We start from the raw sequence: 232206 nt of genomic DNA, 5'->3' as shown, positions 1-232206 counted from the left end.
AATCAGTTATGATATCCCTGGACCTAGTATTCAGCATGCCTTTTCCTGTCCCGCTGCTGTGCTCGAATAGAGTGTGTCCCCAGTTGTGATCATCGTTGAGCACAAAAAGTGACAAATGCTCCCCAACCCACCAAAAAGAAAACAACCATTTGTGCAGGGTTGCAGGGGGGAGGTGTATGTGTGTGTGTGTGTGTGTGTGTGTGTGTGTGTGTGAGACCCAAACCAGGTTTGGCCACTCTTGGCTCATCATCCCCTCTTGGCTACGAGAAACAGAAAGTGTGGGATGATCACGAAAAGGTCTAGTGAGTATTTAGAGGAGGGGAGGGGTGAGTGCCTCTTTAAGCCAAGTGTTCAGGGAGCTGAAAGTGTCTCCTGGAATTTGGAAACCAACTTTTGATTAACTCTTGCCTGGGAGACTCTAATCCATTGGTTTTCAACTAGGGGCAGTTCTGTCCCCAAGGGGACATTACATTATGGTTAAGAATTCTCAACATTTGTCCAGAACAGGCCCAGGGCAAAGAATGCCCACTCAATGCTGACAGCACCAAGGTTGAGAGAGCTGGGACCCTATCTACAGGACAGATAGATGCGGGTTAGGGGGGGTCCCTGAAGCGGAGCAGAGAGAAGTAGCTGCAGAGGGTGTGCTGGGTGGGTGCCTGGGGTCAGCTGCAGTGCGATGGGCTGGGAGCCAGGCTTGAGTATTTTGAGACTCTGCTCAAAAGCTCTGCCCAGTGAGGGTGTGTGGTCTCCAAAGAGCCCACCAGAGCATCCTGTGAGAAAGAGGCAGCATTTGGTGCCTCTTGTGCTAGATTCCAACTGTACCAGTGAGGCAAGGTCCCCCCCTTCCTCCCCTTGCCCCCCAACTGGGGCATTGTAAGGAGGAGCAGAAGAGCAGGGTGAGTAAATGTCAGGGGCGCCCACCTCCACTTCCTTCTCCTGTGGGTTGGTGAGCCCGAACCAGACCCCAGCAGTGGTAGATGGAGAAGCTTTCAATCAAAAGAGGGTCTGAAGCTCTGATTGAGAAGAATTCAGGGCTTTTTCATTTCTGAAAATGTCTTTATGGATGCATGAAAGTGACGGGAGAGGTGTTTGTCTAGGGCATGTGGTTTAGAGGCTTAGGTCCAAGGCAGGGGACGGTGTGGCAGCGTGGACTTGAGTGGACAGTGCCATTTCCCCAGCACCTGCCCAGCCTAGTTCGCCAATAAACCAGTTACTCACTTAATCATCACAATAACCATATGAGGAGGAAATCGCAACCCTGTTTTATAAATGAGGATGGATGCGTAGTCAGGGCAGGGGCACAGAGCTGGTGGCAGCTGATGGCCAGATTTGAACCCCTGCAGATGGAGTCGAGAGCTCGAGCTCTGACCTCGATGCCACCATCTCCTCCCGGCACTTAGCTGGTGACAGATGCCCCCCTCACGTGCCTGAAGACTTCCTCTCTCCTCTGTATCGTCTCTATTTTGGAGTTCCCAGATGTTTGTCTTATCCTAGGGGTCCTTTTCTTGTCAACCCAACCTAGATGCAACGGGCTCAGTTTGGTACACTTATAGAGCATCTTTTATGGGCCAGGTGGTGTAGGCCAAGGGGCTTTGTGGATGTTACTACATTTACTTCTTCTCACAGTAACCCTGGAGTTAGGGGCCATGACCATGTATTTTAGGAGGAAATATGGGCTCAGAAGAATTGCGTAAAGCCTCCAAACTGGTGGTCAACAGAGTATGTTCGTAGCTCTGTCTGACCCCAAAGACTACACTCCTTCTCCTGTGACTTATGGCCCTTGGACCCCAGGCAGGCTCCCCTGGATGGCTTTGCATCAACTCGTGCATCACATGGGACCTCAGGCCACTCAGTGTTGCCAAAGCAAAGTCTGTCTCTGTCCTCCAGGAACACGGGGCAAGACAAAACTGCTCGGCTGGTCCCTGCGCTGGTCCCCACCAGGACACCGGGAGCAGCAAGGCCTCTCTCCTGCCCTGTGGAGCTGCAGAGGCAAACAGAGGCATTTGTTGGCAGGGTAGCATCTCTCTGCTGTGATGGATGGGTCTGGAACACAGTGACAAGGAAGAGGGATTTCAGAAAGGCCTGGAGCTTTAGTCCAGATGGGGAAAGACAGAGAGAAGGCAGGGAGCCCACAAGGGAGAAGCACAGACTCATTGTGTATGTAAGAAAAACGAGGTGCTGTATGCGAGGCTCAGTGTGGTGGACCTGGAAGGAAAGAGCAGGAGCCCAGATTCCATGGCTGCACAGCAGGCCCAGCACCAGGAGGCCTGATGACGTCTGTGTCCAGGGCTGTGGGGCCCATGCCAGAGCTACCTTGCCATGGCCAGGTACAAGGTGGGCACATAAAAATAGTGCTAGATTCCAACTGTACCAGTGAGGCAAGGTAGCTTTGATGTATTTAGACACACACAGACTTGGGAAATGGGATTATTGAGCCATATGCAAATATTTAGCCAGTTTTCCAAAGTGGTTCTCCCCCGTTCCTATCCTTTATTGGTATTAGTATTACTATTATTATAATTATTACGGTAATTATGGTAGTAGTACATTATAATATAAAACAATGCTGGTAGGGTGTTACTAGTATTCTTATTATTAAATAATTATTATTAATGATTATTTTTTCAATTATGACTTTTATCAACCCCACTGCCATTTATGAACTGGGCACCAGGCTAACCATGGCATGTATTGTAATTCAGCTTCCACAACAATCCTGAGGACCAGCTTGAGGGGAAAGGAATTGAGGTTTCCAAGACGTGAACAAGCTTGCTGAACACGTGTGGCTGGTAAACTGTGTTGCGAGGATGGAAATCCCTGCTCTGGGGACTCCAGAGCCCCTATTTTGAATCACAATGCATTTGATTCCATTACAAATTTTTACTTGATGAATTCAATCATTTACCCTGAAGGGCAGATTTTATTCTCTTTCTGTTAAAGATGAAATATTGTATTAAATATAAGGCAAATGAATGTAGGTAAAGATAAACCTTAGCTGAGGATTTACATAGGGAGCAAAGCTTCTAGCAACGTTTACTTTTCAAACATTTGTTTCCATGTAATATATTTTTTAAAAATTCGGAGCTCTTTCCTCGGGGGTCATATCGGTCACGTGTATGGCCTTTGCTTGCTCTTCACACCAGATTTGAAAGGCTTCTCTGTTGTAGTTTTAGCTCTTACCTGAAACTGCTTCTGCAGCATTCTTGCCCTCAGCCCCACCCCACCTGCAGAGGATTTAGTTGATGGGCGTATCCTTGTTCCAAGGCGTCTATCTCCGTTCCCATCCTCTGCCCCACAAAGTGCCTCCAGTATGTGAGAGCTTTCAAGGAGGGGATCAAAGTGTGCTACTAAGAGTAAATGACTGCTCCTCACCCAGGTCCTGGAACAGAATGAGTAGATGGTGCTGTTCTCCATTAGAGATGAGATAGGTACAGATGTGTCACTAGAACTCACCACCTTTGAGGAGCCTTGTCAGACCCGCGTAGCTTGGACTGAGCCCTGCCTGTCTCTACCGTTCCTTTGGGCCTCCTACCAATAGTAAATATTAATATATACTTTTGGGGGACACGTGGGTGGCTCAGTGGTTGAGCATCTGCCATTGTCTCAGGTCCTGATCCTGGAGTCCTGGGATCAATTCCCACATCGGGCTCCCTGCAGGGAGTCTGCTTCTCCCTCTGCCTATGTCTCTGCCTCTCTGTGTCTCTCATGAATAAATAAATAAAATCTTAAAAAAATAATAATACATACTTTTGATTGATGGGAAAAGAGCATCTGATTGGGCAGGTAATTCAGGTGCTTGGGTTGTTTTGCCGTCTCTTAGAACTAACAAAGCCATCTTTGCTGACTTAAATTAATATTTCTGAAATGAGTCTGGAGGTCAATAGCTCTGTGGGGGTGAGAAGCTGCTATGAAAATAGGAATCTGTGCTTAAAAAGTCATGCATATGTTGTGTTGAACAAAGTTAAACAGGTTCTGCAGTACTTTCTAAGCGTTTGAGAAGTCGGTATGGCAACTCTCTGGGGGAGCCTTGCCCCTTAAATTTGTGTGACCCTAAGCCTGCTAGTTACACTCTATTTTGGAGGACTATTGTTTCATGGTGCAAGTTTTGGGAAAAGTAAACTTACCCAGGACATCCAATTGAGGATAAAAATCCAGACTCCAGTTAAGGAGAAAAATCAGGTTCCAGGTGGATGCTGAGAAAAGAGCACTGGCACGGGAAGCAGGAAGCCTGGGTTCCAATATCAGAGCCAATCACCCCTTCAAGGGCTCAGGTGCTACTTGAATACAAGAGAGAGGCTTTATCTCAATGATCACTGAGATTCCTACTGATGGCAGTAAATCCCCTAGAGCCAAGACAGAGCTTCTCTACCTGAGCCAGTCCTCACTCATCCATCTATGTAGACCCAACCACCACCTCCAGCCTCAAGAGCATGGTCAAGGGTCCACCTGAGCTGACTCTTCTCTTTGACATTGGGAACCAAGGTTGGCCTTCCCAAGGTGAAGGGCTATTATTGCTCTTGGCCCCCCACTTAGGCAGGGGACAGAAACACCTGAGGCGAAGACTTCATGCCAATTCTAGGACCTCACATTAGTGGTCAAATGATTCTTCTCCAGTAGTCCCAGAAAGGAAGTTACTGAGGCAGGAAAAAAGTGTTAAGGCAATGAAACCAGCTGCTTCTCCCCAACATTACATAGTTTTGTTTTTCTTACTTATAACAAAGACTTGGCTCTTTTCCTACAGACTACTCTGTCTCTTCCCCTTCATTTGCATGCCCCCTACATGAGTGCCACTGCATGTGGTTGTATAGGTTGATAGCTGCACAAGGGCACCCTAGTGAGAGGGTAGGGGGCTGACAGCAAGCTGGGCTTCCATTCACATAGCAATGCACCAGGGTGTGGGGCTGCATCAGTCTGAGGAAGGGTCACCTCTTCTGAATTCACACAGAGGTGCTGTCCAGGCCAACAGTGGCCCTGTTCAGTACTTGGTGAAATGTGCAAAAGAAATGAAAGCATCATCACGTCATCATTATTTCCCTTATAATTACCATTGCTGATAACATCATCACCACTTCAATATTTTACTTTGTTAAGATGACGATCCTTATGTAAAATTAGGCCAATTAGAAGTAGATGGATTTTCCCTTGTACACTGTTGGTGGGAATGTAAAACGGTGCAGCAGTGTGGAGGCTCCTCAAAACATTAAGAATAGAACTACCATATGATCCAGCAATCCCAGTTCTGGGGATTTATGCACAAGAAGTGAAATCAGGATCTCAAAGAGGTATTTGCACTCCTAAGTTCACTGGAGCACTATTTAAAACAGCTAAGAGACAGAAACAGCCTAAATGTATGTATGTCAAGCACTAGTTGCAATGAGCATCCTGCTTGCTGTGCCTACCAGTTGAGACCTGACTCAGCTTTTTGGTTTCACCCTGGCCCCATCCTCGGTTAGCCTTTGTCCAAAAGGGGTTCTTACCATCACCATCTTCAGTTCTATCACTTTTTAGGGAAAAATTCATGGATAAAGGGAGTTTTATGCCAAAGGACCAAGCTCGGACACTGCAGGAGCTCAGCACTTCATGCCCTGCATGCTAGTAAATGGGTCCTCTTTCCTTTCCCAAGAGCCTGGTTTTGATTACTAAGTTTGACCAAACGCTGAAGGTAGGTCATGGGGAACTGAGATGAGCTGTGTTCCCCTGTCCTTAATTCTTATTCTTTGCTGACTGAGGAGAAAGCAAAAACTAAATGGGTAGGGTAATTAGGTCAATGGCTTTCCAGGTAGAGAACAGGTTTTCCCATTCCTGGCAAGGCATCATCGCCAAGTTGCTGGCCCAAGAGTCAGCCTGCCTGAGCTGGGGAATGTGGGGCCATCCTGAGCGTCATTCTCTTTGCCATAAAATTAATCCCAGTGGGAACACAAGCACTAATGATGGAATTACAATAGGCAGTGAAAAGGCTTGACACTTCCATTTTCAATAATTTTAAGTGTATCAGGCTCAATAATGAATTTCTTTCTTCTTTTTAAAAATTGTATTGAGTATCCAATAGGCAAGACTGCTGCTCACCTGACTATGAAACCACTGAAGTGGGCTACCATTTCCTGCCACCATCTTGTCCACAAAGTCATCAAGAAAATCTTCATTAACTCAATCGTTCATTTACTCATTTGATAAACAATTGTGTTAAACACTGGTCAAAACGTGGGGAATGAAAAGTATGAATAAGACGCAGAGGCCACAGTCATGTTGGAAATGAGCAACTGGCTAGGATAGGGTAGAGAGTCTTAGCACAGATGGAGGACTTCCAGCCCAGGTGCTGGAAGGGATCCTCCAGCATCTGAACGAGTTTTACTTTTATTTTTTTAAATTTATTTTTTAAAGATTTTTAAAAATTTATTTTTGTGAGAGAGAGAGAGAGAGAGAGAACATGGGGAGGGGCAGGAGGAGAAGCAGGCTCCCCGCTGAGCACGGAGCCCAATGTGGGGCTTGACCCCAGGACTCTGGGATCATGACCTGAGCAGAAGGCACTTAATCAACTGAGCCACCCAGGTGCCTTGAACTGAGTTTTAAGGATCAGCAGGCATTACTCACGTGAGGAAAACAAGGGAGGGAATAGTATATGCAAAGCAGAGAGGTAGGGGGTTGGGTGGAAGGTGTATGAGAAACTCCAGAGAATGTTAGCTGCTAAGCTCACTTAGCATAATGGCCTCAAAGGCTGTTCCATGTGGTCTCGAAAGGCAGGGTCTTCTTTTTATGGCTGAGTAATATTCCATTGAATATATATGGACCACATTGAGAAGGGACTTTTTATGCAGCACTTTCAGAAGTGTCATTTTTCATTCATATTCATGTGACTATTTTTCTAAATTAATGAACAAGTTTTCAGTTCCAAGTTTTTTGTGCGCAGAGGCCAAGTGAAGCAACAGCTAGAGATATGTTGGTTCCAAAAGCAGAAGAATGCCCCAATTACATGATGTGAGCTTTGTATCAGTGTCACAAAGAGTTTCAAATAGAAAATAATTTGTGTCAATTTCAACCATGGGTCTTTTTTCTTTCATAGCTTTGAGAATTTCCATTTATCAAATGAAAAACATCTGACATGAACTCAATTGTAAATTTAGTTAAATCATTCAACATTGAAGATAAAATCATTTTTGTAGTGATTACAGAAAGAAATTTTGGTGGACCTCAATATTGTAATGGAAACAATTTTCTTTCCTAAATTAAAAAAAAAAAAACACCCCATGAGAAAGCAACAGACTTGAATTGTGTGTGGTGTTCATAAAATTCATAATGGTCTCCAAAAATATGCTGTGCTGCTCTATCAAAACAGAAGTGGCAGTTGTAAAAATTTATAAATTTGTAAACATACACACAGTAACTACAGAATTTTTGTGATGCCATCATCGGATGGAATTTGGAAATGCTTGTTGTAATTGAGGTGCAGGCGCAGAAGCGCATCTGGGTCCGGGGGTTCCAAACAGACCAAATTCAGCCACTTGCTGCTGACAAAGTCCAGAGGTAAAGAGACGAGGGTTGGTGAAACAAGAAAGGAATTTATTTCAGTGATGCCAACACAGGGAAGACAGTGGGCTAGGATCTCAAAGACTGTCTCCACAGTGCTAAAAATTCTTCTAGGTTTATAAAGGAAAATGTGGGACAAAGGTCGGTGGGTAGATGCAGGGGGCAGTGAAGGTCAGGTTGATCATTGTCTTGGGGTCAATCACAGTGGGTCTTGGCAGCTCAGGGCAGCCCTTATGGCTTGATGGGTTAGTTTCAGTTCCCATCCGGGGATGCTTTGCCTGCTGGGTCCTCTGTCTCAGTGAAGAGATATACTGGAAAGAACTTAATCAGTTAGAAAGTACAGACCGAGGTGAACATGGAGGTGGTCAATGTCTTCTTTCGCTGAGTCTGTGAAGAACTATGCTGTAAACCAAGTCATGGTCTCCTCATGCCCATGTCTTAAGGTTTTCTTCTTGTTTTTTTTTACAAATGAATTCTTTACCTTTTGGTTGCATTTTGTTTACCATCAGCTGGAAGTCCTTAATCAAAACATCCCCAAACCTCAGCTTTTGATGCCTTTAGCTAATTGCAAGTATTGAAAACAAAACCTGCAGACAGGAGGACATTTTATTTATTTATTTATTTATTTATTTGTTTGTTTATTTGTTTATTTATTTATTTACTTACTTATCTTTTTTATTGGAGTTCAATTTGCCAACATATAGCATAACACCCAGTGCTCATTCCATCAAGTGCCCCCCTCAGTGCCCGTCACCCAGTCACCCCCACCCCCCCACCCACCTCCCCTTCCACCACCCCTTGTTCGTTTCTCAGAGTTAGGAGTTTCTCATGTTCTGTCTCCCTTTCTGATATTTCCCACTCATTTTTCTCCTTTCCCCTTTACTCCCTTTCACTATTTTTTATATTCCCCAAACGAATGAGACCATATAATGTTTGTCCTTCTCTGATTGACTTATTTCACTCAGCATAATACCCCAGGAGGACATTTAAATTAATTTTGGAAGAAGAAAGGAGGAACTGAATGTATTTAAGAACAAGAGTCACTCAAATGTGTGTAAGATTTAGTTTTGACTGTGCTTTAGAATATCTCAGCTTGTGGAAAGAATCTTTGGATAGAACTTGGATTTTCATTCTCTATACATTTCTATTTTCTTACCGGAATAGAACACAAATGAGGGCCTCCATTTTGCACAATCTGAATTTAGTGGTGTGTTCAAAAAGATCATAGACATAACTTACTTGACAAGTTTTGGGTTGCAGGATAAATGTTCTCTGAGGCAAAGACACCACAGCTATGGCACTCCTGGAGCTGGGTGCTTTAGTATGGAACTACAGAAAGTTCGAATTGAAAATATCACTCCTGCTGCAGAATTAGCTCTGAGCTTACGTTGCCACCTGTAGAAAGACTATCTTTTCAACAATTTCCATTTTATTCATCATAAAATGCAACTTTGAAGATTTCTGCCAGTTTTATGAAAGAATTAAAAATGAGTCCTATTGAGAAACGACATTCGTCAGAAAATAACCTGTGACACAGGTTTGGAGAGCAGTACCTCTCCCACACTGTTTAAATGATGCAATAATTATTCTGCTTACATTTATGCTATTTCTTTTAATACTCAGATAATCATTTCGTGGAGGTTTTTTTCATTTTTCACATTTTGCTTAGTGTGCACAGATGTCATGCTATTTGAAAAGATAATTTTAGTTTTGAAAATGGATTTCGTATAGAACTATTTTCAAGATCCACCCATAAAATAAAACCAGTTTGGCAGCCAAGTCAAGACCTCACATAGCTACATCTCTGCCTGTGTCTGTCTGTCCATCTTTCACCATTTCTGGTGTCTTTTTTTACTCTCAGATTAATTGCAGGGTCACACTGTTTATCAAAGACAATGTGGAAAAAAAAATTGCTTTCTCCTGAAAGTGTCAGGGAAGAAGACAAAGAGAAGGAAACCTGGGATATGCGGTGGGATCGTCAAAATACTGTCAAGACAAGGGCTCCTCGTCCTTGTGGTGCTTTGTCTCTGTGTTGGCCTCGGGTGGGGTGTATCGGTCGGTGGTAGTGCGAGGCTGGTTTTGGTGGTTATCTCAACCCCGGCACCATAGGCTGAGTTTGTGTCCATGTCAAGGTTGATGCAAAGGCTGAGTTCACGTTGAGGATGGGCATTCGGGAGAAGAAGATTCCGGACCTCGGGGTATCTGAGAATTTACACAGGCCTTGGGAAAGCAGTGGACATGCTGCAGGGGAGGAACGCAGATTTGATCCAAACCTTGTCCTAAGGAGCAGGGAGACGGCAGGGACCCCTGGGTCCCAGTCTGGGTGGGACAGTGTTCGGCTTGCACAGTCCCTGGGAGGCAGCGCCGCGTAATGAGGCCGCTGGCCTGGGAGCCCCGAAGCCAGCGACTGGTCCCCGCTCTCACTGGGGAAGTCATGGGGAAGTCTCACTTGTGGCCTATGCTTCCTCTGTAAAATATACCTTGAAGGTTCGTCCGAATCCCAATCCAACGTGATTGATTATCAGTTAGGAAAATCGGTCTTGGGCAGCCCTGGGGAGTTCAGTGGTTTAGCGCCGTCTGCAGCCCAGGGTGCGATCCTGGAGACCCGGGATCGAGTCCCGCGTCGGGCTCCCTGCGTGGAACCTGCTTCTCCCTCTGCCTGTGTCTCTGCCTCTCTCTCTGTGTTTCTCATAAATAAATAAATAAATAAATAAATAAATAAATAAATAAATAGATAGATAGATAGATAGATAGATAGAAAAAGAAGGAAAAAAAAAAAAAAAAAGGAAAGCGGCCCCCTCCCGGCTGCTCAGCGCACCGTCCACGAGGTGGCGCTGCTCGTCACGCTGCCGCCCGGGACTCCGGCAGCTGCCGCAACCGCTCGAAGGCTCCGTCGCCAGGCCCTGCACCTGCTTCTCCAGGACGTGCCCCAAGTGCTCTCTTCTCTTTGCCGCCCAGACGCAACACCCTTCCACTGTCCCCCTGCCTGCCCCCCAAGTGTTAACGTTCCTTAGCGTCTCAGTCCGGGGCGCCTTTGGTTACCGATGACAATTACCTGGCCTCGGTCCTGAGCTCTGCGCTGACCGCGCCCCAATCCGTCTCTGCGGGGCCTCCTTGCGGAGCTCCGGCCACCAATATCCACGCGCCCCGAGCACACCTACATGTCACACGGACACCCCAAGCTGAATTCACCTGCCCCTCTTTCCCTGCTCTCTTTCTTTTTTTTTTTTATTAAAATTTTTTATTTATTTATGATAGTCACAGAGAGAGAGAGAGAGGGGCGGAGACACAGGCAGAGGGAGAAGCAGGCTCCATGCACCGGGAGCCCGACGTGGGATTCGATCCCGGGTCTCCAGGATCGCGCCCTGGGCCAAAGGCAGGCGCCAAACCGCTGCGCCACCCAGGGATCCCCCCTGTTCTCTTTCTTTGTGATATGGCTGTACCATCACCCAGAGGTCCTAACCGGACTGCACAATTTCCACAACGATTCTCCTCCTTTCCCCACACAGCCAATCACTACATCCTGATATCTTTCAAATTCACCCACTATCCTGATCCAAACTCCTTGGGTAATAGAAACACAACTCTATCTGGAGTGTCTCTTGTCTTTCTTTTCCCTCATCCATTCCCCAGTGTGGCCACATGCACATGTTTGCACGTACACGCACATATGGAAGTGTACGACACACATGCATGTATGTATACATGGGTATATGCTTGCATGAAGAAAGATTTATAAAGACATGTATACAGGGGCACCCGGGTGGCTCAGTCGGTTGAGTGTCCTACTCTTGATCTCAGCTCAGATCTTGATCTTAGGGTCTTGAGTTGAAGCTCCCCATTGGGCTCCATGCTGGGCATGGAGCCTACTTAAAAAAAAAAAAAAGAAATGTATATAAATATATATATGTTTATTTACATATTGCCTCCTCCTCACCCTGGTGTAAGGTGAATGAAGGCAGAGATCTCGTCCACTTTGTTGTATGTTCCATCTCCAATGTCTACACCAGTGCCTGGTACATAGTAAGTGCTCAGTATTTGTTGAACAGATATTCCCCATTGAACAGATAATTGTGGCTGGAGGAATGCTGTATGTTGGTTGTCTTAGATATTGTCTTAGATTTTTTTTTTGTTTTTATAGTGGGAAGAAAGAAATACTCAGATCAGAAGAGTCTCATATTTCAGAGCCTCCTAGGGAGGAAACCAGGTTGAACCAGTTTCCTGGCCACAAACTCCAGGTCATTAAAAAATTTCATTTCACAGCCGTCCTCCCAGCTGCTGTCCACGGGGAGGCGCTGCTCTAAAGCGTTTGCCTAGGGCTAAGAGGAACCAGGCCACACTCAGGAGCTCTGTTTTTGGCCCAAGAGGTCATGTGTCCATGACACATGGGCTGGGGGTTCTCTGAGAGACATGACGCAGGTTTCCATCCTCCTGATTTTGATAAAAAATATGAGATCAGTTCTTTTAATGTGTGGGTGAGTTAGACACTCATCCACCTTAGGAGGGATCCAGCTGGGCAGGCCCTCAAACTGAGGTGTATCGAGGACACTTAGAGTCTTTTTCTCTTTCTAATCTCTTTCTGGCACTGCCTTGAATTCCCAAGATTGTGTCACTCCTCAAGGGGCACCTGTAAAATAGTTTATTTTTTTTAAGATTTTATTTATTTATTCATGAGAGACACACAGAGGCAGAGACACAGGCAGAAGGAGAAGCAGGCTCCCTGCGGGGAGCCTGATGCGGGACTCAATTCCAGGATCCGGGGATCATGACCTGAGCTGAAGGCAGACGCTCAACTACTGAGCTACCCTGGTGCCCCCAGTCAAGTTATTTTAAAGCATTATCTAATGGGAGAGGCAACTCATTAGCAAGGACATATATAAGCACAGGCTGGTTTATGTGATTATTTCATTATCATTCTCTGCTATCTTGAAAGGTGCTGGTTTGGTTGAGGGTGTGTGGATAATAAACTTGAATAGACTGGGGGCAATGTGGGGGAAGCTGGGCATTTGGAAGCGTGGCAGAGGATCCTTGAAAATGAGAAAATCGTTTCCAGGAATGGGAGGGGCAGAAGAGAAAACCTTCTATTTTGTAATTTTGTTTGGGTCTGGTTCTGCTCCATAAGACTGCTTTCAAAATCTATGGATTTTCGTATTTCACATTTCATTGCTTCTGGGAATTTCTCAGCCATGTCTCTTCAAATTTGCCCCTCATCCATCTTCTGTATTTTCTGCTTGTGAGACTTAAAATAGATGCATAATTTCTTTTTTTTTAAATTTTTATTTATTTATGATAGTCACACACACAGAGAGAGAGAGAGAGAGAGGCAGAGACACAGGCAGAAGGAGAAGCAGGCTCCATGCACCGGGAGCCTGACGTGGGATTCGATCCCGGGTCTCCAGGATCACGCCCTGGGCCACAGGCAGGCGCCAAACCGCTGCGCCACCCAGGGATCCCAGATGCATAATTTCTTATTCTATGTTATGTATCTATTAATTTTCCTTTTACACTTTCCATCTTCTTCTTTACACTCCATTCTCAGTTACTTCTTCATATCTTTTATTTCATTAATTCCTTCTTCAGTGGTGTCTAATATGTTCAACCCTCTATTCAATAATTTCAACAATTTTTAAATTTCAATACTTGTATATCTCATTTCTAAGATTTCTGTTTGGTTCCCTTTCAGATATGCCCGATCATATATGATGGTCTTACCACTTGTTCGTTTTGGGGACTCTAACTTTTTATTTTTTTTAAAACATTTCATACATGGCTATTTTACATTCTGCATATGATAGTTCCAGTAGCTGAAAATCTTGGGCTCTAAATCTGTTTTGTTTATTTATTTCTGCTGACCTTATCTCATGGTGGCTTATTTCATTGTATGTTTGGTGATATTTTATTGTAAAATCAGAGTTGGTTGATATTCGTCTGCAGGAATACTGGAGGCATTTATTCTCAAATGATTTGCGTCTTTCTTTTCTGAGAGCCAGGGAGCGCTACTGATCCGTAATTGATCTAGCATCCTTTCAGCATCCAGGGCTTAGGATGGAAGTCAAGGAATCAGATATCCCACTTTTTGAATTTTCTTATCCTTTGAAGCTCAGATTTTAGCTCACAGGTTTTTGTTGTTGCTGTTTTTAGATTCTGGAACCGCGCCGTCCACTATGCTAGCCATTAGCTCTCTGTGGTTAGTAACCTTAAGTAAAATTAAACATACAGTTTCTCAGTCACACTAGCCACATTTCCAGAGATCAACAGCTACATGTAGCCTGTGGCAACCACACTGGACAACAGAGATATAGAATGTTATCATCACCGGGGACATTTCTGTTGGATAGTGATATTCTTGAACATCACTTTCACATCAATGCATAAAAGAGGATGCTTTCTAAGAGTAAGCTGTTGTGTAGAGGAAGGAACCTTCAGAGTTCCTAGTATTTTCAGATTACCCAGTATTTCATACTGCCCAAGGCATAATACAAAGATCATCTTATGCATCTTCCTCCGGAGAGCAGTGCAATAAACAAGGCAGAAAATAGCAGAGATTTTTACTAGGAGGTAGGGTACAGCGATCTCATTTATTAAGAAGAAGCACTAAGACAGCCCCGTGGCAAGTGTATCAGAGGGAAGAAAGATGAGAAGCAGGAAGTGCAGCCTGGAGGCTCTTGCAGTGTTCCAGGGGAGAAACGTCAAGGCCTCAGCTAAGTCAGCGACAGTGCAGGTAGGGAGGAAAAAAGAGCCATGACATTTAAGTGAGAGTTAATACTGACAGGGTGTTTTGGATACAAGAGAAAAGAGGAGGAGAGCAGACTATGATTCAGGTTTTCGGTTGAACCAGGAGCCAGATGGTGATGCTGTTAACCAGAATGGGCAGTGTTAGAGAAGGGACAGTTTAGGGGAGGTGATGAGTTCACTCTGGGCCATGCGGTGTTGGAGGTGCTGAGCCTAGCGCAATGGTGTTTGGAGGTACTTTGGCACCACCTACAAAGGCCTACAGGTCACACTGTAGGGGCTAAAGGGAGCCCCCAGCCAATATGTACTGAACACTAGGAGTGAACAAGAAACCTACTCTGATCCCCCTTCTCTGATACTTGAGCCGTTTGGCACAGAGGAGAGCCGAGGACAGCTCCAGGACCTGTTCTGTGACAAATGCCATCAGCTTTAGCCTTGTGTGCATGTTAATCATAAATATCAGAGCTTCTCCTCTTTCAGCCCTTCTGGGCCTCATCCCATGCCCCATGTTCTTCAGATCTGCCCCCACAATCCTGGATGGGGAGACCAGAATATTTGGGAGAGGGGCCTGCAGAGTCCGCCAGCCTCGGGCCTTAATGAGAGGGCCTCAATGCTCTCCCTGAGAGCACCCCCATCTCTCTGTAGGTGAGAGCCCAGCCCCACTCACCTGATGTAGCTTGGGGGCACCAGGTGTGTGGCTTGGAGATGGTGCCCATCCTGGCTGAAGTCCTTAGAACCTTCTCCAGCCTCGGCAAAATGCATGCAAAAGGAAAACTCAGTGGAAACAATCCTGGGATGGTTGTTGTCTGTTGAGAATCTTTTGTGTACCGGGTATGTGCCAGATGCCTCTAGACACTACTGCATTTATCTGTAGCACCAAAGCCCTGTGGTGTAAGGACTGGTATCTTCATCCTCGCTTAGCTTCTCGAACTTTTGATAATCGCCTTTTGCCTCCTCCTCAATCCCACCCCTGCTCTCTCTCAAGGCTTGACATACCAGTTGATTGCCTTGCTAGCTTTGTTCCCTAGATTCCAGCAGCACGTGGTGCATTATTGCAATTCAGTGATAAAAATAAGACTCTCTTTGATGTCAGGGACATGGGTTTGCTGGGTGGAACCCAGTGCAGAAGGCTGGGTGTTGGTGGGCTCATTTCATTTGCTGTCATGAGATGCTTTATCTCTCTTCCTGGGAATACTAGAAGTTTTATGTACATCAGAATCTCCCCAGAGCCTTGCTAAAAGGCAGATTCGGAGGTCCCATCCTTATGAGTTCTGATTTATTATTTAAGGTGAGGCTCACAAATGAGGATTTTGAAACAAGCACCAAAAGTAATTCTGAGGCAATTTTTAAGGATTCCACATTGAGAAGCTGTGTTAGCGCCATGGGGCTGTGCATCTTTGTAGACACTTTGCTTCTCCGCTCGCTGCCGGTCCAACCAAGTGGGTCACTGGAGGGCTGTCTTCTAGCCCTGGGGGCCTTCTGTCCTCCAGACCAACATCTTCTCCCTCAGCTCAATGCTTATATCAAGCTGTATCAGTCAATATAATCAGTCAGCAAGTACTTATCGGGTTGCCACAGATTATGTAACACTTCATGCTCATAGACTCAGGCCCTCCCTCAAGGCTTTAGAGAGGCAAGTATATAATTAAGTGAAGTGTGTTCAGAGAAGGGCAATAATTAGAACAGTATTTTTCAATGGGAGGGGTAGATCAGAGAAGGGAGGAATGAGTCGATAAAGTCTTATGGAGGTGTAGACTCTGAGCAGTTTAGAGACTCAGATTATATTGATTAAACATTTACTGGGTAGCTACTAAGTGCCAGGCACTTCCATATACACTGCTTTTGTTATAAGAAATAGAATTCATACTTAAGTACTTATGAATAGAATTCATACTTAAGAGCTCATATTCTTCTCATTGGCAGAAAGAACCAATAATTCTTTATAATCATTAGGGTTCCCTATAGGAGCCTTATAGACTCAAGCCTTTCATCACCAAATTGTAGCCTGAAGGGTATAGTGTGCTTGTCCAAATGTGTAGTGGTAGGCCAGGGGTGGCAGCTGGGGTTTGCCAAACTCCAAATACTTGAGAGAGTTGGGCATTTGTCGAAATAAACACAAACACATAAATAGATTAAGAGCATTTCCTTGGGTCCTTTCATTTTCTCTCACTTTGCAGATCTTGGGATCTTTAAGCCTCAACACTGAAGCTTTTCTTAGATTCTGGTCCACAGATGAGTCAGTAATTTGTGCCAACCTCACAAGGAAGAAGGAAAAACTGCCAAAGATGCAGGCCGAGTCTGTGGTTTTCAAGCTTGTTCAGGAGTGAATCATCATTATAATTTGCACTACTGTTTTTTTCAGATGAAAAACACGGGCATAGAGTTTTTGAGGCAGCCTTGATTTCAGAGTAAGAAAGACCTGGGTTTGAATCACATTATTTAAAATTTACTGTTTAGAGACCTTCAGCAGTTCACTGCACCTCTCTGAGCTTCCATTTCCGGCCTGTGACATATAGAGAACATTCCCTGCCTCTTACTGAGGGTTACATGAGATAAACGATTAAAACACCTTGTTTAGTGCCTGGTGATGGGAAACATTCAACAAATACGTGACTTCTTCTTTCATTGTCCAAAGTTCAATGCCATCTGATACCTATTTCTGTTAACTTTCAATTATTGCCAAAGGTTGAATAAATTATTTAAGTCACATCTATTAATATTTTATTTCTGTGGACGGGGGACGTGTCATTTAATGGTAGTCGAGGAACATTTTGACCCAACTTGTGGCACCCGGGACACTGCGGGAGCACAGCTTGAGAACCTCCAGCCAGTGTGATTTTAGGAATGGTTTTGTTTCATGTGATATGGACTTTTGCCTGCCCTGCAAACCTGTCCTCACCCCTCCCTGCCCTCATCCTCAAGATTAGGGTTGTTTGAGATAGAAGAGATTATCTCCATGGTAGATGCAAATATTCTTGACGTCCTAGCACGAAAGAGTTTGCGGATGGGCAGCTACTACAAACAACACTGTGCTACCTCTAAGGGTGGCACAGATTCTGGCTCCTGGGCTCTGTTGGAAAATGAGCATGATTGCAAAATAAGAACAATGGCAATGACAGCAGCAAGAGCAAACCCAACACCATTCTTGCTTTTCAGGGACCAGCATGTTTGCAGTGTGCCCCTAAGCCTTCCTGAGCCTGAGAAAATTTACCTTTGGTGTAATAGAAGCTCCTTATTACATGACTTCTTGGTATATCATGAGTTCTCATCTCTATTTATTAAATGAGTGCCTCTGAAGTTAAGTTCTTATGGTTGGGGGTGTGTAAGAAGGTTGAATCATGAATATGGCCTTTAATGAGATCTTTCAACCTTGGCATCTGGGTATGATCACTGGCCAATCTGGTTGTTGTCCTCCCCTTGAATTTTCATGTAAACAAATATGGCACCCTATTATACCTCACACCAATTTCAATTTCAAGTCTGAAATTCCAGAATGTCAAGGCTGAGAGTTCCTATTGCACAAACCCTTAATTTTACTGATAATTAAATGGAGGCACAGTTTTTAATCCCTTTGAAAACATGTTAATACAGATACCTCATAACATTAATGAATAGGTGCTGATCTTCACTGCTGACCCAGACCTGGGGTTGTAGAGGTTAGTTTGCCTAACTCCATCCATAATGGGGTATTTATAAACTTTGGCAGCCTCCTTCCTTCTCTTTGTAAAACTGGTGGTTTTTTGCATTTAAGGCATTTGTGCACCTTGTGACATACTTTTTTTTTTTTTTTTTTTTTTTTTACTAAAGAAGCACCAAGGTTTGGATTTATTTGCATCTATATAATAAAAATTTATTTGAAAAGAAAGGCGTGTAAGTTCAGTTTCTGATTTACTGCCCCGCTTTCCTCTCAATTGCTTGAGAATTGTAGGGAAACTTTTCATTGTAGGGAACTCCAGAAATTGCAATATATCAACCACAGCTATTAATGGTTTTTAGATTCTTTCTTGTGTCCTAATTTTTTTCAAAGCCATAGTTTAGGCCAAGCTTTTGTTTTATATTTCCATTTTCAAACCAGTCATCTAAATTGTAACTTGAAATTTTAAATTTCAAAGCATTTTGCTTCCAAAAGCTATTGGAAAAACTATGGTGAAGTTGCAAAAATATGTTTTTTAAAAAAGATTTTGATATGACTGAGAAACTTACTATGGAATTAGAACTAGTAATCTGAAGATCCATTTGATTTGATCCTTTCGGTAGTCAGATAAACCAATTTGTAGGAGCTCACGGTTCTTTGTATCATCCAAAGCAGCTGTAAAATCCATAGTAATTCATACTCTATTTTGGAAGGAGACAAGTCATTAAAAAAAAAAAACCCATTTGTGGAGACCTGTAGAAACTTACCAAGTGAGAAGCCTCTGAATTTTTCATACTATATCTTCCTGCTTTATTGTGCTATTAATTATACACAGGTCACTTACTACTCAAAAACAAAAATTGCTTTGTTCTGTGAGATTTCATGAACAAGCATGCTGTTGGCCCTCACAGAAGAGCTAGACTGTAGATTTTTGATTGTACTCCTGTGTTCTGACGATTAACTCTGTTGGAATTCACAAGCTTTCTCCACCCCCACCTCTTTTTTCCAACACAAAGTATAGATATTGAGGAGACACACAGCTGAGTAAAATCTCCAGTAGTTTGTACTCATTCGTATTCTTTTTTTTTCTTTTTTAAGAGAGTGGGCACACACATGCATGTGTGGGGTTTAGGGGAAGGGCAGAGAGAGAGGGAGAGAGAGAATCTTAAGTGGCCTCCCCACCCAGCCCTGGGCCCACCTGACACAGGGCTGGATCTCACAACCCTGAAATCAGGACTTGAGCCAAAATCAAGAGTCTAAGGCTTAATCAACTGAGCCACCCAGGTGCCCCTATACTCATTCATATTCTAATATAGTATCTCTATACTTAGTCATCAGTACTTGTCTTTTGAGTTTCTTTTCTAGACTGGTAAGACTTTGTAACAGCACTTTTGTCTTACTGGGTTTCTCCTGCTGTAATGACTGGGTGGCTCAGGAAGGTGAGTACCTGTGATCAAGCTTATTTGGAAATTGAAACCGAACTAGCGAACATAGGCTCATTCATATCACGTTTTGACCAACAAACTAGAACAGGCCAGAGTCATATAATCATGTGCAACACCTTAGATTTTCTAGGAACAGAGGCAAAGTCTCAAAAAAGTGACAACCTTTTCCTTAAAAAATTTCAGATGAGAGTTTGAAAGCAAAATATACATAAGCTATGCTTATGTTAGTTTTTTTTTTCCTAATGGTTTACTGATTTTAAGAACAGCTTTTTAGAGTGCCTGGGTGGCTCAGTTGGTTAAGCATCTGCCTTCAGCTGAGGTCATGATCCCAGGGTCCTGGGATCAAGCCCCACGTTGAGCTCCTTGCTCTTCTGGGATCCTGCTTTTTCCTCTCCCTCTGCTTGTCACTCCCCCTCCTGGTGCTCTCTCCCTCTCTGTCAAATAAATAAATACATACATACATACATACATACATAGATAAATTTTGAAAAAATGGCCTCTTAGACTATGAAGTTATAAATATAGATGAAATGCTGATTAGAAAAATCACTATTTTGAAATAGTTGTTGTAATAATTGATCCAAGGAAGAATTATTAATGGGTGCTAAAATTTGAAAATGTTTGATAAAGACAAGGATATTTACATTTTTAAAACATCTCCTTCCTTTTTGTTTTTATAATAATTATGGCTATGTAAAAGAGTGTCATTTTTCTTAATAATTATGTACCAAAATATTTAGGGGTAAAGAAGCATGATGTATGCAACTTATTCACCAACACTTCAGAATATGTTAGTGTGGATATATGTATATGTAGGAGAGGAGAGAATTACAAAGTGAATGAGACAAAAAGTTACTGATTGGTAAGTTTGGGTAAAGCATATATAGTTATTCTCTGTAACATTCCTGCAATTTTCTCCAAGTTTGAAATTAATTCTAAATAAAAGTTTAAAAAAACTATCTTTTTAGAAAATTCATAAAGAGAAGGCCGATTTGATTTAATAAAAATAAAAATATCTATACTTTGAAAATATAATCAAATTTAAATTTTTCCATTGACAGCAATGGAAAAATATAATGGCATTAGTGTATGTTTATACATCAAATGAACATCTATAAATCAAGAAAATATAAATAACTCAAATTTTAAGTGTAAGACATGCAATAATGCATTTAACAGAAAAAATAAATGCCAACGAATATGAATAGATGCTTAATTTATAGCCAAAGAATTAAATCAAAATGAGGGTAACCCCACTTTTACCATTTTAAGCAAATTTATAAAAATCGATAATGTTAGGAAAAATTGGTGGCTTCCTTTTTCTACTCCCATGAAAGAAGTGTGGATGGACTAACACTTTCATATTTTTCTACTTGCAACTCGTTCTGCCCAATGAGGATTGGTTAGATTGGGGAGAACCTGATCTGCATGGGGCTAAGCTAATCAATATATTATGTTGAGAGCTCCCATGTACTAGACACTATGTGGAACACGTTATGTACATATATCATTAAACCCTTAAAACAGATCTATAAAGCTGGAACTATTAGTATTTCTCTTTCATCAATATTTTAGCTTTATGATCTATTAAAATTAATTGGCCAATGTTAAAACTAATTGGCCGAGTAAAGGAGAAGGAGTTGGTAATTCACCAAATAATACTGGGAACATTGGCTAGATAGTTAGGGATATTTGAGTATTTGTTTATATCCCTACTCCCCCCCCCCCCCCCATCATAGACCAAAATAAATTCTTGATGGAACTAAAAAGAAAGAGGTAAAAAGAAAACCTACAAGAAACTGTAGATGAGTAATTACCTGTTCTCCGGAAGGGGAAAGACTGTAAACAAAAAACACAAAATTATCAAGGAAAAGATACACTTATCAGATAAAAAGACATCTTTTTTCAGGATCAACCAGTACATATCATGGATTGATTACCAGTGAGGACTTATTTGGAGAAAATGGCTAGGGCCCGGTTAGAAAACTAGTGTGCCAACATTCGCAGGGGTGATACTGAAGGTACCCTGAGGCTCTCTCACTAAATTTTATATTCCTCCAAGGAGGGACTGTGTTCTTCTCACCTTTATGTCCCTACTGTCTTGTGATCACCTGGTCCATCCTGTGCATTCTGTTCTGTGTTTTGATAGACTGAGTAAATAGAACAGTGGTATTCAGGTGTGGCCAAAGTAGCATGCTAGAAAGATCGGTGACATACACGGGTAATGAGAACTGGAACAGTTTGGTGCTTTGAAGCAACTTGATTGAGTTCTACACCCATGTTTCTAAAGTCACTAAATCAATAAAACTCTAATTTTCTAGACAGTCAGCTACAAACAAGTTATCAAATAAATTATCTGAATTACATATCATCATACGAAACTCCCTTGTGTATAGTTAAAAAAAAAAATCCATGAAGGGACACCTGGGTGGCTCAGTAGTTGAGGGTCTGCCTTTGGCTCAGGGCGTGATCCCGGAGTCCAGGATTGAATCCCACATCAGGCTCCCTGTGGGGAGCCTGCTTCTCCCTCTGCCTGTGTCTCTGCCTCTCTCTCTTTGTGTCTTTCATGAATAAATAAATAAAATCTTAAGAAAAATCCCATGAAGATAGATTACATTTATGAAATTCCATATAATGACTAATCTTTTGAAATATTTTATTACTATTATTTAAAAGTAGTATTATATTTGTGCACTTAAGGATGAGGTTTAGAGCATGAGGAAGCCCATTTGGCTGAAGAAAGGGAAAAAGAACAGCAATGAGAGATGGAGTGGTATGTCATTGTGGTTTGGATTGACACTTCCCTAATGACGAATGATGCTGAGTATCTTTTCACGTGCTTATTGACCATTTTGCATATCTCCTCTGGAGGGATTTCTGTTGAAATCATTTGCCCATTTAAAAATTGTGTTATTTATTTTGTTGAGATGTAAAGGATTGTTTATACAAATTCCTTTCCAGATACATGATTTGCAAACATCTTCTCCCATTTTGTGGGCTGTCTTTTCCATTTCTTGATGGCATCTTTTGCAGCACAGAAATTTTTAATTTTGGTGAATTTCAGTGTAGCTCTTGCTTCTTTTGGTGCTATTTTTTTGGTGTCACATGTAAGGAACCATTGCCTAACCTAAGGTCATAAAGATTTACTTCTATGTTTTCTTGTAAGAGGTTTTTCGTTTTAGCTCTTACGCTTACATCTGATCAATTTTGAGTTAATTTTTGTGTATGGTGTCAGGATGAGTCCAATCTCATTCTTTTGTTTGTGTGGTGCTCTGGATTTAATTTTGAGTAATAGGAAAAGATCTCATTGGTATGTTGGAAGCTCTAGGAATGTGAGGGCAAAAGTTAGCGGTCCAAGGTAAGGATGCAAGGACTCCTGGAGTATGGAGCCTAGGCTTTGTAAATACAGATTTAAAAACTCAACAAAACTGTATCCTTTGCTCTGAGGCATTAAAAGGGAGTATGGCTCAAAAGCACTAAAAACGAGGATTGTAGTGGCTGTTTCACAAGTGTATACTTATCTTGAAGCTCATCATTTTATATACTTTATGTATGTGCAGCTTTTTTTGTATGTCAGCTATAGCTCAATAAAGTGGTTTAAAAATAAATAAATTTGGAATTACAAAATAAAAGGACAAGTCAGGTCAAAAAGAATATGATTTCCTATTGTGATCAGATCTCTTGAATTATTGAGCAGAGGACAAATACATGTTGGGCTCAGCAAAGTGACTGGTGATGCCCCTTGTTATATCATGGATGAAACAGAGATGTGATCTTCCCTGATCCCTTTGCCACCAACTTTGATTTGTGGCTCTCTTCTTTGCACCCTAACTTCTACTGTTAGTCCCCTTTCTTTGTGGCACCAAAATTTGGAATTGACATGTATTTTGAGTCTATTTGGACCTTTCTTTTATCATCTGGTGTTGGAGAAACCAGAAGGCTCAGTAAGTTTTGCTGACCACACCAATGTTACACAGTGAGGAAGTCTGACAAGAAGAATTTCTGCAAATATCCTGGTGCTTCCTTTAAGTTCGAGCATGATTATTAGATTGAACTGATGCATTTATTTTCTGTTGTTGGGGATTTATTGATTGATTGAATGATTTTAAAGATTTTATTTATTCATGAGAGACACAAAGAGAGGCAGAGACATAGGCAGAGGGAGAAACAGGCTCCCTGCAGGGAGCCTGATGCAAGACTTGATCCTAGGACCCCAGGATCATGACATGAGCCAAAGGCAGACGCTCAACCACTGAGCCACCAGGTGCCCCTGTTGTTGGGGTTTATACATAACCAAGTGCCCTTAGACTTATTAGTTGTCTAAGGACCTCACAGTATCTGAAAGGAGAAAGTTCACTTGAGACAAATAAAATGAGGCAAACCCCTGACTTAACATACAGTTATTTACTCTTTCCTCAAAGTCCAAGGTAACTGAATTAAATTTTATAGGAATAAATTCTCCTTGAAAAATTTTCCTTCATTTCTGGCCACTATTTAAACTAAATTATTCTACACTCTTGGAAAGGCTGGGACTACAAGCCATTCTCTCTGTAGGAAAAAGAAGATCAAGTTTCTACATATACCAGGGTCATTTCTTTTCCCTTTGCATTGTTTCCTTTTGGTGACCATGCTCTTCTCAGGGGCTCCCATAATTGCTCACAGCAGCCATGGCCAAGACCATTCCAAAGACTCAGTCAGAGCCGGTAAAAAGGTGTGAAACCAGAAAGCATATGTTCTCCCTTCCTGTGCAGTTTTTCCGTACACCTAAAAAGGCTCTAAAAAAATCTATTAAAAAGTGTGTGTGTGGGGGGGGGGAATGAAAGGATGCACAAAATGGTTACAACTTCTTCAACAAAACTGAGTAAGCAAAATGAAACAAAACAAAACAAAACAAAACAAAACAAAAACAAACTGAGTAAGCACCAGTAGGTGCTGCATGTCACAGTGTTTTTACCACCATCATCTCCAGAAACAGGGAGACGGCTCTAGGATGTGGAGGAATGGAGGGCACCAGGAAGGGATGTGTGGGGACACCAAGGATTTTGGTTTCTTGTCTGGCTATGTCAGGAACTAATATTTATCCTCTCCATCTTCTCCCTCTCCTCATTTCCACCCACTCCCTCTGCTTTCAAATAAAATGCCAGTAAAATCCTGTCACTCTATTTGGACACTCACATCGATGTCTAGTGTGTGGTTTTTCTAAGTGATTTCTATTCCTGGAGTTCCCTGGGAGACAGATGGCGGTGGAGTGGTTGTTCTCCCAGAGACCCCCATGGTAGAAGGGAGAACCAGTTGGGTAACTTCATGGATAACCCCCCACGTATACTGTGTATTTTCAGTCTAATTTTGTTTTTTTTTTTTCAGTCTAATTTTGTACACTAAAGTAACCAGATTAAATTTGTGTGGCTCATCTTCTAAATTTTGAAATGGCATATCCTATGTACATTGTTGCTGGCCATCAGGGGTGCAGAGAGTTGCTGCAAGGTGGAAAATGCAAGAAAACTAGGCTCCAGCCATCTTCAGTGTTTCCTTAGGAATACTCTGAAATTAGGTGGTCAAACCCCATCCTCATCCCCAGGGGAGAGACTAGTCAAAAGATGCTCAAAACCTGACTTGAAGGAAGGGCATCTGGGTAGTTCAGTGGCTGAGCATCTGCCTTGGGTCATGATCTCAGGGTCCTGGGATGCTTCTCCCTCTGCCTATGTCTCTGCCTCTCTCTGCGTGTCTCTTGTGAATAAATAAATAAAATATTTTTAAAAAATCTGACTTGAAGGAATTGTAGATGGTCGAAATAGTCACTCATCTAGTTGTGCAGAGTAATGATTTGTGTGGAAGGAGTGGTAAAGAATGCTGACCTTTTTCATTGTTCTCTCAGGGACCTTTTTTAGCAGGGAGAAGGTTTGTCAGGATTCAGGAGAGGAAAAATGGTTAGTAAAGAACAGTGGAATGGCAGGTCCTTCTATGGTGGAATTTCTCTGTAATACATTTGACATGGCATAGTGAGGCATACAAATGTTCATAAATTCTATCCATTAATTTAATATCTAGATATCTGTGCTAAAAAGACCATCTGAGATTTAGATAACAGGCTAAAACCAAAACTTCTTTTTAGTAGCAGTATTTATATAAATTGGAAACCACCTAAATGTTGAATTAAAAAGAATGGATGAGTAATTTGTGGCGCACTCACATAGTCATTAAAAGTAATTCTTATGAACAGAATTTTAAAATATGGAGAAATAATTAGGGTGAAATATTAAATAAAAAAGCAAGACTTAAAACTACAATGTAGTGTGAATTCAACTATGTAAAAATGGAATGTATAGAAAAAAAGAAAATTGTAATTTAATGGGCTTGTAATTACCTTTATTTTTTATTCACATACTAAATGTCTTTAATTTTCTCAAATAACATGCATTATTTAAAATTCATTTATAGTCTACTCTCCCAAATTTCTTTTTTTAATGTTTTCATTTATTTATTTGACAGAGAGAGAAAACACTAGCAGGGGGAGTGGCAGAGGGAGAAGGAGAAGCAGGCTCCCCAATGAGCAGGGAGCCTCATGTGGGGCTGAATCCCAGGATCCCGGGATCATGACCAGAGCCGAAGGCAGATGCTTAACTGACTGAGCCACCCAGGTGCCACCCAATTTATTTTTTTTAAAAATTTTATTTATTATTTGAGAGAGCAGGGGGAGGGACAGAGAGAGAGGGAGAGAATGTCAAGCCCTAATGCAAGGCTTGTTCCCAGAACCCTGAGATCATGAACTGAGCCAAAATCAAGAGTCGGATGCCAAACTGACTGAGCCAGCCAGGCGCCCTCACTATCTCAAATTTCTGACCATCTTTCTAAGTCAAAACTTTTATTGCATTTATAGTTGTGTTCTCAGTTATGCTATTATTCTGTGGGATAAATATGACTTATGTAAGGAACCCAATTTTGTATTTGTAATTTATATGCTACTTTAAGTTCCTTTTGATTCTCTGATTCTCTGGTTTGTAGGTTAGGAGTTCACAACTTTAATATTCCATGAACTGCAGGGTTTTCTTCAGTAGTGGGATTAGGTCTTCATTTTCGATGTAATTACAGATAATATTTTCTCCTCAAATTATGATTCTCACTCAGTCATGGCTCAAGGATGGGTTTTCATAGAACATCATGTATACTGTTCTGTTGCCACTCAGTCAATCCATTTTCTGGGAGTGGGCTGGGGACACACTAAAAAAAAAAACATTCCTCTTGGGTTTTGCGTATTCCATTTACAAACCATGATCTCATGGAGTTTTACAGTGCTGTAAGTTCTCTGTAAGTTGTTTGGGGAGAATAAGGAACAGAGATAGGAGTCCAGGCCTTTCTAGCCTCCCTTTTTAAAGGTTTCTTCTGTAACGTATGGTTTCCTGAAAATAGCTGGCTGTGGGACAGCTTATAAAGAGAAGCTGTGCCAGTGGAATGCTCTATTCTCAAGGAGGGATAACAGATTTAGAGATAATCACTTCAATCTAAAATTTGTTGAGCTAATAACAATAAATGTGTCTCCCCTCCCACCCCCTGTCTTATAGGTTAATCACTGTGATTCATGGTCATAATTAGAAAGTCATAGAATTACTCAACATCTATCCTTACCAGTTTTCATAGGCTGTAGGACTTGGCTGCTCCCTCTTCTGTGTGATAATTGAATTGACTTCATCAGAGCACAAACCTAAGCTGGGGACAGTCCTCACTGGCTTCCAGGTATGTATCGGGAGAGGGCAAGCATTTGGTGGTACAGGAGCCTTTGGGATAGTTGTTCCAGTGTTGAAGCTAGATGTTTGAGGATCTTTATCCTTGTGCAAGAGTGCAAGGCAGGTGCTACTTTATCATCATATCATCCTGCTACTTTCTAGCATCGTGACTGCGAGCAACTGAATGTGTCTGAGTCCCAACTCCCTCATTTGTCTGTTGGGAAAACAATGTCTTCCTCTTTGGCTTATTGGAGAACTGAATGAGGTAATGATGTGGAAGGGTCTGTGACATATAGGGTCCTCTGTAAATGCTTATTACATCTAGATGCAGGTAAGACAGTCTGGGTTGTAAGCTCCTACCGCATTAGGCACCATGAGTCAGGAGCAATCATCCTCTTGTTCACTGGATATGCCTGACACATCGTAGGCACTCAATAAATTTACCAAATGAATGCCTGGGCTATTATTTTACTGGGATACTAGAGAGGTCTAGAGTTTTGCCTGGGATTAAGGTCAAATGCAAATAAGTATTTTTAATTTAAGAAACTGTATTTCTTATCTGTATTATAACATTTGTTTTGTGTAAGGAGAGGTTATATATCCAAGGATATAAAAATTTCATAGGTGTTAAAAATGATGATGTTTTGTCATTTAAAGCAAGGATCAACAAAGTTTTCAGTAAAGAACCAGATCGTAAATATTTTAGATTTTACAGGCCATATGGTCTCCTCACAACTACTCAGTTCTGCCATTGTAGCTGGAAAGCAGCTGCAGACAGTAGTAAATGAATGGGCATGGCTGTATGTCAATAAAAATTTATTATAAAAACAGGCAGTGGACTGGATTTGACCTGAAGGCTCTAGTCTCTGAAACTTGATCAGAAGGTGGAAGCCCTGATTTACAATTGCAGAAGAAATAGATGTCATATAGATTTGGCTAAGAAATGAAAAAAACATTTATGCTGTACTAATTCTATATAATTATACTAATAATAGGAACATTTGTATAACAGGAGCAGGGAAAGACATATTATTCTTTTTTTTTTATAGATGAGAAAATTGAAGTGCTAGAGGTATTTGCTCTAGATGTCAGGCTAGTAGGATTCAGAGTAGGGTCTGGAGCCTCTGATTGCCACTGTGCTGCTCTTTCTGTGTTGTATTCTTTGTCATCTTATAGCTTTGGTCATCTTTGTTCTCTGTGTCTGTCTCACTGGGGCAGGCAGTTGGTGTTGTTTGAAGCCTGGAGGCTTCAGTTTGGGATCGAGGAGAATGGAGGGCTTTGATGGAAAGGGTGATTGCAAGTTTTAAAGCAAACTTTTGTGTATTTTAGTCTTTATTATTATTGTTTTTTTTGTTGTTTTAATGGTATATATATGTATTTTTTAAAAAAGATTTTATTTATTTATTCATGAGAGAGAGAGAGAGAGAGAGAGAGAAAGAAGCAGGCTCCACGCAGGGAACCTGACACGGAACTCCATCCCGGGACTCCAGGATCACGCCCTGGGCCGAAGGCAGGAACCAAATCACTGAGCCACCCAGGGATCCCCTGTATTTTTGATTTTATATCTTGTGGCCCAGGCTTTTAAATATGAAGGATAAAATAATGAATGTATGCTCAACTGTCTACTTTGGGTAAAAGATTTATTTTTCATTAGTTCAAAGGCCTACTATGCTGATATTTTCCCAATGTACGTTTTGTTTCCTCAGCAACGTGAGGTAAAATTAGATGGAAAAAGAGCCTCTTTAGGATATTTCAAAAAGACTACTTTTATCATAACAGAAGATGTTAATCATATTGTTTTGTGTCACAAGCTGGCAAAGACTTTGGTGAATCATTCTGGCATTCCTGAATTTTAAATCCAGGAAGAAAAGACCAGTTACTAAAGAGTTAAAAGATTGGTTCATAACTCGTGATGAGTTGTAACATACCTAGGAGGAGCCATCTAACTCTACACTTGATGAAATCATATTCTTACAGCCTGTTGACACAGAAAACCTTTCTAGCTTGCCTTGAATAGCAGCGCTGTCAGGGGAGTGACCTCTCCAAAACTCCTTTAAACTCTAGTATAATTCTCTGATGCTTTAAGTCACTGATACTAGAGAGACTGACTTTCTTCACTCAGGTGAGATTGTGTATGCAAAATCACAAATGATGTTGGCATGTAGTAGACACTCAACGAATTCTCACACCCTCCTTAGTGATTCATTACATTACCTTAATATTTAGCTACAAATAGTGGTAGATTTCATCATTAATGATTGAACAATCATACCACACCAAATTTTTAGGCTTGTAGGGCACAGTCATCAGTAGTCAGATTTTGTTGGATTATTTGAGAGGATAAACAGATTCAGTCCTGGATTAAAAACAGTCTAACAAGCTTTGAATCTGCTCGGGCACCCAGATGCCCAATGCGGTATGAATATCAGCAGCCAACAACAACATATGTGACAACCCCAAATCCAGAAAACCAGACCAAAAAAATTACCTTACTGTGCGTGTGAATAGTATCCTTTCTGAAAGGTAATGCTGGACAGCAGCCATGTGAAATAGTTATTGATCAACTAACATGAATTAACTGATTACATATTAAAATTTTCCAACCCCTCATAAGTCCTAACCAATGATGATATTCAACTGAAAAATTATGGTTTTTAGAATCTTGTGGAAGAATTTAGAGAAAAACCCCACGAGCATTTTTCAAATGAAATAGTGAGGAGAATTAACAGCATATTTGTTTTCTATGTTCACTATTGATAATCGAGAGACCTTCTTGATGCTCAGCTATGAATTTTCATTGGTCAACATCTTACCTTATAAAATGGGCTTTTACTTGTTTCATTTCACACTAGCTGCGTAAGTAGCTTACATTCTCCTTATACATATAGTGTAGATAAGCAGTTTATGTTCTCCATAATAGCAATATCCCCACTTTAAAAAGTTTTCTTTCAAATTTCTCTAATATAATAATATTTGTGGAATTGAAGCTCAGAAATACTATTGTCTGAAAAGAAGCTAGCAAAGGGAGACAAAGGCTGTCAAAAAGGGAACCTGGCCAGAGAGGAGTCCTCATTCTGTCCCTAAATTATGTCAATTCTGCAAGTTTTCACTCTTTCTCACTTTCCTCTAGTTACAACCTTTCTTCCCGATTCTTGGACCCCAAAACAGCCTCAGATATTATCTGGCTCAGTTTTATTTATTTATTTAAAAAGATTTTATTTATTTATATGACAGAGAGAGAGAGCAAGCACAGGCAGGGGGAGCCGGTTGTAGCAGAGGAGGGAGTAGGCGAAGTAGACTGCCTGCTAAGTAGGGAGCTTGTTGTGGGGTTTGATCCCAGGACCCTGGGACCATGACCTGAGCCGAAGGCAGATGCTTAACTGACTGAGCCACCCAGGTGCCCCTCTGGCTCAGTTTTAAAACTTTTGTTTTTTCAGTTGTGGAATATATTTGTCCCATGAAAACTTTATTAAAAGCCTGATAAGAAAAAGGGGAAGGAAGGAAGGCAGAGAGAAAAGGAGGGAGGGGGGGAAAGGAAAAAAATGAGGTATCTGGAGCTCTAAAATTCCTTGAAGAAATGAATAGGACAAATAGAAGAGCATGTCACATGGTGTGGAGGCAAAATTGGACAGACTTTCTGGAGATATTGGCACACAGTTGATCAGTTCTTTGCTTCCTAGCAAATTAGTTTTCTTCTAGAAAGCACTCCTCATGCCATCTCTGTCAGTAGACCTTGATCATTTCCACCCACTGATTGGTATTCAGCTATTCTAGTTGATAAACTAAATAGTAACCCCCCATCTCCAACCCAGGACTGCTAGAGGGAAAAAAAAAAAACCCTCACAAATAAGCAACAAACAATAATAGCTTAACATGCATTTTGCAGATTCTGTGTAATAAGCGAAGAAAAGTTAGAATAACACAGAAATTGAAGTATAAGTGAATGTCCAAAACAATGGTTATATGAAGTAAAATTGTTTTCTTCTCTAGTGTAGCGATTTGAGTTGAAAGATGCGGGGCAGCCCCGGTGGCTCAGCAGTTTAGCACTGCCGTCAGCCCGGGTTGTGATCCTGGCAGACACAGGATCAAGTCCCACATCGGGCTCCCTGCAACGAGCCTGCTTCTCCTGTGTCTCTGCCTCTTTCTCTCTGTGTCTCTCATGAATAAATAAATTTAAAAAAATCTTAAAAAAAGAAAGATGTGGATCAAATATTATGATGAGTCCTCTGAAAAGAGACCCAATTGGAAAGAGTAAAGAAAACATACACATAGTAAGTTAAATATTTAACTCAGTGGAGAGCATAGAATGTATGAAGTTGTTTAAAAATATATATACCATATGTTTGTCTTCTTCTTTTTTCCTCTTTAATCAATTAATGACAATTTTACCTTGGATTCCAAAATGGCACTTGGAAAAGTGCCATCGTGGGAGGGGCAAAGTTCCTATATTTCCATTCTTGATGGGGTGTGGATTGAAACTTACCTGCCCAGCTGTTAGCAGCAACTCTAAAGGCAAGAAGGTAAATGTAAGCATTGCCTAATATCATTCTTAACAATGAACATCGCATTGGAAAATTATTTTAAATCATAGAAACCCAAAGGGGATTTGATTGAAACCAAAGTATATGCTATTCTGATGAAGTCAATGTCTTTTTAAAAAGAGAAGTTTGTTTTATGATGTGTTGAATTTTTTGTAAATGTGGCAATACTTGCTGGGAGATATTAGAAACATCTGTGATTTCACTTGTCCCCCAAGTACCCGGTCAGATGTCTGATGTAGTTGATTGATTTTCTAAAAATGTGGATGTTTGAATAATTTTAAAAATCTTTACATACTTGACAGATTGAATTTTATCTTTTTATTATTCCTATAATATAAAAATGGTATAATATTTAGAATATCTGTATTTTAAATAATATGAGCTTACATTTCTCTTTTGCAACCTGAGTTGGAAATGCTTTTGATTGTATCTTTCACAACTATTTGTCTTTAAAGATTGCTTATCATTCAGTTAGCTTTAACTAGATCTGAAAATATATACTAGCAGTATAGCATCTATGTGTGTCAAGTTGGAATTTCATTCTTGGGTTATTAATAGCTTTGTGGGAATTATGAAAATCATAAGATATGAAATATTTTGGGGATATATTTTTTCTTCCTATTGTGAAGGAAAGAACCCCAGAATATTTTGAGTTGTTAGAAAATCTATCTCATCGAAAGTTTTACGTTTCATCTTAAAGGAAATCAATTTAACAAGTGAACTATCTCTAATGCAGAAAAGTAATCAAAACTTGATTCCGCTATGTAGCATCTCTATTGATTGAATGTATGCAGATTGCGTATGAAACACTGAATTATCATCTATAATTTCAAACGTTAGAACTATTTACAGGGAAAAATGGCAGATGTTAGCAAATAAATCCTTAAAAGCTTTGAAGCGCTCTTATGTGCCACAATTTGCATTCTTTACTGATGAGATACAAAGATGAATATAAAACTTGGAACCAGCCTGCAAGAGAATTATGCTTTGGCAGCAAAGACAGAAATATAAAAAAATAATTACCTCACAGAGTGATAAGGGAAACTGAAATATGAATGTTGTGTGTTTAATATCTATATACCTAAGCTATGATCACAAGATTAGAAAGCACGTGGAAAATAAAGTCAACTGATTTGTCAATATTGTGGGAGCAAAATTCAAATTTATTGTGCAGATTGTAGAACATCATTAATGATACCTGATATTTTGTCATCTGCACGATAAGTTTGAATACGAGAGCCAAAGTCCTTTTACTTCATGACAGGTTAAATAATGGATCGCTTACTTGGAAAGTGTTATAGACAAAAATATGATAATATTTCTATTGATATCAAAGTGAGTTTTTTCTTTTTTTTCTGAATAAAGATTGCCAATTAGCCACCCCCCCTCTTCAAAGTTGTGGTCAATGGGAGGTGATATTGGGGAGAATAAGAATGAATGACCTAAGTCAGATCTAATTTGGGATAAAGTTGTTTGCAATCATGAAGTTCCAATCTATGTTTATGGTATATTTCCAAAGGTTTCAATGCAATCTGAAAAAAATTTTAGAGTAAATGTTCAGTCTAGAGAAGCAATCTCCCAGTAGATCAGAGGAGTCTTGGAAGGACAACCTGAGGCTGGAGATGCCCCGTAGAGGCGAGGTAGTTCAGAGTAGTCCTGATGGACCCTTGGTGTTGGCCATTGGTCAGAGACACCAGTGAAACCAATAATACATGTTTTATTATTTTATTATCATTATTTTACCTTATTATTTTCTTATTTATTATAAGAACATCTTCCTGTCAGGAAGCTTTATTGTGTGTTACTAGAGCTGTGGTCTTGGAGAACACAAGTGTTACCTTCTCTGGATGGCAGCATGATGTAGGAGGAAAGAGGGTGACTGAAGTGACAGATTTCTTGACCAGTCGTGCAACTTAATGATTGGATGTAAAGAGAGGATAATTTCTAATTTACAGGATTGTTTGAGTATTAGGGACAACATTTGTGAAATACCAGGCACATTGTAGACATATTAAATGGTAGCTATTATTATAAAGTCATTGTAGGTGGAGTAGTGCTAATTCCTTGAGATGAATGGATTTTTGGGGGATCTTGCTATTTTAAAGATTTAAAGATTATTTCAAGTCTGTTCGGAAATAATGATGACTGAAGTAAATTATGTACAAGTTTTAAGTTGTAGCTTATTAAGAAGTAGCTGACATCAGCAGTCAGCTTTCAGACTTAGACTTTGCCAAATAGAAAGTTCTTTGTGTGGTGGATGTTTTCCAGAGTGGATTTACAGTACCTCCTGTTGATGTTTAGGGAGCATCCTAATTGCATCTGGAGGCTGAATTTCATTTTGAGAGATTATTCCTCAATTTTCCATGTAATCTTAGTTCTTGTGTTAAACACAAATAAATTTGCAGTGCCTTAAAATTTGCTGCCATGCTTAATAATACATCTACAGTACATTTTAACATTAAATTTTAGACATACATATAAAATTTATGTATAAATATATATGTACATAAATATATAGAGAGGTTATATGTTACTATATTATCATGGACTCTTCTCCTACAGCTTCTTTCACTCAAGTTTGTACTTGTGAGATACGTGTTATCATGGGGTGACGATAGTTCACGCAGACTCATTGGTGTGTATGTTCCATTGTATGACTGACCCACAAATTGTTATTTACCTTACTGATGATGGACATTTGGTTTGTTTCTGAGTTTGGGCTATTATGAAAGTGTTTCTATGAACTTATTTATTATACACACCACTAAGTTTAAAGTCTGAAAGTTATTTTGCTACATACCTCTAATATCTGATACAGGTAGATTTTCATATAATGATGATTAGATCTCTACTTTCCATTTATTGTTAAGCTGGTCCCATTAGTAAATCCAGTGGATTTGGAGACGGGTTTAGTTCTACTCTTTTTAAATTAGTCCTGATAAGAAGGGATTTTTGATAAGGACAAGAAAACTGACCTTCGAACTTTTTTTTACTTTATTTTTTGTTGTAACAACATAACATGGCTTTTACTGACCACCAAAGTTAATGAAGAAGAACAATGTTAAGTGGCTTTAAAAATGTTGAAAGTATTATATTTTTAAATTGTCTGCTTGAATATTATTAGAGTAATACTAGAATAAGTCTTGATAAGTGCTATTTGAAATTTTTTTCTTATATAATACTCTCATGCTTTTCCATTTCTTTTTTGATGATTGTATTTATTTATTTGAGAGAGGGAGGGCGAGTGTGTGAGCCAGCATGGGAGGAGGGGCAGAGGGGGAGATTCTCCAAGCAGACACCCTGCTGAGCATGGAGCCTGACACAGGGCTGCCTGACACGGGGTTCCATCCCATAACCCGTGAGATCATGACCTGAGCCAAAGCCAAGAGTTGGACACTCAACAAACTGAGCCACCCAGGTGTTCCTATTTTTTCCATTTTATTTTGTAAATTAATACTGGACTCCTCAAAGCTCTTACACCACCACTGGAGCTGCTTCTATTGCTCTATCTGCTCTATGAGATGGTGAATTTCTCAGAGGCAGAGATTGGGTCTCATTCAGCTCATCCTTTTATGGGCAGTGACCACCCTCATGGGAGAACTTTATAAATGGTTATTGGGTAATTCGGTTACTGTCAGATTTAGCCAGTCTCTAATTTAAAAACAAGCAAAACAACAACAGCTTTCAGAAGGTAATTACCGGATGCCATTTCAGTTAAGTTATTAAATGCTCATTTTTCTTTATTTTAGAGTTTTCTATAACACCAGGAAAGGTTTCCTGAAATAAATGTTTACATACAGTCATCCAATATCAACTACACCTTTTTGGATATCCTTCGACAACTACCATTCTTACCCCTCCCTTGGAAGTTTGGGCAGAATTAAAGCTACATAGACTCTGGTGGAAACTTAGAACCAACCACAGGGTAGAACCAGATGGGGCTCAGAAAAGGGATTTTTTTGCTGGGTGAGAACATGAGAGTAGCTGGAGCCAGGTTAAGGAACTCATGAAAAGTTAATAAAATTTAGTGTAGATTCTCTGTTCTTTATGCACCAACAGGAAGAGAGAGTTTAGGGGTGCACTGGAGCTCCTAGAGTGAATAAGGGTAGCAGTAGAATTAGAAAAGGGTGCAAAATACAGTGTATTCTATAGAGCAGGCCTGGGCATGGAGAGGTCTGAGCCTTGCTTTTCTCTTGGCCAGCTTTGTGATTGTGTGGAAGTCACTTTGCTGCTTCTGGCCTCAGGTTTTTTAGTCTCGAGAAGAATGGAAGGAGTTGGCCTGCATGAGCTATCATGTCCTTTCCATAGTAGGTAGGACTCTGGTTGTTCAGCTCTGTGCAAGTCATGCCAGAAAGGAACACCCTTCCCCTCTAGTGCCAGGGGCACATCCTCACAAAGAACCGGGGTAAATAGCTGGAACGTTTAAAGAGCCAGGTTGAGATCCTTCAACTTTCAATCCAAATCCCATCTTTTCCTTTCGTATTGTGCTCCTAGTCTTTTATAGTAGTAAACAAATAGCCAGAATATCCAATGCCTTTTCCTTTGATGGCAAAGATTTTGATCAAATAGCCACCTCCATTATATGACAAAGACTTTAAAAATATTAGAATTAAAAAAATATATTAGTATTTTTTTATCTGAAAATTTGCAACTTCACACAAGCCTGTGCAATTCCCTCAACTCAGACCACCTTGAATTTATCTGATTTCTCTACTTCCTCAGTAAATTTGTTACTAAATGGGTAATTCCAGCCACTGTTGTAAAGTGAACATGTTGGATGTGAATATATTTTTCCAGATAAAGAATGTAGATTCCTGAGGTGTGAAGCATTACTGAATTCCCAGGCACACTCAGGACATACATGTCTTGGAAAATACCTCCCTGAACTCAGCTTTACCACACAAAATGAGAAATACTTATGTCACTTACAAATTCAGCAGGGAAAAACATGTAAGCATAAAAAGGGACTCTAAGCTGAATGGGGGTGGTGGTGGCGGGAAACACCAATATATAGTGGGCATGTGTTTGGCCAGCCTGTCCTATATGGAGTGAGATTTAGTAGAAATGGTAGATACAGCACAGAGAGCACTTAGTTTAGGTCAACATGTGTGATGCGATTCTTTGATTCTTTTCTCATCTGGAAAGAGGGAGTGACAATCTACCCAATAAAAGTAAGCTAATATATATAAAACATATGTCTGGCACTATTTAGAAAAATATCTGCCTCTCTCTGTGTGTGTCTCTTCATGAGAGACACACACAGAGAGAGGCAGAGGGAAAAGCAGGCTCCATGCAGGGAGCCTGATGTGGGATTTGATTCCGGGACTTCAGGATCATGCCCTGGGCCGAAGGCAGGCTCCAAACCGCTGAGCTACCTGGGGATCCCCTAATGTTATTTTTTTGAATGAGGTTTTATAGACTAAAAAAGCCAATGTTAAGCTGAGAAGATGCTAAAACCAGTGTACACTATTCAATTCAATGCAATAATAATTTCTTAATGCTTACTATGTGCCACATGTCTGATGATAAAAAACACAAGTGAGTGGGCTTATATTTCCATCTTGGAAATACAAAGAAAGAAAAAAAAGGCATTTCCTTTGAGAGGGATAGTCCAAGGTGAGATCTACATAATATTTTCTTGATACTTTTGGAACAGATCACTGGAAGGACAAGGAATCTGTTCTCAAGGAGTCACTCTCTTACTTTGGTTCCATATTACCTGTGACTCTACCCTGTCAAAAGAAAGTATTCAACCTAATGACTTCTAAAACCCAACATCTTTCAAGGTCAATGATCTCTTAAACAATATTGATGACTGGCTGAAGCACCTCAGGTCCTACAGATTGCATGTGGAATGGGTCAGAGGAGGTGAGAAGGTGACAAAGGACATGACTTATGACAATTTGTTGGGTATATCCTCAGTCCTAGGACATTGAGGGGAGAGTGCTGGAAAGGGCTTAAACAGAAACAGGTATAGCCTGTGGAGAAGGAGGTGGAATAAAGGTTTCTTGATTGCTAACCTGACCATGAGGACACGGTTACCTGTAACTTTGTTTTACTTGAATAAAGGCAGTCCTACCACAATAGAATTGTGTCCCCCAAAGACATGTCTAAGACCTAATCTCTGGTACCTTGAATGTGTTCTTATTGGGAAGTGTGGTATTTGTAGCTGTAATCAAGTTAAGATGGGGTCCTCCTGGATTCGTGTGGGCCCTATTCCAGTGATTGGTGTCCTTATGAGAAAGGGGAAATTTGGACTTGCACAGAAGACAGTGAAGAACACCACATGAAGATGGGGGCAGAGATTAGTGATGCCTCTACAAACCAAGGAACACCAATGGTTGCTGGCAACCACCAGAAGCTGGGAGAGAGGAAAGAAACAGATTTACCCTGACAGCCTCCAGAATGAACCAATCCTGCCAACACCTTAATTTTGGGCATCTGGTCTCCTGAACTGAAGAAGAATACATTCCTCCTATTTAAACCACCTGGTTTGCGGTGGTTACCACAGCTCTAGGAAAGTAGCTCACATCACTAAATGAAAATAGATCTCTGTCTGTATCAATATCAATATGGAAATCAATATCTATACAGCAGGATGACGATGGCTCTAGTTTTCAAGTTTTTAATAACGTGTTGAATCATTGTATTTGATTATATTTCATGTATGTAAAATGAGTACTATGGATTTATCTCCTCTGATCATCATGTTCTCTCTCTCTCTCTCTGTTTTATTTTGTTTTTGGTTTTAGACTGTTTTCAGTTTCAGGATGGATTCTCTTGTTGCAGCCAACACCAAATTTTGCTTTGATCTTTTCCAAGAGATAAGCAAAGATGATCATCATAAAAACATCTTCTTTTGTCCCCTGAGCCTCTCAGCTGCCCTTGGCATGGTCCGCCTGGGGGCCAGAAGTGACAGTGCAGAGCAGATCGATCAGGTATGGATCTAGTACCTCTGGGTCCACTCTCAGAGTCAGACCCTTGTCCCTCTTTGACAAGCCATGCTGCTCACTGAGCCTGGGGCTTGGAAGGAGGCTGCATCTGCCCTGGAGCATTCATTTATGTCCTGCATGTTCTCTCTTCAAGGCTCTGCCTCCTTTGTAACATTTCTCCACCCTTCTCAGTCTCAGCTTTTCTCAGTCACCTTCTCTGTCTCTGTGTGTCTGCATGTCTGTCCCTCTTCCTCTCTATAATTATCCATGCTGATACTGCTAGCAATATTCTTTTTTTTAAAGATTTATTTAAAATTTTTTTTTATTTATTTATGATAGTCACACACACACACACACACACAGAGGCAGAGACATAGACAGAGGGAGAAGCAGGCTCCATGCACCGGGAGCCCGACGTGGGATTCGATCCCGAGTCTCCAGGATCACGCCCTGGGCCAAAGGCAGGCGCTAAACCACTGTGCCACCCAGGGATCCCTGCTAGCAATATTCTTAATGTGTGTATGTGTCTTCTCTCTTTCATTCCATAAATAAATATTTAGTAAGCACCAATTATGTACCCAGTGGCTAAAGATCTTGGAGTCCTCCCTGACTCCTCTCTTTCTCTCCCACTTTACATCAAACTCTAACTCAACCTCTTTTCTCTTAATATACATCCAGAATGCTGGCACTTCCTTCTATGTCCCTGAGGCCTGACCCAATACCATCCTTTCTAACCTGGATGCAACTTTCTCATGGGCTTCCTTGTTTCTGCTGACAGTTTGTTCTCAATCTATCTGCCAGAAAGATCCTTTAGAAACCTCAGTCAGAGCCTATTTCTCATCTTTTCAAAACCTGGACTTCCAATTTGGCTAATGACAGGAGCCTGAGTCCTTACCGTGGCCATGAAGGTCTTGTATCTGAATTCTAGACAGCTAGGTGACTCCCTCTATCACCCTGTCCCCTCCCCACTCCTCCAGCTACACTGGCTTCCAGATTCCTTGGGTAAGCATGCCCACTCCTGCCTCAGAGCCTTTGCTCCATTCCATTTGCCTCATGGCTTTTCCCCCAGACAAGTGATCTATAACTTACTTTCTCCTTCAGGACCTTGATCAGAATTTACTTCTCAACCAGGCCTACCTTGAACTCTCAATCTGATGTTGCATCTTGACATCCAACCCTGTAAAATTCCCTCTTCGCCCAGCTACTTTCCCCCACATGACATTTGCCATCTTCCAACACAATGCGTACAATAATTCATTACTATGTGCCTCCCCTACTAGAGTATAATCCCCCAGATGGCAAGATACTTTGTCATAGAACAGAGCTTGGCTTATATTAGCCATCCAATACAAATTTGTAGAAAGAATGAATGAAAGTGACAGGAACAACTTGCCGAATAAACTATAGGCTCCTGAGGTTGGCCTTATAACTTCCCTGGATCTCGCACATGTCACAGAGGTTATATGGGAACCCCACTGTTGCCTTTAATATGGAGGAGTTGAATTCTTGGATTAAGGTAGAATGTGTTTGGGGTCATCATTCTACCTTATTCATTTACTTTGATTTAGAATATTATTCCATTAGCAAAACTTAGCTTTAGAGTGTGGTTGGCATCCTCATCCTCCATGAGGTTTCAGATGTTCTTTCTCCAGGCACCTGGCTTTCGCTTGTTCAGGAAAACTGTGCTGAGCAGTGCAAGATGTGCATTTGTATCTTACCTTTCTGCAATGATCTGTGTAACTTGTCTTTTGCTGTTATCACTTGCTTGTTTGATTGGAAGGTCTAGATCACTGCTAACACAGATATAATTCGAATCTCATAAGTAATTAAAAAAATTAGTAGCCATGAGAAAGTAAAAAGAAATGAGTGAGACTAATTTTAATAATATTTAACTCAATACATCCAAAATATCATATCAACATGCAATCAATTAAAAAATGTAAATGAGATATTTTACTCTTTTTTTCATACCAAGTCTTCAAAAGTCCAGTGTTGTGTTTTACACCAACAGTCTGCCTGGCTCAATAACCACATGTGTTTCATGGATACCTTGATATTCTTTTAGTTTGATTACATTCACTCTTAAATGCGGACCTGAGGGTAGCATGCAGTTCACTTTCCTTCCATTCCACTTCACAACCAAGTCAAGAGAAACATCCACTCCCCTTGGAACTGTTGTTGTTTGACTATGTAATCATTGTCCCTCTCACACTATAAAACTGTGTTTGAAACAGACTTCCTGCTATTCATATTTTCTAAGAGACTCCCATAATTGTCATCATGCAGGTCCTCCACTTCAATGAATTTTCCCAGAACGAAAGTAAAGAACCTGATCCCTGTCTGAAAAGCAAAAAACAGGAAGTGCTGGCTGACAGCTCTCTGGAAGCGCAGGAAGAAATAAAGGGGTCTCTGCAGGTGAGCCACTACAAATTCCTGCCCCTCTTCTTATGAACTGCTCCTTCTGGCTGTGCTGTATTTGGCAATGGTTACTTATCCCCAAACGTTAGGTCCTGGCTGTCATCAGCGGCAATGTCAAGAGCAGGAACACCATATGACCTCCAATTCTTTTCTGATTCTGTATCTTATGTGTTGTTGGCTGTAAGCTAGTTTCCTAAAGAGTAGGATTTCGTATCTTCTGCTCTTCATGATAAAGACAGTTGAGCAAAGCCCCATTACTTATCTACTTTTACAGGGTACAGGTCCCCAGGACGGAGCATGGTTGAGGATGAAGGGCAGTTAGGGGTAGGAATCAGCTGTGGGAGTCTTATTTCTTTCTCCAGTTTTCCCCTTTCTAGTTCATGGGGTAATCTACTGATGCACAAAACTTTTATTGGTTGTCTCATACCAGGAGTGGGAAAGATATTCTCCAGGTTATATATTCCTCTACCTTAGAATGTTTAAGAGGAGGGCAGAGAGGTGGTTGTCTTTTTCTTCTATCTTTTTGAATATAGAGAAAAACAAGGTGCGCTGATCTAAAATATAGTATGCACTGCTGAGTCCCCGGGTGTATTGTTCCTGGATGACCTTGACACCAAGTGGGAGCCGTGATCTTCCCCTGGGATCACTTCCAGCCCTCCATCCCTCTCTTCCTCTCAGCTTGCTCCCCCACATGGTAACAAAGTGAAATGACTCATTTCAGGATCAGGTCACATTTTCTTTCTTCTTTTGTCAGGAGGAGTCTTCCAGTGATGAGAGTGGACTGCTCAGTTGCTACTTCGGGCACCTTCTCTCCAAGATAGACAGGATCAGAGTTGATTACACCCTAAGTATTGCCAACAGGCTTTATGGGGAGCAGGGATTCCCCATCTGTTCGGTGAGTTCGGTGTGGCTGATGATGAAAACTATCACACAGCGTACTATTTAAAATCAGTTGAGTAGCTGGATCACTCAGCTGGCACCTCTGGACAGGAGGATGTGCTGTGGACTGGGGAGCTCCCTGGGGTCCCCTGTCTATTGTCCTTCTGGGTTTCAACGTGAGCGGTGTATGAGGCCTGTTGTGGGGGGAAAGAGGGTCATGTCACTAATAGTTTTCAGGGCACGCGTGGGTTTGGTAATGGCCTTGTGTCTTGGGATGGTCTTTCCCAGTAAAGGTGCCTTGCAAATGCACTTGGTAGCTCTCCTTTCCATCTCTCCGTCCGCCCCCAGCACGCCCCTAAAGTCCCCTTTCAGGCCACCAGCGGGCCACATCTCAATAAAACTGTACTCACGTAGCAGCACCGAGATGCGGTGGAAGGAGACTGAGTCTGGAGCCAAAAGGCTCATGGCTTGTCCCTGTGGCTGAGCAGCGTGTGCCTCCAGCGAGGCGCATCTGAGTCCAGGCTCCAGCTTCCTCTGTCACCACCAGAAGGAGCCACATACTTAGCAAAGGACACGAGGGGTGGGACCACGGGCAAATGTGTGATGCAGTTGGTTAGGCTGGTCCGGGGAGGGCACAGGCTTAACCTCCTTTAGCCAAAATAAGTATGTTCTCCCGCAACAGAAATGAGATTGTAGATGCTGCTCTTTTTTTTTTTCTTTTAAACTAGGCTTATCGAGTTATAAATTCACATATTATATGATTCATCTATAAAAAATGTACACCCGAGTGGCTTGGGTATATTACTTATGGCTTTTCAAAAAATTGTGGTAAAACATAATGTAAGAGTTGCATTTTTCACTATTTTTTAAGTATACAATTCGGTAGCATTGAGCACATTCACCATGTTGTATAAACATCACCCAATTTCCAAGACGTTTTCATCGCCCCAGAAACTCCAGAACCATTAAGTAGGGTTTTAATTGCTAAAAATAGAGGCATTATATAGCTAAGTCTCTCAAGTTACTTAATATTCAGGTTGCAGTGTCTCCATAAATGGGTTATATCCAAGGAAAAGGTATCTGAGGGAAAGGCTTGTGCCCTTGTAACTGTGGACTGCTTTATGAATCAGCATTCTTTTTTCTTTTTGTAAGATTTTATTTATTTTTGAGAGAGTGTGAACAGGAGGAAGGAGCAGAGGGAGTGGGAGAAGGAAGGGAAAGAATCTCTTTTGATAAAAAAAATAATTTATGAGAGACATAGAGAGAGAGACATAGAGAGAGAGGCAGAGACATAGGCAGAAGGAGAAGCAGGCTCCCTGCAGGGAGCCTAGTATGGGACTCTATCTCAGTACCCCAGGATCATGATCTGAGCCAAAAGCAGACTCTCAACCAGTGAGCCACCCAGGTGCCCTGAGGAGAAAGAGTCTTGAGCAGACTCCATGCTGATCGCAGAGACTGACACGGGGCTCCATCTCACGACCCTGAGATCATGACCTGAGCTGAAAACAAGAGACGAGCGCTTACCCAACTGAGCCGCCTCGGTGCCCCGTGAATAACCCTTCTATATCCTAAATTGTCACCACAATGAGTGTAAGGCCTCTGGCTAATTGAAAGTGGGCATAGATAGAGACCACATGCATCCTGTTTAAATAACTGGGCACATCTCTCACTTGGCTTCTCTTGACTGCCTCATGCCTAACTATCATCACGGTTATCTGATTTCATTGCATTCTTTCTCTTTATACCAATTTAATAGGAATACTTAGATGGTGTGATTCAATTTTACCACACGACCATTGAAAGTATTGATTTCCGAAAAGAAACCGAAAAGTCCAGACAACAGATTAACTTTTGGGTTGAATCTCAGTCCCAAGGTAAGAAAGCCCAAACGCATTGTAGCTGGTGTTCTTTTCCACTTAGAGGAGAAAATTCAGGCCAGTGTCTGAGATTGCTAGTCTGTCACGACCAGGCGCTCACTTACATGGACCACGTTCAAGGCCATTTGGCAGGTGCGAACAGTCAGACACTTAGATGCTGCGCTGCTTGCTGTTGCTCTTTTGCTCCAAGAGGTGAAATCCTTTCAGCCAAGCACATGCCAGCAGGATGTTAACTATTTCCATTTTGTTAAAAAAAAGATCAGTAGAAAGATTGTGAAGAGTGGGAAATGGGGACATAATAAAAGCCCAATTTTTATCAACCTTTCATTAACTATATAGGTGTTTTCTGAGTTAAGGAGGGTTTAGAGATACCAATGAGAAGTGAAACTAGAAACTTTAAGTTCAATGGAATAGTTTTTTTTTTTAAATATGAAACTCCCCTGTCTGAACTCATCTTGGGAGAAGTGACTAAATCCAAAATTATTTCTCCTTGCTTGGTCCAAATGCCACAGAAATTCCTGTTCCTTCAGGGTTCCACTCAGTTGCCAAAAGGAAAGTGCGTTCGCTGAAAAAATTCATACTAAGCCACAAATATCTCATTTTTCCTAGTTAGTTAACTCTCCTGGAGTATTTAAAGTGTAGGTGATGCCAACATAATCTATTATTATGGGGTTTAAGTGGAAGTGCTACAGTAGGAAGCTTTACTCATCTTTAAGGACTCGGCATGCATTCAAATAGCCGATGGATTGGTACTTTGCGGTGGAAAAGAATGCTGGACTATAAATGGATGACAGCATGGGATTTTCCAGGCTGCTCGGTGGCTGTGTTATGGTGAAAAGAGCCTCAGAGCTGGGCCAAGAGCTAGAATCTGGCCCCAGAAATGATCTCAGCCAGCCTTGCTGAGTTTTGACATGTGGCCTTACCTCTTACTGGCTGTAGTTTATTCCTTATAAGAAAAGATAGCAATACTTACTTCTCATGGTTGACATGAGATGGAATGAGAGAGGACACACGGAAGGCCCTATTCATATATCCTGACTAGGCCGGGATATAAAAACCATATAAAAACTTATATGCATTTTTGTTTGTATTTAAGCATACGCCTTTTGCTGTGATGAGCGCTTGAGGTAGGAATTTTACACAATAGCTCTGTTTCTCGAAGAGGTTATAATATAATCAGGTGGCAGGGGCTACTCTGAAAGTTAAATCATGACACAGGATGTCCGATAGCAAGTTCCCACCACAGTGGTTCAGTGAATCGAAGGAAATTCTCTCTGTTTCAGTGCTTTAGAATGGGTCCCTCTTGGGGTTGAGTGATAGCGTTTCTCCCCCATCAGTTCCACCCTCACCTCCACCACACCCAGAACTGTGAGTCTTGTCATTTTCTTGGGTTAGTTCTCTCTCTCTCTCTCTCTCTTTTTGTAAATATTCTTTTATTTGTTCTTGAGAGACACACACAAAAAGGCAGAGACACAGGCAGAGGGAGAAGCAGGCTCCCCATGGGGAGCCCGATGCGGGACTTGATCCCAGGACCCCGGGATCACGGCCTGAGCCAAAGGCAGATAGATGCTCAACCACTGAGCCACCCAGGCATCCCTCTCGAGTTAGTTCTTGAATCAGACATGCCATAGCCTTGGGGATGGGAAGCAGCATTAAGGAAAATCTGTCTACATGAATACCTCTGATACAACTCATACTCAGGATATTCTCTGAAACCTTTTTAAAGGTAAAATCAAGGAACTTTTTGACAAGGATGCTATTGACAGCACAACCGTGCTCGTGCTGGTGAATGCTGTTTACTTCAAGGCCAAATGGGAAAAATATTTTGACTCTAAAAACACAGTTGATGCACCTTTCTCTCTAAACGAGGTAAGATATTACAGCACATGGTTTTCTAGACATCCCACTGATAATTCCACTAAGAAGTACAATTTGCAGGATGTATAGTCAAATTTAGAACTTAGGTCTCTGGGTTACAGCATACAATATAATAAGAATATTTTGTTATTAGCAAAAATCAGTACCTGAATTTTGTTGACCACCTCATTGCCAGGTACTGCGCTGAGCATTTTCCACTCATTATTTCACTTGTTCCCTAAAATATCATTATGAAAATGGGTGTTATTATTTCAATCTAGGAGTTGAGGGAAAAGAATGCAAAGGTTAGGTTACTTAGCTAAATTCATGCATTGGCATTCACATCTGTATTTGTCTCAAGAAACCCGGGATCTTAGCCCAGACTGTAGAACGGAGGAAAGGAAAGGATTGGATCCCACTCCACCATCTGTTAGCTATGTCACTCTCACAAGCATTGTTCATCCTCATCTGTAGACTGGTGACGTCTCACAAGGTGTCTGGGGTGGTGCCCTGTCATCTGATGGAAGCCTAGGAAAAAATGTTGTTTTTTAATAGTACATGATTATCGTTTAACCAAAGTTTCAACTGGCGCTGGGGAGGTCATTCAGGCCAGTGAGGGCAAGGGGTCAGGTGAGGCTAAGAGACTGGGACTGGGTGGGGCAGGCATGGAGGGGGAGCATGTGGGGCTTGTTTCCCTGGCTAGGGTAGGTTGATGTCTGGATGGACAGTTTACCAAGAAGTGACCTTAGGAGCTGAAGAACCTATTAAAACCATGCGAAAATAAAGTGTTGGCAAAGGAAGGGCTGACTGATCAGTGGGCCCAGAGTTCATAGGTTAGATCACTGGCATGACTTAAAGCTTCTGGTGAAGACCCTTCTCATGAATGGAGCCCTGTTCTCAGAAGAGAAGGAAGCCACGTGAGCTTGTGAACTTACTCGGGCAGTCCTGTGATTTTCTGTCTTGTCCACTGCAGAATGAAAAGAAGACTGTGAAGATGATGCACCAGAAAGGCCTATTTAGAATCGGCTTCATAGAGGAGCTGAAGGCACAGATCCTCGAAATGAGGTACATCAAGGGGGCACTCAGCATGTTCGTCCTGCTGCCTCCTTACTCTGCAGATAACGTGAAGGGCCTGGAAGAGGTAAATCATCACTTGCACATCTCTCCAAAATATGTCATCTGTCGATCTCCAGAGAGGGAGAGGGGCCCTATTTACCATTTACCTTTCTGAGGAAGGATGGCACCTCAGCTAGCAGATGTATCAGAGAGTATATCAGAATCTGAATTCTGTGAGATAGTTCTTCCTCATTGATTTAGAAAAGAACAAATGCCAAAAGCATTGGATAGGACTCACCTCTCCCATTGCGTAGCTCTTGGCAGTTGTCCTCTGGACCAGACCAAGGAATCATCTGGATGCAGAGGGATGTGAGAATTGCTACAAATGAAACTTCTTTTCCTTTTCTCTGAATAGCCTGATTTCAGTCAATCTCTTGATTGAACTATTCTGCTATGGGTCACATCACGACCCTTCAGCTGAAATCTGTTTTTGTGTGCACATGCCTTGAGAGAGTGGAGACACTGACACCGTAATAGATTGCTCGTGAGGTGTGAATCAATGAAGGCTATGGAGGCTTGGCTGTATACTGTTCTGTGCAGCGAAGATTTGGAGACAGAGGGAGAGAGAAATACCTGGATAGTGATCACAGAAATGGCTGTTATTCAAAATGTATTGTGTACTAGTGCTATGTTAAATATTTTACATACCTTGTTTTGTTCAACCCTCGCAATAGCCTAATGATATTCACTTTATTTTTTAGAAGAGGGGATTGAACCTCAGAACGTTAAGGCTTGGCCAAGCTCACCCAACTTGGTTGACTGACCTTTGCTGGGCTTTGACATTCAGATACCAGATGACACTAGAACTAAACCATCCTATGACTTCTAAAGAGGAAAGAGGTTTGCTTTGAGGAATTTAAATGAAATCAGAATATTTTGAGGCTTAGGGAAGGACCCAGAAGATTGTTATACTGGCTGTTGAAATAGGCTCAAGCCCTTTAAAGTAATTGGGACATCCTCTGCAGGATCATAATCTGACCCTACACATTATTTCCTTCCTCTTATAGCTTGAAAAGAACATCACTCATGAAAAAATAGTGGCCTGGAGCAGCTCAGAGAATATGTCAGAAGAAACAGTAGAGGTTTCCTTCCCGCAGTTCACCCTGGAAGACAGCTACGATCTCAATTCTATTCTACAGGACATGGGCATCACGGATGTCTTTGAGGAAGGGAAGGCTGATCTTACTGGAATCTCTCCAAGTCCCAATTTGTACCTGTCAAAAGTTGTCCATAAAACCTTTGTGGAAGTGGATGAAGATGGCACCCAGGCAGTTGCTGCCAGCGGGGCTGTTGGCATGGAAAGGTCCTTATCTTCCGGGGTGACATTTACTGTTGATCATCCCTTCCTCTTTTTCATCAGACACAACAAAACCAAAACCATTCTCTTCTATGGCAGGGTCTGCTCTCCTTGAAAGGAGCACAGTGTCTAGTACTTGGGAGCTGGAAGAAAGTGGTGGTATGGTCCCCCCCTGGCATAACATGGGCATTTGTGTTCTCATTGATATCCAAAGCTGACCAAATTTTATCACAGCTCTATGCCTCCTTCCTCCAGACACTGGCCCGTGCTTGTCCTGATCCTTCTCTCACCCTGTAGCTGACTTTCATCTATGTCCATTAGTATCGAAGACTCTGGTCCCTCCTTAACCTTTCCCTTTCACCGCACTGAGCACTCAAGCATATCATTTCCCCTCTGTGACCTACAGGTCAATGTTATCAAGAATGTGACTGACGTTAAGTTCCCTACCTCCTTATGAAGGAATCCTGAAAGTTCATTAGACCACTTCTAGGAGAGGATAAACTCAGAAGCCACTTTAACATGGGCAGCAGGAGGAAATGTTTAAATGGAATGTGTCTTAGAAACTCAGCTCTGTTTCTACTATAGTTAAAACCATGGCCCATTGCTGGGCAAGATGTCCTGCCTCTTCCTCATAGAAGATGCCCCGTAAGGTGCTTCTCCTCCGGGAGAAAGTAAGAGGATTTATTACTGAAGAGGATTTAAGTGAGAATACAAGGACAGAAGCCTGCCCTGACCAGCACTCATTCTGCACAGAACAGGATGCGTTTTGTGAATCTGACATTGACCCAGGAGAGCGGCAATGGATTTAAAAATTAGTCTCAGCTTTCCTTATTGAGTCTCCTAGGCCATCATCATGAAGCACGATCCTCTGTGTCTCCTTCACCCCCTTCCTCAGAGAATTCTCCTCAGTAGTTACCCCTAGATACCCAGCATGTTAGGTAGGACAGGGGAGTGCTGCCTTCACCTCAGGCTGCTGGTCTCCCTGGCCCTCTCTGTCAGGAGTCTGGCCATGTGGACCTATTTCCTCCTGGAGGCCTCATGCCTGGTCACATTCTGAGAATAGGCCTGGGTCTGGGCATGATGCATGTGGAAACTTCTGTCAGGAAGGCCTTGGCTTCATATCAAGCTCTAGTCTACTGAAAGCCTGATGCCCGAGTGTTCAAGACTCCAGGACCTGGGACCTTCGTTCTCTGATATGTCTGTCTGAATTCTTGATTTCTGCCTTAGCTGAATGCTCTGTAATGCCTACTAACAATGCCTAACTCCAGGACGTTGCCAGTCATTCTGTCAAGGTGAATTCCTGGTCTTGGTCATGGTTCTGTTTTCTTGTCCCACCCTATGAGCATCATCCTCCTAGTTGTCGGTTAAGTGTGGCTGTGGCAGTTTTTGGAGGAGGAGGTACGTTAAGTTCAGCGCTGTCATGCCGCCTCCCCTCCAGCCCCCTTTTCCTCTACATTAATAATTGCTTTGTGCTGTGAGGGACAAGTTCCATATTCCCCATATAGGCTTCTCATCATCAAGGTTGTTTGTGAGTATAGAAAAAATTCTCACTGATAATGTAAGGCAGCTTGAGGTGGCTCTTCCAAGTCCTTGCCACAGAATGCATGTCCCATGGTCAAATATATGTCAGGTAATCAAATATATAGTCTCTTCTGTGTTTCCTTTTTGGGGTTGATGTTTTGAAGATTCTGTGCCTGGCCTGTTATCACTATTGGATACTGAGCTGGAAAACTATGACCTATGTGGCATTGTCTGGCCTTGCTTATGTTCTTATTCTTTTCCTTGATAAGCACATCTTTCATTTGTATTGGTATCTCTCAGAATTTTAATCATAAAAGGAAAAATGTATCTATTTACAAAAATGAGAATGAGATTCTTAAGTCTTTCTGTGAATCAGTGAGCAGACTCTTTACTAATCTTCCATTGATTAAAATGTTTTTTCTTAGTAAATAAAGCACTTTTGTAGTTAGTTATAATGTGTATACTATTTTATGTGCCAACTATTTTAGTTACCTAAGCCTGACTTTAAATACTTTCATCCAAAAATATAGAAATACATAATCTATAAAGCTAACCATTCATCTCAATGATGTCAGAAAGATATCTCTTGTGCCAGAAAATCATTTCCAACTTTCCACCAGAATTACATGTGAAGGCATATACAAAAGATGAAAGCTTGCTATGATTCTAAAACCTAGGAGTGATAGCCAATGGAGCATCACATTTGGAAGACATTTCTGCTGACTACAAGTTAAGAGCTGGACGGCAAGCCTAGTCAAGGGGTTCCCGGTACTGTGTCACTCCGTGTCAGTCTGCTTTGTGCCCTACCATTACTGCCTCCTCCAGGGTTAAGACACACAAGAGCTCTGTCAGTTTAAATTCCAGACATCCACTTCTCTCCTTTGTCCTTGCTGAGGTCTTCTAGCCTCTGTCTTTCTTGTCATTTTCTTTCTTCCTGCAGCCACTTGAAGACTGAATGAAACTCCCTCAATACAATGCACAGGAAAGTGAAGAGAGGTATTGGCACTTTCTACCCTGAGTAGTCTAGCCTTCACAATCGAGTATTTTTGGTGGGACAAAGACAGAAAGAACCCTGGTGGTAATGTTGTTGGATTCATGTATTTCATTTAATCCTTCCATTTGGAGTGTCAGAGAGACTACATGGAGAGGAAAGCATTCTAACTTGGTCCAATGGAACTACAATAGATGGAAGCCTATGAGAAACTGGGGATCATGCTCAAATCTAGGAGTTCTTGACTCTCATTCTTGCGCCAGTGAGATTGACCCTTTAATATAGCAGCCCAAGACACAGAGAGCATGCAAATCCGTGTTCTATAAGTGCTAGAAAACCAACCTGAGTGTGCAAATCTGGGGAGTGAGCTCCTCTGTTTCTAGTTGAAGATTCCTTCTGCTTAGCAACATTGACAGGTGGGACAAATGAGGCAATGTAGATTCCTAAACAACTGATTCATGTACTCTAACTACAAACATTCTGAGAAGAGAACCAGGAATGTGTTATACCCAACAGGCCCTCTAGTACTCTTCAGTTCACAGGCTCTGTACATTCTGTTTTATTTCAACCTGGGCCCTCCTTATGATTTCATACATTATCTAAAGCATCTTCACCCCTCAAGCTCCTCCCCCGTTTTTCTTAATGCAGAAGCAAGCCTGAGCATACATTGCTTCATCCCTGATTGCTATTTACTTCTTTTGCATGTGTGGATTTTTTTTTTTAAACTACAGTGTCATTAACTTTAGGTGGAGGCCCTATGATTGGGATGATGGGTGCCATGTGGTGTGTCAGTGGGTTTCTTTGCTCCATAATTGAAGGCCAATGTCAAATGTGTTCTTCATCCACATTACTTGTGTTGTGTTCTTGTTTTCCCAAATTCATTGTCTTACTTTTTTATTTCTTTACTCAAATATAACACAAGATTTATCCCAACACATGCATACCTCTTACCAATGTGTTCTATATACTTAATATTTAATTTAAAAATTCTCATACACTGTTTCCTTTCTAAATAATGTTATCCATCATGTTCATCAAACAATGTTTTAGCTACAGATGGGTGAAAGGATTTGAGAAGAAATCAAATGCACAACAGTGGAACTGGTGGAAACTCACACACCTTTTGTTGATACACACGGGTTCGAATAGATCATTACAGGACCAGGGTTAAGTAAATGGGAAAAAAACATAGGGCCATAAAAAAAATAGTGCCCAATAAGGAATTAATATATCATGCTATGGACAAAAAAAAAAATGAGGCTTCAGAAAATGATTTGTGGCAAGAACCAGAAAAGAACCTTAGAAAACTTTGATAGGTTTGAAAAAAGGCAGGCATCTGTGGAATTAAACAGAAATCTATGAAGATAAACTGTAGATAAACTGTGACAACGTGCGAAAGATGAGATATAAAAGACTGCCAGGGACCTCAAAATACAATAGCAGAATTTAATAGATTTAAATAGATTTTAGAGGCAGTAAAGAAGCAGAAATGGTGCCTGGAAAATTTATTTAATGAATAGAGTGTATTTCAGTGTTTGTCTTAGAATATTTAGGAAATAATAGAAGAGAAATTCACTGCTATGAAGAACAGAAAGTAAGCCCAAGAATTATGGCATTTCTGAGAAAGCATGCATATTAATTGGCATTAAATTAATAATCAAAGACACAATTACAGAGAACTTTCTTAACTTGGATAGTCACCTGATCACATGGATTGATTTCCCAGAGAAGTAAGCAAAAATGCACTTGCTAAAACACTGTAAAAATAAAAGATTGAGAAAATAATTCTGTTAACATTTGGGCAAAAAAGAACATAGTTCACTTTTAAAGAATAATCAGAGGCTCTTCAGACATTCATGTTGTGTTGAATATCTGAAAACTAGGAAACCTAGACTACAGGTTTGGAAAATATACAACTGAAGAATTTCCTGCCCAGTCAAGTTGTAAATGCAACAGAAAATCCTTTCTAGCTATACTGATGCGTTTAATCCCCAGCACCAGGCACCATGCTATAAACATCATAAGAATTAAAATTCAGCTCATGATGCTTTCAGTAGAATCCAATGCAGTCAAAGGCTCTAAGGATAAGGAATTTCATCAGTAAAAATATGATTTCAACTGACAATCAAAAAAGAAGAGAAATTCTTAATTTTAAATTCTAATTATGTCCCCAAATTGTGGGCAGCTGAGACTCTTCTCTTTTGCATTTTTTTAAAATGTTGGGTCCATGCATGAGGTGAGTTTCAATATCCAGAATAAGACTACAGTCATGAAATTGGAGCAGTAATAGTTCTTGATATTTGTCAAGTCCTTATGTGTACTGGTATTGATCAAAGACCTTAGTATGTGTTAGCCCATTTAATCATCTCAATCATCCTCAGAGATAGGTTATTATTAATACCTATAGTTAGCAGATGAGGAAATTGAGGCACAAAGTCACCCAGGTTGCAGATGATTGAACTAGGAGTTTGAACCTGGCAGTCTGACTGGATGTTTTACAGTAGATTTCTAACCACTACCCTATATATCCTTTCAGGTAGAAATAAGAATACAAGAGGCCATTTATTTACATTTCTTTATTTTGAAGGCATGACTTTTGAGGGCCAAGGCCTCACTCAACATAAAGTTTTGGGTGCCAGTGTGCTTTGAGCTTCGAGGTGGAGATTTTATGGAGTGGAAGGAGTATGAGGTGGGCAACCATCGTGGTGGCAGGTTTGAGTTCTTTAGTAGGAGGTGCCTGGCAGATGTGTATCTTCCTGCCCTGGCCCTTTGCTAGGGAGTGATTGACAGAGGTCTTTGCCCCCTGGCTGTAAGTTGGTCCACTTGAATCACACAGGCATAGCCATGCCCCTAGGTGACCGCTACTATCACAGGGGAGGACAAGTTCCCAGACAAGAAGTATAAGCTGTTAGCATCCTTGCCAGGAAGCCCATGCAGAGCCTCCCACTCTTAAATTGCTAAAGCAGGCAGGGGTAACTGCAAAACAGCATTCATAGTCCAAAGGGGAATCTCAAAGACAGAGATAAGCATATCATAGAGATTACCAAATGTCTGAAGGAAATAATCATATGAAAGAAAGAAATCAATCTCAACAGAGTTAATAGATCAAATAAAATATGGGACAAAATATAAAATAAAAATAGGAAGTTAAGATATTAGTTTAGAATTCCTGGAAATAAGCTTAATTATTACAAAAGGTTAGTAAGTTGCCTGAATAGCAGAATGAACACAGCCAAAGAGTCAGTTGGAAGACTGAACCTCAAAATTCTACAAAACATAGAAGAGACACCTAAAGAGGTGGAAAGTACTTAATGATGGTAAGAGCCATGCCAGGCAGTTAAAGAAGCTTCAATATTCATCTGTGAGCGTTTCAGGAACAAAGAGAGCTGAGTGGAGGAAGTACTCAAAATTACAAGAAAAGAAAAATATTTGGAATTGAAAAAAAATCCTGCAGATTGAAAGAGCCCATTGAGAGCCTACACATCCATACTGTGGCAAAATTCCTGAAGATCAGGGAAAGAGAGGAGTATTTTAAAAGCTTTCTGAGACAAAAGAAATAGAACCCATAAAACGGAATGAGAGATTGAGTTTGGATTTCTCTTTGGCCCTGCAAGAAGACACAGGGGAATATTTTGGAGTTCCAAGAGAAAGGAAATGCAACTAAAGTATGGACCCGTACAAACTGTTAGTTGCATATGGCAGCAAAATACATGAACAAAGGCTCTGAGCTATCTGTAAACTTCAACCTGAAGGAAGTTCTACTGCAAAAGAGCCTTAAAAGATGAATCAGAGAAGGAAATGTGAGCCATGAATAGCCATGATGCCAAAAAAAAAAAAAAAAAAAGAAAGAAAGAAAGAAAGAAAGAAAGAATAACATGTGACTTAAGTTTAAATTAGAATTGATTATTAAAAAAAATGAGGATTCACATGATCTCAACATGAGAAGTGGGAGATGGGGAAGTTGAAGAGCGAAGTGAGATTAACTCTAGACATTAATAGAAAATTACATTTATATTTGTGTTAAACTAAAGGTTAACCAGTGGAAGAATTGAGATAGGATGCACAATTGCTAAAACGTTAGGGGAAAAAGAATGAAAAATGCTTGATCAATTCAAAGAAATATCACCAAGAAGAAAAAAGACATAAGAAAGCACAGTGTATACAAAACGTAAAGCAAGGTGGCAGTGAGTCCAAATATGACTAGGTCCTAGAAATATGCGTGAGTTAAATTGCAGTTAAGCATCCAACACTTGATTTCAGCTCAGGTCATGATCTCAGGGTCGTGAGATTGAGCCCTGAGTTGGGCTCTGTGCTAAATTGCACAGTCACAAGACAGTCTGTACTAAGAAGACAAAGATTTATTTATAGACTATTAATAGGGCACAATAATAACAATACGAGGATTAGAATAATGGTAAAGAAAAAATACCAAAGAAACATTAACAGAAGAAAAGTGACAATAGTAACAATAATATCAGATGAAAAATTTAGTCATAGCCCCAAACAGTAACAGGGACAAAGATAGTCATGACACATATTTCCTTTTGTTGTTGTTCATTCCCATTCTGATTTTTTTTGCATTTACGGTTTGAAGCATTCTTTGTGTTAATAATTTTTTTAAAAAATATTTTATTTATTTATTTATTAGAGAGAGAGAGAGAGAGAGAGAGCAAGAGAGAATGAGTGAGCATGGGGAGGAGCAGAGGGAGAGAGACAAACAGACTCCGTGGTGAGCACAGAGCCCGACTTGGGGCTCCATCTCATAACCATGAAATTATGACCTGAACTGAAATCAAGAGTTGGATGCTTAACTGCCTGAGCCATCCAGGTGCCCCCACAATTGCTTTTTAAGTGGTATTTAACACATAGGGTAAAATGCTACAGTTTTTTGGGGGGGCAGGGGAGCTCCTGGTTGATTTCTTGGGGACCATTTTTATTGACTGAAAAGTTTTGATTTTTCACTATTTTCTTCTTATAGTAGTTTGCACTTTTGTTGGGCAACTTTTTCTGTTCATACTGAAATGTGTAGAGTTTTTGGACTAAAAATGACAGGTTACTTTAGGAATGTTTCTTGGTTCAAGAGTGCCCTCTTCTGTTGGTATAGTGAAGCACAGCTTCTAAAACAAATGGTGTCTTATTGCTATTCTTATTGATCTGAATTCCGTGCACAGATATTTGAAATTAGGTGACTTCCATTAAACTGGTGGAACAGTTCCACCAGAAGAAAAAAAATATTGGTAAAGAGAGATTAACTCATTATGCAGAGATTTTGTGATTATCTTTCTAAAAAATCCAAATGAGTTAGCTGACAGTTTACCAAGTAAGAAAATTCTTCAGATGGTTGGTTAGCTAGTTACCCAAAATTAAAAAAAAAGGCTTCTGATATACCTGTAATAACTATTTTTAAGTTCAGCATTTTATTTAATTCATAGCGTTAATTCTATTTGAGATTTTCTTTTTATTCATTTATTTACAGTATGTATCTCCCCAGTAGAATGTAAATCTGATGAGAGAAGGGATCTTTTACATCTTATTCATTGCTGTTCCTTGGTACTTAAACTAGTATCTGACATAGAGAAAATGCTCAAATGCTTGTTGAATAAATGCATGAATGGAAAAAACAAGGACCCTATTCATGAGAATATCAAAACTATAAAATATGAGTAAGTCTAAAAGACAAGTGTTTCTGTGTGATGACTAACAGAAATACGTAAATAATAAAAATATAAACAGAGTTCAATGATTCATCAAACAGTGGACATCCATGCAACTACCATCGGGCAAAAGATATATGACATTATCATCACCCCAAAGCCCCCTTGCCTCAGTTTCCAAGTATTACTTTCTTCATTCTCTTCAAAATATAACCAGCATGTTGGCTTGCAGCCCTGTAATTTAGTTTTGTCTGCTTTTGCACTTCATATAAATAAAATCATACAGTCTATATTCTTTTGCGTTTGGCTTGTTATCATCAATATCGTTTTTTGATGCTCATCCATTTTGTTGTCTAAGCTTTAGTTCATTCCTTGTCATGGCTGTGTACTATTTTATTGTGAGACCATAATTTATGTCTATGTTCTACCATCATATGTATCTCTTGGTGTCCATGAGTGTGCATTTCTGTTGGGTGTATATCTGAGGTAGAACTACTAGGTCATAAGGTTCGTGTATGTTCAACATCAATAATGCCTTTGATTAATGAAAGATTTACCGTTTGCGGAGTCCAATTTATTAACCTTTACTATTCATGCTCATGTTGTTGTGTTTCATTTAGCTCTGCAGGTCATTTAGAATTGATATTTTGAATATGGTATGAGGCGGTAGTCAAGATTTCTGTTTTCCCAGTGGATGTTCAATTGCCTCAGCATAATTTATTGAAATCACCTCTTTTCCCCAATGTTCTGTAGCATACTTCGAAAAAATCTGGTATGCATAATATGCACAGATATATTTCTGGGCCTTTCTTCTGTTCTATCCTTTGGCCAAACCACATTTAGTTATTTAATGACAAGTCTTGCTACCTTGATAGAATAGGTCTTACCTCCTCCTTTTCCAAGAGCGTTTTGGTTATTCTTGGCTCTCTGAAGTAGGTAATCAATTTTTTGAAAAACAAAACCTCCTGGGATTTCAATTAAGATTGCAGTGATCAACTTTGAAAGAATCGACATCTTTATAGTATGGAGTCTTAAACCATAAATAAAACATATTCTTCCAACTATTTAGATCTTCCTAATTCTTAATATATATATATATATTTGACCTTTTTCTACATGGAGGCTTACCTATCTTTCATTTTTACTAGGAATGTGATAGTTTTTGGTGATTTCTCAAATGATACATTTTAAAAAGATCTTCATTTTCTAACTGTATGTTGCTAGTTTATAAATAATATTTGATTTAAAAAAATTTATTTATTTATTCATGAGAGCCACAGAGAGAGAGGCAGAGACACAGGCAGAGGGAGAAGCAGGCTCCATGCAGGGAGCCTGACATGGGACTCAATTCTGGGTCTCCAGGGTCATGCTCTGGGCTGAAGGCGGCGCTAAATCGCTGAGCCACTTGGGCTGCCCTGTATTTGATATTTTTAAGAGTGACCTTGCATTCAGTAATTTTACCAAACTCACTTTTATTTATTTATTTTCTTTAAAATTTTTATTTATTTATGATAGTCACACAGAGAGAGAGAGAGGCAGAGACACGGGTAGCGGGAGAAGCAGGCTCCATGCACCGGGAGTCAACGTGGGATTCGATCCCAGGTCTCCAGGATCACAAGCTGGGCCAAAGGCAGGCGCCAAACCGCTGCGCCACCCAGGGATCCCTCCAAACTCACTTTTAAACATTTTTTTAAGATTTTTATTTATTTATGATAGTCTCACAGAGAGAGAGAGAGAGAGAAGCAGAGACACAGGCAGAGGGAGAAGCAGGCTCCATGCACCGGGAGCCCGACGTGGGCTTCGATCCCGGGTCTCCAGGATCGCGCCCTGGGCCAAAGGCAGGCGCCAAACCGCTGCGCCACCCAGGGATCCCCAAACTCACTTTTAAATTCTTATAATGTACATGTCAATTCCTCTGTGAATGATAATTTTATTTCGTTTTGGGTCTTGAAACTTAATTAAGTAAGTATTCAATTGCTTTATTACATTTGCTGAATTCTTCTTTTCCCCCTATTCTTTCCCTCCAGGCTTGGTTCAATTTCGAATGGGAGCAGGGATAGTGGTCATACTTGTTTCATTTTTGATCACAAAGACAAAACTGCTCTTCCATCTCTATTTCTCCATTCCTTTCTATCTATAAACTCTACTGAGGGACATGTAAGATGAACATATTTCTGGCTCAGTATGTGAAGACAACAATTTCTCCCACATGGATGTATCAATTATACAGTTCCCAATCTGAATTCCCAGGAGAATTTTCATAGGCCTTGGTACACTGGTGGAAAAGTTCATCTAAAGGGGAGTATGTGCAAGAATTGCCAAGGAATGTTTAGAAAGCAAAAACAATGAGGGAGCTTGGACTAAATATGAAGACATATGGTCTTGGTCAACATCCCTAGACATGGTGCTGCAGACGGGGATTCTTGTGGGAATTTTTTTGGGTAGGGAGGGCAGGAGAGGGTTTCCTTGAAAGAAGCAGGACAGGGAAGGGAAACCTGTTCATCATTCATGAGATCTCAGCTAGAGATTGGATTCACTGTGATCCTATAGCTGAAGCTCTGGAGGACAAGTTACACCACAAAATGAGTCCTATTTTGATGCAATGGAGCTATCCTGCCCTTTGATATCCTTATGCCAGTGGGTTATAGCTGAAGTGTGCCCAGGCTGGGGGTGGTGTGCTGCTGGCTCTCATTTGAATTGTCAACCAAACCAGCACCTGGGTCCCAGGAGCACTGGCTGGCAAAGGGAATCTGGTTGGGACCCAGTAGCAACCATTACATTATAGGCTTGGAGAAGAAAAGGGTCACATGCAGTGTCAGTCACAGATGTGCAAAGGTTGTGCCAAAACTTGGGATGGTGGGGAGTCCACGAGTACTCTGGTTCAGGACTTAATCATTTTCATGTCCTCGCTCAGAAGCAGTGGAACCACTTTTACAGTTTTTTTTTTAGATTTTATTTATTTATTCATGAGAGAGAGAGAGAGAGAGAGAGAGAGGCAGAGACACAGGCAGAGGGAGAAGCAGGCTCCATGCAGGGAGCCCGATGTGGGACTCGATCCCGGGACTCCAGGATCACGCCCTGGGCCAAAGGCAGGTGCTGAACCACTGAGCCACCCAGGAATCCCCCACTTTTACAGTTTCTAATTGTCAATGTATTTTCTACCTTTGGGACAGTTTTGATACTGGGAGGAAGGGACTGAGATAGAAAGTTAGGGAAGGGCCCAATGATTGACAGCTGTGATGACGTTGAAAATTAGGTTTAAGAACAAGGATGAGAATTTGTAACTGGAAGGGGGAATTTCGGAGTTTGGTGATTTCCAGCAGGAGCTGTTCTTGGCAGTGATGACACTCACAGTGGGACCATGTATGTGGATCATAGAGGAGAAGGAAGGAGAGGGTCAGGAAATTGGGAGATGTCCCAGCATGGACTGGGAAAATATATAGAGGGGTGATAGGGTTAGAGCAGACAGGAAGACCTTGAATGTGTGACATGGTAGATGGAGGGAGATATGGTTGGGGCGGGCAAAAAGGGGGTAAATCTCTAAAGGGATCACAAGGTGATTGAAGGAAGAAGAGCTTTTGAAGGAGCAAGAGTAGGAGACTAGGCATAGGGACCTTACTTCCTGATTCCAAGATATGAGTGGGTGTCCCAGGGAAGACTATGGGGTGTGTGGACCTCAGGGGAAAACCAGAATTCCCTGTAAAGGGCCTGGTAGAGGAAATGCCTTAGGAAAAAGTAAAGGGCTTGTGGAGGTAGCTGAGCGACACACCAGAGGGTCTGGGTCACAGAGAAAGCAATCAGAAGACATATACTGATAGGGATGTTCAAACATAGAGCATTATTGCCAACTCAAAGATTTCACATCATTTTAAAAAAATAGCATCATTTCAGTGGCATCCAGGGTTAACTCCATAACCAAGTGCTGATTCTTTCCAAACCTTACTCAATTGGTGTATCTTCCAGTGACAATGAGAAAGAAGAATTAATTAAGTACTGTTTTGAGTTTGCTTAAAGACCTGTAATCACAATATTAAAAAAAAAAACAGAAAGCAAATTGACTGTTGAGATTGGCACAGACATTACCCATGCCCTTAGAAGGTGCATCACTGAATTGCTTCCTTCAGTAGTCATGCAGGTGAGAGGGAAGAGCTCAAGTGTCCTTCTGGGATTTGTTTCTTGGCAACAATGACAAATCTTCACACCCTTTATCCAAGACTAAAGCTGAGAATAATCCAAACACTGTTTCTTTTGAAAAATTTTTAAATTTCAATTCAATTTAATTAACATATAGTATATTATTAGTTTCAGAGTAGAGCTGAGTGATTCATCAGTTGTGTACAATACCCAGTGTTCGTGACATCACATGACCTTCTTAATGTCCATCATCCAGATACCCCATCCCCCTACCCCCTCCCATCCAGCAACCTTCAATTTATTCTCTATAGTTAAGCCCCTTATGCTTTGCCTTCCTCAGTGTTTTCCTCTTATTTTAGTTTTCCTTCCCTTTTCCTAAATTCATCTGTTTTGTTTCTTAAATTCCACATGAGTTAAATCACATGGTATTTGTCTTTCTCTGATTGACTTATTTAGCTTAGCATAACAACCTCTAGAGCCATCCACATTGTTGCAAATGGCAAGATTTCATTCTTTTTGATAGCTCAGTAATATTCCAAATTCCATTTCATTTGATAATATTCCATTGATAGCTGAGTAATATTCCATACATATATATATGCGTATATATATGTATATATGCTACATAGTCTTTATCCATTCATCTGTCAATGGACATCTGGGCTCTTTCCATATTTTTGCAATTGTGGATGTTACTGCTATAAACACTGGGACGCAGGTGCCCCTTCAAATCACTATGTTTGTATCCTTTGGATAAATACCTAGTAGCAAGCAGTGTTTCTTTAATGGACTAGTAGAGACAGTAGGAATGTTTCAAGATTAACAGGAAAAACTGGAATTTGAAGGTGTAATTTTTTATTGAGTTTTTTAAATTTCAGAAATAGTGTTGTTTTCCTGAAATCAGTAAGCTTGTTGGATGTTTATGAATTATTGGTCCTTAGCCCAGTGTTTGGCACAGAGTAGACTCTCAAGAAATGTTTACTGAGTCAACTAAAATGAGAGCTTTCATAATTCATGGAAAGAATGCTTAAGAACAAGAGTGGTGTGTGTGTGTGTGTGTGTGTGTGTGTGTATGTGTGTGTGTGTTTAGCTGCCTGCCCAAATTTTTCTTACTAATTTTTCTGGTTCTTTTCTAGCAAAACAGTTTTCTTTCATTTTCTTCTTTGCATTTGGCATCTCAAAGTAATGCAACTGCTAACTGCTAAATTAGCTTTATTTCAGAGACTGGGTTTGTCAGGACACAACCTTGTACATCCACGGTAAGTATGCATTAATTTTGCTCTCTGTCAGGCTATAAACCAGTGGTTTCCAACCTTGTCAGTACATCATAATCACCTGGGGTGATAAAAATTCTGATGTCTGCTTCTTTACTGATTTAGTTGTCTGTGGTAAGGCTTGGGCAATGTTTTTGTTTTTTTTGTTTCCCAGGAGACCTGAGTGTGTATCCAAGGTGGAGAACCAGTGCTCCAAACAATTCTTTCCAGGGGATCCCCAAGATTACTGGGGATGAAGGCCCTTTTACAATCTCTCCACCTCAGTCATAATTCATTCGACTTGGCCATTTTGGTCCTGGGTTGAGCTCCTGCTTTTAGTTTTATTTTGCTGTTTGGTTGATTTTTATGTCTTTATGCTTCAGCCTCCAAGATCCTTTTTAATGGATTTTGGAGAAGTTAAAATTTAAGCTCTATTTCTCTATGTCATAAGGCACAGCCTTTTTGAGTACACAAAACCATTGCTGACAGCAAATGCATAAATTCATGACCATGAGTGGAAGAAACAGAAAAGCCAATCCTCAGTTTTGTCATAAACCTTGCATGCTAATTTTTATTAGGGAATTCGTCATTGAGAAACCAAAGGTTGTTTCACTGGAACTGCAACGATAATGACTAGGGAGAGGCAGAGAGAATGCTATAAATTCAAGATCTCAACAACTCATGTTACACATGCTTCTTTTGGTTCCTCGCTCAAGCCGCCTCTGCCTCTTCAAAAACCAGGTAAGTTCTTTCTTCAGTTTCAACTGAAGCCTTCTGTGTCTTAAGAACACTGATGTTTGTTGATTTGAAGAAGTACTTTTATTGTGCAATTTTCCTTGGGCTGGTTTTATTTACTGTAGAGCCTGCACAGCCACGACAATGTATCATCATAGTGTTTGACAGTAAGTTAATTTTATTTCTGAATTAACTTGCAAGGAATCCCTGCAAAGAAATTTGGGGTTGAAATGGAAGTTTTAACATCAGATGTGGAATGCCTTAGCAGGGATGGGCACTTGCTCATCAAAGTAACCCCTTCAAAGTATTTAGGCTTTCAAAATATTTTATTCTGCGTTAATCTCATTCTTGTTTTAGGATTTTTCTTCAAGCCTTTATTAATCAGTTATAACACAGCTGGTGGGGAAGAAAATAGGTGTTTTATTTATTTTTGTAAATATTAACTGCTCTTTAAAATTATTTTTGTGTGTGTGAGATAACAAAAGTCGTATGAACTCATGGCACAAGCCTGAAACAATATAGAAAAGTATAGAAAAGAAAACACTCTCTCCCCTGCTTAATAATCCATGGCAAAGATATATATCTTTGCTCTTTAGGGAAAATTCAGCCCAGAGTCAAATTTTTATGCAGTTAGGGATTGGGGTAAGAGAATAAATGCATTCTGCCACGCTCTGCATTAGATTTAGAATCACCTGAGAAATAGAAAGTATCACAGAAGGAGCCACTGTTGGCTTCATTATTTTAAGGCTGGATTGGAGAACATTGCTTGGACCTGAGGCCAGCGGGGATTCCTAGGCCTTTCCCTGGCCTGGTCAAGGGCCAGCAGCTGGACAGTTAGATAGGAGCAGGCCAGAGCTGGGTCTGCCAGGGAGGAGATTAACACTGTAGGAGGCAGCGAGCAGGCAGGTGCAGGCAGGCTCTGGCAGAGAACAAGAGAGAAGAAAACCATTTAGGCGTCAACCCTGCTGCCTGGAGAAATGAGAACAGAAACACCAGCTGATGCCAGATTGATTCATGTCTCCTGTACAGAGAAGGCCAAGAAAAGGCAGAGAAGCAGATAACAGTGACTTTTCCCTGGGAGGATGAAAATATCTATTTTCTGAATCAATGCAGGGAGAGGAAGAGAAGCAGGAAGGGTTCCTGTGACATAAAGCAATTCAAATAAGTGTAATGTTTTTATTTGGTTTTGGTTGTTGTTGTTCTAGATCTTGCCGGAATCTTCATGGATTCACTTGGTGCAGCATACACTCACTTTGGGTTTAATCTCTTCCAAAAGCTGAATAAAATAAATGATGGCAACATCTTCTTTTCCCCTGTGGGCATTTCTGCTGCCATTGGCATGCTCATCCCAGGGGCCCGAGAAGCTACCGCCATGCAGTTGCAGAGGGTAAGGAGGTTCCCATTGCTGTCCAGCATGTCTCTGGGGGTAGCCCTCTAGCATTACCTTGAAATGGGGCCTGGCAACAGAGAATGAATGCATAGGAAGACACAGAACAATTTCAGATCTATTAGGGCAGTGCTCCTCCTTCTCCAAGTACTGTCATGCTATCTGCTCCCTAGTGCTTGAAATTCCTTTGAGCGGGGGCTGAGTGAGTGGCCTTGTCCAAAGTCATTAACCTCATAATTAAAGATGGAGCATGAAGAACAAAGCCTACTGGAAGAAGCTGCAAAATCCCCACTAGGCTATAAATGAGACATCAAAGGTCAATACATGAATGGATAAACCACTGTAGGTGAGATCAATGGGCAGTCAAGACCTTTGCAAGATTTTGAAAGGACAGAGAAATGTTACCTGTTTACCACTGAGGTTTCTTTAACAAACATTTTGCTGTCTTCAGACTGATTCTGTGTGAGGGTTTCTCTATTCTGATCATAAACAATATTTTCTGTACCTTCCAGATGCTTTTCTCTGAAAAAGACACAGGCAGCTCAAGGAACAAAACCGAAGAAAGAGAGGTGAGGAGACATGTGTTGCTACCTTCAGGATTTGGCTGCTTTGTGATGTGGGCTCCCTGGGAAAATGTGTAACAGAGCTAATATTTCACACTTATTTTTAAGGAATTACAATCACTGCATCCAAGTAGAGTTGCTAGTATTATACAATAATAAACCCTTAATATTAAGAGGAGACTAACTTTTTAAAAAACAATATTTACTTATTTACCTGAAAGAGAGAGACAGAGAGAGAGAGAGAGAGAGAGCATGTGTGGTGGTGAGGAGAGGGAAGCAGATGGAAAGGGAGAGAAAGAGCTCCCCATGGGGGCTCATTCTCCGGAACCTGAGATCAGATGTGAGCTGAAACCAAGGGTCAGACCCTTAACTGACTGAGCCTCCCACGTGCCCTGAGACTTTAAAGCACATTGACCACTCTGATGTAAATGCCCATAGACTAAATGTAAATGCCACTTTGGGGCGGAGTGAATGGATTTAGGAGTTGAACAGATTTGAGTTCAAATCCTGACTCAGTCACTTCACAGCCATGCTACTTTGGGCAAGTTATTTTCTTTGAGCCTCTATGAAGTGGTCAGTGGAGTATCTGGAACACACTGGCGACTCACCCAGCAATAATGGTGGTGGTAGTAGGCAATACTGTTCCTACATTCCATTTTTGTTTTAAGCCCCCTTGCTGATATTTTATTTCAAAAATATATTAGCATAGGACCAATGACTTCTTAGGATCTCTTCCAACTCTAGGGTTGTAGTATTCCTTGCCTAAAGGACGATCTGCTCAAACATGGGGAAGTCTGTAGGTCAGGGCTGGCATCTGGAGATTGTTAGAGACCTCAGGAGGAGCACATCTGCCTGACAGTAGTTGCAGCTCAGTCCCAGACGCTCATAAAATCATGGCTCCAATCTCCCAGCAATATGAGCTGTTCATTTCACAATCCCACATGGCCAGGTTGTCTGGCTGGCTCAGTGGCGAGTGGAGAGTCAGGCTTCTTTACAAAGTGTGTGCAACAGAACTGGGTCAGACAGCTGCTCCACTGTCCACTCAATCAAGGAACACGGTTACTCTCAGAGCACTCTCCCTCCCAAGGATGTAGCCCATACAGAATCTGTGTGGGAATTAGAAAAAAGAACCCCCTCTTGGACAGATGCCCACTCCTGGCTTGGTGATAGGGATGAAGGTTGAATTTCAACTTTGTATAGGGCACAATGTGTACAGCTCTGCATAGAAATTATGTCCCCTTCTCAGGACTTTTCTGGGAGCCACAGAGGTACAAAGACTAGAATTACTAACTGAAAGGATATGAGGATTGGGGCCTTCTTGGAGGGTCATCTACTCTAATCTCCTTTTTCAATAGATGAGAAAACAGATGAGTAGAGTGAGCTGCTCAAAAATATGATAGATGTACATTTGATTATCACATGAATTCAGAGTATTCTGAACCTTGCTTTTAAAAATTGAAGTTAGGAGTGCCTGGTGGCTCAGTCAGTTAAGCATCTGCCTTTGGCTCAGGTCATGATCTCGGGGTCCTGGGATCCAGCCCCACATCAGGCTCCCTGCTCAGTGGTGAGCCTGCTACTCTCCCTGCCTCTGCCCCTCTAGGACCCCACTCATGCCCTCTCTCTCTCAAATAAATAAAATCTTTAAAAAAATTTTGAAGATAAAACGTTAAGATATTGTGTACAAAAAGTAGTAGGAATTCTTATATAATTCTGCAATTCTGAATACCCTTTAATTCTCCCCTTCAGTATAAGTTATAAACTATTGACAGATTAGCGGATGCCTCCAAGTACTTTCCTTGAACACATCCCCATCCTCTCCTGAAAGAAGTTCCATTGTCCTGAACTTGGTTTGTTATTTCCATTTAGGAATGATTTCATTGCACGTATTTTTAAAAATTATTATTTGCAACCTGATTATTTTTGGCTCAGGAATGTATTTACAAGATTCATCTATTTTAGGTGTATACTTGTAGATCTCCTTGATTCATTTTCATGGCTGTTGGTCCATTTGCCCTGTTGATGAGTGACTTTTTTCCGTCCTTCCTTTCTATTACAAACAAATGACTCTTCTTCTTTTCTTTGATTATTTACTTATTTGACAGAGAGAGCGGAACAGGAAGAGGGGCAGATGGAGAGGGAGAAGTAGACTCCCTGTTGAGAAAGGAGCCTGATGTGGGGCTCAATCCCAGGATCCTGGGATCATGACCTGAGCCAAAGCTGATGCTTAACTGACAGAGCCACCCAGCTGCCCCACAAATGACCCTTTTTATACAAGCCTTGTAGTTTACCTGAATGAGAGTATCTCCGTCCAGAGCTTCTAAATATGGCAGCCTTTGAATTGGCTATAGAGTACTTGAAATACATCTAGCTCAAACTGAGAAGTGCTCTAAGTGTCAAATATACATCAGATTTATGAGAAAATAGTGTTGAAGGAAAGCTGTTTTACTACTCACAACACTTCCAACAACAAATGTGTGGATTCTTTCCCTCACATTAAACAATTTTGAGATTAACTGCCTGGAGTCAGAGCAGACCCTACACATTAAGGGCTCCATTCTACAAGACTTGCCTTATTTCAGGTTGCAAGGAAGTGGGTTCCCAGAACACTCACACTTCTGTCCAACTTGGCTACAAATCAGAGGATCACATTGCCCACTACTCAAGTTTGATAATTTGCTATAACGGCCCACAGAACTCAGGGAAACACTAGTTTACTATAAAGGATACCAATGAATAGTCAGATGAAGAGGTATATAGGGTGAGGTCTCAAACTGTCCCAAGAACAAGAGCTTCTGTCCCTGTGGAGTTTGGGGTACATCACCCCCTACCAGCGCATGGATGTGTTCCCCAACCCAGAAGCTCTTTAAACCCTGTAGTGTAGGGGTTTATGTGAAAGCTTTATCATAAAGGCATGATAAATTAGGAGCTCCATCTCTAGCCCCTCTTTCCCTGGAGGATGGGAGATGGGGCTGGAAATTCCTAAGCTTCTAATTACAGTTTGGTCTTTTCTGGTGACCAGCCCTCACCTCGAAGCTATTCAGGATCCCACTAAGAGTTGTATCATTAGAACAAAAGATGCTCCTATACCAGGAAATTCCAAGGGATTTAGGAGTTCTGTGTCAGGAACTGGGATCAAAGAACAAATATTAAAACAAAAAATGTTCCTGGTACCCCTATCACTCAGCAAATTACAATTTTAGGATCCAGAGAAAGAGACCAAATATACATTTTTAAAAAATGTCACAGATGTAAAATATCTCATTTTTATATGTCATTTTAATTGAAATGATATTTAATACTTATGTATTAATATATAATTATTATGTTTTTGTTGAAATGATGTTCTAGATAGATTTGGTTTGATAAAGTATAATATTAAATTTGATTTAATCTGTTCCTCTTTATTTTTAAGAATGTAATTGTTTTTTAGATTTAATTTATTTATTTGAAAGAGAGAGAATGAGCAGGGGAGGGACAGAGGGAGAAGCAGATGCCTCACTGAGCAGGAAACCTGATGCAGGGCTCAATTCCAGGACCCTGGGGTCATGACCTGAGCAGAAGGCAGACACTTAACTGTCTGAGCCACCCAGGTGCCCCAAGAATGTAATTACTAGAAAACTTAAAGTTATATTTGTGGCTCACATTTTGAGGCTTGCATTATATTTCTATGGGACAGTACTGGCCTACAGTATATATCTAGGAGGTAGGGTTTATGTATGTTCGACTTTATTAAATATTAACAAATTGTTTGCCAAAGGGATTACACCAATATCTATTCCACTTAGCAGTGTACATTGGCCCATTTCACACAGTCGAACAGAGACAGTGGGACCTGAAACCCCACTGGCCTTGAAATTCCTAGTCATTGACATTCATGTACAGTTGACCCTTGAAAAACATGGGGTTGAATGGCACAGGTCCACTTAGATGAGGATTTTTGTTTTGTTTTGTTTTTTAAAGATTTTGTTTATTCATGAGAGACACAGAGACAGAGGCAGAGACACAGGCAGAGGGAGAAGCAGGCTCCTCACAGGGAGCCCGATGTGGGACTTGATCCCCAGATCAGGGATCATGCCCTGAGCCAAAGGCAGATGCTCAACCATTGAGCCACCCAGGCGTCTCAGGATTTTTTTTTTTTTGGACAGATATAACAGAATACTGTAAATGTATTTTCTCTTCCTCGTGATTTCCTTTTTTCTTTCTTTTTTCTTTTTTAAAGATTTTATTTATTTATTCATGAGAGACACGGAGAGAGAGGCAGAGACACAGGCAGAGGGAGAAGCAGGCTCGTTGCAGGGAGTCCGATGTGGAACTCGATCCCGGGACTCCAGGATCACGCCCTGAGCGGAAGGCAGACAGTCAACCGCTGAGCCACCCAGGCATCCCTCATGATTTTCTTCATAATATTTTCTTTTCTTGAGCTTTCTTTATTGTAAGAATATACCATATAATATATATAACATATATTGTGTTTTGATTTTGCAGATTGACAAGACAGAAGAGATACATCACCAATTCCAAGAGTTTTTGAATGAGATAGGCAAACCCACTAATGATTATGAACTAAAAATAGCCAATAGGCTCTTTGGAGAAAAGACATACCTCTTCCTTCAAGTAAGTTTTGCTCCGGTCACCACATCTGTGAGTAGTATTGGTGAATGGCCAATGGCCCTTTTAGGACTGTATGCCCCAGAGGCTGCCCCAGCTGACTGCCTGGCTCAGCCCACATCCCTGGGTGTGTCCTTTTGCCTGTCCTCCAGACATCCAGGCCCTTTGGGAGTTTTTAATTCTGGCAATCTAAATGAGTTTTGCCTCAATCCTGTTGCATGTGCAAAAAATATGCATGGAAGTACTCAAAGTGATTTGCCCAGGTTCTAAAGTTTCCTGCTAACAATGTCGGTCATCTTAATGTAGAGATTACATTTATTTAGAGATGTTGGAAATGGATAAATGGAATTTTCAATCTTTTTCTATTCCTTCCCTGTTCTTCCTAAAGAAATACTTAGATTATGTGGAAAAATATTACCATGCTTCTCTGGAACCTGTTGATTTTGTAAATGCAGCAGATGAAAGTCGAAAGAAGATTAATTCCTGGGTTGAAAACCAAACAAATGGTAGAGTATGGATCAGTCATTTATCATAATACACTTCTTGAGTACCTGCTATGAGAGAAGACCTGAGCTTGACACCGCATGGGATGCCAGAGTGCACAAACTTTTTTGGGGGTGCAGACTTGAGATAAGTTGTTCAGGGTTAGAAGGGTGGGACACGGCATGAAGAGTAGGAAAAGACACTACAGATGGTGGAGTGGTCTCAGGAAATGGGAGAGCCAAGGGGCACCAGGGAGGGACCACAGTAGCCATCTTGGTAGAACACATAGTGGAGAATGATTTGCACGTGGCTGTGGATCACAATATCTCTGGGGCTCCTGAAATTGGACTCATGTCTGTGTTGGGTTCACATCTTTTCCTTTATATCAGAGCCTTCCTTTCTGAGTCTGGGTCCCTAAGTGGAAATGTCACAGAGTGTTTTCTTTCTCTTTGTCAAATGAGAAACATTCAGCCTCCTTCCATCAAGACCTGCCTTTACTACCTACAGCCAGGGCTGCCCAGGCTTCATCTCTACCTGAGTGTCATGCAGGGGTGATAACACTTTTCATCCCCATCCATAGCAGAGAACTTGACAGAGCCCTCACTTCATTCTCCCTCCTTATTCCCTACTATGAGTCAAGTGCACAGGAAATACTGGAGAGTGCTATTAATATGGAAATATACTTTGGGGAATAATCATTGATACTTTAGTGTTAGAGTTTCAGAATACATTTTAAAAAATTCCAGTTATCATGAAGACATTATTATTTCACAATGCATTTTTTTGTCTTCATATTTAGTCCAAAAAAAATGAAACAAAATTTGAAAAGCAACAAAAAAGAGAGCCTATCAAAGGGTTGATTGAAGGTATTATCAGTGTGAAATGGGCTAAAACCAGAGACAAAAGCATTAACTCCTTTTCCAATAATATAAGAAATCTCTAAGTTTTGGGAGGTAACTCTATCAAATGAGTAAAAATAACAGCTAACACCTACTGAATGCTTCTTATGAGCCAGATAATGTTGTAAGTGCTTTACACATATTAAGTCATCTACTCCTTCCTTGCAAGAATTCTATGAGGCAGGTTTTATTCCTGTTTTACAGATTTGGAAACTGAGGCACAGCTTAAATAACTTGCCCGAGATTCCTCAACCTATAAGAGGCAAAACTGGATGCTAACAGAGGCAATCTGATCCAGAGCTCGAACTCTTAACCATCACACCTCAATTTATCCAGTGGGATAAGTAGGCGATGGGCAGAGTGAGAACCTCCCTACGATTCTGGCAGCAAACATTTTGTCGGCAAGGCCTTCAGGTGCTGACCTGGCTGAGTTTTTAATGATGAGTCAAGTCCGTCTACATCATATTTGCCATGTATAGCACTTGTGATTTTTGAGGATGGGCCAATATTTTTGTTGTTGTTCGTTTGCAGAAAAAATCAAAGACCTGTTTCCAGATGATTCTCTAAACAGCCTCACCAAGCTGGTGCTGGTGAACATAGTTTATTTTAAAGGGCAATGGGACAGGGAGTTTAAGAAAGAAAACACCAAGGAGGAGGAATTTTGGCTGAATAAGGTATGGTCCTTAATTTATTTATGCAATGTGTTTACACCTGGAATGTAAAATCTAATGTCATATTTGAGCAAGTGTACGTGGTGAATAGTAAGGGGGACTCTGAGGCTCTGATCTTTAGCATTGTTTTATGTTGAGCTAATTATTTTGGTGAGCTAACTGTTGTCTTACGCCTCTTTTGACATTGCGTGGTCTGTTACTTTGTTGCAGAGTACAAGCAAATCTGTGCCAATGATGACACAGTGCCATTCCTTTAGCTTCACCTTTCTGGAGGACTTGCAAGCCAAAATCCTGGGGATTCCATATAAAAACAATGATCTAAGCATGTTTGTGCTGCTGCCCAATGACATAGATGGTCTGGAGAAGGTAAAACCTTTCGTCTCCCCAATCTTGCTTTTATTTCCCGAGGCTTGGCATCCCAAATCTTGTTTCTGGATTAGCCTGGAAACAGGGCTTCTGATAGGGATCTGGTGTCTGGCAGTGCCAAGCAGAAGATATTTCTCATTCTGTGCAGCAGCTATAAATGGATGTCTAAAAAGGAGCATAAGATGGTATCAGGTTTATTGAAAACAATCCATACTAAAATATTTGGGGATGACCTAAAATGAATATTTAAGGTCAAATGGGAGTCCTAAAGATCAGTCACCATTCTGAGAAATGGTTAATCTCTATATACCTTTTCCCCAGAAAGTTGCATTTGCACATACAGCAAATTTTGCATCCTGTTCAGCAGTCTATTAGAGCTCCTGAATTTCTTTCTTGGACCTTTAATTTCTTTTTAAGTTTTTTTTTTCTTTTGGAGCTTACAGAAGAATTGAGAGAAAGGTACAGGGATTTCCTATGTATCCCCTGCCCCTACACGTACATATCTCCCTTCATAATCAATATTACTTACCAGAATGGTAATTTTTTCTAACCAGGAATGAACCTAAGCTGACATATAATAATCACTTAAGACCTTTGATCTTGAAGCTCTTGATTAATTCCTTTGACTTAAAACTAGAATAAGATACCACCTAGAATGGGTCCAGTACATGGAAAACACTCAATAAATGATAGATACTATATTATTATAATACTAGATGCTATTCTGTTGCTGTAAAACATCTCTAGCAGCATTATACATTGGAAAAATTGGGGACAGCAAAATGACAGTAGGTATGAAAGCTTCAAGAGTATTCATACTCTGATCCCCAAATCCCAGTTGTGGGGATTGCCTTAAGGAAATAATTCAACAGAAAAAATATTGCCTTTCTTTATTCATGAGAGACACAGAGAGAGAGAGGCAGAGACATAGGCAGAGGGAGAAGCAGGATCCCAGTGGGGAGCTGGATGTGGGACTCCATCCCAGGACCCTGGGATCACGACCTGAGCAGACGCTCAACTGCTGAGCCACCGAGGTGTCCTAAAAATTGCCTTTCTGAACGAAATCAGGAATTTCTGCATTAAATGTACTAGGATACCTAGTTTAAAATTCATCATCATCATCATCATCATCATCATCACTGTTATGCTGGGATCCACAGTATCTATCAGCATCTATCATGCTGGATACATACCAGATGACTGTAAAATGAATAGATGAGTATTTGGCAAAACTTATCAGCTCAATGGAAACATGATCTATTAGTTTGAAGATATTTGGGAGAGATACAGATCTGTGAAAAAGTTTACATTAGAACAAATAATATGGACATTCAGGGTGAATGTAAATATGTAAATATATATATCATATAATATAAAGTATATTAATCATAACATTTTAATTATATATAATTCATATAAGTATACAACTTAATATATATAAATTATATATCATATATTCATAAAAGACTATAGAGGAAGAGTTAAAAATGACATGATATGTATTAGATTGGTAGAATAAGAATTTATTTCTCATCTTTAAAAATTCACTTAACACTATTGACTTTTCATGTATACACAGATAATTTAAATAAAGAAGTATAAGTCACCTGCTTGCTATTTAAAGACAAGGGTCTAGTGAAATAAAATGGCTATATTTATTGAAATTAATTATTTCTAACTGATACAAATCAGTGTCACGGTGTTTCCACTTTGTATTGATAATCATACCACCTTCCCCTCCTTTTTAATTTTTCTTAATAGATTCTAGATCAAATAACTCCAGAAAAATTAGTAGAGTGGACGAACCCAGGGTACATGGAAGAAAGGAATGTGACCTTGCACCTGCCCCGGTTTGAAGTGGAGGACGGTTACAATCTGGAGGCCGTGTTGGCAGCCATGGGGCTGGGGGATGCCTTCAGTGTGTGTGGAGCTGACTCTCCCGGGGCGCCCTCACACTCCAGGCTGCAGGCACAGAAGTTTCTACATAGGTCCTTTGTGGTGGTAACCGAGGAAGGCACAGAGTCTACAGCAGCCACCAGTGTGGGCTTTGCCCTCAGCTCAGCGCTGAGTTGTGAACACTTTCATTGCAATCACCCTTTCCTGTTCTTCATTAGGCACCATGAGTCCAACAGCATCCTCTTCTTTGGTAGATTTTCTTCTCCTTAGGACACTCTTTGCTTTGGCAGAAAACCAGCCTTGGAGTATTGTTTAGACTATGGAAATAGCCCAATCTTAAAAATATTGTTTTACTTGTTTGTATTCTAATCTTATCATCAAAATCAGTGATTTAATGACTGTAATAGGGTGCGTGTGTGTTTGTGATTCTCTTTGAGAGTGAAATGTCCTTTAGTTTGTGCCATGTATAAAGTGAGTTAAATCGAGGCTCATTAGTAATCTCCTGTTGATTTCTTCTGAAAGTAAGTCAACTTCTCATAGCTTTGTGCACTAATTGGTGAGAAACAGACTCTTGAGTAAAGACTGTGGACTGGTGTTTCTGGGAGTCTCTCTAGTTCTAATAGTTTGACATAATGCACAAATAAAATCAAACAATAATCTCCTCAATTCATGTGTTACTTTTTTCTTTCTCACCAGTGTGGCCAACTGCAGAGAGGAGAATTTAGAAGCACGTTAGCAAAGCATAAATTAAAGCTTCATGCCAGAACAAAATAAAACAATGTGTTAGACAAAGAGGAGTCCCATATTTTCACCCTCTCTTCTAACGGAGTATTTTACCTGCTGTCAGTTGTGTAAGCATTTTGATATTGTGAAACAAATGTGATTTTGAGAAGGTAAATATTAGAGCTGATCAGTATTTTTACCCTGTAATTTTTTCAAGTGACAATAAATATTTGGAACGACTTTTAGAAGAGTGTTTTCTTTCTTTTTTGCCTATTTACAAATTTCAGGTTATTTTGTGAGTGAGCTGTGAGCACTACCAAATAGTATTTTCCTGAAGTTGCTGTTTGAGAGGTTCTCAATCTATTGCTGATACTCTTTGTTGGACCTACTCTTTTTTTGAGTTTTTAACAAGATCCCATTACTGATTTATTTTTTAAGAGCTCCATTGAGCTATAATTTACCTATCATAAAATTCACACATTGTAAATGTACAATTCAATAATTTTGGTAAGTTTCTACAGTTGTACATCTACCACCACACTCCGGTTTTGGAAAACTTCCACCATCCTAAAAGATTTTCCTTATACCTATTCCCATCCCCAGTCCCAGACAACTATTGATTTGTTTTCTGTCTTTATAAAATTTTATTTGAAATTTCATATACATGGAATAATAAAATATGTAGTTTTTTGCATCTGGCCTCTTTAACTTAGCACAATATTTTCAAGGTTCATCCAAGTTACAGCATGAATCAATATTTTATTCTTTTTATGGTTGAGTAATATTCTATTACTTGGATATGTCAGATTTTTTTAATCCATTCATCAACTGATGAACATTTATAACATCTCTATTTTTTCTGGCTATTATGAATAATGCTGCTATGGACATTTTGTATACAAGTTTTGTGATACAAAACTTCTCTTAGGTATATATATATATACCTAGGAATGGGATTGCTAGGTCTTATGATGTCTTTTTGTTTGTCATTTTGAGGAACAGTCAAATTGTTTTCCAGAGTAGCTGCAATCATTTTAACAATCCCATAGCAAAGTATGAGGGTACCAATTTCTACTTATCCTTGCCAATAACTTGGTATATTAAAATTTTTAGCTGTCCAAATGATTGTAAAGTAGTATCTCATAGCTTAGTGGTGTCTTTTGAAGTGCAAGTGGTCTAATGTAGCAATATTATCTTTGAAAGATAATGCTCTTTCCCTAACTCAAGTTTACAAAGACTTCCACCTGTTTTCTTCTAGAAGTTTCATAGTTTTAACTCTTCCATTTAAATCCTCAGCTCATTTGTGTGTGTGTGTGTGTGTGTGTGTGTGTGTGTGTGTGTGGTGAGGTAAGGGTCTAAGTTGTGATTTTTTTTTACTATGGATATACAATTAACACAGCATCATTTATTAAAAAGACAATCCTTTCTGCACTGAATTGTCTTGGTGTCTTTATCAAAAACAATTAACCATAAATATAAGGTTTTATTTCTGGGGTCTCAATTTTGTTCTATTGAACTATATGCCTACTGATATGACAATACCACATTGTCTTGATTACTGCAACTTTGTAACAATTTTCGAGCCAAGTAGTGTAATTACTTTGTTCTTTTCAAGACTGTTTTGGTTATACTAGGCCTTGTGCATTTTTGTATAAAATTTCGAATCAGCTTGTCAATTTGTTTAGAAAGCCTGTTGGGATTTTGGTAGGAATGGCATTAAATTTATAGGCCAATTTGCTCAATATTGAGTTTTCCAATTCATGAACATCAACTGTCTCTCCATTTCTTTAGTAATTTATTTCTTTTAGCTATATTTTATAGATTTAAGTGTACACAGCTTTTTTTCATGGAATTTATCTAGACAATTTTTGATGTGATTCTGAATGGAATTATTTTCTTAATTTGTATATCAAATTATGTTGTATACCTTAAATATATACAATTTTTATTAAAAATAAAATAAAGAATAAAAAGAAGCATGAATATAAGATGTTTAAAGGACTTTAAAAGGAGGGGGGAGTGTTAATGGGCATTTTGTTGAGTAGCACTTTTTCTAATGCAGAAGAATTATATCAGCTGAAGAACTGAGAAATTTATATTTACAAAATCTGAGCATTTGGGGCCAGATACCTTCCTTCCTAAGGTTTAAGATGGAAGGCTAAACTAGCTCTGCTCCTTCTAATCGCCACCGGACGGCCACTAAATAAACTGAAGTGTACTTAAAAAGGCAAGGGAGAATGAGAGGAGGTAATCTGTCCAAGTTATGAATAATATACCTTTAGGAAGTACAGTGGCTCAAAATGAAAGTAGGGGTGCACTGATAAGGAAAGAGATGTGACAGAGGTATCACTAACCATAGTTGTGGTTCAGGGGCTTGATTGGTGTTTGCCCACCAGCTGCAGTTATGAGGCCTTTTCACTAAGTGTTCAGAATCTCTCTCTCTCTTTTTTGTTTTTTTTGGATTTACAAGTGTGCTCAATGGAGCTGGGCATGTCTACAAGTAGACGACCTTGGGGGAAAAAGAGCCAAGTGTCACACTGGAGCAACATCCTATTTGGCAAACAGCAGAGGAGCTGCTGGTTAAGCCCCCTCTGGTGCTAATCTGGGTAAGGTTGCTAACCATTAGCACCAAGTAACCACAGTACTAAAGGCCCTTGAAATGTTAATGTGATCCAGGGTTAGCCAACCATTATAGCTGATCTTTTAGCCACAGTAACTGTGTAAGGGGTGGGAAGGTGGCCTGGGACTTCATATAAAGATGGAGGGAAAAAAGCTGTCTTTGGGGTGACTAGCTGGAATAGGATAATCTGGATATTAGCCTAAGTCAAATGCTAGTCTTCTCCTGATGTGGGAACCTTTCCTTTAGTAGGAGAGGAGGAGATCAATACTGAAAACAAGTGTTCTGAAAAATAGGGATATCTATCATGTATTTACCTACTTTCCTATCATGTTATCTATGGAGAGATAACTTGATCCACTCTGTTTTTTCACATTTCCACTCCACCCCCTAAAAAAAGCTGAGTTTTGTTACTGGGTACCTGAAGAATCCTGAGAAATATATGACCTCCTTACATGAAAAATAGAAAAATAGCAGGCAAATTGGGACCAATGTTTTGGGGGATGCCTGATGTCCTGGTTGTTTTGTAGAATTGATTAAAAATATTTTCATCTGCTACAGATTTTGGGAGTGCCAATGGCATAACTGACATACTGTAAAAGAATAGAAATCTTGGCTGATATTCTTGCTTAGATGATAGAAAACTATCTATTATAAGGAAAATGAGAAGAGAAAAATCTCAGTTACATCTTTTTTTAAAAATCCACGTAAGAATTATTTTTCAAGTGAAGCCTTTGCTTCTTGTTCTCAGAATGAATTGCATAATTCACATCAGCTCTAAAATAGGCAAGTTGGTATGGTTTCATCGGAAATATCATTGCAATTGATCAAACTCTGGGTATAAGAATGTATTTACAGATAAACACAAACTCATCAGAATGAACTCTGAGCTCTATGCACAGGGAAAAAGACACCTAAGATGACTGGAGTTTCAAATATATTCTTATGCAAAGGCAATTCAGGACAACATCATTTTGGTTTCCATGCTGATGGGTCACATTTGCAGAAGTATTGGGGTCAAATGTAAACTAATGTCTGTTATCTTCTTTGGAAGCTATCTGTTTCTGACAAAGGGCAGAATAGATGAAGGAGTGATGTTGTGGATGCATGCACTATGGGAGAGCAAATAGGAAGATGCTTTTTTTTTTTTTTTTTCTAAAAGATTTATTTATGGGCAGCCCAGGTGGCTCAGCGGTTTAGCGCCGCCTTCAGCCCAGGGCCTGATCCTGGAGAGTCGGGATCGAGTCCCACGTCAGGCTCCCTGCATGGAGCCCGTTTCTCCCTCTGCTTGTGTCTCTACTTCTCTCTCTTTCTCTGTGTGTCTCTCATGAATAAATAAATAAAATCTTAAAAAAAAAAGATTTATTTATTTTAGAGAGAGAGTGCACGGCAGGGAGGGGCAGAGGGACAGGGTGAGAGAAACTTTAGCAGACTCCATGCTCTGGGTGGAGCCCAATGGGGGGCTCGATCTCAGGACCCGAGATCATGACCCAACCCAAGCCCAAACCAAGAGTCGAAAGCTTAACCGGCTGTGCCATCCAGGCGCCTCAGGAAGACGCAGGAAGACGCTTCTGAATAAGGGCTCAAGAGTCGGGTTACCTGAATTTGATGCCTAGCTCCACCACTTACTAATTGTGTGACTTTAAGCAAGTCATGTAAGCTTCTCTACTGCAACTTCCCCATCTGTAAAATGGGGAGATTACTCAATAAAATAATGCCTTATCTGGTTGTTTCAGAAATTAAATGAGACTATTTATACAAAGTACTTAAGAAAATGCTTGGCACTTGAATGCTCAATAAATGTAAGCTGCTGCTGCTTCTCCTTCCCATTTCTCCTCCTTTTCCTCTTTCTCTTCCTCTCTCTCCTTCTCTTGCTTCCTTGATTGTTATTGTTCCTCACAGCTCCTCAACTCTATACATTGTTATTGTTTATAGTAACTGAATATACAAATTCTATCAGTTTTTTGTCCCAGCGGGCAAGAAACGACACCATTTAACTAGGATTTTTGAAGATTCTAGTTTTTACTAGCTTTTTATTGCATAGATCATATAGTGAGTTTCCATATACCCCTCATCCAGTCTCCTCTAATGTTATCGTCTCACATTACTATGGTACGTATGTCAAATCTAAGAAATCAGTGTTGGTCATCACTACAGCAGCCAGCATTCTACCCCATATACACATATACACATAATTTCTCCTAGTTACTCAATAAAATACTAACCAGGTGTTAATGTGAAGGGATTTTGCAGAAGTAATTAAGAATCCAAATAACAGTAATAAGGATAAAAAGGTAATAAAAAGAATCCATAGCAGTTGACTTCAGGAAAGGAAAATTATCAGGGTGGGCTTGGTCTAATCACATGAACCCTCAAAATCTTGGTCTAGAGCCCAGAGACAGAGAAGTCAGAGGCAATGCCTGAGGGATCTGACAGGGGCAAAATTCCCTTGCTAACTTTGACCATGGAGAGTTGCTCTGCTTCCTCACCGGTGGTTGGTATGGCCAGGCCTCTTCATTACAGACGTTCTAGTGGGCGTGTGGGTATTAGCTCATTGTGGTGACAATTTATGCATTTCCTTTATGGCTAATGTCAGGCATGTTTTCATATGCATATTGGCCATGTGGGTATCTTCTTTTGCAAAGCGTCTGTCCAAATCTTTTGCTTGTTTTTATTATATTGTCTTACAATTACGGAATTCCAATTGCTTTTAATATTTTCTGAATAAAAGTTCCATGTCAGATACATGGATTGCTTTTCTTTCTTCTCCCCTGCCCCCCTGCCCCATCCAGTTGATTCTGTCTTGGGGAGATGGTCCTGAGAGTGGTGGGTGCTACCCTGGGCTAGAGGAGGTAGGGCCTGAGGGTCAGTTAAAGCCCGTGGCGGGTTAAGGGGGCTAGGGTGCGAAGCCCCTGGAATGCGGTGAGGCCAGGCTAAGGCCCCGAGACAGCTGTGGTAGGCTGGGCTAGGTGCCTCGGCTGCCCAGAGTGGAAGGCATGGAGCTGGGACTGGGCCATGGCTCCAGGGCTATGGACCCGAACCACGGGGCACCCCAGGGCACCCCAGGAAGCAGGGCACAGAGTCATGTGACACAGAGCACGACACAGAGGCAGGCTCACGGCTCATGAGTAAGCACACGGCCGAGTGCGCACAGACCACAGGCCCACAGGCCCGAGGGACCACAGGCCGGGCCGCGCACATGGATACAGTGGTAACAAGGTCAGGGCCTGGGGACGCGTGGTGCAACAGGACACGCGGGCTCAGTGGCCACAGGAGGCTGATCCAGGCACGCAGTGCAACGCATAGGGGAAGAGGGGCTCTTGGCACCACTGCTCTGTAGTCGTGACACGAGGGCAGCGGGGGCTGGTGAAGCCGCCTGGGGCAGCCCTCCCGCCGCCCCCCATCCACCCCTGCCCCCCGCACACCCTCTGGGCTCAGTCTTCCACATTTAATTGCGCTCCCGCCTTATCACAGATGACCAACGGGATGCCCGCGTGCAGGCGCGCCCCGCCCCGGCCCGGCCCCAGCGGACGTCGGAGCTCCTGCAGAAGGCCCGCAGCCGCCTCACTCCCAGTGCGCAGGCGCGGTTCCAGGCCACGTGGCCCTGAGTCCGGAGCCTGACTCCCCAGGGCGTGTTCGCGCGAGAGCCGGGAATGCCGCGAGAGGCGCGGCCCCGCCTGGTGGGGTTGACCTCGGGACCCGCTGTGCCGGGGCGCCCGGCCGGAGGCTCTGGAGGGGTCCGGGCGCGTCCCCCTCAGGCCGTGCTCCCGCGCCGTCTCCGCGGCCCCCGGGAGAATCCTCTGGGTCTGGAGTCGGGCAGCTGTGGTCCTGGTGAGCTCACGGCGGTCTCCCGAGGCGCGGGACGGCCCGGGCCGGGGCCACCGTGGGCCTGCTGAGGGCGGAGCAGCCCGGCCGCGGCCGCCTGCGGAGGGAGCCCTGGAGGACCCCGCGCCCCCGCAGTGCCCCGCAGTCCCCCCGCCGCCCTACCCCCTCAATCCTCCCCCCGCAGTCCTCCCCACGCATTCCCCCCCGCAGTCCTCCCCCTCAATCCTCCCGAGTCCTCCCCCACAGTCCTCCCTACAGTCCTCCCCCCGCAGTCCTCCCCCTCAATCCTCCCGAGTCCTCCCCCACAGTCCTCCCTACAGTCCTACCCCCGCAGTCCTCCCCCTCAATCCTCCCCCCTCAATCCTCCGCAGTCCTCCCCACAGTCCTCCCCCACAGTCCTCCCCCCTCAGTCCTCCCACCGCAGTCCTCCCCCTGCAGTTCCCCCTGCAGTCCTCCCCCACAGTCCTCCCCCACAGTCCTCCCCCGCAGTCACCGCACAGACCTCCCCCCGCAGTCCCCCCACAATCCTCCCCCCACAGTCCTTCCCCCGCATTCCCCCCCCCCGCAGTCCTCCCCCCACAGTTCCCCCACTAGTCCTCCCCCGCGCAGTCCCGCCCCGGCAGTCTCTCCCGTAGTACTCTCCTGCAGTCCTCCGCGTAGTCCCATCCCCCACAGTCTCCCCGCCCCCGCAGTACCCCCTCCCCCGCAGTCACTCTTCCCGCAAGTCCTCCTCCCCACTGTACCCCCCCAATCGCCCCCGCAGTCCCTCCCCCTGCATTCCTCCCCCCACAGTCCCCCCCGCAGTACTCCCCTCCCCCGCAGTCCTCCCCCCTCAATCCTCCCCAGTCCTCCCCTGCAGTCCTCCCTACAGTCCTCCCCCCGCAGTCCTCCCCCTCAATCTTCCCCCTCAGTCCTCCCCCGCAGTCCTCCCCCGCAGTCCTCCCCCCACAGTCCCCCCACTAGTCCTCCCCCGCGCAGTCCAGCCGCGGCAGTCTCTCCCGTAGTACTCTCCTGCAGTCCTCCGCGTAGTCCCATCCCCCACAGTCTCCCCCCCCCCCCCGCAGTACTCCCCTCCCCCGCAGTCTCCCCCCGCAGTCTCCCCCCCTGCAGCGCCGGCGGCCCAGGTTCACGTGTGCGGGCGCTCAGCGGCTTCTGCACGGGCTCCGGGTGGGGAAGGTGTTGCAGGATGTCAGGCCGCCCCGTCCCCCGGGACTCGGCCGGGTCCCCGCGCCCCATCCCCGCTGTCCTGGTGCTCAGGGGGCCCGGGGTGGCGCGCTGAGAGACGGGGGCCCCACAGTGGGATGGGTTACATTCACTACTTTTTTCTTTTATGGTTTCTGTTTGCCCCCACCCCCCCACTTTTTGGTTGTAGTTAAGAAACCTTTGCCTACTTCAAATTTGCCAAGACTTTTTTTTCTAGAACTTTTATGGTATTAGCTTTTACATTTAGACACTTGATTTATTTTGAATTAGTCTTTATTAAGTAGAGGTTAGGGCACATTTTTTTTTCCTGTGGCTATTCAGTTGTTCCAGCATCATTTCTTGAAAAGACTATTCTTACCCCAATAATATATATGTGTGTGTGTGTGTGTCTAGGTTCTCTGTTCTTCCACTGATCTATATATTCATCGTATGCCATGAGAGAGAGCACAAGCTGTAGGGAGAGAGAGAAGCAGGTCCCCCTCAGAGCAGGGAGCCTGACATGGGGCTCGATTCTAGGACCCCAGAATCATGACCTGAGCTAAAGGCAGATACTCAACTGACTGAGCCACCCATGGTCGTTTTATTTTTTAAAATAGGTATCATATAGTGGGGTATTATGATGATTGGAGAATGGGCCCTTCTTCAAAAAAAGTGGTTGGACGTTGGGACTGATGATGCCGGGCACATACCAAGAAGGAATGAAGGGATTTCTGGGGAGAGCACGGCATGGTCCCAGGCTTCAGTGCTGGGAGGGCTTTTATTGTGCTTAGGAATTGGCCCTGGGCAAGAGTTCTTGAGCGGTCATGGCCTGCTTCCTCTGCACTTCCTGCAGGTGCCAAGGGAGGGAGTTCAAGGGCTTTCTTACCAGCTAACCCAGAGGAGGGCCATGGGCCTCGAATGCTGTCAGCAGTCAAATACCAAAAGTGGAGTTGGGCTCTATTACGCTGGGTCTTGCTTTTTTCATACAGTCTCACAATTTCTGTCCTTTAAATAGAGTGTTTAGATCATTAGTGTTTGCTGTAACTATCCTCGCCTTTGGGTTTAAATCTACCATGTTGCCACTTAATTTCTACTTGTGTCATTTGTTTGTTGTTCCCTTTTTCTTCTTTTCCTGACTTCTTTCTGATTTGGAATATTTAGTATTATGCTTTATTGCCAATATTGACTTACTAGTGGTTGCTTTAGAGTCTAAACTGCATATTTAATGCTACACTATCTTTAGAAAATACCATTTCTTTTGAAATTGTTAATGTGACAATTTTAAGAGAGTGTACTTCCATTTTATCATATCTTTTTCCTTATTGTAGTGACAGATTTTATATCGGTTTCTTATAATTTAAGTTCTTTTATTTTTTTAAAGATTTTCATTTATTTCAGAGAGAGCATGAGCAGGAGGGGCAGAGGGGGAGGGAGAGAATCTCAAGTAGATTCCATGCTGAGGGCGGAGCTCTGTGGGGGCTCCATCCCATGGGCCTGAGATCATGACCTGCACCAAAAGCCAAGTGTCAGATGCTCAACAGACTGAGGCACCCAGGCATCCCTGTTTCTCTGTTTCTTATAAAACTTGCAGTAGATTACTGTTGTTTTTGCTTTAAGCAGTCAATTATCTTTTAAAAATGAGCAAAAATATCTTTTATATTTATCCACAGTTTACCATTTTGTCACTCTCTAGTACTTGTGTTGATCTAAGTTTCTGTTGGTATCATTTTCTTTACTGCTTGATGAAGTTCTCTGGGTGAATTAGAGCAACTCTTTGGTGAGAAGTACGGAGGTGATCTGACCTTTAAGGGGATATATGATGAACCCGTGGGGACATAATATTGGACTTTTCTTGCCTTGCTTGAAATTCCAAATTCCCGGATAGAAAGATGAAATAGTGAGGAAACATAATTTTTATTTTTTTAAAAAAATTTATTTATTCATGACACACACACACACACACACACACACACAGAGGCAGAGACACAAGCAGAGGGAGAAGCAGGCTCCATGCAGGGAGCCCGATGCAGGACTCGATCCTGGGACTTCAGGATCACACCCTGGGCCAAAGGCAGGCGTTCAATCACTGAGCCACCCAGGGATTCCCCCAAACATAATTTTTAAACCTCTGGTACTTAATAGTACAGCCATAGCCATATGTAGCTCCATTACATTTAAATTAAAGTAAAAAAAAAAAAAAGTTTCCTGACATAGTTCTATAATGGTGCATAAAAAACTACTCTAAAATATAGGAGCTGAAAATAGTAAACATTTCTGATCTGATGTTTCCTGTGGCTCCGGAATCTGTGTAGAGCTTAGCATCAGAGGTGTATAAGAAAACAGAACCTCCTTTCTTTAAAGCTGTAATTATCACACACGTTTTCTTTTAGTGTCCTGTGGCAGGATTCTGGTGGGACGAAGCATCCCATTAGTAATTGTAGAAAGTGTTGGAGAACTATAATTAAAAATAAAGTCTTCTTCCCACCCAGGAATTCTCTTAACAAAGGTAATAGAAAAATTGAATAAGCATTAAACCAGAATGTGATGTGTATCACAGGCAATTCGCTACGAGACTAGGAAGGCAGAAGGAAATCACATCCTGTTATAGAGCCAAGCAGATGTGACCTATAACAGAAAGATTCTGAAACAATAAACAATCACTGGTCCTCAAGTAAGGACTTGACAGCCCCGTTTGTCACATACAGTTCATCCTAGATTCATCAGATAATTGAGGTGACCATCTGTGTTAGCTAATTGGCTTTATCCAGAGGAAAAACAAACCTCCTATTTTTAAGAGAGAGGCGGTTTTGAAGCCTGGCCCTCTGACTTAGGGGCCTAACCTCCTACAGAAACTGGGAGATGGTGCAGGCTCCCATGAAAGTTTACATTTCAAAGAGATGGCTCCCAGGTCCTTGAGAAAAGGCCTCCCTCAATCCATGAAGCCAACAAAAGGCTTAACTAGTCTTCAAAAGCATATAAAGGCATTTCAAAGAGGAGAAAGTGCTCAGAATTACACATTTTCGTAGAGTAAATGTTGTGAGAAAAAGGAGAGGACAGGAAGACTTAAGCCTCTTGTTTTTAATTTGCATTTGTCCTTACAGTCCTTGCATTGACCTTGTGTTTTTTCATTTGCTATTAAGGCAGTTAGCCACAAACTGATTATCACAACTGTCACTCACAATTTTATGGAAAACAATGTGTCATTAATATGCTTTCAATTCTCTTTCTCTTTGCGCTCATTACGTGTTTTCTCTATCATTGTGTTTACTATCTTCTACTGGTGTTACCGGATGTTTGGAAATAGTATCCACCAAACCCGCTTATTAGAATGACAAAGTATAGAAAATAGCAAATCTTTGTAGACGGTAGGATAATTACAGAGTACTCTGCTGTATTTCATGAGTCATGTCTTATTCTAACAGCAGCGATTTAAATCGTGCTGTGTGTCCCTGTCTGGTGAATATGTACATTAATGTATATGATGATACTGCTCTAAAGCTATACTAACATCACACTAGATCCTATAACATATTAATCATAGTTATTTTAAATTTCCTCTATGATCGTTTTTACATCTGCATCATGTCTGAGTCTGGTTCTGTTCATTGTATTGTCTCTAGACAGTGGGTTATTTTTTTCCTTTGGGTGTGTGTTTGTGGGTGTGTATGTTTCACAATTTTTATTAAATACCAAACTTTGTGTGTGGTACAGTAGAGACGGAAGGAAATAGCATTTATGTCTGGAAACAGGCATGCCTCTTTTTTTTTTTTTAGATTTTATTTATTTATGAAAGACACACACAGAGGCAGAGACACAGGCAGAGGGAGAAGCAGGCTTCACGCAGAGTGTGTGGATGCTCAACTGCTGAGCCCCCCAGGCATCCCCAGGCACACCCCTTCTGCTATGCAATTAGTGTGGGCTGCAGAGTCTCTCTAGGCAGGATTTGAACTGAGTTTGGATGTCGTTGCTAAGATTGTCTTCAGTGTGGTCCTGGGTTAAATTCCTGGGTTTATCTTGTGTTTAGGATTGGAGGCCTGATTGCTGGATGATTTTTTTCCGTGTTTTTGCTCTACCCATAGCCTTCAGCTTTGCTATGCAAAGCATGACCTCAGAGGGGGCCTTTCTGCCTCCTTGGTGCTGGCAAGCCTGGGCTGAGAACAAGGGGTAGTGTTCTCTCTCTAGAGGCTGGAGACGTCTTGTGGTCTGGGCCCAGGAGAGTTTCAGGCCAGTTTCCAAGTGGAAGAGGCTCTTTTCCTGTTCCCTTACACAGTCACATGCGTCTTCACCTCTGCTACGAGAGTGGGGTCTGCTGCCTTGTCTCAGTGGCCAGTGCCTTTTGATTCTTGGGGGAGAAGAATCAGGTGTGGCTTTTTGCCTTTTCTGCTGTGGCAGCTGTCTTCCTGCTGCAGACCCACGCCCCTGAGGATGCCCTGCCCTGTCTTCCTTTTGGGGCCCCAGCGAACCTCTGCAGTGAAGCCTGAGTGAGTTTGAACTCCTCCAGTGTCTATGGCTCCCAGGGTTCTGAGTCCTTGTGCTGCTCACACTTGGCCTTCGGTACTTGCCTGAACAGAACTAGTCCTCCTCTGAGTTCTGCCCCGGGCAGTCAGTGTTTCTGTCTGTCTGTCTCTTCTTGGAGGTACTTCTCTTTCCTTAGATTTCAGGCTGGGTGGCTGGCTGGCAACTGCAGCTCTCTGATGGGTTCCGGAGTTTGTGTCTTGTCCAGGTTTTCCTGCTAGAGTGGAACAGCCCTCTTTCTGGCTTTCTCCATCACAGTGGAAGCTGGGGGTTGTGGGATTCCTTGGGATACCCATCTCCTCCGTGTTCCTGAGCTCGATCAGGCCCAGGAAGTTTCCTGCTGCCAACCCTGCGTGCCCAGTCCTGTGGCAGGTATTTCCTGAGAAGGCATCATGCTGTTTTCTAGATGCAGAGTGAGGCTCTGAGGAGTGTGTTGCAGCTGAGCCCTGGGGTTGCTCTTGCTTTTCCTCACTTCCTCCCAAGCCTTCTGCGACCTGGCTGCTTTCCCCCTCTGCATCCATAACAGGAATTTGTGAGGCTGTGAGTTACACCTCCCCGTGACTACTGACAAAGGGATTTGTTCTTTCTTTGACAGATTTGACAAAGATTTCTGTTCTTTCTTTCCTTCCTCCCTCCCCTCCTCTCCCTTCCTTCCTTATAATTTGCACAGGAAAAGGAGGAGTAAGATCCTGATATAGTGGTATATGCAACATACTGATTTACTTTTCATGTTGGAAATCCCATTATCATTTTTTTTCTGCTCTTTCATTGACCAGATGAGTCTCTCATTGACGGCTTGATCTATGAACTTAAGCAACAGGAAGGAGTTCTGAGGGATAACTACACATAATTGGTGGTGTAATTCCCTTTATAACTCAATACATTGACATCCTGGATTTGAAATATGTAAATCAGACAGTTCTGAGTTTGAGTCCTATGAAATTCTTCTCCAGGAAGCATTTCCTGTTTCTCCCAAACTGTTCTACACAATCCAGGCCTCCCAGAGTGCTTGGTGAAACTCTTTCATACTACCAGCTGTATTGTATTGATATTTTTCTATTTACAGGAGTCTCCGCTGCTAACTGTAGTTACCTTTGCGTGCTTAGCACATAGACCAGTGTCTGGAAATGCAAGTGCTCAAAAGTCTGATCAGTTCCTGGTTCTTGCACATCTTATATCTAGTGTTCCATCCACCAGGTTATTGTAGGAGTAGGGACACAGCATCTAATGGCAACTTATCAATGAAGAACGTAACTGTCCTGCAAAGGTGGAAATGTTTAACTGCCATATAATCTGTTCGGTCAAGCTACAGTACAGTTAGCGCGGGGCTCATTGGTGATGCCAGGGGTGGGTGGGTCTGCAAATGGATACCCTCAGGCTTAGACAGTCCGTGCTTTCTGGGGACAGCAGATCAGGATAACAGAAGGCTGGGTTGGCAACATGACATGTAGCATTAAATTGATCAACCCAGTGGAGGGAAAGAAGCAAAATGATGCAGCCTAGTTCAGAGTCAGGAAGCTGCAGTTTCCATCCCAGCCCTGCCCTGAACTGGCTGTGGTCTCAGAGAAGGCAGATTATTTTTTGGGAATTTTATTTTTTATTGCGTAAATGAACAGAATTATAGAAATGATCTCAAATATCACTTCTAACACTATCAGGGTGGCTATTCCCCATGAAATTATCTGCTATCTAATTATGTTGGAAAATAATTCAGACAGAAGGATTTTAGCAACAGAAACAAATTTTGTTTACGTCCATTTCTGAGTCATTCTCCAATGTGCCAACGTTAGGTCAGACAACTAAATATAAAACTGGGCTTTGGGGGATCCCTGGGTGGCTCAGCAGTTTCACGCCTGCCTTTGACCCAGAGCGCAATCCTGGAGTCCTGGGATCGAGTCCTGCGTCGGGCTCCTGGCGTGGAGCCTGCTTCTCCCTCTGCCTGTGTCTCTGCCTCTCTCTCTCTATGTCTATCATAAATAAATAAATCTTAAAAAAAAAAACAACTGGGCTTTGGAAATAAGCATATGGCTTCAGGCAGTTTAGCTCATCTTTTTGGGCTTCAATTTCTTCATTTTAAAGGTGAGTTTTATGAGACTTTCTACTTTATTGAGCCGTTGTGGAGATAAATAGAATATGTGCTTATTAAAGAATCTAGAACATGGTGTGCATCCAGTTGGTATGTGCTGCCATTTTCTTTGCCATCATATCACCACCACCAGCACCACCACCACCAGCAGCAGCAGCCTTCTCTAACTTTGCTGGGAAACCAAATCATGGCCATCTTGTTCTTAGCCGCCGTGTTGGAATCCAAGCTGCTGTTTTATCAGCTCTAAAATGTTACTGGATCCCAGGTAGAGCAGCAATTCTGTCCCTTGACTTATATCTCTTTATCAGTATTTGGAAGTGAGCATTCCAGGACACCAGTATATGCATTAAGCCCATCAAGGGTATTTAAAAGTTCTGGCTTACCAGACTTACACAGACCAATCCCCTGAGTTTTAAAAATATTCACCTATGATCCTATATTTGTGATGCATTCTTCATCTCCAAGGGGAATTTACCTCGTTGCCACAGTGAAAGCCTGTCATTGCAGCATGTGTTGGCGTTACTGTTCTAAGTTATCTCAGCAGGCATCGCCTTTGAGGTCATTGATGGGCCACTCTTGCCATGCGTGTCATCACGACCACAGAGAGGTGCAGATGCAGACAGCGCTCCATTTGCCATGTGCAGTTTATCTTCATTTCACTTTGACCACTAGAAAAATGTACCAAAAGTGGAAGCTGTTGTTTTTCTTAAAATTATTGCCAGATAAAATATATGAGTAAAAGAGCCCTTGTTAGGGAGAACACAATTGTGTTACTAGTCTCAAGTGAAATATGAATCATCTTGGGCCATGTTTTAGATTATGTGTGTTGCTGGTTTCTACCCATTTGGGTAGACAATGATCAGGAATAGAAACAATACCATCTTAGATGTTATGATTCTAGAAGGCGAGGACACACACACACACACCACAACCACTTGGGAGGGCAGTGAGTTCTGGTTTCTTGTATCTTTCATAAAATGTCTTCCTGAACTTACGAATTTGCCTTTTTAAATCTGATCCTTACATTTTTCAGATTTCTAATTTTCTGATTGCCCACCAGCTATTTTCTGCCTGGCCTCAGCTACTTCCATGGAATATGTTGCATCATATTTCTAGTCGAGTTCCAGACCTTCGACTCTGCCTTGATCATTAACGTCGGGGCATTTTCCCAGTTCTGGCCTGCTTGTGTTCTGAATTCAGTTCCCTTATTCTGGCCTTTAGGATGCTTGGTTTATTCATTTATTTTTTGCTCACCCTGTATATGAGAACCCACTCCCTAATCCAGCATGGCATACTTTAGGTACAGAATAATTGTTTGTTGAATGGCCTACAGTCTCCTGCACACAGTGAGACACGTAACACATGTTTTGGATGTTTACACCTGCATCAGGCTCTCTGCTCGGTGGGGAGCCTGCTTCCCCCCCTCCCTCTGCCTGCTGCTTCTCCTGCTTGTGCTCTCTCTGTCTCATAAATAATAAAATCCTCAAACAAACAGACATATTTAATTAGGAAGTTTTTCCCACTGAAATACTTCCAGAGCCAGTAGTCAGTGTGTTTTGCCAGCTAATCAAGTTGCAAAGCATTCATCCCACCAGAAATTTCCATTGGACTCTTACCATCAATATCTTCCACAGCTCCAGCCTCAGGAAACCACTAATCAGCTTTCTGTCACCGCAGGTTGGACTTTATGGTTGTGGAATTACTTACATTATGTGCTCTTTCTGTCCCACTTCTTTTGCCGACCACGGTGTGGGGGAGTTTCATCCATGCTGCAGCAGGAATCAGTAGTGTCTTCCTTTTTATCACCGTCTGTTTATCCATCCACCTGCTGATGCAGATTTGAGTTATTTTCAGTTTTTGGCCCCTATGAGTAAAGGTGCTGTGAACATTTACATATAGTCCTTTCATGGACACATGTTTTCGGTTCTTTTGGGTAAATATTAGGGAGTGGAGTTGCTAGATCATATGTTAAGTAAATGTTTACATTTCATAAATGTTTACATTTCATAATCAAACTGATTTCCAAAGTGGTTGCACCTTTCTGTGTTCTTCATCAGTGGTATATGAGAGTTCTTGTTATGCCATATTCTCTCCAACACTTGTTGTAGCCAGTTTTTAAAATGAAAATGAAACTTTTGGCTATTCTACTAGGGGTAAAGTGGTATATTCTGTAGGGGAGGATCCTTGAAAGCATGTAAATATCCATTCCTTATAAAACTTTTAATTTAGCCATTTATTTTATATCAGTATGGACTCATTATATTCTGTTTTATTCAATGAATGGAATGCATTACTTTAAAGATACAATATTTCAGTTTATCAGTTTCTCTATATATGGCCACAGTGCAGGGTAGTTGGTTCTCTGACTGGCCTAGAATATAGGCAAAGCTCTTTAGTTCTCACAACTAGATATGACTCTAATGCCTAGGAGCCTTTGTCTTAACCTGTTTGCTTTTATAAAGTTCCTTTTGAGGGATGCCTGGGTAGCACAGCGATTAAGCATCTGACTTCAGCTCAGGTCGTGATCCTGGAGTCCCGGGATCAAGTCCCTCATCGGGCTCCCTGCATGGAGACTGCTTCTCCCTCTGCCTGTGTCTTTGCCTCTCTCTCTGTGTCTCTCATGAATAAATAAATAAAATCTTAAAAAAGGAAACACAAATAAAATAACAAGTAGTTTAAAGTTGTGTCTAAAGGCATTCTGACAGTCAATTCTTTAACCCCCCCAGAATGCTATGCCAGTTTCAACTTAATTAAATCATTAGAAACTAGTTCACACTCATGGTGACACTCTAAGTTTATTTATTGCCTAAAATTTTCTTTTAAAATGCACCTCAAAATCCCTGGTCCTGGGCCAAACTTCTGATCTTTTTAGATATCTCACAAACTCCTTCTTCTCATTTCTATTCTTCAACCTCTTTAGGTATCCCAGTGCCTCTGTGTTCATCAAGGCAACTGCCTCCCACTTGCCTTCCCTGTCTGGCCTGTTCACCGCATGGTTTATAATGTTACCCACTGGCTTGCTGGTCCATGAGTTCCCTTGACCAAGTCTCTATACTTCTATGGTGAAATATTTACTTCCTCTGCTCTGTTCTTAGGTTCCTGAATTGTGCTGAAGAAAATTGAGACCTTGTTCAGATCCTCCAAAATTCATGTTTAATGAATGAGGGATTTAGTACTGACTGAGAAGGATTTGGAATGAATACAGTCCCTTAAGCAAAGCTGTGTTCTAGAAACTAAAAATTGTCAACACTTGGTGTTTGTATATTGATACACTTTGAAATCCATTCTAGGCCCTCCTTTCTTATCATTTTATACTCTCTCCCTAGGATCTATTCTTGCCTTTAGCTACCATTTTTTTTTTAGCCGTGTTTTAGAGTTCCTGAATAAACATGGTAAAACTTTTATGTTGAGCATGACATATTAATTTTTTTGTTTTTTTGTTTTTATTTATTTATTTTTAAATTTTACTGAAATTCAATTAATTAACATATAATGTTTCGGAGGTAGAGTTTAGTGATTCATCAGTTTTATATAATACCCAGTGCTCATGACATCACATGCCTTCCTTAATACCCCTCACCCAGTTACCCCATCCTTCCACTCTCCCCTTCCAGTGACCCTCAGTTTGTTTCCTATGATTAAGAGTCTCTTATGGTTTGTCTCCCTATCTGATTTCATCTTATTTTTTCTCTTTTCCCCTATGATCCTGTTTTGTTTTTTAAATTCCACATATGAGTGAGATCATATGATAATTGCCTTTATCTGATTGACTTATTTTGCTTAGCATAATATCCTCTAGTTCTATCCATATTACTGCAAATGGCAAGATTTCATTTTTTTTTGATGGCTGAGTAGTAGTCCATTGTGTGTATGTATGTGTGTGTGTGTGTACACAAACCACATTTTCTTTATCCATTCATCTGTTGATGGACATCTGGGCTCTTTCCATAGTTTGGCTATTGTGGACATGGCTGCTATAAACATTGGGGGTACAGGTGTCCCTTCAGATTACTACATTTGTATGTTTGGGGTAAATACTCAGTAGTGCAACTGCTGAATCATAGAGTAGTTCTATTTTCAACTTTCTGAGAAACCTCCATACTGTTTTCAAAAGTGACTGCACCAACTTGAATTCCCACCAACAGTGTTAGAGGGTTCCCCTTTCTCCACATCCTTGCCAACATCTGTCGTTTCCTGACTTGTTTATTTTACCCATTCTGACTGGTATGAGATGGTATCTCACTGTTGGTTTTGATTTGTTTTTCCCTGATGCCAAGTGATGTTGAGCATTTTTTCATGTTCCTGTTGGCCATTTGTATGTCTTTTTGGAGAAATGTCTATTTATGTCTTCTGCCCATTTCCTGATTGGATTATTTGTTCTTGGGGTGTTGAGTTTGATAAGTTCTTTGTGGATTTTGGATATTAGCCCTTTATCTGATATGTCATTTGCAAATATCTTCTCCTATTTTGTTGATTGCCTTTTGGTTTTGTCGACAAAGCCTTTTCTTTTGCAAAAGCTTTTTATCCTAATGAAGTCCTAATGGTTCATTTTTGCTTTTAATTCCTTTGCCTTTGGAGATGTGTCTGTCAAGAAGTTGCTGAGGCTGAGGTCAAAGAGGTTGCTGCCTGTGTTCTTGCCTAGGATTTTGATGGATTCCTGTCTCACATTTAGGTCTTTTATCCATTTTGAGTATATTTTTGTGTGGGGTGTGAGGAAATCGTCCAGTTTCATTCTTCTGCATGTAGCTGTCCAATTTTCCCAACACCATTTGTTGAAGATACTTATCTTTTTCTATTGGATATTCTTTCCTCCTTTGTCAAATATTTGATCATAGACTTGAGGGCTCATTTCTGGGTTCTCTGTTCTGTTCCATTGATCTGTGTGTCTGTTTTTATGCCAGTACCGCACTGTCTTGATGCTTACAGCTTTGTAATAGAGCTTGAATTCCGGAATTGTGATGCCACCCATTTTGGTTTTCTTTTTTAACATTCTTTGGGCTATTTGGGGTCTTTTCTGGTTCCACACAAATTTTAGGATTATTTTTTCCAACTCTGTGAAATAAGTTGGTGGTATTTTGATAGGAATTGTATTGAATGTGTAGATTGCTCTAGGTAGCAGAGAGATTTTTAACAATATTTGTTTTTCCAATCCATGAACATGGAATGTTTTATTTCTTTATGTTTTCCTCAATTTCTTTCATGAATGTTCTATAGTTTTCTGACTACAGATGCTTTCCCTCTTTGATTCGATTTATTCCTAGGTATATTATGATTTTGGTTGTAATTATAAATGAGATTGACTCCTTAATTTCTCTCTCTTCTGTCTCATTGTTAGTGTATAGAAATGAAGCTGATTTTTGTGCATTGATTTTATATCCTGCCACTTTGCTGCATTGCTGTATGAGTTATAACAATTTTGGGGTGAAGTCTTTTTTTGGGTTTCATTTTAGAGTATCATGTTGTCTGCAAAGAGTGGAGAGTTTGACTTCTTTGCAGATTCAGGTGCCTTTCACATCTTAGTGTTGACTGATTGCTGGCGCTAGGACTTCTAGTACTGTGTTGAACAACAGTGGTGATAGTGGACATCCCTGCATGTTCCTGACCTTAGGGGAAAAGCTCTCTGTTTCTTCCCATCAAGAATTATATTCGCCATGGGCTTTTCATACATGGTTTTTATGATATTGAGGTATATTCCCTCTATCCCTACACTGTGAAGAGTTTTGATCAAGAAAGGTTGCTATAGTTTGTCAGATGCTTTTTCTGCATCTATTGAGAAGATCATATGGTCCTTGTACTTTCTTTTATTAATGTAGTGCACCACATTGATTGATTTGTGGATATTGACCCACTCTTGCATCCCAGGAATCAATCCCACTTGGTTGTGGTGAGTAATCCTTTTAATGTACTGTTGGATCCCACTCTCTAATATTTTGGTGAGAATTTTTGCATCCATGTTCATCAGGGATATTGATCTGTAATTCTCCTTTTTTGGTGGGGTCTTTGGAGCATGACATATTTAGAGCTTCAGATCATATCCTGCATCTGAGCTCTAGACTTGTATATTCAGGTGCTTATTGGATAACTATCTGGATGTCTCAAAAGTAATTAAACTTCAACAAATATAAACCTAAACCCAGGATCTTTTCCTCTCTCCAAAACAGAATCTTTTTTTTTTTTTTTTTTATCCAACCCATTGGGTAGGCCAGAAAATTGGATATCATTTTTGGCTTCTGTCTCTCATTTCTGTCATATATATAATGTGTTGCTATAATCGTGTGTATTTTACTTCCTGAATAATTCTTACAAATCTGAGCTGACATCAAGACTTGGATGCTCAGTCAGTGGAGCTATCCAGTCACCCCTGGAATTCTATCTTTATTTTCACCTTGCACAGCACTCGACAGTATGTACAAGTGATAAGTGTATCATGAATTTTATTTCCTATATGTAATTCAGCAGTGATCAAAAACTTTAATCCAAAAGAATTCAATTTTTTATTTCAATTCCTTAGTTCTACTCTGGACATTCTGATGGCTTACTAGTTAATCTCACTGTATCTACAATGTTCTTTCTTCTCATCTGTTTATATCATAATAGCCAGAGGTGTATTTTAAAAACGCAGATATGATGTTCTCATTCTTCTCTTTGGAAAACAAACAGATGAGATCTATAATGGCTTTTGATTTATTTTAGGATAAATTAGAAAGCGGTTAATATGGTTAATAGAAACTTTCAAAGTTTGGTACCAACCTACCGTCAGCCTTATGATCATCTGCTTTGAATGCTCTTTCTATATGATAATGTATTTCTAAATTATCTTTCCTATGTGTGGTGGGCTGCTTGTACTTTGTTTAAAAGAGAAAAAAGGAAAAGCAACAAATAATATGAATAAATAATTATTTATTGATAATGTATTTCATAAAATAAAACAAATTTAGACATGAAAGTGTTCCAGTTTTATCACCTAAATTCAAATAAATGTGGATATCTAAGTTAATAAGTTTGAATAATAGATTTGATTTCTGAAATAGGAGATATGATTTCAAATTTAGTAGAAGATAGAGTTTTAAAATATCTTTTTTAAGATATTTTATCTTATGTTGAACATTTGTCCAAAGGGGAATTATCACTGGGAGATGAAGTAGGTTTACATGTTTGTAGAAGGAGAGAGACAGACAGGCTATTTCCATTTCAACCATTATATTCTTAGTGATGACTGTGAGATTGGAAAGGAAAAAAAACTAAAGAGAATCTGTGTTTCTCGCAGTGTGTATACTGGAACAAATGTGCATTTCCTCCTCAATAGAGGCAGGCTAATTGCATCTAAGGGGAAGAGACTCTGCCCAAGAAGAGGATGCTGTTGGTCTTATTGTGCTTGATGAAGAACAGGAAAGGGTGATCGCAATGAAAAGGATAGATTGGTGCTGATTTGGCAATAACTTCTACGTCTGTGGAGGCTGCAGCCTCCGTGCCCTCTTCGGTGACCTCCACAAAGGACTTGTGCCTGACTTTAGACACCACAAGATCCTGCCTCCCTGTCATGCCTGAGAAGTTGGCGCTCTTTGTGTTGAAGGCATCCACCATTCCCAGGGCTTTCAGCGTGGCCTTGAGCTCATAACTCTCTTCTACTTTGAACCGGGGTAAGTATAAATCCACCTGCCCATTGCTCATATTCTGTGAGCTCGTCCACTCTATTAGTTTCTCAGCAGTGAGTTGATCTTCAAGCTGCAGCAATGGAAAAAGGGAATAGCTGACATGATTCTCAAGGATATTAAGCACGATTTAACATTGGATTGAATTGTAGAAAACTTTTATTTAAACAGTAAATGTAAATGCAGAAGATTCAGTTTATCACATCTTGTCTGAGCAGTCAAAAATAACAGTCATGAATATATATTATACAGTCGAAAAATATACTATATATTCAGGACTGTGTTATATTTATGTATATATATGCATAAATATCTATACATATATATATGGATATGTATGTGTATATATACATAACAGAATTATTAAATAAAGTTATTTTGTAAGCGATGAACTATGTATCTCTATTTTTTATACTCTACATAGTTCCAGACCTCCAGACCTTCCATATGTATGATATGCTTCATTTTCAAATAGACTTCTCTTATTACTATCCTTGTGTACATAATTTTGTATACTCTAATTGAAATAATTTTTATAGTGTAGGTACAACTTTTATTCCTTTTTCTTGCTTTACTTATTTGTAAACATTTCTCATATAGGTATATATTTCTCTAATCAAGTTTAAATTATTACACAGTATCTAAATTGATATTCAACGTATATATCTTTAATTAATATTTTTAAGCATTCACTACTTGTCAGCCCCAAGTTAAACTATTGATAATACAAAGATGCACCAAAATTTTCAATGTCTTGAGCCACTTCTATCTAAAAGCCTTTGCCTTGTTTGGATTAGTTACCTTAGTTAAAGTCCCAGGACTGGGAGTCCTTATGTCATTGATAAGGGGAATTGCTGAGCTGAAGTCTGACATATTATGGCCCTTCACGTGTGTTGTCATGTTACCTTCCCTGAGGATCTCCAAATCCCAGTGTTAGCATGATAGCTATTTTGTGTGCAGTAAGTTCCCTGTGGCTTCAACAGCACGGCAAGCTGTTGGAGTCATTGGAAAACTGCCATGTTTGGAATGTCCTTAATGTGCCAGATACTCTTCTAGATATTTCTAAATATTAACTTCACTATAACAATTTTAAGAGGAAAATTATAATCCTCCCACATCTTAATTTTATTTATTTTTTTTGATTCTGAGCAATGAGGCTCCGAAAGGACTTTTGAGCTCCTAGGGATTGAATACTTCCAAATTGAAAAGTAAGCATCAAAATAAATGTCTTGGTCCATTGTCTACAAAACCACTGTGATTTGATATTTAAAATGTACCTTTCATTATATTAATTTACTTGTTTTGTTTATGAGTGAGCTTACAAATATTTCTATGTGTCACCTGCATATGAGTGTTCATTTCCTTGTCTTCTAATGAATAGACTGGAATATATTAGAAGTTTTTATGGTTGCAAAATATTAATGTGTGTGCCTAAGTATGTTTCTTTTGAACTGACATTCCATAGTTTCATCAGAATATTAATGGGACCCTTGATGTTGAGATTTTCTATATATTGTTCCATATGACACTGTGTTATTTAGGATATTTACTTTTTGGAACACACAGAATACCAGATTCTCCTTAAAAAGTTCTTTTTTAGGCTGTATGCAGAGAAGTACTCTGTACTTGAACTCAGTCAGCCACCACCACCAATCTGTGAGCATTGCTTCAATGAACAGCCCATATAAGGATTGTACTACTAGGAAATCAGGCAATAGTAGAAAGAATTGGAGACATAAGATTTTACCTTCTGCAGACCATCTACTTCGTGTGGCAGCAGCAACATCATGCTTAGATCTTTGCCTTTGTATGGTATTTCTAGGATCTTGGCTTGCAAGTCCTCCAGTGAGGTGAAATTAAAAACGTTGAATTGTCTCATCATCTGCACAGGTTTGCTTGTGTCCTGCAGTAATTAACGTGGCAGACAAATGCTAAGTGAGGCATTAGTTAAAAAGAAGATAATACTATTGAGATACCAAACACATCCTCTTTCTAAGGGATGATATGTGAAATTTGTGAATTGGAAGCAAGAGTTTCTTCAAGTATTTTTATCTAAAGTAAAAAAATAAAACAGGAAGAAAATACAACCATGACAAATACATTTTTTCCCTGCCATTGCATGTGCTATTAGATATGAATTTAAATTTAACATTCCATGTATGAGTGTGTTACATTATTATAAAGAAATTACAATACCTTGTCCAGCCAGAATTCTTTCTCCACTGTGTTTTTTGTATCAAATTTCGTGTCCCACTGTCCTTTAAAATAGACTGCGTTCACCAGAACCAGAATGGTATGGTTAAGAGAGTCTTTGGGAAACATATCCTTGATTTTTTCTGCAAAAGGAAAAAAAAAAACTCAAAGGTCTTCTGTGAAAGTACAAGTGGTTTGTCTGGAAGATGCTTTGAAAGTTACAGTGGATCATTCAGGCAAGTCACTACTTTAGGGACTGTGAGCAATAATTTTTGAGTTGCAGCTTTCTTTGTGATGCCAGCCTGATGGGAGTTATCCTTGCTGGAGATACCCCATCTTGTCATGGGAAAGGTGTTCAGATTCATTGTCTTTGGGTGACTTCAGTCATCTCACACGGAATATGGATTTCAGCTACTCTTGAAGCACCTCCATTCCCAGCTTCCTTCCCTCCCTGAATTCTTCCAACCACACCCCCCATTCTTCATTCCTCCCACCCTTTCTATTTTTTCAATGTTGGGCTTAATACTCTGAAGAAATAGGGCTTGATTGTTCTTGAGGACAAATGGCATGAACTCTATAACCCAAAACACATGCCCTATGCTGTCAGATATTACTGTCTGGGGTGTCTTCTCTATTCTGCACTTTGAGAATTTAAAGGATGTGAACCCAAGATGGGGTTGGAGCAGAGACTTGGGATCCATGAAGGTACTGTTGTCTGCGATCATGAGCAAACACCAATTGCCAGCTGTATTTCATTGTAATTATCTTTCTGTCATACAGAAATTCCCTTTGTTGCTTTTCACCTTTACCTGGACCATTCCATCATCTGCAATGCTCTCCTCCAGCCTCTCTGCAAAGCCATCACCCCCACCCCACTGGCACCCCAAATGCTGTCAAGAACAGATTTCACACACAGCAGGGACTCAAAAAAAAGTGATTTTTATGGGCAATCTCTCATACTCTACCATTAGTTTGGCTTTCCACCCAGGAATTTATCTTCTTACGACTTTCTTCTGCAGCATTGTTAAAATCAACAGATTCCACACTGGCTAGGTAAAATTTCTTAATGTTATCCATGTATTCCTTTGATGGAGAAGGAAGAAAGGAGGAATTAAGAGTAATTCATCAGTAATTACGTATTCCCAAGTTAGTTATCTTCAGTCTTAACAAAATACAGTACAGGAATCTAGGCCCTGAGAAATCTACTTTTTCTTGCCCATGCGTATTTTATACAGTTCGCATGTGGGTAATTTGAAATGCAAGTACAGGCTGGCACAACAGTGAGGTCTTTGAAAGGCAATACCTTCTGGACATAGGCTGGGGCAGAAGAGGCTCTGGGTTGCAAACTGCAAAGCATGATGCTCCAAAGGAGATGGTGTGTTTCTGGGACTCCTAAGCAGTACTATCAAACCTTAGGGTTCTTGCTTTTGCTTATATCTTCCATTCTGGGCATTCAGTGTTCCCCTGGTACTTCTTCAACTTCCCTTAGAACTCACCAAGCCTGCACTCTCATCAGTATCCCATTAGTCATACATTTCATGGGTCATTGTCCACCAAAATTTACGCTATGTGACTGAATGGTATCAGATCATTGGGGCATCTCATGACTTCCTTTGCTACTGAATCTCTTTTGGGTTGATGACGTGATCCCTAAAACTGGACTTTATATTGGTGGGTTGTCAAGTTCTAGGATATTTCATTTGAAATAGTTGAGGCAAAGGACAAAGGACCTGGGATTCAGGTTAAAGGTATAGCAAGCCAAGTGAAACTTACTTGAAGAAATTGATACTTTTTTTCTCCATAGAACTTGTTGGCCATATTCAGTTCATATGCATCAGTGGGTTTCTTTAATTCGGTCAGAAGCTTTTGAAATTGGTGGTGTACATTTTCCATCTTTTCAACCTTCAAATATTAAAAAGTAAGCTCATTGCATTCTCTGTCAATGTAAATATAAATACTAGCCCCGTGTAAACTGTTAGACCCAAAACTATACTTTGATAGTCCTCAGGTGACATTTATTGTTATTCCTTGATTTTAGGTGGATTTACTTAAATATTCTTCAAGATCCTTATAATTCAGTCTCCTTCAGGAAATTTCTTTCTGCTCTGAGTAAGTAATCCAAAATTTTCACTTATTTACTATAGATGTAGCACCATTCCACCATTGGATTATCTTCTAATTGGTACAAATGGGTTAGGTAAAAACTTCCCAGCTAAATTTAGGCTTCTTAAGGGCTAGAGGCACATTTCATTTTAACAGCTATCAGTCATATAATAATGTTGAATTTATTTATTTCAGTTATATTATGACATGGAGCCCTTTACACTACTAGATTGTATTTCTTCTAAGACCTGTTGACCATGATCAATGGCTCTTCACTCATGATAGTCATACTCTCTCTCTCTTTTTTAAATTTATTTATTCATGAGTGACACACAGAGAGAGGCAGAGACATAGGCAGAGGGAGAAGCAGGCTCCTTGCAGGGAACCCCTTGTGGGAATTGATCCCAGGACCCAGGGCTCATCACCTGAGCCAAAGGCAGATGCTCAACCACTGAACCACCCAGGTGCCCTATGGTGGTCATATTCTAAATGTAGGAATAGTATGTGCCTGGTAAGGGCTTTACATTTGTATCTCTCTTTATCCCTATTCAGATGAAAACAAGAAACTCAGAATTAAATAGACTTTCCAAAGAGACGCAGGTGGCACAGCCAAATTTTGAACCTAGGCCTGTCTGAATCCAGAACCTTCTACTTGCTAGCTAAGAGTTTTGGACCTTAAGTTTATAAACTCTGTATCTCATCTAATCATTTCCCAAAATATGCTTGGAGGCATGCTTATTCCTGTTTAGTTCCATTAATAAATTAATTAAAATTATATTATTTTAGCAAAAGTATTGTGATTACTGTAATTATTGTTACTCTGCAATAGTAATGCATAAAATTTATCAGTTTCCAGTAATCGAGGCACTGTTGTAATGTTTTCCATCTGTTTGTATGCATTGAGGCAGATTATTTTATTACTCCCAGCTTCCTGGGATGAGGTCATGGTGCCTTAGAACAGTTGTGTCTTGCTCATGTTCCCCATTGGTTAACAGCAGAGCAGGAATTTGAAGCTCTTTTGGCACAGTGCTGATCTCCCCTCAGGAGACAAACGTATGAAATAAATAAGTATGTAATATGAAACGAGATGCAACTCTGTCCAGTCTCTTTTACCTAAGAATTTCCCTAAAAACGGACTTTTCACAGTTTATCTGAAATTCCTAGCTAAAATATGAGCCTCCTGGATATGCGATTCTCCTTCTAGACTCAAGTGCTCTGTGACTCACATGATCTGTTGTAGTTCTTCCTGTTGTGCTCTCTGTGGCTTCATTAAAGTGAAGGACCTGGAAGAGACAGGAAGCAGGATAAGAAACCTACTCAAAAGATCTGGAAATAAATTAAGAAAAAAGTAAAAGAAGGAAAGAACTCAAATCCAAACAAAACAAAACTCCCAACCCCAAACGCAAACCCAAATCCAAACCAAACCAAACCACTAAACAAAGGAAAAAGAGAATAGAAAACTTAATTGCAAGCATTTGCTCCTTGGAAAGCCACAGCAAAGCCACTTCAGAGAATCCTGTGTCATTATTCATTGATGAGAAAACATGAAATGTTTTGCATGAATTTAAGTCAGCATGTCACTTCTGCCATTACTCTTCCCTTTAAGCCTTACCTCTGTTTGTTGTGCAATTGTGGGAGTTCATCTGGGCTATCAGAGGAAATCTAGGTCCAGGGAAGTGAATGGAGCAGAGCCCTGGGGAGGGCATGTGCCCCACCCCCCCAAAGCTCTGTGCTCACCCAGTCATGGGAATGCTTGCTCGGCCTCCCAGCCAGATCTGGGGCCATCTGCACACAAGCCAACAGAGAAATCAATCTAAGCTGGTGACCTGTGTAGGAAGTAGACACCTACCTTCCCAATTTCAAGTGCAGTATTTTCTTTGGCACCTAGGTAGGTCATGGCTAATGCTGATGAGATGGAGAGAGGCGAGAAGAAGATGTTGTCACCCTTTTTTGATGTTTTGAACTGTTGGAACAGATCAAATGCGAAGCGGGTGTTTGCTGCACTGAGTGAATTCATGGCAACCTTGGTGCGATCTGGAACTCCTAGGAAAGGATCAGATTCATTTCATGACTTTCCTGAAGGAAAGATTAGTTTGTAATGAAATTATTTCTTAAAAGAAATGACTTATATTTGGGTTGTGGGATTCTGGCAACTAAAACTTTTCTTCCTTCTACTTTTCAAGCCTCTTTCAGTGTATATGTGTAAATTTCATAACTAGACGACTATCAAAATTACTATTAAAAAAACTTTTGTGAAAAAGTAATAAGACATCTTTATCTTTCATTGCTCACTGGCACTCCTAGGCCTAGGTAGAAAGTGCTTTATTACCGATACCAACACAAAGATTCAGACAGCTCCCATTTAGGCACCTCTCTGCCTTTTCCTTCAGGGTTCTCTGGGTACCAGAGACTCTCTCCCCAACCACACAGATGCCCAAGGGAGCATTTGTTTAATAAGAAGTAAATAAGTTAGATGAACGATAAATCAGCTGAAGAAGGTGTTCTAGTTTTACCACAGCAGAATAAGTAAAACCCAGTCACACAGAATGAGATCAATGCAGGATAGAAAACACACCATTACCATATGTTCAGAAATGATTCCTGTTATTAAGCTGGAGCAGCTACAGGTACTTACCTGTGTTTCTGGAGGAAGCAGAGGTGGGCAGGGAGCCTTGTCAGCCTATGTGTGGTGAATGGTGAGCTCCAGAATATATAGCACTCTCCTGCCACCTTCTATTACTCGTTGTAGTCAGTATTTCAAGTAAATCCACTTTTGATTTCTTAACTAGGCTAACCATCATGTATATCAACTCAAAATATATGTGGGAATAAAACATGATCATTTCATTACTGTACTTCCTTTTCCCCTGCAGCAAAACACTGCGGGCCTGCGGTCATTGGCTCTTATGAAATGCATGTAGGTGTCTTTCTAATACCAATGAGGATGGAGTTGCAATTCCAACTTCCTGACATGCCCCTGCAACATTTATCCGGAAACAACCCTTAAAAAATGTCTTCTCTTAAATGTGGATGTCTTTAAGGCCCATTTCACACATAAACCATGACAAAGTTTATATTTTCTATCTTTAGTTCTAAAAGGTCTTGTTCAACCTGTCAATTTCCTTAGTAATTATTCTGTATAACCAGGAAAATTGCTTGAGTTCTGTCTAAAGCACTACTGACAAAGGGTCCCAGCAATACGTAGAGAACAAGAATCTGTTGCCTTCTCCTAAATGCTATGCCTTGATAGCTGTTCTCCTTGTTACCACCCATGCCCCCTTGCAGCCAGTCCCAAATTTTCCCTGTGTTTTAAGGACAGTGGGAAGTTCATTTATCTCGCAGTGTTAACATGCTCACAAGGGGAAGAACAATGGATAAAAACAGACCATAGGGTGTGGAAGCATTCTAGTTTTTTATATAAATATGAATCAAAAATAAATTGTCTGAGCTCCAGAATCATGACATTTTTCTGTCGCTTGCCCATTAGCATACCAGCTTCATATTCATGGACTGGATGCCATAGTCAACTACCCGTAAGAAAAATGAGACAAAGGTGTTCTTTGAATGCCGTGTTTAATTCTGCTATCACGGGATCCTTATCCCCTTCATGTGCATGGTGTTCCCACAGGTAGAATCATATCAAAAACTTGATTTTTACAGAGTGGGGATAGGTATTCACCCTTTTACTCCTTCAGCAGTTTATTAAGGCGGATCCCTTTGTTATCCCCATTGCACAGATGACAGAAGTGAAGCACAGAGCTATTGAATAAAAGCTCAGGTTTCTACAGGTGGTGAATTGCCCAGGTGAGATATCAGGCGAATAAGCTGACTCAGAAACCTGCATGTGTATCCATTTCCCATATATGTTACATACACTCCTTGTGTTTAAATGAAAAGAACTTTTTTCTTCTGCACTCTCAAAAGAGATAATGTCCTTCTACAAAATCAGAAGGGGTGAGATACAGATCTCCGAGTTGAGACTGGGTAGGGGTAAGGGAGAAAGCCGACTGTTGGGGCTTTGATGAAGGAATAGGTCCAAAGGTAGAAGAAAATGATGAGAAAAAGACCCACGGCGAAAAATCACAAACATGAGGAATAGGAGCTTCTCAGTGAAGGTGGTGTCACAGGCCATTGTCACCAGATAGAAGTGAGGGTTTCTGAAGCAGGAGTAGGAGGAGTTTCTTTGGGCTCCAAAAGAGAAGGATCTGATCCGTAAGACAGAGGTAAGATGCTCAGCCTGGGTGTGGAGGGAAGAAATTTGGTGACAAAGTGGCATAAATTAGCCTTTAAGGGAACTTCTGACTAAGGCTGAAATCTCCTAAGACTAAGTGACTAAGACTTGTCATACAGAAGTAGAGTCTAAGGACAAGAGACTAATTATAAGGACCAAGAGTGCGCTTACTTTTAGAGAGAGCTTGGGCTCAATTGAGAAATCATTTTATACTTTTCTTCTGTTCCCGAAAAGTGTTCCTATAATTGACAGGATTATGATATCCTGATTTCATACAGTGTCATAAAAGACTCAGCCATTTTCAGAACTTTTGCATGTGATTCCTTGCCAACTTGTGTCTTTGCGTATTTTCTAAATGATGCACCAACATCATTGGTGACAGGAGTCCAGAAACCCAATAAAACTTAGGAGGAACATACACTTTTGGGAACTATCCTGCTATTTCTAATGCCTTTATAGGTTGGTTAGGAAAGGTTTTGGTTTTCCTGAACCTTACTTCCTTGTGAAGGGTGTGATTTGTTAAGTTGCACATCCTAGGGGAATTTTACTTCTTCTTCCTGCTTACGAAGCATGTGGTGTATCTGTTTACAGGGAAACTGGTTAGTGGAGAACAATGAGCATCCAATGACTGCCAAACACTGCCAAACACTGTATTCCCTGCAGATACAGATACAGCTATGTATACATTGAATAACATCAGACTAGGGTTAATTAGCTTTGTAAAAAAAAATTTCACAGAGGAGAACTCATTCCAGTAAGATTTATAAAGGTATCAATTAGGGAATGGTCTCTTGTGTAAGTATATCATGGAAGACAGATTTATAGTAGCTCCACCCTTTCCCCCATTCCCACACCTCCAGCACCAGCCAGTACAGTCATCCTACTTTCAACTAAATCCAGCACTGTTCTTTGTTGTTCTCTTAGAACTCCCTCTCTGATTTGTGTGGGCATTCCTGTTCTTTGCCAAGAAACCCCAGTGTAGGCTTTTGCCTTTCCTATTCCTCTTTGCTTTATATGAAATAATGGTTGTTCCCCATGACTGCATGTCACTAGATCTTTTCACAGAGGCAGCTTTTCACTCCCCATCTTCATACTATGAAGTGAGGAAACGTTTTCTCTTTCTTTTATTTCCACTGCTTTTTCTAGCCATTGTTTTTTTTCCTATCTCAATGCCCTATTTTTAGTTTTCAACCATGAGGGTATGTCACCACATGCCCAACTACCATATTGTGTGTTACTCCTTACTATTCATTAAGTCTTCAGTTACCTATTCACCTTTTTGTGGTTTTAGCTCTTCATCCTAAATCCTCCCAGTATTCCCGGTGACTTCAAAACTTCTGTTTCATAGTCAACAAATGGAATATATTTCTGTTTTATTTTACATATGTTTTAATTGAATCTCCTTCTTTCTGAAAATCTTCTCATGTCTTTTGCCCTTTTGATCATTGGATTCATGATGTTTCTTATCTACTTGAATATGTTTTTTATATAAAGTAATATTGATGTTGATGCTGTCTCTGGAGTACCAATGGGGAGAAAAAATTCTAGAGGGGTGAAGAAACTCAAGTACATGTGATGTAGGTTTGCTGGGGATTTTATTTTGCTTTTCCAGCTCTACCCTTCACTCTTTCAACCTCCTGTGGGCTGCAGGAAGCTGAGTTGTAAGGTGACATAATCAGTGTCTTGTCATCTGACAGACACTTGCATTGGGCCAGTGGGAGGCAACAAGTCTTCCAGCTTCCTCTCAGCTCCATTGCCAGGGGATGGCTGCATTTCTTTACCAAAAGCCACAGATACTATTGGACAGCTTTTTCTGCAGCTCTACCTGTTTTCTGGGTTTTGGTAACCATTCCTCCCCTTACTATTTAGATCTAGGAATGGCAGTGTCTCCCCATGGTTGCTCACCTTGTGCTATTCACCATCCTTTCTTGGTTTCTCTTAGCCCTGACCATGCATTGTATAGTTTCTTTATCAGACTTTACTGAATTATCCATTCTGACTGTGTCATTTGTTTTCTGCTAGGCCCTTGACTAATAGAGTAAGTAAATTACTTTAGGAAAAATATCCTCAGATGGAATTCTGGTATCAGGTTAAACACATATTGAGAAGCACACATTAAGAGGACATGGGGCACTGGCCTATGGCATATAGTAGCATCAAGTTATCACTGATGGAGGCAAGACACAAAGTGCAGGCAGAAGAAAAGGTGTTGGGATATCAGGTAGCCATGGTGCTTAGTTGATGTAGCAGCAACTGGTTATAAAGATTGTGGGATCAGCTGCTTACTCATGATGAGCTTTGGAACACAAGGAGAAATATTTTTTTCTGTGTACCAAGTCTAGCAGTAACCAACTGAAATCTGAAAAAGATTTTCCATGGATCTTGACAAGTAAATACTGGAAAATAGAATATATTTGCAGTGATAAGATACATCACCTTTCTAGGAAAATGCAATTAAAACAATAGTGAGATTAACACCAGTAATAATAGTTAGGATTGGTGTGATATGAAAGAAGAGATTATTGATGAGATGTTGGTGAAAATGTTAGTACAACCACTTTGGGAATATTTGGTGATATGTGCTTCAAATTCAGCAGTTCTGTGTTTAAATATATATATCTTAGGTGTACTAGCATGCTGTGCTTAAGGAGAGTTAATGACCATACAATTGGCAATGGCAAGAAGCAGAAACAACTTAGATGTTTATTTATTTATTTTTTTTAGATGTTTATTAATTAAAGAATAAGGAAAGGGCACCTGGATGGCTCAGTTAAACATCTGCCTTTGGCTCAGGTCGTGATCTCAGGGTGCTGGGATCGAGCCCTACATTGGACTTTTTGCTCAGTGGAAAGTCTGCTTCTCCTTCTCTCTCCCTTCCTCCCCCAGCTCATGCTCTCTCTCTTTCACTCTCTCTCTCTCTCACAAACAAACAAACAAACAAACAAGGTGTTTTAAAAAAAAGAATAAGGGATCCCTGGGTGGCGCAGCGGTTTGGCGCCTGCCTTTGGCCCAGGGCGTGATCCTCGAGACCCGGGATCGAATCCCACATCGGGCTCCCGGTGCATGGAGCCTGCTTCTCCCTCGGCCTGTGTCTCTGCCTCTCTCTCTCTCTCTCTCTCTCTGTGACTATCATAAATAAATAAAAATTAAAAATAAATAAAAATAAAAAAAGAATAAGGAAAAAAATTATGCTAGGCTAATACAATGGAATATCCTACAGCAGCGAACATAAATGAACCAGATATTCATGTATCAGGAAGGATTGATCTTCAAACATAATGTGCAGTGGAGAAGTATCATGTTGAAAAGGATGTGTAGTTATCATTTTTTTGCAGTTGGGTGGGGAAAGTAGGGAGATTGATCATTGAAATGTAATTCTGGGGAACTAGAGGCCACACTTGCTTCAGAAATGTGGGAATGTCCTTGGGTGTATGATAATATTGCCTGTTGTGATTGAGGATCATTAGCATTCAGAGCCAACTGCTCTTTTTTTTTTTTTTTTTTTTTTTTCAGAGCCAACTGCTCTTATATAATTCGTAGAAACAGTGAGCCACATTAAAAACATCTGTGGTTTGTCCTTTCAGGCTTGAGGTTTGGCTAGATGGTGCAGATTATTCATCTGTTTCTGAGTCAGCTGTACCCCAACCCCATTATGCCCCATAAACTTTCCTGCTGAAGTCTTTTGGTGGTTTCCTCAGCCTTTTGATGGCCCCTTATCCAGTCTTTGACAGTGAATTTTCTGGATTATTTTTCACTGCTGACTCCTCTTCCTTGGAATTCTATCTTTAGTTCTCTACATCTCTGACCCTCTTCCGTCTGCCACCCCTCAGATGCAGGATTTTGCATCTCCTGGGGGGTCTTCTGAGGGCACAGTTTCTTTCCAGCCTACCTGGGCCATCTTGCCACTCTAACTGCTTCAGTCTATGAGTTCGCTGGTCAGTTTCTTTCAGTTTAGGGCTTTCCCTTCCTTCCTTCCCACCTCTAATGCCATTCATACATCCCTTTCTTTTCATTATTTTTGGATTGATATTTATAATTTTGATTGATTGATATTTTACATTATTTTAATCAGTTCTATTTTTAAAATTTCATTCTGTACTTTGTCATCTTGTCAGAGAAATTATACTGTTTTCCACATCTTCTATTATGGGCTCTGTTGATATTTTGGTAGAATAAGTGTGTCTTTGGACCGTAGGGAGAGATAATTTTTTCTGTGCACCAAGTCTAGCACTAACCAGGAATAACTGATTGATTATTGGCTGCTTACACTTGGATGAAAGCTTCTTGAATAAATCTTCATCTTGAATTTAGGGATGGTTACATAGTATGTTTGGCCATCATATTTTTAAAGATTTTATTTATTTATTCGTGAGATACACAGAGAGAGAGGCAGAGACATAGGCAGAGGGAAGAGCAGGCTTCCTGCAGGGAGCCCAATGTGGGACTTGATCTCAGGACTCCAGGATCACTCCCTGAGCCGAACGCAGACACTCAACCACTGAGCCACCCAGGCGTCCCCTAACCATCATATTTTTAAAGCTTCTTCAGTGACTCATTTTCCATGTAATGGGTTCTTAGTTATTTTCTATGACCTTTAATAGGCTAAGTGAGTGGGCTCCAACACAGTGCCAGAAGTTGGAACTTACAAACAAGGGAGGTTTGCACAGGTGCCTTTACATTTGGATGACTAGTGTGACTTGGTAAGCCTCATACCCTGAACCAAAATTCCAAGGCCATCCTATCACCATATACTTCCCATCTCACTACCTCTGGAACAAGCCTCTGCATTCCTGGAATGACCCTACCTTTAACATCTGTCTCTCCAGGACTGCCAGGAACAGTTACCACCTCTTTAAGTTTCCCAATTGCCCAAGCAGGATACAGTCTATTTCCACAGGTACCAGTAATTATATACTACTGTACAAGAGACTCCTGACCTTGAATCATTACAGTGATGTCCTCCCTACACTATGAGGATCACTTGACAAACCTGTTAATTAATTGTACTCTCTGTAAAAGAATTGTTCCTGAAATTCAGGACATTAAATCAAATTTTATTTACAATATAATTCCAGTGATGTTTGGGAGTATATGTATGTACTTCTTTGAAAGTACTTTTTAAAAAAAAAATGTTGAAATACTGGATGCTTGCTCTGTTAAATTAAGATAATTCAGAAATATAGGGAGGAAAGTACAAGAGAGAATTCTTCCTCCACTCTCCATCAGGGTAGTAGATTCCATCATAAAATACCTCAAACTGTGTGGATTAAAATAACCAAACTTTATTTTATCACACTTCTGGAAGCCAGAGCTCTAAAATCAAGGTGTTATCAGGACTACGCTTCCCCTGGAGGCTCTCTGGGAGAATCCTTGCTTCTTCTAGCTTCTCGGGGCTCCTGTTCCTTGACTTGTGCATTTAGTCTCTGCCTCTGCCTTTATGGGACCTTTTTCTCTATGTGTCTCTTCTCTTCTTATAAGGATGGTGGGTGGATTATATTTTATCTGATTATAAAGAGGAATATAATTTCATTTTGTGTTCATTTAAGTCATAGTTTCTTCCAACAAAGGATAAGCCCTGGGCTAAATGGCTTCACTGGAGAGTTTTAGGAGATATTGAAAAAATTAACACCAGTCTTTTTCAAACTTTTCAAAAAATTGAACTCGAGGGACACTTCCTAACTTAACTCTGTGAGGGCAACATTACCCTGATATCAAAGCAAGAGGGACACTATGGAAAGAAAAGTACGGGCCGATATCTCTTATGAATATTGATAGAAAAATCCTCATAGAGTGTTACCACCTGAATTCAGCAGCATACTAAAAGGATTATACATTATGACCAAGTAGGATTTATTTCTGGAATGCAAGAACAGGCTATATGAAAATCAATCAATGTACTATACACCACATTAATAGAACGAAGGGGGAAACACCAGTGTGACCATCTTAAATGATGTAGAAAATAATTAGACAAAACTTAGTACGTTTTCATGGTAAATATATTCATCAAATTGGGAATAGAAGATTTCCTCAACATGATAAAGGATATTTATGAAATACCTACAACTAATATTGTATTGCATAGTGAAAGAATGAAATCTGTTACCCTTTTTTCATTTTTACTTAACATAGTATTGGAAGTTCTAGCTACAACAGCTAAGCAAGAAAGATAAATGGAAAGCGCTCAAATTGGAAGGGAAGAAGTAAAATGATCTCTATATTTAATATGACATGACCTTGTAAGTAGAAAACCCTAAAGACTCCACAAAAAAAGTCTGTTAAGACTAATAAATAATTCAGAAAATTTCTAAGATATGAAATCAATAAACAAAAATGGTTTATATTTTTATATTCTGAACAAGAAAAATCTGAAAAGATTAAGAAAGCATATCCATTTACAACAGTGTCAAAAATAATTACAGAATTAACTAAATAGGCAAAAGATTTATAGAATGAAAACTATAAAGCATTGATGAAAGAAATTAAAGAAGACTTAGATAAATGGAAAGATGCCCTGTGTTCATGGGTAAGAAAATTAACATTGCTAAAATAACAATATTATTCAAATCTATGTACAGCTTCAATGCAATCTCTATTAAATTCTAATGACATTTTTATTTTTCACAAACAGTAAAACCCATCCTAAAATTCATATGTAGTCTCAAGGCATCCCCAGTAGCCAAAACAATCTGAAAAAGAAGGATAAATTTAGAAGTTGACATGTTCTGGTTTCAAAGCATACTATAAACTTGTAGTAGTGCAATGTGGCATAAAGACAGACTAATACACCTATGGGGTAGTGTAGAAAACCTGGAAAAAAACTTTTGAATATGTGGTCAAATGACTTTTGACAAGGGTGTCAAGACCATAATGGAGGACAGGACAGTCTTTTTAAATAAACGGTGCTAGTAAACTGGATATCCTTGTGGAAAAGAATCAAGTTGGGCCCTTACCTTACACCATATATAAACATTAAGTCAAAATGGTCAAAGGCCTAACTGTTAAGAGCTAAAACTATAAAGTTCTTAGGAAAACACATAGTAGAAAAACAAGACATTGGATTTAGCAATAATTTCTTTGACATACTACCCAAAATCTAGGCAGCAAAAGAGGAAATTGATAAATTGGACTTAATCAAAATTTAAAACTTTTTTACATCAAAGAGCACTGTCTAGAGAGTATAAAGCAATCCACATAATGGGAAAAGCATTTGCAAGTCATATATCTGATAAGGGATTAATATCTCTATATATCAAGAACTCCTAGCACTCATTAACAAAAAACCAAAACCCAATAGTAAAATTGCAAAGGACTCGAATAGGAATTTTTCCAAGGAAGATATACAAATGTGCTCCCAGAAAACAACAAATGTGGTAGGAATGTGGAGAAAAATAGAACCCTTGTGCATTGCTAGTGAGAATGCAAATGGTGCAACTATTGTGGAAAACAATTTGAGGAACCACCATATTGATGATGGCTGCACAACAATCTGTAGAGTTTAAAGTGATTAAAATGGTAAATTTCATGCTGTGTTTAGCACACTTACACACACACAAGTCATGATTTCTGATTCAAGTTGTTCTCCCAACAGTGTTTGCCAATCTTTTTATCATCTTGGGTCAACTCCTCACATTTTCCTCAAAAAGTTCTTTAACTTTGTATCCTTTATAAATTCTCTATTCATCCCATAGCATTATAACTTTCAGTTGATGTCTTTTTCTCCTATTTCATTAAAGAAAAAAGAAAAGAATATTATTATAGAACTTCTTCAATTTCCTATCATCCTCTAAACTTCAGACCTTTTTTTTAATATAAATTTATTTTTTATTGGTGTTTAATTTGCCAACATATAGAATAACACCCAGTGCTCATCCCGTCAAGTGCCCGTCACCCAGTCACCCCCACCCCTTGCCCACCTCCCCTTCTACCACCCCTAGTTCATTTCCCAGAGTTAGGAGTCTCTCATGTTCTATCTCCCTCTCTGATATTTCCACTCATTTTTTTCTCCTTTCCCCTTTATTCCCTCTATTTTTTTATATTCCCCAAATGAATGATACAAAAAAAAAAAAAAAAAAGAACTCATTGGCCAAAATGCTAAACATAGAGTTACCAAATGAGCTAGCAATTGCAATTCTGGTTATATACCCAAGAAAAAAAAAAGAAGACATATGTCCACACAAAAATTTGTGCATAAATGTTCATAGCAGCACTATTCACAATAGCCCAAAAGTAGTAACAACCCAAATGCCCATAAACTAATGAATGGATAAACAAAATGTGGCATATCCATACAATGGGCTATTATTTATCCATTAAAAGGAATAAAATGCTGATACAACATAGATGAACCTTGAAGATATTATGCTAAGTGAAAGAAGCCAGACACAAAAGTTCACACTTTCATTTATCTGAAATATGCAGAATAGGTAAATCTATAGAGATGAAAAGTAGATTAGTTGTTGCTAGTGGCTGAGAGGAGAGGAGATAGGGAAGTTACTGCATAATAGGTATGTGGTTTTTTTATTGGAATGATACAAATGTTCTATAATTAGATAGTGGTGGTGATAGTACAACTCAGTGAATATACCCCAAACTGAATTGTACACTTTGATGGCAAATTATATTGTATGTATGTAATATGAACTGTATTCTATCTCAATAAAGCCATGAGAAAAAAAAATAAACTTCAGACCTTATGTGCCTCTCATCCTTCTTCCTCCTTCTTGTCCTCTTATTCCCATCTTCCATTTTCTCAAGAACTTCTTTCATTAATAACACACCTTTTCTAAATGAGCCTCTATCTCTAGTGGAGCCCCCCTCCTCCGGTGTAAATATATTGAAACTCTCTCATTCTTAAGCAAGCAAACAAACCACTTTCTTCTAGCCACTCCGTGCACTAAACTTCTTTTGTCATTTAACGTTTTGAGAGTCTAGACTCCAAATTTTCCTTCTTTACCCACTGCAAATCTAGTATCTTTTCATCTATTTCAACAGCATAATTTTTGCTTAAGTTCATTATAGACTTTCTGATTTCCTAATCCAGTATACAATCCCAGGGTTTATATATGTGGAAAGGATTTTTCTTGTGTGATCTGCAGACCCTGGAAGTTCCCCAGTCCCCGACATCAGAACCAGTTTCATAAAAACACCAAGACATCATTTGCCTTTTTCACTGTGTTGAGATTCACATAGATAGTGCAAAAGCAATGATTTCTAAAACTGCTGGCACTTTAGTGTGAATCAAAAGGTTATAGCCCCAAACCATACTAGTATATGGACTCCCCTTAAAAATACGCAAATACACACAAATGCTGTTTTTGACTTAGTGGTATTTTTAATCATTAAAGTATTTAATTGAAGACTTTATTGAATCTACCTTTGAGTACACATCACTTAAAATTAGGTGAGGTGACATGGGATGTATGCATAATGTAACTTTTAATTTTTTTAAGTATGGGGTTATTTTTAACAACAGATTTAATTAAAAAGTGTTCTCCTTCCGTATTTCCAGAGACAATAGTTACTGTGTGTGCTTTATAGAAATTTCACCTTAGTCCTCATTGTTTATCAATTTCATTGAGCTATAATTTACATAAAATAAATCCACACATTATAAAGTATAGTGCAGTGACTTTTGACAAATGTGTAAGCACCTGTGTAAGCACCACCCAATCAAGTTGTAGAGCATTCATCTCAACCAGAAATTTTCCTAGGACTGTTTTACTGTCCATTTCTTCTCCAGTTCCAGCCTTAGGAAACCACTAAGCTTTCTGTTCATTTTGCCTGTTTTAGGACATCATGTAAGTGGTATTATATAATATGCCCTCTTTCTCTCCCACTTCTTTTGCCTAGCATAGTATGTGGGAGGTTCATCCATGCTGCTACAGGAATCAGTACTTTATTCCTTTTTTCCACTGAGAACTCTTCCATTGTATTACCATTCACTACAGATCTGATAAAAATTTGAGATATTCCCAGTTTTTTTGGCTGTTATGAATAAGGTTTCTAGAACATCTGCGTACTAGTCCTTTTGTGACATATGTATTCAGTTCTCTTGGGTAAATTCCAAAGTATGCAATTACTGGATCATATGGTGAGTAACCAATGCCTGTCTCTTTGTACAGATGAGGAAAGCTTTCTCTAGAAGTGAAATTGCTCAACCTTGAGAGATTTAAAGCTTTCTGAAATGATTATCACCAACATGGCAGTGTTGAGAGACCCCAGACTTGACCACCTCCCACAGAGATTAACAATTAGACAGCTCTCCTTGAACAAAAGCTCACCATAAAAAGAAAGATGATAATCACGTGGTGTGATTGGAGGTCTTAGCCAATGCTGTAGTGGGAGTCATTTTGCAATATGTAAGTGTACCTATTTGTCCACTGCCCACTAAAACACCTTGTTCTAATATGTGTAAAATGATACCCTCTTGTTCTTTTAATTTTCTTTTGTTTATTGGTGAGCTTGCTCATATTTTTCATATGCTAAGTCTGTGAGCTTATTTCTTTGCCTTAAAATGCGGATTGAACTATATCAGAAGCTCTTATGGTTGCAAAACTATATGAACGTATGTACAGGTATTTTTTTCTAAGGTGAGTTTTCATCGAATATTAATAGGTTGGCGATGTTAACATTTTCTTAATTTCTTTCACATCAGAATGTGATATTTAGAATATTGATGTTTTGCAACATTGACAGGTAGCCACGTCCTTAAAAAATTCTTTAGGCTGCATTTAGAGAAGAAACAAGATATCATCCAATTTTGGTATTCATGACAATTAGGTTCTTTAGTCATCATGAAACACTGAATTAGTGAATATTGAACCATTCATTGCTCCTACGGGAATTATAGGGCTAGATTCCTGTTAGTCCCTGGTCAAGTATTTATGTTAACAAATCAGTACACCTTATTTTAGGTATTTTTCTGCTTATAAATACTCTCATTCAATGTATGTTGTTAAGTCCTTAACATTGATATGGGCAACTGCACTGTAAAACCTGTACAAACTTATCTAACACATATTTTCTGTGATCTTGGCTTGCATGTCCTTCAGTGAGATGGAATTCAAGGAATCAATTGTGTCATTATATGCATAGATTTTCCAGTCCTGCAGTGAATTAATGTGGCATACAAGTGCTGAATGAGGCATAATTTAAAAAATTATATCTCTCCTTCTAAGAGATAAGCTAAGAAATCTGCGGAGAGAAGTGAATATCTTCTGTTTTCTTTTTTTGAAATCATAAGTAATAAATGTGTTTTATTTTATTTTTTAAAGATTTTATTTATTTATTCATGAGAGACAGACAGAGAGAGAGAGAGAGAGAGAGAGGTAGAGGGAGAAGCAGGCTCCATGCAGGGAGCCTGACATGGGACTTGATCCTGGGTCTCCAGGATGAAGCCCTGGGCTGAAGGCAGCACTAAACCACTGAGCCACCTGGGCTGCCCAATAAGTGTGTTTTATTTATTTTTTTTATTATTATTTTTAATAAGTGTGTTTTAAATTTAAAGTATACTTTGGTTTCCACAGCTCTTTGTTAGTATAGAGAAATATGATTAACTTTTATATGTTGATACTGTATCCTGCAACCTTGCCAAGGTCACTTATTAATTCTAGAAGTTTTCTGGAGATTTCTTGGGATTTTCTATATAGATAGTCATGTCATCTGAAAATAGGGGGAGTTTTCTTTCTTTCCAATATATCTTTCATTCTTTTTTCTTACCTTATGAAAGTGGCTAGAATATCTAGGATTGTGTTGAATAAGAGTGGCAAGAGGGACAACTTTGTTTTTGTTCCTAATATAAGAGGAAATATTTCAGTCTTTCACTATTAAATTTAATGTTATCTGTAGGTTTTTGGTAGATGTACTTTATCAAGTTCAGGCCATCTGCCTCTATTTCAATTTTGCTGAGGTTTTATCATGAGTGGGTGCTTGATTTAGTTAAATGTTTTCTAGATCATTTGCTTTAATCATAGGGTTTTTCTTCTTTAGACTGCTGATATGGTGGAGATTTTTGAATGATGGACCAGTCTTTCGTACTTGGAATAAATTCCACTTGGTAAAATTATATAATCCTTTTTGTATGTTATTGGATTTGAGTTGCTAATATTTTGTTGAGGATTTTTACATTTATGTCCAGGAGAGTTCTTGGTTTGTAGTTTTCTTTAGTTTTTGTTGTTGTTGTTGTTGTATCAAGGTAATCTTGGCCTAATGCTATGAATTGGAAAGTGTTTTTTCTCTCTTAAATTATTTTTATTTTCTATTTTTTATCAGTTTTTTTAAATGTTTGTTGAAATATTTGTCATGAAACCATTTGTATCTGGAGATTTAATGGTAATAAAATGATTCAGATCTGTCTTACTTTAGTTTATTAGCTTATGGTTATTGTAGAATTGGGTCATTTTTTCTTTTTTAAAGATTTATTTATTTATTTATTAGAGAGAGAGAGAGAGAGAGAGGCAGAGACATAGGCAGAGGGAGAAGTAGCCTCCCTGTAGGGAGCCTGATGCAAGACTCCATCCCGGATCCTGGGATAACACGCTGAGCCGAAGGCAGATGCTCAACCACTGAGCCACTCAGGTGTCCCTGGGTCATTTTTTCTAAATTGTCAGAATTATCAGTATAAAGTTGTTTGTAGTTTTCCCTTATTATGTCTTAATGGCTACAGGATCTGGTAAGATATCCCTTGCTTTATTATTGATAATATTAGTCTTTTTCTCCCCCATTTCAAAATTTCATTGTTTTGAATTTCAGATAGTGTTATAACTTGTTTTTTTGTTATAACTTGTTTAATCATCAATATGATTTATTTATTTAAAGATTTATTTATTTATTTTACTGAGAGAGGGAGAGAGAGTTAATACTGGGGGGGGGGGTAGTGGAGGAGCGAAAGAGAGTCTTAAGTAGATTCCCCTCTAAGCAAGGAGCCAGAGACTCATGATCTCATGACCCCATGAACGTGAGATTAGGACTTGAGCTGAAACAAAGAGTTGTATACTTAACTGACGGCACCACTTAGGTGCCCTTCAGTCATCAATATGATTCATAAAACTAATGAGGAGAAGGCCACTTAATGTATAAACCCATATTTCTGTTGTGTCCATTGATATTTCTTCAGGATGAGGCAAGATTCCTTCTTTTATCATTTTCTCTTTGAAGAACACTTTTTAAGGAAGGAATTTTTTTTTTTTTTTACCCTTTAAGAAGAGTAGGTCTGCTAGTGAAAAATTCCTTACTTTTCCTGCATCTGAAAATGTCTTTATTTCTTCCTTATTCCTATAGTTTTGTGGGATGTGGAGCTGGTAATTGGTAGTTCTTTTAGCAATTGAAAAAGCGTGACACTTCCCTTTGGTCTCCATGGTTTCAGATAAGAAATCTGCTGTCACTCAAATAAGTGTTTTTCCTACAGGTAACATGCCATTTTCTTTTTCTTGCTGATTTCAAGGTTTTTTTTCCTTTCTCTTTACTTTTCAGAATTAAATTTTTATGTGTCTTCACATGTATTTCTTTGTGTTTATCTTATTTGGGGGATCATTCAGTTTTTTTATTTTGGAGGTTTATGCCTTTTGCTAAATATGGCATTTTAGCCACTATTGTTTAGAACATTCTTTCAGTTCCACTCTTTTCTCTCTGAGATGCTGATGATACAAATATTGGATCTTATGTTATTATCTTGAATGTTCCTGAAATCTGTTAATTTTTTTGGTCTGTTTTTTCTTGGTAAATTGTATAAGTTCTATAAATCTGTTAAAATTGAGTAAATTTGGGACATCTTGGTGGCTCAGCAGTTTAGTATCTGCCTTCAGCCCAGGGCATGATCCTGGAGTCCTGGAATCGAGTCCCACATTGGGCTCCCTGCATGGAGCTTGCTTCTCCCTCTGCCTGTGTCTCTGCCTCTCTCTCTTTGTGTCTCTCATGAATAAATAAATAAAATCTTTAATAAAAAATAAATAAAATAGGGTAAATTCTATTAGGTTGTTGCTAGGTTTACTGATCCTATCTTGTCTTCTCTACTCTAATATTGAACCCATTCAGAACGTTTTGTAGTTTTGTTATTGCATGTGTTATAATTTCTTTTTAGTTCTCTTTTATAATAATTGCCATTTCTTGAAATTTTCTAATTTTTCATTTGTTGCAACAGAATTTGTAATTGTTGGCTGAAACAATTTGTCTGATGTTTGGTTTAAAATTATGTCAGATAATCCCAATATTGGATCTATCTGCTATTGATAACACTGCTAGGTGTTATTTGGTTACCTCTTCTCATTTACTTTTAATTTTTTTAGTCCTTGATTTGATAGGTGATTTTTAAAATTTAACAAAATTTAAAAAATCAGTTTCAGAGGTAGAATTTAGTGATTCACCAGTTGCATACAACACCCAGTGCTCATCACATCACATGCCCTCCTTAATGCCCATCACCCAGTTACCCCATCACCAACCTCTCCTCCAGAAATCCTCGGTTTGTTTCCTAGAGTTCAGCATCTCTTATGGTTTGCCTCCCTCTCAATTTTCATCTTATTTGATTTTTCCTTCTCTTCCCCATGTTCATCTGTTTTGTTTCTTAAATTCCACGTATGAGTGCAATCAAATGGTATTTGCCTTTCTCTGACTGACTTATTTCACTCAGCATAATACCCTCTAATTCCATCCATGTTACTACAAATGGTAAGATTTCATTCTTTTTGATAGCTGAGTAATAGTCCACTGTGTATATATATATATATATATATATATATATATATATATATATACCACTCCTTCTTTATCCATTCATCTGTTGAGTGACATCTGGACTTTTTTCATAGTTTGGCTGTTGAGGACATTGCTGCTATAAAGATTGGAGCTCATGTACCATTTTGAATCACTATGTTTGTATCCTTTGAATAAATGTCTAGTAGTGCAATTGCTGAGTTAAAGGATACTTCTGTTTTTAACTTTTTAAATAACCTCCATACTGTTTTCCAGAGTGGCTGTACCTGCTTGTATTCCCATCAACAGTGTAAGAGGGTTACCCTTTCTCTGCATCCTTGCCAAGGTCTGTTGTTACCTGAGTTATTAATTTTTGCCATTCTGACTGGTGTGAGGTGGCATCTCATTGGTTTTGATTTGTATTTCCCTGATGCTAAGTGATGTTGAATGTCTTCATGTTTCTGTTGGCCATTTGTATGTCTTCTTTGAAGAAATGTCTGTTCATGTCTTGTGCCCATTTCTTGACTAGATTTTTCATTTTTAGGGTGTTGAATTTGAGAAGTTCCTTTTAGATTTTGGATATTAGCTCTTTATTGGATAAGACATTTGCAAATATCTTATCCCATTCCATAGATTGCCTTTTAGTCTTTTTGAGTGTTTCCTTTGTTGTGCAAAAGCTTTTTGTCCTGAACTATTGGGATTTCATCAAGGGATTGATTTTTAAATCATATCCTGGGTCTTTTGGCTATTGTTAGAGCTTGGGTCCTCTTTAAATATTTTATTTTAATAGGCAGTGATCCTGTTTAGATTCGGCATACAAGTCCTGGCCAAGTTCTGTGGACTGTGATTCTGATGAAAATTTTATTTTCAGAGCTTTTGCTGTGCTGTTTTGGTCCCGTTGATACCTATTACAGCTGAGTGTCCCATTGGTAATGGCTGGTACCACTTGAAAATGTGAAAGGAGATTCCTAGGCAGGATCACCTAGGGCCTCTAGATGAGAGAAAGGAATTTCTGAAGAGTTTCCAGCTCACAGGGATGAAGAACACTTCCTAGGACTGTCTGTCTGTTTTGGTAGGATCCTCCTTGCTGGTGCTGTCTGGCTATCTGGTGTCTCTTGAAAAGGGAGGCAAGTGTCAGGTCCCATGAGCAAAAGAGCATTTTCCTTGGCTGATTATTGTTTGCAAAACATCCAGTATGTCCCCATACCAGTGACTTAGCTATTGTCAGAAGGACTCCTATTTAATCAGAATGAGGAATGAGCATGCATGAGCTACATTTTATTATCTGGTTGGGGGTCAAGACTTGCTGTATTTGTTTCCCTTTTTCTTTTGTGTAAAAGGATATAAGATGATTTGCTGCTGTATTTTCCCCTAGTCTTCAAGTCACAAACTGGCTTGCTTTTTCTTAGGAACTTTCAGGGCAGGAGGTAATTATTTTTGGAGTATGCTAATATATTTCAATGAGAAAGGCAGTAGGAGATACCCCAGAATTCCATATAGGGTTTATTTGGGTGGACAGAGGCAGCACTTAAAAGAAAGGAAGATTCAGATGTCAACAAGGTAGAGAGATCTAATTGGTCAAGGTAGAGACCAACTACCAACTGGTTGTATTCCTAGTCAGGCCCCAAACAAGTATATCAATTATAAGCTTCCTTTTTTAAATCTTCTATAAGATTAGTGGTTTGTCCTAAATGAACTTTGGGGTCTCTTTCACCTTTCATGTGGATAAGCTGAAATGCATCCATTTAAATGTCGTTAAGGGAGGATGATAGGCCAGGTATCTTCCACACACCACAAATATCTCCCAGCAGTTGACACTAGGTTTGGGGAAGACAGGGCTTAGAGATCAGATCTGGTATAACTGCTTGTACCACAAACATATTATGATCATTTGTTCACTAATTATTTATTTGTTCATTTGGTTTGTAATCACTAATTAATCCAGTATGTTTTGTATGTTTACTCTGGGCCAGTTTTCTCATAGCTTCCGTAAAAGTAAAATGAGACCATTTCTACCTTGTGTTGCTCAGCCACTCATTTGGCACCTGCCAATAAACACACATTCAGTAATATGAATGAGTAATTTGAGAGGCCAAGATGTAGAATGTGATTAGACTCAATATGCAAGATAGTAACATGGATTCTCCATGAAGCTGCCTGGAAAATCTGGGACCATTGTTTAAACACAATAGATCTCAAAGCCTTAGGACTCTCTGCCCAACACCCCTGGTCCTCCTGTGTGAGCAAGCTCCAATGATTCTGCAGGCTTTTGTTCTTTAATACATTGAGCAAACGTGAACTACAAGGGCTGTCATCTTGTTTCTATTCATTGTGCTGTGTAATTGGAAGAAGCAATTCTAGTTTGCCTCTTCCTTGTGAAGCAACCAGTTAGGCAACAGAGTAGTCTGACATTTGTTCCTGGGATGGTTACAGAATCTCAGGATTCAGCACTTATAGACTCTCTTGCCTGGTTAATAGCACAGTATCTCACTTCCTGGAGGCTGGGGCTGGTACCATCACCTGGGACAAGCAGGTAATCAGATAGCCCTTAGCTCCAATCATAAACTCTTGGAATTAAAAGGACCATACAAGCAAAATCAGCAGCAAGTATAAATTAAATTACAAAATATACTTAAAGGGTGAAAAATAAGCTTTTAACACAAGAGGCAGCAGCATAGGGTCTTCAGGAGGTCTGATGAGCTGTGACCAGCTTAGCCCTCCAAGATACAGGGAGAGACCTGGGACAGAGAAAGGGCTACAGAAGGTTCTCCTCTCTTTTCTTTCTTCCTCCCTCGTTTCCCTTTCCCTTCCTTCCTCTTCACATAAGACTATTGTGTACACGAGCCTCAGGTAATAGCAGCACATTATATTCACCATTTTCTGCTCTCGTCATTACTCAGTATGCTGGTTGAAAATCTAAAAATAACAACACAACTATACAGTAACTCCCAACTGTCAATGTATTCCCTTTTTAAGGCTTTCTTTGCAAAGCTGAACTTTGCTTCCCAGTCCCACTAATAAGAGCACCATGGAATGCAATCTCCAAGGAACATGGAAATGGAGAGAGTGATGCCAGGCCAGGGTGGAGGGCTTGTGATTTTTTGAGAGATTGAGAAAGTCAGAAAGCAGACCAGCATGTATGTTCTTAAACTCAGGGCCCGCGGCTGTCAGAGGAGGGGTTTAATGGAGTTCACAGATACACTAAATATTCCTAGTTTTGGCACATGGATGTTCCATTTCACTTCAGACCCAATCAACCGCTACTCCAGCCAAGGCCTAGTCAGAGAGGCAGCTAAATGGGGGCCACAGTTCCAAGACAGAAGCTGCAGAGTCTGTAGATGCATGAGAGAGATTTCCTGGGATAAAGGGCAATTAGCAGCAGACAGTAAGCAGCTGTGGAAGAAAGCACTCGTCTTTATAATTGGTGAAGATACTACACTGAAAAATCTGAGTTACTGATGGAAACTCAGAATTTCCTGTAATTAATAAGTAACAGGGCTTCTCTGTTACTATTTTTTCTACTTATTTATTTTTGTAATAAGAACATCAGAACCTTCTGAAACGAGGGTGGAGGAACATTTGCAAAACTTGGATGTCTCAATAGAATCAGTCCAGTCCAGTCCAGCCCAGCTCAGCAGTTCCCATATAGTCACCGCAGGACAGATCCCTGATGTCGGTTGCTTTGTGGTATTCTCTACTCATTGTGGCACGCTGGAACAGTGCCTGGCTCATAGCAGGTCCTCCATAAATATTGATTGAATATCCAAGGAAGATTTTTGACAAATTCCTAGTGAGGAAGACTTAGAAATGAAGTCTGGAGCCACCATTTGTCATTCCTCCTTTGTCACGCATAATCATGTTTGCCACCTTAACATGTCCCGCAAAATGAGATCAGCTAATCATGGCCAAATTGAAGGATTTTCTAGTAAAAGCTGAGCTGGCTTATTCTCAGAACAGGCACAGCATTGCTATTGTAAAAAATTAGTAGACTTTTTAATAGAGCAAATTTAGCTTTACAGAAAAATGGGGCAGAAAGTACAGACGGTTCACTCTGTACTGGCCACAGTATTCTCTGTTGTTCACTTGGACTAGTGTGGCACATTTGTTATAGTTGATGAATGGATCTTGATACATTATTATTGACTGAAGTCCACAGTTTACCTTAGAGTTCACTGTTACACAGTTCTGTTGACTTTGTCAACCAAGATGTGATCATGTCACATATCCACCATTATAAGTATCACACGGAAAATTTTCACTGCCCTACAAGTTCTCCACATATTTATCCCTCTCTCCCGGACCCCTGGAAACCACGTATCTTTCTGGTTTCTATAGTTTTGCCTTTTCCAAAATGTCAAATACTTGGGATCGAACAGAATTTAGCCTTTTCAGATTGGATTTTTTTCACTTAATCATATGCATTTAAGATTCTTCCATGTTTTCTCATGGCTTGATAGCTCATTTCTCTTTAGTGCTAAATGATATTCCATTGTATGAATTAAAGGACATCTTTGTTGCGTCAGTTTTTGACAAGTAAGAATAAAGCTTCTATAAATGTGTGTAGGTGTTTAGCGGACATAAGTTTTCAATTCATTTGGGTAATAATACCTGAGAGTATGATTACTGCATCACATGGTATATATAACTCTGTTTAACTTTGTTTTTTTTTTTTTTTAGATTTTATTTATTTATTCATGAGAGACTCACACACAGAGAGACAGAGACACAGGCAGAGGGAGAAGCAGGCTTCATGCAGGAAGCCCAATGTGGGACTTGATCTCGGGACACGGGGATCACACCCTGAGCTGAAGGCAGATGTTCAGCCATGGAGCCACCGAAGGACTCCTCTGTTTAACTTTGTTAGGAAATTACTGCCAAACTGTTGTCCCGAATGGCAGTGCCATTTTGCATCTCCAACAAATGAGAGTTTTTGTTGCACCATATCTTCACCAGCCTTTAGTATTTGTCAGTGCTTTTGATTTTAGCCATTCTGATAGATATGAAGTGGTGTCTCATTGTTGTCTGAATTTGCAATTCCCTAATGGCAAATAATGTTGAGTACCTTTGCATATGCTTATTTGTCATCTATATACCTTCTTTGGTGAGAAATGCTCAGATCTTTTGTCCCCTTTTCAATTATGTTATTTATTTTTCCTATAGTTGAGTTTTAAAGAGTTCTTTGTGTATTTTGAGTACAAGTTCTTTATCAGATCTGTGTTTTTTTTTAAAAGATTTTTTTATTTATTCCAGAGAGAGAGAGAGAGAGAGAGACAGACAGAGAGACAGAGACACAGGCAGAGGGAGAAGCTCCATGCAGGGAGCCCGATGTGGGACTCGATCCCGGGTCTTCAGGATCATGCCCTGGGCTGAAGGCAGGCGCCAAACTGCTGAGCCACCCAGGGATCCCCCAGATCTGTGTTTTGTAAATAGTTTTTCCTAGTCTGTAGGATTGTCTTCTCATTTTCTTAACAGCATCTTTTGCAGTGCAGAAGTTTTAAATTTTAATGAAGCCAACTTATGAGATTTCTTGCTGGGATAATGCTTTTAGTGTTATATCTATAAACTCATTGCTAAACCCAGGGTCATCTAGATTTTTTCCTGTATTACCTTCTAGAAGTTTTATAGTTTTGATTTTACATTTAGGTCTGTGATGAGTTTGAGTTAAGTTTTATGACAGGTGTAAAGTTAGTGTCTAAATTCATTAAAAACGATTGACCAGTTATTCTGGCATCATTTGTGGAAGAGATTATTCTTTCTCTGTTCAGTTACTTTTGCTACCATGTCAAGTTCAGTTGCCTTTATTTGTATGGGTCCATTTCTGGCTCTGTTATGCTTCATTGATATATTTGTATATTCTTTAACTAATAGCACATTGTTTTATTGATTGTAGCTTTATAGTAAGTTTCGAAGTCAGGTAATATCATTTCCCTCCCAAAGAAGACTTTGTTTTTCTTTTTCAGTGTTGTGTTGGGAATATGTAAGAACTAGTAGGTAAATAAGGGTTGGAGAATCAAATGCACAGCATAGTGATTATAGTTAACAATACTGTATTATAAACTTCAAAGCTCTTGGGAGACTAGATCTTAATTGTTCCCACTACAAATAAGGTGATAATTATATGGCATGGTCGAAGTGTTAGTTTAGCTAAAGCTACAGTGGTAATCATAATGCAATATATAACTATATCAAATCAACATGTTGCACACCTTAAACTTATACAGTGTTATGTGTCAATTATATTTCAAATAAAAAAAAGAAAGAATAAGCTTCCCATAGCTTTATTCTTATACTGAAAAAAGTATTGTATTGGTTATTCTGGATCCTTTGCCTTCCCACATAAACTTTAGAAACAGTTTGCAGATGTCCACCAAGTAACTGCTGGGGATTTTTGATTAGGAATGTCTTGAATTTATAGATGAAGGTGGGAAGAGCTGACATCTTAACAATATTGAGTCTTCTTATCTATGAACATGGACTGTCTCTCCATTTATTTAGATCTTTGATTTCTTTCATCAGAACTTTTTAATTTTCCTCATAAAGGTCATACAATATTTTGTTAGATTTGCATCTGAGTTTTTCATTTTGGGGTGTGTTAATGTAAGTGGTGCTTTGTTTTTTTTTTTTTTTTTTTTTTTTGTGCTTTGTTTTTAATTCCAATTGTTCACTGCTAGTATATAATAAAGAAAGAACTGACTTTTCCACGTTCACAAAACAGAATTTTTGACACATTCTAATGTTTAAAGCAAGTCAGAGAGGGAGAGACTACAGAAGGTATGGATATTGATAATTTCATTGAGGACCAATAATGTAAGAGATCACCACATTGGAGAAGTCATTCATACACATGAACTGTTAGAGAACCACCAGAGCCTTCTTCTGTTCATGCCCTAACTTTTATGGTATTAGTGAGGTCCTACAAGTCAATTTCTAGTGTGGGCAGAGGGAGGCTTTGTGGGATGAGACCCAAAAAGACTAGTGCCAGTGCTGAAAACTTCTCCATGCAGAACTAGGATTTGCAGTGTATTTCCCAGGTGCTTTTTGATGTGTCAGGACCACTAGGGTTTGGTGACTTTCTCCCAGTAAATTATGTCTGGAAGAGTATTATTTTAAAAATTAATTCTAAGCCTAACACCCTTTGGGGATATTTTAAACTAATCATTTTGAAGAGGAAAAATAAATAGGAGACCACTATACTCTATTGTAAGATGTATTATATAGATAATCAAGATTGTGTGGTCTTGGCAGAGAAATCATCGCAAAGATCAATGGAATAAGGACTGAGAACCCAGAAATAGACCCATACAAAGAGTGGCTCAGTAGATTCTTGACAAAGGTTCAAAAACAATTTAATGGAAAAAGGATAGCCTTTTCAACAAATGGTGATGGATAAAATTGGACATCCATAGATTCCCCCCCTCCAAAAAAATAAGGGAAAAAGGAAAGAATCTGAAATTCCACATATGAGTGAAATCACAGGATATTTGTCTTTCTCTGACTGACATTTTGCTTAGCATGATACCCTCTAGCTGCATCCACATTGTTGCAAATTTAAGAAACAGAGCAAAGGAACATAAGGGGGAGAAACAGGCAAACTGAGAAATAGACTCAACTATAGAGAACAAACTGACAGTCACAGGGTGTGGGGGTAGGGAAATGGGTTAAACAGGTGATGAGGATGCAGGAGGGCACTTGAGATGAGCACCGTATGGTGTGAAATGGAAATGTTGAATCACTAAGTTCTATACCTGAATATTACATTGTATGTTAACTAACTGGAATTTACATAAAAACTTGGAAGAAGAAAAAAGAAAAAAGCTTGACCTGAATCTCACACAAAAATTAACTCAAAATTAACTTTTAAATGTAAATGTAAAAATTATAAAACCGTTAAGAAAAAAATTGAACATATTTGGGATCTAGGGCTAGATAAAGAATTCAGACTTGACAACAAAAGCGTGTTCAATTAAAAAAATCAATAAATTGGATTCATGAAACTAAAAACTTTCACTCTGTGAAAGAAGATGAAAAATCAAGGTATCTAACAAAGTGCTAGTTTCTAGAATATATGAAGGCCTCTCAAAGCTCAGTTTTAAAAACCAATCCCGTTAGAAAAGGGCAAAGACTTGAAGAGACATTTCAAGGAAGAGCATAGTTAGATAGCAAATAAGCACATGAAAAGAAGTTCCATATCATTAACTGTTAGGGAAATGCAAACTGAAGCTACAGTTAGGTACCACTACACATTTGTTGGAACACCTAAAATAAGAAATAGCACTGGTGAGGATGTGGAGAGCTAGCTCACTTATACAGGCCGGTGGAATGCTAAATGGTATGGCCACTCTTGAAAAACAGTTTGGCAGTTTCTAACACACACATACACATGAAACCCCCTAAACTAACCATGAAATTGTGACCCTCAAATTAGGCACTAACCCAGGGAGATTAAAGACTTACATTCACATGAAAACTTGTCTGTAAATATTTACGGCAGCTGTTATTTGTAATATCTACAGACTGTAAACAGCCCAGATGTCCTCCTACCAGCGAATGGCTAAACATACTGTGGTATATCTATGCCATGGGAATTACTCAGAACTGGAAAGGAACAAACTATTGAGAAAGGCAACAATATGGCTCGGGCTCCAGAGTATTACTCTGATTGAAAAAAAAAGGCAATCCCAAAAGCCTACATACTGCAGAATTCCATTTCTATGACATTATTGAGATGATAAAACAGATAATGGAGGGAACCCTGGGTGGCACAGCAGTTTAGCGCCTGCCTTTGGCCCGGGGCGTGATCCTGGAGACCCGGGATCGAATCCCACGTCGGGCTCCCAGTGCATGGAGCCTGCTTCTCCCTCTGCCTGTGTCTCTGCCTCTCTCTCTCTCTCTGTGTGACTATCATAAATAAATAAAAATTAAAAAAAAAACAGATAATGGAGAACAGACTAGTGCTTACCAGGGCCTAAGGATGAGGCTAAGGTAGAAGGAGTATAGTTTTAAAAGGGCAACATGAGGAATTCCTGTGGTGGAAATGTTCTGTATCTTGACTTTATTAATGTCAGTATGCTGCTGTGACATACTAAGTAGTACCAAGGTGCTATCATTGAGAGAAACTGGGTACAGTATACAGGGGAACTCTCTATATTATTTCTTAGCAACCACTGTGTGAGCGAGCCTACAATTATTTCAAAACGCAAAGTTTAATTTAAAACAGGGCACTATTTTTAGTGTATAATTTACACATAGTGAAGTGTTTAAAGCAGTCAATTTTAATCAGTTCTGACTACTGCGTGCACTCAGGTGCATGCCCCTTTCCAGTTAACCCTGCCCCAAGAGGAACAATCACTGTTGTGGTTTTGATTTTTCTTACTCTCTGTGCTTACCATATGCACTTACCATACGCCTGTGTTGTTTTTTTTGTTCCCTTGGTCTGGTTTCTTTCACTTGGCATAATGCTTTTCAGATTGACCCAGCGTTACTGTATGTCTTGGTAAATTGTTTCTTTTTAATGCTTTGTCGTGTTCTAGTGTACAGATTTGTTGACCTTGTAGTGTTTAGCCCTTATATTTAAAGGTACTGTCAACATTCTTGTAAAAGGTTTGTGGTGGAAACATGTTTTCATGTCCCTTGAATTAATACTCGGAGGAGAAGTTGTTAGATCATAGGATAGATGCAAGTTTCACTTTTCAAGAATCTGGACCCTTTCCCCAAGTGACCATACCATTTCATACCCAACCAGCCCTATAGGAGAGTTCTGATTGCTCCACGTCTTTTTCAGCATTCGGCATAGGCAGTCTTTCTTATGCACTCATTCTAGTGGGTATGAAATGATACGTCTTTGTGCTTTAATTTGCATTTCTCTGATGACTAATGATATTGAACACTTTGTTCTGTGGTTCTTGGCCACTCATACACATTCTTCAGCGAAATGTTCAAAAAGCACTCTTCTTTTAAAAGAGTTGCTTTATGTCAGGAAATATTGGCCATTTATTTCTCTTTAGCTTTTTTTGTTTGTAGGTGTTTGTGTGTTTTATATACATACACTTTTTCAGGTGTATGCATTGTGAATATTTTCCCCCAATCTAGGACTTGCTGAGTTTCTCACTAGGGTCTTGTGATGAGACTTACAAGAGTTTTTACACCAATTTTTTTTCTTAGTTTATGTTTCAAGTAGTGAATTCTTCTTGACTTACCTGAGGAAATATTGCAAGCATATAGATGAAAGTATGGAGGCCTATCCAGAGATGAAGGATCCATCTTTCTAGTACTTAAAGTTGCCTTTTATAGTTGAAAGGCTCTTTCTGTGTCTACTAGAAAATAAAACAATAGCATTGTTGATTATTTTTCTTGGGTCTAGGCCTCATGCTCTTTCCATTTTGTTGCAACTAGGTCTTTGTCAAGAGCTAGGAAAGTGCCCTAGGTGTTGTTTTCACAACTCTTGGTTTTCACATGACATGCCTTCTTTTTTTTGAAAGAGCTGCTTTATGTCCTGGAAAGTAAGAGTTCTAGTTTCATTGAAAAAGTCATGGTTTTTTGAAATGTCCTGTCAGAAACTGAAACTTTTGGGAAAAAAAAAAAAGAGAGAGATTGGTTGGATGATTACATTCCAAGGATTCAGGAAGCCTTAGAGTGGGAACTTACAAACCACAGCAAAATAGAATATCTGTTAGATATTACCTGTTAGAATATCAGTCTCATTTTATATTGCAAATCATGTGTGGTTCCAGCCTCACTGGGAGTCAGTGAGAAAGTCTTTTATGTCTTCTTGATCCACTTTTCCAGACCTTCATGTCTTGCCCTGTCTCAGTCTGAAACATACCCCTTTCCTCTCCACGCAATAAAAAGATGAGAGGTTTAGTTTAACAAATGGTTATTGAATACTTACCAAATTTCAGGCATTTAGCAAAACACATGGTCTCTGTCCATAAGGAATTAACAAAACTTTTACATGCAAATTTATTTAAACATGTATTCATCCTTTTTTGCTGTACTCTTATGTTTGGGAAGGAGCATCCCTCATTTTGTGTAGTTGATTCTTCTACCTGCATTGCATCTTGCCACCTTATATCTCCTTGGGTAGCTTTTTTAATCAACTTTGCTTATCAACTTTTCTGTCCTTTCTTTAACAATAACCATTTGTCTATTTTTTTCCTGTATTCAATACATACATTTAGTATCCAAATCTGCATCAGGCTGCCTTGTGGACCTTAATTCTGTGTCTAGTTCAAGTAAATGTCAATATATATATAAATTTATAGTCCATATATATATGTCATATATATATGCCATATATATATGCCATATATATGTCAAATGTGTATATATATATATATATATATATATATATATATATATACACACACACACACACATTTGAGCACTTTACATGCTCAATTCCACAGCAAGTAAAGTGGCTCACAGCAGGTGTCCAACACATCTAACCCATGACTTGCCCGTGGGCGGGTTTCAGAGAGAAGCTGCCAGGCTCCTCATGTGAGGAGTATATATATATACACACATATATATACACACACACACACAGGTAAATACAGACAAAATACAGAAACCCAGTTAAATTTGAATTTCAGACAATGCTTTCTTTACTGGAAACATATTCTATACATAGTATAAATTTGTTCCATATACTTGAGATATACTGTAAAATTATTCATATAACTAGGAACCCTGTATTTTTACTTGCTAAATTTGGCTACCTTACAAAGTGGTATGAAAAAATGCAAATGAAAATTCCAGAAGTCAACATTCTCTATCCCTTTCTATCTCCCACATAGAGCAGGTGCTTCCAAAGTCCTCCACACCCTCTCTTCTATGCTAAGCTCCCAAGAACAATGAACTCAGTCTAAACAGGATCTACTTTGTCCAGTTCCTTTCTTTTTTTTCCATCCCAGCAGAGCCTCTCAATTCCACCATAAATCTCTTGCTTCTTTGTTGTATCATATTCACCCTTCACTTGTTATCTCCGCTGAAACCAAAGAGCTGGTCCTGGCTCCACTGCTCTTGTGACTGCTCTTGTGACCTCCTTCCTCTGGGAAGGTTGTACTTATCATTCATTGTTTTTTCCCTGGTTACAGTAGGCTAAAGTTGCAGGTAAAAAGTTCTGCAGCTTTGCTTCCTCTAGCATTCTATGTCACAACTTCTCTTCAAGCGTGTGTTCTTTTCTAATAGGTTCTGCAATGTATTGCAGCCTAGATTCTTCCCTGGGAACACCATTAAAGCAACTTCTGTTAAGATTCTTATGCCCTCTGGGTTGCCTCTAGGTTAGTTCTTGAAATTTTCCTATAACTTCTGATAGAGGCCATCATCAGTATGGCCTGCCCATGGTGAGGGAAATCCAGCATGTACTCTGTTCTCCAGCCCATGCTAATATCCTAGGCTATGAGATCCAATAAAGAGCACTCTTACCTCACCTCAGTCCTGAAAAATAGTGAGAGAAAGTTGAAGAACTCAGGCAGATGGAGGACACAATATTTATTACAGGTCAGGATATGTTGAATGACAGGATTAGGTATGAGCCAGCAGTAGATTTTAATTCTAGTCTGCAGAATTAGACAGACATACAACCTAGTCATAGAAATTACTGGACCCTCAATGTGGGGCACTGCACCAGGAGGAACCTTGGGAAGAGGAAAGGACCAGAGTGTGCTCTTCTCTTGGATAGCTAGCACTCACGTTGAGGAGCCTGGCAGCTTCTCTCCGAAACCCGCCCACGGGCAATGTCATGGGTTAGATGTGTTGGACACCTGTTTAAGTGCTATCCCACTTTCTAATCTAGGGGCTAGTAAGGCTGTCAGTTCTGCACAGGCTTGAATACGTTTGTACATTGCAGCCTGATACCTCTGCTTACCTCTTGCTTCTATCTCCAGGGCTTTTCTGATGCTTTGGTGTGGAATACGCATGCTTGACATGTGTACAAGTTCAACCTGCATTAACAGCCATGAGGTCACCTTTGATCAATGGGGATGAAAGCTGGTAGATAAATGATTCCCTCCTTTATCCTCTACGTGGACAGTGCTGAGATACATTTTAGAAGGTCCACAGGATCAGGTACCAGTGGTCAACTTACAACAACCCTTATATAAGCTTTCCCTCTTTTCCTGTACCACTGCTTTCTGTTCTATTCCCTGAGATCATTGCCTGCATTAATTCCAGACACGCAAGACTTTGTCTAAGGCTCTGTTTTCCGAGAATCCAGGCTGAGACACTAGGGAAGGAGGAGTGGGTGAGAGAGTAAAGGGAGGCATAGAGTATTATGTGAATGGATGGCCTTCTACGGGGGAGGAAAAATCAAATGGAGTACAATAACTTCTTCTTTAGTGGGGAAAATAACAGGCCTTCCGTCTAAACTAAGGATGAAAAAGATCTTCTTTGATCACTTCAATTCTTAGATAGCAAGAAAGCTAAGAAAATAAGTCTTTTTCTTACTAGATCTGAAAGGAGATAAAAATGAGCCGAAGAGGTGGAGTATGGGCCCTAACCATGGATATGAGGCTTTCAAGAGATGGAAACCACCAGTCAGAATGGGCTTACATAAAAAAACACTTGGCTCTGAGAAAAAAAAAAAAAGCTGGAAAGATTTAGGACTCTTTTTAGCTCTGTGTGATTAGTTGTATATAATTATTTTTATGAGAATCTTATAGGCATAGTGGATATTAAGGCTGTAATTTTTTAATTTTTTATTTAAATATCATTTGCCAATGTATAATATAACACCTGGTGCTCACCTAATCATGAACCCTCCTTAATGCCTGTCACTCAGTTACCCTATCCCATCACCCACATCCCCTTCTGCAGCTCTGTTTGTTTCCCAAAGTTAGGTGTCTCTTATAGTTTGTCTTTCTCTCTAATTTTTCATAGGGCTGTAATTTTAAACCTACTTCCTCTGGTTCTGTGTCTTTTATAATGGTTTTGAGTTTGTTTTTTTTATTAAAGTTTTTAGTTTTTAAATGATCTCTACACCCAACATGGGACTTGAACTCACAGCCTTGAGATCAAGAGTCTTGTGCTCTTCCAACTGCACCAGCCCAGGCATCCCTAGAATGGTTGAGTTGGACTAAAGGAGAACTTATTGCATACCTAGGATGTGCAAAAAAATCACTGGCCATAAAGGATTTTCTGTTGTCATAAATATAGTGCAATCTGGCATCATAGTAAGTTTGGGCAATGGTGTCCTCCTGAGGAGGCTGGGCTGTGTATTACATGGGTAAGAATAGCCTCTGGGAAGCTAGGCTTGTCTCATAGTGCTGATTCTGGCTACTGCACAGACCAAACAATTTTTGTCTTCAGCTTTGATCTCTACCCCTAATCTATAATCTTTCTTGCATGGGGCTGAATCATACCTCTGAACTCACTTTAGGTAAGGATGGCTTGTTGCTCTTACCAAGCTTTTAAACTGAAACCACAGAATAAATTCTGCTTGAGCTCACTGTTAAGTCCTTTTTATGGGATAGGAATTACCTGCCAGGAGAAGCTCCACACAAAAACATATACTCCATGCAGGAGAGCTCGGGAAATCTTGGGATGATTGGGCTTCAGGCAAGGAAGCATCCATCATGGCTAGAATCTTTCTGTCACTGCTGGGATCTTTCTTTTTGAATAACTGTGTACCATGCATACTGAAACAGAAATCTTTGGAATTTTGAATGTGTCACTACCAACTTGAACGTGCCCCAGTTATTCTTTTTAGAAAGAGAGCTTATTTTCTTAAATAGAGATTAGACTGGCAGATGTTTCCTCATTAGCAAGGCATAAGGAGGTTAAGAACTAGGCACTCCAGAAAGCACTGGCCATTCTGGGAGTCTCCTGGATGCACAGTGGCAGGCTCTGGGTAGCCTTTAGAGGGACTTCCTTCTCAGGGCTGTCCTTTCTGCCAGGCGGATGTAGAGCTGAATCACTAAGGACACAATGGAAAGGGAGGGGCAAAAAGTGAAGGCTTTAAATTTCCTCTCCAGGGACACAGCTCCCATCTCACCTGCCAGATTGTCCACTTCACCCTGGAAAGCAACAAAGGTAAAGAGAAGTATTTCTGTACTTCGTTATTTCAGCTGTGCTTATTGTCTGAGAGGAGCAAGATAAGAGCAGTAGAATATGGGAGTTGGACAGGTGTGTAATGAGCTAAATGAGGGTGAAGATTATTCTTTGAGTGTGACTTTTGCTGATCTCTCGATGAATACATGCTTGTTAATACATTCACAGTGAGGATATACATTTTTAAAATCCTTGAGGCAGGCTGACTTAATTTCAAACCTCTGATTGGTTTAGCAAAATAGATCTCTGTTGATATTTTCTCCTTACTAATAAACTTATTCAGAACAGAGTTACACATGGTTCTGGTCTCTGCAGGATGAGCCTTTTCTTAGTTCCCTAGAAGATCTGAACTGCACTGGAGTGGCCTATGAATGACCTGACGTTGTTGGGAAGAATGCCTACTGTGTTCTGTCCTCTCACAGAACTTTAGTGACGGTATCCCCTTTAAGACATGTTTCTTCCTCACATTTCCTGACTGCTTTCTTTTTTCCAGAAATCCTTCTTAAACTAGAAGGGCTGCAGCCTTGGACATCCTTTTCCTATTTTTCTCCCATGACAGCTTCCAGATGGCATATTCCTTTTGCTTAGGAGGGATTTTTCTCCATCTAAAAATAGACAGGAAGGTGCACTAAAATTTTTTCTGCAATTCCTTCCTTCTCTGGAAGCTCACTTCAAAGTCCTTCTACTCCTGGGGGCACTTCAGCTTCCTCTCACTTCCTAGGTGGGGCTTTCTCTGGGGTCTGTGCACCTGCAGTAGGATTCTGAGTGTCTTGGGACTTCTGTCTTCATGGGATCCTCTTTTCTGAAACTGCATAATATTAATTAGAGTAGAAATTGTAAAATATTTATACTGCTGATTTCTCTAATACACATCCATTGTTGGGTGATTGTGCAAGACATGGATGATTTCACGGGTAGGTTTTCCCTGCCCTCAAGGAGCGCTAAGTCTAGGGAGGAAGATTAACATATTCAGTGAATAAGAATCTGTAAATTCATCCACATATTTGTGTCTCAGTGTCTCACAGAGACAACTACTCAGATGTAGAGGAAATGGTCAATTAAGGTTGCTGCATAAAATCCGTTGAACACCAGAATAACATGGACACTCTTGTGCTAACAGCCAGAGGGGTGGAATTTTGGAAAGTGAATGATGAAAGTAGGGCTCTGAAGAGCTAAGTTAATGATAGTGAAAACTCTGTCTTGCAAATAACCGTGCCAAATACCAAAGTTCATGCTTTAATTCTAAGTATATATTCCCAATAATTTTTGAGAAAAATCTAAACCGAAAGCTTTTCTTCTTGGTTCTGTGAATTAAATGCGTGAAGAGCTAGATATTATTGTGAAGTGAGAAATAATACTATATTTAATAACCATTAATTATCAGAATAAGCCTATTAATGCCTTGTATCTTGAACAAAATTTCTTAATTTTTCTAATAAGATGCTATTCTTATAGGGATAATAATGGTAATGCCATAAAAATAAAGCCATTTTACCTCAAATAAAAGCTTATCTGAGTAGAATCCAGTGGCAAGTGGGGAGATCATGGGTTTCAGAACAGATGGACCTGTGTTCGAATCATGGCTCCACCACTTACGATATGTGAATTCCCAAACCCTCACTGCTATCTCTGGAAAACTTGGGTAATATGACCCATCCTGTAGGACTTAAACTCTGAATAATGTATGCAGTGCTTGGCACATACACGAACCCTGTGATTCAGTCATTTCCTTTACAGAGAAATCTCACACAGGTGTGTAAGGGTGTGTGTGTGTGTGCGTGTGAGGATGCTTATCATAGCTCTGTTGCTGATGGTGTGTAGGAGGAGGCCATATGGGTGTCTGTCACTGGGGAATGGTTAGGAAAAAAGTGAAGGCATGAAAACACAGTTCTTACAAGTAACAGATAATGTTTCCCGAGTAACATGGATGAGTCTTAAAAATGTAGTACTCAGTGAAAAAAAATTCAATGTAAGCTCATTTATGAAAATGAAAAATGCATAAAATAAGGAAACAAATATTTTTAAGGACTCATGTAAATAAAAGAATACACTTTAAACAAATTGTAAGTGTTGTGTATGGGAGTGGAAGAGAAAGGAAATGAATTGGGTTGAAGTCAATAAGCAAAGAAGAGAATTGTGGCCCAGTGATCACTGTGCCAAGAACTGAGGGTGTGGTTACTCAGTCCTCCATGCTTATGGTTAAAAAACAGAAAAGAAACAAACATTAATATAAAAGTGCAGTGCTCACATAGGTGGTCAGTATATTTCACATTCTTTTCCTAGGTGCCCCCAAAACTGTAGGGCTACTGGAACTCTGACATGCAGGCAGGCTTTTTATAATGACAATGTGACATAGTTTTAAAAAGAATAAATTTACATTTACTTATAAGTCTGAAGTCTGAAATTGCATTCTAGAACCTGACTCCATTAGCTAACTCCATTAGAATCAGCATGAAGAGCGTATGGCTTGGACATGCTTTATTATTGGATCAAAATTGAAACCATTATTAAAATAACTAAATAAAGAGCTTTCAAGGATATTGTTATTATTAGAGCTGTTACAGAGAGCTGTATTAAATTAAAATTAACTTGAAGAACAGTGTCCTCTTAAAGGCACATGTTAGTATTCTCATTAAATAAAATCAGCAAAACCTTTGTATTATACCTTTAAAAAAACTGTCAGAGAGAAAAGAAAAATACAGTCCAGGCTTGTTATAATATAACTCTTAGGCTCTATTATATTATGCTGGGTGGTCTGATGATTGAAATAGGTAGCATCTAGTCCTTAATGATTATTTTAGGACAACCAGTTTCAATTACAGGGATGTGTCATCACCATTTTTGCCATATAAATTTGGTAGGTCATTATTTTGAAAGTTCACAAGTAACACGTTTCCTTTCAGTCTCTTGTTGCCTGAGAAATGCTGAGCTGTGCACTCTCCTCCCCACCCCAGATCTGAGGCCTTCCTTCACCCTAGGCTTGGCTTTGTTTGGCTCTGAAGGCACAAAGCACTGTGTTTTAGTGAGAGGTGTGACACTAATGCCTAAATCAGTAACCAACAGAGTCACACCCCAGAGAACACACTTCCAGCAAGCTCAGATCAGATATGTCCTGGCTGAAAACAAGGCAAGTTAGTAACTGAAATAAATATTCCCCAGGCAGAGATAATAGACTGGCCGTCTGTCATAATAGCCTGGAGAATATAGGTCTAGACTTGGATTCTACAAGAGTGCACAGCTGTAATCTAGAAGACGAGAGGAAGAAGAATGAAGTACTTCAGATTGCTGGGGGGACTAAATGAGGGAAAAGATGTAGCTGTGCTAGAAATGTGTGAATGTGAGGTAGGTAGATAATCTACCTACCAAACAAGGGTGTATAAAGAAATCCCTAAAGTAAGTTAGGATGCCTTTAGGTGCAAGTAACAAAAGACTCAACCAAAGTGAGTTAAAATATAAGGAAACCTCCTCTTACATGACAAGAAATCCCAAGGTAGGACAGATTTGGGGTAGGTTAATCTGTCTACTAAGCTGTGTGTCAACAAAGACTCTGGTTCTGTCCACCTTTCCTCTCTGACATCTGACTTAGCCTCTTGGGCTGGCACATCACACATGGTCACACAATAGCTGTTGTGATAGTAGTCACGTGAAGACACAACAACCCTGAGAGGAAGAAGAGGGCTGGCCTGAGAGTCTTTTATCAAAGGAAGGCCTCTTCTAGAAGTCCTGCAGTGACTTTTTGTAGTTACTGGCAAAAATCATGGCACCTTCCAATCCTTAAAATTCTACTTATTTCCCCAAAACTTGATTGAGGAATAATTGACAAATATATATTCAAAGGGTACAATGTGATGATATCATACACATAAACATTGTGGAATGTTTCCCAAGATCATATCCATCACCCCATATAGTTAACTTTGTGTGTGTGTGTGTGTGTGTGTGTGTGAGAGAGAGAGAGAGAGAGAGATAATGCTTAAGAGCTACTCTCAGCAACTTTGAACTGTACATCATTTCCATATTTTTAACTTCAGTCACCATGCTGTACATTAGATCCTCAGAACTTATAACTTAAAATCTGTACCTAATTAGTCACTCATAAGGGATAGACAATTACCTCAATTGACTTAAGCCAATCAAGGCTTGCTCCTGGGGCCGGGGGAGCATGAAACCTTCTCTGAAGTACATGCCTAAGTGAAAGCTGCTTCATGAGATCTGTGTCGTCTTAGCACAGAAGGGAAGGGAAGGGAAGGGCTGAACAGCAGGCAATCAATTTTTTACTGTGCCATCTGGGGAGAATTTGAAGGTATCCGCAAAGAGAAAAGTGTTCTCCTGTGAGGCCATGAAGATGGGCAGCCTAGTGGGGCAGCATCTCATTTGGCTGAACTTGTGTAGCTCAAGAATTTTTCTATACAAATTCCAGGACAAGGGAGGTCTAACAGCATAGACAGTGAGTGCACAAAGACCCGATTCCTTCTCATTGTTCACTGCAGAACAATGTTAAATGTACACAAATGGCACTGAGACAGCTTTGAATTACAGGTCGAAAGGAATAAGATCTTCCATTCATTAGAATCTGCAACTACTGTGAATTCCCGCCTCCAGCATTTACAGATCTCTCAAAAACTATGAATATGTAATTTTTCATGAAACAGTGTGCCCAGACTCTCATATTCATGAAATGTAGTAACTGAACTCTGTAGATTATCTGTACTTCCAAGTGATATTCTGAGATCTTTCCCCCCCATCTGTTCTCAGGTAGTGTTGGGCATAAAATGGATACTCTCAGCACAGCAAACACTGAATTTTGCCTTGATGTGTTCAAAGAACTGAACAGTAACAACGTAGGAGATAACATCTTCTTTTCACCACTGAGCCTGCTCTATGCTCTAAGTATGGTCCTCCTTGGTGCCAGAGGAAACAGTGCAGAGCAGATGGAAAAGGTATGGAACACAGTGAAGATTTCCTCATGGCCTAGAGGTCATCCATGCACCCCTCTGGGTCAGCCAAATAGTCACATCTCTAGAAATTCTTCCATCTTGTGAAAGAAGAAACATCTGGGAAAATCATATTTCTTAAAAATGAATAATGGCATAAATAATTTAATAATTATAATACAAATATCCTAATACATGCAACACAGTCTCTTCCTTGCCATCAGTGCTCTCACACCTACATTTCTGCAGTGTACGTTAGAGTTTATTTTTCCAGTGATTTAAATATTACAGAGAACACGTGTGGTACTATTCTTGTCCTCTGGAATTGTAAACTGCACTAAAACTTAATGGGGACGCCTGAGTGGCTCAGCGGTTGAGCGCCTGCCTTTGGCTCAGGGGGTGATCCCGGATTCCCGGGTTTGAGTCCCACATAGGGCTCTTTGCATGGAGCCTGCTTCTCCCTCTGCCTGTGTCTCTGCCTCTCTCTCTCTGTGTCTGTCATGAATAAATAAATAAAATCTTAAAAAAAAAACCCAAAACAACAAAAAACTTAATGATACTTGAAAAGCCCTCAAGTTTTAAAAATTATTCATCAGTACATTTGAAGTTCCTAAGAGTCCTGTGTGGCAGGTAGGGGTCGTTATCCCCATTTTACAGATGGGGAAACAGAGAGACTAGGAGAAAAGGGGTAAGTTTTCAGGTCACACAGGCAGATGTATAGTGATTGTTCCATTATATGTATTTTTTATAATAAATTTATTTTTTATTGGTGTTCAACCCAGTGCTCATCCCGTCAAGTGCCCCCCTCAGTGCCCGTCACCCATTCACCCCCACCCCCCGCCCTCCTCCCCTTCCACCACCCCTAGTTCGTTTCCCAGAGCTAGGAGTCGTATTTTTAATTGCTGTGGAAAGTTAGATGAATATCGCTTCACAGCCCTAGGATACTTACATATCGTACTGTCATTTGCCCTTTATTTCTTTACTCCATATTTTAATGCACTTTCATGATTTTCTTTCTCTCAAAATAGGTATTATATAGGGACACCATGTAACGTTTTACATGACCCTGGATGGGCACTGTCCTAGTGAGCGGCCTGAGGATGGTAGGAGGGAGCAGAAGAGCCTGGGATAAGAGCTCTGTCCCTGGAGATTGACAGAGGGTGGTCGAGGAATATCTCTCTTGTGCTCAGTTTCTCTAGCATGAAACAAGGATAATAGTATCCACTTGTAAAGCTGTTGAGAGTTCAGTAAGATACATGAAGGCTTAGTTCAGTACTTAGAATATGACATCACTAAATGTTAGCTGTTGTTGGTCTTTATCTGAAATGGAAAAAGAGATGCTTGTAAATATTCACTTTTATAGACTCTGTTGCTTTTGATGCCAGTCAATCCCTCTTTTTCTTTCCTAGGTACTTCACTTTAGTCATATGACACAGTCACTAAAACCAGAGTTCAAGGACTCAGCTAAGGTATGATAATATCATTGCTGAGCTGTCAAATGTTCTAACAGAAGAGCACCAAGAAATTATAGTGCAGGGGTTAAGGAGCAGAGCCTCTCTTTAGTCCTTAAGGGAGCTAGCAGTGTCTCGCTTGGTCTACTCCTTTGGTCTTCCTGATAATCACTATGGCCTATAGAGTTAACAGTGATAATAATGATGGTAACAATGATCAAGTCCCCCAGATTTTATCATATGATTTATTATCATCCTTGCTCAAACTTGATGTTCTTTTATGGACTGTGCCATATATCTCAATATGGGATTGAGTCTGCCAGCCTCATCAAAAAGTGGTAGATTTTTGTCAGTGGGAGCATTAAGAAAGGACCCTGATGTCTGCCTATAATTAGACCCCCAGGAAAATAGGGCCTGAGGCTGCTCAGCCCATGTTGCCTGGGAACATGGTCCCTGCTCTTTTCTAGTAAGAGAATTCCTTCTGACATGAAAATTACATAGAATTCGCACATGAAGACGGTTGTGTGTTTGATCATGATTGATTGAGAAAACACATAAGTGCATATAGGTTCACAGAATAGTTGCTTCACAGAACCCTGCTTGTTGTGAGGAAATGAAAGCTCGTAATTTGGGAAACTTTGCTTTAGGAAAGGCCTACCCCTATAATGTCCTTGAGTTCAGTTGCATCAAAACTGTAGGTCTAACAAAATTGCTCCCATGAGGGTCAGATGGGTGAGTGAAGTCAGGTCACTGAAATACTGAAGTGTCTGGTTGCATGGTTTCATAGGAAACTGAGACATTGAAAGTAGTGTAATAGAGAAGAGATGATTTGATAGGTACAGGGACAGCAATATAACTTGAATCATCATCCTGAAGACCCCACTGCGATCTCTTTATGAAAACTTGTGTTTCTGGACTAACCTATTTGGGCCAGCAAGCACTTGTGTGTTTTGCAATAGCTTACAGTTCTGCACACAATCTGTGGGAGTAAGGTCACAGAGTGTTGAGATTAGTGTGCTAGAGGAAATCTAGAGAAGGAACATGCTTTAAACTCTCCTACTCCTTGTTTGTTAGTATTCTCTACTCTTTTATTCAGAGGCAATCACCTTGCTCTCTCCTTATGTTTTCACACTATAACCCTCTGATGGCAAGAAATCAAGCAACTTAATACTCCATTCTTTGTTTACTGATGCTTCAGTGCAGCCAAGCTGGAAGGATTCACTCAGAGTTTGGAGTCTTATTCTCTCAAATCAACCAGCCAGACTCTAACTATACCCTCAGCATGGCCAACAGACTCTACGGGACAAAGGCAATGGTGTTCCATCAGGTATGTTCATATGGAATGCTGGCCCACAGCTCTCTTGGCATCCTCTAAATTCCAGACCAAAAAATAAGTGAAGAGTGAGAAGAGCTACATGAAATTCATCTTTAAGAGATTAAATTTGAGCTGACTTAGAGTTTCAGTGAAATGGTTTTGCCAAACTCCCATTTAAAGTTGTGAAATATCACATAAAATTTTTATTTCTGCAAAAACCACTGAAGTTGTCCAAGAAGCAAGGTCATGGATGAAGCACAAAACAAAGTAGTTAAGAATTCTCTTGTGGATTAGAAGAAAAATGAGTTACATCTCCTGTCCCTTTTTCAAAGGTCCTTGATGGCAGGGTACCAAGAATCAGTGGAGAGTGTACTGGACTGGGAGCCAAGAGATCTGAATTCTATTCCCTGTTAGACATATGACTTTGCACAGGTCACTTTTATGTTTAAAATGAGAGCATTAGACTTAAGTTCTTTCTAGCTTCCAAGATTCTTTTTTTTTTTAGAAGTTTTTATTTATTTATTTATTTATTTATTTATTTATTTATTTATTTATTTTTAATATTCTTTTTTTTATTGGTGTTCAATTTACCAACATACAGAATAACCCCCAGTGCCCGTCACCCAATCACTCCCACCCCCCGCCCTCCTCCCCTTCTACCACCCCTAGTTCGTTTCCCAGAGTTAGCAGTCAACACTATAACATTTCCCAACAGTATTGTAATATACAGTTTTATTGAGTGCTTACTGTATGCTGTTCACTGTACTTAATGCATTACAGGTATTATCACATTAACTGTCACATATATATAAGTACAAAATTACCATTCTAGAGTCGTGAGGCAGATTCTGAAAAGTCCAATTGACAAAGGTTACAGAGATAATTAAATGGCAAAGCCTGAATCTGACCCTTGACCAAATCCATCATCCTGTTTTGATTGCTGTGTCATCCTGCTACGATTGAGGTGGAATGCTAGCTGGAGTGACATAATTTTTATTTGACCTGTTTTATTTACATCTGAGCTGAGGGGGAGCAGGATGGAGTCCTGAATGTCTAATGTTCTTCTCTGGTCTGGTAGCACATTCTGTGTCTTATAGTTGATTGTCAGAATTTTTGCAGCTTGGAGTAGCCCATCCCAAACTATAGGTATTTTGGAGGTATTTCCTTCTACTGTCCTAAAAGCATAGAGGGAATATTATATGCGGTACCTGCTGCTGAAGTGGTAGGGATGGATAGTCATGGTGCCTGAAATTAGAGCACTCCTCTCACCCCTCTGCCTCCCCAAAACAGTGATCTGGGTATAAATAACAGAGAAGTGTGGATTTGGAATAATGATGATCATATCTATTCCTGAAGCATGAAGCTCCTCATTAGTATCATGAGGATTGTCATGATCTGTTGCATGCATGAAATATTATTATTCCAGGATTCTCTCTGGAAAAACTTTCATCTCATGGGCTAAGGGCAGTCACTTCAGCATGTTCCACCCACAGTTGGACCAGCTGAGGACAACAGGCTCCGAGTTTGCTGTTATCAAGCTTTCTTTTTATTCTATACTGGATTTAGGGCCAAGAGAACCCAGTTAAACAAATGGCAAGCCAAACTCCAGGCAGCCACTTTCATACCTGCCATAGTTCTAAGTCTTATATCATCCTAATCAGTTCATGGTGGAGCTCTGGGTCCTGCTGGACTATAGGAGGTATGTTCCCAAGGTCTCAAGAATGGAATGGCAGGTAGTTTCATTTGGGTCCATGTAAATTTGGCTGCTGCCTTGGCAGTGAGGCAGTGGAAAGTTGCCATATCTAGGAATTAAGGACCATGGCTGAATATCAGTGATAAGTCCAGAATATCATATGGGGGGGCGGGGGATTTGGGAACTTGGTGAAAAGGAGGGCTAGGCTTTAAAAAAAATTTTAAAAAGGAGGGCTAGGTTCTTTATACTAGATTTGCACACTAATTTTCTTTAGATGGTATAGGTGAATAAAATAGTTCTTTAAGATATTTTTGTTCACATTTTATATAAAGTTGAAAAAATGTCAATTACGTACAACAGAGAATATTATTATCATTTTATCTCTAGTGGCTTTTGGGGAGGTTGATACACACACACACACACACACACACACACACACACACACACTGTGGGAAGACCTAACTCTCTGTTAGACCTCAAACAAGCAAAATGTAATCACTCTGATCCTTACTCAGGTAATCACTCTAGATCTCAGTTTTCCAGTCTAGAACATAGGGCAGTAACTCCCATTTGTCTGCTTCGAGAGGACAGAGTAGTGAGAGTGAACTGCCAGTTGCCATTTTTGCTTTGAGCATTTTAGAATGAAGAATGCCAGTGATAAGATGGAAGAAGCAACCAGAATTTCTAAACATTCCTTTTGGAAAGCTTTATTTAAATCCATTTGTTTTATTATGAATAAGTACATATGGTTTCTGCTTCCTTCCAGACATATATACATGAGCTGCTTTTATCTCTGTTGTAGATTTTAGAACACAGAGAGCTGTAAGCTTTTGCTTCCCTTACACTATTTTTGTGTGATTATTCTTTCTTTTACAGCAATATTTAACTTGTTCTGAGAAACTGTATCAAGCTATGCCGCAAACTGTTGATTTTGAACAGTCTCCAGAAGAAACCCGGAAAACTATTAATGCTTGGGTTGAAAGTAAAACTAATGGTAAGAGTAAGTCCCACATGTGTCTCCCAACCTCATTCACACTGTTTTGATAAGCTCCCTGAGTCAGTGCTGACAAGGAAGCTGGGTGAAGTTCAGGACCCAACATAGGCAGGTCCAGGATGGAGGAAATGGGGGAGTATTTTGGAATATTTGTAAATGTCCTTTACAGTCATTTGTCCTGATTGGGAGCTAAGCCAAGTGACTTGGCAAGAATGAGAAGAATGCTCTTTCTACTTTATAGAAGTGTTGTACATTCTGCAATTAAATTTAATGAAATTTAAATCTACCTTTCACGATTTTAAAATAAACCTTCTAATTGTCAAATATTTCTTTAAAGCAGGTTAAATATTTAATTTTAAACATGTATTCACTTTATTATTTTAAAACATCTAGTTAAGATTTAAAGAAAAACAAATAGAATAATATAATGAATCTTTTCTGACCCCTAGCTCAGCTGCAGGATTTTTTACCCAAAGCCAATCTTATAGCTATACCTCGCCCTTTGCCCACTACCTCTTCCAGGACAAATCCCAGGTACCATCTTTTTTTGTCAGGTTGTTTCCTCTCAAAAATATTAGTTATTTAAAAGAAAATGCCACCACACGATTATTACATAGAGAAAATTAAAAATAATCATTTAATATTAACAAATAGTGATTTTTTCTATTTCCCCAATTGTCTCTTCTGTTTGAATCAGGACCCAAATAATATTTATACTTTGCAGTTGGTCAGTATGTTTCTTACATCTTGATTTTTATTTTGTATTTTTTTAATTTTTAAAAAGATTTTATTTATTTGAGAGAGAGCACATGCAAATGAGAGAGAGAGAGAGCGCAAGGGGAAAGGAGGGACAGAGAGAGAATGAGAATAGACTCAATGATGAACAGGAAACCTGATGTGGGGCTCGATCCCAGGACCCTGAGATCATGGCCTGAGCCCAAGGCAGATGCTTAACCAGTGGAACCACCCAGGACCCACATCTTGATTTTTAAAGTAAACTTTTTTTTTATTGAAATACATGTACTTATGGAAAAGTTCATAATTGCTGTTCGATGAATTATCACAAAGCAGAAATTGTCACAAGAGTGAATGCCCTCAGGTAACCTTCCACCTCTACCAGGTCAGAGAAATAAAACATCAGTTACTGAGAAGGGCACACTCCAAGGCCATTTTTGTGTCTCCTCCCAGAAACTAACCCACCCTATTCCCAAACATTAAGACTTCTCTGACTTCTTTTATTATATATTAGTTCTGGCTATTTAAAAATTTCATGTAATTGGAATCATAAAGTATATATTTAGGGTTTTTTAGGTTTTTTGTTTGTGAGATTCATTCATGTGACTACAGGATGGCATGATTTGCTCATTTTCATTGATGTCAGTTTTGTTCTCTTAAAATACCTAAATATGTTAATCCAGTCTACTGAGTCTTAATGAATGCTTGGGACATTTTTAGTTTGGGTCTATTTTGAATAGTGCTGCTATAAGCATTATGATATATATCTTTTGGTACATATATTGTATGTGATTTTGTTGGATGGATACCTTGAAATGGAATTGCTGGTAATACAAAGTATATATATACCATTTTGGTAAATATGTTTTCAAAAGTGGCTTGCTAATGTACTTGCCCAAGCAATTAATGAGAGTTTTATTTATTCCTCAACTTTGCCAACACCTGTTAAGTCTTATTAACTTTAGTCATTGTAGTTAGTTTAACTTAATTTAATTTTATTTTTTAAAGATTTATTTATTTATTCATGAGAGACATAGACTGAGAGAGAGAGGCAGAGACACAGGCAGAGGGAGAAGCAGGCTCCTTGCAGGGAGCCTGATGCGGGACTTGATCCCAGATCCCAGGATCACGACCTGAGTCAAAGGCAGGTGCCCAGCCACTGAGCCAGCCAGGCGTCCCATAGCTTGTTTAATTTTAATTTGCATTTCCTTTATGAATGAAGACATTGGACATTTTTCATACACTTCATATCTTCCTTTATAAAGTGCCTATTTGAATCTTTTGCCCATATGTAAGGATGGTTTGTCTGTTTTTCTCTTACACATTTTTTAAAAAGGATTTTATTTATTTAAGAGAGGGAGAATGATGAGGAGGGGTAAAAGGAGAAAGAGAGAGAAGCAGACTCCCTGCTAAAGCAGGAAGCCCGATGGGGGATTGGATCCCTAGACCCAGAGCTCATGACCTGAGCCAAAGGCAGAGGCTTAATCAACTGAGCCACCCAGGCACCCTGATTTTTCATTATACATTTTTAGGAGTTCTTTCCATATACTGAATATATGTGCTGCAAGTAATTTCTACCATTTTGTATCTCCCCCTAATGGTGCCTTTGATGAATAGAAGTAAAATTTATCAATATTTTCCTTTATCATCAGTACCTTGGCATACTTTTAAATAAATCTTTTGTTCACTCCTAGCTCATGAAAATATTTTTATAATTATCTACTAGAAACTATGTTTCACTCTAGTCAAGATTCATTAAAAAATTCATTCCACTCCACATGGACATCTAGTTGACATAGCACTATTTATTGGGAAGATGATCCTTTCACCACTACACTACAATGTAAACTTTATCATAAATCAGATGGCCACATATGTGTGAATCTGTTTCTGGGTTCAGAGTGCTTCATTTGTGTATTTACTCTCATGAAAATACCACCATTATAGTGGCTTTGCAGTATGTTTTGATAGCTGGAAGTGTTAAGTCCAATGTTGATCCTCTTCTGGGGCTGCCTTGACTTTGCCCGAGTTTTTGCATTCCATATATATTTTGTTTATTTATTTATATATTTAAGTAAGTTGGCACACATTGTTACATTAGTTGCAAGTTTACAACATAATGACTCAAGTTTATACATTATGCTATGTTCACCATAGTTATAGCTACCATCTGTTCCAATACATAGCTATGAAAATATCATTGACTATATTCCTTATGCTGTGTTTTTTATTCCCTTGACTTACATTCATTCCATAACTGGAAGCCTCTGTCTCCCTTTCTTCTTCACCCATTTTGCCCAGCCCCCAGCCCGTCTCTCCTCTGGCAACCATCAGTTTGTTCTCAGCATTTGTAGGTCTGATTCTGCTCTTTGTTTATTCATTTGTTGTTGTTTTATGCAGCTATAAAAAAAGAAGAGACCATGCCATTTGTGACAACGTGGAGGACCCAGAGGGTATTAATGCTGAGTGAAAAAAGTTAGACTGAGAAAGGCAAAATATATGATATCACATATGATATCACCATAAGTGATAAATCCATACGCATTTTAAAATCAACTTGTCAATTTTTGTTAAATGTTCTGGTTGAAATTTTAGTTGGAATGATATATATTGATCTATAGACTTGGAGAGAACCAGCATCTTTATAATATTTAGCTTCCAATCCATTTCCATGAGTTTATCTCCGTTTAGGTCCTCTAATTTTTTTCAATAACATTTTGTGTATCTCCATGTTAATGTTTTGCATGTCTTTTGATAAATGGTTTTCAGATATTTGAAATGTTCATGGAATTTTACCTAGTACCAATTATTTTAAATTTTATTTGTTGTTCATGTAGAAATATATAATTGGCTTTCATATGTTAATATTGCTGAATTCTCTTAATTCTAGTTTATTATTTTAGATTTTCTATAAATACAGTCATTTCCTCTTCAACCTTTCTTGCTTCTTTTCTTTTCTTATTGGCTAGTGACTGCAGCTGAACAGAAGTACTGATACTGGGGTGTTCTTATGTTGTCTTGTTCTGGACTTCTAGCTTGTTTCCAAATGGTTTTAATAATATATATTTAGGTATAATGTTTGTTGCAGGTATTTTTATGAATACATTTTTTTCAGATTAGGGTTTCTTTCTACTTCTTGTTTGCTAAGAATTTTTGACACAAATGACTAACCATATTGTATTTCAAAGCCTTTTCTGTATCTATTGAGGTATGATTTTTCTTCTTTATTATACTAATTTAGTGGATTACATTAATTGATTTTTAATGTCAAACCAAACTTTTAGTCCTAGAATAAACCAAACTTGTCATGGTATATTATACTTTTTGCTTTATACTTTATTATCTCTAGATTTGATTTCTTAATATTTTTCTTAAAGATTTTGCACCAATGCTCATGAAAGGATTTGACCTTAGTTTTTTATTTATTGAATTATTTTTGTCAGTTCAGGTATCAAAGTTATACTCACTTTATGAAACTAGTTGGTAAATGTTTCTCCTCTTTTTCTGATTTCCAAAAGAGAGTTTATGTAAGGTTAGTGTGCATTTGTCTTCTTTAAATACTTGGAAGAACACACTTGTGAGCCCTCTGTGCATGGTGTTTTCTATGTGGGAAAATTTTAATTAGAGATTTGATTTCTTTAATAAATAGAGGCCTATTTCTATTTTCTGTTTTCTTCTTGTGTACGTTTTTGCAAGGAATATGCCCATTTTATCTGAATTTTCAAATGTATTAGCATAAACTTGCTCATAATAGCCTAGTATTATCTTCTTAATGTCTTATGGATATATAGTATTGTCATTTAATTTCTGGAAATCTAAATTGTACATTTTTCTTTTTTTTCTTTTTTCTTTTTTTTTTTTAAGATTTTATTTATTATTCATGAGAGAGACACAGAGAGAGAGAAAGGGAGGCAGAGACACAGGCAGAGGGAGAAGCAAAGGGAGAAGCAGGCTCTGTGCAGGGAGCCCGATGTGGGACTCGATCCCAGGACTCCAGGATCATGCCCTGAGCCGAAGGCAGGCGCTAAACCACTGAGCCACCCAGGGATCCCCTTTTTTTTCTTTTTTCTTAATTAGACTTACAGATTTGTAGTTTTTTAGTCTTTTCAAAAAATCAACTTGTATTTTCTCTAATAAAGATTTTTTATTACATTAATATTTATGATTATCATTTATTTCCTTCTTTTTATTATGTTGGTATTGCTATTCTTTTTTGAGTTTCTTGAGATGAACAATTGATTTTCAGATCTTTGCATTTAAGACAGTGGCTTTGCTTCTAGGTGTCATTTTAAATCCATCTCATAATTTTCCATTTGTTTTATTTTCATTATAATTTAGTTCAAAATATTTTCTAATTTTCACTGAGAGGTCTCTGAATCATGGGTTATTTAAAAATGTTCTATTTATTTCCAAAAATTTGGCTATTTTCTAGTTGTTTTTTAGTTATTGAGTTTTAGTTCTGTTATAACCAAAGAATATAATCGTTCAATTATTTGAAATTTATTAAGACTTTTTTACAGTAAAACAAATGTTTTGATTTTGATAAAATTTTTATGTGCACTTAAAGATGTATATTCTTTAGATATTGGGTGAGATGTTTAATTTTATCAGGGCAACTTTGTTAATTTTGATGTCTATGTTTGCATATCCTTGCTTATTTTTATCCACTTTTTTTAATCATTTACTGAGAAAGCTGCATTAAAATCTTCCGCTATGATTGTGGATCTTTCTCTTTCTCCTTTTAGTCATGTCCAGTTTTGCTGTGCATATTTTGAAGCTGTGTTATTAGATGCATAGATATTAAATTGCTATATCTTCTCAGTGGATTGGTCCTTTCTTTATTATGAAACACCTATACCACCTTGTCAGATACTGAACTTTAGTTATATTTTCTTTAGCACTGAGAGACCAAGAGTAGTTTTTAAATTCCTAGTATTCACTCTCTTCTCCTTATCTAGCTTGGGGCAACTTTTGAAACTTCGTTATACCTTGAGGGAAAAATTGTTCAGAACTCTCTGTTGAGCTCATGTGTCCATGTTTCATCTTTAGCCTTTCAGTGTTGGTTGCTTGCTTCTTTGAACTTTGTTTTTGGTCTTTCCAACCCTTTTATGATGTTGACAGTTTTACTCAGTTTCTCTGTCTCTTTTAGTCACTTTCTGTTCAGATTTTCACCTCTCCATTGCTTATGTCTAGCAGTTGCTTCAGAAACAACCCAATGTAGAATTAAAAAAAAAAAAAAAAGAAGTGTTCAGCTTTCCTTATAGTTCTTGCCAGTTCATTGGTCTGTTATAAACTGCACTATCAAAGATATCTCTTTACATTTGTTTTTATACTTTAATAATTTCTCTTTTGAGCTTTTAGTTATTTCCTTTTCTTTTTTTCTTATAGAAAATTTGTTGAAGGAAACAAATACTTTCCTGCATTTTCTCATAGTCTAGATGATGATGACTACCCCTTGAAATGTCATTTAATAATGTTCTCTGTTTTTATATTTCTCATAAATTGGCAGTTAGACTTAGAAACTTGATAAGATTCTGGTGATTTTTGCTTGTTTGTTTGTTACTTTTGACAGATATTCTTCATTGGAGGTGTTGTGTTTCCATCAGGAAAGAAAGAATGTCTGGATGCCTCCCCTCCTTTTTTTTTTTATGTTAGTGGCCTTTGATGATAATTGCTTACATCCATTATTTCATTAGGGATTTAAAGTTACAGTATTCCAATATTTGCATTCTTTCTTTATAAGCTGGAATATTTTTACATGAGAAATTTCTCATAAAGTGGTTGTTCTAAGTACAATGAAATTAATATTAGAAAAACAATAAAAAAGCTAGATTCTTTCTCTTCAATATCAGTTCCAAAACAATTTTTTTTCTTTCTAGTCAGCAAGTTTTATTTTTTAAAGATTTATTTATTTGAGAATGAGCTAGTGGAGGGTGGAGGTTGTTGCAGAGGGAGAAGGAGAGAGAGACTTAAGCAGACTCTGCACTGAGCATAGAGTCTGATGCAGGACTTGATCTCATGACCCTGAGATCACTATCTAAGCTGAAACCAAGAGTCAGTTGCTCAACCAACTGCACCACCCAGGGGCCCCAGCCAATGAGTTTTCTTTTAAAAGTATCATTTGAATTCATAAATTTAAATATTTTGAGATATTTCAATTTACTGTCCCCTTTTAGTTATGGGAATATAAATTGGAGTCAAAAGTCCTTTTGACACTGCCCTTGGAAGAATTTGATATCTTCCTTGCTTTCCAATTTGATCAGATGTTCCAAGCTCATGTCCTACTCCTGACCTAGAATTTCATGCTTCTTGAGGGAATCCTGGATCATTTTAATGATACATGGTATTTAGAGACCGTAATCTGGGTACAGAAGTACTCATTGATACCAGCTTGATTCTTTATAGGCCTTCTCAGTGAATACTTTTTTTCAGATTAAATACAGCTTAATTTCTCACTGATATGACCAGTTAAAATTAAGACTCATACGAGCTTTACTTAACATCCCCCCATACCTATTTTTCTTTTATCTTGTGTCAAAAATCCCAGATTCCAGTGTCACCAATATTATTGCAAAATCACATCATCTAACATAAACATGACCTCAAAATAACAATACTAATAAAATATAACAGTAGCTTAAGATATTTTTTACAGTTCTTTTTTGTCCTTAGAGTACATCTGTCCCACCAGAGATATACAAATTCCCATGTTGAAATAATCTCTCTCTGGGTACTTGTGCCATCAACTCATTGTACCAGTAGTTTCCGAGGTTCATGAATGTAGACAGTCTTATTCCTTGATTCCTTGAGAAATAAAATTAGGATGAAATAATATCAAAGTATTAAATTAGAGCTAATTGCATTTATGAAGAGCATGTCAGTAATATAAAATAAATACTTCTTTGAGCCTAAAGACCACATTTCTAACATATTTGTATCTTATTATTTCATTTACCAGTTATGAACTCTCAACAGTATTTTATTGATGACAGACTGATGGATGTTATTCAAGTTTAGTTATAGGTGACTAGATTGAAATATGTATTTATTCAATTCTTTGTATTATGTTAGAAAATGCTTGGAAAGGTCTACAATTTTTTCGGATCTGTTAATTTACTTAGAACAGTAGTGGAAAGATTTAAGCTTAGAGTCTGATGTTCCAGATATCCCTATGTTTCCTATTGATACATTATGTTCCAAAAAGGTTTTATAAATTGCAGTGCACCAGAGTGCACCAAGAGGGTTTGGTGTTCAATCTAATTGGTATATTTACAAAGTAAGATACACCTTGTATATTTTTATAAATTCTGATTATCAAATGCGTATTTACTTTAAGTCTTGGTATATACTTGTGATACACTAATTGCTAGTACATTGAAAGAATGAATCAATCTTTTGAATGCTTAAAATATTTGGATGTGGTAAGATGCTGGAAAGTATAAAGCTTGATAAATATTAAAAGGAAGCCATAAGAAATTATTAAAATTAAAACAAAAGCAGTAATATATAGGAAAGCATTGGATATAACTAGGTATAAGACAAGTTGGTCATTAGCTACTATACTAACTACTTAGTATATTGGATGCCATCTTCTGATTAGAAATAACAAAGCATTCAATTCTTGGACATAAACTTCATTTGACAAGGACAGCCTCAATGGCCAGGAGATAAAGCAGTTCTCCTGGCATCTCAAATTTATAACTAGTCTTAAAAAAGAAATGGTTCCAAAAAAATAAACAAAAAATAAAAATAAAAAAATAATAAAAAAGAAATGGTTTCAAATTTCTAGTAACTTTTCAACTCTCTGTAACCAATAAACCCAAGTTCAAATCCAAATACATTAACTGTTTTTTGTTGTTGTTGTTTGTTTGTTTTTATAAGGAAAAGTCACAAACCTCTTTGGAAAGGGAACAATTGACCCTTCTTGTGTAATGGTCCTGGTGAATGCCATATATTTCAAAGGACAATGGCAAAATAAGTTTCAGGAAAGAGAGACAGTTAAAATGCCTTTTCAGCTAAATGAGGTAAGTATTTTGTTTTCAGACTGATGATAAATTCTGAAGAATGCAATAATTATTAAAGGATGATTTAGAAAGTTTTAGTGAAAATACTGGTCTAGGTTTCCATAGATTTCTGTAATTGTGTTCTCTCTGAATTTTATTTTCATTTTTCCTCGTGAGGTGACAGTAACCTTTCTCATAGGGCACCTAACTGGAGCCTTCTAGCATTGGGGCCACCGTGGCAGAGAAGAGAGCCTGTTCTCTCCTCACTCTTCCCCTATCCATGCATGCTTTCCACACATGCTGTAGACTGTTTTCTCAGCACAACAAAACTACTATTTTTCTCCTAGACAGTCTCCAATTGGATTAAAAAGGAAAATGTTCCCATGATGTCATTTTTCCGCATAAATCATTTTAAATGGTAATGTTGGCTTTGTTTTGGTGAAACATTATTATTATTATATTTATTACTATACATATGTATTTTATGTATAGGTGATGATATGTATTATTTGAACTAGTCAGGCTCTAACAGTGACTTATTTTATTTTATTTTTTATTATTATTTTATTTTTTTTTAGTGACTTATTTTAAAATAAAAAAATAACCTTCACAGAGAAAAGTAATATGAGGGCACTTGTTTATATTTTATCCATGCCTTTAGTGTTAACACAGAACTGCATGTTAGGCAAAAAAATCAGTGTACATACATGTACATGCACATATAGAACTAGTCTACCTAATTATAACCTTTGTTTTTAAATAGGGTAAAAGCATAATTGTGGAAATGATGTATCAAACTGGAACATATAAATTAGCCTTCATAAAGGAGCCGCAGATGCAAGTTCTTGAGCTGCCCTATGTTAACAACAAACTAAGCATGATTATTCTGCTTCCAGCAGGCACAGCCAGTCTAAAACAGGTAAAGAATACTAACACGTGAGAAAGCATTTGTGCTTGCACCCGCTCTTCCCAACTATGTGTACCCCATGATGCTGATGTGCTCAGTTCCTAATTCAGTCACACTCTAGGTTCAGTGGTATTTATTGGCCCAGGAGCTGTGAGAGGGGATAGGGACTCTGGTCCCTGCCTTCAGGACAGTGTATTTTGGGGGAATAATCCGTTCTTAAATAAAAGAGGGCACAAGGAGGCAAAAGTACCATCTTGTACTAATACCACACCTACGGTTTACTTGACATTTGGGAAGCATCTTTCTGTGGTAATGAGCTTGTATTGCTCGTTAGAGTCTTAGTCCACAGAAATCTGCTTAAGCCATCTTCCTCCCATTGAGTTTTTCCAGCATTTTATATAAATGCTTTCATGAGCTAACCATTCTTATTACCATTCTGGTTTTGTGGGGGGAAATGAGTGCCACAGCCATTGAGGACAGGTCATGATGGTGGCAGGAGTTTGGGTCTAACACCCTCTTCCTGGTTGCAGCGAAGGCTGCCCAGCAGAGAAGCAGGCAAGCCACTAATATGGAGCGACTGCACTTCCTCCCTGGCCTTGATAGGACTTCCCATGCTCTGCAGGAAGGAGAAACAGTTTCTTAAGAGACCAGCTGTGCTTCTGGGATCTTGAGGAAGCTGCCCTTGCCCACGGATGGGATGGCCACAATCAGAGGTTTCTAAGTCAGGGAGTGCCTGCTTGAGGTTAAACAGTGTGGCACAGTTGGGTGGGGGATAGGGAAGGCTTCTTGGAACACCTGAGTCGGGATGTATGCATTTGGACCTCTAGGAAGAGAGGCATGGCTGTGGCCGTGAGAACAGGTGGGATACTGCTGTGGCCAATTCAGAGGGCCTTGGACCCCTGGGTGCCTGTGGTGGGCTGCCATGGGAAGATATTTGGAAGCAGAGATAGCATTTTGGGAGCAGTTTAGAAGTGGTCTTTATCATCTTGTGATACATTCATTTGTTCGTTTATTCATTCATATACCAAACATTGCATGTTTACTCTATGCTGAGAATTCTAGTGGGTTCTGAAACACAGACAAACATGTGGTTCCAGCACAGAGTTATAAATATCATATAATAAGTACCATAATACACAGCAAAAAGTCCTGTGGCAGTAGAGAGAGTAGAGAATGAGGGGATTAAAGAAAGTTCCTCATAATCTTGATGTCACACACTGGAGGAGTAGAAATTGAATAGGTGGAATGAGGGTGCCCCATTGTTCTAACCAGAGCGAAGAGCTCATGCAAATGCCTGAGACGAATGAGATTGTGAAACAGATTTGCATCACAAAGTCATGGTAACTTGGATTAGGGTAGAGAGAGGCAAAAGGAAAAGATAGTTATGAAGAAAAACCACCTTTACTTTATGTCTGATTGTATATTGTCAGGATGGAGTGAAGGTGACAAAAAGTTTTCAGCTTTTATAGTTGAATGATGGGATTTGGCCTGCCAGAGGGCTGGCTGGAGGGTTTCAAATGCCCAAGGGGAGAGCTTACACAAAATTGTGGCACTGGGTGGAGGGCGAGAAGCCGGGTTGTGAGGCTGCATGGCTAGGTGGAGGCAGGAAGAGTGTGTAGAGCTGAGCTTCAGGGGTAGTGGAGTGGAGACAGTAGGGGGCAAAGGAGAGAAAAGTGAAGCAGAATGAAATGAAGAGATGCTGGGCGTCACAACAGCCAAAGGAGAAGCGAGTTCATGATGGGGGGTATGATTCACAGTTTCTGGTTTGAGAACCGAGAAGAAATGGTGAATTCATCCAGGAGACACAAGGGCTCCAGAGGCAAGAAAGGGATGTAGGTGAAGCCTACAGGGAGTTAAGGCAGTGGACTATAAGATACACATTTGAGGCGTTGACTTATGAGACATGGATAAAAGGTAGACGATAGAACAGGGAAGATGTGGCTAAGTGCGAGATTCTTTTTCCTTTTTTTTTGCAGAGAGGACTTCAGTGCGTTTCAAAGTAGAAAAGAAAGCAATACATTGCATCATTCACACAAGGAATTATAAAACCAACAGCATTTTATACACATGTTTGGCTCCTATGGGCTCATCTGTGTTTTGCCTTGTAGATAGAGAAGGAGCTGAACACGAAGACATTTAACGAGTGGACCAGCTCTGCTAACATGGTGGAAAGGGAAGTTGAAGTCCACATTCCCAGATTCAAACTTGAAATCAAGTATGAGCTAAAGTCCCTGCTAAATTCCCTGGGCATGACAGATGTCTTCAATGAGATCACAGCTGATCTTTCTGGAATATCACCAGTTGATGGCCTATATTTATCAAAGGTCATCCACCAGTCATATGTGGATGTCAATGAAGAGGGCACAGAGGCGGCAGCAGCCACTGGGGACAGCTTTGTTGTGAAAAGACTCCCCATCCGGGCTCGGTTCCTGGCGAACCACCCCTTCCTTTTCTTCATAAGACTCAGCCATACCAACACGATCCTCTTCTGTGGCAAGCTTGCCTCTCCCTTAAACAAGCAGGCTTGAGCAAGGCTCAGAGTCACAGAGGAGGGGCAGGGACAAACCCATGACTAACAGCAGTTCATCCCTCACACACCTCTGTACCTCACTCTGCTCATCTGCAAAATGGGGCTAGGCTCTCTCTCAACTTAGACCTTGAATTGGTGGACCTTAAGATTATAGAAATCATGGAAGAAGGTACATTTATGAAAAAGCTTCTCTGGTTCTGTTATCTTTGGGGCCTCATGTAAAGGATATCTGGGTGACAATCAAGTCAAGGAGACTAAATTTAAAGGTTTAGATTTGTTTGACTTGTACGTCTGTATGATCTCTTGACCAAGAGGAATCTACCTTCAGAAAAGCAATTTGAGGGCTTCAACTTTGGTTTGATTTTTAAATATTATTTTCCTTGCATGTACAACATCATGAATTTTAGTTCAAAATTCTGTATTCACTGTAATAAATACATAAATTGCTTTCACTTCTTTAAAGATTTTTAATGTACCACAGCAGTTAAATGACTTACAAAAAGAGACTGAATAAGGAGAGGTCTAATTAAGTGAATATTTTCATGGAATTATTGGTCAGGTGTTTTTAGCCCTAAATTGAAAAACAGATTTTTCTTTTTGCATCCCTCTCTCCCTTCCTTCCTCTCTCCTTTTTTTCCCCCAGTAATGCAATGAGTAAAAGTTCAGAAATAGCAAAAAGCAAATCAATAAGAGTTCTATTTAAAAAGATTTTTATTTAAGTTCTTTTTAAAAAGCTAATTCTTAAAAAGAAATCCTCCTTATTTTCTCTTCAAGATAACATGAGGTGATAATCAGATAATAATGGTTGTCATACATTTACTGCCTTCTCAGTGCCCTCTTGGTAAATGCTTCCTTCCAGACTTTCTCAGAGATGTGAGCAAAGCGGAGGAGCCCCTCAATTCTCCCTTTCCTAACTCTTAGAAGAGGCAGTCCAAAATCAGCCACAGCTTCCTCCTGAGGTGCTGGGACACCCTCTTTTACTATTGACAGTGGTGTCAGCTGGTGATTGTTTTCCTTTCCCATCAGGGCACTGAAAGATGGGGCTGACTTTACTTTTAATAATAGAGATGTTATAAAGAAGCTGTCTTGCTGTACCTGCTACCCTACTGATCCTTTATAAGCCCACTTGTCACATGGCAGAAAGCCAAGAAGCCACCTCAGCCTGCTTCACAGAATTACCCGGTAGTCCCTGGGCACAGTGGGTTAAGTGTAGTACAGTGAAGAGACTTGAAGCAACAGTGATGGGTGGGGGAAAATAAGAGTATCTTGGCATCTACTTCTCACTTTAAACATCGTGAAGAGACCATTAATAGTACCGGTCCAGTGAATGCTGGGTCCTTTGACATGAACCTGACATGTGCTGCGCAAGAGCAGAGAGGTACCATGTAGACTGAGCACTTTGGGCATGACCATCGCAGAGCCACATGGCACTCACTGGGGCTGGCCTCCATCTGTTAAAAAGACTCAGAATGAGTGCCCACTCCCAGGCTGCTGTCCTAGAACCCCAAAGTCCTCTTGGAGGGATGGGAATTGAGCTGATGGTCATCATTAGAGTCACAGCAGGGCATGCTTCTCACAGAGGGGCCTTCAGAAGCACCATGTAGGTGCTGGGCTAGGAAAGGAGGATTCAGTGACTAAATCAGCCCCTGAGAAGCAGAGCTGGATTGATTGCTGGAATCAGGAAATGGAGCCTCTTGGTGGATGGAGCCAAGAGCTTTTTAGGGCACCCGGGCTGGGATGAGGAGAACACAGCTATTTTCACTCTTCAAAGAGCTAATGTTATGTGTCAGTTATATCTCAGTAAAAAAAAAAAAAAAATTGGTCAAAGGACCTGAATAGACATTTCTGCAAAGACGACATCCACGTGGCCAACAGGTATATGAGGAGATGCTTGACATCACTAATCATCAGGGAAATGCAAATCAAAACCACAATGAGGTATCACCTCACATTGTTAGGATGGTGATGTCCAAAAGGAAAGAGAGAACAAGTGTTGGCAAGGATATAAATAAAAAGGAACCCTCATGCACTGTTGGTGGGAGGGTAAATTGGTTTAACCATTACTGGCCACAATAGAGAGATTCCTCAGAAAGTTAAAAATAGGACTACTGTATGATTCAGCAATCCCATTTCTGGGTACATATCTAGTGAAAATGAAATCAGTATATGCAAGAGATAGCTGCACTCCGATGTTCATTGCAGCATTATTCACAATAGCCAAGACAGGAAAACAACCCAAGTGTCCATCACTTAGAGCCATGAAACTATTCAATATGATACCATACTGGAGGAGACATGTCCCTATATGTTTTTCTAATCTCATAGGATGCACAGCCACAAACAGTGAACCCCAATGTAAACTATGGATTTTAGTTAATAACAATGTATTTAAGTAATTACCAATTTAACTAATAATAATAATAGTAGTATTGGCTCATCAGTTTTAACAAATGTATGACACCAATGCCATATGTTAATAGTGGGGAAATTGGGAGGGGCAGCAAAGGAGGTACATGGGAAGTCTTTTTGCTCAATTTTTCTATAAACTTAAAACCACTCCCCAAAAACTTAAAGACGAATAATTTTTTAAAAAAAGGAAGTGGGGGGGGGGATCCGTGGGTGGCACAGCGGTTTGGCGCCTGCCTTTGGCTCAGGGCGCGATCCTGGAGACCCGGGATCGAATCCCACGTCGGGCTCCCGGTGCATGGAGCCTGCTTCTCCCTCTGCTTGTCTCTCTCTCTCTCTCTCTCTCTCTCTCTCTCTCTCTGTGACTATCGTAAATAAAAAAATAAAAAAAAAATTAAAAATTAATTAAAAAAAAAAAAAGGAAGTGGGGGAACGCTTGGGTGGCTCAGCGGTTAAGCATCTGCCTTTGGCTCAGGGCGTGATCCCACGGTCCTGAGATTGAGTCCCACATCAGGCTCCATGCATGGAACCTGCTTCTCCCCCTGCCTGTGTCTTTGCCTGCCTCTGTCTCTGTGTCTCTCATGAATAAATAAATAAAATCTTAAAAAAAAAAAAAAAGGGAGTGGGGAGGAAGATTTCCTTTACCTGAATTTCAAAAACAAAACAAAACAAAAAGCCTACTTTTTTCTTAGATGTTTTCTAAGAGTATTTTGTTTTATTTCTGTCAGTTTTATTCCCTTTCGTGCTTTAAAGCTTTCTGAGTTTGTCAGTGGTCTTTTTCCCCTTCTTATTTTAAGAAACTGAGCCTCCGGATGAGTGTTTGGTATATACAGTGTGACAGTGACTCAGACAAAACTGCTGCTTTCCTAACCAAGTTCATATCCACACCTTAATGCCCCGGGAAGCCAGGTATTACCCCACGGCCAGTAAATAGCATCAAAACAATCGGAGTCATGGTGCATCAGTGGAGCATAGAACATCAAACTTTTCTTGGGTTTCTCTGATCCGAGTGGCCTCCTCCATGTGAAATAGTTCAAAATTAAAAGTCCAAGTGAAAAAAATCACCACCTGGATAGTGGTACAGAAAGAAATTTGTGTATTTACTGGTAAGTATAGCTTTTTCCCCTTTACTTCTAAATCTGTCATTTTTTTTCTCAGAAATTTTCAGGAGCATAATGGAATGGCAGGCATGAAGATTTAGTGGAGACCATCTTGGGTGGGGGAATCCCCACTCAGATTTCTGCATTGAGGATTCTTGCTCTTCCTTGTGCTGTCCTTGAAGTCCTGGATTAATGGCGTGACTATAATCCTGGTAGGACTGGCTCACACCTGGCTTACCTCTACTACCCTTGTGTAACAATCAATAGTTTCCTATTTCATGCTCCAAAGTGTCCTGGTTTGGATGATTAGTATATGGCTTTCCTACCTTAAAATTACTGGATATTAAGTCATGGTCTGAGGTTATCCTATTGAGTAGCCATTAGTTACCTACGGCAACAGAGAAAGAGCTGCTGGTAGGAGGCTCCAGTTCTTCTGGTAACAATAACACTGATGCTCGACCAGCTCTCAATCTTTGCTTTAGTGTCCCATGTTCCTTTGATTCTCTTCCTGAGGGCACCATCCTTCTTCTTGCTGTAGGATCATTCTGCAGGGGTTTACTCCTTATTTGTCATCTTCTGAGATAAGCTTCTCCTTTTATTTCTTTCCATTGGTGGCACTTGTTTCTTCTTTGTGGCGGCAGAGAAAGCAGAGCTCAATGAGAAACTGAGCCACCCTCAACCAGACCCATGTATAGTCAAACCATGTCAGTCATGACCCAAATAGTCATGTATACCTCCAGCCAACACCAGATTTGCTGTCCAAGAGTGAATGGCTTTAAAAGATTCTTGTCATTTCATTATTCATTGATACCCTGGCTCATTTCTTGAAGAAATATTTCTTGAGCACCTACTAAGTTCTAGGCCCCATGTTAAGCCATATCTATCTATCTATCTATCTATCTATCTATCTATCTATCTATCATCTATCTATCTATCTATCTATCTATCATCTATCTATCTATCTAATATCAAAAAAGCCACAGTACTTGTCTTCATAAACAGAGAAGACAGACTTCAGAGCAGTAGTGACACCTGGGTGTTAGGTAACTGTGAGAAGACTGTTATGAGGACAAGTGATGAGGATGGAGTGATGAGTGGGGGGCTCCAAGAGCCCTATAGCCATTTCAGGGAATGAGGACTTTCTTCTGAGGAAAATGACTTGCTCAGTTTTGCATTCTGGAAGCATCACTTGGGCTTCCACAAGGCCATCTTTATAATGGGAAAGACAGATTATAAGCTACATAAAATACATCACAAAGGAATCTTTTCCAAGTTAATAATCATTTTGGCAGAACTAGCAGAGTTTAGAGGTGCAGACACAATGACTGCTCATGGTTTATTTTGGTTTTATGTAGATAGCATCTTTGACAATTTAGGTGTGACAGCGAAGGTGTCATTAAGATGCTTAATTGGGTGATGGAATTGTCCAGTAATGTGGACATGAGTCAGAGTCACCCACAATAGCTCTGATATGTCTATGCCAAGAATCCCCCAGCCATCAAGAATTCCCCAAGTATCAATGTGGGAAAAGACTGTGTGTTAAGAGGCAATAAGGCTGTTGGCTGACATTCACCAGACTGGGATTTGGCAGGATTCCAGGTTCTACATGTGGTCTACAATTTTTTTTAAAATATTGCTTTCTGTTAATTAAATCTTTGTAAGGTCTTGTAGAGCATACATCAGACTAACACACTCTTTCTGCACTTGATCTCACTGGTTATTGTGGATCCTCAAGTTCCACCTCTTACTTCCATAATGCTCCAAATGCTCTCTGGGATTCCTCCACTATTCCCTTCCTTGTGATTGGCTCAGTATGGAATCTGCTTCCCTCTCCGGGACCATAGAAGCCACCTGTGATGTTGCCAGTAGATCCACAAAAGTGCCGTCCTCTGTTGGTGCTGTGTCCAGAACTGCAATGGATTAAGTATCCTTGGGTTCCTGGACCTCTGCTCCTGTCCAGTGGGCCCAAGGATTTGGTGTGAGGAGGCAATGCAGTGCTCATAGTGGAAGCTGGGGCTGGAAAACTCACTATCTGCCATGTCCCATGCCACTATTCCCAAACAGAATTGTGTTGCTCCCCCAGTCTTGTTGAAGGATGATGCAGAGGCTATTTGGACTCTCCCATCAGACGTTTTTTGCCCTGGGACTCAGGCTCTAGTGTGGGAGGAACATGACATGTGCATACAGGAGGGATGCTTGCACAATTGCCCTTTATCTCTAAACCTGGTCCTTGAGTCAGGGATACCCCAACTGTCCTCCTGAATATGAATTCTTTTCAGGGTGCTCTTTGGGTCCTCATGCAAAGAGGCTCCAGCGGGCTCCCTCATCACTTTTTCATACATGCCTATACCACCCAGATTCCTGTGAGGGCCACAGGTCCTTCTGGGACCCTGGGCATTCTCCTAGTCTTCACTTACAGATATCAGCCTTCAGACTTGCAACCTCATTACACACTCACAATCCCTCTTCTCTCTTTTGCTTTTCTCATTAGCATTTATCACTCTTGTTTATATTTTATTTATTTATTTGTTTATTGACATTCTTTCTCCACTAGTATATGCACTTTATAAGGGCTGCTTTTTAAAAAATCTTTTTTGTTGTCTCAATGTCAATAATGCCTAGAGCATAATATTTGCTCAATAAATGTCAGTTGAATCAATTAAGGAATTAATTCCTTAAATACTTCAATGTTCTTGTGTTTACTCTGTTCTTGATTTGGAAAGTGAAGAACATTCATTGATCTGAGTGATATATGCTGAATGGGGGCTAATGCAGTGAACTTGGCCCACAGCAGAGCACATCTGACAATTCTAATAGGATTGTTCTATACTTAAATTAAGGTGATCTCAAGCAACAATGTGGAAAAAATGTTTTATTTCTGCATACAAAGTCTCTTCTGGTAAAGAAGGTGAAGATAAAAGAGCCTGTATACTCCCACATGAGATGGTTTAAGATACACCTTGTTTTTTTTTTTTTTTTTTAAGATTTTATTTATTTATTTATGAGGGACATAGAGATAGACAGAGACACAGGCAGAGGGAGAAGCAGGCTGCCTGAAGGAGCCTAATGTGGGATTTGATCCCAGGATCCTGGGATCATGCCCTGAGCTGAAGGCAGATGCTCAACCACTGAGCCACCCAGGCACCCCAAGATACACCTTGTGTTGAGCTGGGTTCCCCAGAACATCTAAGCCACAGTTTAGGAGACTCGTGACCACTGAAGTCAGCTGACCCATTGCAAAGTGGGAGGGAAAGAAGGAGGGAAAGTCCAACCTAATTGAGTACAAGGTGTTGATAATAGAGCTGAACAGTTTACTGGCTGCCAGTTTGTTAGGACACTATTCAAATTAAGTAAAATTGTTAAAAATGGTAAAGAGTCTTCTGGGATCTCTAAAACAAAGTTTCATAGTGTTATTTAATGTAACCAGATTTTCCAATTACAGCTAAATTTTATTCAGCTTTTACACTAAGGTACCTCTCTTACACTAAGGTACAATATTAGTGTGTCTTGGGCTCCTCCTGGTGGGTGACGCAATAACATGAGATGTATATAAAACATAATGTGTGCTTGTGGGAGACCATGATGACAACAATGATGAGAACTAATATTTATTGAGATATTACTATATGCCAGGCACCATTTAAAATATTTTACCAATTTGATCCCCACAACTATATGTGATGACACTTGGTCACTTTGAGACTTAGAGAATGTCAGGTACTTGCCTAAGGGTTCCACTGTCGGTGACAGAGCCAAGAATCGAGGCCAAGCCAATTGACTTCAGAGTCTATGTCTTGTCCTCTGTGCCATTGTTATAATGCTACTTGGTACATTTGTGAAAGTTGGGGGGAGGGTTACATTGGCAATTTAGAGGCCTGGGTTCTAACTCTGCTTCTGCCCTAGCTCCTCTGTAGACTGAGCCAACTGACACTTGCTTAAGGACCTTAGATGTGTTGCTGCAGTTCCCTTCCTATCACTAGGTGGCAGACTTGGCGGCGGGAGGGAGCAGAGGGACTGCTGGATGTGCAGTATTTAATTTGTAAATCTCATCTTGTATCCTACCGGTAAAATAGTTTATGGGCTATTTCATTTAGGCATCATAAATATTTATTAAGTTTCTATTCCTTAAATTTCTTTCAATTTGTATTTATTTACTTATTTATTTAAAGTTATTTATTTGGCACTCGGAGAGAGAGCACAGCACGGGGAGCTTCAGGCAGAGGGAAAGGGAGAAGCAGACTCCCCGCTGAGCAGGGAGCCCAACCTGGGGCTTGATTCTAGGGCCCTGGGATCATGACCTGAACTGAAGGCAGGTGTTTAAGTGACTGAGCCACTCAGGCACTCCTCAATTTGTATTTAATAGTTCCATTTGTTCTATTTGTTCAATGTCTACAGTATCTATGAAAAGTATATAAATCAGCAGGGCATTTGGCTGCCTCATTCATGACAATGACTAGGACAGTATCTGGCTTAGCTAGGACTCAAAAATATTTGAGGTTTTTTTTTTTTTTCTTTTTTTCATGTTGTAAGGATTTCATTTTTCTTTTTGTTTTGAAGAAATGCTAGTGTTACAGAAAAGTTGCTAACACAGTACAAAGAGTTGCTTTACATCCCTCACTCATCTTTCCTTAATGTTAACATCTTCCATTACCTTACCAGAGATATCAAGAATAAGAAATTGACCTTGGCACAGTCTTACTAATTAAACTACAAACCTTATTTGAATTTTACCCATTTTTTCCCACTAATCTCCTCTTTCTGTTCTAGGGCTGTACTCAGGGTTTCGCAATTTTTTCTTAGTCTCCTCCATTCTGTAAATGTTCCTTAATTTTCCTGCTGCTTCATGACCTTGGCAGTTTTTGTTGATCCATCATTTTACAGAATGTCCATTAGTTTGGATCTGTCCAATGTATTCTAGTTGGAGTCAGATAATGTATTTTTGGTAAGAAAATCAGAAGAATTGATGTTGTATCCTTGTCTGTGCACCACGTCTGGGTGTTCAGGATGTTGATATGTTTTATTGCTGGTTACGTTTACCTTGGTCACTTGGAGAATGTGATGGTTACTAGGTTTCTCCATTGTAGTTACTTCTTATACCTTTGTAGTTAATAAATAACTTTGAGGAGAGTTTTTGGAGACAATGTAAATCTTCTATATCCTCAAACTTTGCTCACCAACTTTAGCATCTCCTTCTGCTCTACATTACTCTATTACCCATTTGGCCCAATCACTATACTCTTGGCTTTATTTTTCATTCTTAAGACTCCATAGCACTTACAATGGAGTGTGGTTAAGAGACAGTGGAATGTGAATATACTGTACATCCGCTACCTATTAACTGGTTCAGATAAAGATTTAACTGGTTCAGATAAAAATTTTTTACTGATGTATAATTAAATTACCCAACTGGACTCTCTGGACCTCACTTTGGATATTTTTAAAGTGAGAAACTGTGCTCTGAAAAAAAATGGGAGCAAATTTTAACAGTAATAATGGAATAGGATCTCCCCTCTTAAATCCATTGAAGATGTAGACATTACATTTACCAAAATTTGCTCAGTGGTATAAACATTAGAAATTATAGGTAATCATAAAGAAAAAAATCATTAATTCTTCCCTTAACTCTATTCTTTGTTAAGATTATGCCAATATCCTTCAGGATTTTCCTATGTATATATACACACACATATATATATACACATGTATTTAAATTTCTATTTTAAAATGGATCATATTACATATGTCATGTTAGACTTGATTTGTGTACTTAATATACATTGAATAATTCTTAAGAACAGTCCAGTATTCATTTACAGGATATAGCAGGATTGTATAAGTAATTCCTTATTGTATATTTTCAGTTGGCTTACTTTATAAGTTTTAAGTGTATCAGATGATAATTGGAGATAATATTTGAGGGTTATATGTCCCCTTGATGTCTAATATCCACCTTCTAGGCTTTCTGTGTACACTGCCTTCATGAAGAAAGAGTATGCTATCGAACAGTGCTGAGGCTCCTCAATGGATTTTCTATACAATAGCCTTGAAAGTCAAGCTTTTGTTTGCATATACTTGAATTTGAGAGACTGGACTCTTTGGATCTCCAAGATTTGGCACTAAAAATATAGGGTGCAAAGCATGAGAGAAACAGAATATGCAGTTAATTTGACACATGTGTGTACACATTTCTGCTGAGTACGTATACAGGGCTGAAACAGCTTGTGCATAGACTTAATCAGTTTTATTTTGATTTTTTTATATAAATTCTTTTTATTGGTGTTCAATTTGCCAACATATAGAACGACACCCAGTGCTCATCCCATCAAGCGCCCCCCTCAGTGCTCATCACCCAGTCACCCCCACCTCCCCTTTCACCCCCCCTAGTTTGTTTCCCAGAGTTATGAGTCTCTCATGTTCTGTCTCCCTTTCTGATATTTCCCACTCATTTTTCTCCTTTCCCCTTTATTCCCTTTCACTATTTTTTATATTCCCCAAACAAATGAGACCATATAATGTTTGTCCTTCTCCGATTGACTTATTTCACTCAGCACAATACCCTCCAGTTCCACCCACGGCGAAGCAAATGGTGGGTATTTGTTGTTTCTAATGGCTGAGGAATATTCCATTGTGTACATACACCACATCTTTATCCATTCATCTTTCGATGGACACCGAGGCTCCTTCCACACTTTGGCTATTGTGGACATTGCTGCTATAAACATCGGGGTGCAGGTGTCCCGGCGTTTCATTGCATCTGTATCTTTGTGGTAAATCCCCAGCAGTGCAATTGCTGGGTCGTAGGGCAGATCTAATTTTAACTCTTTGAGGAACCTCCGCACACTTTTCCAGAGTGGCTGCACCAGTTCACATTCCCACCAACAGTGCAGGAGGGTTCCCCTTTCTCCACATCCTCTCCAACATTTGTGGTTTCCTGCCTTGTTATTTTTCCCCATTCTCACTGGTGTGAGGTGGGATCTCATTGTGCTTTTGATTCGTAGTTCCCTGATGGCAAGTGATGCGGAGGATTTTCTCATGGCCGCACCACAATTTGCCTAAGTCCTTATTGACGTGCATCAAGGTTGCCTCGCATATTTCTCTAACTCTAATAAAAATTCTCACCATGAACAGTCTTACAGGTATTGATAATCATGGGTATTATTTTGTATCTTCCTCATTGTATGACATTTTTTTTCAGCAGCATTCGTCAACATCAGAATGTCAAATTGTTGGAATCTGTCATTCTGGGGATTTTCTGCCCAAGAAAGAATAAAAAGATCTGGCAAGAGAGCACAGACTATGGTAAGAAAATCATTGAAATTAGGAATCCTAGATTCTGAAGTAGGAGAGGAGAGAAATCAAGATAACAGGAATCAGAATCCATAAGAAGAAAGGAAGAGTCAGTGGTTGTAGGCCCCATGAAGTAAGAACAATTCAGTGATTACATGGTAAGCTCAGGAAGTAGTAGTCAGAAAATGCAATGTATGAGTACATGGTTTCAGAAGTGGGATAATTCTTGGGTACTGGAAAACACCAGATATGGCCATAAGCAGCTGAGGTAGAATGGATGGGTGGATATTATTGATAAAGAAATCAAAGGAGAAGCCAAAGCATTGAATCTACATGGACACTGTAGATTCAACGAGATCATCTAGATGGACACTGACGTCACTCAAGATGATGGACTCAAGGGGTGCCAGGGTTACTCAGTGCGTTGAGCATCTGCCTCTGCTCCAGATCATGACCCTGGGGTCCTGGGATCAAGTCCGATGTCAGACTCCACACTGAGTGGGAAATCTCCTTCTACTTCTCCCTCTGCCCCTCCCCAGCTTGTTCTCTCTCTCACACTGTCTCTCTCTTCCTCTCTCTCTCTCTCTCTCTCTGGCTTACTCTCTCTAATAAATAAATATTTTTTAATAAAAAAAGATGATGGACTCAAGACTAAGACTCTTAGATAAGCGCAAGTTTTTCATAGAAAAAAACAGGTACCTAGATCTGGAGTGCCAGGGAAATGGTGAGTAGCAAAGTTTCTATGGAACAAGTGATTTCCTAATGAGGAAGAGGAATAATAGCTTGAAGGTGTCAGAAGAAACAAGGAAAATACTCTACATCCCCACCTCGAAGAACTGTAGAGTTTGGGAGGAAGGGTCCCTATCTAAGACATATGCAAAGGAAGCAGTATTTTCATGGAAAATCCAGGTTACAGTTAAAGCCAGGAGATTCAAGAAACAGGAAATCAAGAAACCGTCTAAGGAAACAGGAAGTTTTCCAGGTATTCACCTGGACTTCTTAGTAATATCACTGATATTCATGGAGTGACCTAAGTGATGTACGAGGGCTTTGGAGAAGGGAGTAAGTTAACTAGCTGGAGGCATGCGCTTCCCACTTTGACCACACCTGCTTCCCATGCATCCTCTCGGTGCCCAGCCCCTGAGTGCAGCACAGCCCTTTGATCTATCTTTGCCAAGTGAGGGGCAAAACTACATGTTCTCCCAAGGCCTAGGGACTCCTATGGCATTTCTTCTGTCTGCTATTTCCTGGGATCACTCTCCAACCTCCCACCCGGGGCCATGTCCGTGGCTGGTGAGCCTGTTGAGGGGCCCAGAGGGAGGGGCACACATATGTCATAATGGGCATTGAGGCAGGGGATGACGCGAGGGCTGGCGTGTGACATAAATAATGGGGTAAGTCTGACCTTTGTCCAGTTACTCATTTGGTCAAGATGAGTAACTAGCCAAACGCCGTTTGGAGAAATGACAAAAAAGCTGCCTCGCATTTCTTCTTCTAGACCCCAGGCTCCACCTACGCACTCTATTCCTGCCTCCTCTAGACCCCGAGCTCCACCTACCCACTCTATTACTTCTTCCTCCCGACCCCGGGCTCCACCTACCCAGTCTATTCCTTCCTCCTCCCGACCCCAGGCTCCACCTACCCAGTCTATTACTTCTTCCTCTAGACCCCGAGCTCCACCTACCCAGTCTATTCCTTCCTCCTCCCGACCCCGAGCTCCACCTACCCACTCCATTACTTCTTCCTCTCGACCCCAGGCTACACCTACCCACTCTATTACTTCTTCCTCTAGACCCCGAGCTCCACCTACCCAGTCTATTCCTTCCTCCTCCCGACCCCAGGCTCCACCTACCCACTCCATTACTTCTTCCTCTCGACCCCAGGCTACACCTACCCACTCTATTACTTCTTCCACTAGACCTCGGGCTCCACCTACCCAGTCTATTCCTCCCTCCTCCCGACCCCGGGCTCCACCTACCCAGTCTATTACTTCTTCCTCTCGACCCCGGGCTCCACCTACCCAGTCTATTACTTCTTCCTCTCGACCCCGGGCTCCACCTACCCAGTCTATTACTTCTTCCTCTCGACCCCGGGCTCCACCTACCCAGTCTATTACTTCTTCCTCTCGACCCCGGGCTCCACCTACCCAGTCTATTACTTCTTCCTCTCGACCCCGGGCTCCACCTACCCAGTCTATTACTTCTTCCTCTCGACCCCAGGCTCCACCTACCCACTCCATTCCTACCTCCTCCCAACCCCAGGCTCCACCTACGCACTCTATTACTTCTTCCTCTGGACCCCAGGCTCCACCTACCCACTCCATTCCTTCCTCCTCTCAACCCTGGGCTTCCTCTATCTACACTATTCCTTTCTCCTGTCATTGTTCAATCCTGTTTCCTCTTATGCGTAACTCTTTTCGTCCACAGAACACCAGATTCAGCCAGCTTCGGCCACCTCTCTCAACTCAGAAACCTATCTCTTTCCCTCCTATTCATAGTGCTGTCCCTCCCTGCCGTCCTAACCTACAGGTTTCCCCACCCAAATCTGGCTCTATTCCTTCCAAAACGTCCAGCCCCCGCTCTTTTTTTCTCGCTCCTGTTCCCCGTTATTCCAATTCCTTCATTGCTCCTACTCCCCCTTCCAGCCATTCAGAGACTTGAGAGTCTTATCCTCCCCAACATTTCCAGCCAACTCCAACCAGACCTCCGTGATTCACAAATCCTATCCTGGAGAGATGATTTCCCTGTGAGTGGGACGATTCTGATATCATCCAGAATTGCCAGAACAATCGATCCCCAGGAGCTTGACTTGGTGAATGTTGGGAACTCAAGACAATGCCAATCAACATTTAGCTTGGAGGGTAAGCCTTGTCCATGATGGCGTTTTCACCCACAACATGGTTACCGTACTATTCTCTGTATGTTACCTTCCTCCTTGTAAATCGCCTTCATAGGCCAGAGATAACTTTAGCAAGATCATCTTTACCAGAAAACCAGTTTCTTTCCTCTCTTTCCTAATTAGCCGGCCTGAATGAATTCTACCTTTATAACTGGTTTCTCCATGGAATTTGGTCTGTGGCCACAGAGCAAACAGCAAGACGAGGGACACAAGGTAGAGAAGAGTGAGTGGAAATCATGTCATCTGATCTCTACACGGGTGAGTCCTATTGATCTGCCCTGGATGAAAGTGAATGCAAGAACGGGTGACCTCTAAGAACTCACACACAGAGCACAAGACCCCTATTATAGACAAAGAAGGATTCAAGGTTCTTTGGTCTGGTTCCTCCAAGACTCTATTGTTCTGCACCCTGGGATTTGTGGAAATGGACTAGGGACTTTCTGCCTTTGAGAAATGCCTCCTGAAAAAAAGAAGGGGGCCCCCCATTATGTTGTCATTGAAGCTCTGACCCTTGAACCTCTGAATCCCAGAAAATGGCAGGCACCAAAGCCTAGAAGGAAAGTATACATCCATATCCTTTCCACATGATAGCATCAAATAAACAGATTATATATACATATATAAAAATCCTCTTAAACCAATATATAGATTCAGCGGAATCTCAATCAAAATTCTAACACATAATTTTAGGAAACGTGAGAAGCTGATGATACTTTGCAAGGACAGGCAAAAGAGCCAAGAATACCCATGACTCCTTTAAGAACTGGTAGGTATACTTTTCCTAGAAAATACCAGACTTACCACAAGAGCCCACTTCCCATAGCTCTTGCCTTTCTACCTTTCTACTGTGAGACGTGGCCTTCTCACCCCCTTCTACAACTCTAGTCCGGGCAAGTGGCTCTGCCACAGGGCTGCCGCAGAGGGATTGGAGTAAATAGCTCAGTTCTAAGAAAGCAAGGGAGGGAGGGAGATGTGGACGGAAGGCAAGAGAAAGGAAGGGAGGAAGGAAGAAGGGACAGAAAGAAGGAAGGAGGGAGGGGGAAGGAAGGAAGGAAGGAAGGAAGGAAGGAAGGAAGGAAGGAAGGAAGGAAGGAAGAGCTTAGTAAAAAAACTCCTCATTTGCTGGAGCTTCTCTTCACCTGTGGGGCATCACCCCGGGGAGAGCAGACTGGGAGACCAAAGGATCCAGCGGGGATGCCCCACCTCCACAAGGGGAGCTGAGCCTGAGAGAGCTCCATCAGCCCCAATGTAACTTAGGGCCCTCTGTCCCCACTCCAATAGCAGAGCTCCCCGCCCCCGACCCCGGACACCAGACCAGCCACTCCCAATGTGGGGACACTGAGGAAGCCACACTCAAATACCTCCAACTTCTGCCCTCCTGGTAAATTTGAGGAAAACGTATCCATTCAGTTAATTGTGTAAGTTAATCTTACAGCTTCTCTAGGATGGACGTGTCAGAGCGCTTCCTGTTGCTTCTCCGTGTAACCACGTCCACAACATCCATTCTTCCATCCGACCAACGTGTGCTGAGCCCCTGGGGGGTGCTGGCCCAGGCCCCGCGGACTTTGAACCCAGGTCGCCCTCCCTCCCCGGCGGCTTCCTTCTGATGCCCACGATCTCCTCTCTGGGTCAGCCCGGAACGTGATGACCGCAGGCTGAACCATGTCAGGGTGCACAGCGATATCGCGCTCCACGATGCTCAAGTGCGGAGCTTGGGAGAAGATGATCGCCACACGGAGTGTTCAGCGCCCACCTCAGCCTCGTTCCTGAAACCCAGCCTGTGTACTGCTTGGATAAATAAAGATGACTTTCAAGCGTCAGTCGGACCTTTCCTTTGTGGAGTCTCACATTTTTCTGCCCGCATGCACTGGTTCAGATCCTTCATCTTTGGGAACCCTGGGTGGCCCAGCGGTTTAGCACCTGCCTTTGGCCCACGGCGTGATCCTGGGGACCCGGGATCAAGCCCCACGTCGGGCTCCCTGCATGGAGCCCGCTTCTCCCCCTGCCCGTGTCACTTTTTTTTTTTTAAAGATTTATTTATTTATTTATGATAGACAGAGAGAGAGAGAGAGGCAGAGACACAGGAGGAGGGAGAAGCAGGCTCCATGCAGGGAGTCCGACGCGGGACTGGATCCCCGGTCCCCAGGATCACGACGCCCCGGGCTCCAGGGCTCCAGGCGGCGCTAAACCGGCTGCCCTTCCACCTACTTCTGATGTTTGAATCCTTTATGGAGGGACCAACCCTTTTCTCCAAAATTGGATGTCCAAGTACAAGTTTCTCCGGAAAAGTGATGCTAATAAACCGATTGAGATTTAAAAGAAATGACAAATATCACTGCTTCTGTGCTAAGAACAGCTTTTGTTAGTGGTGAAGGAGTCAAAACAAAAGGGAGATTCAGAGGAGCATTGGGCATTTGAATGGGAAGGGATGAGGCAAAGGGATATACTTATACCCTAAGTCTAGCCTTGACAATGTATATGACTTTTCCTGTAGCCATAGGTAGGGGTGTGTGTGTGTGTGTGTGTGTGTGTGTGTGTGGTGAGGGGATGCATGAGATGTTGTTTGTATAAAGGACTTTATTATGCCGTGCTGCCTGCGGTTCTTGCCCTTCCCCATCTGGCAGTTAATCCGTGGGTCAGGGCATCCAGTAAGATGGAGACTGAGTGTCCCCAACACAGATAAATGGAAATAGAGAATAGAAGTGGTTCTATAAATCGTGATGGTGGCTGACTGTATTTACCATGAACAGGGAAGTCTCCTTATTTCAGCACACAGATTCTGCATCTTTATGCTCCACCGTCACAGGGCCATGGCTATATTTAACAACAAAGGCAAAGCGACTGAAATTTTGTGACATAAATAGGATTTTCATTTTCCATACAGATCATGGTGAAACGCAAATACGAAAAGACTTTTTCCAAAAGATAATTTAGGAAATGTCCACCTGCGTATGAAGGATATTTATAGTCATGGCCAACCCAAAATCCCACTTGGACCACAATTAACTTAGCATATATTTCTCAAGTGCTTACCAGGTTTTTTACAGTGTATTACATCTTTGGGATTTTAGGCAGCATGGCTTGTTTTCTTGCTCAGGAAAAGGTCTTGTAGGAGTGACTTAGAAGTGACAATATAAAGTTATATATAAAAAGTGGAGAGAATCCAGTAAAATATATGATGAAAGCATATTCATCATATATTCATCATCATATATTCATCAAAATATATGATGAAAGCATATTATTGAGAAGGAAAAAAATCAATATGGGCTTGTGATAATATGAAAGACAGTGAAAATGGGAAGATTTTGAGGTGGACCTTGAGTAATAGGTAATATGTAAATAAAAGACTCGTATACGTACAGTTCTCATACATCCTGGATTTTCCCAGGGCTGCCTCAATCAGTTATTACAATAATAACTGCATTTATTAAGTGACTACTATATACTAAGTACTTTGTATATGTTACCTAGAATCCTCCCAACTATACATTTCCTAAAATTCTCCCTATTTTTCAAACAAACAAATAGGACAGATAGAGCTTGCCAAAGGTCACATGGGTACAAGGAGCTGGAATTTCCAGTACACCACACCCTTCTATGGTCTGTCATCCAAAGTGCACTTCACAGAAGACATACCCTGCTGTTTGGTTCAGACTATATGGTCTCTGCTGTGTAGTGGATTGTCAGCTTTTCTTCAAAGTTGCCCATTGCCATCTGTTATTGGCAAAAACCATTCATGTGTTGCAAGCTTATCATGAGATCTGGGACTTGAGTCACTTCATCTTTCAGGACACCATTTGAACTCTAGATAATGACTGTCATGAGAATTGCTAAAGCCCAGGCATTTGGTCAGTCCTGGGCAGAGGACAGGATTGTCAAAGTTTTGCACCTGGTGCTTGGCCTCTCTTGGCTCCGGCTTACCCTCATATTTAACCCCTCCCTATGTTCTATTCTTCTGGCTCCGACTCTTGGCTCTCAGCTGATCACTTGCCCTACATCCAGGCACATACAGTTTAGATGGGAATGTGGAAGGAGAGTCCTTAGAATGTTTTCTTTCTGGGGTTGGTGTGGTTGACGTGCTCATGATAAAATGGTAGGATGAATAACAGATGCCAAGGCACTGCTCTAGGCTTCCTGCTGAGCAGGGGGATGCCGTGTGCCTTCCCGAGCTGGACAGGTGTGCCTCCTGGGTGTCCCTTCCATGATTTTCTTTGTAGTGCAGCCTGGGAGAGGGGAGGGACTTCTGTGCATTGCTGTCACTACTGCGGCGATTGTCGCCAGCCTCTCCCTCAAGGGTTGAGCCAGTGGGAATTCTGGGGAACTTTCCCTGGATCCTGGAAGAGATGAGGTGGGAGGAGTGAGGACTCAGGAGGGGAGGAGGCAGGAAGAACCTGAGCCCAGAAGAGCAGGTGGCAGCACTGCAGTGGGAGGAGGTAAGTGGTATTCTTATACGTGCTGGGTTATTCTAGAGTATTCTCAGACACTCTAAAAAGGATCAACAACCCCAAGGGCTGTCTGTGTGAGCATTCATCTGCCTTCAAAATAACAGCTTTACCTCCAGCATCTGGGCTTCTGGCAGTCGGACAATGCCTTGCTTGGTGAAATCCTGTCTCCTGTGCTTCCCTGAAGGCATCATAAACTCCCCTATCCATTCTCTCCTCTCATCAGGGTTGTAGAGTGATTTTAAGATTAGAATGACAGTGGATGGCAATTTCTATCACATTGGCCAACATATCAGATAAAAGAAAATCAGCTTTGTCCTTTACCATATGTGAAAAATGCCTACCAACTGCTGAATAAATCCAAGCTTCTGAGGGATAATAACTTATACACTGAATATACTTAAGGCTTGCATCTGGACTTCCCATCCCCTGGGTGTAACAATAGTACTGAGTAAAGGTGTGAATAAATGAATGGAAATTTACCAGCCAGTCTTTTCTACCTTTTTTTTTAAAAGGTTTTATTTATTTATTCATGAGAGACACAGAGAGGCTGGCATACGCAGAGGGAGAAGCAGGCTTTCTGAGGGGAGCCTGATGCGGGACTTGATCCTGGGACTCCGAGATCACACCCTGAGCTGAAGGCAGAGCTCAACCACTGAGTCAACCAGGTGTCCCCTACCCTTTTTTTTTTTAACAGCAAATGATCTAAACCTGTCCCGATGACTAGTTGCTTATCAGCTCCCAGATCCAAAACAAAAGCTAGAAACAATAATACTTGATAAAAATTCCCCCCAAAAGTCTGCTAGGTGTTAGACACTCCCCATTGATGATATTTTCATTATTATCAGTGATACTTGGCAATTTCAGCAACAATGGGATAAGACTTGAGCTTGATGTTGGTTTTAGGAATGTTAGGTGCTTTTGAGTACTTGATAAACTTATTCAGAATCAAAAGTTTTCAAAAAAAAAAAAAATCCAAAGCTGGGTACAGCTGAGCTTTAGAATATCTCTGTGCTCTAAATTTTGTCTTCTTTAGTAATTTATAGTCTGGACATCTCTGCTGGTACTTTTGCACTCAGTAAAGATGAACTGAGTGTGGCCACTGTAGCCAGTGGTCATCTCATGCGGCCCCCTATAAGGCATGAGACAGAGGAGAGGAAGGAAAAGGACTATTTGTATTTGTGAGGCCCCAACATCTGTGATGAGAACAGAAATAGTAACAGCAGGAAACCTTGCATTTAATCACAGTTGTAGCTGGAAGATTTTGATCCAAAGTCTGATAGGGTTTTCAATGCTTATATTTATACTGATAAATAACATTTTTCAAAAGATTTTATTTATTCACGAGAGACACAGAGAGTGGCAGAGACATAGGCAAAGGGAGAAACAGGCTCACCATAGGGAGCCCAGTCTGGGACTCAATCCCAGGACTCTGGGATCATGATGCTTAATCACTGAGCCACCCAGGTGCCCCGATAAATAAAATAACATTGATTCCTCAACAGGGATGAAGTAAAACTATTCTGGAAGTTTTTCTTAAAAAAGAGGTAGTAAGTCTCCCATTTGTCTGAAAAATGCTTAGAGATCTACATGGGGTGGAATTAAACCTAAGTTTCAGACTAAGCAAATGTGCTCTTTTATTCATGTTTCATGAGTGAAGATGGAGTCTGGGTTTGCTCCAAAGCAAACCCAGATTTCCTCCTTTATTCTTTGAGAATTTAAGAAATGATGTTTTCCTGCCTGAGCTGGGTTATGTTGCCATGAGTGATGCTCCCTGGAACACCAGCAAAGAGATAAAAGTTCCAGGATCATGTTTGGTAGGGACAAGCCCTGTGGTCTTCGAATGTTCCCCAGAGGAGCAAAGACAGGGATAAGGCTGGTCCTCTGGAGCCACAAGGACAGTGACTGTCTGCACCTGAGCCCTTCCCTCCAGCTCAGTCGACCTCACTGGCTTCTCTCCTTCTGCCAGAAGGAGGTTGAGCATCTCTCCCAGAAAGCCTCCTGCAGCCGTGCCCTCTCCCCCAAAGCTCTTTCCAAGTATCTCCAGCCATCACAAAGCGTGGACTACTAGGGAGAGGCAGGGATAATATCTTAGGAACTTCCTTCCACCCACAGTGTTGACACTGAAGCGTGGCACTGAGGTGGCATTTCAGGCCATAGTTAGAGGCTTCCTGGTTTTTTTTCCCTACTTCTGAAATGATCAAAAACACTTTTTTCTTTACTGCTTCTTATTTCTCCCCCTTTAAAAGTTTTTTTTCCCTTTGAGAATTCAGAAAATTTTGGGGTGGGAGGAGGCATGAATAGGAACAAAAATCAGGGATAAGATGAGAAGGATCCGAGTTCCTTTGTACTGGTCCCCTTGGTGTATAATTAGCCTGTTTTAATGGCAGACACTGGAGTTTGTGGGTTGACTGAATGAAATTCACTGGCCAGAGTATCATTTTGAAGGGGAGTTAGTGAGGCAAGTGGTGCTTAATAGATGGTCGCTTTGAAGAATTTTCAAAATCTTTATTCGATGATACACAAGAATTGTAACATCACATTGTGGTCTATGTATACAATGGAATATTCCTCAGCCATTAGAAACGACAAATACCCACCATTTGCTTCGACATGGATGGAACTGGAGGGTATTATGCTGAGTGAAGTAAGTCAGTCGGAGAAGGACAAACATTATATGGTCTCATTCATTTGGGGAATATAAAAAAATAGTGAAAGGGAATAAAGGGGAAAGGAGAAAAAATGAGTAGGAAATATCAGAAAGGGAGACAGAACATGGAAGACTCCTAACTCTGGGAAACGAACTAGGGGTGGTGTAAGGGTAGGAGGGCGGGGGATGGGGGTGACTGGGTGGCGGGCACTGAGTGGGGCACTTGACGGGATGAGCACTGGGTGTTATTCTGTATGTTGGCAAATTGAACACCAATAAAAAATAAATTTATTATTAAAAAAATTGTCACATCACTAATAAAAAGTATACAGTTCTGTATAAAGGCCATTATAGTGGTTGACCAATACCTTATTACCCATCACCAAAGGTGGAAACAAATGGGGACAGCATTCATTGGGATGAATATTTATGCACGAACCTTTGAAGTGTACAAGTAGGAGGATTCTCTTGTCTGTGCACGAGATGTTATGTAATGAGAGCATGCCTCAGGGGATGCAAAGTAAAGACCAGAGCTGTTTTCTCAACATGTTGCTGCCTGTTAAGGTTCCGATTATGAACGTTACTGTGTGTCAGGTCCCATAAAATCATTATGCGGGGCGAGTGTATGAAGTGTTTCAGCAAAGTGGTTGGCGGTGATGGCCATCTCTCTTCATGGGGGACAGAGAACCGATTTATGAGTGGCGTGCTCCCAGCCACACCTGGGGGGCCTGTAGAGGGATCCAGTGACAACATCACAGTCTTAACAGAATCCCAACTTGGTCTCCTGTTAAAGGTTGTGAAAGCCATGCAGATGTTCATTTCATATGACAAGGTGGGTCTGGGCTTCCACTGCCTTCCAGTTGAAATCTGGGTGGAGGATAAACAGAGGTTCCTGCTTCCATGGTCAGTATTTTTTTGAGAAGCTGGTGATGAAGATTCTGAGAGATTAGAAGGCATTAGTTCCCTCCGGGTGCTGGGCCTGGCATTGTGGCTTCCTCCTACATTTTAGATTTTTCTATTTCCAGAATCTTGAGTGGACTCAGTGTGTGTGTGTGTGTGTGTGTGTGTGTGTGTGTGATGTGAGGAAATGGAAAAACTTACAAGGACTCTTAGTTCTTTATAGTTGGCATTACAGTGAACTCAGTCTTTCTCAAATTCTCTACCTCTTCCCATAGTGGTCTCCATTATCATTTTGAAAGTTTCTGTTCAACGTTAAGAGTTAGAAACATAGTAAGTTCATCGTTTTCATCTAGGAAATTAGCTGCAAGGCAACAATTTAGATTTTGGATTTCCTGATTTTTATTGAGCCAAATGATTGTGTATAAATTCTATCTAATACAGCATGGGTGCCCTTGGAAACGTAACTGAATAGCTTGAGATTAATTTTCAGCTGAAAAATAGGGATAACAATAAAATGTGGTATCAGTGCTTGTGAAGATCAAAAGATGGCCTCATTTGTTATTATCTTTTAATAGATTTAGTTGGTATAATAGTGTTAAGTTATAAAGTTGCATAGAGGTCTTTTAAGAATCAATTGTGTGGTTTGCCAAAGTCCTTAGTCTTATGTTTGATTCCAGAGGGCCATTTAATGCTTTAGGGTAGGAGTTGGCAAACTTTAACTCTCAGTCCAAAACAGGCTCGCCACCTGATTTTGTAAATAAAGTTTTATTGGAACACAGCCATGTCCATTTGTTTACTTATTTGCTATGTCTGCTTTCATGCTACAACCAAAAAATTGAGTTGTGAAAGATGGCCATATGGCGCACAAACCCAGAGTATTTACTCTCCGGTCCCGTTCCGTACAGAAGAACTTTGCCAACCTCTGCTCCCAGGAGTTCCTGATGAAATAAACAGTCTCCAAACTTCTAAAGTGCAATGCTTAATCCTTCACATAATTGTAAATCCTAGGCACCACACTTAGCAAATATTGCTCCCTTCAAGTTCACAGGCTACTTGCCTTTCTGGCAAGTTTTAGATTCTGAAGGATCCTTTCTTGTTTGTTGTTCATCCCTCAACTCCAGGTGGCTCTACCAGGAGGGTATGTTGCCCACATGTTCTAGTAACTGCTTCTTCAAGCCTGGTGTCAGTGTCACACCGCCACGTTCTCATAGCACCTGCCCCAACCCTGTCATACACAACGCTTTGTACAACTCCGATTGCTAACTTTGTGGTCCACATAGCAAGCAACAAATGGCATGATTGGTGTGACTTTAAAATGTTCACAGATAAAGATCCCTGGAAAATTTAATAGTATCAGGCCTAGGAATGGTCCTTACTGCCTGGCCACGCCCAGAGCCAGACACCATCCACAGAGATTAGTTCTTTTTCCTCTGATATTTGTGCATTTCCTGGCTGGTGAAAAGTGGCACATGGGGCTCAAATTGTATAGTGAACACATTTTTACTGTCTAGAAGAGATTAGTTAATATAAAGGGAAGCAAAAAACTCATGAGCTCCTTTCTTAAAGATGCTACCTGCTTCACTGAAGCACTCAGAAATATAACCAGTGTTTAGAAACTGGCTCTAAATAACAAGGACTTGGCCATTATCCTCTGGTCTCAAATGCTCTGCATCTGGCTACTGGAGAGATTGTGGTTCACTGTGGAGAGGTGTTTTAGGGGCAGTTACAGGGAAATACTTCTTTATGGCCTGGGCCCCTTTTCATGAACAGATAGATACTCATATCATCTGGATTTTTGGTATATGTGACATAGAGAAGACTCTCATGGAAATCCAGGTGCCTGGGTGTGATAGGCCCACTCCCTTCTAGCACCTTACCCTCTCATCAAGATGAACAGCCACTGTGAGGCTCCCACTCTCCGCTTTGGCACCAAGCCCAGCTCTTCTTCAAAGGCCACCTCACAGTGTGCGAATTCACTCAACAGCAAAGAGCAAGAACTTTGCATTGTGGCTAGGGTCCAAGAGTTTTAGTATTAAGCCCTAAATATTTAAGAAAGCTCTCTAAGGGATGTCAAGACTTGATTAGAGTCATCACTGAGTGTGGACCCACTTCTCGGTCAGTGGCTATCAAGCAATGGTTACTGATCACATGCATGTGTGCACACACAAAATAATTCTTGCTCTTATTGTGAGCAGTGCTCTGTGATCTATTTTATTCTATTTGTCTGTTCTCATGTGTCCTATCCTACTCCATCGTATCGTATACTACTGCCTTTCATTTTTAAAAAGATTTTATTTATTTTGAGAGAGAGAGGAGGGAAAGAGAGGAAGGCAGGGAGGAGCTGAGGGAGAGAGAGAAAGAGAATCTCAAGCAGACTCCTTGCTGAGCCTGTCCCAGGACCCTGAAATCATGACCTGAGCCATAATCAAGAGTCGAGTGTTTAACTGACTGAGCTACCCAGGCACCCTTCTTCTTCTTTTTTTTTTTTTTTTAATGCTGATGTCTATCCCCTAAATATATTTCATCTCCCACAGTGGATTGTAATCGGCAGGTTGAAAAGCAATGTTCTAGGGTGTATGAACATTACTGACTCTTGCCTACTAAAATTGATGCCTGGGAAACAATATGATATTTTCCTTCTCACAGAAACACGACACAAAGACCTCTGTATCATCTTTTTCCTTTCACAGCTGGATGATTTTAAAATCTTGATTTCCTTTTTATTTCATTCCCTAGCTTTTCTCTTCCTTCTCCCCCCATGCCTGCCACCCCAGGTCCATTTTCTTTCTGCCTTTGACCGCTAGCTCCATGGGTGCCTCGAGGGCCTGCCATATTCTCTGTTGTCCCTGAACCCTCGTGGGTGTGTCTCTGGCTTCCTTTCTGCACGCCCCCCCTCCCCACCCCCCGACCTGATCAGTTCCAGTTTATCTCTGCTAAGTTTCTCTGCTCCCTCTAGTTCTCAATGAACTTTCCTGGTTGTTCAGACAGTACTCCCATGTGGCACTTTTCGTGGTGCCTTATAATTGCTCATAAAGATTCTCCTTCCCAAACTTTGGGCTCATTGAAGGCGAAGACAGGATTTTTAAAAAATTAACCTACCACAGTATTCCCACTGTATGCCATAAGGCCCAGCATCTAGTAGGTTGTTGATGCAAATTTGTCACATGAATGAATAGATGAATGAACTACTGACTGGAAGGGGAAAAAAAGCCACTAGATGAAGGACTTGAATGGGCAACCCTATTAAAATAAGTTATATTATCATTAATATTCTTTGGTTTTGTGTACAATGTGGAAATGTCCCTGGAATTTCCTCCTGAAACAAGATTGTGAGGTTTTTCTCTTATCTCTGGTGGTACAGTCTTTGTATTTGGTTTCACATCATACCTGCCCAAGATACTACACCATTCCTGAATCTGACTTATAGATTGTTATGTGCATTGGTATGTGTATCAAGTAGCAGGAGACACAGTGGCCTCCTAGACACATTTATGGGCTGAAAGGAAATGGGACACAATTGTATATATTAAGGATCCTAGCTTCAGGCACATTCATGAAAAGCTGCATGTGCCAAGGATCCGATTTGCATGGTTTTCATTGGCATGGTTTTGAATTGTGTATGTTGGCTGTCTCAGCCAGTACACCTGGTGGTTGGTGCATGCAGGCAATTCGGCTTGTTTTCCAGCAGATCAAATATTGAAGATGAAGTCCTTTCCCTTGTAATGGCATTTTCATCTCAAATATTATATTGATTTAATTTAATCCTATATCTATGGAATTCATTTTATCAGTATTCAGCTAACATTTAACTTTAATATGGTTGGTGGATTTCAACTGACTCAATGTGGGAAGAGCCACTTCTCAGAATACTCACCAACAAAAGGAGATTGTTTAGTCCTCTTTTATTTCTGTAATTTATTGAAGGACTATCTTTAGTGTCTGCTAAGATAGAGATTATTGTGGTGATACAACAGACACAGACATTGCCTTCATGGAGCATAAAGTGTAAAGGAAAAACAGACATTCAACAAATACATAGGTACATCGTCACAAGTTCTTATAAATACTATAGGGAAGGTCTCTGAGTATAGGAGGGAGGGCCTGATTCAGATTACATTTTGAGGAATCCTCTTTGGAAAGGTGATATGTATGCCAGATATTTCTTCGTGGTGATAGAGAGCAGTAAGAAATCTTTGAGAAGGAAAAAGCTTACTCTTTTAAATAATTGAAATATCACTGTTTTGGAGCTTAGGGAGTGCATCGGGTCCCTAGGGCTGCTGTAACAAACCACCACAAACTTTGTGGCTTAATTAAAGCAATATAAATGTATTCTCTTAGAGTTCTGAGGATGAGAATTAGAAATCAGAGTCAGCAAGGCCAACACTTGCTCTGAAGACTCTAGGGAAAATCCTGGCTTGCCTATTTTAGCTTCTGGTGGCTCTAGACTTCTTTGCCTTGTAGATGCATCATTCCTGTCTCTCCACATGCCATCTCCCCCTGAGTCTCTGTGGCTGAAATATCACCCTCCTTTGTCTTATAAGGGCACTAGTCATTGGATTAGCACATACCTGGGTAATTCAGGATGATTTCATCTTGAGAGTCTTAATCAAATCTACAAAAATCCTATTTCCAATTAAGATCATATTCACCTCTACTGGGGGTTAAGAATTAGGTATATCTTTTGGGGGAAAGAATACAATTCAACCCACTACAGGAGTGAGGAGGAGAGTATTAGAGAAGAGGTGGACAGTGGACATGGCCAGATCATGGCAAGATCAAGAATACAGGAAAGTTTTTGAAGGGCTCTTCAGCAGGGAAGCAACATGATCCACCTTATGTCTGAAGACAGTTGTCCTGCATGATGTTAGAGATCATATTGGAGAGGTGAAGGCAGTAAGGAACTATATTGCCAGAGTTCAGATGAGAAATGATGGTGATTTGCATGAAGGTAGTCCATGAAGAAATATTGAGAAGCAGACAGACCTGAGATATATTTTGGAGGAGGAAGCAGTAGCACTTGGGAATGGATTGCATAAGTATGAGGGAGATGGAGAAATCAAAGATTACCCTCAAAATTTTGTAGTGAACTACTAGGCTGAGAGAGCTTCCATTTATTGAGATGGGAAGGTTGGAAAGGAAGAACAGGTTTGGAAAAAGATCATAAGGGCAGATTTGTAGGTGAGAGGTTTGAGATGCTTGTGTGATGTCTAGTAGACATTGGAATATAGGAATTAAAGGTGCTCTTTCATCTGGAGATGCAACTTTGGGAGTCCCCAGTGGTGGGTGACCATGGAAATAATGGGAGTGGGCGAGATCTTCTGGAGAGAGTGGGAAAAGAGGGACCAGAATTTAGAGCACAAAGCAAATAGAAGGAGCCAGCCAAGGATACTGAGGGTGTTGTATAGGCCCCACTAGGCTTCTACCCACCTCTGAAGAAGATGGCTGTGGAGCAGGGAAAAGTGTAGATTTAGAGGCCTGAGTTTTGTTGATACACTTGACACTCATTTGTTCTGTGTTGAGCATCTCTTCTCTTTACAACCAAGTGCTATGAACACTATTACTTTTTAAAATGGATATGTAAAGTAAGGATGTTACTAATCTTTGCCTCTCCATGTATGAATATTTAGGAAGAGAAGAGTCATGTAATATGATGACATATTTCACTACATTCAGTGGCACGTTCTATATTAATTTCATTTCTCAATCATCACATATTTGATCATAAGACAAGATTATATTATATATTAATATAATAACAGAACATTTAAAAATAAATATTGAATGACTCTCATGCCTATAATATCAGAAGATAATTGTGAATTAAGAAGTTGATGATATTTGTTTGAAGTTGGGTCATATCCTTATTTTTAGATTCCATCAGAAAAAAAGGGGAGGGGGCCCAACTATTGAGGTCCAGCTACAACTTTGGGGATATGGTTGGTTAGTCACAGACTCACTTTGTAATTATGGAAAGGAGCTGAAGAATGGATGAAAATCCAGCTCTAGAAGGGGACTGATCATCCTAATGAATGTCACACAAATCTCTGCTTTTTATTATCAAAATGTTGATGCAATTTTTCTGAACTGCTATAGGGAGTTGTTGAAATCTTTGTCTTCTCCTTGCAACTTTGTGCTTCAAACTCTCCTAGTGCTTATTTTATTTGAATAAGCATAAATAATATGCTAACAAGTAGAAACAACTAAGATAGCTTCCAGAAAGTAATCTGGTCACTAGAATAAACAGAACTACAGGCTTTCTGTTATGTTATTAAATATTTAAAAATTTTCAACCTGAAATTATTTTATGTTTGAGGTGGTCTAATTTTTACTGCTTTAAAAATTGATAAACAGTTCACTTTAAATTTATGAGTAGATCTAAAAAAGACTTATTGTATTTTAAAATAATCCTGGGGAAGTCACAAGCAGAACTAAATTTGGTAATGTTCAAAATCATCAGATACTTGACATAAAGGATGATTACTTGTCCAAATTTTAAGGTGTTATGGGAATATAAAGCATTTATGTAGAGCACATTTTAAAAGAGAATCAGAGAAAGAGATTTGGGGTTAAAGAATCATAATGTAGGTGAGTTGCAGGTTGTAGTGATGCCTTTGATTTGAGTTCATGAGGAGAAATCGGTGGCCATTGGGCAGAGCACACTGTTTTCCTTTGTTAAAGACCATGTTCTTTGAACATGCACTAAATTATTTTACTAAATGAAGGACTAATTTTTGGTGACTTAAATTCTGTCATTTCACCATGCCACGCTTTGAGAATTCCATGACTTGGGAACATATTCCAGGTCAAGGAACCCAGTAATGAACAAGTTTGACCTGTGTTTCTAAATAGGTCACTATAAAGAATTGCATGACAATACGATTACAGTTGTGTAGTATTTCCCAAGTTATGAAAACAGAAACTGCATGCCATTTACGTGGTATGAACTGAATTGAAGGCAAGCCCAAGAGTGAAACTTAACCAACCTACAGGGTAAAAGAAAATTCTCCCAAGACATGGACTCTGATGAGTGATGGATGATCTGATACATTTGGATGAATTTTTCTCAATGACCTACAGCCTTGGTCCCAATGTCTGAAGTAGAGTAATGTGAAGGCAGATTTGGTTAGTTCATCTAAGGAGATGCTGCCTCTATTCTTCTGTAGCTTGTACCCCAATGACACTGAGTTTGGAGCTTTCACAAAGCCACATTTGTTATCTGTCTGATTCATATTCAAATAAATATGGAGTGATTGAATAATTTGGCCTTTGAAGGAAGTCAGGTCTCTGCTTGTTTGGAGTTCTGACTGTCCCCACCTCTTTCTACATCGGATGTATGCTCTTTTTCTGCTTCTCCCGAGCTGCTGATGGAAGTGTCCTGAGGAACTCTTATACTAGTCTTCCAGGAGTGGCTGTATCCAAGAACCAAGGCTATTGTCCTTTTTTTTTGGAAGATTTTATTTATTCATGAGAGACACAGAGAGGGAGAGAGAGAGACAAAGACACTCTCACAGAGGAAGAAGCAGGCTCCATGCAGTGAGCCTGATGTGGGATTCGATCCCGGGACTCCAGGATCATGCCCTGGGCCAAAGACAGGCACTAAACCGCTGAGCCACCCAGGGATCCCACGGCTTTTCTCCTTATGGGACATGCAACTCATATTTTTAAAATTAGAGAAATTAGTTTCACTGTACTCTGTCGTGGGGTGTTTTTCTTGGAAAATAATTCTAAAATTCTGTAGAAAATTCAAGTGAATGAAAATGGTCAAGAATTTTTTGAAAGTGAAGAGCGATTTGAAGAACTTGCCTTAACAAATACTGAAATACACTTTTGTTAAACAGTTTTAATTGACAAAAAATAAACAAACAAATGACATGGAATTGAACTCAGAAATAGACTGTTACATACTTGAAATTAGCTTGTGCTGGATGAGAACCACATAGGCAAGAGAGATTAAAGAGATACTAATAATAGGATAATTGGTTATTATTATTAAATATGTAGATCTTCATTTTATAAAAACGAATGATAGAAGGAAACAAATTAGCAGGAGACACGAGTAGTTAGGTATTGGATCTCAGAGCAAAGAGCGAGTTTCTAAACATAAGAGCAGTAGAAAAAAATCACATATTTTTAATTGCATAAAAATTTTTAAAAGGAGTGGAGAGGAGAGGAGGGATGAGTAGGCAGAGCACAGGGGATTTTTTAGGGCGGTGAAACTACTCTGCGTAATTCTATGTAATGGTGGCTACATGTCATCAGACGTTCGTCCAAACCCATAGAACATAAAACAGCAAGAGTGAACTCTAATCTACACTATAAACATTGGGTGATAATGATGTGTCATTGTAGATTCATCAGTTGTAACAAATGTACCACTCAGGTGGCAGATGTTGATTCCGTGGGAGACTAGATCCGAATGGAGGCAGGGCACATGTGGGGAATCTCAACCTTCCACTCAGTTTTGCTGTAAAGCCAAAACTGCTCTAAAAAATAGTCTATTAAAAAAATAACATTTTTTTCTATGTGCATATTGTCTGAAAAAAATAAATTGTTCATGTCTTTTCTACATTTTTCTACCAAGTTTTTGGTCCTTTGCCCTTCACATTTAAGAGTTCTTTACGTATTAGAAGTTGGCCTTTGATCTGCGATGTATGTTGTCAGTTTTTCTATAGCTTGACTTGTTTTTCAGTATTTCCGGACATGCATTAATTTTTATTTTTATTTTTTAGTCGACTTTATTAATATTTTCTTTTATTGTCTCAGGATTTTGAGTCATTGTTAGAAAGCCTTTTTCTTCACAGAAGTTAGAGAGAAATTGACCAATGGTTTTCCTTAGTACTTCCATGATTCAGTTTCTTTTATTTAGGTCTCTAATCCATTGGAGTTTATTCCTTTGTGCAGGGTGAGATATGGATCTGATTTTATTTTTTCTAAATGACTACCCACTTTTCCTAGGATTGTTTATCTAAATATTGATCTTTATTCCATTGATATGGGATGTTACCTTTATTGTATTCTAATTTTCCACAGGTATTTGGGTGCAACCGTAGACTTTCTTTTGACTCTCTGTGCTTCTTTAATGCCTGCTACTTCATTGAATTTCTTTTGTTTGATTTGCTTTTGTCACTGATTATCTGTGGCTTTCCAGATATACTACTACAATATCTAAAAATACAGGATTTTTTTTTTTCGGTCTACTCTTATTCGTCTGATTGAGTTCTCTTGTCTAAGTGAATTTGCTAATACCTTCAGTGCAGTGACGCATAGTAGCAGAGAGAGAGTGGACATCTTTTTTCTTGAGCTTTAACCGTTTTTTTGCTTTTTTTGTTTTTTTTTTTTAATCACAAATGGGTATTGAGTTTTGTCAGTGGTTTTTTCATCATATGTCGAGATAATCATGATATTTTTTCCTTAGATTTATTAATATGGTGTATTATAGTAGTAAATTTCCTAATATTGAATTAACCTTTCCTCTGTAATAAATCCCACAATGTACTGATGTTTTGTTTTCTTAATGTGGTATTGGATTCTATTTGTTAATATTTTGCTTAGTATTTTTGCATTTGTATTCATGAGTGATGTATGTCTCCTCTCTACCCTACTGTCCTCATCTGTTTTAGATATCAGTCAGTGTTCCTTCATTGAAGGAATTGGGAAGTTTCCTTTCTTTTCAGTGTTCTAGAATAATGAGTCCTAGGACTATCTGGCCTTTGGAAGTTGGTAGAATTCTGCTGTTAAACCATCTGCACCTGATGATTTTTGTGGAGTAGGTCCTTAATAATGTTATTTCTCCAATGGAAATCAGTCTGTTTAAGCTTCTCAGCTCAAACTGAATTTTAGTAATCTGTATTTCTTTAGGAAATTATCCAGTTCATCTAGATTTTCCAATGTATCTGTATCTACCTGTATATTTACTTATTTTCTATTTCTTACAAAAGTATTGGAGATTGCTAGTTGTAGCATTTTCTAATAGCTGGTATAAAATCCTTATTAGTAATTCTTACACTTGTATCATTTGATACTGAAATCTATTGATCATCTTTTGTCATGTGAATTGAGATTTTTCTGGTTTTTGGTATGATGACTAATTTTTTATTGAGACCTAAACATTTTGAGTATTATGTAATGAGACTCTGGTTCCATTTAAATCTGTTTTTGTAGGTTTTAATACATTTATGATCACAGAGTATATTGTAGGCCACTTTGGTGGGCTGTGGTTTTAATGTCAATTTAGTTGTAAAACTCTTTGCAGTGCTATTTTGGTCTGCCCCGCTGTTGCATTATCCAGAGGCCTGTGTGGAACTGCACCATAATTTGCTTCTCAGAGTATTCACTTTATTGATTCTGTTCAGTTTTACAGATGAGTGGAACAAGGGTGTGCCTGGGACTTCATATACAAATATGAAGAATGCTTTTCTCCATGTCCTGCCTCTTTGTGATCCTCCTCAAACTCTCTAGTTGTGTGTGTGTGTGTTGGGGGGGGGGGGCTGTTTGTTTGATGGTTATTATAATCTTCATTTTACTTCCTTCAGGGTGATGATAGTTGACAAGATCCTACCTCACAGACTGTGTTCTCAGTGCAAGTGGGAAGGAGTAGGATTTTATTATCTGTGTCTGCAGCCACCACCAGTGAGTGGACAGGCATGTCACACTGCTGGTATAGGGTGGGGATATTCGCCATGGTTTCACCCCTCTGTCTCTGCAGCAACAACACCAATGTTGGGAGGGTGGTTAGAGGTGCTGCTTCTCTCATGACATTTGTCTATTTAGGTGGATAGAATTTAAAGGCCAGGTCCTTTAGGGCTACCTTCTTCCTAGACCTCTGGCTAGAGAGAACAGGCTTTGCTTAAAGATTTTTTTCCTACCTGTGTTAAGAGTTCTAGAGTAAAAAAGGGAGAAGAAATGGGTAGGAAATATCAGAAAGGGAGACAGAACATAAAGACTCCTAACTCTGGGAAACGAACTAGGGGTGGTGGAAGGGGAGGAGGGCGGGGGGTGAGGGTGAATGGGTGACGGGCACTGAAGGGTGGCACTTGACAGGATGAGCACTGGGTGTTATTCTGTATGTTGGCAAATTGAACACCAATAAAAAATAAATTTATTATTATTATTATTTTTTAATTTTTATTTATTTATGATAGAGAGAGGGGGGCGGGGGCAGAGACACAGGCAGAGGGAGAAGCAGGCTCCATGCACCGGGAGCCCGACGTGGGATTCGATCCCGGGTCTCCAGGATCGCGCCCTGGGCCAAAGGCAGGCGCCAAACCGCTGCGCCACCCAGGGATCCCTAAAAAATAAATTTATTATTAAAAAAAAAATAGAAACTTAGGGGCAGCCCCGGTGGCGCAGCGGTTTAGCGCCGCCTGCAGCCTAGGTAGGGCATGATCCTGGAGACCCGGGATGGAGTCCCACGTCAGGCTTCCTGCATGGAGCCTGCTTCTCCTCTGTCTGTGTCTCTGCCTCTCTCTCTCTCGGAATAAATAAATAAATCTTTAAAAAAAAAATTAAAAAAAAAAAAAAAAGAAACTTAAGCTGGGATGTATAGGAGGATAAAAACCCGGAAAATTTAACATTACGTTGAACCTCCAGTCCTGAGGTTTTGTCCATTCTTCCTCCTTTTTTCCCCTTTCAGAGTCTTCTCATGGTTCTTTTATGGCTTTTGTACAGGGATTTTAGTTGTAATTTGTAGAGACAAAAGGAGTGAGGTATGACTAGAATTGGAAACCACTGTCAATGAGGTGGTGGTGGTGGTGGTTGTTGTTTTTGTAACTTCAGTTTCAATTTTCCCTTTTACCCAGGAGTGAATAGGAGGATTTTTACTACCCATGTGGAAGGGGCTTTTGTGACTTGTTTTTTGTTAGTTAAACTCTAGTTTTGCTGCAGCGTGATCAGAAGGGATTGTTTATACTATTTTCCCTTATTGGGGTTATTGACGGATGCTTTCTTGGTGACCCAGAATACGATCAATTTCTGTGGATAAGCCATGGGCATTTGAGATGAGTGTGTCCTCTAGTATCAGGGTATAGAGTTTGTAGATATCCATTAAGATTTACTCTGCTCACTATGTTGTTTAAATTGTTTAGCATCGGGATCCCTGGGTGGCGCAGCGGTTTGGCGCCTGCCTTTGGCCCAGGGCGCGATCCTGGAGACCCGGGATCGAATCCCACGTCAGGCTCCCGGTGCATGGAGCCTGCTTCTCCCTCTGCCTGTGTCTCTGCCTCTCTCTCTCTCTCTGTGTGTGACTGTCATAAAAAAAAAAAAAATTGTTTAGCATCTGACCTTATTTTCTTTTCATTGCTATCTACATTACCCCCCCCCCCCCCCCACAGAATGTTACTGCTTTTCACCAGAACAAAGGGAGATGATAGTCTCATGAAATGTAGTCAGAATGGGAAAAAAGCTGAACTTCCAAGAGACGTCTATGTACTTTGCATGGCTGGGAGGAGTGGGTGGGTCTCATGTCATTAGGTGTTCTGTGGATGGGGATAGTGTGAACTTGTACAAAGGAGGAAGGGATGAATAGAAAGTGGGCATAGTTGTGAGGATTTGTGATGTAGGGAAGGATATTTAGTCACTGCTATGAGTGAAAGTTTGGGGATGAGAAGAGATATCTAAAAAGGATCTAGGAGGGACTTCTTATGTGGCATGCTTTGTGAAATCCTTAGAAAGGTCTCTTTAAGGAAGCCTAAGTAAATGGAATGGGATTTGTGTTTTCTCTGAATGTGACTTTTTGCACAGACTGGATCCCAGTGGTCCCAGTTTTTATTCTCACTTTTGTTTATATTTTATTCATAATTAAATTAACACAATTTTAAATGAAATGATAATAATAAATGTTTTAATATTTCCTTTATCTTCATAGATTTGCCATTAGTTTATACTCATTTAATATGTTCTTTATGTTTCATATACCCATACATAGTTTTTTTATTTAAAGACCAGAATCTCTATATGCTCCACTCAAAAAGGCACCCCTCTTTAAGAGTTTGCATGGGTTGGGAAAGTATTACTCCCAAAATGGTAAGGAAACAACTCCGTGTTGAATTGTTTTATGTTAGTTTCCTATGAGATCATATGGGATTCTCTGTTTCTCACAGGCCCTTATAAGAACTGATGGGCTGCCAGCTATTGTGGGCACATTCATGAGTAAAGTAGCCACATTAACTTCTGACTTCTTAGAATAAGTCTCTGAGGCAACAATGGGGGTCCTTGCAGATAAGCGAGAAGTATCCAGAACAAACTATGGTTTAATGAAAAAAAAATTCCAGGCACCCTGGGGTCTAGTTCCAAATGTTTCTTTTCTTTTTTTATTGGGGTGAGTGGGCAGGGGCAGAGGGAGAAGGAGACAAAGAATCCTAAGCAAACTGCACACCCAGTACAGAGGCCAATGCAGGCCTCTCAAAACCCTGAGATCATGACCTGAGCTGAAATCAAGATTCTGGTGCCTAACAGACTGAGCCACCTAGGTGTCTGCCAAATGTTTCTTATTTTACAAAAGCACAAACTTTCTGAGTCCCAGTTTTCTCATATTATTAAGCAGGAGATTTAGATTTAAATGATCTCTAAAATTTTCTTTAGCTCATTATATATCTTTAATAAAGACAGAATTGGATTTGTGTTTACCTCCCAGGTCACTGAATTCAAAAATCTAATTAAAATTAAAGTAGAGATCTTAAAATTACATTGCAAGTAGAGGAATGTAGCTAGAATACAGTTTTAATGTGCCCAGTGAGAAACAGAACCATGATGTTAAAGGATGAGAAAATAAAAGGTTATAGAAAAACTAAATACAGAGAAAATAAAACGTTATAGAAAAACTAAATACAGATTCCCCTCACCTCCCCTGCCATCCTTTTGTAAACTGGGATGGCCTGAAGTGAAGAAGCAATTACATTAATTTATATGGAAAAATGTTTGAGGGTTCTCTGATCCCAAAATAACCTCTCTTAGGAATTTCTGGTACCTTAGGACACAGATGCACAAAATCAATGGAGATAGAGCCCAGCTGCTCACAGACACAGTTCACAGCCCTGGGGCTGCTGCTGAGATGCCCAGTGTGGTTCCCGGGGAAGGAGCCAGTGGCGCTGCTCTAGCTGCTGCTTGGGGTGCTACAGTGGCTCCTGCAAAACAAACACCAAACGCTGTTTTCATTTTTTACTTTTTTCCATAAAAGAGAAAATCTCTTGGATTTATTTTGTTTAGCAAAAACAGGTAGCAATGAAGGTCTTTCCTAAAAGCCACGTGGCTTAACACAAACATTTAAGAAGTAGATGATGCCTATACATCATTTACATTCAACCTTGCCACTGAAATTGATCAAAGCTTAATGAACTGGGATTATATTAATTATAATGTATAAAAGAATATTTTCCATGAAAGATAATGATATTCAAATTGGGGTGAAAAAATAATTCAGGAAATCCAAAAGGACCAATTATTGCATTTATTTGGCAGTTGACATTCTCTGATGGAAAAGTGGACTCTAAAATTGAACACCAATAAAAAATTAATTTATTAAAAAAAAAGAAAAGTGGACTCTAATTTGCTTTTTAAGAAACTAGAACTGGGGGTGCCTGGATGGCTTAGTTAAGCACTTGACTCTTGATTTTGGCTCAGGTCCTGATCTCAGGGTTGTGGGATTAAGCCCTGAGATGGGCTCTGCACTGCGTGTGAAGCCTGTTTGAGATTCTCTCTTTCTCTCTCTCTGTGTCCCTCCTCCTATACCCCCCTTGAGGGCTCATGTACACAATCTCTATAAAAAAAATTAAAAGGAAAAAGAAACTAGAACTGTATTTTATTTGGGTAACCTCCCTGTCACAGTCTGTTCATAAATATCAGAGAACTAAAAGAGCTCAAATAGGAAAGGTTACTAATAAGCAATAGTGAGGACTCAGTTCTCTGGAAAACTACCATTCATTATTCTGTTGTTTGTGGCCATGACGACGTGATGAAATGACTTGGCACAAATGAGTGAAAACTGATAAGGCCTCCGATATTTGAAATTCTGATGAGAAGAGATTGTAGAAAGTTCCAATGACTGCATTCATTTAAATGTCTGAGGAGAATACTCCATCACTGTATTTATGGCTGGGCGAGAGCTAAGATTATTCATTTCTAAATAAAAGAGGGAAGAAGAAAGTGGAGGAGGTAGAGACAGAAGGAAAAGATAGGGTAAATACTGACATGTAAATAGGACATGTGGAATAATGGAATTGTTTTGTGCCCTGCCCATCGTGTAACAACAGAGAATACACTAAGAAATAAAAATAGACCTAACATTCAAAGCATTTAGGATGAATTAACCATGAAATTAAGCCATGGAACTTGCTGCTGCAAGGTTTTAGTCAAATAGATAACTTAGATCAGAGGATTAGATACGGTAAACACAGTTTGAAATAAAATTTCAATGTCAGCAATTCAGAACAAACAAAAACACCTGGCAAAACAAAATGCAAATGACTTCAGCTTACAGAGAATATCCTAATCTATTTTTTTTATCCTAATCTATTTTAGGATGTGTAGGAAATTTCCCTTACATGATGTTTTATTGCTATTCTTATTGATGGGCTTTAATAATAACCTCCAAAAGTAGTGTTCTTGAGGAAGAGGCAAGAAGGGATGCAGTATGAATTCATTGCTTTGCAAAGGAAGAGTCGTCATGGTATTGTAACCGGGGATTTTCCCCATCTCAGTTGTGAAAAGAGAAACTTGATGGAGAAAAGGTGAAAAAAAAATCATACGTCAGTAAATAGGAGACCGTTTAGTGAGGGGAACACGCATTTGGGAGGTCTGCAGATCTTCCTCCCCTTTCTCCTCCTCTTGCTTCTCCTCTTGTTCTGCCTTTCCACGGGCTGATCTGTCCTTTCATGTTTATTCAATAGAACTGAATCCTCGCTAGCCCACCGGTGAGAAGTCAGCAAGCACTGGATTGAAGACTATAAACCTGAAATGAGGGGCAGTTGGGTGGCTCAGGTCGTGATTCCCGGGTCCTGGGATCAAGTCTGCATCAGGCTCCCCACAGGGAACCTGCTTCTCCCTCTGCCTGTGTCTCTGCCTCTCTGTGTCTCTCATGAATAAATAAATGAAATCTTAAAAAAAATAAACCTGAAATAAATGAAAGGTAGATCTTTTTTTTCAAGATTTCATTCATTCAATCATGAGAGACACAGAGACACAGGCAGAGGGAGAAGCAGGCTCCCTGTAGGGAGCCGGATGCAGGACTCGATCCCAGGACCCCGGGATCATGACCTGAGCCAAAGGCAGACGCTCAACCACTGAGCCACCCAGGCACCCCGGGAGGCCGCTCTTGTGTAGACTATTGGTATACCTTGCGGAGTGTTGCCTGCTTGCTCTGGGAGCTCACTAAGGAGCACTTGGTGACAAAGAAGAAGATGATGATGGGTGTGATGCGGTAGAGGGAACAGTGAAAATCCATAAATGCAGTTCTCAGGAGCCTCCTGCAGGCTGAGCTCTCAAAGGTGACCATGCATGAACGTTGTGAGGCGTCCAAACTGGTCTCCTTCGCCTTCAGGAGCTCAGGACACTAAATGTGGATTTCCAGTTTTCAGCACTCTTTATTCTCTCTCTCTCTCTCTCTTTCTTTCTTTTTTTTTTTTAACTTGATTTAATTGTATACTATTGCTCTCTTCATAGACTGTCATTCCAATCAAAACTTTTAAATTCTGTTTTACCATTTGTGGAGTTTTTGAAGCATATGCAGAAAGGGGGGAAAGAGTCTACAGCAAACCCAGTATCCATCAGCCGGATTCAACAGTAAGCAGCAGTGGCCAGTCTGGTTTCATCTCTGCCCCTTGTTTCATCTCTACACCTTTCTCATTCGGTCGCAACATGGGGTGATTTTTGAAATGAATCCTTAATAAAGTATCATTTTTAATACTTTCAGGTCTTTCTAATGTGAACATCTTCTCCTGGAGGAGCCTTCCCATTTCTCTTTATTCTAAAAGTACCTGCTCTCCAGAGCCCAGCTCCCTCTTCCCCATCCCTGCTGCCATCACGACGGCTTCAGCCTGCAAGGACCTCAGCCTCCTTAAACTCCATACACTCTGCATTTCTCATTCTTTTTATGCATTTTAATGTCTTTTAACCCTAAGTATACTGAAAATTCCATGAGGACAGGGATTTTTTTTTTTCATTCCTTGATGTGCCTTTACAGTTCCTACTTTAGTATCTGTCTATCAGAAGGCACATGATTAAGAGTTTTTGTTCTGTTCTTTGGAAAAATCACACGAATCCCTAGGCTACTCCTCATGTAGAGAACCACTGTAGACCAACACCCTTTCCATTAGTTTTCTGTCACTGCAGAAACTGTGTATTCTTAGCCCAACTACAGAGCTCTAACCAGAGGTCACAGCCTCCTCAACCCGTACTTCATATAATCCTGAATTTATTCCTAATACCTGCTTCAAACCCTTCTCAAGTGGAAGCTGTTTATTTCCTATGAACTCCTTGTCTGAGGCTAGGAGGAGAAGATAAGAGCTTTTCTCTGGCTCCCCACCAACATCTTCAGAGCATTTTTCTATCATCTTCTCCTATTGCCCTGTCTCCTTTAAAACTCTAAACACCTAAATCCACCCTTTCTCTCCAAGCCTGGCTATTTCCCATCTGCCAGACTCTTAGAGCTCTAGAGGACTTTGGCATCGGGGTCTTAGTTCCTATTCGTGATCTTTCTCTCACAGTGTCCCTGGCTTGACATCCATTTGGTATACTATCTAATATCTAGCCTCTTGTCCTCCTCAGGAGGCCACTTCTTTGAGCACATGTGGACCTTGTTACCTGCTGGAGTGGATCCACTTCGGAGTTTTGAGCTCTTTACCCCAGTCACATTTACTGACCTTTGTGTGGCTCAAATTCCCATTAAACATGCTTATAACATCTTGCCTTCCAGCATAATGATGTGCAAAATCTTACGGTCCACCTTCTAGGTAGCCTGCCAAGGTTCACTGTGCTTGCTGCAGGTACAGGAATTTGGGGCTGGAGCCCCATGTGCCGATGTCCATGGTTCTGAAATCATCTCTATGCTCTGGGAGATTGTGAAGAGGCTCATGCTCTATTATGCTCTGTTGAACCTGGACTTCATGGTCCAGCATTTCAACCACACTCTCATTAACACTAAATTCAAATCCACCTCATCTGCGTTTATAATTCAAAACCCAACTATTTTTTTCTCTGTGTTGCTATTGGGCTTCATGCTGCTACTGCAGAAAAGTCATGTAACCATGCTACTTGATTCTTCTTCAAATATTTAATTCTAGCCATAGCATAATGCCAGGCTTTTAAAAGTTCCTGTAGGGGCCTGGATCCTTGCTTTGCCTTTCTCATAAAGGTAGAAATTTCTCAGGGGGCCTTCTCAATGAGCTTTTTTTCTTCTTTCTCTGGACCCTTTGTCTGGTAATTTCATTCTTGGTTTTAATTACCATTTAGGTGTCAAAGACTCCCAAATTAGCATGTATATCACCAAACACCTCTCTCATATACAGACTTGAATTTCCAACTACTTTTTCTAGCTGGATGTCCTATAGGCATCTCAAATTCAATATATCAAAAACAGAACCTGTTCTCTCTTCTTCTTCTGTCCCGTATGCTCTTATGGCTGAATTCCTTGTCTCTGTTGATGACATTATCATCCTCCACTCCTCCACACCACTTCACTAGGTATTTGCCAGCTATTTCAAGAACACATCATGTACACTCATTTCCATGGGCTTTTACTCGGGCTCTTCTCCCTCCCTGGAATGCTTCTCCTCTTCATTCCTCAAGATCCAGATCAGATGCTTGCTCACTTGTGAGGCCTACTAAGACTCCTACTTTCAATTAATTATTTCTTCCTCAGAGCTCTCACTTATTTGCTTTTCTGTCATAACATTTTACCCTAGGTCATTTCATTAATTCAATAGCATTTTTTTAAGGCTGAGTATAATACCAGACACTGTCATATACATGAGGGAAGAAAGAGGAATGATTTTGGGTCTAGATAGATTACTTTGTTTTATTCCCCAGCCTTCTGCTAGGAAAGGGGGACATTTTATTCACTTTAATTTATGCCTTTTAAGAGAAGATATGCTTAGCAGTTCACTTGAGGGTAGTAATAAGAGAGTATGCTCCAGATAAAGCCTTCATATGAAATGTTAAAGATAGAAAATTCAGTAGTAACAGTGAAGAAAATGTAGACATATTTGGGCCATATGATGGTTTGGTAATTCCCCAAAATGCCTACTTATAATTTAATTGAAGCAAGGAGTCTATCAAAAGGATGTTTATGTGTGGGTATTTATGGGTACCGTGGATGAATGAAACAAAACAAAACAAAACAAAACAATCTCTGCTATTCACCTGGTCCCAAGGATAAGCATCAGCCAAAGAAACTGTTGAGATGACAAATCTTGGGAGATGCATTACTGCTAGGTGCTTTGTCATAAAGTATAATATGAATGAAGAAGAGACCTTCTTCTCATTTCTTCATTGGACCAGATGAAGGTGTTGATCTCCCCTTTGACAATTGTGAGGACACCAGGGAATAGTATTCCTGGTGGGGACACCGGTGTTCCTTCATTGAGCAGCAACAAAGATGAGGGATCCTCAAGAATCCTGGAGATTGAGGATGTTGATCAAGGTACCAGAACAGAAGAGAAATATGGAAGGCTCATGTTGGCTTTAGCCAGCAAGCAGACTTGTTTCTTTGGCTTCATAGCAGGCTTCAATCCTGGGTAAATAAGTGAGGACAAGAGACAGTCAAATTTAGGTTATTATGATTCACGTGACTTCATCTGCACTCATGAACTGTTAAGACCTATGGACTTTTGGGTTATCATTGTATGGCAAGAGAGAATTGATATGACATGCCAGTTCCTGTGGCTCAGCTTCCTTCTCAGACATGTGTCACTTTGGGATTAGTTAGTTCTAAATAGACTCTTGCAAACACAGTAGTAGGAGGGTTGTCTGAGTTAAAGTGGAGAAGAAAACATTGGTGAGACTTTAATTATGGTTGACTCTTGATAATTCCAGGAGGATTATCCAGTTTATGTGTCACATAGATCCCTTACCTTTTTCCTACTGGCTATTTTACCACTAGAAAGTACTTTATGCCTACAATAGGTGGATAGAAAGGATATGGAATTAAACATGTTTCAGCTCCATGCAATCCAAATACAGAGAATAGGAAATCCACTTGTAATCCTGTTTTCTGTATTAACAACAATCTTTTCCATCAGAAAATTTATTGAAACTGCTAAATCAAAATAAGTGTCAAGGATTATTTATGACTTTATTTTTCTCTACTATTACATTACTCATAAACCATCATGGAAGTGAACAATGACGATTTGATTTTGGGTAAGCTAGCTGGATCCTTTTCTTACATGGAAAGAAACAAAAATTCAAAATTGATAAGCTACTGTTAAGATTATGGCCTCTTCAGATTCCAATAGCTTTTTAGAGTAGAAGACCCAGTCTTTTGGGTAAGCATTGGCTATCCTCTGGAAAACATTCAGCCCAAAGAACTAGGTTTGTGGTTCCTTCCCTGCACAGCAGATGCATGTGGGTACAGCACAGAGCTCAGCCATGTGATTCTAGTGCTGGGACTGGAATGTGTGCCCCTCTATGGTATGTTCTAATGGCAAAGTTGTCAGCAACCAATTGATCCTAACCTACCTTTGCCTACACGTGGCCACTTATCAAGTGGCAAACCCATTTCAATGAACTGTAGCCTGTATTATAGCAGGGAGGATCTAGGTGTTGCAGATGTGGCTTTCCATTGCCAGATCAGAGGGTGGAGAAGAGTCTGGCTGGGTAACAAGAATGAACTAACACCCCAAGTTTCAGCTTCTCTCTGGGGCTGCTCAGTTCAGGTAAGCATCTGGAGAAGCCATATGAGATTACAAACCCAACAGATACATTTCTGGAAAATTCCAGGCCAGAAAAAAAAAAAACCTGGTATAAAGAGTAAGTGAGAGAAAGATGGAGGACAGTACAAAAAGAAACCACTTAAAATAGTTTAAGAAACCACTTAAAATAGTTTGAACATCTGAGTTTGAGAAGTGATGAAAATATTGTATTAAATTCGATTTTAGGCTCTTATGCTAAGTACATCTTCACGGGATAATGTTGAAAGGAATTAGACTACAAGAAATCAATGGGAAGTTACAATAAGATTTTATATAAAACTCATGGAGTCTCTGCTGTCTAACTTTGGTTTACTGATGATCCTTCTCACAAATAGAAGGTATATTTTGAGATAGGCTGGTAAATACTCTAGATCCTGAAATTTTTTTATGTTTACATTAAAACCAGTGGCATTATAAAGAAGAGAGTTGGGCAGATTACCCCTTCAAATCTGATTCGTGTACAAACTGAGTGAACCCCATAATGACCGCTTTAGTCAGATACTATTTTGAAACCTGGTGCAAAGGCTAAACGCTTATTAACTTCTTTAGGGACAGTGCTTACTCTGAGTCACAGGCAAACCATCCCAGAAGCTAAGTCTACACATCAATAAGCAGGTGCTGGGGCAGGGAAGGTGTAGACTACACCTATGGACAGTCTTTAAAACCTAATTCTCAAGTTTTTAGGGAAAAAGTTCTGCTTAGAAATGCTTGTTTCTGGGACGCCTGGGTGGCTCAGTGGTTGAGCATCTGCCTTTGGCTCTGGGCATGATCCCGGGGTCTGGGATCGAGTCCAGCATCGGGCTCCCTGCGGGGAGCCTGCTCCTCCCTCTGCCTTTCTCTCTCTGTGTCTCTCATGAATAAATAAATAATTTTTTTTTTAAAGAGAAATGCTTTTTTTTTAAAATTAGATAGTGGTCAATGAGGCTTTCCACTTGCCTCTTCTCTGTACCTTTCCTAAGTGCATTGGGAAAATATGTAGGACTGAACAGTCCAGAGCGGTGTGGAAACACTTTCTTTATGAGTGAGAATGCATTGCTTCCAGAAAGGAGATCAGAGTTTCATCACTGTATGTGTGTACCAGGATGCTGGCGTGAATATGTTACTGATTTGCATGTTTAAAAGGTTGTTCCTGTTTTTGCTACTGTAGGTGAGAGCTAAGCTCACTGCTAAATCTCAAGAAAGATGGCCAATGTGGCCGATGATCACATGCAGAGCCTGAAATCTCTCCAGGTGCCTTCTCTGGAGGGATTGCTAGGTTTGGGGATTGCTGGAGGGAACACTGAGACCCCTGGTCTCCCAGCATGCACCATGTCTGTCTGGTGTCCAGTTTCATTTGGCATCCTGTTCCTTAAGTCACTGCCACTCTGTTTATCTTAAGCTCAAGGCCCCCCGCCCTCCCATCCTCCATCAAAATTTGCCATCAGGAGTAGATGAGTTATCAGTTAATATACAATGCACTTGATCCTATTTCTGAGGCATTTTATTTCCTTATATATTTTAATCGACTTTTTAAAATTATGAAATATAACTTGGATACATAAAAGTGCATTCAATATATGCATAGAACATTGCCAGAATCTTGGAAGCCTCCTCCTCATCCTTTTACGAACAAAACCTTCCCTCCCCCAAGAGGTAAGTAGAGCTAATAAAGGTGATTATTCCTTAACATAGGCTGCCCACCTATGTAAACATCCTTAAAAATTCAATTTTGCTTGGCCTGATCGTCTCATATGGGGAATCATAATGTGTGTATTCTTTTGTATTTTACTTTTTTTTTCAAAGATTTTTATTTATTCATGAGAGACACAGACAGAGAGAGGCAGAGACACAGGCAGAGGGAGAAGCAGGCTCCACGCAGGGAGCCCAACATGGGACTCAATTCCGGGTCTCCAGGATCACGTCCCAGCCAAAGGCCGTGCTAAACCACTGAGCCACCCGGGCTGCCCTGTGCTTTACTTCTGACTGTGGCTTGGAGACCCCATGTGTCTTGTCATGGTGATTTCAGGCATCAGTGAGCAGATGAGGACATATTTTGGGTGTCAGCAATATATTTTGTGTGTCTCAAGATAGTTTGAATTAAATGACCATGACCTGGTTTGGAGCACACTTTGGGGGTGTGCTAGATAAGCAATGGTCTGGGAACTGTGGCTGAGAGGGGAGAAATGTGTCCCAGTGGGCATCCCACCAGGACTAAGGGGGTCTCAGGATATAGGACTTTAAGCACTAAAACCAGGTAAGTCTCAGGCAAACTGGAACCAATTGAGCACCCTGGTTCTTCTGTTCATGTAGCAACCTCCATGCCAACAGATGTCCCCTCCCCAGCTCTTAACACTGAGCTTGCACTCCCAACTGCCCATTATTCCTGAAAGTGGTCCCCATTCCTCCTGTGATGAAAATCTCCTTGTATTATTTATCACTGTGTTATTTTCAGAAGGATGGTGCTATCACACTAGAGGGGTAGTAGCCCTAAAACCCCAGATTCCAGAAGGTAAAATGATATATAAAAAACAATTGAAAAAAAAAACAATTGAAAAAAAAAAAACAATTGAGGCGATCCTACTTTTTATGTTGTATGTAATCACATGTAATACATTATAGCAAGGGCAAAGTAAGCACGGAGGGGAATTAAAATTATTGAGGGCCTATCCTACACTAAGCGCTATGCTGGTATGTTTTCATAGTATATATGGTATAGTATATAGCATCTATATGTGTACACATACATTCATATGGGACTTTTTTTTTAAGATTTTACTAATTTATTTGGGAGAGAGAGACAGAGATACATCTCTGTTCCAGCTTGGCAACCCTATAATGAGAGAGAGAGAGAGAGCATGAGTATGAGTGGGAGAAGTAGGCTCCTCACTGAACAGGGAGCTGGACATGGGGCTCAATCTCAGGACCCTGGGATCATGACTCTAGCCAAGGGCAGATGCCCAACTGACTGAGCCACCCTAGTGTCCCCATTCATATGTTTTTAAATAAAAAAAGAATTGATCTGAATTCTGATTTTATGGATAGGAAAATGGAGGCTCAGAGTAACTAAATTATCAGTTCAAGGTCACATGCTGGTAGGGTTGCCAAGCTGGAACTTAACCCTAGGTCTAGTATTTTATCCTTCATCTAATGCAAGCTTATAGGTGATCTAAGCAGTGAGGAGTCAAAATGAGACCACAAAGCTGATCAAATAGACCAGCAGTGCCCTCTTCACCCTGCCCCCCTCCCTGCTTCTCACATAACAGGAAAAACAACTCTCAATGCTTTTGTTTTTAAAACCACTTGATTGAAATATGATTGATTGCGGTGGTGATTTCATGGGTGTAGACATATCTCCAATCTCAAGTGCTTTTAATTCTGGCTTGTATCTTCCTCCAGACATCTAAATATCATGCTAATGCTGCCTTTTTTTTTTTTTTTTTTTTTTTTGCATTTTACTTTTAAGGACTATCTGTAAACTTCCTTTCATGGAAGGAAGATGTGCCTCTTGGATAACCTATTTCCCACCTGACCCCTACTGACAGTTTCCTCCTAGCATCCTTGCAGAGATCTATCAATAGCCTTGTTTAGCTCAATACTTAATATTTAAATCATTACAACTAAGAGAATATTACCCATGGCTGAGCTAAAAAGTGTAGTAGGATATACATTTCACTGTGTCATCTTTGTTTTCTCTTGAGGTAATAATTATATATATTTTTTGAATTTTGTTTTTGTTAGTGTTCAGTGTTCTGCACTAGCTTATTCATCTGCTGGAGGTAGGTCTCTCCTTGATTGTGTTTGGTATGTTCAAACACATCTAGCCCTCTGATAGAGTGGATAGGAAGGAAGGGGTAAAAAATTTCTTAAATTAAAATAGACCAGAAGTAAACAAATAAGCTTTGGGTTCCCTTGGGATATTAGATCTTCAAGTCGGACATTTGGGATTTAAACGATCAGGATATTCCCTTCTAGCATTAAAACATGCAATTAAAATGAAGGCAAGGTGGGCAGATGCTTGTAGGAATTAATGTATAAGGTAAAGTCAGAAACACTGTAAAGTAAAACCCGACCAGTGCAAAAAGAGTGAGCTCACCTCCTGTCCTCAAACACAGAAATCCCATCTCTTAGCCAGAGCAGTGCTTGCTTCCTCCACTGTGTACCCCAGCTCTTTGCCCCCTCTCCTTCTGGGAGGGGGGGCACTGATGACCTCCTGTGACAGTATTACACACCTTGGAGTATGAATCCTTGAAGGTGAGGCTTTGTTAGATACCAAAATCCAAGGAGAAAGTAGAATCCAGCAAACAGCAATAACAAAAACGAGTGATTGAATTTGAAAAGCATGCCTTTCCATATAGAAAAATACCGGGGCACCTGGGGGGCTCAGTGGTTGAGCATCTGCCTTTGGCTCAGGTCATGACCCCAGGGTCCTAGTATTGAGTCTGTGCATCAGGCTCCCTGAAGGGAGCCTGCTTCTCCCTCTGCCTATGTCTCTGGCTCTCTCTCTGTGTCTCTCATGAATAAATAATTAAATCTTTTTTAAAAAGAAAAGTACCAGGTGTAGCACAATATATGAATATTTACATATACTACATAAAAATACTATGTGATGCTAATATCTAGTTAAAATTTCATGCTAAATTATACTTATTAGAACATCTATTTTGACTACTTTGAATTGGATCTGTAGCTCATGTGCTACACATTTCTCTTAATTTACTTTATAAAGGGCCTTAACATAATTACATTTTAATGCCATTATTTAAAACTTCCATGGTCATCACAAAAGGAAGTAGGGAGTGTCTGAGTCAGAGGCTTTATATTTCAGAGTAATGCAAGGAACTCTTTCAGACTCACCCAACCAGCTGCTAACTTCCTCTATGAAGAGAGTAAGGTAAATATTTCTAAAGCCCACAACTTAAAGTCTGGCCAGACACTTTGAATGGGAGTAATGACGGTGAGAGAGAGAGAGAGAGAGAGAGAGAGAGAACAATGGCTGTTTCTCTGTACCTGAGGGTCTGAACTCATCAAACAATATCAAAATCATTGCCTAGTCCTGCCCTCAGCTTCTCTATCTTATGGCTTGTCTATGGCTGACTTTATGTGGTGTCATGGGGAGAAGGGCAGGCACCCCTATGCAGGGGATCGGAGACAAGTAGAACACATCATATTCCATTCTAGAATAGGTAAAATAGCACTTGGGGAATTCTGTACAAATCTAGATTCTATATTTCCAGTGTTCTTATTTAAGAACAGATTGTAATTTTTAAATAAAGCATAGGAAAACCTAAGTTTTGAGATTAAAATTCAGCTTTAAAAATCACATAGCAATGTGTTTGTCTACTTAGGGATTTATCAAAATTTGAAACCAGGTTTTAAGAGAAATGGAAAGATTTGAAAATACTTCTGTAGAGAAGTAACTATTGATAGCATTACATTTGACTTCTATGATAAGAATAAAAATTAAGCATGCTCGATAGTAGTTACTCTTTTTTTTCCCCCAATGTTTATTTAATTCAGTAAATACAGGTTTTTTTTTTCTTCAATAATGTACCATGAAATAGGATTATTTTTCCTTGTACAGACAAAATAACCCTTGGATTAGGTAATATTTTGATCAAACATTTAAGGCACATAATTTATCAATCAGGTGTAGTATGCTTAGGTCCATGAAATACCATTATGATTTCATGTTTTTTAAATTTTGTTTTGTCTCTAGCTTTTCCCATGCTTTATTTCAAAATTATTTTTCTTGCCTTTTGTTAGTTTTTAAAAAAAGATTTAGTGAGAACGTATGTATTCTTTTGTTTTGACATAAAAAAATGTTGACTCTAAGAAGGAAGGGGTAAAACATTTCTTAAATTTAAATAGACCAGAAGTAAACAAATAAGCTTTGGGTTCCTGTGGGGTATTAGATCCTCACGTCGGACATTTGGGATTTAAAAACCTTCATGAATCTTTGTTAATTTGTGTTAACTTGCAAATAATAAATTACATATCTGTATTTTAAACTAAGATATTTGTGTAAAGAATGTAAGAATATAGTATGTTTTTAGTGGGATGAAAAAATTAATCTGAAGCCAAGTTCTTCCCTGATTTGAAAAGAACCTTCCTTCATTGCTATGTCTGGACAATGGCATGCTTGGTGGTATCATACTGATGCCTTCTGTAGCTTAATATAATTTATTTTCCTTTTCCATTTTGTTTAGTTATTTAACTGGGACTCAAATTATTAGATACTTGTGCATGGTTTGTTTGAACTTAATTTATTTCTGTTGGTACTTGTTTATTATTTTTTTTAAAGTTGCAATAAAAAGTAATTAGAGGAGAAAGGAAAATCACAGTTTTGGTATTAATGCTAATATTTATTAATCTGTCACCTGATGGAAACTTAGGAACATAAAAAAGTAAGTAACATCTTTTTAAAAAATTTAAAAAAATTGTATATTCTTTTATTGGAGTTCAATTTGGCACCTTTAAAATATTGTTTATCTATGTGCCAGTGGGATTTAGATTTTATATCAAAAGAGAAAGAAAGAATCTTGCTTTCATTCTGGGAACTGGAGTACACCTGCATAGAGAAAGATAAAAACAATTATGTGAAGTGGAACATACTATTTGGTATTTTTTTTTCAAAGTGCATAAACATGCCTGTACAGGAATGTTAAAGACTTATGATATAGTACCGTTTATCATTTTAAAAGTCATTGCTTAAGAATTTATACGGTCTAGGAAAGTTTCAGATCATTTTTTTTTGTTTGTCTAGTATGGTTTCTCTGCCATAAAATTTATCTAACTCATAAAAATGTGTACTCAGTTACTTCAATGAACAAATTCCTGTGTAGTTTCTCTTTTCTGCAGTACAATGATAGCTTTGTGAAAAGTTAACAGGATGATTAAAAAATTAGAACATGAACATTTGTAGTTATTACATAGAAAATGATTGAAGGAATGATTTTTAAAAACATGAAAGGGCTCCCCCTTTGCCCAGAGGGTAAAATAGTAGGACATACTTTTTATTAAAGTTTTTTTTTCAAGATTTCCTTATTTATTTTAGAGTGAGAGGATAGAGGGAGAGAGAGAGAGGCTGTGGGAGGGAGAGAGAGTCCCAAGCAGACTCTGTGCTGAGTATAGAGTACTCGATCCCACAACCCTGCAATCACAACCTGAGCCAAAACCAAGAGTAGGACGTTTAACCCATTGTTAAACCCAGGCGCCTCAGTAAGAGATACTTTTGTAAAGCACCAAGAATTGGGACTTGGCCAAAGAAAAGTACATTGAAATTTTGTACTTTGGGATATGATACTAACCAAGTAACTTCCAGACTACACTGGGCCACACAGGTGGATCCCCAGAGAGGGTCATTTTTAAATCTTGCAGGTCTTAAAGATTCAAATTACATTGAATATAGTATATCAAATATATCAAATAAATTATATAGAATATATGAAATAAACTCACAATCTTCCATAAGGCATAATTTTCATTGTAAATATTTGGAAATGATTATTACAATTTTGCTTTTAAAGTTACTTTCCCAAGAGTGATTAATTTCATTTACTATGCTTTTCAGCAAACAATATGAAGTCTTAGAAACTGTTTGAAGACAGAGAATGTAGCATACAATTTCTCTCTAAAAGTAAGAAACTTCTTATGAGTACAAAATTTAATATAAAAGTCAATAATGTTTCAATTTAAATATATTTACTTCTATATTCACTAATTTCAATTGTTTCATTTAAAAACATTTTCTTAGAAGCAATACTTATTTTTCCAATGTAGAATGTGATTTTGAACTCCTGGAAAGTTTGGAGGCCTTGTCCCTGACATATCACTCGCTGGATAAAGCTGCCTTCCATCTTTCATCCTGTGTCCTCTCCTTTTTCTGGTTCCTTCTCTCCTTTACTAGAAGGGGCTTCTCCTGTTCTCCAATCACAGCGGCCACTACTCATCCCTCTAGTTTTCATGGACTTGATATGAAATCATTAAATTTCCTGGATAATTATTAATAAACAGTAGATGTTCTTTCTCGGACTGAAGAGGGTTTGGAGTGTGAATGATTTTTTCACCCTGTATTTCCGGGGACATAACTGAAGAGTAGGACCTATACGAAAGTAGATGAAATTGACCTTGCAAAACAGCATCATTTTTGGCCTTGTGCCTCAATGATGTTCTCAGGGCTTGGAATTCCAAAGGGAAGAATACAATTCCTCAGGAACACTCTGGAAATGTCCAATTTGTGGTCTTTTAGGAAGAACAAATTTACTACGAATTAATAAAGAATATAGAGCAGTTTCATTCAATTCATTGACTGTCCACAATGGGTCAGGCATTATACTAGGGTTGTTTCTCATTTGTTTTTAAGCTCAAGTTTCCATTCGATAAAATAAAAATTCAAAACTTATTTTAATGTCATTTGTAACTTTGAAAGGCATTAAGTTTTTGTGACTTCAACAAAATCAACACAACGGCGATTTTAGAATATTATTCTTTCAAGCCACACATATCTCCCTCCTCTTGACCTTCTTGCTTTTCCGTACCTGCTCCTACCTCCCACTCCCAAATGCTTTGATGTTATGGTGTGGTCCTTTTACACCTGTAAGGGTGGAAGGACACATAGTATTCTGTCCTGTAGGTTGATCATCTTACCTAATACAATTCATTTTAGAAGTTTAGAGAAATTAAAGACTTGACCCTGGTCACACAACTGTTACCAACAAGGTTGGGGTTAGGACTGGGTTCCATAAGGGTCCATGACTCTTAGAACCTGCCACACCATTAGGCATAATATCACAAAACATTCAAGGAAAATAATTTAGAGGATCCATATGAATTCATTCAGTCTGAGACAACCCCACCTTTGGTGTTGGGATCACTTGAGTATTGTGAAAAAAGTGCAAAGAAATGCCGAGGCGGATTGTTGAAGAATTTCATGCTGGTGGCAGCCCTCTATATTTCAGAAACATTATCAAGAATTTGAAGACAGTCTCATTTTCATCCTGGATTGTAAATTTGCTGTTACACCTCAGGTTCTCCAGTAAGAGACACCTCTGTGTTGGAAAGTCCTGTGCATGTTTGTGATATGTAATATGGTTAATTACATTCTACATTCCAAAAAAGTTAGAAAATGGTGTGAAAATAATAAATACAGGATCAAAGATGCATAATACTTGAAGTTAGGACAGTCTTAAAAAGAGTTAAGGTATATGATTAAGCGCATGAATGGCAGCTATTCTAGAGAGAAGGAAGGAAATTATGTGTTAAATCTCCAAATGCTAACATTTTTTAAAATTAAAGATTTAGAAAGCAAGGACTATAGTCCTGTTAATAGACTGTCTAATGTTCTAATCTTTGTTTTAGTGCAAAGAGCACTTTTGCTCTATTTCAGCTTAGAAAGCTGGGGTGATTTGATCAACGGTAGAACCCAGGAATATGTCTGCTTAGGAGTTGAAAACAGAACTCTCAGATGCCTCTGATGATTGAAATGCCACATCAAGGAGAACTGGAAATACGTCCTGGATGTGAGTGGGAGAGCATAGGCAGAAACATAGAAACACTGCACGAAAGAGTATTGGTGTAAAACAAAATGAGTGTCTCATGATGCTGTTGGCAGAAGAGATAGTTTTAGTGTTGGTAACAAGGATACTGGACCAAGGGAAATTTTTCTTTTTGTTTTAAGTTATTTGACGGTTACATCCAAGACTGAAGAAATGAAGCTTCAAATATAAAAAGAAATGATTTTTAAAAACCATCATATCACCCAAAATGTCATTGGAACTCATTCCATTTGTCTTTGTTCTCTAGGTGGCACTTCGTTCCACAATGGCCTCCCTTGCTGCAGCAAATGCAGAGTTTTGCTTCAATCTGTTCAGAGAGATGGATAACAATCAAGGAAGTGAAAATGTGTTCTTTTCTTCCCTGAGCATCTTCACTGCCTTGGCCCTGGTCCGTTTGGGCGCACGGGGTGATTGTGTTTCCCAGATTGATAAGGTCAGTCTCCATTATGCCACCACCCATGATTTCTGCAATTAATCGTTTAGGGCCAATTGTTTCCTACAAGAGCATATTCTACTGCAATGGTCCCATGTAAATGAAGACATCTCAAAGAGTCCCTCTCCGGATGTGAAGAAATCTCACTGCTCATAGCACTTGTTTTTGAGATGAGAGACAACAGGAACATACTCAGAACTGTCGCTTTGATTCTTTTCTTTAGTATAGTGGTTCTCGAAATGCATTTCCTAGACCAGCAGCATCAGCATCACCTGGAGAATTCGTTAGAAATGCAGATGCTTGGGCCCCACCTGAGACCCACTGAGTCAGAAACCATGGGGATGGAGCTCAGCAATCTGTGGTTTAATAAACTCCCCAGGTGCACACTAAAGCTTGGGAAACCACTGCCTAATAAATAAATTAGTAGTCAAGTAGATAAGAAAGAAGAACAAGAAGATACCAATGAAGTCCCACTTTAAATATGAGTGACCTGTGTACCAAAGACATAATAGTACATTCCAGATAATAGCAGCCTGCCTGCACAGTTATCACATTGTCATCAACACCTTTAGAAAGTACTTTTTAACTAATCCATGTACACTACCCTGAACCATGCTGTGCAGGGAAGTGAAACAGTCATGGAATTGCAGTAGCTCAGTAGCAGGTGAGGTGCCAGGCCTAGGCTGGTCTTTATCATCCCTTCCTGCCCATTGGTTCCCCCCATATTCTAGTGCATAAAAGAGAGCTAGGGGAAGATCGTCTGCGTTGCAACCTTTCACAACTAAGCACTAGTTGAAGATTGTTCGTGCAGATACTTTAAGCTAGGGCGATTTGTTTCTCCCTCTGGATAGCTCAGTGAATATTTGTTGCTAGGGAAATAGCCGCAGAGTCTCAGAATGCCATTTTTCCAAGAGCTGGAGTGATTCCCAGTCGCAGTATGTTGAGCACCTTTAATGAGCTGATAACAACTAACTGCTGAGGACTTCATCAGTGTTAGGCTGTGGGGTAGGTTCCATGGGTACCTTATTTGCTGCTCACAATAACACTGACGTAGGTACTATTACCCGGATTTTGTGTGTTCCCATACCATCTTAGCTAGTAAGTGGCAGAGCTATGTTTCAAATTCAAGGTGATCTCCTAAGTCAGAGTCTCTATACCTTGGCCCTACAGACATTTTAAGGCAGATAACTCTTTGTTGTGAGGGGCTTTTCTGTGCCCCGGAGAAGGTTTCGCAGCATCCCTGGCCTTTTCTTGTTAGATACCACTAGTGTACCTCTGTCCTGTCGTGACAATCAACAGTGCCTCCAGGTATTGCCAGACGTCCCCATGAAGTAGAATCAACCCACAACTGAGAACTATTTGCCTTAAAGCCGCCAAACTGAGATGCAGCCCTAAGTACATTATTGAAGAGCCTCAGTTATTTTAAAGTTGGGATTTTGATCAACAAATCTAAAGCCTTTGGGAAAGAAAAACCTTAGCAACTCATAAAAATGTATTCATTCATTAGTATAAATACATAATGTTTTAGAACCTAGTAAGGCAACTTGATGTCATGGAAACAGATCATTGGTCTGCGAGTTAGAAACTTAGATCCAAATTCTGATTTGGGAAAATTAGTTCACCCGTGTGGGCCTCAGAATCCTTACCTGTAAACTGTGGGGGTTGCTTTGGTGGTATCCACCTAACAGATAGTTTCCAGGTTGCTCCTGTTCCATATGTTAGACAAAGATGGATCGGCTCCACACCTGTGACGAAACCCCACGCCTTTAACACAATAGAAGGCAGTTATTTATTGTTGTATGATTTCAGATTAGGAACATTCTCAGGCTATTGCCTGATTCATTTCTTGAGGTCTCCTTGCCCCCCAGCTGCCATGTGAACTTGAGTCAATAGCTCATGGGGGGTGGGTCACAGTGAATTCAAAGAGCCTTTCCTATCACGGTCTGCTCTTTTTACTGTCTGTGCCTTTCCTGAGTTACTTCTCACAACCCTCGCTATTATGACTTCGTATAAGAAACATGTAAGAGGGGAAAAATGGCAACTATAGAGACCAAAACACTCGTATAATTCATTTGTACAAATACTTAGTTGTCTGCAGTATTCCTTCTTGGAAATTGTTAGCCTTCCCCTACAGCCCCCCAATCCTGTCCCAGCTAGTTTTTCCTTGCAATACCTGACACTTGACACCATGGGTTTATATATATATATAAAGAGAAATCCAGCCTCAATCAACTCAGTCAATTTAGTTATAATTTATGCATCCATCCATCTGTCTCTCTTAAGTGTTACCATGACCAGTGGTCATTTTTGCTTTTGATGCTCAGATGGTCACAGTTGGGCCGGTAGAAATCTCTTTAAATTTGTCATTTTAAAATAATCCTTTCAGATGACTAAATCTTTGCTAACTGACAACATGATGTTCTGGGCCTGTCCTGAATTTTCTTGGCTCAAGACAGGCCAGGTTACCTACTCTCAGTGAAGCCCTGGTTACTTTATTGGATAATAGTATTGAAATCCAGAATTGGCATGCATGAGGTTCCGTGGAGTTAAAGTGACATACCAGCTACTTGCCATTTAAATAAAAGAGAAGAAAAGTATATTTATTTATTTATAAGTTCCTGTGTTCAGGATCATATCATATTTTTTCATTTAGCTCTAATATTACTTTACTTTATTATTTTGATATAATGGTTTTTATTTTAATTTTTTTTATTTTTGGAGGAAAAACCAAGCCTTATTTATTTTTTTTAAGACTGAAACACTAGGAATATATGTCATAGCCTTGAAACACCAAACATAGGCTCTATTGTCATTTCAAGAAATAAGTTGGCAAAAAGATAGCAAGGTCCTTATCAAAATTATAAGGTGCTAGAGCTAGGGCAGGACCACTACTTGATACAAAGGCCCCAGGCAAAAGTGGTATTTGGTAAGGGGTATGGCTTCCCATACCCAGTGTAGCGTCACCTCTCATGTTTTTGCAGGGTCTCCTAGCTGAAAGATGTAACGTGTATTTCAAAAATGCATATCCACATCTTCTTGGCCAGAAACATATATCTACAAGTAACTCTTCAAAGTTCAAAATTCTTATCCAAACTACCTTTCCCAACTCCACATCTTAAATCAACTTAATGCCCTTGTGTAATAAACCAAAAACCAAGTAAAATAAAGACTAAGAAACCTTTTTTCCCTCTTCTAAATTAGTGACCTCAAGGGTTTTGTTTTATAGCTTATGGAAAATGATTTGGTGAACCTTCTGGTAAAACAGGGTTGGCAGCAAACAGAAACACCTCTGCTTACACTAATATAATGGTTTCTATTTTTATTTTTGTAAAGATTTTTATTAATTTTTTCATGAGACACACACAGAGAGAGGCAGAGACACAGGCAGAGGGAGAAGCAGACTCCCTGCAGGAAGCCTGATGCGGGACTCGATCCCAGGACTCCAGGATCATGACCTGAGCCAAAGCAGATGCTCAACCACTGAGCCACCCAGGTGCCCTAGTCATGGTAGTTTTATTGTTAAATGTCTAATAGCTTAGAATTTTTGAAAATATAAAAATATATACGTATCGCCTCAATATTGTACCAGTCCAGTTTACTAAAAGCCAATTAGGAATATCAGAAGAGACAACTAGATTATTATCAAAATAGAGTAAAATTAGAAATGATCAAAGAACGATAGTAAATATTTATACTTGTTGAATCTTTTTTCAAAAACTTTACAAGAATGACTTCTGGGCATTCATATACCTTTTTATAATATTGGTTTCACAAGAGTTAAACCAACTATAAACTTGGTTTCACAAGAGTTAGTTCTGAAAAGACAGCATTTTTGAGTCCTGACACTATACCATGATGTTTTATGTTTCTGGTACTTCTGAATTTTCCTAAATACCAGTCTATCCAATGCCAAGGCAAAATGAGAAAGGGGCCTGATATTTTTCATGCTCCACAATGGCATAGAACTTGGAGGCGGGGCGGGATGACATCTGGATGCCAAGGATGGTGTCTCAATGCCTGCAAAGACCCCACCAGTGAATTTTAAATTGACTACTAATTTGTATATCAGATTTGCCTTGTTGCCTTTGCCTTATCTCTTACTCTACCTCAATATTAATTATTATTCTAGAGTAAGAGGATGTAGAAACTGAGGTAGGTTCCAATTCTCTGTGACCTATTAAGACTAATAGTGACACTCCTAGTCTTCATACGACCTCATATGTCTTACTGAGCTGTTCCATTTCTTCCTAGCCAATAAGATGGTGCTGTCAGTTAGGGGTTTGAAGTCTTGAAGTTGATTGCTCCCACAGAGGCACTGATAGCAGCATTGACTTAGTTAAATTCCCATACATGATTTCTTTACCCAGTGTCAAAGTGGTCTTTCACCCCTTCTCCCTCCTTCCCTCCTTCTGCCTCCCACTAGCTTCAAATATGGCACATATGACCCCTTAAAGAAAACCTACACCTTTCTACAGAAAATCTTGGCTGTGTCTGTGTATCTGGGGGGGCAGCGCACATTCGGTTTGCTCCAGACAGTTGCATAAATGACTACCATATACATAGCACACTTTATCACTTCCTAGGAGAGAAGCTGTTTTGCAGTTCAGAACCCATGGATGTAAGGGCCTGGGGAAATTCAGGTAAAGTGCAATAGAAAATTAAAGCTTGAGCAGAATAGCAATTATTAAAATAATAGGATTATGAGAGCCACGTTGGAAAAGGAAAAACCTAAAACTACCTAATTTCAGATAATCGCAGGATCTTCTTTATTTTTTCCTCAAATAGTCGCAGGATCTTAAATTACATCTCTCAAGTCCCAATTTAGCTTCACATTTAGGACTTCCTAGATATTCAGTAACTACGTCACCCTTTTATGTCTTGATGCCTACGTATTTAGCCTTAATCTTGCCCACCACGTAGCTAAATAAAATTTCTTATTTGATTCTTTTTGATCCTTGTCTAGGTTTAATCAGTGAGTAACTGTTAAATTGCTCCACCAGAATGAGCAAACCAAAATAACTATTAAGCACAATCCGTTTTGTAGCCATCGATTTATTACCTCTGCCAGCTTGTGGCACTTTCCCCAATGAATAATCTGTGTCCTAACCAAGTCAATAGGGGGGCTGCACCTGTCACGTGTGCCCTGTGTGCTTCCAAATACACACACAAACACAATCATTGACCACGAAGTCTCTTTCTTTTTTTTTTTTTTTTTTTATGATAGTCACAGAGAGAGAGAGAGAGAGAGAGAGAGGCAGAGACATAGGCAGAGGGAGAAGCAGGCTCCATGCACCGGGAGCCCGATGTGGGATTCGATCCCGGGTCTCCAGGATCGCGCCCTGGGCCAAAGGCAGGCGCCAAACCGCTGCACCACCCAGGGATCCCATGAAGTCTCTTTCTTACTTTATTTTGTGGGGTCCCTTACTGTGGAGCAGGACCTGCTAACTGCTTTCCTTGCTCCCCGTTTGCAGATGCTTCACTTCAACACAGCGTCAGGATGGGGAAGCTCTTCTAACACTCAGGTAAAGACAACATGCCAAAAAAGAATGTGAGACTAAATTTAGAGAAATTACCATCTCACCGATGTAGTTAATTATGCTTAGTGTCCTGTCAAAGCCAAGGGCTATGTCTCACTCAGATTTCCACAGTGTGGCATCTTAAGTACGATTTTTGATAATTTATCTTGTTAATTATTAATTTACCAATATTTGTGTGTGTGTGTTGGTCAGATTTTGGCAAGATAGTGTGGCACTACATGTTTTGCTTTTATCCTTTGATATTCACAGCCAATTTATACTGGTAAAATGAACTATTTAGTATACATACAAGGCAAATTGATTATCTGCTGTTAACAATTTTGTTCTAAGGTTAATTATTTTGGTAAAATTTTTAATTAATGTTGATTACAGATACTATTATGAGAAAGGGCCAGAAATTGTAAATATAGGTAGCATTGCTGCTTTTACAAGCATCATAATTTTTCAATTCTTTTCTGGTATAATATACATGTTTTATTTCTTGTGTAAGTAAGAGTGCGGTTATATTTGCAGTCCTGTAATACATTTTTATGAATCTTTTTAATAACAGCCAGGACTTCAATCTCAGCTGAAAAGAGTCCTCTCTGATATAAACACGTCCCATAGGTATTACGAGCTCAGCATTGTCAATGGTCTTTTTGCAGAAAAAGTGTTTGACTTTCATAAGGTAAGTGTGGCCTCCCGCATCATAGGTGATTTCTTCTCTGGACACTAGTCTCGTTCAATCCATTGTCTGCAGAGGGACTTGTGTCTTTCTAGGGAGCCTTACAATGGAGTTTTTTTTTTTTTTTTAGAATTTTTTTTTTCTTGTAGCTGCTAATGATGTTCCCAGATGTCTTCGAAATTTCATCACTCTGTTTTCAGAGTGCAGTTCACTTGAGCCAAGTGATCCCCATACTCAGGGTCAGCAGACTGCGAGGCTCCAAACCCCAAGACACCCTGTCCTCTGGCGGTGATGCGGAGCTGTAACCGGGTGGGAGGAACAAGCAACCCATTTAGGGTTGTCTGTGGGCAGCAGAGGAAACAGCTTTTCCTCCGAGCTTCGTGTCTCCTGGGATGGCTGTGGATCCCCAGGCTGTGTCCCCCTCCTCTGTTCTCAGCCATGCTTTCATCTGTCCTGCCAACAGTAACGTTGCAGTGAGATCACTGACCCAAGGGCCCCTTGTGTGGGACTTAGGATAAGGCCAGCCAGCAGCAGAGAAGAGGGCGGAAGGCAGAGGATTGGTTCATTCGAGGTCAGCAGGCAGTTTTCGTGTTACTCTGTGGTGTCTGTGTTATCAATGCATTCACCACCCAAAGACCAGTGCGACCCAGACCACACCCTACACGCCACTGGGCTCAACCCACGCTTTAGAGCCACCATCGCTGGGGCGACCAGGCAGGTTAGTACTATTGAAGCAGATGCAAGGGCCATGATTTTCTGGGCGTGCTTCTTCTCCCTTTGAGTTCCCCACTTGTCAGACGACCACAGAGCTTTGCTTCATGACATCTCTGGGCTGATCTCCACTTGCCTCTTGGCCAGCTGTCTGTGTTCCACCCAGCCATTATTGTCTCTCCAGTCACCCACACGGATTCTCTGCCTTCCTACACCACTCCCAAACCCTTTGGCAGCTGGCCAAGTCTGAAGCATGAGGCCACTTTGTGTTTTAATCTTTCCAAAGGAATCCTACCGAAGCTTTACAGGGGCCACCCTCTGTGTTCAGCTGCACATTTTGTGCCTCTTTTCCCACACATGCTGCAGAGTCCCTGAGGGACTGCTAGCTCTTTTAACCTGGAGGGTGATGTGTATGTCATGTTACTATTTATAGCACATTTCCATGTTCCTTTATCTGGCACTCAGTGTGTGCACCCAGCACGGTGAGGGTGACATCCGATCACCAACATGGAAAACAGACACTGCCATTTCTACCGCCCCAAACCTTTATAAACACAGTTAGTTACTCTAAAAACTACTTTGCATTGAAAATGTAACTATTGTCAACTTTCGGTTGTCAGACCAGTGCAAAGATAGATCATCTCCCAAGTATTTTTCCTTTGGTTGTGTAACAGTTTTTTTACTCATATTTGAGTATGGATGAGTCCAATAGAATTGCTGAAGATAATAATAATGTGTGAATTGTCTTTACAAAAAGTATGTAGAAGACCCAACCACCATCTCTGTTACCTTCTCCTCCCTCTTCCCCAAATCTGTGCTACATCTGTCTTGGTTGGTCGGACCTCTGTGAATGGCCATTCCTGCCCCCCAGCTCTGCCATCATTTCGGGTAACTGAAGGTTACCCCAGGGACTCTGAAGAGGACACCCAGCTGTGAGTACGGTCACAGTGCTCACAGTGACCCTCCCTCTATACCACTACAGTAGCAAATGCCCAAGCCACACCCTGAAACTCATCAACACCCAGAACTGTTGCACTCCTGAAATCTACAACTGGAGTTGCCCTCAGTGGCCACATCATTCCATGCTTCTCGTTCTTTCGTTCTTTCGTTATTTCAGCCCCACCCTACCTGTTCTTCTGCTGCAGCGGGTTATGCAATTTTTTTGATCGCTCTGTCGTCTCTCAACGTATCAGCTCTCTCTTTCCCCCAGCAAAGCCCCATCTGGATCAGTCCCATGACTTCCCCCAGCAGCTGTTCCTTGGCCACCCACTACCCAACACTTGTGCTATGTGTGTGTCTGTGTGTGCTCACCAGCATGATGCCACGGGCTCCCAGCCCCGCTAGGTGTTCTCAGTGCTGCCCAGCAGTCAGCTGGGTGCTCAGTAATTTCTTTCTCTCATTCCTCCCAACACTTACTGAAAGCTCTTCTGCCTCTCTCAAACCCTTGTGGCCACCATCAGTTTCAACTAGTTCTGTGCCATGAGCTCTAGATCTCTGATGCTTTAGATCCATCCGGTTGGTCCAGGGGCAGGAGAAGGGCCCAGGGCTGTGGGAACCCAGGTGAGGACCAGGAGCCATGGGATTTGGTGGAAATGTCCCTGGGTTTTCTTCAGCACACATCCTGTCTCCGCTGGTCATCACAATTACGACAGCAACAGGGTGTCAACCACGGCCTTCCGGTGTGTGGGTGGATGTCTGGGTCATCTGGGATAGCCCGAGACCTCAGGGTGACACCCCTGTGCTCCTCAGAACTGCTGTTCTGGGCTCCACGGGTGACTAGCCAGTGGAAGGGACAACCTGCACACTCACTGCTGTCTGCCTGACCAAGATCAAACACTTGACTCGGTCCTAATTTTACAATCATTTGTCGTCTTCACCTCAAAAATAGACTTTCCATACTTGGCACAAGCACCTTTAAATTTCACACTTTTTTTTTTAATATATTTTTTAAATTTTTATTTATTTATGATAGTCACACAGAGAGAGAGAGAGAGGCAGAGACACAGGCAGAGGGAGAAGCAGGCTCCATGCACCGGGAGCCCGACGTGGGATTCGATCCCGGGTCTCCAGGATCGCGCCCTGGGCCAAAGGCAGGCGCCAAACCACTGCGCCAACCCAGGGATCCCCAAACTTTTTTTTTTTTCAAAGATTTTATTTATTTATTAATGAGAGAGAGAGCGAGCGAGCAGCAGAGACACAGGCAGAGGGAGAAGCAGGCTCCATGCAGGGAGCTGGACATGGGATTCAATCCCTGGTCTCCAGGATCAGGCCCCAGGCTGTAGGTGGCGCTAAACCCCTGAGCCACCTGGGCTGCCCCCCCCCCCCCTTTTTAAAAATAGGAATTTACTTTAGTACTTAAGTGAAAATACATGTTGTAATATACATAGGATAAATATTTTAGTTCTGGATGGGCAATTTGATCTTAAAATTAATGGAAGAATTTTAAAGAGACACAGTGTGGCTCTTTCTTAACAATGAATATATGATAGAAGTTCATGGAACAGACTGTATATAGAGAAAAAACCTAGACTTGTGTTGTTTTGTATTCCAGCTTCTCTTCTATAGGTAGAAGCACATTCACCACAGAATAATGTATTTTCTTATTTAAGCAATACGTTCCCATCTCCACTTGTCTTCTACTTGACAAAGAAAACAGAGACCATCATGTGTGATCCATATCCCAAATCACACCCGGCTCCCTTTCCTCTTTCCCTTCATTTTCAGGGGGAACACTGTTTAATGGATAATTTTTCCATTTCTTCTTGCCACCTCACTCCCCACCCAAGTTTCTTGGTGATATGTTTCCATCAGTATTTTTCCTGAACTTCTGTGACTCTACTGTCTTCGCATATAAATGTGCTCCAGAGACAAATCTTCTAAAATTTTCTCTCCTTTTTTTTTAAAGTTACCCCATGATTCTCTTCCCATTTTTTGTGTTTCTCAGTCTGACAATCTAAACTTGAAAAATCAAATTTCTTCAGAGTGGTAAATCTAGTCAGGATCCATTTTTTTCACCCTCTCTCACTACTCTAGCTATTGCACACTTGCTTCTACCTTCTACATTCTCCTGAAGCTGCTCTTACCAAGGTGACTGATGGCTTCCAGTGGACACCAAGCTATGGGCACCTCGCAGTTTTGGTCTTACCTGCCTCTTTAGTATTCAACACTATTGGAGCTCCCTGAAACTTTCCCCTCTCATAGTTTCTATGGCATTGATTTCTCCTGGTTTTCTACCTTCTTCTTCATCTCATTTTCCTTTGTTTATCTTTATTCCTTCACTTATCTCTGAAATACTGGTGTTCTTTAGGGTTCTGCTATCAGACCTCTAACACTTTGAGTCTACTCTTTTACCCGGGAAGAGGTGATCAACTTGAAAGTGTGTAGTTCCTTGACTCTGTCCTCCATACCTCCACAGTTCTCTGTGGCTGTATGATGAATCATTCCTCACCCTGAGTGCTATGCTCATCTCTCTACCTGGCTACTACAAATCCTCAGGGTCTATGGATTCTTCAGCACACCATCTCTCCTGTCCCCACATATTCTCCAACCCCTGGGTTCTCTTTCAGTGAATGAATTACCAAGTATTTTGATCAACTCTGACTTTTCCCTTTCCTGGAGCTTCATAGTGCATCAGTGAAGAAGACCTAAGAGGTTTTCCTTCTACTTTCAAAAGAAAAGTTATTTTGAAATAATTTCTTTTTTTTAAAAGATTTTATTTATTTATTCATGAGAGACACACAGAGAGGAGAGGCAGAGACACAGGCAGAGGGAGAAGCAGGCTCCATGCAGGGACCCCGAAGTGGGACTCGATCCCAGATCCCGGGATCACACTCTGAGCAAAAGGCAGATGCTCAATCACTGAGCCACCCAGGCGTCCCTTGAAATAATTTCAAACTCACATAGAAGTTGCAAGTATTGTAGAAAGAACATTCCCCCCCTGAACCATTTGAGATGCTTTATCATATTTGAATAGTTTCATGTTATTCCTACAAAAAATGATATTCTTCTACATAATCACGATACAACCATCAAGATCAGGAAGTTAACAATTTACATTAGTATCAGCTTATCTTTTAATCCTTTTGAGTTTTACCAGTCAGCCCAACATCATCCCCTCATAGCAAAGGATTTAGTCAGAGTCATGCACTATATTCTGTTGTTGACTCACTTTTAGTCTCCTTCAATTTGGAACATTTCATAGCCTGTTTTGACTTTCATGATCTTGACACTTTTGATGATATTCACAGTGTCCAGTTTTAGGCCAGGTATATTTTAGAATGCCCTTCAGTGTGGGTTTGTTTGGTGTTTCTTCATAATTAGAGTTCCATTTTTCCCCAGTTTGACTGAAATATGATTGATATGTACTATTGTATAAGTTTAAAGCGTATGGCATGTTGATTTGATACACTTATATATTGTGCAAGGATTATTGCCATAACATTAGCTAACACTTGCACCAGATTTGATGGAAACATCCAGTGTTTTGTTTTATTGTGTTATCCCTATTGCACACCAGCAGGATTCTGATTTATCCCATTGCTTGTCCTGCCATCTTTGATTATGTGATTACACAGATATCTGCTGGGTTTCACTGTTGTGAAGTTCCTCCTTTTCCACTGTTGTTAAGTATTTTGTAGGGAATTGCTTTCAGGCTGTGTAAATATCTCATTCTTGAGAAAACGTATTTATTTATTTGTTTGTTTATTTATAGCAATATGGACCCATGGTGTCTTTTGTTTTAGCCAAAAGGTTATAATCCATCATATTATTTTCATGCTCAAATTATTTCTTCTATTGGCATCTGTGTTTTTTTGATAGGCCCCCTTCATTTGAGCACTCTCTGGCACCATGAGATGTTCCAATCTCATCTTCTTTTCCTGTTTTAGTCCTAGAATCAGCCATTTCTCCAAGAGCCTTACTTCTTTTTAAGGAAGATACATGCATATATTAAATGCGTGTTCATCTCTTTACTTGTATCTAATGAAACTCAAGAGTTCCTATTGGTATCACCAATTTCCATTAATACACCACAGGGTTCATTTTTTTTTGTTTTCTGTCTTCCTATGTTTGTTTATCTCCCTTCTCTAATAGTGAGAAGTCTGGCTGACATTATTCTTATATATTTACTTGTTTGATCCACCTCCTTCTATGTAACCAATCTCCTATCACTGATGTTGTTGCCCCTCCCAGTGTGAAAACACCTTCTTCATCCCATGAGAGATCTGCCCCTCCATGTTAGGCTGTTTCTCCACGAGAATACTTCCTCCCTCCACTTAATCCCCCACACCCCATGGTGAGCTGCCTACCACAGAGATGTCACTCTCACTTTTTTGTGCTTTGACACCCTACATGGATGCCCATCTCACACTATTTAAAATCTAATATCTGCCTAAGGACTCCCCTCCTCAGGGATGCCTCAGGACTCTGCCTGAACTTGAATTCCAGAGCTGGGCTTCCCTGACAAGGCAATGTGTTCTTCATCTGGTTTGGCCACTAAAACTTTGTGCTGAATGGCTCCTCACTGTGATGGGGCTATGCCATCCAGCCCTGCCACAGTGGTCCTCCCATCCTGAGATGTATACCTATCTAGATTTGCCCCTCCTTATGGCTTTGAGTCTGAATGGTTCAAGAAGGAAATGGAAGGGTAGGGGATAAGAAAAGAGCTAGTTCCACTTTCTAGTGCATTTCTAACATTTGTCTTGTCTTCCCCATGACCCTGGAAATTGCTAGTGCCTCGGTTCAGGACCTCTTTACACCCTTCAGGATAAACTATAAGGACACTTTAACAAGTCCTTCTATTTCCAATCAGTTTTATTTTCTGTGCTGATTTCAGAGTCCCCTTTATGAAATGTACATTTAAATATTATTCCTCTGTTTAAATACTTTAAATAACTTACTCTAAAATAAAATGAAACCTCCTTGTCAAAGGCAATAAGACACTCTCGCTCTTCCTCTGCCCTGGCTCCATTTCCACCTTCTACACATGTTTCCATCAGCACAAATTCCTGTTGGTCTTCTGAGTGTGCAAAGATCCTCTTACTCCTCTGAGGGTACTATTGCTTGGAGTGCTCACCTTTTCTGCTTGTTCTCATCAGCTTGACTTCTTTTCTTCTTTCTTTTTTTTTTTTTTATCTTTCTTTCAAGTGCAGGCAAAGTCCAGGGGCTTGAGCTTCTTTTTTTAAGTACAAGAAGTAGCCTGAAAGCCTTCTTAATGTTTTCAGTAGGAAGGGGGAGACAAAAGCAAGAAAGATAAGCTAAGACACTGTTGAAGTATTTATAGTGAGAAAGCAGTGGTAAAGCCAAGAGAGTGGTCTTTAGATGTAATCCTAATCAGCCTCCCCCTAATAAACATAAGTTCAAATAGCATGCTTGCTGTGCAAATTCAGTTTCAGGTTCTCCAGCTCCTGTCTTAGCCATGTTTTCATATTTCTAGTCATATTTCCTCATCTTTGAGTGAGGAATGAGTCTTTGAGTTAGATGGTGGAAATGAAGAGATGAGTTCAAAAACAGATTTCTTATATGCTTAGTTGATAGTGATTTATGACTATAAGAACTGTGTATTACTTATAGAACTGTAATTATTTATATTTATAGGACTATATTGAGTGTGCTGAAAAATTATACAATGCCAAAGTGGAACGAGTTGACTTTACAAATGATGTAGAAGATACCAGATATAAAATTAATAAATGGGTTGAAAATGAGACACATGGTGAGTGCAACCCTATTTTTCTATAAGATTTGTCAGTGATATGTGAATACTAACAATAGTCAAGTTTAAAGCTGGAAGTTTTGGGGCACCTAGGTGGCTCAGTCTGTCAAGTGTCTGTCTTTGGCTCAGGTCATGATCCCAGGGTCCTGGCATAGAGCCGCAAGTCCTACTCCCTGCTCAGGGGGCGCCTGCTTCGCCCTCTCTCTTTGCCCCTCCCCACCTGCTACTGTTCTCTTACACTTGCTGTCTTTCTCTCAAATAAATAGATAAAAAATCTTTAAAAAATACAGCTGGAAGTCTTTTGTAAGATATGCAAGGAACAGTTCCTCCTAATCCAAAGTAATGGTTGCTATTATTGAATATTGCTTGAGCACTGTTGGTGGGAAGACACATTGGTGCAGCCACTATGGAAAACAGTATGGAGGTTCTTCAGAAAATTAAAAACAGAATTATCAATATGCTCCAGGAATTCCACTACTGGATATTTATCCAGAGAAAATGAAAACATTTATTTGAAAAAAAAAATATATGCCTGTGGCTATTGCCCCATTATTTCCAGTAGCCAAGATGTAGAAGCAACCCATATGTTTATTAATAGATTAGTGGATAAAGAAGATATATATATCTTGATATAGATAGATAGATAGATAGATAGAAAGGAATATTACTATGCCATAAAAAGAATGAAATCTTACCATTTACAGCAACATGGACAGACCTAGAAGGTATAATGCTAAGTGAAATAAGACAGAGAAACACAGATATTATGATTTCATTCATATGTGGAATTTAAGAAACAAAACAAAGAAAAAAAAAGATACAAACAAAAAACTGACTTAAATGCAGAGAAAGCAGGTGGTTGTTATCAAAGGGGAGGTGGGGGGGAGATGAAATAGGTGGAGGGGATTAACAGTACATTTACTTCGATGACCACTGAGTAATGTATGGAACTGTTGGATCATTATGTTGTACACCTAAAACTAATATAATAGTGTATGTTAACTGTACTTCAACTAAAAAAATAGAGTGGCAGTTACCAGGGTCTGGGGGCTGGTGCATGAAGGAGAGTTGTCCGATGCATTTAGAGTTTCAGTTTTTCGAGATGAAATAAGTTCTGAAGGTGTGATACACAGCAAGGCATATATAGTTAATACAACTGACCTGTTAAGATGGTAAATATGCTATATGTTTTTTAATCACATTGAAAAATGGGAAGCAAAAATTCCTCACAATTTTAGCACCTCAGTAAATCACAGTTTCCTTTTCCCATTTTCTTTATTTTTAATTTATTTTTATTTATTTATGATAGAGAGAGAGAGAGAGAGGGAGAGAGACAGGCAGAGGAGAGGGAGAAGCAGGCTCCATGCCAGGAGCCCGATGTGGGACTCGATCCTGGGACTCCAGGATCGCGCCCTGGGCCAAAGGCAGGCGCGAAACCGCTGAGCCACCCAGGGATCCCCCCTTTTCCCATTTTTTATTCTAGTCCTTGACCTCATGCACATAAGTTGACCTACTTATGTTTGTAGCCTATGTTCACATCTATGTCTAGATTTTTTTCTTCATACTCTAACTCCCACATTTTTACAGACTACTTTGCAATTTTCATGACCATCTAATTGCATAGAACAAGTATGAAATAAAGAATGTAAACATATCCTCAGTAGCTTTTTATATATATTATAAGGTGGAATGATTTGGGAGGTATTGGTTAAATAAAATATATTATTAAATAAAAAAGAATTGCTTTCATATTTGTCCACAATGTGGTTCTGAGTATCTTAATAATCTGCATACTTTATACTTTTCAGAAATCTTATCTATTACATTATCTCATTGGATTGGGAAACAATCCTATGAAACAAATATTGACTTCATTATGACCATTTCATCCATTAGTGACAAGCTGAAATAATTTACCCAGTTATCCTCAATATCTTATACCTATGTAGTGAACAAAGACCAGAAGACTATAGAACGTTATTTTCAGTGACCACACCATAATGTTTCATTATAATGATCAATCCAGTATCTTGCTGTTTTTTCTTAAGGAAGTTTATTGAACTTATGACATCCTACTATATGTGAAATATATTTTTATATCATTGCTTCTTCTAAAAGATGCATAGTTTATCTTTCATTTTAAAAGCCTCTTCATTTATCAAAATATTATTTGTGGCAAAGGTAGTACCTTTCATGAAAAATACATTGCTTTATTGGTAAGTGTCTTTCATACATCTAAAAACCGATTTCCAGTTGATGTTCTGCTTGAGTCAAAACAGATACGGTATTTTATTATCAACTGATTATAAGCCTGGCCATTTCTTTACTTAAGGCTTGATCCGGATTTATACTCAGAACAATATACCTATATTTGTTGAGTCTGGTTCTGTCTCAAAAATATGAAACATGTGACTTGCATTCTTAAAAGGTAAACATTCAACATACTACAACTGGGAACAAGAATACAGTGTCTCAATTTCCTTTTGTTCATTCATCATTACCTCAGTAGGGGATTACTTTGACCATTAGCCACCACAAGTTTCAAATACACTATTCACAAACTGACACTGTGCCATTGCTTTTCCCAATAACTGAATGGAATTCTATTTAGTGTGTATTTTTTAAGGGTATCAGATTGATAACACCTTTTTCCATCTGGACCAGTTATTTATTTCTATTCCTTCTTTTTTCACGCAAATATATCTTAAAATTAATCTTAGTTTGATAAGCATTTGTTCTCAATACTCATTTGGGGGGAACACTTCAAAATGCTGCCAACATACCAACAAACTCACCCAGGTCTTATCACCCCTTCCCCATCCTCCACACATACCAGGGCAGTCCTTTTGAAAGAGAAATCTGACCCATCATGACGGCGTTCTTTCTTATTTTACAATGAATCCTGAATAATCATTTTCCATTGCTTTCAGGATAATCCAAAGTTACCACCAGACATGTAGGCTCTTCATTATTTGGTCACTGACTGTAACCTTTCCAACCACTACTTTCCCTAATACATCAGAATGAGTTAGGATTTTCCCAAATACGCTGTGCTCTTCCAGGCTTCCGTGTGTTTAAATAGACAGCCTCTACTATATGCAGCTTCTCTCTGCCTCCCCTTGGCCCTCAGCTCCAGCAGAAGGTCAAGCCAGAGATGGGAGCCCCTAATCTGTGCTCTCACAGCACCCTGAGCACATGGCTGCAGTACCAGTGTGTATGGCTGTTTGGTTGTTGCCTCCCCTGTGCTGGACTGTGAACAAGGACGGTGCCTTTCATGGTTATGATTCAAGTATCAAGAGTAGGTTTGACATCCAGCAAAAATCTTAATGTAGAATGAAAGAAGTAATTAGCCCAACAGAATGGAGTTGAATTATATTTGGAGGGCTGTGATCTCATTGGGGCAGTAAAGGTAGTTTGGTGCTTACCAGCAAGGAGGGCCCTTGGGGAATTGTCTTTCTGGGTTGGAATCCTTTTGCCGTAACTTTCTTGTTATATGATGTTGTATAAATTATTCTATCTCTCTGTGTTCCATCTTCTTCAACAAGAAGTGAAAACAATAATAGTGCCTGCCTCATAGAGATTTTGTGAGGATTAAACCAAATATTGTACATAAAGTGTTCAGAGAGTACTGGATGGAGTGATTGTTCATAGATTATTACTAATATCGTTGTTATTATTAGAATTATGTCATAAGGAAAATATCATGTTCAGCTTGTCTTTTTTTTTTTTTATTACATTAATGGGGTGCCTGGGTGGCTTAGTCAATGGAGCATCTGCTTGTTGATTTTGGCTCAGGTTGTGATCTCGGAGTGGTGAGATCCATACTCAGTGAGGAGTCTGTTTGAGATTCTCTTTCCCTCTGCCTCTACCCCTCCCCCTGCTCTGCCTCTCTCTCAAATAAATAAGTCTAAAAATATAAAACATAAAAATTACATTAAAAATTAACATTTTTTTTCTCCATTTATTTTTCCAAAGGTAAAATCAGGAATGTCTTTCAAGAAGATGGCATAAGCTCCTCTGCTGTAATGGTGCTGGTGAATGCCGTGTACTTCAAAGGCAAGTGGGAGTTGGCTTTCAGCAAGAATGAAACCTTAAATTGTCATTTCAAATCTCCCAAGGTATGGAAATATTTTTAATTTAAGAAGTGGTTTTTTTTTTTTTGCCAATAGTATTCCTTTGCAGAAATTATGGTATTTATATAGACAAATGAAAGATTCCTCATTTCTTTACTTATTTCTTCTACTGCTTACCAGTGCTTTATGGTGAATTGCTTATAATACAACCTATTTTCCTGATAATGCAGGAAGTGTCCCATAAGTCAATATTTCTTAAATACATTCAAATTTGAGAAAAGTAATAAAGTAATAAAATATGGATTCATTTAAAAATATTCTAATATTTGGATGCCTATGTCATCAACTTGAAAATATGACAAAAGTGTGCTTTTAGTTTTTTGTAATTCTAACTGTGGGGTGGATAGTTCCAGTCATTTAATATCAATGATTTTCCTGAGGCAAAGCAAGGATGTGTGTCCTTTTACAAAGGAAGAAGTTATGTTTAGTAAAGTTACACATTTCCAAGTGTCAGTCTTAACCAACTTTTATAAAACATATATTCTTGTGTGTGTGTGTGTGTGTGCGTGTGTTTGTGTGGTTACCAATTTGTACACAGTAATCTAATAGTAGAAACATCAAAGGCTTTGGAGTCAAGTTAACTCAAGCACTATAGACCTTCTTATTTTCACAAATGAGGTGATTCCACTAATTGATCTCAAAAGTTTCTTTCAATCGCTCAGCCTTTTGAGGCAGAGAAACTCAGGTTAGCTTTTAAAATTAGTTTTATTTATTGAAATATTCTTCCTGCATTTTTCCACAACAGAAATTTGAGATGTAGGAGTGCTGAGAGCTGGTGGAAATAAAAGATCACTGAATGAGTGATAAATATTACTATGAATACTCTAGATATTTTTCTTTCATCAGAAGTAAAATACAGACAGTACTATCCAAATCACACAATTTAAGAATGAAGTCTTATAAAAATAAAAAAAAAAATCTATGGTGGTCATTTTAAATAATAATGGCATTTAATGATTATTCATTACTTATTATATAAACATTTTCAAGTAAAACACTAAGTGCAAAGCAGTGTACCAAGTGCTAGGTATATTAACTCATGTAATCTTTTCAACAGTTCTATGCAGTAGAGATTAGTTTTACCCTCATTATACTGGTGAAGAAATAGAGGCACAGAGAAGTGAAGTAACTTGCCCAAAGTTACACAGCTGGGAGTTTTAAACTCAGGCAGTTAATCTCAAAGTTTGAGCTGTGAACCACTGCTTGGCAGCAGGTCAGGAAAAATCTACAGGAACAACCAAAAATTGAAGCATCATTTTCATTGTATAAATGAAATAAGGAGGGCTTATAAAAGTTTTTTTGCGGCTTGACTTTCAGTGTCCTGGGAAAGCAGTCTCCATGATGCATCAAGAACGGAAGTTCAATTTGTCTGTCATTAGAGACCCACCCATGCAGGTTCTTGAGCTCAAGTATCATGGTGGCATAAGCATGTACATAATGCTGCCTGAGAATGACCTATCCCAAGTAAGTTGCTACTACCACTTTCACCACTGGGGAATTAGGAGATTTTTAGGATGTTATTGATTGTGTTTTTATGCATCCACTTAAAAATTTCAGGTTGTAAGAATTCTTGCATTACGATTTTCATTTAGTTTCATTGTAATTGTGTTTTTTGACATGAACAGCAAGAGGAATGTCATAACGTTGCTATTGATAAATCTAAAGTAACAATATAAAATATTGGTACTCATATTAGGTCAATAATTCTTTTGAGGGACGCCTGGGTGGCTCAGTGGTTGAGTGTCTACTTTCGGCTCAGGGCAGGATCTGGGGTTCCTGGGATTGAGTCCCTCATCGGGCTCCCCACAGGGAGCCTGCTTCTCCCTCTGCCTATGTCTCTGCCTCTTTCTCTGTGTCTCTCATGAATAAATAAATAAAATCTTAAAAAATAATTCACTTGATAATCTTTATCACAATTAGATTTTGATTCCAAATAATCCACAGTAGTAAAAAAAGTAGCCCATATAAAACAAACAGCAGATAACTCAAAAGATAGATTTGTTCTTTTACTCATTGTCTACTTTTTTCTTTTCCATAATAGATTTTCCTAAAGATGTTTGGGTCAGTTTAGTATAAATCTATATTCCTACATTATCCTACAGACCTATATAACCCTATGTAACTAAATAATGGGGATTTGGTTTTATGGTGAGTTAAATGAGGAAAAATTCGAATTCAGAATGAGAAATTGTTATAGATTAACTATAAACTGGATCACTTACATGCATAAAATTTAAATTAGACAAAATTTTATTATATAAATTTAGATCCTTGATAAGGATAGCTCTGAAAAGCTCTTTAGGATTCTAGTGAGACTGAATTTGAGAACAGGTATCTACCTATAAGATTTGTAAATAATGTGCATGAAAAATCTTCCCTGTATAAGTCTGGACTAGTCTCTCTGATCAATTGTCAGTATTCAGGAGTTGGTGAGCTCCACTTGTGAATTGTTTGGGGCAGCAGTGGTGCTGGAAAGAGAGCCATGGGCTCCTAGCTGTGTAACTGAGGTGCCCAGCCAGGCAATTCAGCACATTTTCTTACAGTGTCTTGAGTTTCACTTGTTGCATGTGTTGAGTAGGAGAGTTGACTTGGACCCAAGCCCCCCAGATGGTGTAGGTAATTGTACTGGAAGGTACAGATCACCTAAATAAACCCTGGAGGCTAGACCTCTGGGCTCCTTGCCTTGGGCCCCCTGGGGTTCCATTGGCTATTCCTGCAAGCTATGTAAACATTACCATTTCCTATTACTTTCATGATGGAAAATGGTCAAGAAACACTGGCTTAAATGACCACTGAGCTCCTTTCTCCCTCTGATGATCCTTGCTACCCTAATTCCTTCACCTGCCCACTGTTCCACTTTGGCTATATTTGTTCATATGCGGACTAGAACAGAAATGCCTCGAAATACAAGTAAGCCACACCTTGTCATAGCAGAGCGAATTAAACATGATTTGTTAAAGAGTGCTTGAACTGTGTTAATAATTTCCCATTTTCAGACTCCCCCGAACCCACTGACATTCTTACATGCAAATATCCAGGAGAGGATAATTACGGAAAACCATCTATCTTTGTGGTTGGTGTTTTATCTGTCTCTTAAGCGTATGGTTCTGAATTGCCTTTTCAATATTCCTGCAGATTGAAAACAGGCTGACCTTTCAGAATCTAATGGAGTGGACCAATCCAAGAAAAATGAGCTCTCAGTATGTTGAGGTGTTTCTTCCTCAATTCAAGATAGAGAAGAATTATGAAATCAAACATCATTTAAGAGCCCTGGGGCTGAAAGACATCTTTGATGAATCCAGAGCTGATCTGTCTGGTATAGCTGCAGGAGGCCGTCTATATGTGTCCAAAATGGTGCACAAGTCCTACATAGAGGTCACTGAGGAGGGTACAGAGGCCACTGCTGCTACAGGAAGTAACATTGTAGAAAAGCAGCTCCCAGAGTCCAGGGTGTTCAGAGCTGATCACCCATTCCTTTTCATCATCAGGAAGAATGACATCATCTTGTTTAGTGGCAAAGTCTCTTGCCCTTGAAAATCCAGTTGGTTTCTATTATAGCAGTCCTTCCCACGTCAAGGAACCACCACAGGAGAATAGATTTGAATGTAATCGAAGCACGTGGTATTTCCTTTGTGTTTCCTTTCTTCTCATATTGATCAGTGGATGATTTTGGAAACTTGACCCTTTATGGTCACCTGGTTGGTTGTCCTGACCCTACTTGAACCTTTCTACTACCATGTGCCTCACTCATCTCTAAGTTCTTTCTCTTTTTGCCCCAACTCATTCCTACCATCTTGCCACCCTCCCCTCTCCCGCCCCTATAGCCCCTTGGACCCAGAGCTGGGCATCATGTCTGGGAACAGCTGGTGATGACAAAGCAGTCCTAAAGATTTGTCAGAAACTCTAGTTATCCTGGTTACTCAGTTTCATCATAGATGAGCTTGGAAGGAAGCCCAGCTGCTGGATGTAGGTGTGAGGGATATTCTTTCCCTGCTGACCTAGGAAGACATTAGAAAGCTTCCTTTCACACACCCGATTTGAGATCAGTGTTGAATTTAGATGCCAAAAAATATAGATTTGGGTTTGGGGAACAACTAAAATATTTCATTAATAATTTCAAGTTCATGTCTTTCCATCTTTCCTTGATAGAGACTTTTTTCCCCTTGGTAGAGACTTAACATGTACATAGTTTTTCAAATATTATGTATCTTTGAACTACTGCCATTTGTTATTTATGGTATATATTTCATGAGCTGTGTGGTTCTCTGTTTATCAGAATAAATAAATACAACACGGCTGTACAGTGTGATTGTTTTTCTCTGACCAATTGTGAAGGCACCAGCCTTTCTTTATTTGCCAGGCCAAGCAAAACAGCAATGAATAAAAAGAATATTTTTTAAATATAAATCTGATCTGGTTCAATGTTGCTAATTTGTTACACATGAAAGTTACTTTTACAGATACGTAGACTGATAAGGTAATTTTAAGTACTAAAACTTAAGTTGATTAGGGAAAGGATTTGCATATATGAAAATTTATAGTGAGATGTAAGTAACTTTGTAAGACAGATCAAAAATAGAGAATAAAAAAAAATAGAGAACCAATAGGCCAACCTGAACTCACTCAGGATTTTAAAAACAGTAGCAGCCTATTGGATTATGTTTTTATCACAAAAGACTTTCACTTGAATAGGAACTAAATAAACCTGGAGTAGGCTATAACATGGCCCTGTGGTGCATAATACTAGACCTGGCAAGTACTAGATTTTCAACAAATGTGGGATGCGTGAATATGGTATGAATGAGTTAATGTGACATGATTTGAGAGATGTAGAAAAGTTTCTGACCAAAATAATTGCTAACCTGCCACACCTGAAATAACTATTGTGCCTTTCAGAGACATTTATGGTGGGGGGCAGTTAAATTAACTGGTATGCAGTGGTGTGTGTGTGTGTGTGTGTGTGTGTGTTTGAAGGACTGATTTTTCTGATTAACCATTCCCACCTATTGCCATTCAAAAATGACATACTTTTAAGATACAAGAAGAGGGTACAGGAGCACGCATTCTGATGGTAGCCATGCTGTTCAGAAGTATGGACGCTCTTCACAGCTGATAGTGTTTTCTGGACAGCCTTGGCAGGATTCACAGCTGCTGAGGCTTGAAGCAAGCAACACAGAGAATGAGAGTTTGGTCAGTGAGGAAGTAGTATGGAAAAATTGGTGTGAGCTTTCCCTACAACTTCAGTTGTTTGTTCTGCCCATATGTCCACCCCATGGTTAAGGGCCCCAGCTCATGCGGAGAAGGGCTACCTTGTCTAGTCGTGATCTAGGCTTAG

The 232206-nt window shown here is 40.0% G+C and overlaps 5 protein-coding genes and 1 long non-coding RNA gene across 32 annotated transcripts; 4 read left to right on the top strand and 2 right to left on the bottom strand.

Annotated features, from left to right (window-relative positions):
* The first annotated feature begins 26940 nt into the window (after positions 1–26940).
* On the top strand, positions 26941–49942 carry SERPINB12 (serpin family B member 12). 3 transcript variants are annotated; one of them, XM_077889368.1, is made up of 8 exons: positions 26941–27066; positions 38361–38535; positions 40816–40944; positions 41702–41842; positions 43583–43700; positions 45430–45572; positions 46534–46701; positions 47684–49942. In XM_077889368.1, exons 2-8 carry the CDS (start codon positions 38368–38370, stop codon positions 48086–48088), a joined length of 1272 nt encoding a protein of 423 aa, XP_077745494.1. In that variant the 5' UTR covers positions 26941–27066; positions 38361–38367; the 3' UTR covers positions 48089–49942. The 3 variants fall into 3 exon arrangements, with proteins under 3 accessions (XP_077745494.1, XP_077745573.1, XP_077745415.1); XM_077889447.1 differs by having other exon boundaries at positions 26968–27066; positions 38387–38535; XM_077889289.1 differs by lacking the exon at positions 26941–27066 and adding an exon at positions 27113–27321.
* An 11796-nt stretch (positions 49943–61738) lies between these two features.
* SERPINB13 (serpin family B member 13) lies at positions 61739–74105 on the top strand. Its single transcript, XM_077889153.1, has 8 exons — positions 61739–62267; positions 63467–63648; positions 64161–64217; positions 68697–68825; positions 69208–69325; positions 70733–70875; positions 71083–71238; positions 73000–74105. Exons 1-8 carry the CDS (start codon positions 62156–62158, stop codon positions 73402–73404), a joined length of 1302 nt encoding a protein of 433 aa, XP_077745279.1. The 5' UTR covers positions 61739–62155; the 3' UTR covers positions 73405–74105.
* Positions 74106–80160: 6055 nt separating this feature from the next.
* SERPINB11 (serpin family B member 11) lies at positions 80161–172073 on the top strand. Of its 21 annotated transcripts, none has more exons than XR_013375193.1 (15): positions 80161–80305; positions 95350–95722; positions 99732–99845; positions 99966–100036; positions 138756–138940; positions 140344–140403; positions 141584–141712; positions 144270–144387; positions 153004–153146; positions 153889–154044; positions 156141–156247; positions 167267–167367; positions 170377–170511; positions 170944–171019; positions 171689–172073. XR_013375193.1 is itself a non-coding variant. In XM_077890068.1 (14 exons), exons 3-13 carry the CDS (start codon positions 99757–99759, stop codon positions 170478–170480), a joined length of 1266 nt encoding a protein of 421 aa, XP_077746194.1. In that variant the 5' UTR covers positions 80161–80305; positions 95350–95722; positions 99732–99756; the 3' UTR covers positions 170481–170511; positions 171689–172073. The 21 variants fall into 21 exon arrangements, 17 of the variants coding, with proteins under 17 accessions (XP_077746194.1, XP_077746420.1, XP_077745938.1 ...); XR_013375157.1 differs by having other exon boundaries at positions 167264–167367; XR_013375199.1 differs by lacking the exons at positions 170944–171019; positions 171689–172073 and adding an exon at positions 170043–170215 and having other exon boundaries at positions 167264–167367; positions 170377–170512.
* On the bottom strand, positions 95406–99004 carry LOC144289037 (serpin B4-like). Its single transcript, XM_077857245.1, has 4 exons — positions 98932–99004; positions 97931–98070; positions 97482–97637; positions 95406–95807 (listed from the first exon to the last, which is right to left on the bottom strand). Exons 1-4 carry the CDS (start codon positions 99002–99004, stop codon positions 95406–95408), a joined length of 771 nt encoding a protein of 256 aa, XP_077713371.1.
* Positions 172074–174516: 2443 nt separating the features above from the next.
* On the top strand, positions 174517–231172 carry SERPINB7 (serpin family B member 7). Of its 4 annotated transcripts, none has more exons than XM_077888843.1 (9): positions 174517–174689; positions 206698–206763; positions 208929–209114; positions 214586–214636; positions 215202–215318; positions 222621–222738; positions 226714–226856; positions 228189–228335; positions 230007–231172. In XM_077888843.1, the coding sequence occupies exons 3-9, from the start codon at positions 208947–208949 to the stop codon at positions 230403–230405; spliced, it is 1143 nt and encodes a 380-aa protein (XP_077744969.1). In that variant the 5' UTR covers positions 174517–174689; positions 206698–206763; positions 208929–208946; the 3' UTR covers positions 230406–231172. The 4 variants fall into 4 exon arrangements, with proteins under 4 accessions (XP_077744969.1, XP_077745043.1, XP_077744831.1 ...); XM_077888705.1 differs by lacking the exon at positions 174517–174689 and adding an exon at positions 203926–204018; XM_077888917.1 differs by lacking the exon at positions 206698–206763.
* Positions 191949–204284, bottom strand: LOC144308468 (uncharacterized). Of its 2 annotated transcripts, none has more exons than XR_013374956.1 (4): positions 204135–204284; positions 203221–203384; positions 197599–197968; positions 191949–192368 (listed from the first exon to the last, which is right to left on the bottom strand). It is a non-coding gene; the product is annotated as an uncharacterized LOC144308468 (long non-coding RNA). The 2 variants fall into 2 exon arrangements; XR_013374965.1 differs by lacking the exon at positions 191949–192368 and adding an exon at positions 194037–194191.
* Positions 231173–232206: the final 1034 nt, after the last annotated feature.

Source organism: Canis aureus, chromosome 1 (assembly GCF_053574225.1).
Source record: "Canis aureus isolate CA01 chromosome 1, VMU_Caureus_v.1.0, whole genome shotgun sequence".
NCBI lineage: Eukaryota > Metazoa > Chordata > Mammalia > Carnivora > Canidae > Canis > Canis aureus.
This window is presented reverse-complemented; position numbering and strand designations above follow the sequence as displayed.

Coding starts and splice junctions, on each gene's coding strand:
- SERPINB11 (XM_077889574.1), top strand. CDS start 99,757: ATGCATCAGTGGGTTTCTTTAATTCGGTCAGAAGCTTTTGAAATTGGT. Junction 138,941..140,343: donor GTGCAGAGCAGATGGAAAAG/GTATGGAACACA, acceptor TTTCTTTCCTAG/GTACTTCACTTTAGTCATAT. Junction 154,045..156,140: donor GCACAGCCAGTCTAAAACAG/GTAAAGAATACT, acceptor TTTGCCTTGTAG/ATAGAGAAGGAGCTGAACAC.
- LOC144289037 (XM_077857245.1), bottom strand. CDS start 99,004: ATGGATAACATTAAGAAATTTTACCTAGCCAGTGTGGAATCTGTTGAT. Junction 98,071..98,931: donor CAATGCTGCAGAAGAAAGTC/GTAAGAAGATAA, acceptor TTCCTTTTGCAG/AAAAAATCAAGGATATGTTT. Junction 97,638..97,930: donor AAGAATTCTGGCTGGACAAG/GTATTGTAATTT, acceptor TAATTACTGCAG/GACACAAGCAAACCTGTGCA.
- SERPINB7 (XM_077888917.1), top strand. CDS start 208,947: ATGGCCTCCCTTGCTGCAGCAAATGCAGAGTTTTGCTTCAATCTGTTC. Junction 209,115..214,585: donor GTGTTTCCCAGATTGATAAG/GTCAGTCTCCAT, acceptor CCCCGTTTGCAG/ATGCTTCACTTCAACACAGC. Junction 214,637..215,201: donor GAAGCTCTTCTAACACTCAG/GTAAAGACAACA, acceptor TTTTAATAACAG/CCAGGACTTCAATCTCAGCT.
- SERPINB12 (XM_077889289.1), top strand. Junction 41,843..43,582: donor AGGGATTCCCCATCTGTTCG/GTGAGTTCGGTG, acceptor CCAATTTAATAG/GAATACTTAGATGGTGTGAT. Junction 46,702..47,683: donor ACGTGAAGGGCCTGGAAGAG/GTAAATCATCAC, acceptor TTCCTCTTATAG/CTTGAAAAGAACATCACTCA.
- SERPINB13 (XM_077889153.1), top strand. CDS start 62,156: ATGACTAGGGAGAGGCAGAGAGAATGCTATAAATTCAAGATCTCAACA. Junction 63,649..64,160: donor CCGCCATGCAGTTGCAGAGG/GTAAGGAGGTTC, acceptor TGTACCTTCCAG/ATGCTTTTCTCTGAAAAAGA. Junction 70,876..71,082: donor AGGAATTTTGGCTGAATAAG/GTATGGTCCTTA, acceptor ACTTTGTTGCAG/AGTACAAGCAAATCTGTGCC.